The sequence below is a fragment of the Tachyglossus aculeatus genome, chromosome 16 (genome assembly GCF_015852505.1).
Source record: "Tachyglossus aculeatus isolate mTacAcu1 chromosome 16, mTacAcu1.pri, whole genome shotgun sequence".
In the NCBI taxonomy this organism is placed as follows: Eukaryota; Metazoa; Chordata; class Mammalia; order Monotremata; family Tachyglossidae; genus Tachyglossus; species Tachyglossus aculeatus.
In genome coordinates, this window is record NC_052081.1 from 12,775,005 (window position 1) to 12,989,034 (window position 214,030).

At 46.0% G+C, this 214,030-nt stretch overlaps 3 protein-coding genes across 6 annotated transcripts; 1 reads left to right on the forward strand and 2 right to left on the reverse strand.

Annotated features, from left to right (window-relative positions):
* Positions 1 to 5,920: 5,920 nt before the first annotated feature.
* NMNAT2 (nicotinamide nucleotide adenylyltransferase 2) lies at positions 5,921 to 91,580 on the reverse strand. The gene is made up of 11 exons (XM_038758312.1): positions 91,389 to 91,580; positions 31,738 to 31,826; positions 30,929 to 30,996; positions 24,122 to 24,200; positions 21,453 to 21,579; positions 19,695 to 19,775; positions 18,048 to 18,092; positions 15,535 to 15,611; positions 7,617 to 7,718; positions 7,375 to 7,442; positions 5,921 to 6,269 (listed from the first exon to the last, which is right to left on the reverse strand). The coding sequence occupies exons 1-11, from the start codon at positions 91,471 to 91,473 to the stop codon at positions 6,167 to 6,169; spliced, it is 924 nt and encodes a 307-aa protein (XP_038614240.1). The 5' UTR covers positions 91,474 to 91,580; the 3' UTR covers positions 5,921 to 6,166.
* A 17,218-nt stretch (positions 91,581 to 108,798) lies between these two features.
* On the forward strand, positions 108,799 to 185,620 carry SMG7 (SMG7 nonsense mediated mRNA decay factor). Of its 4 annotated transcripts, none has more exons than XM_038757615.1 (23): positions 108,799 to 109,130; positions 148,026 to 148,057; positions 149,709 to 149,826; positions 151,243 to 151,375; positions 155,002 to 155,173; positions 156,378 to 156,449; positions 157,201 to 157,351; positions 158,048 to 158,183; positions 164,999 to 165,161; positions 165,914 to 166,070; positions 169,583 to 169,653; positions 170,642 to 170,702; positions 172,016 to 172,135; positions 172,963 to 173,389; positions 175,317 to 175,461; positions 176,376 to 176,773; positions 178,231 to 178,602; positions 179,305 to 179,454; positions 181,918 to 181,998; positions 182,627 to 182,786; positions 183,695 to 183,865; positions 183,968 to 184,116; positions 184,466 to 185,620. In XM_038757615.1, exons 1-23 carry the CDS (start codon positions 109,102 to 109,104, stop codon positions 184,535 to 184,537), a joined length of 3,540 nt encoding a protein of 1,179 aa, XP_038613543.1. In that variant the 5' UTR covers positions 108,799 to 109,101; the 3' UTR covers positions 184,538 to 185,620. The 4 variants fall into 4 exon arrangements, with proteins under 4 accessions (XP_038613543.1, XP_038613542.1, XP_038613545.1 ...); XM_038757614.1 differs by having other exon boundaries at positions 184,480 to 185,620; XM_038757616.1 differs by lacking the exon at positions 108,799 to 109,130 and adding an exon at positions 132,803 to 132,957 and having other exon boundaries at positions 184,480 to 185,620.
* Positions 185,621 to 187,588: 1,968 nt separating this feature from the next.
* NCF2 (neutrophil cytosolic factor 2) lies at positions 187,589 to 210,849 on the reverse strand. Its single transcript, XM_038757824.1, has 15 exons — positions 210,477 to 210,849; positions 209,148 to 209,230; positions 202,961 to 203,069; positions 201,930 to 202,064; positions 200,771 to 200,878; positions 198,641 to 198,700; positions 197,387 to 197,430; positions 196,723 to 196,864; positions 196,428 to 196,490; positions 195,727 to 195,799; positions 194,585 to 194,634; positions 192,971 to 193,122; positions 192,754 to 192,865; positions 190,106 to 190,286; positions 187,589 to 188,169 (listed from the first exon to the last, which is right to left on the reverse strand). Exons 1-15 carry the CDS (start codon positions 210,648 to 210,650, stop codon positions 188,057 to 188,059), a joined length of 1,599 nt encoding a protein of 532 aa, XP_038613752.1. The 5' UTR covers positions 210,651 to 210,849; the 3' UTR covers positions 187,589 to 188,056.
* Positions 210,850 to 214,030: the final 3,181 nt, after the last annotated feature.

Genomic DNA, 214,030 nt, shown 5'->3' on the forward strand with positions numbered 1-214,030 from the left:
CTTCAGGCCATTGCAGGGGTCCATAGTTCAGGACAGTTATTTCCATTTTAGTGAGTTTTCTCCTAAGGGGACATTATAAAGACAGAATCCAGAGTGCTTGGAATAATGCTGCCCACTATTAGGAATTCAGTACATTTCAATGGTGAATCTCCTTCTGGGGGAAGTGTGATGGGCTGCACTAAATTGGATGGATTTTGGTGGGTTTGACTAGAATCCCTTAGATCTCAGGTGGGAGATCTCTTAGGGAGTCTCTCAGAGGGGTGTAAACCCTCAAAGTATCACCCATCCTGCAGTAACAGCCCAGGGTAGGTGCCTGGGATTGGTTTTAGCTGCAGATTTCAGAGTAGTAGGGCTCTTCAGTGGCATCCCAGATTTGAGACAGCCAGGAGCTTCAGACCCAGGAATGAGTTACTGAAGAAGTTTGTGGAGCCTCCGGCTTGCAGGCTCTTTAAAAGAGGAAAGATGTGCAACAGTCAGGGTGGTAAATAATCTTCCCAGTAGAGTCGGGACCAGCCTCAGTAGCCACGAGACCGGCTCAGCTTGCTCGGCTCCAAACAGTTTTGTGCTCTGAAGCCAGTGGTAGCCCCAAATTTCCATTGGTCTTGGCTGCACAGGCCAGCTGAGAAATCAGCCCAAGTCCCAATGTCAGTCCTTGTGGCAGGAAACTCTTGGGAACACCTGCTTGTTGCTCCCTACCACTAAGCTCCTTATCTTGACTCTGTCCCAGTGCTTGGTACAGTGTTTGGCACACCGTCAAACTTAACAAATGCTACTTAGTGTTAAACTCCCAGCCCAGAAACAACAAAATGAGAATCTTCCTGCCCCCAAGGCCCTAACGAACAGGGCCAACACTCAGCTGTCAGGGATAGTTTCCTTCTAGCTTGCATGGAGCAAGGGGGTGGGCCAGGTGACTTTTGGGGTCTCCTTCCCTTCCCTGAATCTCTCATCTTTTTCCTGTGGGTTGATCCCAGACCCTTTCCCCTGAGGAAGAGAGAATTGTTCTGGAGGTCATTAGTGGGTGCTTTGAGAAGAGCCCATAGCATTATTTTGTCACTTTTCTGACCAAACGTTGCTGTTTATACATACGAAGTACATTTATAATACATATTTTTGTTAAAAGGTTGTCATAACTCTATTTTTATTTATATAAGGATATTTCTAAGTTTGCTCCTCTCCTATGATTTCCCAACCTGTATCTTATTTGACAGATACTATAGATTTTCTTTACATTGCTTATTTTGGCTTATGGGGCTTTCTGCATTCAGGGGAGATCATCAATAAAGGGTGGATTGTGCCCAACAGCTGTGGTTTCCCTTTGTCCAGGATTTGGTTCATTTACTCTCTCCAAGGGGAGGTAAGAGGAAAAGATAGCAGTGGTGAAGGGTTAGTAGGACTGAGTGGCCATAGGGGAATCAGGACTGTTAAGAGTGCTGGTTAGGTCCCAGATTGCTATCAGTTCACTGGGTCTGGGGACAGACTATAGAACTACCTATGACTGTTCTCTCGTCTGGAAAAATAGAAGTAATTCCTGAAGCCCAGTGCTTTTCCGAAGCGGGGCCCTCCCACCCATATATTAGCAGGACCAGAGGGGTCAACTTCATCAGGGGCAGGGTTTTTTTTGTGTGCTGGAATCTCAGCTCTGTCCATCCCACATCTCAGACAAAACCTGAGACCTTTCCATCAGGGTGAAAAAGACCCCAAATGGTGATGTCCAGGCTTGCCGGGTCTTTGGAACCTACCCCTTTCCAGTCCTCACCTTTCCAAAAATCCCTGCCCCTCTCCCGCCCCACTCTCCCAATGAAAAGTTGGTACCTATTGAGCAGAAGCATTTAGGGGGCTTCCCTGGAGGGAGCTGGCGCACCAAGGGGCAAAAAAAACCCCCAATCAATCAAAAGGGTAGGGGAACTCCAGAGGTAGGCAGAGGCCCAAGGGGCGCCAAGGGCAAACAACCAGCTCTCAAGCCTGTGGAAATCAGAGTTATGAACTGCTCCTTCCTGGAGCAGATATGAAGCATGACACCAATAGCATCATCTTATTTATTACGTAATTGAAACATTTTGCTGATAAAACATTTGTCCATGACCGTTTTTTAGCAACAAAAGTTTACTCAAAATATTTCACCGATGTGAAATGACATCAAAACTCGAACATATTCTTTAATGAATCTGTTTCAGTAACATAAAACTTACTGTTCAAATGGCAGATTCAATGACCAAAATGGAACCCTCCCCTGCCCCCAAGTCCCTCCCTCCCCCACTGTCTCCGGAGACCATTAAAACCAACCGTGTCCCGGCTGGCCATTGTGGCTTGGCCCGGAGGCCCAAACCACGGCTCATTCCCAACCAACTAGAACGGTTTTGACGGCAGTCCACTCCAAATGAAGGCTACACGGAAACCACATGGTGAGAATTTCACTGAGCAACTAGATGAAGGCAGCATAGACAAGACTAGTGAGACAGAGTATATTCATCTTTACCACAATGCTATGTTCCTAAGGCATTCTGTTCTAAACTGGAGCAGTTCCAAAACCCTTTTCCATGGCCATAATTTCTGGCACATCCTGTTTGCATTTGGGTTTGGGAATGGGGCTGTGGGAGGTCACCCTTCTGATCAATCCATTCTTTTTATTTATTGAGTGCTTACTGTATGCGGAGAGCTGTATTAAGTGCCTAGAGAAGAGAGCACACAACAGATTTGGTAGACGTGCTCCCTGCCCACAAGTAGCTGACAGTCTAGATTCCCTAAATTTTCTCCTGGGAGCCCAATCTCAAATGTGTCACTCCACTTCTCAACTCCTCAACATTGTGTTTACAGATGTGGGTGCGTGCCTGTGTGCAGCAGTGGAGGTTTGAATGATTTGTTAGGATATCGGTTTTCCATTTTACTCCTTCCCTCTGGTGACATTTTGGGAATGGAGAAGGATGGTGCCTGGCTTTCTATTTCCAGCAGGAAGAGCCTTGCAGTTTTTCTGAAATTGTTTGGGACTGGGAGAGTTCAGAAATACACACGTGTTCTGCTTGCCTAAAATGATCTAACTCCTGGGTCTGTGTATCAGTCATTAAGTAGAGAGAAATTTTTCATCCCTGGGTAAATCCATTAACAATATGAAGAGGTAGGCCACGGAGACCATCAATACTGAGATACCAACAACAGTAGCAGCATGAGCTCTGAGAGGAGACTTCCTAACAACATACCGTGTTTCTCTCTGTTCCTCCCTGCTTCCACCACACTCTCTCTGATTTACCTCAGGAATAGCCGAGAGGATCCTCTTTGGAAGTGCTGACACTTTTTCCCCTCACAGGCAAGAAATGCTGCAGGAAATCTGCTGCCAGACCCCTTCCCACACAGTGCCACCACCACCTTTCTGATCTCTTCTTCCTCATGAGGCTCCCCTGGCCCATAACTTCAGAGCAGGAGGTGGGGAAGGTTTTGTCTGGCCCAGATAGGAAAACACTTCTCGTGGCGGAATCCAGAGTTGCATGTCCTGGAGACCAGTCTGTTTTGACTGGCAGCTCCTAGTAGCTTTCCTATTATTCATATTAGTCCTGTCACGACTGGGCATGTCTATCTCATTAAAGGGCACGAGTTGTTTCTTTCCTTCCTGACACCTGATGACCTTTCCCATTCCCCTTCCCTGGCAGCATGCACGCACACACACACACACACACACACACACACACACACACACACACACACCACCACCACCCCCCCTCCCCACACCAACTATACCTTCTTTCTGCAAGCCAGTACATGGAATTTAGCAGGTCACTGAAGCCAGTAGGATCCTATTATGATAGAAATGTCCATGCAGAGGATGACCCCAATCTGGGAACAACCATATGTTCTGTTCCTTTGTCTTGCACCGGACTATGTCCTCCACACCTTCTGAAACTCCTGAGAGGACTTATTTTCTGCCCTTCAGTCCCTGCTTCAGTCTTTCAGCTCCATCCCACCCGCCGCATGGACCAACTTCAGCAGCTTCTCTCCCACCTTAAAGCATTTTCTTACTATCCTCATTCTCCTTTGCCACCAGGGCACAGGGACCCCTACCTCCTTGCCCGGGACTGCACAGTCCATACATATGTGGCCCAGGGAAAGACATTTTGTGTGGGACTGGGTGGAGTCTCTAAGAGAAGCAGAGAACCCAAGGAGTCCAATTGGGATCTGTGAGAGATAGAAGGAAGCCTAGTTCTGAGATTGGATCTTCCTTCTTGGATGGACACCAGTCTGCTCCCGTGCGATCCACAGGGGAGGGGAGGGGCCAGTGTCTCCCAAGTTGGCTGGGACCTTGGGCTCCTAGGAGAGGGGTGTGGGAGTGGAGAATGATACCTGCGCTCAGCTTCAGAAGCATTTTTGCCGGGACCAACGCCCTTCTTTTAAAGAGGAATACAGCAGGAAGCAGGCATGGTGGCAGGCACAGTTGGGGAAGCAAGGGTGGTTTGTTCCTTGGCAGGTAGGAGGAATAATGCCTGGCTGGCTGGGCTCACATTCCTTCCAGCCAGGGGCCAAAGGTGAACACAGGCTCTGAGATGAGACCCTTCCTCAAATGGGGCAGGACAATCTGAAAATGGAGAGTCACGGGCTCCAGCCTGGACAAGCCCATCCTCACCTCCCCCAGGCACAGCAAGAGATCCTGGGAGCTGATGCTTCCTGCTTCCACGGGGAGGAAGGGCTGGGGGAGCATGGAGAGGAAAGGCTGGGAATTAGGTAGTGAAGGAAGGAAGCAATTTGAATTCATGCAGTCAAATGGACTCCCCAAAGAGCCCGGGTCCCTGTGGAGGGCTGTGTGTGGGGAACTCACCTTCCCACTAGAAACTGATTTGCCTATTTTGCCATGCTGATACTGAACCCATTGAGCGCAGGCCTACAGTTACACTGTGAAGTGCCTGGCCATTAGCCAACAAAAGAGTCCCAAGGGAAGCAACCCCATGTCCTGACTACAGTGGGTGCGTGACCACCGAAACCCTGCAAAACATCATTCCACCCTGTTGGAATTGTAGTTTGCTTTTCTCCTACCACTTGCTACCCACAGGCACTAATTCAACACATGGGAAGAGGGCGGGAGAAAACAGGCTCTATGAGACCGAGTGCTCAAGGAACACTACTTTTTCCTGGCTCTCTTTGCTATTTTAAAAACGTTTACATTATCAGGATCTGGCCTGGTGCAGGCAGTCCCTTTCAGATTCAGCATGTTCCTAATGCATTGTGGGTGCTGAATAAATACTTGCTGATGGGACATTTCCAGCCTGTCCCCTAAAATCCGGTTCAATACAGCCAGAACACAGCCCTGCAGGATTTGTGGGTCACCATGGAAAGGACTGGTTTGGTTGGCATCCGAGGATGAGCAGTTATTTCACTGTTAGAGTAGGAAACGATCACTCAGAGAAATGAGAAGCCATCTGAAGAAAAGGTTCCAGTTCTTTCCAATGGCACCGCAATCCTAGACCTACAGCAATTTTATTTCCGACATCTGGAACCTCAGAGCTAAAATATCTCATCGCTGGCCAAAGGAGGACACCGTGATCATTCCAGCGGAAGGTGAATCCTGACTATGGCCCTGGCCAGTAGGGCTCCCAAAGTTCTGAGTGCCGAGGCCATTTGTAGTCACGCATTGCGTCAAGCAACACCAAAGTGATTCATGTTAAAAACTACCAGTGGAAAGGATCACGGACATGGATTTCATCCGAGTTCTATGAGGAGTGGAAAAAGGACCAGCCCTTTGTGATAAAGGGCATGCTGGGAAGGTGAGCACCAGGGCCACCACCCTAGAGCATGCTGGGAAGGTGGACACCAGAGGCACCTCCCTGAGCATGCTGGGAAGGTTGGCACCAGAGCCGCCTCCCTAGAGCATGCTGGGAAACGGACACCAGTACACCTCTATGGGTTGCACCCACTCCAAGAACAAGCAGAAAGGTTCTCCAAAGATGAACGCTCAATGGTGTGTTAACTGGAATATGCCATGGTTCTCTGAAGAGGCCTGCCCTTTGGGCTCAAATAGAGTCAGTGAATGAGGCGGCAGATCCCCGCGGGGGGACCATAGAAAGAGGAAGAAGAGAGGAAGAGACACAGACAGACAGACAGAGAGCAGTGTGATGGAGAACTGTAGGAGACTGGAGCCACAGGGCTGCGTTGCTGCAGTGCCAAGGAGAGGTGGGAGCAAGCAGATTTATCCCGAGGCGTTGATATACAGCTGGCTCTTCAGGATATAGTCAATGACGGGTTGGGACAGGTAGTCCACGACGTGTCCATCCCCATGTTGGAGAGCCAGTCTGTGAGTGAAGAACAGACAAGGTCAGAGAGTCCATGGAAGGAGAAGGAGAAAGGCCAACAGCAGGACCGTTGAAGCAATAGCTCCTACTGGCAGTCCCCTGTCACAGTACTCTCTGGAAGAGTGTGCCCGAGAAATAGGTGCAGACAGAATCAGAAAAACGCTGGCTCAAAGGACTCTTCTGAGGCCATCTAGACAACCCCCTGCCTTCCAGCAAGCCTCCCTGACCAGGGTGGATGTATGGATATATCCTGATCTTACAGACCTACATGGAAGGAGATTCTTTCACTTCCCTGGCCGCTATGGTCCAGATTCAGGGATTTTTTTTCTGTGTTAGTTAAGAGAAACACCTCCTGTTGCAATGCTTCAGATGTAGTTGTGTGCAGCCTGCAACTCATCAAAGGATTCTTTCCTCCTCCTTATGGCAGGACTGAAGACGGGACTGGGGAGATGCTACAGGAACTTGAATCGAATCCTTTTCTCCCAACACATTCAGTTGGAGACAATTCCAGTTGTATCCTCCCAATCTCAGCCTCAGAAACCAATAGTGAGGAGGGACTTCTACTTAACAAGCCAGTGAGGAAAAAGGCAAAGGCTTAGCAGAAGACTCAGAATTAAATCCTGGAATCCTGATCAATCAATCAATCAATTGTATTTATTGAGCGCCTACTGTGTGCAGAACACTGTACTAAGCGCTTGGGAAGTACAAGTTGGCAACATATAGAGACAGTCCCTACCCAACAGTGGGCTCACAGTCTAAAAGATGGCCAATCTTTCTCTTATCAGACTCAACTCCTGTTCCCCAGGGCCCATTCTCCAGGGCCACTGGCACATTGGCAATCATGGGCTCCATGGGTAGGCGAGCAAGTCTCCCAGACAAGTTATGGCTGCCAGCCTCCATGAGCACAATTTTAGAGGGGCCCCAAGCAACGGGTTCAGAGTTGATGGGGTTAGGAACTCTCCTTTCCATGTATGGGGCAGTCTAGGCTGAAGAAGTGTTTGGTTATGTTGTGTTTGCTTGAGGAGAGACAGAGAGGAGGGGAAGGCTAGCTGTGCTTTGAGGAGTAGTGATTCTCTGGCAGCAGGAGTTGATTGGCCTCACCCACCTGCTTTTGGTTGAGCTGACGATGGACATGGGGTGGTTGATGTCATCTTTCACCACGAGGATATTGTTCTGGGGAGAGAAGGCAGTCACACCCTCAGATCCCCAGGTTCCGGCTCCACCTCCAGCCCTCCCTACCCATTGAAGTTTGAGGACCCCCAGGCTTAAGGGTGGGGGCTGAGGAGTCCCTGAGCCCCTTGGCAAAGTAGGCCTGCCTGGATGTCTAGTCCCAGAGGGGGGACTCACCTTGTACTTGCGGAGTATGGAGGAGTGGTTCATGATTCGGTCTGTGTCCGCCGCATCCCGGGGCACCACCACGATTCCGAAGTCTCCAACGATCACCTCCATCTGGAACAACGGGCAGAGGGACGTTTTCAGGTATGGAGTCTCTACAGCCCCCAGCCATTCAACAAGCTTTACAATGGCTTCCCCAGGCAATTTCAGTCCTGGTGTTGGCCTGGGGAACTTCTCTGACTGGGCTGAGGGCTCAGGGAAGCAGCATGGCATAGTGGATAGAGCACAGGCCTGGGCGTCAGAAGGCCATGGGTTCTAATCCCAGCTCTGCCACCTGTCTGCTGTGTGGCCTTGGGGAAGTCACTTCACCTCTCTGGGCCTGAGTTACTTCATCTGTAACTGTGAGCCCCACGTGGGACGACCTGACTACGTTATATCTACCCCAGCGTTTAGAACAGTGCCTGGTACATAGTAAGCATTTAACAAATACCATTATTATTATCAGAGCATTGGCAGAGGTGAAGGGAGGAGGACTGCGCACACTTACTTCAAAGTGGGAGACAGTTACCCTGGTAAAACAGATCAGATGCCCCTCCACAGTCCCATTTCCCTCCATCATTAAGTGGGTTGCCTAGAGCGAGCCCCCAACAAACTCAATTGATTACAAATGGGTGACCTGCTTTGTGAAAAGGTAGTGTGCCTACTGGAAAGGACACAGGCCTGGGAATCAGCAGACCTGGGTTCTAGCCCCAGCTCTGCCTCCAGACTGCTGTGATCTCAAAGTAGTCACTTAACCTTCCTGGGCCTCAGTTTCCTCATCTGTAAAATGGGAGTGATAGTGGTTGCCTCTCCTTACCAAACAGGGATGTTGTGGAGACAAAATGAGATAGATAATGTTAAGCAGTTTTGGAAAAACAAAAATGGTAAACAAATCCAAGGTAGCCAGACCAGATTTGTACTTTCTTAACCGTTCTGGGTTGGCCGTCTTCTTGACTTCCTCCCAGGCGGGAGCATTCTCAGTCTGCCGCAAGGGCTTTCTCTGGGCCCTATTCAGTCCAGGATGCCCTGTTTCATCACCTAAAATAGATTCCAAAGTCACTTCCTTCAGCTCCCCAGTCAATGTCAAAGCCACTTCTCCATTCTGCATTTTCTGAGTTAACCGTGGGTTGTGAAGAGTCTGTTTCTCAGCTGTTGCTGTCACAGCTTGGGCCTTTCCTAACAAGATCCCAGGTAGGGAAGAATGCAGGTAAGAAACATCATGGCCTAGTGAATACAGCACAGACCTGGAAGCCAGAAGGACCTGGGTTCTAATCCTGGCTCCACCACTTGTCTGCTGTGTGACCTTGGGCAAGTCATTTAACATTTCTGTGCCTCAGTTACCTCATCTGTAAAATGGGGATTAAGACTGGGAGCCCCATGAGGGCCCTGAACTGTGTCCAACCTGATTAGCTCGTGGCTACTACAGTGCTTACTAAGGTGCCTGGCACATAGTAAGCACTTCACACGTGCCATGAAACAAAACAAAAACCAAAAGAATGCAAACCAATGCCCCTGCAGAAGAAAGCAGTCACACACACATGGGTAGAGTCTAGTGGCAACCTGGAGCCCTATAGCTTACTGTATGTGTTGGTTATGCTTTTTTAGGTGCAAAATGGGAGTTGGTACATTAACTGCATGCCTAAGGAGGATCTGTGGATCTGAGGGAGCACTGGCATTTGGTATTCAGAAGACAAAAAGCAGATAAGTTCTGAGTGAGGCCTGATGAAATCTGTGGTGCAGTCCAAAAAATTGTAGCCCAGCAGCTCCCAACTCAGATTCCTAGCGTAACTCTAGGTTTAATGGTAAGCCTGCTGTTGTTGCCTGTGTTGTGCAATATTGATTTACAACTGGATTCTGAGCCCAGGGTCAATGCTGGCTAGGAGCTGAGTAATGGGTTCTTTGAAGGCAATAAAACCTGTTCATGGGGAGAGAAGGGCCCTGAATGACAACTGAACTGCCTGGAAATGAGGTTATTAGAATCACTGTTGCTCCCCATTCAATATGGTCTGACCCACAGCCTCAATCAAGGGCTTCCTCAGCTCTTGCACAAGTTACACAACAGCCATGTTCACCCTTGGCTTTTATTCTACCTGCTCTGAGCGGCCTCTCTTGGGGCTGTAGTTTGGAGTTGTACGATTATCCCTGCACACTAGCTCACATTCCTCTGTCATCAGTGGCTTTCCTATTACCCTTCCTGAAGCCAGGGGACTGACCTCCCTGCCACTCTCCCATCTCTAGCAGCAAACAGTGAATCCTTCCATTAGCAACACTGACTATTCACCCAGTGTGTATCCTATTGCTACGGCTGTACAGATCAGACCACTGGACAGAGCCTGACTTTACCTTCTAAGGGTCCTAAGAGTCTCTAGACTTCTACAATGTCCTCAGGACAAAGTATTTGTTTGATCACCTGTATTGTTTCTGAGCTAAGGGCCAATTTGCACAGGTGGCCCTCCCTGTTAACTCTGAAATTCGGTTCACCTTGCCAGGTTGTAACAGAACCCCAACTGAGGGCTGGTTTGGATGTACTGAGACCTCAGTTAACAAGGAGATGGCAACTTTGCAGCTTTAGAGGAGGAAGCTGCCATTCTTAGGACATCCAAAAGACCCTCAGGAGTTGTGTTCTGCACATAGTAAGTGCTCAGTAAATACCACTGATCGATCGAGTTTTTTGTCCCCTGAGCCCATCTGCTTCCCCAGAGCTCTAAAAAGGGGAGACTCAAACTCAACAAACCCAATCCAGTTGTCTTGGATTGATATCTATTAGCCCCCTGCCATCTGATCAACAGGCCCAGAGTTTCCATGGCTCTCCTAGAAGCTTAACTCATTTAAACTTGTTAGGCTGGGCTGGGAGACAGTCAGAGGAGTCACAGTTGTGCTGCCTAGGTCAGTGGCCCTTGGTTTGACTGTAAACTGAGAAAGCTTTGGTTGTCTCCTCTCTTTTAACTTGACCGTTTAACTTCTGTGTCTTCCTCTGCAAAGGGCTTGGCCAGAGAGCTGGTTTCTTGTTCGGACAGAAAGCTGGAGGCTCAGGCCTGGCAGGGAAATGCTGTGTGGCAGAGACCCTCCCCTGGGGAGGAGGCCATCCAAGTTAGGGGGCGGGTGAGCCTGAGGCAATAGCCTCCTTGACCTTAGAGCCCCGGCAGGATCTGGGCAGTTTTCTCTTCCATCAGGACCCAGCTGTGCAGTTATATGACTTAGGCCATCAGTGTGAACTCTGCTGTTTGATCAGGGTCAAGGGTACTGCTTCAGGGGATCTCTTCATCCTCTCTTTAAATGGTCTTTTAACACAAAGTCTATCTTCCCCACCCTCCAAAAGGCTGCCCCCAGGCTTCCTCCAAGATTAGGGTGCAGGGAGGTGTCTGGGATTCAGGCAGTGATTGCATGTTGGCGCAGGAAGGAAAGGGGCCATAAGAGCCAAAAGACCCAAGACTTTTGGTGGAATTTGAGAAGCAGTGAGGCATCACAATCACCTCCTCCAAGGACTCAGCAGGCCTGCCTCTGGCCAAATGTAGCATTGTATGGAAATGAACAGAGGTTGAATTGTGTATTTTTAAGTCCTGGAGGAGACAGTGCCCTCTGAAGAATTTTTAGCTTCATTCATTCATTCATTCATTCAATTGTATTTACTGAGCGCTTACTGTGTGCAGAGTACTGTACTAAGTGCTTGGAAAGAACAATACAGCAATAAAGAGAGAAAATCCCTGCCCACCACGGGCTTGTTACTGTGCCAAGGGAGACAGGGTTGGAGAATGTGTGTGGTGTTGCGCAGTGGTCTTTGGAAGAATCGCCCCCTTTGTAAATTTTGGTGAAGAAAAAATTCCCCATGCATGTGTGTATATGGAGTCATTTAACACTTTTATTCATTTAAAAGCAGCGTGGCCTAGTGGACGGAGGACGGGCCTGTGATTTCTGAGGACCTGGGTTCTAACCACATCTCCGCCACTTGCTTGCTGTGTGACCTGGAGCAAGTCACTTAACTTCTCTGTGCCTGTTTCCTCATCTGTAAAATGGAGACTCAATCAGCTGTGAGCCCCATTTAGGACAGGGACTATGTCTCACCTGATTATTTTGTATTTACCCCAGGGCTTAGTTCAGTGTTTAGCACATAGAAAGTGTTTAACAAATACTGTATTATCATTTTTCACCTTAAAGCTTTTCTCTTTTTTCCTCTCTTTCCTTCCCCTTCTCCTGTCTTTCAGCTTGCTCAGATGATGATTATTATGACATGTTTTTACTGAATGCTTACTATGTGCTAAGCACTGGGATCATAATAGTATTTATTATCATTATTATGGTTTTTGTTAAGTGCTTACTATGTGGCAGACACTGCACTAAGCGCTGGGGTGGATAAAGCAAATTGGGTTGGACGCAGTCCCCGGCCCATGTAGGGCTCACAGTCTCAATCTCCATTTTACAGATGAGGTAACTGAGGCACAGAGAAGTGAAGGGACTTGCTCAAGGCCACATAGCAGACAAGTGGAGGAGGCAGGATTAGAACGCAGGTCCTTCCGACTCCCAGGCCACTTCACTACCCACTAGGCCATGCTGCTTCCTCTCTTCTGAGGTTATGAGCACCAATGAAAGGAGCTGTGGGGTGTTATTGGCAGTGCTCTGGGGGTACCTGAAGAAGGCTGTCAACTGCTTAGCCGAGTTGGGGTGGAGCTAGGCACGGATTAAAAACCCCGGACAGCACGAGGTTATGGAGCATCACAGTGGCCATGATACCCACGATCTTGTAAGTCTGGCTAAATCCAAAAAAGCACGAACTTGGGCAAGGTTTAGTCTTCCCATGAATTCAGGTGGAGGATTCCCCTTTGGGATCTTTAGAACCGAAGTGTTCACCAAAATGACAGCGATGCATTTGGCTTTCTGCTGGTCCACATAGCTCAGTTTGAGGGTGAGGTTCTTCTACCCATTGTCGTTCCTCATAAACATTTCTCAAAGTGGTTTTTTTCAAGGTCTACAGCTCAATACCTGGCTATGACCACAGATGTGAAAGCTCTAACATCAGGGCCCCAGCTGACCAGGTTTCAGAGACCTTCCAAATGTGGAACGGTGATCTGGGCACTGAAGGCCCTTCTGCCTAGCTGGCCGCTGGAGTCACCTGTGAGGATAAGGAGGTTATCGCCAAAGGGGCAGCTGGCCTGCCAGTGCAGTTTTGGGTCTCAGCCAGGATGCGAATAATGGAAATGACATTCCGTCTGGATTTCCATTCTCATCCCTGTTTTCTGGGAAGCCTGGGAGAACCAAACTCAAGTCACATCTTGAAGAAACAATCTCTTTCACACGAGGAGCAGAGACTCCCAGGCGGAAGCTAAGCCTCCCTCTTTGGGACCAAAAAATTCCTTTCTGGAGCTTATCAGCTCGGCTGACTTATCCTGGAGTGGACATATCCAGTGAGTTTCCTGGCTTTCGACTGGCTTGTCTGATACAGACCATCAGAGGCTGAATAATTGAGTGTTTGTCTTAGCTCCGTTTGTTCTGGGGCCTTGGGGCTTTCGTTCTGAGCAGACACTGCCAGGAGTATCTTCCTGTGTTTACTTCCTGTGGTGTGTTTTTTTTTTTCCCCTGGATCTCTGCAGAGAGGGGAAATGGGGAAGGTGTCTGCTTCCCTCAGGGAAGGCAGGATGACACTATTATCATGGGAGTGAAGACCGCATTTAGCAGGCAGCCATTAGCATCCCAATATGCCCCTGCTTTTCTGGATTTCTGTTTGAATGACTGGGGCCACTCCACAGGCCCCAGAGTTATGGAAGTGACAGGAAGAAATGAGCCATCACCCCTGGCTACAGCTTTTGGGAAGAGCTCCATGAATGGGCTTGAGGTTAGTAGTCTCTCTCTCTGGGCCTCAGTTTCTCCCACCTGTGAAATCGGTTAAAAGCATAGCTGCCAGAGAATATGGGCAGATTTCTGGAATTTCCAGCTGACAGAGGTTTCCGTTTCCACGGTTTCCACTCATCCCTTGATGAGAAGGACACCGGCAAGCCCAAGGTCTAGCTGGGCCTCTGTTTCCCCAGCACCAGGAGGGGCTCTTCGAGGCTCCCGGGGTAGGGAGTCCCAAGTTTGCACCTAGTAAGGATGGGTGGCCAGCTGGAATTTGCAAGGCTCAGCATTTCCTGAGCGCCAGTGGGCTGTCTTGGCTTGCCTCTGCCTGGGCTCAGAAAAGGCCGCTCACTGCTCTACCCTTTCATTACAGAAGGGTGGAGAGACTCCCATTTCACCAAAGAGCTGTTTGTACTAGCTGCTTCTCCCCTTACCTGGGTGTGTTTTCCAGACTTGGAAGAGGACTTCTGAGGCCTAGGGAGGGAGAGGGAGCCCTGGACCCTTTCCAGGGAGAAAACTTTCCTTCAGCCCTGATCACCTCTAGGTATTTCTGGCAGTAGGGGCATTGTTTCTCTTCCTTTCTCAGGGCTTCCAGATCTCTGGGACAGAGATGGAGTCATACATGTTTGCTTATGGCCCTAAATCCTAGCTAACGTGGTTTAATAGCTTTTATCCAGCTGCTGTTGGATAGGCTGGGCCTCCCCTCTCTCTAGCATGGGCCTCATCTTTACTTGAAAAGCCCATGTGTGTGGTGACTGCTTCCTCTGAAACGGGACGACAGTCTCTTGGGGAATTAGGTAACCCAGTTTTAACCTCTGCTGGGAATGAGCCACAGGGACAAGCCACATGGTCCCAGCTAAGCGGGGTGATGGAGCTAGAAAGAGCAAGGGCATGGGAGGCGGTAGACTAGGGTTCTAGTCCCAATTCTGCCACTGATCTGCTGTGTAATTTTTAACTGATGAGGGTATCAAGGCCTGTCTCTCCCAGTCTCCCAGCTTGGCTGGGAGGATGAACGGAGACCACTGTTGGGAAAAGTGCTTTGGGAAAATCTACAAATTTGGTGTCATTCAGGGTGTCAAGCTTTGCTTTGGGACTTGGAACTTCTGACATGAGACATTTCCAGCTTTGATCCAGAGTATCCCGGAAGGGTCCCATTTGCCTCAGTTACCGCATGTGTAAAATGGGGATTAAGACTGTGAGCCCCACCTGGGACAACCTGATTACCCTGTATCTCCCCCAGTGCTTAGAACAGTGCTTGGCACCTAGTAAGTGCTTATCAAATACTATTATTATTATTGTTCTTAATTATTAGAAACCCATCTCCCCACTGTCCCACCTTTTTGGTTTATCAACCCCATGGCAGGGACAAAGACATTAGTTCCCTCCTGCTGTTCAGCCCTGGGATTCCCAGCAGGCTCTGGCAGTCTCCACGGCCCAAACCATCCCAAGCTAATGGGTGCCAAATCCCTGGAAGGAGAGTCCCCAACCTTCCCTATCCTCCCTGAGGCCCCTGGGGAAAGCAGGAACCACTGTGTAGGGTCAGGGAGCAAAGCAGTAGGATAAGGAGGGGGGAAGGGATATACTGCTGAGCAGCGGGGACCCGCACAGCTTGCTGAGAGGCTCTGTCTGGCATTAAGACAGGGAATCTATTAGCCAGGACCAGAGCTGGGGGGTTCTGGGATGGACTGAGGGGTGTGCAAAGGGAAAAGAAGAATCTGGGTTCCAAGGAGGGTGGGGTGGGATGTCTGATTGTAATATATTAAAACAAACCAAAACACAAAGGCAAGGAGAAATCCCAATGGGAGATACTTTGTGAGTCAGCCGAATCTCATTTTTTTTCCAGGGGATGTGAGGGAAGGGGAGGAAGTGTATGATGAGAAAAGAAGACTAAACTGAAGGGGAAATTAGAGGCTGGAAGCTTGTTTTCCCTCTTCTCTTTCTTCCGTAAATGATACGAATGGATCGTTCTCCTGGGAACTGAAGTCCTGGCAGATGAAATCAGAGAGAATCTGGTGGGAGGTGGGGGAGGGAGAGGGATCCTGTCCCACAACAGAATTCTACTCACATCTGCCTCGTTCCAAAGGCCTGGAATACAGAAGGACTCCAGCAGGTCGCTGCCGCACAGCAACAAGATGCGAAGCTCTGAGGAGAGGAAGCAGAGACTGGAGAGGGGGCAGGAGCCATCCTTCAAAACACCCTCCCTGACTAGAGCAAGAACTCTTGGCCTCCCTGCCCAATGCCAGTCCCCCCAGCACTCCTGGCTACATTCAGGGTGGGTGTGTGGTCACCCGCATTGCTGCTTCTGAGTTGGTCACCCCAAAAGTCTGAAAAGGTCAACACAATTTGTGTTTGCTGATGACTCTTCCCTGCAATCTTGGCTCTTGAGAAAAGCTGTGTCACTGCAGCTCCAATGTGCTTTGCTCACTCTCACCCTTAGAATTGGAGTGTGGGGAAGGCTGCTTCTCGTGCTTACTGGAAGAGGGAAAGGGCCAGGAAGAACCAATCTGATTTCTCACCTCTCCCGCCCCTCCCTTCTGCCGCCACATCTCACTAGCCCTTGGAAGATCTGAACGCCATTTGGATGACCTACTAGAGCGGTCGTTTATCCAGTTTTATATTGGACCATCTGGGTTGTCATCTGGCACTGGAAGACTTTATAACTGGAATTTTTATTTTCAGGGCCCAGTCTTGCTCTCCCATCAGCTCTTGCCACCGGGTTCTGCAGCTCAGATGCTGTGCCTGGGCTGAAGGACTTGGGAGGGGAATGTAATCCTCTGGAGCAAGGGTGAGGGGGCAGTCAGATTGCCCCCATCCCCCCAAGAAAGGCCCTAGGATCAGGAGAAGCAGGCTGGTATAATGAGAAGCAACATGGCGCAGCAGATAGAGCACGGGCCCAGGAGTCAGAAGATCATGGGTTCTAATCCCAGCTCTACCACTTATCTGCTGTGTGACCTTGGGCAAGTGACTTAACTTCTCTGTGCCCCCGTTACCTCATCTGTAAAATGGAGATTGAGACTGTGGGACAAGGGATTGGGTCCAATCCTTTTTGCTTGTATTCACCCCGGAGCTTAGGACAGTGCCTGGCACATAGTAAGCACTTAACAAATACCATAGTTTCATTCATTCAATCGTATTTATTGAGTGCTTACTGTGTGCAGAGCACTGTACTAAGCTCTGGGGTGAATACAAACAACAAGCGCTTGGAAAGTACAATTCAGCAACAAAAGCAACAAAAATTATTATTATTATCAGGGGGCAAAATGGGGTGTGTGGTATCCTTACAGTAGGCTACATGTCCAGGGTAATTCTGGTGATGTCATGTGAGTCTGTGTGTCCTGTATCTGGACAGGTTGTCATGGGACGCACGATGGAGAGTCTTAGATCACACAGTAGCTGAATTTAGAGGCCTTCTCTCTGTGTGATCTTGGTCTCCTCCTGTCTATTCCCTTCTGTGTCTCTAATACCGTTCTTGCTTCTACCCCAGTCAGTGGCTCACAGTAGATTATTGTTCCTTTATTCTGAGAGTCCTTCCCTCTGCCTTGATGTGAGATACGCAAAAACCAAAGCGCATAAACAGAGAAGAAGCATCGGCCCCTTCATCTCAGTGCCAGAACGGAAAGATCTGGAGTTGGTCGGTTTATTGGCCCTTCGTACTGTTCCTTACTACTAGAGGGAAGCAGTGGAAACTCGCTAACAAGAGCGCTGTAGGACAACGGGGTAGCGTGCAATTAAAAGATTCAGAAATCGGTTTACACAAAACTATATCCAGTCTTCCCTCCTTGCTTTTCCCCACTTCCCCCTCCCCCTAGCCTAAATTCTTTGGCTAGGGTAACCCCCAGATGAGCAGACACCTGAGAAGCAAAATGGGGCTAAAGAGTTCATTCCATTGCTCCCACCTACTTAGACTGTGAAACCCATATGGGAGCTGATTATCTTGTTTCTACCCCACCGCTTAGTGTATAGTAAGTGTTTAACAAATATTATCATTATTATTAGTAGTAATAATAAAATAGGCCTCTATGGTCTTTTATGGAGAAATGCCATTATTATTAGAAGCTAATGCAGAAGACTGTAAAACACGGCCCCCATTGGCAAGCTGGAGCTTGAAATGTCTGTAGCCCTGAATGTCCCATTTCAAAGGCAGCATGCATGGGGCCTGATTTACAAGGGCTCTATCACCCTGGAGGTTTTTCATTTCTGGATCATGCTGGAAAGTTCTCATCATGGAGGGAAGGGATTTTGTGATTTTTTTCTGTCACTGGGGTAAAATTTTCCTTACTGTTAACTTTGAAACCTGACTCCAATTCCCTGAAATCTGACTTCTAATTCCCATGGTAGGTGAGGGGTTCTGGGGCTATCCAGGTCTTTTCTTATTTCCTGGATTCTAGCTTAAATCCAGAACAATGTCCATTTGGAGAGCAGATTTGGGAGGAGCCACTGGCCTAGTAGAAAGTGGCCCTTCTGGCCTGAGGTCCTCACTTGAAGACTTGAAGGCCAAACCAAGCCTTTCTTGTCTCCTTCCCTGTCACCCCACATTCATACCCCAAAACCTCCTCCCACCTTCTCCCTCTCACTCACCAATCTCCTCGTACCGCATGACCGTGCCTAGATTTGCATTCTCATCTGGAAAGAGAAGAGAGAAGGGAGGGAGCAGACTTTAATGAACAGACCAAAGCCAGGCTCTGAACACAATCTGGCACCTCTATAGGAAATCATCTAGGGCAAGAGATTTGGAGATGGCTCTCTCAGCATTAGTTAAGGGGTGGGGGGGTGTTAACCGATGACTGGTACCACTGCCCAGTGTGTCTCAAAAGGCTGTGCTGGAGTCTCCATGTGCTGCAGATTAGATTGGACTTTTTGGATGACTCATAAGAGATGTCCTTCTTCCTTCACCTTAGTCATGCTGTACCTTTGAACATGGTTGGGTCTGGAGGGAACCAGATTCTGTCTCTTCCTGCTGATTTCCTCCTCTGTGAGTCAAGCATGATCAAAAAGGGATGTTTGATCAGGTCTAACTGTGGTCCCAGTTCCCCGCATGAGGAGCGTAACAAGATTACAAGCTCTCACTTAGAAACACAAGCCACAGTCACACAAGCCCCTAGTTTCAAAAGCATTAATGCTTTTGTATGTATTTGTCTTTCCTGTTTGGTGAAGTTCTCCTATGAGTGCTTGTGTGACTGAAAAGGTTGTGATGGGATCCACACTCCCAGCCACAGTAGGTGCACAAAAAGGTTGTCCTTTGTGTGTTGTGCTTAATGTTTTCAGCACCTGGCTCTCCAATCTGCATATGCTAATCTACACATGTCCTTGGTGAACACCCTCCCAAATTTGTATAGAGATACATCCCTGCAACTAAACTCGGCAAATTTCCTGGCAATCAAGTGTTTCCGTTTTACCTCTCTTCTCTTGGCAGCAGCATGGATCAACTCATACAGATCTTACCTTGATTCTCCCATCACCCTCCTCTGCTGCCCTCCTGTTAGAGTCTTCTTCAAGCCAGGAAAGTGGAGTAATAGTCATTTCTCCTTATTCACCAGTGCTCTCATTCTCTGGATATTTAGTTTAGTGGGGGAGACATTCTCAGTCAAGTTTAGTGTGGATTCTACAGTCCTTCCAAAGGTGAAATCCACCCTCAGTACTTCCTTTAGCCACACCACTGTCCACTTCCAGCCTTCTTTCTTATCTAGAGGGAGACTGTATGGCTCTTAGACCTGCCCTTAGTGAACAAAGTTGACATTTCTCAAAGAGGAATGTCGGCTAGCCTGCAAGAAATGGTCTTGGCCATTTCCAGGAACAGCAGATGAGGTTGAGAAAGATAAGGCAGAGAGGCCTAGTGGAAAAATCACAGGCCTGGGAGCCAGAGGACCTAATCCCAACTCTGCCATTTGTCTGCTCTGGAATCTTGGGCAAGGAGCTTAATTTATGTGTGCCTCAGTTGCCTCATCTATAAAATGGGAATTCAATACCTGTTCTCCCTTTGCCTTAGACTGTGACTCCAGTGTCGGACAAGGACTGTGTCTGAACTGATTAAGTTGTATCTATCCCAGAGCTTAGTACAGTGCTCAGCACAGAGTAAGGACTTAACAAATACCACTCTAACAATTACATTATTATTGTTGTTGCTATTGTTATTATCATTATTATAAGGTAGGTGAAGAGAGCTGCCTGGAGAGGATGCTGGGAGGAAAATTGGGTCATGTTCTCATCCAAGCCTTTGTTACTTACCCACGAAGGTGAAACGCTCCATTGGAGGACGAACACAACAGATCCTGCTCAGGCTTTCTCCTACCTTCCCCAAGATCTTTGCTGAAAGTGAGAGACAGAGCGAGCCATAAGGAATTCATTTATTCATTCACTCATTCAATCAATCAATTGTATTTATTGAGCACTTATTGTGGGCAGAACACTGTACTAACCACTTGGAAAGTACAATACAACAGTAAGCACAGGGACTTCGGCCACTGCATCGGACCAGAGCTGGATTTGAGGCCAGGAGCAGGGAGATGGAGTAAAATCGGAGGAAATGTGACCAGAGAGGCCTTCTCTCCCACCCTTTCCCACAAGGGGACAACCCATGGGATCAGTTTACTCAAGGAGGTACTAGGTTCTCTTGCACTTCTAGGGATGGGGATGGAGGCCGAGTAGAACACTCTCATTGCCTGCCATGCCTCAGCTCTCTTGACCCCGGCCTGCCTCTTAATGCCGTAACGCAGCAGGATATCTACAACCCCTAAAAACCTTGACCCACGACATCCCATCTCTGGCAGCTCAGCCTGGTAGCATGACTTCATGAGATGGTGCCTGGCCGGCTGAGAAGAAGATTTCAATATTGGCAAGGAGGAGGACCCCTGGAGACAGAAATGTCATATCCCCCTGGGAATCCAAATACCCCGAAGCAGCATAGCCTAGTACAATAAACAAGGGCTAGGTAGTCAGAAGACCTGGGTTCTAAATCCCAGCTCCGCCCCTTGTCTGCTGTGTGACCTTGGGCAAGTCACTTAACTACTTTTTGCCTGAGTAAACTCATCTATAAAGTGGGGATTAAGACTGTGAGCCCCACGTGGGACATGGACTGTGTCCCACCTGATTAGCTTGCATCTACCCCAGTGCTTAGTACAGTGCATGGCAAGGAGCACTAATACCACTTAAAAACAAAACAACAAAAAAGACCTGCCATGGGTGCCTCTACATTTCCCTGTGCTTTTATAGTCATCCCAATCACCTGATCCCTTTCCACACCTTCAGTTCCACATCTGAGACTTCTAGGTGGTTCCATTTGAAGCTCTTGTTTTCTGATTTAAATAACTTAAATAAGCCTGGATGTTTATGTGGCAGCACATGTGTATCCCAGGCACTTTTCCCTTCATACCCTTAATAAGACTCATTCTCAACGTCCTGGTTCTTCCTTGCTCCATCAGTAAGGAAAGCATTTGCCTCCTTTTGCAAGTTGGGAATCAGTATAATGAAAGAGAGGCAAGAGGAGGAATAGATGGGGAAAACCTCTCTCCATCACTCTGAAAGAATACAGACTAGTTTCTTCGGGCCTGAATGCATTCAGTAGTTAACTTGGGTAAAAGGTGAGAGCAGTATAGCCTAGTTGTAAGGGCATGGACCTGGAAACCTGGGTTCGGGTCTTAGCTCTGCCACTGACTTTCTGGGTGTCCCTTTAATATTTTGTATCTCAGTTCCCTCATCTGTAAAATGGGGATAATGTTCTTGCCCTCCCTCCTAGTTTCTGAGTCCTGTGTGGGACAGAGATGACCTCCAATCTGATTATCTTGTACCTACCCAAGCACTTGGCACATAGCGTTTGATAAATATTTTTATTATTGCAGTTAGGATACTGACATTAAAGCATTTCCATTCCTCCTGATGCAGGCTATTGTCTCTCTCCTCTCTGGCTCCAGCTCGGGTCGCTGTTTGGGAGTATAAATAGATACCTGTGCTCTGGGTTCTCCCTTAGTGGCCCTCAGGCAGACCTACCTGCAGTGGGCTTGCTGGAAACATTGCTGTTCTGGTAGATGGGCTGGGGAGACTCATGCTGGGGCTGGCCGATCACTGGGGTCATGGAAGGCGTATTTACGTTGGAGAGGATGCAGCCAGTCACTCGCTGGGGAAGAGAAGAAATGCTGAGAATCAGCACTGAGACCAATCAGAAAGCCTAAAGCCTAGTCCCAGTCTCATTCTCTAGGCTGACTACTACAAATATATATATATATATATATATATATATATATATATGTATATCTATATAGATATACATATATATATATATGTATATCTATATAGATATACACATATATATACACATATATAGAGAGAGAGAGAGAAGAGAAAAAAGAAAGATGGGAGATAGAAGGGGAGCAAATTAGAGAGTTAGAAAGCCAGCTTACAAAGCAGGGACCGGATCCTAAATTCCTACTCCTAAATTGAGCTAATTCTGGAGAAATTGTGGAACCCACCCCTCTTTATGTTCTCTTGTCTTTCTGTCTCTCTTGTTCTCTCCTTCTCTCTCTCTCTCCCCTCCCCCCCCACACACATACACTCTCTCCTCACTTAGAAGAAATAGTCACAGCTTCACTCTAAAACAATAGTAATTATGTAATCCAAAGCCTAACTTCAGCAACTTCTTTTATTCTTAAAACCCTCCCGCAGAGGCAAGTTCATAATGGCCCTTACTAACCCTTTCCAGTCTACATTAGGAAAGACTTTGCTATAGGTGAACTAAGAAGGTCCTGCAGCTTAGCTCCCTCCCATCTCTCATCCTGCCTCCTTTCTGTTAAACTTTTTGTACTCTCTTAATGGCTCTTCTCTCTGACATTTCAATTGGCCAAGTTAGGGACTGCCTGCTCCATGTGGAATTGAGGTTAAATGTAATTTTGTAAATGAGACTTGGCATAGTAGTCTTGACTAGGGTAAGCTGTTAGTTTTGAAAATGGAGACTGACTACAGAACTACTGGATTTCCACTTACGGGAAAAGACGTTCCTCATATCTGCTGAGTTGCCCCTTCCCTACTGGCAGGAACCCAGGCTGCTGAGGGGACCTGTGTGACCTGCCTCCAAACAGCAAGCTACCTGTTAATCCAGCTGCAGTCTCTCTCTCCTGTGGGTTTTCCTTTTTGCAGCCAAGCTGGTGTGACATCATTAAGCCACTGCAGAGGACAGTGGCTTAGAGGAGGAGGCGATGGTGACAGTGTTTGTGCTCTTGTTTCCAGGCAGGGGGTTGTCTCTGACCTACATTCTCATTCCTGCCTGGGAACGCTAAGGACAAGGCTGGACAAACCTGGTCACAGAGCAAACAGCCAATTCTCCCCAGAGGACCAGCCTGGCCTGACCTATCAGGGGGTGGGGCAAGGGGGCATTAGGAGTGGATTTCTGGGCTTTTACCATTAATGATCACTAAGAAAATTATATTCCAATGGGTAGCAGTTCATTTCTGAATCAACAGCTCAAGCATTTTTTTAAAGGAGGAACACGACATTGAGGCTGATATATCTGAGGAGGGTGAGGCTTCTTGCTATTACAGTCAATCAATCAGTGGTATTTACTGAGCACTTACTATGTGCAGAGCACTGTACAAAGCACTTGGGAGACTACAACACAAGGTAACTGATTATTGACGAAGGATGGTAGAAGGAGAAGCAGCGTGGCTCAGTGGAAGGAGCATGGGCTTTGGAGTCAGAGGTCATGGGTTCGAATCCCGGCTCTGCCAATTGTCAGCTGTGTGACTTTGGGCAAGTCACTTAACTTCTCTGTGCCTCAGTTCCCTCATCTGTAAAATGGGGATTAAGACCGTGAGCCCCACGTGGGACAACCTGATCACCTTGTAACCTCCCCAGAGCTTAGAACAGTGCATTGCACATAGTAAGCGCTTAATAAATGCCATTTAAAAAAAAAGGAGGCTCGTGGCCATCGGTAGAACAAGTAGAAATAAGCAAGGGGAGTTAGCTTGGATAGAGGATATGGTGATTTTTGTGGGGTGCCATTCAGCCACCATTTTGAATTTTCTTTTGGCCTCGATGAGTATTCAGCTCTGGGAAACTCTAGCTGTGGTCGAGGGAACTGAGGAGGGCCGGGGTTTGCTTCCACAGCCAAGGAAGCTCCTTGCTTTGATGATTTTACTTTTTATCTGTGAGGAGGTACTGATCCGTGGTGGGAGGGTTTTCTGCAGATCTGGCTCTGATTCGACTGCCTGATGTAGAGCCCATCAGAATTTGGTAGTTTGCCCTCGTGTTTCTGAAGATGTGACTTCTCTTCTGTGCATCCTAGACAGAACCAGGGACCATCTGGTTCTGGAGGAGAGAATTCCTCCAGCTACTATGGAGCAGACTCTCCCAGAAAGTCCAGACAGTCAGAGGGGTTTGTCTGGGTTGGCGGCAGGACGGCTGGATTTAGGCAAATCCAGGGCTCGGATTCCCCTGCTTGCAGCAGCAATAGGAGTAGGGGTAGGCCCCAGTGGTGCCCTAAGATTGGTGGCTGCCCTGCCCGGTTTACTGCTGCCTGTCTGAAAATCCACCCAGAAAACCCCCCTACTCTATAAGGAATGTCATCTCGGCCATACTAGAGATAAGTGTTAAGACTGGCTTATGCTGGTAACATTCTATTTCCTGTGACCCCTTGACCCCTAGCCTCAGATGTCCCCTTGGCTCACCTTCATTAGGTCCCGGTGGTGTTCCAGCACGCTGCAGGTCGTCTGCCAGGTGTCCTGATAGCACTCCCAAGGGTCCACCCTGTAGGGAAGACAGTCAGCCATTAGAAAGGCACTCCCCTTGAAGTTGGTCCTCATACACCCCCCTCTATCCCTACCATCTCATAACTCCAATGCTGGTCTTTCCTACCCTAATATAAGAGAGTGTGTGTGTTTATGTACATGTGTAGGTTCCAGGGGGGGTGAATTCTGACACTGGCTGGTTTTCTTTGTCTCTCTAAAATTAAGGGGGTGGGACCACTGAGTATGTAGGGGCTGCTAAGCCAGTGGACATGCATGCCCTAACATCTCCGTTATACTGTACTTTCCCAAGCGCTTAGTAAAGTGCTCTGTACACAGTAAGCACTCAAATATGATTGATTGATGCATCATATGCAGAGCTGAGGAAGGGGCCACAATGCCATTCTGGAGGTGACAGGGTACCATTCTAGCAATATATTGGTCAGTAGCATGTAGACTGTAGAATGTATGCAGGGAGCAGGTCTACCAACTCTATTATACTGCACTCCCCCAAGCGCTTAGTTCAGTGCTCTGCACACAGTAAGCACTTAATAAATATGATTGATAGATAGCATGTGGCCTAAATAAATGTGTTTGAAAGAGAAGAGGGGAAGAGACGACAGCAAGTAGGATATACTGGCCCCTTTTTTTGGCCCATTCCCGTGAGGAGAAGGAAGCAGGGACGAGAGGGACCTAGGTCCCGTTTCTCACCCTGGGGTGGAGTCTGCGGTGTCCCTTGGATCTTAGGATCATCTGCCCCTTATGGTCTGAGGCTCTGAGCAAAGAATAGGCTAAATAGAGCAGCCCCCTCTCCCAAGTAGCAGGAGAGGAAGGGGATGTCTGGGACTAATCTTGGACTCCATGCCTCGGGGGTAAGAAAATTGGATTCAAGTATCCCTTTCCTCCTCTGCAATCTCAGACTCTGGGAGAAGGTCCTTAGAGAAAAGGGAGAAAAATCCTTTCTTACTGGTCTGATTTATCACTTCAAGAATTATGTGCATTTCTGCATATGAGCGTGTACATACACATCACATGTTGATGTATTTATAGAAGGAGCCCGGGTAGCTGTCTACGTGCGAAAGGGCTCAGTTATTGGGCTGGGAGTGGGGAGGAGGATGTGGTGATTCAGTTGAGTCATCTCTCCTGGGGGTTCTCCGTGACACTGAGGGATCTGACAGCTTCCAGGGTTCCACTTGTGTTCTCTGTCAGTTTTCTGAAGAGCCTCTTGTTAGGGTTAAGCCCCATGTGAGCTGGGACATGCCAACCTAGGCTTCAATAGAGAAGCAGCATGGCACAGTGGAAAGAGCACGGGCTTTGGAGTCAGAGGTCATGGGTTCAAATCCCGGCTCTGCCAATGGTCAGCTGTGTGACTTTGGGCAAGTCACTTCACTTCTCTGTGCCTCAGTTACCTCATCTGTAAAATGGAGATTAAAATTGTGAGCCCCCCGTGGGACAACCCGATCACCCTGTAACCTCCCCAGCACTTAGAACAGTGCTTTGCACATAGTAAGTGCTTAATAAATGCCATAAAAAAAAGGAAGAGGGTCCAAACTGGAGGCTCACCTGCAAAGTGTGCAGACAAAGATTTCCTGCCTTTGCCATAATAATAATGATGGTGATAATGATAGTGGAATTTATTAAGCACATAACTAGAGACCAGGTGCTAGAGGAGTAACAAGAGAGGACATACAGTCCCTATTTCACAAGAACTTGATAGCCCAGAGGTAGGGATAGCAGGTATCTTAGCCCCATTTTTGAGATGAGAAAACTTGAAGCCCAGCAAAATTAAGTGATTTACCCAACGTCACACAGCATGCCAATGGCTGAGCTGGGATTGGAACTCAGGTTTTCTGATTCCTGGGCCCATGCTCTTTCCCTTAGGCCACACAGATATCTTCCTCCATTTCTTCATCTCTGGCCCTACCTCTTTCTCTGTTTGCTGAGAATCAGCTGGTTTGATTAATTTCCCACATTTCCTTGGATCCTTCTCCGTGGGCCAGCTAATGCAGAAGCAGCCTTCGAAACCAAGGTTAGTGAAGGACAACACCTCAGGCTCCTGAGATGTGAACATCAGTGAGTGGGCTGAGGGTTGGGTGGCTAAGGATTATTCTACAGGTTGGTGGCTGAGAAACGGATGGCTCTAACTGTACTTTGCTCCTGACTCATGGAATGAGCATATGCAAGACATTTCATTCCTCTTCCCAAACTGGGCACTTCCTCCTCTCCCAGTTTTTCCATCCCCCAGCTGAGGATCCCAAAGTCAACTGAGTTCCAGGGTTGGTAATGATAAATAGTAAGTATAAAAGACTGGTAAGTGCTGTCCAAATAATTAGTGACAGGAACACATCTCTCTCTCTCTCTCTCTCTCTCTCTCTCTCTCTCACCCTCTCTCCCTCTCTCTCTCTCTCTCTCTCTCTCTCTCTCTCTCTCTCTCTCTCTCTCTCTCTCTCCCCCCCCCCCCAACCCCCCTATTCTCTTGAACAATAGACCCTTGAACTCCAGGCTCATTAAACCCTTGTGGGGGCTTGGCCTTGGTGATCTCTCACTAGCAAAATTAGACCACAAAGGAATTGAGACCTGCAAGGTTAGAGTCTGAAATAATGAAGTTTCCAGGTTGCCATTGTTGATTCTGTTTCATTTCCTGATGAGCGCCTAGGGTACAGTTGAGAGGCAGTGTGATCTAGTGGAAAGATTTCTGGTCTAGGAGACTGAGGACAGGGTTTCTAATCCCAACTCTGTCACGGGCCTGCTGGGTGACTTCTGAAAAGTTCCAATTAATTTGGGGCTTAATTTTCCGTAAAATGAGGATAATCATAATCTGCCCCTCCCTACCTCTCAGGAAGCTGGTCTCCTTAGAAGAGGAGAGGGGAGTGAGGATGGGCTAATGTCCATTTGTCTCACTGTTCTTCTCCGTGTTAGACTTCTGACACGGAAGTGCATATACCACCTCCTGAGGGCCCTTCCTCAGCTCTGACTCTTAGAGCCTCCATCTGATTTTAATTTTAGTCAACTCAGTCCTGCTACAGTCTGAAGTGCCCCATTATGAACTTTCCCTTTCCTGGCCTGTGTAAGCCCTTATTTTTTTCCTAAGCTAAGAGGGTAAATTGGAATAGAGGGAAGGGATAAACACTAATCTCCCAGGAGCTTTGTGACTGTTGGGGTGGAGAAATGGGTTCATTAGGTGGCCTTGGCTCAGCTCTGCTCACACAAAAGAGCATGTTCCTCCCAGGGAAAGTCTGTAGGGTTTCTTTTCACAGAAACGTAACTGGAGTTTCCTGTTCTTGGTGTGAGAGTTTGGAGTTTAGCTCTTCCCTCCAAATCCTTCCCATGCCCTTCCCAGAACCCTTAGGCACTGATGAGTTTGGGATTCTGATCTGTCCAGGAGTCCAAAGTGGTCTAGAAAATTTGGGAATTCCTCACCTTCCCATGAACCCCTGGTTGTGATCAAGCCCAGGTTCCGCATTCCACTTTGACACGGCACTCTGGCTTAATTGCTAATTTAATGAGTTGCTAAATTGGGATATTTTCTAAACATTTTCTCCCCATCTGAGGTTTCCAGAACTGTGCTCTTGCTTATTAAAAAACCAAGGAGAACTAGCCCCCACAGAGGCCCGCACATGCACATGCCCCTCTGAGCCCTTCCAGGGTGTACACTTGAAAACCCGGAAATGTGCAGACACCAAAACCAGTGAAAACTGACCTTCTTGAAAAGCTGCCAACATGGCTGATTGTTGGAGTAAAAAAGATCCATGTCTCATGACCATATCTCTTTACAAGTGTCTACCTTCACATGTTGGCATAGCTCTAGTTATCTCACTGCGTCTAATTCTACGTGATTCAAATGCCCCATTGACCATCCCTCCCAGGCTCTTTCTATTAAATTACTTGTTAATTTGCTCTCTCCTTCTCCTCTGAATCAATCAATAAATCAATCATATCTATTGAACACTTACTGTGTGAAGTGCTTGGGAGAGTACAACACAACAATATAAGGGAGTCAGAGACCTGGATTCGAATCCCCCATCTAGCACTGGTTTACTGTGATTTAGGGTATATCTCTCTACCTCTCTGGGCTTTCATTTCCTAACTTGGGAAGTGGGGAGTGAGGAAAAGAGTGTCAAGTGCCTGCAGTTTCTCAGCGAAGATCTCCAGTGCTTAATGCAGTGTTTGACACATAGTAAGTGCTTAACAAATATTATTATTTTTATGTATTTAGAGAAGTGGTGTGGCCTAGTGGAAAAAACACAGACTTGGGAATCTGAGGACCTGGGATCTAACCTATCTTCACCACATGTCTACTTGTAACTTCTCTGGGTCTCTGTAATCTTATCTGTATAATGGGGATTAAGAATGTGAGCTCCAAGTAGGACATGGACTGTGTCAAACCTGATTTGCTTCTATCTACCCTAGCGCTTAGTACAATGCCTGGCATATAGTAAGCACTGAAAAAATACCATTAAAAATATTACTATTATTCAGTAGATACAAAGTGCCAGCATAATTACCTCTGTCTTTTCAATTCTCCCTACCATTTCTTTTTTCCTTTTAGCTAGTGTTCCCCCTTCCTTTCCTTCTTCCTCCTTTCCCTTTCATGTGGGAAGAAAGGGGCCAGACTCTGACCTTCAGAGACCATTGAAACTGCTTTTTTCTTCTTCTTGAAGGCAGGGAATAACAGGGTGGTTGATACACCATTATTAAGAATCCCTCCACTCGTGAAAATTATAACATAGAAACGTTGCTGGTGCATAATTAGTCTAATTAGTGGAAGCTTGCTTTAATTACATGCTGCACGCCTAGCCGATAACAGTGTCGGTCATCTTAGTCACAGGGCTGGGGGTTGGGGTGGGGGCATTGTGGTGCAGTTGGAGAGGGGAAGCATTGAAGCTGATGTCCCTCCTCTGCTCTCTCTTTCTCTCTCTATCTCTCTCTCTCCCTCCCACTAGGCCAACGTCCTCTGGGCCCTGCTTAGTTTGAACCAGACTGGCCTAGTTAGGTTTTTGGTCTGAACTGACCAGGGAAGACCAAGTCAGTTTAAACACCTAGGCAGGGGCTAGAGTTGGCTCAGTAGTAATCTGGAGTGATATCAGTCAGACTTGGACCCAGTAAGGAAGCCAATGGTCTGGATCAGTTCCTTTCGTCAAAGCTGACCTGAAGCCTGATCAGATTCTCTAGGCTGTGGTCGGCCCTAAGCCCACCTCAGCTTGGGCCTCTGGGTCTGTGGCAGAAAGTAGTCATATGTGGGACAGGGTGGTGGGAAAGGAGTAGGAGAACAGCTGTTGTTTCCCCTCTAGACTGTGAGTTCCTTATGGGCAGGGAATGTGTCTACCAACTCTGCTGTAGTGTACTCTCCCAAGCACTTAGTACAGTGCTGTGCACACAGTAAGTACTCAATAGATAAGAGGGATTGATTGGTTTGTTGATTCACTTTCCTGTTGTCCAGAGGGCAGGACTAGAAATATCTGTCCTCTTCCCTTATCTCTTTTGTTCCTCTAAAGGGAAGTGTGACCCATTACAACCTCTTCAGAGTCCTTTGTTTAGAAGCTATAAAAGTGCCCACTGATGGCTCACGGATGGATCTCATGGATTTGGGGGGAACACCACCAAGGAAAGAGGTAGAAGAGACATTGAAATTAGGAGTGAAATGAAATTAAAATTTAGAGTGGAGAAAATGTCCTATTAAGGGGGGAAAAATCACTCGCAGACAGTGTAGAAACCCATCAAAACAGAATAGATGATTGGAAACATGGTAGGGACCAAAGGGGCAGGAAGAATTTCAGAAGGCACTGGGAACCTTCCTTTAGTTTCACTGGAAAAGAGAAGAATAGGTTCTAATGTCAGTAGTTAAATCCTAAAAAAAAAATACATTACTTGTAATTTAAAATGTGTGGTGACTACTGCATCTGTCTCCTCACTGGCCTCCTTGTTTCCTCTCCCTCCCCACTCCAGTCTATCGTTCGCTCTGCTGCTTGGATCATTTTTCTAAAAAAACACTCAGTCCATGTCTCCCCACTCCTCAAGAACCTCCAATGGCTGCTCATCTATCTCCACCTCAAACAAAAACTACTCACCATAGGCTTTAAAGCACTCAATCAGCTCCCCCAATCCTACCTCACTGCACTGATCTCCTACTAGGGCCTAGCCCACCCACTTTGATTCTCTAGTACCAGTTTGCTCCCTGTGCCCTGATCTCATCTATATCACCTCAGACCCCTTTCCCACATCTTCCCCCTAGCCTGGGACTCCCTCCCCATCCACAGATGACAGACCACCACTCATCCCAACTTTAAAGCATTATTAAAGTCACACCTCCTCCAAGAGGCCTTCCCTCATTAAGGCTTCTTTTCCCCAGCTCCTTCTCCCTTCTGCATCATCTTTGCACTTGAATCGGTGACCTTTGGACATTTGATATTCGCCCTACCCTCAACCCCACAGCACTTATGTACATATCTTTAAATTATATAGTACAAATTATTTATATTAATATCTGCCTCCCCCTCTAGACTGTAAGCTTATTGTAGGCAGGGAATGTGTCCGGTAATTCTGTTGTAATGTACTCTTCCAAGCACTTAGTACGGTGCGCTGCACAGAGTAAGCATGCAAATACCACGATTGATTGATTGACTAATTTGGTTATTAGAAAAGACACATGATTCTGCTGGATTTCTAACCAAGCCCTTCCAAAGCATGTCTTCCCCCAAACACCGTGCATGCTCTGTCACCTCCCGACTCTCCCTCTTCCACCTTCCTTACCTGATCCAATCAGAGGACTGAACTGCCAGTTGGCACATGATGAGACGATGCCGGCTGGACACCAAGCCCTGGAAAATAACAGCGTGTCAGGAAAGCAGGTCCCTTTCCACATCCTCCTGGCCCCTGGCCCCCCACCAACAAACCACTATTCCCAGATGGAATTTTGAAAAGCTCTAGCCAAACCAAGCCAACAAGCAATAAGGCAGGCGCTTTCCTGTACCCAAAGAGAAATTAGCATTTGGCCTCAATCACCTACCCTTTTGCCCCTGCAGCTCCTCATGCATGTGCAGACCCACACACCTGCACACACCCGAGCTGGACTTGGGGAAGGTGAGAGAAATCTAGGGTGGGATGAGGGGAAGAGGTCACAGCCTGGTTGCTACTGCTCCTCACAACTCCCTTCTGGGCTAGCGAAGACCCACCTGTAAGGCAATATGGCCTGGTGGAAAGAGCATCAGTCCAGGAGTCAGAAGACCTGGGTTCTAATCTTGCCTCTGCCAACTGCTTGCTTTGTGACTTTGGGCAAATCACTTAACGTTTCAGTGCTTCAGTTTCCTCAACTTCAAAATGAGGATTAAATCCTATTCCCTCCTATTTAAACTGTGGGCCCAAATGTGAGACAGGGACTGTGTCCCACCTGACAAACGTGTATCTACCACAGGGTTTAGAAGAGAGCTTGACAGATAGTCAGCGTTTAACAAATACCAAAAAAAAAAAAAAAAAAAAAATCAAAGCAATGCTTGAATCCCCTCTGAGGGAGTTCAACCCTGGTATTTGGGCAGTTCAAGAAACAGACGGAACAAACCCACCTGTTTTCCATAGGAGTCATGGACAGGGGAAACAATTCCGCCAATCACAATAAATCTTCCAGTCTTATGTAGATAATCCCGGGCTCTTTCTAGTAAAGAGAAGACATCAGAAAATAAGTAGATATGTGGTGAAGGGCTAGAGAAGAAGGAGGAAAGTCAGTAAATCAAATAAATTGTATGCCTTAGAATAGCATAAAAGAGGTGTCTTGCATATAACCTTTAGGATAAAATAAAATTAAGAATATGATTTTTCAACACCCAACTACAAAGGGACTTAGACTAAGGATGTCAATTCCATCGCTAAATGCCTCTGTTGTACTTACCTTCTGCAGCTCAGTGTTGGATTTAAGACAAACAACACTTTAGGATCAGTTTAAGGTGCATTGTTGGAAGTTGGCCCTATTATCACTTACTCTGGGTCTAATTTAAGTGAGTGGCAAAAAAAAATCCCTCACTAGTAATATCAAAGGTGCATTTATTGCTCCATTTAATTACACAGGAGAAGTCACCAGAAACAAATTTTTCAAAGTCTTGTGTATAATTTAACATAATTAACATACAAACAGAAACCCACCATCTTCACAGTTTGCTGATGAGAGTTAGGTGGAGTGGAAACCAAATCTCCTTTGCTATTGTAATGAATGGGAAACTGCACTCTCCAAAGTGCAGGGACGCTAAATGTGAATCTTTGGTGTAGGGTCAGCAACTATTAAACCGCAAGAGACTCAGCCCTGCCCTGACTCTTTGGAGATCAAACTCAAATCTGAGGACGTACTGGCTACTGGCCAGCTCTCTCTGAGCTTCACTAGCATAGGACACAACTCCTCAAAAGGAGATGAGCATGTCTTCAGTCTAAATTTGAATGTTTGAGCTTAATTAGACCCCTTGTTGAAACCAAGGCAGCCATCCCGGCTGCAGACAGAGTACCAGTGTCCTCTCCTTGACTCTCTAAGGCTTTTAGAAAGTCTCCTCTGAAATCTCTGGACTTTCCCCTTCTTCATCTGTAAAATGGGGGATTTCATTTCCATTCTGCCTCCTACTATACGAGAGTGAGTCCCATGTGGGGCAGGGACTATGTCCAACCTGATTGTCTTCTATCAACTCCAGCCCTTAGTATAGTGCTTGGCATTTAGCAAGTGCTTAACATTTTTTAAAAATGATATTAAGTGCTTACTATGTGTCAGGCACTGTACTAAGCACTGTGGTAGACACAAGCTAATCAGGTTGGACACAGTCCATGTCTCACATGGGGCTCACAGTTTTAATCCCCATTTTACAGATAAGATCCCAGCTCCACCAACTGTCAGTTGTGTGACTTTGGGCAAGTCACTTAACTTCTCTGTGCCTTAGTTCCCTCATCTGTAAAATGGGGATTAAGACTGTGAGCCCCACGTGGTACAACCTGTTCACCTTGTATCCTCCCCAGTGCTTAGAACAGTGCTTTGCACATAGTAAGTGCTTAACAAATGCCATCATTATTATCATTATTATTATGAGATGTGAGGCACCGAGAAGCTAAATGATGTGCCCAAGATCACACAGCAGACACATGACAGAGCCGGGATTAGAACTCAGCTCCTTCTGTGGTCATAGTTCTCTTTTCCTATAAGTCATTGGCATTATTTATGTTTTGTATGTGTCCTCTCCTATTTGCCTGTTAGTTCCTTATGCTAGATCTGTAACAGTGGGTGTCCAGTACATTGTTATCTCTATCCAGTGAACACTAATTTAAGAGGAATTGAGTATGGCTAGACATAAGTCAACTGAAAAAGACTTGGGGTCACTGTTGACCAAAATTTAGAAACAGCAATATGGTGAAATTTGCCCCAAATGATGAAACTAGTAATACTGCAATACATCAACAAGAATATGACATGCAAGAGTTGGGAAATTATACATCCACCATACCCAATATCTGACAGACTTTTATTAGCATTCTATATCCATGTTTGGACTTGACATTTTATAAGAGAAATGTAGAAATAGGAGAGAGTCCAGGAGAAACTTAACAAAAATGACTAAAAGTTTGGACACCAGCTCTTATAACAAAAAATGAAGGGAACTGTTGAGTGTTTTACCCTACAGAAAAGAAGGCTAAAAGGGTATTTATTGTCTTTTCAGGTATAGGAAAAGCTTTGAGGAGGCTACTGACCCTTGCATCTCAATATTCATTAAGGCTTGAACTCACAAACAATGGACTTGAAGCAAGAGAGATGTTAGTTGGACATAAGGAAGTACTGCTTCATTCTCAGAGTGGTAAAACACCACAGTAGGATTCTCTATCTTGGAGATTTTTAAGAAGAGAATAAGCATCCATCTGTCCTGGATAGTTTATTCATTCTTTCATTCATTCAACTGTATTTATTGAGTGCTTACTGGGTGCAGTGCACTGTACTAAGCACTTGGGAAGTACAAGTTGGCAACATATAGAGACAGTCCCTACCCAACAGTGGGCTCACAGTCTACAAGGGGGAGAGAAGCCTTTACTATGTTTGTTTGTTTTGTTACAAACATATTGTTAAGCCTATTTGTTAAGACTATACTATATTATTTGTTAAGCCTATACTATGTGCCAGGCACTGTACTAAGTGCTGGGGTAAATACAGGCTAATCAGGTTGGACACTGTCTGTGCCCCATGTAGAGCTCACGATCTTAATCCTCATTTCACAGATGAGGTAACTGAGACACAAAGAAGTTAAGTGACTTGCTCAAGGTCACACAGCAGACAACTGGCAGAGCCAGGACTAGAAGCCAGGTCCTCTGACTCCCAAGGCCGTGTTCCCACTCTCCTGGAGGCAGGAGATCAGGTCTTGATGATCCTTCCAGAGTTAAAATTCTGTTTCTGGGATTCAGAGCCAACTGGAGGATTGGCTATGAAAAATGCCACTTGGCCACATAATTTAGTCAGGGGAATTGATGACAACATATGGCTAGGGAGACTGCTTTGGGCTCCATGGGAAAGAGAGATGCTCTACCCACTTCCATCTTTGTCATTTGCTTTTCCTTGGTCCTCTTCTCTTTATGGTATTTATTAAGTACTTTACTGTGTGTCAAACACTGCTCTAAGTGCTGGGGAAGATACCAGTTAATTAGGTTAGATACATAAGCCCTGTCCACATAGAGCTAACAGTTTAAGTAGGAGGGAGAACAGGAGAAGTGAAATGACTTGCTCAAGATCACCCAGCAAGCATTTGACAGAGCTGGGGTTAGATATCAGGCCTTCTCCCTTCCAAGTTTGTGCTCTTTCCATTAGACCACCCTCCACCTCAGGACAGGGCCCCTGCAGTGCTGATGACATCTGTGCCAAGCTCACCAACTTTCTTTAACAAACACACCCTGAATTTCCTTCAGCTTTCTATAGACTGGTGACTACCACTAATAGTAACCCAGGACTGACAGCTGAGGAGGAAACAGAATGAGGCACATTAAATCTCTCATTATTGCTAATCCTCTTTGCTGTCTACCTTGCTTGGGAGAATTTCCTCCTCTTTGTCAGAGCAGCTGGGGAATGATTTATGACTCTTCATTTTGTGACTGTCACTCCTGGCAGTCCCTTCAGAGTCCAGAAGAAGGTGAGGAAAAGCATCCTTCAGTGATTTCCCCAAGACGTTTAGTCCCTGTCTTCCTCATTCCCACTTATTTAGGGACACTCAACTCTTCTTCACTTGACGAGGGTCCGTGGTCCCGTGGTCCCAGACCTGAGTGAAGCACACCCTCTCAGAAAGAGAGACTTGCTGTTGTGTTTCCAGAAACTTCAGAATGTCATATAAACAATTTGTCCTCCAGTGGTTAATATTTCTCACCACAGGAGAAGGTCATTTTAAAAGACAACAAACTGTAACCGAGTCTGTAAAGAGGCAGAATAGGTACAGGTGGGTGAGAGGAGGGAAGGGATGAAGATAAGGTTTGGGAAAACCCCTAGGGTTTCATATTTAAGCTTTTAAGGCCAACTTCCTTAGAAATACTTATGTTTGTATAGTTAGCCCATAAGTTTTGTCAGGCATGGTTGACAGAGAAATAAGATAATTCATTCAGCTTTCTCTGTTATTGTGAAAACAAACAATGAGGTTATATTGGGGTTTCTTCTTTAATGAATGAAAGTGGCCCCATACACAGCATTTTTGGGTGATTTGCCCCTAAGGCTGAAGTTGTCCCCAGTTTAGGTCTCCTCCCAGATGCTTCTGTAGTTAATGTGAAGTTTTACAAAAGTGGAATGAAAAGTTTCAAAAGTGAATTCTTCTTAAAAGAAATAACCCAAAAAGCTAATGAAACAGTCTGTCACTCATGGACTCATCCAGACCCCAAGAGGAAACTGGTTCACAGTGTTTCTCTGGGGCAAAAGGACAACCCTCAGGAGGAATGAGGAAAAGCCATATTAGGCTGCAAATGCATGTCAGTTTGGAATCTCAAGCTGGGATGGGAACTCGGAAAGCTAAACAGCTACTTTTATCATAACAGTATCTCTTTAAAGGAACTCACAACTGCAAGCCCCACTGGGTAGAGTAAAACCCCTGTGATTCTGCCACCTAAGTGTCTGTCCCATCTGAGAGCAGAATCTTAGCCAGTTCCTACATCTGGTGCCCCTCATAATAGTAATAATAATTGTGGTATTTGTTAAGCTCTTACTATGTGCCAGGCACTGTACTAAGCACTGGAGTGGACATAAGCAAACCAGGTTGGACACAGTGCCTGTCCCACGTGGGACTCACAGTCTCAATCCCCATTTTACTGATGAGGTAACTGAGGTTTAGAGAAGTGAAGTGATTTGTCCGTTCAAACAGCAGACAAGTGGCAGAGTTGGGATTAGAATAATAATGATGGCACTTGTTAAGCGCTTAACTATGTGCCAGGCATTGTACTAAGCGCTGGGGTTGATACAAGCAACTTGGGTTGGACACAGTCCATTTCCCATGTGGGGCTCACAGTCTCAATCCTCATTTTACTGATGAGGTAACTGAGGCCCAGAGAAGTGAAATGACTTGCCCAAGGTCACACAGCAGACAAGTGGCCAAGCCAGAATTAGAACCCAGGTCTTTCTGACTTCCAGGCCTGTTTACTATCCACTAGATAGAAGAAGCATTAGAGAAGCATCTTGGCCTACTGGCAAGAGCATGGAGTTGAGAATCAGAGGTCATGGGTTCTAATCCCAGCTCTGCAACTTGTCTGTTGTGTGACTTTGGGCAAGTCACTTAACTTCTCTGTGCCTGTTACCTCATCTGTAAAATGGAGATTAAGACTGTGAGCCCCAAGTGGCACAACGTGATAACCTTGTATCTACCCCAGCTCTTAGAACAGGGCTTGGCACATAGAAAGCGCTTAACAAATACCATCATTATTACTTCACTTTTCTGTGCCCCAGTTACCACATCTGTAAAATGGGGATTGAGACTGTGAGCCCCATTTGGGACAGGGACTGTGTCCAATCTGATGACCTTGTATTTTCCCCAGCACTTAGAACAGTGCTTGGCCGATAGCAAGTGCTTAACAAATACCATTATTATTATCATTATTACTATTAATCAGTCCCTGTCCCACATGGAGTTCACATTCTCAATCCCCATTTTACAGAAGAGGTAACTGAGGCACAGAGAAGTTAAGTGACTTTTCTAAGGCACACAGTAGACAAGTGTCAGAGCCGGAATTATAACCCAGGTCCTTCTGAGAAGCAGCGTGGCTTAGTGGAAAGTCACTTAGTGGCTTGGAAGTCAGAGGTCATGGGTTCTAATCGCGGCTCTGCCACTATCAGCTGTGTGACTTTGGGCAAGTCACTTAACTTCTCTGTGCCTCAGTTACCTCATCTGTAAAATGGGGGTTAAGACTGTGAGCTCCACGTGGGAAAACCTGATTACCTTGTATCTACCCCAGCGCTTAGAACAGTGCTTGGCACATAGTAAGTGCTTAAAAAATACCATAATTATTATTGTTATTTTTCTGACTCCAAGGCTCATACTCTTTCCACTAGGCCATACTGCTTCTGTTGTTTTGGGGCCCAAGCAGCAGGTCTTGAGCCTAAAGGAAATTTAACCATGAGGTACAGGGAGTGTAAAAGCTGTAAAGGAGCTCCCCAAACTCCTACTCCCACCTTGCTGTAGTATCCCAGTGTGGCAAGCAGGCTGGGCAGGATCAGGCTAGTAATAATAATAATAATAATGATGGCATTTATTAAGCACTTATTATGTGCAAAGCACTGTTCTAATTGCTGGGGAAATACAAGGTGATCAAGTTGTCCCACATGGGGCTCACAGTCTTAATCCCCATTTTACAGATGAAGTAACTGAGGCTCAGAGAAGTGAAGTGACTTGCCCAAACTCACACAGCTGACAATTGTCGGAGCCGGGATTCAAACCCATGACCTCTGACTCCAAAGCCCGTGCTCTTTCCACTGAGCCACGCTGCTTTTCTAGTGGTGGGGGGTGAGGGAGTCTCAGTACTTTGTTCCTAGAGCAGCCCCAGGAGATACGGCCCCAGGACAGGCTGATTCCAGGGAAACTGGACAGTTGCAGGCTATTGGTAGAGCTCACATATGCTTCAGGCTAGACATAATGATAATTGTGATATTTGTTAAGCGCTTGTGTGACAAGCACTCAGCTAAATCCCACGACAAACTAATCCTCACACTCTGCTCCTCTAATGCCAACCTACTCTGTGCCTCAATCTCGTCTATCCCGCGACCGACTCCTTCTCCATGAACTCCCTCTGGCCAGAAGGTCCCACCCTCTTCTTATCTGTCAGTCCACCACTCTCCCCACTTTCAAAACCCTGCTAAAATCTCATCTCCTCTAAGGGGCCTTCCTTGACTAAGCCCTCATTTCCCCTGCCACTGGCTGGTGATGTAGATCCTGGCCCCTCTGGGCAGCTTTGGATCCCCTGGTATACTACCCCTCGATGTTCAGTTAATGTTCCTGTCACAGCCCTGGAGACCAGGACAAAGCACCCTCACTGACAGGAAACAGTTTATCACTGCAGCCCTGCCATCATCTGACTGGTGAGAAGGGGAAGGAAGGGGAGGAGGGGAAAAGAGAGGGAGTGGTGGCTGGAATGAAAAGGGAAAGGCCCCACAGAGGAAATGAGGGGATTAAGTTATCTTCAGTACTCCAACAGGCCAGTTCTGGGACATTTATCCCATTGGGCTTTGAGAAGAAAGAGAGGCAGAACATATTCTCCCTGAGAATGGAAATCCTTCAGCAGAGGAGGGAAGAATGCAGGGAGAGTGGGAGGAGTGGGGAGAATGGGACAGAATGCAGACCCGTGGGAGAGAGCTGCTCTGGGCTGAGACGTGGGGAATGGGATGGAGAGGGAGGAGGAGGGTCTGCCCCTTTTCTCCCCTCTCCCTTCCTCTGGAAAAAAATATTCCTGCCTACCTCTGCCTCCATCTGCAAGGGCTTGCCGGAACCTGGAGTGAATAAGATCCCAGCTGCTCTCTGGTCCATCCAAGCCCATTCACTTTCACCAGGCTTTGGAAAACTGCTGCAGGCATACTGCAGGGAGAGCCTGTGTCACACACACATTTGCGAAAATGGTCACCCACTTCAGACTGCCCTCTGGTAAGCGCTTGGGTAGAGACAATATAAGCAGATCTAACACATTCCCTATCCTACACGGGGCTCATAGTCTATGCCAAAGGGAGAACAATTATTGAATCCCCATTTTACGGAGGGGAAAACTGAGACCCAGCGAAGGTAGATACTTACTCGAGGTCACCAGCAAGCAAGTGATAATGCTAGGATTAGAACCCATGTACAATGACGCCTAAACTTGTGATCTTTCCACTAGGCTGTGCTGCTTCTTTAGAAAAATACTGTGTTTGTCTCATTGTGTTGCATTCACGTGTAATGTAATAATGCCATATGGAATAGGGGTGACTGTTTTTTTCCCACCTCAGGGTAGCTAGACGTCTGATGTTGGACCTGGGGTCTCTACCCCTTGAGCTCACCAGGTCCCTCCTCCTCTCCATGTCATGTTATTGGGGGAGGGGGAGAGAGCGGGAACATGTTTGCTTCAGTTTTTCTGATGCCAGAGTACTCACCTAATGAATACTGCAGCTACTACAACTGCTGCAGGCCTTTTTATTAGTTTATCGCTCCTTCTGATGGGTCTCCCCGGCAGCCATAATAATAATAATAATAATAATAATAATAATAATAATAATAATAATAATAATAATAATAATAATAATAATGGCATTTATTAAGTGCTATATGCCAAGCACTGTTCTAAGCACTGGGGAGGTTACAAGGTGATCAGGTTGTCCCCGGTGGGCTCACAGTCTTAATTGCCATTTTATAGATGAGGTAACCGAGGCTCAGAGAAGTGAAGTGACTTGCCCAAAGTCACACAGCTGGCAGTTGGCAGAGCTGGGATTTGAACCCATGGCTCAGTGTAAAGAGCATGGGCTTTGGAGTCAGAGATCATGGGTTTGAATCCCAGCTCTGCCACATGTCAGCTGTGTGACCCTGGGCAAGTCACTTAACTTCTCTGAGCCTTGGTTACCTCATCTGTAATATGGGGATTAAGACTGTGAGCCCTATGTGGGACAACCTAATCACCATGTATCCCCCCAGCGCTTAGAACAGTGCTTTGCACATAGTAAGTGCTTAACAAATGCCAACATTATTATTATTAATCCCCATTTAATAGATGAGGTAACTGAGGCTCAGAGAAGTGAAATGACTCACCCAAAGTCACACAGCTGACAATTGGCAGAGCCGGGATTTGAACCCATGACCTCTGACTCCCAAGCCCGGGCTCTCTCCACTGAGCCATGCTGCTTCTTTGATCCTGAGGTAGCAGCTCCAGGTCTTCCAAAAATAATTTCCGTCCCTTGGCCTAGCCAAACATGAAGAAACCCACCACTGTCTTTATTTTACTTAATGGAGTTGAGGGATTTTAATTTGGTTTATACCTTTTCCCCTCTCAAAAAGTGTTTTTTTATTTCTGTACCTCTATACTGAAAGCGAAAAATACATTTTAGGTGCTCAATAAAGATCTTCGATAATCAACAGCAGGAGAGGTTAAAAAACAAGTGAAAGGAGGAGGGATTTTAAAACTTTCCTATCACATTACGATGCCCAGGACCTGATGTTTGGCGGTGCAGTTTGGGGAAGGGCAGAGACAGAGGATATATGCCATCCCAAAAGGTGAGAGGGCTTCTTGTCTGTCCCTCCATCGCTTTCCACCTCCACAGTGGTAGGTGTGACAGGCTCCCACATCAAGAAGTGGAAGGAAAAATGAGGGTAAAATAAGAGAGAGTAAAGACTTTAACAGCTTCCTATTAGGGGGCACTTTGCTAGTAGCAAGATCTCGGAAAACTCTGGGGGAGCTACAAAATGGAGGAATCTGGGCAACCCACATGTGGAGATAAGAGAACACCAGCATGGTTCCTCTTTTAATGGCATTTGTTAAGGCTTACCATGTGCCTTGGGAAGCAGCATGGCCTAGTAAATACACCCCAGGCCTGGAAGTCAGAAGTAACTAGGTTCTAATGACATCTCCGTCACTTGTCTGCTCTGTGACCTCGGGCAAGTCACTTTATTTCTCTGGGCCTCAGTTACCTAATCTGTAAAATGGGGATTAAGACTGTGTCCCCGATGTGGGACACGGACTGTGCCCAACCTGATTATCTTGTACCTGACTCGGTGCTTGGTACAGTCCCTGGCACACAGTAAGCGCTTAACCAATACCACAATTATTATTATTAGTAGTAGCAGTATTAAATATCAAGCCAAAAAACAAATGAACAAGAACAGAAGAGTGTACTACCCTCTCAAGAGCTAATTCTATGACAAATTGGAGTTAGGGAACTGAATCAGTTCTTAACTTACTACTTGCTTCTGGCTTCATCATTTGGGAGGCTTTTCTGTGTTGAATGTCGCCTCAGACCTCTGAAATGGTGGATAGCGTGGCAAGTAGAGAGGCAGCGTGGCAAGTAGAGAGGCAGCGTGGCTCAGTGGAAAGAGCACGGGCTTGGGAGTCAAAGGTCACGGGTTCGAATCCCGGCTCTGCCACTTGTCTGCTGTGTGAACTTGGGCGAGCCACTTAACTTCTCTGTGCCTCAGCTACCTCCTCTGTAAAATGGGGGTGAAGACTGTGAGCCCCATGTGGGACAAGTTGATTACCTTGTATCCCCCCCAGCGCGCTTAACAAATGCTATTATTATTATTATTATTATTATTAATTATTATTATTATTATTAAGTGGGGGGGTTTTGGGGGTCTCGCTGCCAGCCCCTCCATCAAGGCTGAGGTGAGGCCGGGCAATGGCGGCCCAGCTGCTGGCCCAGAAGGTGCCCGAGGCGAGGGGGTGAGTGGCTCTGAGGCACCTTGGGGCCTGGCGTCTCCCATTCCCCGCCGGGATTTCAACAAGGAACGACCCGGGACAGACAGGGAATGGGAGGGTGAGGAAGACAGCCCAAGGGGGCAGCCGAGCCTGGGAAGACGGGGATAGGCCGCCGTGGCCATGGAGGAAGGCGAGGGAGCAGGGGCCAGCTGGGCCTCTGCGGGGGAAACGGCCACTTTGGAATGTCAACAGAGAGCTTTTTCTTGAATGGAAAGCAACCGGGTTTTCCCTCGGAGCCTCTGCTCCTGTCTGGAGCCGGCCCGGGCCCGCTCTTGTGAGGGAATGGCGCCTCCTGCAGCCCTCAGTGCCGCCATGGCCCGGAGGCGGCCACTCTCCCCTCAGTGGCGACCATGTTTACTCTACCGAGGCCCCCAGGCTGCGTCTAGCCCTGCCTGTGCTCTCTTTGAATTTCCGAGGCTGCTGTCACAGCAACACCCATTTCACCCCCACCTGTGCCTCTTCTCAGATGACTCCATATTTAAAATTTTTGAATTTCCGGGGCTGCTCTCACAGCAACACCCATTTCACCCCCACCCGTGCCTCTTCTTGGAGGACTCCATATTTAAAATTTTTGAATTTCCAGGGCTGCTCTCACAGCAACAGCCATTTCACCCCGACCCGTGCCTTGTCTCAGACGACTCCATATTTAAAATTTTTGAATTTCCGGGGCTGCTCTCACGGCAACACCCATTTCACCCCCACCCATGCCTCTTCTCAGACGACTCCATATTTAAAATTTTTGAATTTCCGGGACTGCTCTCACAGCAACACCCATTTCACCCCCACCCGTGCCTCTTCTCGGACGACTCCATATTTAAAATTTTTGAATTTCCAGGGCTGCTCTCACAGCAACACCCATTTCACCCCCACCCATGCCTCTTCTCAGACGACTCCATATTTAAAATTTTTGAATTTCCGGGGCTGCTCTCACAGCAACACCCATTTCACAGCCAACCGTGCCTTTTCTCAGATGACTCCATATTTAATCAATCAATCAATCAATCAATCAATCGTATTTATTGAGCGCTTACTATGTGCAGAGCACCGTACTAAGCGCTTGGGAAGTACAAATTGGCATCACATAGAGACAGTCCCTACCCAACAGTGGGCTCACAGTCTAAAAGGGGGAGACAATTTTTGAATTTCCGGGGCTGCTGTCACAGCAACACCCATTTCACACCCAACCGTGCCTCTTCTCGGACGACTTCATATTTAAAATTTTTCAATTTTCGGGGCTGCTCTCACAGCAGCACCCATTTCATATCCTCCCATGCCTCTTCTCCAATCCCCCCATCATAAGGTTTTTGCAGACCGGCACAATGCAGCTCTGTTCTCTCTGATGCCTCTCGCAAACTACAGCCCATGCTGCAATGCAGAATTAAATAATACAAAATGTTGACGAGATTGACACTGAATACTCCATACGTTACCACTCAAGTCGTAAAGGAAGAAGTGGCCCAGGAGGAAGGAAACTTTGCGTAGGAGGAAAGGTAAATTTTAAGATTAAAATCCACAAAGATCAAAGAAAAATATTCTAAGTATATTTTCAGATGGCAGGACCTGCAGACTTGCCCTGGGCTCTTGCACTCTCAGTGGTGAGATGGTATATATGTACATATTCATAATTTATTTATATTAATGTCTATCACCATCATCATCTATCTATCTATCATCATCGTCTATCTCCCCTCTAGACTATAAATTCTTTTGTGTGCAGGGAACTTGTTTGCCAAGTCTGTTGCACTGTAGTCTCCCAAGCCTTTAGTGCAGTTCTCTGCACACAGCGAAACCTCAATAAATGCAGTCGATTGGTTGATTGTGCATAAAGGCCAAAATGCAGAAAAGCAAAGTGAGGTCCTGGTTTTGTGGATGAGGGAGAGAGCAGGGACAAAGGAGTGCTGAAGTTTGCCTTATTTTGTTTTTCTTGTCAAACTTCCATAGCCACTAGATAGGTGGGGAGAGAAGGGGAGGAGGGGAGGGTATCACAATTGTCCATTTTAACCTTATTACTGTTATGATGTTATTACTGTTACTCCTACCTAGATGAAATATCCTATCCACTTCTAGTCCTAAATTGTTGCATGTGGTTACAAAAAGTTGCTCCTTCTTACCCCAGAGGAGGCTGCACTTGGTGGATAGTTGGAGAGATTCCAGTTTGAATTTCATAGAATGACCAAATCAGGGCTGAAAGAGAGTTTAAGAGATTGTGTAATATTTTTTTCTGCCTTTAAGATCAAACTTAAACCATCCCAGCCAGATGAGGAATGCTTTATATTTTTGAAGATCTCTAGGCAAGGAAATTTTACAGCCCCTATTCGATAATCCCATCTAGTTTCTGACAACAACCAAGGTCAGGAAATCTTTCCTTATCTCCAATCCAAATCCCTCATGCTGCAGTTTAGGCCCATTTTTTTTTCTTATGTTGTTCTCTGAAGAGGTGTAAAACAGCTAGTCATGGTTCTCCAAATAACTTAGAATGCTATTATTTTTTGTGATACTTGTTAAGTGCTTACTTTGTGCCAAGCACTGTACTAAGCACTAAGGTAGTTGCAAGATAATCAAGTTGGACACAATCCATGACTCACATAGGGCTCACAGTCTTAATCCTTGTTTTACAGATGAGGTAACAGAAGCCCTGAGAAGTTAAGTGACTTTTCCAAGGTCACACAGCAGACAAGAGGTAGAGCTGGGATTAGACCCCAGATCCATCTAATTTCTAGGCCCATATTCTATCCACTAGGCCATGCTGCTTCTCAAGCCTTAAGCCTGCCCTGCAACTCGGTAGTCCGTATACGTTTCTCCTTGTACATATTTATATGTGGCAACAGTTTGCTCAGCATTTTTAATCACAGTCAGTAAACAGATGTAAGAATGCACCTGTGCTTTATCTGTAACCCCTGCAAAGGAAGAAGGCATGATACAGCTATCCCTAGAAGAAGGCAAGGACACCATAGCTGATTGTAACTGATGAACAGATCCAAGAAATAAACTCTTACTCCTACTCAAAATAAAGAATAATTTATGGAATAACAATGCCCTGTCCTTGGGACTTCCTGTATTGTTTGAGTGACAGTGATTAAAGGCCCCAAGCAGGAAGCCTAGCTCCAAACGGTGGCCCCCTTGTCAACCTCCTCTATCCCTAACCACTGTGGGTGGGGACAGGAAGCATTTGGATCTCCATACGCTCCTGCAGCACAGGTCCCCTGGCCGTTTCTGTGACGTGCTGCTGATATTGTTGCTTCCCCACTGCTGATATATTAATGTTGCCATTATCTTTATTGTTTCCTGCCATGGAAATAATTTCCATCAAGCACTGGAGCAGGACCTTTCGGCAAAGCTTAATTGTACTCATTAGGGAGGAACAAAATGGCTGAGGACAGAGACTAGAGGGAGGAAGGGCAGGAAAGAAGGGTTCCTCCACATAATCGGAAGCAGCGTGGCTGGGAATGGGATGAATATCAAAGTTCTTAAGGGAAACAGACCTAAGTGCCTACATGATTTGGGGGAGGGCAAATAGGGGAAATGAGGGGTTAGAGACGGTCTCTTGGAGGAGATATGATTTTAGTAGGGATCTGAAGGTGACTTTTCAAAGGTCACCAATGATCTCCTTCTTGCCAAATCCAAAGGCCTCTATTCAATCCTAATCCTCCTTGACCTCTCAGCTGCCTTTGACACTGTGAACCACCCCCTTTTCCTAGAAATGTTATCTAACTTTGAATTCACTGACACTATTCTCTCCTGAATCTCCTCCTATCTCTTTAGCCACTCATTCTTAGTTTCTTTCAAGGGCTCCTCTTCTGCCTCCAATCCCCAGACCGTGGGAGTCCCTCAAGTCTCAGTCCTGGGTCCCCTTCTATTCTCTGCGTACACCCATTCCCTTAGAGAATTTATTCGCTTCCATGGCTACAACTACTCTCTCTATATGGATGATTCCAAAACACACATCTCCAGCCCAGCTCTCTCTCTATCTACGCAGTCTTGTATTTCCTCTTGCCTTCAGGAGATCTCTACTTGGGTATTCTGCCAACACATGTCAAAAACAGAACTCATTTTCCCACCAAAAGCCTGTCCTCCCCGTGACTTTCCCATCACTGTAGACAGCACCACCATCCTCTCTGTCTCCCAAGCCCATAATCTTGGCTTTATCCCTGACTCATCTCTCACATTCTACCCACATTCATTCATTCATTCATTCAATCAATCAATCGCATTTATTGAGCACTGACTGTGTGCACAGCACTGTACTAAGCGCTTGGGAAGTACAAGTTAGCAACATATAGAGACGGCCCCTACCCAACAACGGGCTCACAGTCTAGAAGGGGGAGACAGACAACGAAACAAAACATGTAGACAGGTGTCAAGTCATCAGAACAAATAGAATTAAAGCACATATTCAATCTGTCACCAAATCCTGTCAGTTCTACCCTCACGACATCATTTAAATTGCACCCTTTCCTCTCCATTCAAACTGCTATGTTTGTTCAAACACTATCCCCCCCTTGATTAATAATAACAATAATGTTCATATTTGTTAAGCGCTTACTATGGGCAAAGCACTGTTCTAAGCGCTGGGGTAGATACAAGGTAATCAGGTTGTCCCACGAGGGGCTCACAGTCTTCATCCCCATTTTCCAGATGAGGGGACTGAGGCCCAGAGAAGTGAAGTGACTTGCCCAAAGTCACACAGCTGACAAGTGGCGGAGCTGGGATTTGAACCCACGACCTCTGACTCCAAAGCCCGGGCTCTTTCCACTGAGCCACGCTCCTTGCCCTTCCCACTCCAGACTCCACTCCATATTTCACTCTATTGCCCTGATCCTTTTTCTGAAAAACCACTCAGTCCATATTTCCCTACTCCTCAAGAACCTCCAGTAGTTGCCTATCCACCACCGCATCAAACAGAAGCTCCTTACATTGGCTTTAAAGCACTCAAACATCTTATCCCCTCCTGTCTTACCTCACCAATTTCCTACTACCACCCAGGATAGTCAAATTATTTTGATACGAAGAGTGCAGCAGAGAATTCTCTTTGTATAAAGTGCTGAGCTATTTTTTGTTTCTTTTTAAAATTCCATATAGCTTAAGATGCTCTTTCGCCATTCACTCAAATTCATACTATAATTAAAAAATCATTTTAGCATCTAATGTTGGCATTTTCCAAAGGTTCGAATTACAGACTATAAGATGAGGAAAGATACTGCAGAAGCCAGGGTGTTAACAGAGGCCAGTGCCGCAAAGCTGTTTGTCTGTTTATTGTGCAGGTGTTTTGGTGGGGAGCATATACCCTGTGGATGTTTATATATTCTTTAATGGAATCCAGAGAATAAACTGGTAATTCCTTTATTATTGATTTTAATGCAGTGATGGTCCTCTTTGCAGAGAGCCAAGTGGTTTAAAAAGAATTGTATAATGGGGAAACTGCTATTGCTGGATATAAGACCAGTGAAACCATATTCCTGTTCAGTGGCCATTGTAAGTCATATGTTCTATAAGGAAATTGTCTTATTCTCTGGGTAAGATATGGAGGACGGGAGAAGCAGCCTGCAGTACAGGGAAAGAAATTCCCTGACCAGGGACTGTTATAATTTTCTGTTCTTTAAAGCATCTGGAACTCTAATCATATACTCCTTGGCCTGAATAGGACCTGAATAGATCACATAGTTTTTTCCCCTGCCTCTACCATATGTGTATTGAAACAACCTTCCCCAAGATAGCCATCTCCTCTTTCCTCACCAATTTCTAGAGAAGGAGCCTCAACCCTCCCATGGCAGTATTTTTCAGGGTCTCAAAATCCTTGATAAAGCCTACTGCCCTAATGCTTAACTTAAGTTCCTTCTGCTGCAATTTAAGCTAACCCCTACCCCTAGTCATAAGCTCCTTGAGGACAGGGGCCCATATATTTTGCCTTTGTAACTGATCTAGTGCCCAAACCCATTAGAGGGAGTGGGGTTAAATAATGTTTATTCAGTTGATGACTTTGCCCAGTTCTGCTGGGTGTTGTACAGTGAGCAGGTTGTGTGATTGATATCTGCTCCATGGGCGTGTCAGAAACACTCATTAGAACCTGAAACTCACTAAAGATGCACAGATGAAAGGGTCTTGGAGGACAGAGTATTATTTAAAATTGTGCTTTCAAACACACCCTAAAGAATCCGTGAATCTATTTAGGCCTGAAGCTATTCATACCCACAAGCTTCCCTGAAGGCTTGGATATCAAAAAGGGGAAGGATAGAGAGTCTGACCCTCAGGCTGAAGCGTCACTGACCAAATCAAAACAGCAGTAATAATAATAATAATAATAATGTTGGTATTTTTTAAGCACTTACTATGTGCCAAGCACTGTTCTAAGCACTGGGGTAGATACAGGGTAATCAGGTTGTCCCACATGGGGCTCACAGTCTCAATCTCCAGTTTACAGATGAGGGAACTGAGGCACAGAGAAGTTAAGTGGCCTGCCCAAAGTCACACAGCTATGCGAGGGAACTGGGATTAGAACCCATGACCCTGACTGTCAAGCCCGTGCTCTTACCACTAAGCCACGCCACTTCTCTTAAGTGGGAACAACACACTTTCATTTAAATGGGGCCCTGAAAATCTCAGCCACTGTCACTTATCAATCAGTCATTGAGACTAGAGGAAGTAATTGAACATTTCTGCTAGCATTTTCCTCCCTCCCCAGTTGGTAGGTATGGTGTTTATTTACTACCTGCCAGGTACTGTATTAAATGCTGGGGGTAGATACAAGATCATCAAGTTGGACATAGTCCATGTCCCACATGGGGCTACAAGTCTTAACACATACCATTATTATTATTAATCCCCATTTTACAAATGAGGGAACTGAGGCACAGGGAAGGGAAGTGATTTGCCCAAGGTCACACAGCAGACAAGTATGCTTCTACGTGGAAAGGCTTTCTAGAAGAATGTCTTCTTGAGGGAGATTCATCAATAGCAGGTCCCCCTTGCTCACACATGTTTTTACAAGCGTTCTTATCACCTCAGATTGCCAAGATGGGCAGTAAAAATAAGGTTTGCAAGTGTGAGGTGCATTCCATGATTCTTCTCTTCTGCCTATCTGTTCCAGCAATCAACCCACTTGACATTTGGGGGCCTGAATGATTGCGACCCAGAATTCCCCTTCCTGAACCCAGAATTCCCCTTCCTGACCCTGAGCCTGTCCAAATTTAGGACCCAGGATGAGAGGGATTGGGGTGGAAGGGCATGTCAGAAGGGATTGAATATCAGGCTCAAATCACATGATTTGAGTTTCCTTCCTGGCTCTTGATTCTTTTGGCCAGGTTGTTTCACCATTCTGCTCTCAGTGTCTCCATAAGTAGAATGGAAGTAGAAATTCTATCAGAGAGTAGTGAATTCATAAAGGATTTTGAGATTGTTGAATAAGGGGCATTCTTGTAAAGTGAGTACTTACGGAACAAGTGCAGTTCTTTTCCCAAAACGACTTCCAACATCTCTGGCTTAAAACTATTTCCTTTTATATTGGCAACGTATTTTCAGCAGGCTCATTGTGAGAAAAGACTAACTCCAGGACATATTTGAGAGCCATAATATCTAAATACTTATTTTCCTCTACTTCTTTCAAATATTTTCTGTTTTACTTCCCGGTTGCCAAATGGTTTTATATATTTCTTTCTCAGCAATGCACCCAAAAGATATTTAACTAACAGTTCTAATTCTCTTACTATTCCTCTGATGGAGGTCAGGCAAGTTTGCAGATTCATCCATAGCCACATGTTTGCTTTTCTCTTAACCCTTCATCCTCTGCTGACATTATTTCCCACCATCATTTTCTTCCCTGTTCAAGACCCAATGAAAGGTGCCATTTCTGAAGCTTTCTATTCATTAATCTCACACAAATAGGTGTATTCAGGGAGAAGTCTAAGATTCTCATTGAAAGTAAAGGGTGACTAATGCCTTTGCTTTACATCCTACTTCATTCCCACAGCGTTTTCACATTATTTAGGTCGTATTTGTCCACCCAAAATCCCTGGAAAGTAGGGAAAAACAGGCATTGTTATTCCCATTTTGAAGATGAGGAAACTGAGATTGTGACTTGCCCAAGGTCACACCGCAAACAAGAGACAGAGCTGAGACTAGAATACAGGTCCCCTAACTCCAAGATCCATGTTTTTTCATTACACCACGTTGTGTCTCCGAGCAGACTCTGAGCTGTCTGATTAGGCTAATAAAGATGGTGGCCTTGACCTCCAAACTTTGCCCTTGGGTTTTTAGCTTTTGTGGCACCACAGTGGAGTTGTGAAGGGATATTTGGGGATTTGACCCCCCTAGGAAATAACCTGTATAAGCCATTCACTGTCTGGCATTAATCCTCTTCTTTGTGTGATGCTGTGTTTGAGTAACATCCTTTAGCGTGCTGCTCTATTTTGAGCGACTGTGCTGTCCAGTCTGTGGTATTGCTCTGCACACAGTAAGCGCTCAATAAATACGGTTGAATGAATGAATAGGACTATGAGTCCTGAGCCCACAACCAAAACCACAATTGGCTTCATTCATGCCTTCATTCAGTTGTATTTATTGAATGCTTACTGTGTGCAAAGCACTGTCCTAAGCTTCTTCAGCAGGATCACTAATGTCATCTACGAACCATTATGTGGCAGGAAAAGAAGAACGAGGCCTTGAAATACAGTTAATTTGACACCTGAAGCAGTGCATACATATATATGCTTGTGTTTATATATATATAGCTTTGCTGGGCAAGACCTCTGAGGAGAATGGATGATAATAAGTATTATTCTTCATATTATATTTATATTTATTAAGCTTCCTAAGTGTCAAGCACTGTTCTAAGCGCCGGGTAGATACAAGTTATTCAGGTTGGACACAGTCCCTGTCCACCGTGGGGCTCACAGTATAAGTAGGAGGTGGAACAGGTATTTAATTCCCATTTTACAGTTGAAGAAACTGAGGCTCAGAGAAGTTAAGTGACTTGCCCATGGTAACACAGCAAGCAATTGCCAGAGTTGGGACTAGAACCCAGGTCCTCTGACTCATAGGCCCATGCTGTTTCCCCTAGATCATGCTGCTTCACAGTAGGCCGTCCAGTAGACTGCTCTATGGTGAACTGAATGAGGGAATACATATGCCAAGAGGACAGAATAAATTATTGAAAGGTCCAGTACAGCAATAGAGCAATGAACTGTTGGGATACCACTGCAGAGTTAGATCAACCTGATGGGCAGCAATAATCAATTGTCAGTCAATTTGTATTTGTTGAGCGCTTCCTGTGTGCAGAGCACTGTACTAAGCGCTTGGGAGAGTGCTATATAACAGAGTTGGTAGATATGTTTCTGTCCCAGAAGGGGAGGGGTTGAGCAGAAGCCTAGCCAAGATCACGATACCAGGAGGCAAACTTGAAAACAGATAAGTCCTGCATGGGACAAGCACATTAGCACAGCATAGAACTATTTTTATGTGCACGGAACACAAAAAGGCATGCCGGTCATGCGTTGGCCTTTTCAGCCACCCTCGCATGCATCGATAGGATTTCACTGTCAGGAACATCATCTTCACAAAGAAAGAGCAGTGCTAAATTTAGCCATCTACATATTCAAGAGCCAACTCTTGAATGATTAAAAGTAATGGACCGGGCATCTGTCCTTTATGCTAGCCAAGGACTGTGTTGACCATCAAAAATAGTCTGAGACCTGTCGCCTAGTCACCTCTGGTCTAAGTACCCCATCTCACTCCCCCATGAGAAAAAAATCATTTTTACTATAGGATCGGTGATGCCAAAAGAGATGAAGAAAAAGAAGCTGTCTTTGTCCTTAGAGGGATGGATGTGGGTCAGGAGAGGAAAGCACGGAAGGGAAAGGAATTAGGAATACAGTGTGGCCACTGGCAGGCAGCATTCAGGCAGGAATGCTGGGGCTCAGTGAGAAGGGCCCAAGAAGCAGGAAATTGTCCAGACAGATGCCTCTTTGATTTACAGACCAATCTGACTCTGCTCATCAGTGGAGTTGTTTCTGTGCTCCTGAGGTGGTAAGCTTCAGAGCTACCAGGTAAACTCCCTCTTGGTTTGTAGCACAGCTGTAGAACTTGGTAAACAGCCACTCTCATAACTAATCATTAGCATTTCATGCCTACATTTACTGCAGAGATTAAAGACAGAAAGGCCCTGAATATCTTTAGCATTGTTCCCTGATCTGTGCCCTCCCTGGTCCAGACCTGGTTACCCTTTAATCATTTAATCCTTTGTAAACCCAAAATGAAGTTGTTAAAAAGCCATTTGTTCCACCTTGGGTTCATGTTTTAAGAGCGCTACCCAGCCACTCCATAATGCAGCAATAATGCATTCAGTTTATATAATGTCTCTCTTTCAAGGATCTTAAGCATTTATAGGTATTGCCCCAATCCTTGCTAAAGGCAAAGAGGTACCAAAGCCTTATTATCCACACATTATGATTGGAAATATTGAAGCCCAGGCAATTTCTAAATTGTCATCCTACAAGGCTGTTGGCTAGGGAGAGAATCTAGACCACTGTCTTCCTCTTCTGGCTCTGCCACACCACCTCCCTTTAAATTCAGAAAAACAAACAAACCCTAATACAATAATACACAGAGAACTACTGACTATAACACTCCTGGACTTTATCTGCTCAAATAAAACCCAGCAGAGATTGGGTTTTCAAGCTGTAAACACACAAGCGGGAACAAATTGAATAATAACCCAGTAATTTCATCAAACGTATTTTTTTGCCTTTCTCCAAGTGTGCAGCATATCCTCCTTTAGAACTGTAACAAAATAAAACTGTCTCTAATCGTTGCTTTTCCTCTGCTCAAAATTCATGTAGCAAAGCCCAGAGAAGTTCCAGTTCTAAGGCACACTGAGGTAATAATAATAATAATAACGCTGGTATTTGATAAGTGTTTACTATGTGCCAAGCACTGTTCTAAGCACTGGGGTAGATGCAAGGTAATCAGGTTGTCCCTTGTGGGGCTCACAGTCTTCATCCCCATTTTACAGATGAGGTAACTGAGGCACAGAGAAGTTAAGTGACTTGCCCAAGGTCACACAGCAGACAAGTGGCCGAGCGGGATTAGAACCCATGACCTCTGACTCCCAAACCCAGGCTCTTTCCACTAAGCCACGCTGCTTCTCATAGCATCACTGTGATTAGTGCAGACTCTTTATGGGGGCTCCTCACATCTCCATCACCCTCCGATGCTGGTTTTTTGGTGAGCACACAGCAGCAATATGAAAATTAAGGACATTATACTTGTTACCTAGGCAGCTCCAGTTTTAACACTGAAGCAGCATTTGGCCTGTGTAAGGGACAAAACCACTAGGGCTTAACTGTAGCATTAGGTTTGTTTAAGGCAAAAGGCAAGGGGCATATGACAAAGATAAAATTTGAAAGGGTCATTCCCTGGAAAAAAATCATTTTTTTTCCAGACAAAATTGTGTGAATGAATGAGGACATGAGGATGAGTTGAATAAAAAGAACTGTGTGTGTGTGTGTGTGTGTGTGTGTGTGTGTGTATGGTAGGTGGGTGTTCATATAACCATGGCTAGGTTATGACAAGAGTAGACAGTGTGATTGCTATTATTATTATTATTATTATTATTATATTTTTTAAGCACTTACTATGTGTCAAGTACTATTCTAAGTGCTGGAGTAGATACAAGTTAATCAGGTTGGACACAGTCCTTGTCCCAGAGTCAATCTGAGTAGGAGACAGACCAGGTATCTGAATCTGAATCCCTATTTTACAGTTGCAGAAACAGGCACCGAGAAGTTAAGCAACTTGCCCAAGATCACAGCAAGCAATTTGCAGAGCCAGGATTAGAACTCAAGTCCTCCAACTCCCAAGCCTGTGCTCTTTCCACTAGGCCACATTGCTTCTCTAACCTAGTGGAAAGAGCGTAGGGTGGTATCGGAGGATTAGTACTTGCTCTGCCACTTGCTTGTTCTGTGACCTTGGGCAAGTTACTTCATTTTTCTGAGCCTCAGGTTTTTCATTTGTAAACTCGGGGATTAAATACCTGTTCTTCCCTCTGTCACCATGAGCCCCATGGGAATATGGCTACTTCTGCTCTGATTCCCCTGTATCTACCCAATGCTTAGCACTGTGCTTAGCACATAGTGAATGCATAGTAAATACCTTCATTACTATTATTATGTTTGCTATCTGAGTGTAATCATGGTGTCTCCACTTACATTGCCGGTGGGGACTGCATGAGGCCGGGGCAGAGAGAAGAACTGAGGTATCAGAGCTCTCTTTGGAATAGTACAAAAAAGAAGTGATTGTAAAGGTGTTCCCCTTATTGGAGGGAAGACCCAAACAAGATAGAGAGTTCAAGCTGCTATTTTTTTATGGTATTTGTTAAGCACTTATCGTGTGCCAGACACTGTTCTAAGTTCCGGGGTATATACAAGGTAATCAAATTGGACACAGTTCGTGTCCTACAAGGGCCTCACAGTCTTAATCCCCATTTTACCAGAGGAGGTAACTGAGGCCCACAGAAATTCAGTGACTTGCCTAAGGTTACATAGCAGACTAGTGGCAAAGCTGGGATTAGAACCCAGATCCTTCTGACGCCCAGGCTCCTTCCACAAAGCCACACTGCTTCTCTTATATTTATATTTATACTGTTACTTATACTAGAATGCTTCCACTCAGCATTACAATCCCACCAATGTGGCTGGACTTTGTTACAAAAAGCAGTTAGGGAAAGAGATGGAAACAGTTTACCCAGGGAGTCCTGAGGTGTAGTGCTGGGAGATCATTGATATAGCAACATTATCATCCATATCATCATCGATTAATATTCACTGAACACCAGCCCTGGGTGGAGAACTAGAGTTGGCACCAGAAAAGCCAAAATTTAATCTAAAAGGACACGTTCCCTGCCCCAGGAGACTTCATCCTGTTGGAAACACCCATAAAATCAAAGAGAGAAAGAGACAGATGATAGATCCAGAGAGATTGAACAGATAAAAAGAAGGTTTTTACATGATTGATTTGTGGTTTTCTGCTTCCAGTTGGTGGAAGAAAAGATTCAGGGAGTGTCTACTTCTCCATGTGCTGGATATCTACCAGGACTTCAGGCCGAAATGTGAAATGAATGACTGTCCAGAATCTCTGAGGATCCTAGGTGAGTAAAACATTTCATGGATATGGAGGACATAGGATTAATTTCCAAAGGAATTTGTGCAGGTAGAAAATATCACTGGGTTCAGAAAATGTTTCTGAAGACTGATGGTAGACAGGCTCATGATGGATTATTAAGGGAAAAAGTAAAAGACGTTGGAGGATACCTTTCATGAGGTTGGATACAAAAAAGGCATTCAGCACACTCATCCTCCTAGCATCCTTTGGTGATACTGTTGGTGCCATAATGGTCCACTATCTGACCCATCTTGGAGATCAGGGATATTAATTCTTTAAAGTAAACTCCTAATTCACTTTATACTCTGAGCTGGAGTGGCTATGACATTTTCAGGGCAGTCAAGGAAACTATTTGAACAGAGTTCCTCACCGTGCCGCCGCAGAAATGGTGTAATATGTAACCCAGGACTATCATGCTGTCCTTTATATATGGGACATTTTCTGAGGCAAAATCTGCTGAAATGGTGTGGGCAACAAGGCCGAACAAATAACTTAAACGGTCCCAGAAGTGGCCTTGTGTAGATTCATCCTGCAGAAGATTTTACTCCCCAGTGTATCCAGGTGTCTAATGATTAAATGCAAAAGTACATTTTGAAAGTTGAAGTAGAAAACAACCTTCCTGTGATAATCAACAGGGGTTGCATATCTGAGTCTGCCTGACCTAGGCTGGGAGAAGCTGGCAGGAAGGAGAGGCCTAGGTCTCTGCCAGGAGCTCAGGTCTGTTGCTTGCTCACAAAGGGATAATTTAACCTGCAATCGCTGTGCCCTGTCGGTCCAGGAGAGAGAAGGGTGAATCGCTCGTTCAGCTTCCTGTGACTGATTGCTGAGGGAGGGCCAAAAAAACCCCCCAGGTGACTTTGAAAATAATCCTGTTGCGATGCTGTGCTGAGATACTAAATGGCTTTTCATCTGGGATATTTGTTGACTGTGTTTTATTGTCTGTTTTATTGTCAGTTTGACTTATCCAGCAAGCCTCTAGGGCAAGGGTGATGTCTTTGCATGTTTTGTGTAGCGCTGAGTATGTTATTGGCCTCTGAGCAGTAGCAAATCATAACACTGGAATCCAAAGTGGCTGGGAAACCAGTTCCTTGAGTGCAAAACCAGAAACCAAGTCATTTGGGGTCATTTTAGCCAATGTTATGGGGATTGCTTTTGTTTGGGGTTTAGAAGTTAAGTTCGGGGTCATTAAGAAGAGAACCCAGGGTTGTATTTGGTTCCAGGTATAAATTTGAACCAGGTATCATGTGGAACCGTCCGGGAGAACTGGCAAGAGAGCAACATGTCTCCCCCTGCACCTGACCCATCCTGTGGGGATCCACTAAGACTTTGCCTTTTCCCTCAGTGGATATCATTGTATTGTTTAGATTGGCAAGTAGAACCATGAGCCTAGGTATCTAAATTCTTTCATGGATCTCCAACCCGACACTCATTCAAGCAAACACACACACACACACACATACACACTCTTCAGATAAATTTAAACATCTTCCAGAGCAAACAGTGTATTTAGGAATCAGACCCGTCTCTATTACCATTTCCTACTTTCACTTGTTAACTAAAAACGTCTCTCAGCTCGTGTTGGAGATTTTTGACTTGTTTGATCTGGAGCCCCACAGAGCCTCTTCAATCAGTCAACCAATCGTATTTAATGAGTGCATGCGGTGTGCAGAGCACTGTACTAATCGTTGGGACCTGCCTCGCTTAGGAGTATGGGTCTGAACCTGTCCCAAACCTGGTATCCACCCCCGTGGATTGTGGGTTCCTTTGGTTGTCCTTCGGACTCAGGGCTGACCACCCTCTTACCCCTAGTGAAGTTGGCCTAGAGGCAAGAGCGTTTTAGGGGTTAGTAGGAAGAATGGGGTGGGCTGTGAGCTTGAGTTGATCTTCCAGCAGTGAGGAGGATTGTAGGAGTAGGGGAAATGAGGGCTTAGTCAAGGAAGGCTTCTTGGAGGAGATGGGATTTTAATAAGGCTGGGAAGGAAAGAGAGAGGTAGAGTGTCATGCATGAAAGGGGAGGGAATTCCAGGCTAGAGGGAGAATGTAGGCGACAGGGGGTTGGCAACAAGATAGAGGAGATGGAGGTACAGTGAATAGGTTGGCATTAGAGGAGGAGGTGTGTGGGCTGGATTGAAGTAGAAAATCAGGGAAGTATGGTAGGAGAGGATGAGCTGGTTGAGAAGCAGAGAAGCAGCATGGCCTGGTGGCAAGAGCACAGGCTTGGGAGTCCGAGGTTATACGTTCTAAACCCGGCTCTGCCATTTGTCTGCTGTGAGTTTTTGGGTGAGGCACTCTATGCCTCAGTTACCTCATCTGTAAAATGGGGATTGACACTGTGAGCTCCATGTGGGGCAGGGACTGTGTCCAGCCTGACTGTCTTGTATTTACCCCAGCACTTACAACAGTGCTTGGCACGTAGTAAGCGTTTAACAAATACAATAATTATTATTATTATTGAGTGCCTTAAAGCCGATGGTAAGGATTTTCTTTTTGCACGGCATCTATGTCTGTAATTTATTTTAATGTCTGGTCTCCCCTTCTAGACTCTAAGCTCCCTTTGGGCAGGGAGTGTGTCTACCAACTCTGATATACTCTGCCAAGCACGTAATACAGTGCTCTTCATAGAATAAGCTCAGTAAATACTATTGTTTAACTGATTGGACTAGCTGATCTCTCTTGACCCTTTGCTACCTCTATAATTTTAAGATTAGTGTTTGAAAACCAGTATGTGGGCATGCTGGTCGCTGGAAGCATTCACCCACGGAACTGGGTAGGTTACCAGGCCACATGTAACTCAAGTAGCCAGTCGCCTTCTAAAGGAAACCGGACTCCAGAGAAACTTGTTTCCGTCCCCACACTACAGTCCACACTGTTATTTTAAGTCACATGCCGCTTCTTATAGCCATCTGCATGTATATATAAACCGGAGGGAACGTTCTGCCATATTGCATTTTCCTGAAGTATTTTGGCCAAAGAACTGTTTGGGAACTATGGAGCATTTGGGGCTTTAAAAAAAAAAAAAAAATGGTATTTGTTAAACACTTACTATGTGCCAGGTACCGTACTAAGCGCTGGGATAGATACAAGCTAATCAGGTTGGACACAGTCCATGTTCCACGTGAGGCCCACAGTCTTAATCCTCATTTTGCAGATGAGGTAACTGAGGCACAGAGAAGTTAAATGCCTTGCCCAAGATCACACAGTAGACAAGTGATGGAGTCAGGATAAAACCACATGTCCTTCCAACTCCCAGGCTTATGCTCTATCCACTAGGCCACACTGCTTCACCCAACAATGTGAGCCTGTTTGGATATACTGCACTGCAGAGTCAGATGAAGTGGTTTGCGCATGTGCACATGCTCACAGAGTTGGATACCATGAGTTCACAATATGTTTCCTTAATATAGGGGTTTTTTTAAGAATGAAACTCCCATGTTAAAAAGAACTTGGTGTAGAGAGAGAATGTGACTCTATTAACAGGAAGAAAAAAATGTTCAATTTTCGGTAGTTCATTAATTCCTTCAAACCACCTGGGGAATTATGTAATGCAGAGGGTTTGATCAATCAATCAATCCTATTTATTGAGCACTTACTGTGTGCAAAACACTGTACCAGGAAAGTATAATATAACCAAGTCAGTGGGTATGTTCCCTGCCCATAAGGACCTTTAAGTCAAGAGGAGGAGGCAGGCATTAATATAAAGTACTGATATGTACGTAGCTGCTATAAGGCTGAGGGTGGTGTGAATAAAGGGTGCAAATTCAAGTGCAAGGGTGACACAGAAGGAAGTGGGAGAAGGTTATTTACTAAGTAGTGTCCACAGGGTCTGGGCAAGTCAATGTACCACTGAAAAGGGAGCAACTTCTTCCCAATGGGATCAGGATCTAAATCTTAATGAAGTCAGATCTCCTGTCCAGTGGGGGTTGCATTCTTGAAGAAGCTCACTTAGAGGAAAACTCATGGAACAAAGCACTTAGGGGAGTATAATAGAAGTAACAGATATGGATCTGGAAGGAGTAGGGGAAAATCACAAATTGCCAAAGGGAAATGCATGATAAGGTTCTGAAGAGCACATAGAACCATAGTAATAACTGTGGTATTTGTTCAGAATGTAGTATGTGACAAGCACTGTTCTAAATGCTGGAGTAGCCATAATCAGATAAAACACAGTCCCTGTTACACATAGAGCTCACTGATTAGGTAGGAGGGACAGCATTAATTCCCATTTTGCAGATAAGGAAACTGAGGCACAAGGAAGTTAAGTGACTTGCCCAAGGTCACACAGCAGGCTAGTGGCAGAGTTGGGATTAGAACCCAGGTCCTCTGACTCCCCAGCCTGAGCTCTCTCTACTAGGTCTTATTGCTTCGCAAGGCCCTGCCCCTCTACCCACCAAACAAATTGGAGGGGAAAAGAAAAACAGCAGTGTGTAGGGCTGTAGAACATCTGATTTGTTGGTTCGCTGCAATAATGTTCTCATCCATCCATCACTCTCTGGCTTCACGTAGGATAGGAACACAGAAATGCACTGAAAAGGAAATGCTAGATGTCACTCTTTCCCAAATTCCAGTAAATCTTGAGAAACGTGAACTCTGTCTCTTCCAGGCACAAGGCAGATCAGAACCACTAAAGCTGGGTGGTGGGTTTTTTTGTCTAAATGCAGTGGGGAGAGAGCAGAGGTGTAGTAGCCTTGTTTTACTGTGATGACAAAGGGCCACTCGTTTTGCATTTTCAACTGGAAGCAATCTTTCCTCCTGTATAGGAGGAAGGTGATGACCTTTTGGAGAAAGTCATGCCCAATTCAGCACAGGCCCTTCCCAGCACCATTTCTGAAGCAAGGGAGATAATGGGGAAGGCCTGACCTAGCTGACCTTGTTTTCTGGCCTGAGGTGCCCCATGGAGACAGTGAGAGCTGTTTTGGGGGCCTCTTTTGGTTTTGTTTTTATGGTATATGTTTAGCGCTTTACTATATTCCAGGCACTGTTCTAAGCACTGGGGTAGATACAGCTAATCATCTTGGACATAATCCATTTCCCACATGGGGCTCACAGTCTTAATCCCCATTTTACAGGTGAGGTAACTTAATTACAGAGAAGTTAAATGAGTTGCCCAGGGTGATCCAGCAGACAAGTGCCAGAGCTGGGATTAGAAGCCTGGTCTTTCTGATTCCCAGACCCGTACGCTATCCTATCCACTAGGCCATGCTGCTTCATGCTGGAGCAAAGCTTGAAGCTGAGTTGCGTCTGCTGTGGTCCCCTGGGCCACTACCTGGCCAGGGACCCTCCTCTCTAGGCTTTCTGTTTCATTTTCAGTATGGGCCGAGAGCTTCTGTGGAAGGAGTGAAGACATCAAGTGGGATGGGGCTAGAGTGTGGCTGGCAGACTTCATTCATTCATTGTCGTATTTATTGAGTGCTCACTGTGTGCAAAACACTGTACTAAGCAATTGGGAGAGTACAATATAACAATAACGAGGCACATTCCCTGTCTAAGCTTCAGAGAATTAATGGATCAGAAAAATCCAATCGGAATCTCTGTAGCCTGGGTAAGATAATATTAGTTTTTGCCTGAGATCCGGGATTGAGGGAGGCTGGGATTCCAGCCCAAAACACTGGGAGGGGGGCAGAACCCCTGTTTCACTACCCACCCCCCAATAACTGAAAACCTGAGGGACAAAGAACAGCCACACCCCCTTGGAGTTGGTGTCTATGAGCTAGATCCTCGAGGAAGTCACGATCTCAGCGTCTGCATCCGCTTGCATCTCTGATTGTCCCAGTTGAAGTGCTTGGCTGCAGGTTCATGTAAATAGCGCCAATGTGGTACTACCAAGCAGAGGGAATCGAGAGTCTCCGAGAGAGCCAGGGCTTGGAAATGACTCGGTAGCCATCTATCAAGACAGGTTTCTGGCAAACTGCTCCATAATGAAAACCAGTCAGGCACAGCCAATTATATAAAATGTGCCAGCTCCGAGTCATTCGCTGCTTGCTCTGTGTGATCTGTGGAAAGTGAGGCCAGCTGCAGCTCAGAGACTAATTTATTGAAAGGAGAAAATCTGTCATTTCTTTCTGAGAAGTGGATAAAAGGGAACCCCACAATTTACAAATTTCCCACCTTCCACAGTTTCATGACCTCATTTTTCAGTGGAGAGCCTGAAAACAATCCTGGGCAATGCTCTCTGGAGTGAAGTGAGTGTTCCTGAATGTGCCCAATCCCATTGATACTGGGATGGGAAGCTGTTCCTCTCATAGGGCAGCAAGCAGCAGTAGTAGTGGTATTAGCACTGTATAAGTGCTGGGAAAAGAATACGAATGCATAATAATGAAAATTATGCATGATCATTGGCCCGAAGGAGCTCAAAACCTAAGAATAAGGGAGGGGGGAAGGGGTTAGGTGGCAGATACATAAAGAAGGATGAAACAACATAAAACAATATAAAAGACAAGTACAGTGGAGGAGGGAGGGCTAACCACCAGACACAGCTCCCGATGATACAAATGAGCAGAATGACAGTCTGATCATCAGGCCCACACCATGGACTCTATTTTCTCAGTGGCTCTCTTTGGGCTCTGCCATCATTTTTACACTGATTATCTTTTTCAGACATGTATCTTCCTTTTAGACTCCAGAGGTGGTCCAACCAAAGATATCCCTGGGTGAGGAAAAGAGTCTGAGAAAAATAGAGCGATAACAGAATTTCCATTTGAGAGAAGGGCTAGATTGTAAGCTCCTTGAGGGCATGGATCATGTCTACTGACTCCATTCTACTCTCCCAAGCACTTAGTACCCCATGTTCTGCCCATAGTAAGCGTTGAATAAATACTACTGACTGAATGGCTATCCCCAAAGTCTTTGAGGTAGGGCTGAGCCAAAGATCACCTCAGCCTCTGGTCAGTTTCTAGCCTGCTTTAATTATAATAACATTAATTATTATTATTAATAATAATAGATGATGGTATTTGTTAAGTGCTTACTATGTGCCAAGCACTGTTCTAAGCACTGGGGTAGATACAAAGTAATCAGGCTGTCCCACATGGGGCTCACAGTCTTAATCCCCATTTTACAGATGAGATAACTGAGGCACAGAGAAGTTAAATGACTTGCCCAAGGTCAACACAGCTCATAAATGGAGAAGCCGGGATTAGAACCCATGACCTCTGGCTCCCATGCCCGTGCTCTTTACACTAAGCCACGCTGCTGCTTTAATAGTAATTATAATAATCATGGTATTTAAGTGCTGCCCATATGCCAAGCACTGTACTAAGCAGTGTAGATTCCAGATAATCAGGTCCTACGTGGGACTCTCAGAGTAAGAGGAGGGAGAACAGCTATTGAATCCTCATTTTGCAGATGAGGAAACTGAGGCACAGAGAAGTTAAGTGATGTGCCCGAGGTCACACAGCAGACAGGTGGCAGAGTTGGGATTAGAACTCAGGTCCTCGGACTCCCACGCTGGAGCTCTCACTAAGCCAAGTTCCTCCTCGAAGGGCCTCCTCCACAGTGTTTTCTATCTCTTTCCCTCTGGGCATGTTCTCCAAACAGGTTGGCCTTCAGTAGCCACTACACAGAAAGTGTCAGTAGGTTAGGAACATGCCCCATTCCTGACAGCCAAGGCTGAGACTTCCTGGTAAGTGGGTCTGGTGAGTTCCTAGCCATGCACTTGTCTGCTGTGTGACCTTGGGTAAGTCACTTAACTTCTCTATGCCTCCGTTTCTTCAGCTGTAAAATGAGGATCTAAATCAATCAATTGTATTTATTGAGCAATCACTGTGTGTAGAGCACTGTGATAAGCACTTGAGAGAGTGCAACACAAACAATATAACAGATACATTCGCTGCCCACAATGAGCTTAAGGTCTAGAGGGAAAGACAGAATGAATATAAATAAATAAATTACGGATATATACATAAGTGCTGTGGGGCTGTGGAGGAGTGAATAAAGAGAAGAAGTCCCCAGGTGGGGCAGGGACCATGTCCAACCCAATTACCTTCTACCTACCTCAGTGCTTAGTATAGTGACTGCCACATAGTAAGTGCTTAAGAAATACCATTATTATTATTATTATGTCCCTGCTCCTTGTTTCCTGTTTTCCTTGAAGTTTTCATCCTTTGGAACAGACACAGGAAAGACATTCCTCCAAGGTCTGAAACTTTTCCACATCTCCGTGACACTCACCTCAAAGCTGGGGTCATAAGAATCTGGACTAGATTCAACAGGGTAGACAAAGCAAGGGGGACAAAGATAATGACTGAGGGCGTGTCAGCAGACACCCAGAATCTTGAACTGTACCTTTCCTCGGTGTCTTGATGCAGTTCTACAAGCTAACCCTACTCGTTTACTTCTGTGGAACCTTTCCACTTTGCCGAGGCAGAAGTTGGAGTCTAGAGAGGTTGAGGCAATTGGCAGTGGTGATGAAACATTTTTTGGGCTTCGCCTTCTGGGCTCACCTTCAGAGGTCTTGTGCCTCATAATCCCAGGATTTTACGTGAAGATGAAGGAGAATGAATTCTGCCTCTCTTCCTGTTATTTCCTCACTGCTTCCCTTGCCCTCTTTTCACAGTGTAAGCCTGCCTATCCAATTAAATACACGAGGTGAAACCAACATACTTAATAACTCTCGTAATCTGGCTCTTGGAGTCCTGATGATTAACATTTAATGAGTTCTAATACCCAGATTTACCGAATTTAGAGATGATATGGTTCCTATATTTGATCGTGGCAGGCTATTAAAGGCAGAGCCTCTTGACAACTGCAAGCAGAAGGATACACTACTACCTGACCTGATAGGGCATATCTGGAGCCAGGCATTTGTCTCCCTAATTAACCAACTGCAGTGCTTCTGATGCCCTCAGGGAACTGGATGTTATTTTACTTGTACATATTTATTCTATCTATTTTATTCTGTTAATATGTTTTGTTTTGTTCTCTGTCTCCCCCTTCGAGACTGTGAGCCAACTGTTGGGTAGGGACCATCTTTATATGTTGCCAAATTGTACTTCCCAAGCACTTAGTACAGTGCTCTGCACACAGTAAGCGCTCAATAAATACGATTGAATGAATGAATAAATAGAACTCAAAGAGAAAGAAGTAATGGGTGGGGTGGGGGGCATTAGGGGAACCTCATGCCAGCTGCCTAAGGGAATTTAAAAGGGTTTTTGATTTATCTGTGTGGCTACAAATATTTGGCTGGGGTGGTGAAGGCGTTTCAAAGTTTTAGGACAGTGCTCTGCACACAGTAAGCACTCAATAAATACCATTAATCAATTGATTGATTAAATAGTCCAATTCCATCCAGCACCTTGACAAGAAAATGGCAGTTCCCCAGCATACCTTCCATGCATCCCCGGCTGCAGTGGTAAGGTCATTGTGGACAGGAAATGTATCTATTCATTGTTGTACTCTCCCAAGCGCTCAAGAAATACAATTGAATAAATGAATGCCTCGAATAGGATGATATTAGTTATCCTGTGTCCACCAGTTCTCTTCTATTGTACCCTCTCAAGTGCTCAGTACAGTGCTCTGTGCACACTAAACGTTTTATAAATACCAGTGATTGATTGATTGATCCCAAACTGAATGACCACTTGTCATTGACAGTCCATGGAGCCAAGGAATTAGAGCAAGGGGTGACCATTCCAGTGACATTATACAAAAAGAGGCAAATAGAGAGGAGATCCCAAAATGAGAGTTTTATTTAGCAAGGAGCCACCTGCTAAAGACTGCAGCATCTTGTATGGCAATCACAAAGAGCTGATGCAAGGAAGGTAGAAGTGATGTGATGAAACTCTTCCTTTCTAGGGCCTGCTTCCAACATAGGTATCCAGCACATATCTTCAACATAGGTAACTTCTAGACTGTGAGCCTGCTGTTGGGTAGGGACCGTCTCTATATGTTGCCAACCTGTACTTCCAAAGCGCTTAGTACAGTGGTCTGCACACGGTAAGCGCTCAATAAATACGATTGAATGAATGAATGAATAACTGATTCAGAGAAGGGCCTGGGGCAGTGGAAAACCTTTTTTCCTGGCCAAGAAGTTAAAGTAAAAGAAGTACCCGGCTCTGGACACTGGCATACAACCTGTGCATTGGCATTCATTTAACCATGTGCCAATGGTTTCATAGGGTTACACTTAGGGCTGATGTTTAGGGAGCCTGGGACCCAGTCGGCTCGGTGAGAGGATGTTTGAGGAGTGCAAATTCATCCCGTTAAAGGTCTCCTCTTCCTTCACCCTATGGGATCCCCATGAGGCATGTGACATCATTATATCACATTTTGCATGTTATAATGTGATGATGTCATTGCACCACATGGCTGTTTCAGAGCAACAGCTGTGCTACCAGTGAGGGAGGGGAGGGAAGGGGAGCAGTGCAGAAAGCAGGGAAGGGGAAGGGAGGGGTGGCTCAACGGCCTGGTCACAGAGGTTAATGTCTTCCCTCTCCCTTCCTCCCCCCTTCACTCCCCTCACCAAGGGATTTTCATTCATTCACTCATTCAGTCATGTTTATTAAGCACTTACTGTGTGCAAAGCACTGTACTAAGCACTTGGGAAGGTACAATATAGCAATATATTTCTGGTCTACATATTTTCTTTCCCACCCAATTATTTAACTCTGACAGTTTTTTTTAATTATTTGTATGTTTGACTTGTATAAATTAGACTAACAGCTCCTTGTGAGGTCCATGTTTGCTGTCCCCACCTCTTGCAGCGGTTAGTATAGTGCCAGACTCCCCCTGGGTGCTCAAGAAATGCTTACTGATCTAGCTAGGGGGCTGGAGCAAACTAAGGAGAGGGACTTTTTGCCCTTGTTGGTGGTTCATCAAGAATCTTGAGTTGCTTTTCCAGGTAATCAGTGCTCAGCCTATCCACATTCCACCACCATCTCCCGCAATTTCTAAATCTGGTGAAGTGCAAGAAAAACTGATTCCACTTATTCATGATTATTTTCCATTGAACTCATCAAACAACTGCTTTAACAAACAGCCTGGGTCTTCTTCAATTGCCATTGAAAGCTCTTTTTTCCTACTGGAACAGGGAATTGCAATTAATTCAGTGTCAGTAAACTGTCCTACAACAAGTTGGGGTGAGTTTGAAGTCCAAAGCAAGATGTGAGGGGCTCTGAAACCTAGCCCACTGGCTTCTCCCTTCCCTATTCTTCTTAGTATAATTAGAGGTTTTGAAAAGTTTTTTTTTCCTCCGGTGGATGGAGACTCAGGAGAGGGTTGGTTTGAAACCGCCGCTCTTAAGAAAACCCAGTAGGTAATCATCAAAGCACCAAAAAAGGATCTTAATTGACAAATGCATTATGACCCTTCTGGTGGAAGTTGTTTATGAATAAAGAGAAGGAACAAAGCCATTTTAAAAGGGAAATTAAAAAAAAAATTAATTTGCACTAGCTCTGCAGTCTCAAATGCAGTTTTGAATTTATTTCCCTTAGTCACTGATCCCTATGAGGGGCAGGGACTGTGTCCATGTCCAGTCTGCTCATATTGAATCTACCCCAGTGCTAGTAAAGGGCTTGGCAAATAGTAAATGCTGAACAATTACGGTAAAAATAATAATTATTATTTTAGGACTGTATGATTACAGTGACATGGAGGTTCAGATCACATGACATCCAGACTGTACTTTCCATGATGTCACCATAGGTTCTACGGTGGCATTATTACAGGCCTGGAATGTGTAAGGTCCATCATTTATTCTTTCTTTAATGAATGGGTAAGCTGTTTAATTTGCTGATGGACAATTCAGCAAAAACTCCCTGAAGTCTTTATACTCCTAAATGTACCATTATTGTTTCACCATTTAATGACATACTTCCTAGGCAGGCTCATAATTCATTGCTTTTATTTCCATTACTACAGTCACCTCCACACGGAAGACAGATTTGTTGAGGGAAGGGGGAGGCTAGGTAATGGGGAGAGTTAGTGATGTTAATTTCCCAGCTAAGTGCTCTTGAAGATCAGATTTTCCATTAAAAAATAGCCATCTCCCCACCCCTAGGCCATATATGAGATCAAAGAAACAGACGACCTAGGCTAGGCAACTTGAAAGCACAGAAATAATCTTCTCTACAACATGAGCCAAATTTTTGTGGGGGGAGAATATGGGAGAATGCTGCTCGCCTACTAGAATCCAGCCTGTACACTTTACACCTGTAATGCCAGCCTGACCTCTCGCCCACATTCTGCCTCTGGCCTGAACCTCTTCATATCCGACAGACAATTACTTTCCCCACCTTCAGAGCCTTATTGAAAGCATGTCTCCAAGAGGCCTTCCCTGACTAAGCCCTCATTTCCTCTTCTCCCACCCACTTCCATTTTACCCTTGCACTTGGATTTGCTCCCTTTATTCACCCCTCCCTCAGCCCCATAGAATGTACACATATAGACATAATTTATTTATATTTATGTTTGTCTAGGCAGGTTAGACTTTGCAGCTCCAGTGGAAGAAGACCATTCCACAGCTTGGAAGCTTCTCTTTGTCTTAGAAGCTAAGAGCAGCAGAGAACAATGAATATGTTTCCAGGTGTTTTCCCTTACTTGAAGGAACCTCTAGAGAGTTAAAAAGAAGTTCTAAGTGCTTGGGAAAGTACAGTACAACAGAGTTGGCAGACGCATTCCCCATCCACAGCGAGCTAACAGTCTAGTGGGGGAGACAGATATTATTTATATTATATTACAGAATTGATATTAATGTCTTTCTCCCTCTCTAGACTGTCAGCTCATTGAGGGCAGGGAATGTGTCTGCCAACTTTGTTGCATTGTACTCTCCCAAGCAATTAGTGGTGTGGTCTGCACATAGTAAGCGCTCAAGAAATACCATTGAGGATGGTTGCCCAGGAGGACTTGTCTGAAGATGCAAGTCCAGACTAGCTACCAGTGTTTTTTTTAATTATTTTCTTGGTCCTACAGTTCTGATTCCTCCCTATCTTCTGTCTCGAGTGGTGGCAGTTGAGGTGTAGGAAGCTGCCCTGCTGTTCAAATGATCATTCTTCCACATTGGAAAAAGCTGTCTCTGAGTAATGGGGTTGCCTGGCTATTGAGATTCAAGGTTGGGTCCCTTCCCATACCCCTGTGGCTGGGACTTGGCTAAAGAGCAATCCTGGAGATGAGGGCAGGAGGGCAGTAGAATTAGGTTTTAGTCCAGAAGGTATTTACCAGCAGAAAGCAGAGCAATCAGATAAAGGGAAAGGTGGTCTTTTTTTTTTTTTTGATTGGGCAAATTTAATGCCATGGGATCTCACTGGACTGACTGAATTATTTTTGCTAAGCGCAGAGGCATTGGACATAATCCTATATTTCTCACCCTTCTCTTTCTTCTCATTGGTTGTTGGGGGTGGAAGGAAGTGTGAAGTTTATCACCAATCACCCTGGGATGTCTGTACACCAAAATCCCTGTATGCTGTGGGACTTTAAATGTAAACTAAGTATGCTGTAGCTGGACCTGAAATTCCAAGCATTTAAAATGAGGAAAAGGTGGGGAATGGTGGGGGGAGAGGGAGGAGTCAGTCAGTGCAAGCCATCCAAATTCTGGGGCATTAGTATATTTTCCTAAAATTGCCCAGAACAACAAGCAAAAAAAACTGAAACAGTCTCAGGCACTTTCAGATGTACAGGTTCTGTGGAAGCAATAGTCTAGTTTTCTCTTTGAAATACAAGATTGGGTATATTAGTGACTAACAATTGCTACTGTTGTGCCAGTGAGGATAAAATTACAAGGATGGACAGTTCTAAGGCCTCAGTGAGGATTCAGAGAGAACTAGCTCTACCCTGCATTGATAGAGCATTGCACCATTAAGGGGTAGGATAAGAAAGATGCATTTTCTTCTGCCTGTATCAAACCTTAGTCCTTAAAGGAGATTGTACATCTGTTCTGCCATAGCCACTCCTCTGGATTGGATGGCAAACAGTGGGAATATTGAACATTTGAACACACTGGTGAGCGGGCTTCCAAAATATGCTAACAAAAGTTGCTAACAAATGTAACATCCCAGTGTTGGGAAAAGGAGTTGGATATCTGAGAGAGAAAGAAGTCAGTGGCTTCCAGTGTGCTGCTGATTGGAAAATAAGATCGGAGCTGGGGGCGGGGGGGGGGGGGGGGGGGGGGGTGGAAGGACGAAGGTGGGGGGGACCAAGTGCTGCTGAATGGGAGGTGATACGAGATCTGTCTTGTCTGCAAAGTCAGACAGATCCCAATTTCCAAAAAGGATAAGGACCAGTTCCCTCTGCTGTTCTAATGTGCCCCAAACATCTAGCTCCCCCAGGTAAGCTCCTTGTGGGCAAGGATTGTAAATTTGCTTGTTTGTTCGTTCCGAGATGCTTAGTACCATCCATCATACTCAATCCATCAGTGTATTTATTGAGTTCTTACTGTGTGTGGAGCACTGTACTAAGCACTTGGAAAACCACAATGCAACAGAGCCGGTACACATGTTCCCTGCCCACAGGAGTTTACATAATTTCTCCTAATTTTATTTTTAAATGGATGGATGATTTCCAGGGACATTTGGTAAGATGGCAACTACGGCTTTCTGAGACGGTGGTGGTAAATGACTGTGCTTTATGGCTGGTTGAGAGGAATCCCACTACAGTGCTAAGCCCCAAGAGACTCTGAAAACAGCAAAAATAATGTAATGTTTCTACTACTGAAGCTGCACACCCCAAGATCTTTCCCTCAGCTGAATCCCAAATGTTAATCATGGGTCCTATGGGTTAAATCCTTCTTAGAAGGTTGGATTCTACCAACCCAAGAATGACAATAACCAAGATGTTCTCTTACTGGCCTGATTCAGCATGAAACGTCACATTGCGGTGCTTACAAAGCTCAACTCGGATGCTTCCCTGCAGCACCAGAGTAAGTCCAAAGAAAAAGACCAATGTCTCTCTCAGGTTCAGAAGCTGCCGTGCTTCAAGCCCTTAATGCTGTACTATGAGTAGGGTCCTAAACTGTACCTCAACCCGCCCTTTCACATCCACCTCTCCTAGCTTTCCACACCAGGAAGAGTAAAACTTTCACCTCCCTCAAGGTTTATGGAGTGTTGAAGCTGATCTAGGCTGGAAGGCAGTGATGCCAGGCCAACTGAAAGCCCCCTGGGGGAGCCAGATAGGGCACTGTACTGCCTAACACTGAAGTGATTCTCAGCCTCATTATCAAGCCAATGAAGTGGTAAACACCAGTCATTAGAAATTGCGTTTCTGACACAGATGTGCCCACTGGCTCTTTTTTTAGGTCTGGAAATGTCTGGGCTGTGCACATCACACCCATTATTTAAAAACCTTTCAAATAGGATATTTAAAAAGGAAAAATGCAAGAGGTAGAATCACAGGAACAGAGTTTAAAGGAATCTCCTGAGGTCATCTTGTGAATCCTCTTGTCTCCACACAGGCTTTCCCCAAACCTTTCCACTGGAGGTCTATTAGTAAATAATTCTAAGGAAGGCAAACTATGAAAATGTTCTGTCCCTTTCCTCCAGTAAGCCTCCTCCAACCCACCAGGGAATATTCAGTCTGTCTACCTCTTTCTTCGTAAAATGGTTAATCACCTGATCAAACTAGGACAGAATGATAATCATTTGTCCTAGGGGGGCATCTGTGATTCATTTCTGAGCTGTATAAAGTGGTGTTGGTTTGATTGGGAAAAAAATAATAAAATAACCTTCCAAAACGGACAGTTTTGTTTTGGCCTAATTTAAATGCATTTCACTTCCAGAGCTCTTGATTTGTTTTTGTGTTCAAGCTGTTAGTTACTACATGCAAGGAAAGAAGATTTGTTTATTCCAGAGCATATAACTTCACTGTTCATTAGTGCAGTTATTGACTTGATCATAAGTGGTAGAAAAGTAGCACTGGAAATTGTGAGATCTCCCCCTCTTGATTGCTGTGGGTGGAAAAGAATGAGGGGCCCAAGGGAATAAAATAGCTCCTCTCCACTAATTCCAGGGGGATGGACTCTCTCCTTCCAAGTTGTAGAACTGCACTTCTGGGGTTTGCCCTGGTAGCAGTGCTGAACACAAGATTTATAGAATTGGAAGACATGCTCCTCCCTAGAACATGTTGTGGTTTTTTGTCACTGTTTTTTTTTATGGTACTTGTTAAGCACTGGGGTAGATACAAATAAGTCAATCAGTTGTATTTACTGAGCATGTATTGTATGCAGAGCACTGTACTAAGCACTTGGGAGAGTACAGCACTTAACATTACAAAGCCCTAGGTTTTTGGTCAACAAAAATGAGACATATCTAGGAGGCCTTCCCAGACTGAGCCCCCTCCTTCCTCTCCCCTTCCTCCCCATCCCCATCTCCCCTGCCCTACCTCCTTCCCCTCCCCACAGCACCTGCATCATTCATTCATTCATTCATCCATTCAATCGTATTTATTGAGCGCTTACTGTGTGCAGAGCACTGTAGTAAGCGCTTGGGAAGTACAAGTTGGCAACATCTAGAGACGGTCCCTACCCAACAGTGGGCTCACAGTCTAGAAGGGGGAGACAGACAACAAAACAAAACATGTGGACAGGTGTCAAGACGTCAGAACAAATAGAATTAAAGCTAAATGCACATCATTAACAAAATAAATAGAATAGTAAATATGTACAAGAGTTTACAGTCTAGAGAGGGCAATAGACATTAATATAAATGACAGATATGTATTATAATATCATTGATGGATCTGTGAGCACAGAGTCAAAGGGAAAAGAGAAGAAGAAGAAATGGGAACTTTTTACCTTGATGAAAGGCTGTATCTATGTTTGTACAGATTTATTACTCTATTTTACTTGTACATATTTACTATTCTATTTATTTTATTTTGTTAATATGCTTTGTTTTGTTGTCTGCTTCCCCCTTCTAGACTGTGAGCCCGCTGTTGGGTAGGGACCGTCTCTAGATGTTGCCAACTTGTACTTCCCAAGCGCTTAGTACAGTGCTCTGCACACAGTAAGCGCTCAATAAAGACGATTGAATGAATGAATGAATACAGCATGGTCTAGTGGAAAGAGCACGAGGCCTGGGAGTCAGAAGGTCATGAGTTCTAATCCTGACTTCACCACTTGTCTGTGTGACCTTGGACAAGTCACTTAACTTCTCTGTGCCTCAGTTCCCTCATCTGTAAAATGAGGACTAAGACTGTGAGCCTTCTGTGGGAGAGGGCCTGTGTACAACCCGATTATCTTATATCTACCCCAATGCTTAGAACAGTGCCTGGCACATAGTAAGTGCTTAACAAATACCATAATTATTAATTATTATTATTGCAGTGTAATAGACTTTGTAGACATGCTCCCGGCCCACAGTGAACTTGTAGTAATTAGGCCGAATCCAGTCCCTGTCCCACATGGAGCTCCAGTCTAAGCAGGAGGGAGAGCAGATAAAGAATCTCTGTTTTGTGGCTCAGAAAACTGAAGCACAGAAAAGTGAAGTTATTTGCCTGGGGTCACACGGATGGAGCTGGGATTGGAACCAAGGTCCTTAGAATCCCGGGCCCACGCTTTATCCACGAGGCCATGCTGTTTCATATAATGGGCTGTATCAGTCAATCAATCAATCAATCAATCAATCGTATTTATTGAGCGCTTACTGTGTGCAGAGCACTGTACTAAGCGCTTGGGAAGTACAAGTCGGCAACACATAGAGACAGTCCCAATCCAACAGCGGGCTCACAGTCTAGAAGGGGGAGACAGAGAACAAAACCAAACATACTAACAAAATAAAATAAATAGAATAGATATGTACAAGATAAATAGAGTAATAAATATGTACAAACATATATACATATATACAGGTGCTGTACCATGGAGAATGGCAATTCCTTGAAATCTTGTCCATAAGCAGTAGGAGAAAGAGGAGCACTGCACAGAGCTGAAAAAACATTTTTGCAAGCAGAAGGAACCTGGAAGCGAATCCCCCTACTTCCTGCTCCCTTCCTCCACTTCCTCCCCTTCTTCCCATCCTCTGTCCTCTAACCAAGAATGGAAGAACAAACCATATAGAACTGTCCCTAGACCCTTATGGGATTAGAAAGTCTATTGGCACTTACCCTGTAGAAGGATGGGGTGAGGCACACTTTTTCTGGAGAATTTCAGCTCGAATTGGGACTTCAGATTTCTTTAGTGTAATTAGTAACCCTCATTCAAAGGAGTCAGAGTTAAGGAGGCTTCAGGTAAAGCTTGGTGTTTGCTCATTGTCTGAGGTGCTTCTGAGGGAGAAGCAGCATGGCCTAGTGGATAGAGCATGGGCCTGGAGGTCAGAAGGATGTGGGTTCTAATCCCAGCTCTGCCACTTGTCTGCTGGGTGACCTTGAGAGAGTCACTTAACTTCTCTGGGCCTCAGTTACCCAATCTGTAAAGTGGGAATTAAGACTGTGAGCCCCATGTGGGACATGGACTGTGTCTAACCTGATTAATTTGTATCTACTCGAGCGCTTAGTACAGTGCCTGGCACGTAGTAAAGCGCTTAACAGATACCATTACTAATGACAACAGGGAGACACCATAGCTGCCCCTCTGCAGGCCCTGCAGCCTGAAAGTGGGTGTCAGGTGAGGGAGAGGGGAAGTGAGAATATTTGCCTCACTGCCCTAGCTGTGACCTGAGATTCTGAAGTTCACCTCATTCAAACACAAGGCATAATTTTTCTGGGTGAGCCCACATATCTCTATTTGACTTGGCTTCCTGTTACCAGTGGGGTCTCTCCTTTCCCTGAACCTGACTGAAGAACCTCCCATTACACGCTCACTTGACCTCCCCTAGCCTTTCCACCCCTTCACTTTCCACCTCTTCTGCCTGGGATAACCTCCTCTCAGAAATTAAACAAAGAAAAGGGTTAATATAAAGGCAGGGCCTAGGAGAGAGATGTTGAAAAGTTTCTAAGGATTTTTGTTTTTGTTTCTCAGTCTTGAGGATTGATATTGAACACATCACCTTTGACATCAATTGTGAAAAGTCAGTTTCTTTTATTGCTTTAAACATTTCCGTCTAGGAGGGAGTCTGGACAACAAGATTCCGTCAGACATTAATGCCTTCCTGCCACGTCACCATTCTAGATCCATCAGCACTTCCAGTCACGTCCTTGCCACCGACATGTCATTTTTGTTAATAATGGCTTTGATTCTGAGACTCAAAGGCAGTTACTGTTCAAAGTCTGCACAAAAATGTGTCCTTCAGGTCTGGAAGAAGGCGATTCCTCCCTCCCCTGTGCCTGATCTACATTTTCTCACCTCCTTCCTCACCACAACAGTAAAAGACAGGATGATTCTCACTGCATCTAACAATTTTAGTGATGATGATACCGTATACTAGTAAGGGCTAGGTTGATTATGCTTTCAGCCGATAATAAAAACATTGGGAAGGCACTAGAAATGAGGGAGAATACAAATTTTAGCAAAAGAATACAGAACATAGAATCCGTCAGAATATTAGATACCTTAGGAGAAGAGGTTTAAATAAAATGCAGATCATTTGGAGGCAAGCAGTGAAATTGCTATTCAGGAAAGGAAAAATGAATAGGAGGATGATAGGTAAAGTCAGGATAATCAGAAGTCTAGTTGATAAACTCAGATAATATATTCTCCTGGCTGACCTTTGACAAATCAGCAAAAGCAGTGTAACATTAAGAAAGCTTCTTCAACAAAAAACCATTTGGATTTGATTCATTTTTGAGTGTTTCTCTCCCTAAAAAGGAAATTGGGATCACTGACAACATCTGTGAAAGAAAACTGGGAAAATAATATTACTGGAGAAATAACTGGGAGATCAGATAGTTTGGAACTGCACCAAGGGAAGGAAATCTCATGAATTAATGTAATAAAACCCTCAAGGAAATAATAAAGTCAGGTCCATTATTTTTAAAGCCTTCTCCTGTGCCTGTTAATTCTTCCTTGGGAGAAAACAATTATCTCCCAGAGCACTAAACAGTGCTCTGGTGCTCTGGAATTTAATTCACTTCATATAAGTGAGCAGTTGTTTTCAGGTCAGGTATGCATAGTTTCAATAATCAAGGTCACTCAGCAAAAAGAGTCACTGCCTTTGCCTGAATTGTTGAGAAAATTGAGGAAGAAGCAGGTTTGTGGGACTGAGTGGTCTGGATTGGCTATCTCATCAGCCAAAGTTCCCTAGCTAATTCCTCATCTCTTCATTTAATTTTGTGTTGTATAGCCAGGTGTGAGTGAGTAGCTTGCTCACCACAGAATCAGTTACCTACAGTGCAAGTGAGATCACAAGCCAGCTTTGCTTGTGAAGAACAATTGTTGAGGATGCATCTCTCATTCCCCAACTGGCAGAGTTCTCCACCTCCTCCATTAAATACAATCTAGGGCAACTGATATAATCCAAATATTCAGAAGGTAATTCCAAGCGGCCTAACGTTGCACTTGGTTATGCTTGTCCACATCCAATCTGCTGATTTCACAGCCTAAGATAGATTACATCCTATAGAGCTGAAATGAAAGTTACATTAAATTTTAAATAGTCAGGTACAATTTATTTTTTTCCTTAGCCACTTCCATCCACTGAGCTTGAATTTATTAATGGAATTTGGTCAGGGGAGTGGGAAGCAGGACTTGAACAGCTGAGAGACATTACTCAACCAAGGTAGTGTTAAAGATGAGGAAGAGAACCTAGGTCTCTCACTGTTAGTTCCTGACTCCGTCTGTTAAATCTCCCTCATGCGATAGAAATGGTTGATTGTACTAGAGCCATTTCTCAAACTGGAAGTTCAGTCCTGTGGAGAGAGGTCATAGAGGAGTTTGAAGGGAGTCACAGAGCTCAGAAGGACTGTTGGTGGGGACAGCCTGTCATTAGCAGAGAAGCAGCACGGCCCAGTGGAAAGAGCACGGGCTTGGGAGTCAGAGGTCATGGGTTCAAATCCCGGCTCCGCCGCTTGTCAGCTGTGTGACTTTGGGCAAGTCAGTTGACTTCTCTGGGCCACAGTTACCTCATCTGTGAAATGGAGATTAAAATTGTGAGCCCCACGTGGGACAACTTGATCACCCTGTATCCTCCCCAGCGCTTAGAACAGTGCTTCGCACATAGTAAGCGCTTAACTAATACCAAAATTATTATTATTATTATTATCATCATCACCTCCCTGCTCACAGTCACTACTCCCTAGCAATAGAATCTATTCCCTTACTGATCCCTTTAATCACTTCGTCCTCCAATATCCCTCATTCCCCTCTCTCCTCCTTCTCCCTTACCCAATGGTGGAAATAAGACACAACTAGCTAGAACTCAGATCCAGCCTGGGAGAAAGGGATGGCGAGGGGTTGGGAAGCAGCCCCTTCCTGTCTGCTGTTTCTTTGGTCACTGGCAGCTGTAGCCCTGCCTCTCCCATTTTACTTCACCCCCAAGCCCTGATCTGCATGTCAATCAGGCAATCATATTTATTGAGCTCTTATTCTATGTAAACCACTGTACTACACACTTGGGAGAGTACAGTATAACAATAAACAGACATATACCCTGCCCACATTGAGCTTACACCTGAAAGTACTTTCACCACCATAGCTGTCATCATCACCACTTCCTCCTCCTCCTCCTCCTCTTCTCTCTCTCTCAAAGCCCACTCACCACTGGGGTGTGGGAACTGGTGGTGTTTCTTTAGAAATGTCTTGCCATTTAGCGCTGCCCCCGACGCAATAGCAGGGAAATCTTGCCTGCTGCTTTCCCCTCGACCAGCAGATCGCCATTACTGTACTTACTGAGTGCAACATCCCTGCCCCCAAGAAGTTTACAATCTAATAGATCCTGCCTGCCACCATCGTCTTACCTGCCCAACCCAGTGAGATCCTGCCCCATTGTTTCTCGGTGTTGAAAGGCGAGTGGGAGACATGAGGAGTGGCAAGAGCTCTCAGGTGGGAGGTTGACAAGATGAAAAAGTACGAGTGACTCCATCCTGGGGAGACTGTCAGCTGATGGCTCCAGATTACTAATTCATATTGCCAAGGAAACCAGAGCTATTAAGGAGCCTCTCGCTAGGAATGCTGGTAGCATTAGAGAAATATAGAATGATATCAGACCAGGTTCTCATTGCTGTCCTGCCCTGAGGGGCCTCCCTCTTGTGCCAAGCTTCCATCAGCTTCAAAGAAGGCTCTGCGTGAGGAAGGACTGGCATGAGGATGATCCAGAAATAGCAACTCACCGCCCTGCCTTTGTAGACGACCAAAAGGCACTTGACAACCTCAGCTATAGCAACCGGCTTTTCTAACTGTACTGTAGAGTTGCCTGGCTGTCCAGCCGGGCAATAATGGGAGCATTCTACTTCCACCCTTCATTTTCGGGAGGCTCCAAGGGTTCCTAATTGGCTGAAAGGGGGAATGGGGCAGAGGTGGCTTCAGTCTATCACTTACATCCTCACTAACACTCAAGTCACTGATTCTGATGAGAAGAGTGGAATCGCTTTGTAAAGTGGCCTAGTGGATAGAGCACAGGCTGGGAGTCAGAAGGACCTGGCTTCTAATCCCGGCTCTGCCACTTGTCTGCTGTGTGACCTTGGGAAAGTCACTTCACTTCTCTCTGCCTCAGTTCCCTTATATTGGGAGCCCTGTGTGGGCCGTGATTTTTTTGTACCTACCCCATTGCTTAGTACAGTCCCTGGTGCATAGTAAGCACTTGGCAAATGCCATTAAAAAAAAAAGAAGAAAGGGATTTGAATGGAGGCTGTCTCAGGGACTTTCACGGCACCCTCCTTCTGAGACCTTAGCGTTGAAAGTTGGCAAGGTATAATCTTCGGAAACCAAACAACCTGGTCTCTCTCACCTTAAGGTCAGATATGCTCCTTCATTAGGAAAAACTAAGAGTAATGGCAGAGCTCAGGCTTTCAGAATCAGGGTTTTCACTAACCAAGTGTTGGTGTGAGGACAGAGGCAGGACTCATCAGTAGTTAGGTAATGACTTCTGTGCAGATGAAAGCCCTACGGAAAGCACAACCTAGAGCTTAAACTAGGTGGGTCTCCCAGGTTTTCGGATCCACGAACATTCACTAGTCCAGTTCTATATCTCTTTCTGTAGGGCACAAGGAAATAGAATTGAAAAATGCATTTAAGTCTGATTGGTGGGGGTCAGAATCCCCCAGTTTACTTTTTACTCCTCAAGCTACTAACTTTTCCCAAATAGCTGCTGCCTCTCAGTTGAATGATCTTTTTCCACAAACTGTGTGTCATCTGCTATTTCCTGAGCCTTGGCTGTCGAGACACATTTCTTTTGCCTTTCCTCAAGAGAATTTAAATGAAAACACAAACCCACAACACATTGAAATAGCAAAGTGATTTGCAACTAGGGGAAGCCAGGGATTAAAGGCTGCCTCACATGTAATTATACCGCATTGCTTCTCATGTGGCACAATTCAAAATCAGTGTGGGCACATGATAAGAAGTGAATATGATGGTTAGAAATAGAAAATTTTTTCATTAAGCATTTTAGGAGAGGGGGCAGTTTTACAGAATTCCTTCTCCTCAGTCATCCTCACCCCACGCCCACCTCCATACCCAAGATTTAAAGACAAAGTACTGTTGACAGCATATTATGATTTATTTGTGATATTTGTTACGTGCTTACTGAGTGTCAAGCAAAATAATCAGGTCCCACACGGGGCTCACTGTCTAAGTAGGAGGGAGAACAGGTATTGAATCCCCATTTTACAGATGGGGGAACTGAAGCACAGAGAAGTTGTGATTTACACAAGATCACACAGCAGACAAGTGGTGGAGCCAGGATTAGAACCCAGGTCCCCCGACTCTCAGGCTCATGATCTTTTCACTAGGCCGCACTTCTTCTAGCTACACACTAGAACTTAGAGAAAGCAAAAGGGGAAGCAGCATGGCACAATGGAGGTGGCTCTTTACCAGCTCCACCATTTGTTGTGTGACCTTGGGAAAGTCACTTCACTCCTCTGTACCTCAGTTCCCTCATCTGTAAAATGAGGATTGAGACTGTGAGCCCCATGTGGGACAGGGACAGTGCCCATCCGGATTTGCTTATATCTACCCCAGTGCTTAGTACAGTGCCTGTCACATAGTGAGCGCTTAACAAATACCATAATTATTATTATTAATTCCATCTGAGAATTTTCAAAACTACCTCTCTTGGGAAACACCTACCAAGGAATATCAACAGTCCTATAGTTCACTATGAAAGCAAAGCTGGGTGTGGGGCTCTTAAATTTCAGAATTTATTTAGCAAAGATTTTTGTATGAGTTCTTGTGTAAGTTCCATAAAAATGCAAATGAAAATAAAACTGTTAAACAACACACTCTGGCAAAGTTGAATTTTAAAAGGCAATTTAAAGACTTGTCCCAGGGAAAGATCTCAAGGACCCGCATGAGCGTGCAGAGAATTTTTAAAAATAATTATAAAAGCAGGCCAAGCAGTACCAAGCCTCCAAGTTATAGGCCTACCAGCTAAATCAGTCATGCACTGCTTTGAAATGCTTTCGGAGAAAAAGAGCTGAATTTTCAATGCTAGGAAGAATGGTCCTTTGTATCCCATAGGGGCTGAATGGGTGGAAGGAAGAGATGGGGGCCCAGCAGAGTGTGAGAACTGGGCCTAAAGACTGGATCAGAAGTAGGCTATAAATCTAGGCAGGATGCAATTTTGAAGCTAATGCAATCGATAAAATGACATTAACCACCCAGGATGCAGGAATAAGCTGGGCTTTGTTCAGAGGGACTCTGAGTCTTCCAAGTAGTTGGTACCTTCTGTAACTAAACCCTAGAAATACATGATGGGGAGAGAGAGAAGAGACAGAATTCTAGAATTGTATGTGAGGGCTCTGTGGGAAAGAATGGATGATTACAGTCCCGTTGAGGTGGCTCTTTACCAGTTCACAGATTCCCAACTGCCTGTTTCCAAGTACTATTATTATTATTATTATCATTATATTTATTAAGTGCTTACTATGTGCTAAACCCTGTACTATGCACCAGGGTAGATAAAAGATAATCAGGTAGGACATAGACACTATTCTCCATGGGGCTCGCAGTCTAGCAGGGAGGGAGATTATACCCATTTTACAGAGGAAACTGAGGCAAAGAGAAGGTAAGCGACTTGCCAAAGGTCACCCAGGAGGTAAGTGGCAGAGCAGGGATAAAAACCCAGGTCCTCTTACTCCCAGGTCTGTGCCATGCTGCTTCTGTTCCTCCCATAACTACCCAACTACCCAAACAAGTGAATCCACCCTCCTGGGCATCAAGAGACCACTTTCATCATACAAAATAAGTGATCCCTAAACTTTTTTGATTGGGGTTCCCCTTCTTGCTCAGTGCCATATGGAAGATATTGAAGTTGGGAGAGGGAGGAGAAAAGAGTTGATTCCATTAAAAATCCCCATAGTTCAAAGGTGAACAAAGATGTCCGTGGGTTCTTTAAATCATTGCAGCTGGTGGAGAAAGAGGGAAAGATGAGTGAGAGGTGAGAGGGAACTCAGGCCCCTTGGAGCTTGGCACGCTGCATTGAGATCTCTGGGAACAGGGGAACCATTTCACTAAGGATGGCAGATGCTAAATCCAGGGAAATTTGACAAGCTCCAGGGCAATGACAACTGTCAGAGAACACTTCGTAGAGTGCAGACCGCTCGTCCCTCGGAAAACCAGTGGGCCGGACTGGATTAACCGTGGCCCACCCCCAGGCCCTGCATCTTGAGGGCCCTTGGTAGGTCCTCCATTTCATTCATTCATTCAGTCGTATTTATTGAGCGCTTACTGTGTGCAGAGCACTGTACTAAGCACTTGGGAAGTACAAGTTGGCAACATATAGAGACGGTCCTTACCAAACAGCGGGCTCACAGTCTAGAAGGGGGAGACAGACAACAAGACAAAACATGTATAGTACAGTGCTCTGCACATAGTAAGCGCTCAATAAATACGATTGATGATGATGATGATGATGTAGACAGGTGTCAAAACCGTCGGAATAAATAGAATTATAAGTGTTGGCTGCATCCGGCTGAAAGGCTCCCTTTACTTCCACCACACCACCCTAGTAGGCTCTGAGCCAAGGAGCTGCTGAGAGCCAGGGAGCAGAGGGGCCACCTGGTTCACAGCCAATTCAGAAATGAAAGCAAGATGGAAGGAAAAGAGCATCAGCTCCTCAAACCCCCCACCCTGCTGCATTCAGGTACCTTACGGATGGCCCCCGCGGCGCCCTGACACCATCTCTACGGCTCTGCCGAAGGGCAACTAGGAGAGGGGTTGGTCGTCCAATTGTGGAAGTATGGGGGGAAGTAATTCTTTTTTATTTTCCTACCAGTGCTTGTTAAAACAGGCCCAGAAAACGAAGGATGTGTATGCTGTATTCTAGAGCTAAAGAAGTTCACACTCTGCCTTCTCAGACATTATTTACATGTGTCTGGTGGGGAAGAGACTCTCGGTCACATGTTGTTCTATTCTGCCTCGTTTAGACAGTGAGCGGCATCATCTTCAATTATGAAAGACAATGATGTCACCAGAACATGTTACCTTTCTGCTTTTAATTCACAGAGTACCCCTTTCTGTTTGAGGAAAGAAAATTGTATCAGGAACAAATTGCAAAACCATGAGGTAAATTATAAATTAACCTCATGATTTTGCAATTTGTTTCATATACAGTTTCCTTCTATTTTAAAAACACTTCGGAGTCATCAGATTCACTCTATGGAGCTACTAATATTCCCATTTTATAGAAGCCTAAACTGAGCCCTGAGACGTCAAGACTTACTTAAGCCCATAATAATAATAATAATAATGATAATGGCATTTGTTAAACACTGACTATGTGCAAACCACTGTTCTAAGTAATGGGGAGGATACAAGGTGATCAGGTTGTCCCATGTGAGGCTCATAGTCTTAATCCCCATTTTACAGATGAGGTAACTGAGGCTCAGAGAAGTTAAGTGACTTGCCCAAGGTCACACAGCAGACATGTGGCAGACCTGGGATTAGAACCCATGACCTCTGGCTCCCAAGCCCATGCTCTTTCCACTGAGCCACACTGCTTCTCTAGCAATGATGCAACTTCTAGAGCAAGGAACAATTATTTTTCCATCAGCTTCCTTTGCTGCATGTGCAAGCCATACGTTAATTAATTCTTAGCATCAACTCTGGAGATGAAACAAGTAAATCATTTTTAAATGGTAACCAAATTATATAGGCTCATTTTAGAAAAAAAATAATCAGTACTGTGATTTATTGTGGTTTTTCTTCATTTTAATTTAAAATGTGACGAAGTTTTTTGAATTCTAAAAATTGCATTTTTAAAAAACATTTGGCATTTTGCATAATATACCAAACACTGCTAAATATTTAACAGTGCATAAATATTGCAAAAGAAACATGGATAGTTATTGACGGAGTTTAATCTCAGTGCTTGAAGGAATGAGTACTCCATCTCTCTGTGAATCACAAAGAAGGTAAAGGGTTGGAATAATGTTAAAGAGTAAAGCACTGGAAAAAAACCGACCCCACCCCTCCAACCAGGATGTGACTTATTCTAGGCTTGGGGTTTTTTTAGATATAGTACTGATATAAGAGCTCAGTGAATGCCATGGAATGTAAATATACTTTGCTTTGTGAATTCTATTTATTCTGATGGTATTGACACCCATTTACTTGTTTTGTTTTGTTGTCTGTCTCCCCCTTCTAGATTGTGAGCCTGTTGTTAGGTAGGGATCGTCTCTATATGTTGCCGATTTGTAATAATAATAATGATGATGGTATTTGTTAAATGCTTACTATGTGCAAAGCACTGTTCTAAGCGCTGGGGAGGTTACAAGGTGATCAGGTTGTCCCACGGGGGGCTCACAGTTTTTAATCCCCATTTTTCAGATGAGGTAACTGAGGCACAGAGAAGTTAAGTGACTTGCCCAAAGTCACACAGCTGCCAGTTGAACCCATGACCTCTGACTCCAAAGCCCGTGCTCTTTCCACTGAGCCACGCTGCTTCTCCATTTGTACTTTCCAAGGGCTTAGTACAGTGCTCTGCACACAGTAAGCGCTCTGTAAATACGATTGAATGAACGAATGATTCAGAGACATATAAGTTCCCAGAAGAGATGGAGGCTACCCACGCTGGGGGCCGTAGCAAACCGAGGCTGGAGGTGAGACAAGGGGGTGGCGGAAGTTGAAGAGCAGGTTGGCAGTGGGTGAGGTCAGACGACCTGTGGAATCCCCCTCCTACCCCCTGCCCACCTTGCTACCAAATACCAGAGAGCGGGTAGGTCAGAACTCTGTAGTGGGGAGTGGGAGGGTAACTGCTGCTGTTGGCTCCTGACTGATCGCCACTGTCCTCCTCCCCACAGCCCCCATTGCCCCTTTCAGCAGTTGTCCCCACCCCTAGCTCCTGACTGCTGCCAGTCCACCCCCACATAGCAGCTGCTGCTAGGATAGGCTGCGGGGGAGGTGGCGTTGGTTCAGATCACCAAAATGGGATCACGGGGCCCCTCGGAAGCAAAAAAAGACTCGTCCCTGGTGTGCTTACCGCTCCCCTGAGCCTCCACATCAGGAACTGAGTGACAGCTCCTTCCTTCCACTTCTACATTTTTGGGCTCTGATACAGGCCGAAGGCTTAACCTGACTGCCTCACCTGCCTCCTCTTAATAGATGGAGAAACTGTACGGGACTAGATTGTGAACCCCATGTGGGCCAGGGACTGTTTATGACCCGATTAATCGTGTCTCTGCCCCAGCACTTAGAACAGCGCTTGACACGTTGTAAGTGCTTAACGAAGACCATCCCATCCCCTTCTCCATCATCTTTGCGCTTGGACTTACACCCTTCATTCACCCCACCCTGAGCCCCACAGCACTTCCGTACGTACCGTAATTTATTTATGTTAATGTCTGTCTCCCCATCTAGACTGGAAGCTCCTTGTTGGCAGGTAATGTGTCTACCAACTCTGTTAGATTGTACTCTCCCAAGCGCTTAATACAGTGCTCTGCATACAGTAAGTGCTCAGTAAATATGATTGGTTGATTGATCATTTAAAAAAAAAAAGGAATGTGCTGCCTAAGGCAGGATCAGCAATGAGATTTAGAACTCATGACCTTTGAACTTATAGTCTCTGAGAAACAAGACTTGTTCATCTTTTTCCAGTTGGCCACTCAATCTAGGGATCAGGAAGGGGATTTCCAGCCTAGGATGGGGAGTCTTTTTCTGGTACACTGATGATCATTCTAATTCATCGTTTTGCAAACTAACAAGCCACGCTTATCCAAGATCTATAAAACATTAAGTAGTAGGGCCAATGGAAATCAGGCAGTGGGTTGCAAGTTATACTAAATGAGACCTCTCCTTTCTATTTCACGTCTATTTTGTTAGCTTTTATGAGGTTCTAGGCTGCAGCCAGTTGCTAATGCAGTGTCAACCTGGAACAGTGTGTCCACAAACTGGGGTTGTGACCCACTGTGGGGGAGGAGGAAACCCTTTCTCCTGGGGCAGCACGCAGATGCTTCTCTCTGGCCCAAACCCTTCTTTTCCAGTGTTGTGGGGTGGGGACCAATCCTGGCTCTTCCGTGTGTGTGGAGGGAACAGAGGATGTATTGGGTGGTGTGGAGGGGGGTATAGAGAGCTGTAGGAGCCCTCAGGAGGAATGGCAGCCCAGCCTCCAAAATTTCAACACCTCTGGCCTCACAGTGAAAGAGTGGTAAAAAGATTTTCTAAATCTTCCTGCAAGGTTAACAAGAAAGGATAACCCAATGGATTCCATGCCAGCAAATGCCTGGAGCTAGGGATCAGCCAGCACTCCCAGTGTTTGCTCCACTGATATGTGATCTTCTGATATGTGAGCTATCAGCACAGAAGAGATAAAGCAGTATCTGTAACATTGGATGGGCTCTTTTTTTCCTAATGATCTTTCCTGTCAATTCGTGGTGAACTGAAATTCCATTTAAAAAAATGAACTAAAACCTCTTAGCACCAACTGAAGAGCCATATTAGATGTGAAAGGACAAAACTAGCATTTTAAAAACTTTCTTCTTTCTCTTGTGTACCCTCTCTAAGAGTCAAAGTTTTCTCCTTTCCAGCCTCTGTCAGTCCAGGCCCCTAAAGTTATCTAATATGCATTTCTTCTCTGATCCCCTTTCACGTTTTGGGAAGAGTCTTAACTACAGGAGTGAAAGTACATAGTCCTGAACCCAGATGTTTACAAGTGATGCTTTGGGTTCATGTGTCAAATGCTGAGTCTTCAGCTGGTATCTGTGTTTCTTAACTGAAGGGTTTTTTTCCCTAGTAGAAAATGTGTTTTTAGTCATGACTCCATATGGCAGTAAGGTTTATGTTCAGTGACCAAAGCTCAGGATATTTCTGACTACAGTTTCTGTCTCTGCATCCTCCCTAGCAACCATGATGTCAGCATATTGTCTGATGGGCAGAAGATCTTGGGCTTTTCAATGCTCCATCTCTACCCCCAACTCCTCTGCCATCTGAATGGTGGAAGGGGATGATGGAGGACAGGGCTGCCAGGATCTCTAGCCCCAAATCCTGAATAATAATATAATAATGATAATGGCATTTGTTAAGTGCTTACTACATGCCAAGCACTGTACTAAGCACTGGGGTGGATACAAGCAAGTCAGGTTGGATGCCAGGACTCTGTTTTCATCCCCATTTTACAGATGAGGTAACTGAGGCACAGAGAAACTTGCCCAAGTTCACAAAGCAGATAAGTGGAAGAGCCGGGTTTAGAACCCAGGTCCTTCTGACTCCAGGCCTGTGCTCAATCCATTATAACACCTTCTTCTCTAGCACTTGAACTTCTAGATGGTGGTGGGAAATAGATATTTCTCTGTCCCACCTCCCACCCCACCTTGCATTGCGTTGGTTTTCTCCACCAAAAACCATCGATAGAGGTGCCTCCTCTCAAGACTCTTGAGGCTCCCCCTCATGCCTCTTTGACCCTTTTCAAGTGTCTTCTGCCTTTCTTAGACCTCTGCTGACCACTCTTGAGCCACTTGAAAAATAAAAACTATGTAAAGGCACTGGCAAAGCCATCGTGGAGAAGTGGAGGGAACAGGAGAGGAGTCAGAGGTGATGATGGTGGAGGAAGAGGAGAAGCAGCAATGGTGGATTGGCTGAGGAAGAGGGGGGTGGGAGTGAGGAAGACTCTTAGCTACAGCAATAAACAGGGTGAAGGAGTAGCAGCAGGCAAAGCTAGGCAAGGCCCTCAGCCTGGAGCAGGATTTAGGAGCCCAGGACACCCAAGGAACTAGTCCACAGCCCCACAGCCTCAAGCCTTGGCTAGCATTTTCAAGATTCATCATGTTGAATCCCATTTCATGGATTGAAAACGAACCTGGGAACACAATTACAGTTCAACAGGGGGCATTGTTCTGATTTTTTTAATGTTTTTCCACCTGCTTTCCAGTTTCCTGAGAAGAAACAATTTAAATAAAATATTTCCCCATAGCATTACTATCTTCTCAATTACGATTTCTGAGAACTTAAACATTCAGGCTTTGAATAACAAAAAGGAGAAAACACCTCACACATCTTCAAAAGAATCTCTCCTTTTGGATGTGTTGAAGTGTTTGGTTTGGAATTGGTCTTCCCAAAGAGGACACTTTGTTTCTGGCAATTAGCCATGTCGCCTTCCATAAAATTCACCATTTGAATTTTATACAATGCAAAAGCCCAGCTACAGTGCATTAGAACTAATTGCTGACTCTCCACCAGAGTGTCAGGCAACCACTAGTGTTCCATTTGTGTTACTATGTTAGGAACATTCAAATTCCCAGTTTTAAAGAGTTTTTGAAATCAAAAAGAGAACTTCTGTAGATTTTTTTTCTATTCCTAGTCTTACATGATCTGATAGATTTCAGTGTCTCTAGGATGTGAGTGACTTTAAGTAATCAAACTGGAACCTGCTTTTTGTTAGTAGGTATTTTCTTTCATTAGCCTACAGTAGGCCTTCTTTCGTGTAAAGTTCTTTCTTTAGCATTGTATTAGATTTTTTAAAGTGTCTCCAATTGTCAGATGAAAATAGGGAGGAAAGAAGTTTTAGTCAACAAATACTGCAAATCAGGTAAAGTAAATTTAGTCTTGATAGGCCAAATTGCCTCCACTGCATTAACTCCAATATTTTTTTCAAGTAGACCCAGCCTTAAACTGAAGCTATGAAAAAGTTAATAACAATAAACCTCCTATTTCTGGACCTTACAAACAATCTAAGAACAGGCTGGAATCCATTTCCATGTTTTTTCCATGTTAAAATCAGGGGAACTCTATTGTTCACAACAAAGCATGTTGCCACTTCAATTTTCACACTACCTGAGGAGGTTTAAAACCATTCCAGCCTCTTTTATTCTAAATTTCTTTTCTGAGCTTGAGGGATTGGAGTTATCTTCCAGACTTTCCCCAAACCCCTGCCTCTCATGGTAACTAGCTCTCCTCTTGGATTTTATGCTCTCTAGACTGTATATGTGGAGAAGCCTGTTGTTGGGTAGAGACCATCTCTATACTTGTACTTGTACAATTTGTACTTCCCAATCACTTAGTACAGTGCTCTGCACACAGTAAGCACTAAATAATTAAGTGATTGATTGAATGAATGAATGAATGAATGAGAATCAGGGGTTCTCCCTGAGTTCTGCTCCTAGTGTGCCCTTTAACCTGAATTTTCACAAGGAAGGTGTGTTTTCAGACTTGTCTGCTGGGTGACTTTGGGAAAGTCACAACTTTTCTGTGCCTCAGTTCCATCATCTGCAAAATGGGGATTCAACACTTGTTCTCCCTCCTATTTAGACTGTGAGCCCCATGTGGGACCTGATTATCTTATATCTACCCCCACACTTTGTACAATGCTTGGCATGGAGTGAGTGCTTAACAAATATTGCTATTAATAATAATAATTATTATTTTGAACCAGTATCATTTCTGACGGCACCTTTCCTTGGTTCCACTCTCCATATGACCAAATGAGTTGTTACTATCCACAGGGAGAGTGCTGTGCCCACAGGGGAGTATCTGTAGAGCCAAGTACCACTCATCCCTACTCCTGAATTTCTCCCAGCAACTGGGCATCAACCCACCCACTTGCTTGACAGACTGCACCATTTGTGGCCAGTTTTCGTGCCCTAATTCTGCCTCCACTCCTGCAGGTTTGGTTGGAGAGGATTCTTTTCTCTCTTGGCTCTCTTTCTTGGTGCTCTCTCTCTCTCTCTCATAATTCTTCTCTTCCCATAGCACAGCAACTGCCTGGTGCTTCAGTGGGAAAAGAAAGAGGGAAAGCCTGATGGAGATGGGAGAGGAACCTGGACAGAGAAGGGAGAGAACAAAATGGAGAATGAGGAAGTGTTATACAAGGTCTTCTTAGACTCAGGAGAAATTGATGCACCTACAGGATGAGATGTTGATCCACATGGAGGATGGATGAGAGTGGGAGGAGAAAGACCAAGGGAATTTTATATTTTGCACATTAGAAAATAAGAGACTAATCCACTTTTTTCTTTTTCTGATGAAGAAAAAGGGGAAGGGATAGATGTGAAGTGTCAATCATCCATACTACAGCACTAATCAGGAATCAGGCCTGAGGAGGCAGCCTTTTAAGAAAAGGAGGGGGGTTTTGAGGAGCCCAAGGAAGACTTTCTGCTGATTTATATAAATCATGGCCAAAGAACTCATTGGTAATCCCCTCTTATTTAGTTGAAAACTAGACTCTTTGCATATGCTCTCATAACATTTGTGTTTCTTGGGCAAATGCCATTTCCTCAATTTCTTTGTCAGTAAAATGGGGACAAGAATAATGACCCCTCAAAGATGAGAAGAATAACTAATATAAATAACTACTCAGTTCTTTGTTCTATTGGTGCTTGATAGAAATGGGCTGTAGCATGAGAGAATTCGTGCTCTCAATGCATGCTATTAAGAGCATTTAGCTCAAATTTCCTGTGTTTTTAAACTTTCAAGCTTCTTGCAACTGAAGTAGTACTTTTGAGAATGTTAATATACTTTTTATCGATGGATTTTTTAAAAAAACAAATTTTAAAACATAGAATAATTGCCAACAAGCATGGCAGATAAAAATACAATACTATTTTCCTGAAGATAATAAAGCAAATGAATATTTAGGACTCTCATTCAGCAGAAAGCACCCTTCTAAAGAAACTGGAGAATGAATATAACATGTTTAATGAATCAGAAGATTTATAAAGACCTTCAGAGGTCATCTAGGCCATTCCCTTGTCTCCAGACTATGGATACTCTCAATTTTTTAGACTCTCCAAGGAAGGAGATGCCATAACCCTCTTTATGGCATCTGTTCCAGGGCTTATCAAGACTTGCTGCCAGAAAGTTCTTCCCTAAGTCTCAGCTAAATCCTTCATGCTGTAGCTGGTAAATGCCACTGATTGATTGATTTATCCTGAGAAGAGCTTGGGAACAACTGGTGCCCATCCTCTAGAGAATAACCTGCATTTATAAGTCAGGGTTCAGTTCCTAGGTTCAGTTAGAGACATGGCAGAGCAGGCGGCCCCTGAAGAGAAAACGGTTGTCATCCAAAGGGAACATTCTCAGTCTGCTCTAGCCAAGAAGGCTGGAACCTACCTAACTTGAATGAGGGAAGGGAAAGATGAGAAGGGGCAACAGGGAGAAGGGGAAGAGGCAGAGAGCAAGAAAGAAATTCATAGAAATTGCAGATGAAGAGAACTCGGGGCCCTGCAAGACAACTGAAAAAAACCAGCTGAGCATTTGCGGATGGCGGAAAGGACCTCATGACTCCCAGGGTGGCACACTGGCTAAACACAATCATTCAGGAGATCCGAGCATTTCACCAACATGAAACGTTATCAACAACAAATCCTAGCACAATCCATATTTAGGCTTTGAATATGCACACAGTGGGAGCGCTGCTGCTGCAACGGGGATTGGATAGGCTGACGGTATTGTTTTCCACCGTTTATCTGGGTCCCAATATCAATGCAGATTTTTGTTTGTTTTAAACCTAAAACTTGGAAACCGAGGCAAGTTCTGTGAAAATGCACCAAAATTCAGTGAGGACTTCCAAAAGCCATTTTAACGTATTTGTTGCACCATCCACGGTTTGGATAGGTGACCTACAGAATGTCATTTACCCCAACAGGGGTTCTCCGGGAGGTGAAGCCCAGAGAGGGTGGCAGAGGAGGGAGCGGGAGGGGGAGGAAGCCATATGACGCTCCTCTTCCCCCTTCACGCGCTTTGGTTGTTTGCCAGCGCACAGTCCCTTGGGCCCAGCACTGAAGATCTCACCCAGGAGCCGTTTTGTCTCTGAATAAATCAAATTAAACGAGGGACTAGAGCTGGAGAGGGAGGCCAGTCAATCTCTGGGGGAGCTCTAAATTCACTATCTAGGCTACCTCTCCTATCCGGCTTTCTCCTTTTCTGGATGAAGGGGAGTCTGAACGTCTTTTTCTCCGGAGAAGTGGGTGTCTAGCCGAGGTCCCCAAGTCTATGAGTGTAATGTTGAGTTTTCACTAGGCCCTTGGAAAACACACACACACACACACACACACACACACACACACGTGTCTTTATTCACACGTATCCACAGGCCCCTGTGTGATGTGTCTTTATTCACACGTATCCACAGGCCTCTGTTCTCTCTCTCTCTCTCTCTCTCTCTCTCACACACACACACACACACACACACACACACACACACACACACACATATTTCCCAAACACGCTGGGGGTCCGAAATGCCGCATGGGCAGCCGACTCCGGCCGGGGGGAGGGAGGGGGGGAATCTCCCCCTCTCTGCCTTTCAGCACCCGCAGCTTTGGCTAGCGACTCCCTGGTCCTCCATCCTCCACCTATTATTAGTAGTAGTATTATATAATCATAATAATCGTATTTATGGAGCGCTTGCCGTGTGCAGAGCACGGTGCTAAGCGCTTGGGAGAGTACCTGCCTCCTGCCTGTGGACCCCCAACCCTCTGGCCCCCCAGCTTGCCTTGGTGGGGGCCCCGGTGGGCCCCCACCCCAGCCGGACCCCCCATTAAATCCGATGGAATTAAGCGCATCCCCCTCCCTCCGGGCCAGGCCTCAGGTCGCGACACGCCCAGATGGCGACACCGGTCCCCAGCCCCCTCCCTCCCTCCACATCCCTCCATCTGTTCAGCAGCAGCAGCGACCCCGAAGCAACGGCCTTCCTCTGCCAAGCCCCGGGCACCCTGCAAGTGGGAGGGCAGGAGCCCCCCCCCCCCCCACCTTGCCCCCCACCCGACAGGCCGCATCGCCGCTCACCGAACATCTGAATGTGGCCCTTGGTGATGGGGTTGAAGCTGCCGCAGGCCAGCAGGATAACGTGGGTCTTGGTGGTTTCGGTCATGGCTGGCCTCGGCCCTCCCTCCCTGTCTCCCTGGCTGGCCGGCTCCTGCGAACGCCTCTCCCCGCCCGGTGTCGATCGGTCTGCAGAGAGAAAGAAAGGCGAGGCTCCCGTCCTGGATACGGTGGCATCCAGGGAGCTCTGCTACACGCAAATCGCGTCACTGCCCTCCCCTTAACGCTTCACGGCCCGGGAAAACTGCACCTGGCCTTACAACATTGCCTCCTCCTCTCCCCGCCTCTCTTTCCCTCCCTTTGTCTTTCCTTTTCTCCTTCTATCTCTCTCTAGTTCTCTCTCTCTCTTTATTTCTCTCTCTAGTTCTCTCTCTCTCGTTCCCCCCTCCCACCTCATCCCTCCTTTCCCAGGACTACTGCGGGCATCCTTAACCCCATATTAAGGGGCCTACGTCTTCTGCCTGCCCCTATTTAATGGTCTCTTTCGACTCCACCAAAAATTGGGCCTGCCTCACCTTTTTTATCAGTCTCATTGGAAAGTGATTGGAGTGCAATGAATCAATCCCACACAGTCATTCTCTATCTCCCTCCCTCAGGTACCGTGAGCACCAGATCCATATTATTCGTCCTGGGGCCGGTTCTTCTTCTGCCTCCCAGCCCACTCTGTTCTCCCTGAAAATTCCAAACTATTGTGCAGATTCCCTTTCTGTCCTTTGCCTTTCTTCCACCTCTGCATCAAAGAGAAACTCCTTACCATCGATTTTAAAAAGCACTTAATCACCTCCCCACCACCCCCTTACATCCCTGATTTCCTACTAAGACCCAGCCGGTACACTTCCTACTCACTGTGCCTTCATCTCATCAATCTCTCTACTGACCCCCTCGCCCACATCCTGCCTCCGGCCTGCAACTCCCACCTACCCAACAGACGACCACTCTCCCCATCGTCAAAGCCTTATTAAAAACATTCGTCCTCCAAGAGGCCTTCCCCGACTTAGTCCTCACTTCCATTTCTCCCATTCCCTTCTGCATCACCATTGCACTTGAATTTGCACCCTTTATCCACCCATCCCTCAACCTCACAGCACTTATGTACATATCCATAATGTATTTGTATTAAGGTCTGTCTCCACTCTTGACTGTAAGCTTGTTGTGGGCAGGGAATGGGTCTACCAACTCTATTATATTGCACTCTCCCAAGGGCTTAGTACAGTGCTCTGCGCACAGTAAGCACTAAATAACTGCAATTGATTAATTGACTGATCCTGACTACAGGGGTATGGGTTGTGTATTTCTCTCCAAGTCTTTAAAACAATATAGACTCCTTGGTGGTTTCTGAGGGTTTTTTTCACTTTTCACATTTTTACTTAAAAATATAAGAAACCTGATTTTTTTTTCTAGTAGGCCTTATTGTGGACCCAAGAGTTGTGATCGGGGAACAAGAAAAATCATGCACTGCAATGACACCAAAACTGGATTAGAAACCTGTTATATTCTAACAACACAATCAGAAATTATTCCAATACAAAAGGGAAGTCTATTGTAACAGAGATGATCAAAAGAAAATCACCTGTTTCTCTTATGTTTCAAAGTTTATTGAACCCAATATAATAGCCTCTTTTTGACCTAGCTACTATTTTTAATCATCAGTGTTTATGAACATATCTGGCAACACAAACAGTGGGAGATTTCTTAATCAACATGTTCATATGAAAGTACCAAAGGTTTTATATTTTCCCACAAGATGACACAGAGAGAATCAGGTCCCAGTCACCAAGATGTCTTTTCAGAACTGGTATTATTAAACCAGATTTTCTAACTTCTTTTTAATAATTTTTTTTCAGTAAGAATTGAAGTATACAAACAAGTTATAAGTTGATGTGGTAGAGATACAGTGCTAACGCAGTCTCGCAAATAAGCTCAAAAATGTACTAGCCTGCTAAACTTTTCCCAGTGAGTGGGGCCGCAGACTCATGCTTCTTCTTGGGGTGGCAGAGTGGGAGGGAGCAGTGGGACCAAGAAGCTTCAATTTAGTTAAGAACCCATTTTTGATTGTGACCCTAATTGAATTGTCTTCTGCATCTGTCTCCCAACTGTCCATGACTGTGCCACATCATTTGAGGTTTTATTTCACCTCCGGGAAATTTCTGCCATCTAGCCTGCTTATGGTTACCCCATTTTGGTCCATTATAAGGACTGCCATTTGGTTATCCTGATTTCATTCCTTCTCCTGTCCCACCTAGTGAAAGTGGGAATGATGAGTTTTGATCCTAGGCTGGTGAACTTACTGTTCCAGGGCCTCGGTGTTTGTGATCCTGCCTTACCATTTGAAGCTAACTGGCCTTTTGGGGTAATAAAAGGATCAGAATTCAATCTATGCCCTTCCCTCCGTCCCCCAAGTTCCTCCTCCCCCCACCCCCCGGCCAACAGACAAAACATCTTAATGTACCCATTAGTCACAGTTGCTTGATGGAGTGAGGGAGGCAGGGTAACCAGGAACTTTCTGTGCCATAAATAAGAAGGTAATTATTGCATTCAGAATGGCAGAGAGAGTATCCTTTAGGCACGTCTAAGTTCTCAGTTGCTTCTCTCCACCTAAACTCTGTATTATCTAGCATCAAATCAGCAATGCAGAATCAGATGGAAACAATTACATTTTTATCAGTTTAGGTCACAAGATAATCTTCTGGTCCTTTCTTTAGAAGAAAACTTAAGAAGCACAGACGCCTAGCATATATATAGTTCTCTCATCTCTAGAGCTCAGTGGGTTGTTAAATATTTGTTTTATTTTCTGTTAATATTAGCAACATTCTGTGAAAACAGTTGTTGATTTATACAGACAAGCTCTCAGTAATCCTTGGGATTCTCCAGTTCTCTGAACTTATTCAATCCTTTCTCTCTCTTCCTTTCCACATCTCTTCAAAGAAATACATCTTCAAAGATAAATCTGAAAGTGATTGACAATCCAACTCACCCCATACAAGCACATTTTAATATCTTTGGACCTTATAAAGCCCAGAGTTAAATAGGCTATATCTCATGAGTTCAGCACAAATGTCTCAGGTTTAACATTTATATAGTCACAAATTATATTTTTTTAAAAACACCTAAATGTATCAATTGTAGCAATAACAATGTTTTATGTCACAAAGATAGCAGATACAAAAGTACACAGTATTTTATGAACATTAACAATAACAGTAACAATACACTATAAATGTAATGTACTCTTCCAACTGAATCTAACCGCTTTATAGACATTATCTAATTCATGTTCCCAGCATGGCTCTGAGACAAAACCAGATAGGTATTTTTAATCCCCTTGCAAACAAGAAACAGACCAGGGGAGCAAATTACTTTCTCAAGATTCAGGAGCAAGAGTAAATAAGCCTTCAGAAGATCCAAGAAGCCTAGCTCCCAGACCTGTGATTTCTTTTTGGACCATATCGACTCTCTTGAACTATTATAATTTCACCACCATTGGCATCTTCTTTTACTACAAAGGACAGTGTGTATGTGTGAGTGTGTGAGTGTCTGTGTGTATGTGTGTGTGTGTGTGTGTGTGTGTGTGTGCCCAGTGCACACTGGGATCGTGCTCTGCAGATGAATTATTCAGAGGCTGGTGATCCAGTTTGAGGAATATTCAAATTCTTAGCTTTTTCCTCTTTCTGACCATTAATTGCTCATTAGCTCCATCCCAGGAGGAGAACTAAGGGAAAGGAAAGTAGGTGAAACAGAAATCATGTGACTTTTCTTCTGTGAGCATTTATGATCAATGACTGCGTGGAGGAGGATGGGGAGGAAGCTGAAGCTATTAGCCTATATGAAGTTGCCCGCTGTTGGGTAGGGACCGTCTCTGCACACAGTAAGCGCTCAATAAATAGGATTGAATGAATGAATGAATGAATGAAGTTTGTGTAATTAAGAGATTTTTAAGAAAGAAAATGAAAATGGAATATAGAGTCTTTTTCAACAGGTCAGGTCAGCACCTTTCCTTTCAAATAAAAAACCCTGCCCACTCTCCCCAGCCATTTAACTCCCAAGATTACGGATGAGGATTTTGTGCAAATCAAACTCCACATCTGCAGACTCAAAGCTATTGGAAGTTTAAGAAATACTGACATCACCTGGGCTATGATGACTCTGAGGGAGTCCTTAACTGGGGTTCGGGACAGTGAAAGTTAAAGAAAAACCCCCAAAAAACAAAAACCTCTGATCTTAAAGATTTTAATATGGTTCTAAAAGGATTGTGGATACAAGGTAGTCTCAGAGAAATAGCCTATAGGCAGATGGGATGTTTTCTTGGGAGTGAGAACAGCCTTCTTTTGATTAATTATCTGTTAGGTGGCCCTGTACAGGTATATTCCACAATACAGCTGGATTACAGTCCTCTAAACTGCGGCTTTATTGTGGGGTCCATTTTCCCATAGAATACAGGCAGTTACTTGGGATCATTCCAAAATCAACCCCAACATAATGGCTGAGCTCTACAGTTCAGTAAAAATTCACTGTAAATTCCTCGCCACTACTTCCCCATAACTCGTCTCTTGCTCTTCCCCTATTCCGAGAGGCTTTCCTGGCTCCCCTGCACCCAGAACTTGACCCTTCTCTCCCAGTTAAAAACCAACAATGTGTGCTGTGACCTGTTCAAGCTGAGTTGCGGCCACAAGCAGAAGGGACCTAGGAATTGGTCATCGATTCATCCCACCTGGGCCCCTCCTGATGGTTGGACCCCTGGGTCTTGTCCCCACCTCCTTTTCCTTCAGTGGCAGGGAGCAGTCCCCGTCTGACCTGTCTGTCTTTCTCTCACCCCTCTCTGTCTGACTCCAGCTTCCTTCCCACCAGTCGTGCGTGCCCCAGTCCCGAGGTCTCAGCAGCTGCCTCGCAGACCTGACTCCTGTGACTCCCTCGAGTCACAGGCCACCACTAGAGGAAGGGAGGCAGGAAAATGTTACCAGGATCTCAGCTAGAACCCTCCCAATAACCTAAATAAAACCTGTGTCCATTGCCATATCCTGGGTGCAAATGCCGAGCACCTACATGTTTTGAGCTCCCTCAGGGCCTCCCTCAGACCTCTCCTACTCCAGCCCTGCCAGCACGCTTTGCTTCTCTAATTCCAACCTTCTCACGGTATCTCAGTCTCATCTATCTCACCACTGACCTCTCGCCCACGTCCTCCCTCTGGCCTAGAACTCCCTCCCTCTTCCTATCTGGCAGATAATTACTCTCCCCTCCTTCAAAGCCTTATTGAAGGCACATCTCCTCCAAGAAGCCTTCCCTGACTAAACCCTCCTTTTCTTTTCTCCCACCCCCTTCAGTGTCACCTTGGCTAACTGCTTCCTTTATTCATCTCCCCTTCCAGCCCCACAGCACTTACGTACATATCTGTAGTTTTATTTATAGTAATGTCTGTCTTCCCCTCTAGACCGTAAGCTCACTGTGGGCAGGGAATGTGTCTGTTCTATTGTTTCCCAAGCGCTTAGTCCACTGCTGTGCACACAGTAAGCGCTCAATAAATCCGATTGATCGACCTCTGCATCTGCCCCTGGGGCCCTCAGGAACTCTAATCCCTGAAGTGGTGAGGCTGATATCCCCTCACCCCCACCTCCCTCCACCAGCAGAGAACGGCTCTGGGCTTGTTGTTTTTCCCAACACCCTCTAGCTGATTCCCACTTTCTCCCCTTACTCCCTGCCTGCACCTCCCTCCCCTGTTCCTTGGAAAACGGAGCCCAGCTGTCTCTGGCATCACTGCCTCCAGCAGAGTGGTCAGCCATCCCTCCACCCCCATCACCATGGACACTGGCAGCAGCATCCACTTTGCGGAGACGATGAGCCAGAGCCGTTTATCACGGCCAGCCGGGATCCTCCACGGGGGTGAGGGGAATGGGGACGTGTGCCCCAATGCACCAGAGGCCGTGGAGCTCTTGGGAGACCCAGAGGCCCCTGAAGAAGTCCCAGCAGCCTGAATAGGACCCTGGGTGGTGACTGCTGAGATCAGTTACCTGGGTGTGCGTGGTTGGCGGGACCCAGGTGGAGCTGGACAGGAAGTGGCAAGAAGGGAGGTAGCCGGGTCAAACCAAACTGATTTCCTGCTGGGAAAGGGGCAAGGAGCATCCTCTGAAATGGATGTGCCAAGCTACTGTTCCCTAGTGGATACAGCATGGGCCTGGGTGTCAGAAGGACTCGGGTTCTAATCATGGCTCCACCACTTGTCTGCTGTGTGCTTGGGCAAGACACGTCACTTCTCTGTGCCTCACTTCCCTCACTTCCCTCACTTCCCTCATCAGCCTTCTCTCTGATCTCCCATCCTCGTGTCTCTCTCCACTTCAGTCCATACTTCATGCTGCTGCCTGGATTATCTTTGTCCAGAAATGCTCCGGGCATATTACTCCCCTCCTTAAAAATCTCCAGTGGCTACCAATCAATCTGCGCATCAGGCAGAAACTCCTCACCCTGGGCTTCAAGGCTGTCCATCACCTCGCCCCCTCCTACCTCACCTCCCTTTTCTCCTTCTACAGCCCAGCCTGCACCCTCCACTCCTTCGCCGCTAATCTCCTCACCGTACCTCGTTCTCGCCTGTCCCGCCATCAACCCCCAGCCCACATCATCCCCCGGGCCTGGAATGCCTTCCCTCTGCCCATCCGCCAAGCTAGCTCTCTTCCTCCCTTCAAGGCCCTGCTGAGAGCTCACCTCCTCCAGGAGGCCTTCCCAGACTGAGCCCCTTCCTTCCTCTCCCCCTCGTCCCCCTCTCCATCCCCCCATCTTACCTCCTTCCCTTCCCCACAGCACCTGTATATATGTATATATGTTTGTACATATTTATTACTCTATTTATTTATTTATTTATTTATTTTACTTGTACATATCTATTCTATTTATTTTATTTTGTTAGTGTGTTTGGTTTTGTTCTCTGTCTCCCCCTTTTAGACTGTGAGCCCACTGTTGGGTAGGGACTGTCTCTATATGTTGCCAATTTGTACTTCCCAAGCGCTTAGTACAGTGCTCTGCACATAGTAAGCGCTCAATAAATACGATTGATGATGATGATGATGATGATCTGCAAAATGAGGGTTAAGACCGGGAGCCCCAAGTGGGACAGGGACGGTGTCCAACTTGATTAGCTTGTGTCTACCCCAGCGCTCAGTACAGTGCCTGGCACACAGTAAGAACTTAACAGATATCATTAAAAAGTGACATATCATGGTGGAAAAACAGTGATGCCGAATATATCATTGGGAAGGGTAAAGGGCAATTTAGGTGAGAACAGAGGCATTCGACTGAACTACCTTGTTTATTCTGAGGACCTTTCAAAATCAGATATTCTCAAGAAGAAATAATACTAATAATAATTCTTGGAAGTGAATGAACTAATAACTGGTGTTCTGATTTGGTTTAAAACAATGTTGGTTGTCTAGTGAGCTCCAACAAGGCATGGTTTATTTCAAAGTAAAAAGACTGAAAAAACAAATCAAACAGTATAAGGATCCTAGAGTTGAAGGGGCCTTGGGCCATCTAACCTCGATCCCCCTTCTGGCTAGGATCAATCCTACCTAAACCAGTGTCATTCTTGAGGCCCTTCATGAGTTCCTGGTTAATTATAGATTTATCCTGAAGGAACGGGGAAACAGGAACTGGTTGAAAACTCCCTATAGACCTGGAAATCTGAGTTCTATCTACTCGAGTTCAGAACCAAATTTGACTTTCACATAAGCTTGACAGAAAATTAATCTTAACTCCCTTGTGCAGTTGATTGCCTTCTGTAACAGCTGTGCCACTGCTGCCAGAATTCCCTGAAAATTGATGGCAATATGTGGCCCTCCTCCAAGTGTTGGCAGTTCAGAAGATGCATGGTGTAGCCAAGGGATTATTAGAGTAGAGATAAATGAAATACTGGAAATTCCCCAGGACCCAGAATTAGAGCACCTAGAGAACTCTAATTGAGATCAATCAATCAATCAATTGTATTTATTGAGCACTTACTGTGTGCAGAGCACTGTACTAAGCGCTTGGGAAGTACAAGTTGGCAACATATATCGCAGTCATTCATTCATTCATTCAATTGTATTTACTGAGTACTTACTGTGTGCAGAGCACTGTACGAAGCGCTTGGAAACTACAATTAAGCAATTAAGGGAGACAGTCCCTGCCCGCACAGGGCTTACAGTCTAGAAGGGGGAAGACAGACATAAAGCAAGTAAACAGGCATCAATATAAATAAATAAAATTATAGATATGTACACATCAAAACAAGTATACAGGCATCAATATAAAGAAATGGAATTATACATATATACATAAATGCATAGGTGCTGTGTGGTGGGGAGAGGAGGGAAGAGCAAAGGGAGTGAGTTGAGGTGATGCGGGCGGGAGGGGAAGCTGAGGAAAGTAGGGGGCTTAGTCTGGGAAGGCCTCTTGGAGGAGGTGAGCCTTCAGTATGTTTTAAGTAAAAGGAAAAGGAGTCCCCAAATTAACCCAGGAATCCAGAAGTTTTCAGGTCCTTCCAGTATGGGCAGCCCAGAGAAGGAAGAGAAGCCGACAGCATTGTAGTTTGGCCATCTTACACGCTTAAGCTTTGAGACGGAGATCGTCCCCCTCTCCATCCCCCCCATCTTACCTCCTTCCCTTCCCCACAGCACCTGTATATATGTATATATGTTTGTACATATTTATTACTCTATTTATTTATTTATTTATTTATTTTACTTGTACATATCTATTCTATTTATTGTATTTTGTTAGTATGTTTGATTTTGTTCTCTGTCTCCCCCTTTTAGACTGTGAGCCCACTGTTGGGTAGGGACTGTCTCTATATGTTGCCAATTTGTACTTCCCAAGCGCTTAGTACAGTGCTCTGCACATATTAAGCGCTCAAAAAATACGATTGATGATGATGCTGATATTCTGATATGGGAGACAGACATGAAAATACAGAATAATCAAAATACATACTTGACTGTACAATTAAATACATGTATAAACATCAGTCAATACACTTATTGAGCACCTCTGTGCAGAGCACTCTATTAAGCACTTGGTAGCATACATTAGTAGGAGCTTACGGCCTGGTGAGGGAGACAGACACTAAAATAAATTATAGGAGAGAATTAGCATGGCAGAGTGGATAGAGCACATGCCTGGGAGCCAGAAGCATCTGGGTTTTGCCACTTTTCTTCTGTGTGACCTTCTCTGGGCTGTGGTTACCTCATCTGTAAAATGGGGATTAAGTCTGTGAACCCTGTGTGGGACATGGCCTGCGTCCAACCTGATTAGCTTGTGTCTACGCCAGCACTTAGTAAGTACCTTGTCTGGCACATAGCAGTGCACAACAAATATCATTTTAAAAAATGATAGGTAGGGGGAAAACAAAAAGTGTATAAACATAGGGGCAGCAGTACAAAAGTAGGGGTGGAGAATGTGAGTATCCAAATGCTTAGGTGATGTGACAGTGCTGAGGTGGCAAGAGAGGGGAGAATAGAGTGATGATAGGAAAGATTAATCAGGGAAGGCCTCCTGGAGGAGATGTGGCTTTGAAGACCCTGACGATGGGGCGAGCAGGGTCTACCACATGTGAAGGGGAAGGAAGTTCTGGATAGAAAGGAGGGAGGGCAAGAGGTCATTCAATCGGTGCTATTGATCGAACGCTTACTGTATGCAGAGCCCCGTATTAAGCACTTGGGAGAGTACAATACAACAGAGTTTGTAGACATGCTCCGTGGCCACAGCGAGCTTAGAGTCTAGAAGTCAGTGGCACAGAGATGAGAAAAAGGCACAGTGAGAGCTGAGGATTGGTACAAATAAGTACACAAGTGATAGAGGTGGCTGATGGGTTAATGTGACTTGGGTTCCTGGGAATTAATCAGGGAAGGGCTGTGGAGGAGATGGGCTTTCAGTTGGACTTTAAATACGGAGAGCTCTGTCTCCCCCTTTTAGACTGTGAGCCCACTGTTGGGTAGGGACTGTCTCTATATGTTGCCAATTTGTACTTCCCAAGTGTTTAGTACAGTGCTCTGCACATAGTAAGCGCTCAATAAATACGATTGATGATGATGATGAGAGGGCTGTGGTTGATTGGATTGAGAGAGAGAGGGAGTTCCAAGCCAGAGGAACAATGTGAACAAGAGGTTGGGAGTGGGAGAAGCCTTTTATTTTTAAGGCCCCAACAATATCTTGAATGAGGTTCTAAAATTCCAGGTATACCGTTAGTATTTCTAATATCTATCTGTCACAAAACATATCTGGGTCATTTTATGAAGTCCAGTAAATTTTTCCACCGTTATTTTTATATACCAAAGCTCCCGGTATTGGGAGGATTATTAAAATAATGCTTATAAAAGGATCCACATTCCTTAGGGGGAAGTTGACCTAGAAATAGAAAGCAATGCTTTTATGATGACAAACAATGCCCCCTTTCTGATCTGTTTCCACCTAAGGGGGTGGGGGGCAGTCATGGCTGTGATGTAGTGATGGTTTTTGATCGTGTCATTTGAGTTCCTAGAGCATCATAAAGACAGACACCAAATAAAATCACCTCTAGACTATAATAGTTCACTGTGGGCAGGGAACGCATCTGCCAACTGTTGTACTCTCCCAAGTTCTTCGTACCAGTGCTCTGCACACAGTTATGAGCTCAATAAATGCCACTGCTTGATGAATCAAAGTGATGATTACAGTCCTTCATGGAGTGCTTATTGAAAATTCGGCAAATCCTCGTATTTTCCAAAACTTCACCACATCGCAGCTGAGATGTGAGTGACGTGAGGTGTGTCCGGCAAATTCAACCCAGGGATGGCAGACCATTTTGTGAAATGAAGGGTGTTTCAGTGCTTCACTAGATGGCTCTGTGCCTTCCTTGAATGTGAGTCAGCTGTGAGTCAGGTGAAAATCCGGACTCGGACCACTCGTGGGGATAAAGTGACAGGCTACTTTGGAAACCGGAGAGAGGCGCGATTCCGTTTTGGGGAATTGCTTTTGTGACTTAACTGGGCCTTAATTTCGTCGACCACCGGTTCAGTGAGAGGGCTTTTCTTCTGCTTTCCCAATCGCTCGCGTAGGGTTCCCAACTGTCCAAGTGGGATCACACGCCTTTCCACCTACCTTCTTTGCGGTGGACGTGAGGACTAGGGAAGGTAGCACTCAATAGTGAATGAGTGTGAGTGTGTGTGTGTGTGTGTTTGGGTGGGGGGCGAGGGGGGAGATAAGTGCACTTTTTATTTTATTGCATTTTCCTAACCGGGACTGCATTTCCAGGGTGAAATCTGTTTACGTTTGCCAAGTGTTGGGGGAATGCGCGGTTCAAAGACGCTTCCGTAGTCTATTTATCTGTAGAAGAGACTATCCCATTTCACCTAGATCCTTCTCCCTTTCCACTCTCCTCTCTTCCCACCCTCCCTCCCCTGCAGCACGTGGCATCGTTCCCTTCCTTTCCCACCCCTCAGGGGGCCAAGCTAAAGCTTTCCTCCGGCAGTCGACGAAGATCGCAGGCTATCGGGGCTTTTTGCCTTCAGTTTTGGGCAATGTCGAGCCCGCTGCTTCCTCTGCCCACCCCGAAGGATTCAGTGGGCCTGGTCCCAGAAGGGGGAGGGCAAAGGCAGGGGCATGGAGCGCTGGCCTACTCCATCCCCGCACTGTAATAGCCCCGCGGCAACCTTGATCGCTGGCCGAAGTGATGGGCTGGGACCCTTGACCCCTTTGCCCCCGCACAGAAGCTGGCTGGCTGTGGAACTCACCGGTTTATTGAGTGTTATTCATTCATTCAATCGTATTTATTGAGCGCGCTTGGAAAGTATAATTCGGCAACAGAAAGAGACAGTCCCTACCCACCAACGGGCTCACAGTCCAGAAGGGAGAGACAGGCAGCAAAACAGAACAAGGAGACAGGTGTCAGCACCATCAAAATAAACCTTTCTTCCCCAGTGCTTAAGTAAGGCGCTCTGCCCTCGAGAAGCACCCAATCAGTACGATCGATGGATCGATCGATGGACGGATTTTCGCCCCCTCCACCTGTCATTCAGTAAAAAAATAAATAAATAAAATAAAATAATGATGACATTTGTTAAGTGCTTACTCTGTGCAGAGCACTGTTCTAAGCACCGGGGGGGGGATACAAGGTGATCAAGTTGTCCCACGTGGGGCTCCCAGTCTTAATCCCCATTTTACAGATGAGGTAACTGAGGCTCAGAGAAGTTAAGTGACTTGCCCAAGGTCACACAGCAGCCATGTGACGGAGTCGGGATTCGAACCCATGACCTCGGACTCCAAAGCCCGTGCTCTTTCCACTGAGCCATGCTGCTTCAATACGCTGTTTAAATACGACTGAATTAATTCACCCACTGCTATTCTACTTATTTTATTTTGTTAATATGTTTGGTTTTGTTCTCTGTCTCCCCCTTCTAGACTGTGAGCCCACTGTTGGGTAGGGACTGTCTCTGTATGTTGCCAACTTGTACTTCCCAAGCGCTTAGTACAGTGCTCTGCACACAGTAAGCGCTCAATAAATATGATTGATTGATTGATTGATTTGTTGAGGGGCTCCTGGCTCGGTTGTGGGTGCATTGTGGAGCCTGGGGAATAATAATAATAATAATGATAATGATGATGGTATTTGTTAAACGCTTACTATATGCCAAGCACTCTTCTAAACGCTGGGGGTCCCACGTGGGACTCCCAGTCTTAATCCCCATTTTCCAGATGAGGGAACTGAGGTTCCCATATAGCTAGAATTCTATTTATTCTGACGTTTTTGACACCCGTCTACATGTTTTGTTTTGTTGTCTGTCTCCCCCTTCTAGACTGTGAGCCTGTTGTTGGGTAGAGACCCTCTCTACCTGTTGCCGACTTGCACTTCCCAAGTGCCTAGTCCGGTGCTCTGCACACAGTAAGCGCTCAATAAATACGATTGAATGAATGAATGAGGTCCAGAGAAGTGAAGGGACTCGCCCAAGGTCACCCAGGAGGCAAGTGGCAAGTGAGAAGCAGCGTGGCTCAGTGGCAGGAGCCCGGGCTTTGGAGTCAGAGGTCATGGGTTCAAATCCCTGCTCTGCCAATTGTCAGCTGTGTGACTTTGGGCAAGTCACTTCACTTCTCTGTGCCTCAGTTACCTCATCTGGAAAATGGGGATGAAGACTGTGAGCCCCCCGTGGGACAACCTGATTACCTTGTAACTTCCCCAGTGCTTAGAACAGTGCTTTGCACATAGTAAGCGCTTAATAAATGCCATTATTATTATTATTATTATTATTAAGTGGCAGAGGTGGAATTGGAACCCACATCCCGGGCCCGTGCTCTTGCCATTAAGCCATGCTGCTTCTCTAGGCAGTGGAGACCAGGACGCCGGGGTTCAGAGGCAACAATGCCCACCCCTCCGGGCACCGCCATGGGAGATGCTCAGCTCCCTCGGGCATCAGCAGTCCCGCCGCAGCCCCGGGACTGGTAGGGGGGACCATGGCACCCGCGGCAGGAGTTTCCAGGGAAGCAACGCGGCTTAGTGGAAAAAGCCCGGGTTTGGGAGTCAGAGGTCGTGGGTTCTAATCCCAGCTCCGCCACTTGTCTGCTGTGTGACCATGGGCAAGTCACTTCACTTCTCTGGGCCTCAGTTCCCTCATCTGGAAAACGGGGATTAAAAGACTGTGAGCCCCCCGTGGGACAACCTGATGACCTTGTATCCCCCCCAGCGCTTAGAACAGTGCTTGGCACATAGTAAGTGCTTAACAAATACCATTATTGTTATTATGCTAAACATATGCAGCATAGGCACACGGAGAAGCAGCGTGGCTCAGTGGAAAGAGCCTGGGCTTTGGAGTCAGAGGTTGTGGATTCAAATCCCTGCTCTGCCAATTGTAAGCTGGGTGACTTTGGGCAAGTCACTTAACTTCTCTGTGCCTCAGTTACCTCATCTGTAAAATGGGGATTAAGACTGTGAGCCCCCCGTGGGACAACCTGATCACCTTGTAACCTCCCCAGCGCTTAGAACAGTGCTTTGCACATAGTAAGCGCTTAACAAATGCCATCATTATTATTATTTTATGCATCGTGGGGGCCTTCCCAGACTGAGCCCCCTCCTTCCTCTCCCCCCCCACCCTTCCTCCTTCCCCTCCCCACAGCACCTGTATATACGTTTGTACTGATTTATTACTGCATTTATTTAACTTGTCCATAGTTACTATACTACTTATTTTATTTTGTTAATACGTTTCGTTTTGTTGTCTATCTCCCCCTTCTAGACTGTGAGCCCGTTGTTGGGTAGGGACCGTCTCTAGATGTTGCCAACCTGGAGTTCCCAAGCGCTTAGTCCATTCATTCATTCATTCCATCATATTTATTGAGCGCTGACTATGTGCAGAGCACTGTACTGAGCGCTTGGGAAGTACAAGCTGGCAACATCTAGAGACGGTCCCTACCCAACAGTGGGCTCACAGTCAGTGCTCTGCGCACAGTAAGCGCTCAATAAGTACGACTGAATGAATGAATTAAATGGGGGTGAGCCCCGCGTGGGACAACCTAGTGACCTTGTATCCCCCCATCATCATCATCATCATCAATCGTATTTATTGAGCGCTTACTATGTGCAGAGCACTGTACTAAGCGCTTGGGAAGTACAAATTGGCAACATATAGAGCCGGTCCCTACCCAACAGTGGGCTCACAGTCTAAAAGGGGGAGACAGAGAACAAAACCAAACATACTAACAAAATAAAATAAATAGAATAGATATGTACAAATAAAATAAATAAATAGAGTAAAAAATATGTACAAACATATATACATATATACAGCGCTTAGAACGGTGCTTGGCACATAGTAAGCGCCGAACAAATACCATTGTTATCATTATGTCCCTCCTTTCCCCCCGCCCGCCCGCCCGCCGGTTGCCATGGCGACGGAACCGCAGCCACTTGTCGCCACGGCAACGGCGCATCCCATTTCGGTTTTCTCCCGCGTTGGCCTCCCCTGCCCTCCGCGGGCACGCGCACGGGCACGCGCACGGGCACGGGCACGGGCACGGGCACACGCGGAGCTGGAGGAGGAAGGGGCGCCGTTCCCGGCGGGGCGGAGTGAAGGTGGGACGGGAAAGAGGATGCTATTCATTCATTCATTCATTCAATCAATCAATCGTATTTATTGAGCGCCTACTGTGGGCAGAGCACTGGACTAAGCGCTTGGGAAGTACAAGGCGGCAACGTAGAGAGACGGGCCCGACCCACCAGCGGGCTCACAGTCTAGAAGGGGGAGGCGGAGAACGAAACAAAACACAGTAACCAAATAAAATAAATAGGATAAATATGTACAAAGAAAATAGAGTAATAAATACGGACAAACATAGATACAGGTGCTGTGGGGAGGGGAAGGGGGTAAGGCGGGGGGGATGTGAGCCCACTGTTGGGTAGGGACCGTCTCTAGATGTTGCCACCTTGTACTTTCCAAGCGCTTAGTACAGTCCTCTGCACACAGTAAGCGCTCAACAAATACGATTGAATGAATGAATGAACTTGTACATCCCAAGCGCTTAGTACAGTGCTCTGCACACAGTAAGCGCTCAATAAATACGATTGAATGAATGAACTTGTACTTCCCAAGCGCTTCGTACAGTGCTCTGCACACAGTAAGTGCTCAAAAATACGATTGAATGAATGAACTTGTACTTCCCAAGCGCTTAGTACAGTGCTCTGCACACAGTAAGCGCTCAATAAATACGATTGAATGAATGAACTTGTACTTCCCAAGCGCTTAGTACAGGGCTCTGCACACAGTAAGCGCTCAACAAATACGATTGAATGAATGAACTTGTACTTCCCAAGTGCTTAGTACAGGGCTCTGCACACAGTAAGCGCTCAATAAATACGACTGACTGGCTGAATAAACTTGTACTTCCCAAGCGCTTAGTACAGGGCTCTGCACACAGTAAGCGCTCAATAAATACGATTGAATGAATGAACTTGTACTTCCCAAGCGCTTAGTACAGTGCTCTGCACACAGTAGGCGCTCCACAAATACGATTGAATGAATGGGGAGAGGGAGGAGGGGGCTCAGCCTGGGAAGGCCTCCTGGAGGAGGTGAGCTCTCAGTAGGGCTTTGAAGGGAGGAAGAGAGGTACGCTCTCAGAGGAGCTGCAGCGTGGCTCAGTGGAAAGAGCCCGGGCTTTGGAGTCAGAGGTCATAGGTTCAAATCCCGGCCCCGCCACTTGTCAGCTGGGTGACTTCGGGCAAGTCACTTCACTTCTCTGGGCCTCAGTTCCCTCATCTGTAAAATGGGGATTAAGACTGGGAGCCCCCTGTGGGACAACGCGATCACCTTGTAACCTCCCCAGTGCTTAGAATAGTGCTTTGCACATAGTAAGCGCTTAATAAATGCTATTATTATTAATCAATTAATCAATCGTATTTATTGAGCGCTTACTCTGTGTAGAGCACTGTACTAAGCGCTTGGGAAGTACAAGTTGGCAACATATAGAGACAGTCCCTACCCAACAGTGGGCTCGCAGTCTAAAAATTATTTAATTAATTATTACGCTGTTGAGGGTTACTCCCAACGGGCTGGGGACATATTTATTCTATTTTATTCTGTTAATAGGTTTTGTTTTGTTGTCTGTCTCCCCCTTCTAGACTGTGAGCCCGCCGCTGGGTAGGGACCGTCTCTCTATGTTGCCAACTCGGACTTCCCAAGCGCTTAGTCCGGCGCTCTGCACACAGCGCTCAATAAATACGATTGATTGATTGATTGATTGCTTGATTCTAGCCTGTGAGCCCACCGATGGGTAGGGACCGTCTCTCTACGTTGCCAACTCGGACTTCCCAAGCGCTTAGTCCAGCGCTCTGCACACAGTCAGCGCTCAATAAATATGATCGATTGATGATTGATTCTAGACTGTGAGCCCACCGTAGACTGTGAGCCCCCTGTTGGGTAGGGACCGTCTCTCTATGTCACCAACTCGGACTTCCCAAGCGCTTAGTCCAGCGCTCTGCGCACAGTCAGCGCTCAATAAATACGATCGATCGATTGATTGCTTCTAGACTGTGAGCCCCCCGTTGGATAGGGACCGTCTCTCTTATGTTGCCAGCTCGGACTTCCCAAGCGCTTAGTCCAGCGTTCTGCACACAGTCAGCGCTCAATAAATACGATTGATTGATGATTGCTTCTAGACTGTGAGCCCCCCGTTGGGCAGGGACCGTCTCTCGATGTGGCCAACTTGGACCTCCCAAGCGCTCCGCACCCAATCAGCGCTCAATAAAGACGATTGAATGAATGAATAAATGAATGAATGAATCGGAGCGGGGGGGGGGGCGCGGGGAGCGGAAGCGGCGCGCGGGAGATCTCGCGAGAGCGGCCTCGCTTCCTCCCCCGCCCCCCCCCCCTTCCCTCAGCTCGGGTCGGGCCGTCCCTGCGCCCAACGGGCCGGACCGGCCTCCGCCGCGGCTCCTCAGACCCACCCCCCTCCGTCCCGCTTTTCCTCCCCCTTTTTCCCGCTTTTCCTCCTCCTTTTCCTGCTCCTTTTCCCCCTTTTCCTCCTCCTCTTCCCGCGGCCGCCTTGGTGGTCCGCCCGCCCGCCCGCCCCCGCCGGGCTAGGAGGAGCCGGAGCAGAGGAAGATGGCGGCGGCCGCTCGCCTCAGCGGGGCCGCGGGGCCGCCGCGAGGAGCCTGAGGGGAGACGCGGCCCGGACGCGACGCCGCCGCCGCCGGCGGACCATGAGCCTGCACAGCGCGCAGTACCTCCGGTGAGGCCCGAGACCCGCCCCGCAGCCGCTGCATCATAACAACAATAGTAATAATAATAATAATAACAATAATAATAATAACAATAGGGACGGTACTGGTGAAGCGCTTACGACGTGCTAAGCGCCGGCGGAGGGGCGGATCCGAGGCGACCAGCCGGTCCCACGTGGGGCGCCCCAGGCTCCATCCCCATCTGACGGATGAGGAAGCTGAGGCCCGGAGAAGCTGTTAATAATGGTGCTTATGAAGCGCCTACTATGTGCGAAGCGCCGGAGGGGAGGAGAGAAGGCGGTCAGGCTCCACCCCCATCTGACAGATGAGGAAGTTGAGGCCCGGGGGGGGACCTAGTAATGGTGCTTATGGAGCGCCTACTATGTGCGAAGCGCCGGAGGGGAGGAGAGAAGGCGACCAGCCGGTCCCAGGCTCCATCCCCATCTGACAGATGAGGAAGCTGAGGCCCGGAGAGGCTATTAATGATAATAATAATGATGATGATGGTGTTTATGAAGCGCCTGCTATGTGCGAAGCACTGTGCGGAGGGGCGAATCCAAGGCGATCAAGGCGGTCCCACGTGGGGCGCCCAGGCTCCATCCCCATCTGACAGATGAGGAAGCTGAGGCCCGGAGAGGCTATTAATAATAATAATAATAATAATAATGATGATGGTGTTTATGAATCGCCTACTATGTGCGAAGCACTGTGCGGAGGGGCGGATCCAAGGCGATCAAGGCGGTCCCACGTGGGGCGCCCAGGCTCCATCCCCGTCTGACAGATGAGGAAGCTGGGGCCCGGAGAAGCTACTACTAATAATAATGGTGATGGTGTTTATGAAGCGCTTACTATGTGCGAAGCACTGTGCTAAGCGCTGGAGGGCAGGGTACAAGGCGATCAGGCGGTCCCACGTGGGGCGCCCAGGCTCCATCCCCATCTGACAGATGAGGAAGCTGAGGGCCGGGGAGGAGCTATTAGTAATAATAGTGGTGATGGTGTTTATGAAGCGCCTACTATGTGCGAAGCGCCGGAGGGGAGGATAGAAGGCGATCAAGGCGGTCCCACGTGGGGCGCCCGGGCTCCATCCCCACCTGACAGATGAGGAAGCTGAGGCCCGGAGAGGCTATTAATAATAATAATGATGATGGTATTTATGAAGCGCCTACTATGTGCGAAGGGGCGGATACAAGGCGATCAGGCGGTCCCACGTGGGGTGCCCAGTTTCCATCCCCATCTGACAGATGAGGAAGCCGAGGCCCGGAGAAGCTATTAATAATAATAATGATGGTATTTATAAAGCGCCTACTATGTGCGAAGCACTGTGCGGAGGGGCGGATCCAAGGCGATCAAGGCGGTCCCACGTGGGGCGCCCGGGCTCCATCCCCGTCTGACAGATGAGGAAGCTGAGGCCCGGAGAGGCTATTAATAATAATAATGGTGATGGTGCTTATGAAGCGCCTACTATGTGCGAAGCGCCGGAGGGGAGGATAGAAGGCGATCAGGCGGTCCCACGTGGGGCGCCCAGGCTCCATCCCCATCTGACAGATGAGGAAGCTGAGGCCCGGAGAGGCTATTAATAATAATAATGATGATGGTGTTTATGAAGTGCCTACTATGTGCGAAGCACTGTGCGGAGGGGCGGATCCAAGGCGATCAGGCAGTCCCACGTGGGGCGCCCAGGCTCCATCCCCGTCTGACAGATGAGGAAGCTGAGGCCCGGGGAGGCTATTAATAATAATAATGGTGATGGTGTTTGTGAAGCGCTTACGATGTGCGAAGCGCTGTACTAAGCACCAGAGGGGCGGATACAAGACTATCAGGCGGTCCCTAGTGGGGCTCCCAGGTTCCATCCCCATCTGACAGATGAGGGAACTGAGGCCCGGGGAAGCTATTAATAATAATGATGATGGTATTTATGAGGTGCTTACTATGTGCGAAGCACTGTGCGGAGGAGCGGATACAAGGCGATCAGGCAGTCGCACGTGGGGCTCCCAGGCTCCATCCCCATCTGACAGATGAGGAAGCTGAGGTCTGGGGAAGCTATTAATAATAATAATGACGGCATTTGTGAAGCGGTTACTGTGTGCTGAGCGCTGTTCTAAGCGCTGGGGGTGGGGGGAACCCAAGACGATCAGGTTGTCCCACGTGGGGCTCACAGGCTTCATCCCCATCTGATAGATGAGGGAGCTGAGGCCCATAGAAGCGCTTAGTACAGTGCTCTGCCCATAGTAAACACTCAGTAAATACGATTGAATGAACAAATAATGACGGTATTTGTTACGCGCTTACTATGTGCAAAGCACTGTTGTAAGCGCCGGAGGGGCGGATACAAGACGATCAGGCAGTCCCACATGGGGCTCCCAGGCTTCATCCCCATCTGATAGATGAGGGAGCTGAGGCCCGGAGAAGCTATTAATAATAATGATGCTGGCATTTGTGAAGCGCTTACTATGTGCCGAGCGCTGTTCTAAGTGCTGAGGGGGAGACACAAGACCATCAGGCAGTCCCCCGTGGGGCTCACAGGCTTCATCCCCATTTCACAGATGAGGGAACTGAGGCCCGGAGAAGCTAATAATAATAATGATGATAATAGTATTTTTTAAGCGCTTACTATGTGTGAAGCACTGTTCTAAGCGCCGGAGGGGAGGATCCAAGGCGATCAGGCGGTCCCACGTGGGGCTCCCAGGCTTCATCCTCATCTGACAGATGAGAGAGCTGAGGTCCGGAGAAGCTAAGTGACTTGCCCGAGGTCACACAGCAGACAAGTAGCACAGCGGGATTAGAACCCTTGGCCTCCAACTCCCAAGACCTGGCTGTTTCCGCTAAGCCATGCTGCTTCTCAATAATAATAATAATAATAATAATGATGATGATGATGATGGTATTTAAGTGCTTACTATGTGCCAAGCACTGTTCTGAGCGCTGGGGGCGATACAAGACAATCAGGTGGTCCCACGTGGGGCTCACAGTCTTCATCCCCATTTAACAGATGAGGTAGCTGAGGCCCACAGAAGTGAAGTGACTTGCCCAAAGTCACACACCTGATGAGTGGCGGAGCCGGGATTAGAACCCATGATGGTGGCCCGGGGGAAGTCAGGGCTCGCAGGAAGCACGGGGGAGTTTGGGGGGGCACGGCTGGGGTCCCGGCTGCAGCAGGGAATCTGGTGGGGGCCAAGCATGACGTTGGGACCGGCTGAAAGTCGGCAGAGCCGGGACGCGAGGGGTCGGGGGGCTAGGGAGAGGACCAAGATTTAGGGAGATGAGGATCGGTGCAGCCCGGGGGTGGACATCCTGGGGAAATTAGGATCGGTCCCCTCTAGGCTGCAAAACAGGGAATGGGCCTGCCAACTTTGTTGTATTGTATTCTCCCGAGTGCTTAGCATGCTGCTACATGCACAGGCAGCGCTCAAGAAATGATATCGATGGACTGATTGCGCCTTGGTGGGAGGCGATGTTCTAGAAGGGTAATGAGGGGGCTGAGGCGGTGGCACAGGAAGGCAATTTAGGGAGATACAGCAGGTGTCCTCTGCGTGTGTGGAGGCGGAGGGGGCCATCGAAGGCCTGGGTACTTGGTACCCAGAGGGAGATAGTGGTAAAAGGAGTGGGAGGGTGCAGCGAAAGGGATGAGTCACATGGGCCTGAAGAACTTAGAGGTGGGATGGAATAAGTCAGTCAAGCAGTCGTATTCATCAAGCACTCGTCCTGAGCAGGGCACTGTACTAAACGCTTGAGAGAGTACACTATAACAGTTAATAATAATCATAATGATAATAATTATGGGATTTGTTAGGTGCTTACTATGTGCCAAACACTGTTCTGAGTGCCGGGGTAGATACAAGGTAATAGGGTTGTCCTACGTGGGGCTCACAGTCTTCACCCCCATTTTACAGATGAGGTAACTGAGGCCCGGGGAAGTTAAGTGACTTGCCCAGGGTCACACAGCAGACAAGTGGCGGAGCCGGGATTATATCCCGTGTACTCTGACTCCCAAGCCCTTGCTCTTTCCATTAAGCCAGGCTGCTTCTCTAAAGCACAGAGTTGGTAGGCACGCCCCCTGCCCACCAAGAGCTTACAGTCTAGAGGGGGAGACTGATTTTAATATACATAAATTATTGCTATTCGATCGTATTTACTGAGCGCTTAGTATATGCAAAACACTGTATTAAGCGCTTGGGAGGGAACAGTATAACATCAGACGCATATCCTGCCCACAACCAGCTTGCTGCGTATATAAGTGTCAAGGGGCATATATAAGTGTCAAGGGGTGGGTGGGGTGGGGGCGGTGAATAAAGGGCGTAAATCCAAGTGCCAAGGACGAGGAAAGTGGAACGCAGTTCTCTGATGAAAAGCGGAAAGGGAGGCGTTATTGCTGCACTGAGGCAAAGTATTTTGTGGGGACTGGGAGAGTTCAGACGTGTGGGGAAAAGTGGAAAAAAAGATTCCACCCGTTCGAGTTAAGGGAATTAATTTGGGTGACCAAAATGGAAATGAGGAGGCAGGTCATTATGCCGAAATTCCCTAGGGAACTGAAAGTGATGTATAGGAGGGTACATACTACATCAGTTTATGGGGAAGCCGTCCTGGACATCAGAGGACCTTGATCCATTGGGAGTTGATGAGGCCTCTTAAGAAAGTAAAGTGATGAATTAGTAGGCAGCGCAATGTAGTGCAGAAGATTAAAAGGGAGAATCAATCATTCGTATGTATTGAGTGCTTACTGGGTGCAGAGTGCGAACCAAGCACTTGGGTGAGGACAGTAAAACAGTTGGTAGACACATTCCCTACCCACAGCGAATGTCCAGTCCAGAGGGGAAGACAGAATGTGGATTAAAGAGGCAGGTAGGCCTTAGAGAGCAGTGCCAACGGGAGTTGTCTGTACAGTATTCAGAAATACTAGGAAGAACAAAAGATGTTGAAACAATAAAGGATGATGGAGGCCTGGAGATCTGGGGTTTTACCCAAAATAGGTGAAGCTGAGCACTTATGCTGTGGGGAGTTAGGATATTGTATGGTAGTGTTGGTATATATTAAGCATCAATGGAGTGCAGTCTACTAAATGTTTTGGGGAAAAGAGCACAAGGAGCTTACAAACACAACGGTGCTGTGTTTGTGTTGTGAGTATTCTGGCTTCTGGGAAAGCCAGCCCCTAGTGTGGGAGACTCAGTCCCCTGAATGTAGAATGATTTTAGTGGGGCTCCGATTAATGGACTCCAAAAGAGGGATGAGAGTGGAAATGAATAGTTTTTGTTATAAAACTAGGGCAAATCACCTCCCATACCTCCCCACAGTTGTAAAAATCACTATTCCCAGCTGGCAGGGAATATAAGAACCGGGCTCCTGCGAAGGGGTCTTTATTGGTGAGTGGCTAAAAGTGAGGCAGGGAAAATCCTGAAGAGGTAACTCTACACCCGGTCCTGATTGCATAAAAGCATGTCAGAGTGTACCTTAGGCCTGAGACTGGATTTGGGGTTCAGTGGCTGAGGGAATGAAGAAAGGATAAAGTTTGTACCCCCGAACGTCTCTCCGTTTCCTTCCCAGAGTTCTTGCCTTGCTTAATTTTGCTCCTGCGAAGAATAGGATGCCTAGATTTGGGAGGATGGAGGGGTGTCATCACAGTTAGAGGAAGCATATTTTTCTCCTCCAGCTTCTCCTTGGAAAAATAGATATTGTCTTTTTCCAGCCTCTGAGGATGTTTCTGGAAGTGGTTGGGTATGTGGAGGTCATTCTCTGTGACCTTGACCGTGGGAGCAGAAGATTAGTTACTCTACTTTTAACCGTGGTGGAAAGGACAATGACCAAGCAATTTTTAAATTGCATAGCTACTGACCACTCCTCCCTCTCCTTTAAGAAGCTGAAATTTAGGACCACCACATTCATCAGGGGATAAGATAGCTCCTCTTCCAACCTATTAGATTGTAATCCCTGAGTGGGGAAAGGGACTGTGTCTGATCTGATTTCCTCGTATCAGCCCCAGCGTGCACCACAGTGCTTGGAACATCATAAAGGATTTCAATACCATAATTACAGTATTGCCCCAGTTGGATTTTAATGGCTAATGGTGCGTGATGTGAGCAGCCTGCGTTAATGTGGGATGTTGAGAAGAGGAGGAGCAGTGTAACACATTTGGGAAGTATCGAGAAGGCGGCTGAGAGTGGGAGGCAGACGTATAGCGAAGGAGACTCAGTTCCGGGTCCCCTTCTATTCTCCGTCGCCACCCACTCCCTTGGCGAACTCAGTCGCCCCCACGGCTTCAGATACCATCTCTTCGCTGATGATTACCAAATTTCCTTCTCCCCACCTGACCTCTCTCCTTCATTGCAGTCTCACATTTCCTCCTGCCTTCAGGACATCTCTACTTGCATGTCCCACGGACACCTTAAACTTAACCTGTCCAAAGTGGAACTCTTCAGTGTCCCAGCAGGTCCTATCCTCCCCCAGACTTCTCCTTCTCTATAGGCAGCACCACCATCCTTCCTGACTTGCGAGCCCGGGACTTTGGCGTTTTCCTCGACTCATCTCTCTCTCTCTCATGCATCCCTCATAGCTCGTCTGTCACCAGTCATTCAGTCAGTCGTATTTATTGAGCGCTCACTGTGTGCAGAACACTATACCAAGTACTTGGAAAAGTACAATATAAGAATACATCCTGCACCCCTCTAGAATCCGCCCTTTTCTCTGCATCCAAACTGCTACCTTTCTGATCTGAGTACTTCTCATATCCTGTCGATTACTGCATCACCCTCCTTGCTGACCTCGCTGCCTTCTGTCTCTCCCCTCTCTAGTCCATACCTCACTCTGCTGCACGGATCATTTTCTAAGAAACTGTTCAGTTTGTTTCCCCATTCCCCCTGAACGCCCATCCCCCTTCGCATCAGACAGACTCTTCCCATCTGCAGCTTTAAGTCACTCGGTCAACTCTCTCCCTCCTACCTTAACTTACCGATCTACTGCAGCCCAACCCGTGCACTTCACTCCTCTTAACGCCACCCTCCTCACTGTACCTCAGTCGTTGTCTGTCTCACCTCCAACCCCTTCTCCACATTCCTCCCTCTGGCCTGGATCTCTCTCCACATTCCTGTCCAACAGACCTCCACTCTTCCCTTCTTCAAAGCCCTACTAAAATCACATCATCTCCAAGAGCCTTCCCTGACTAAGCCTTCACTTCCCCTTTCTTCTGCTTCGCCCATGTGGCTGGACGCGTACCCCTTAAGCACTTGGATATTTACTTTCTGCACACACCCTTGTACTCAGATTTTTCACCTCTTTGTAATTTATTTCAAAGTCTCTCTCCCCCTTCGGTCTGTAAGCTCCTTGCAGGCATGGATTGTGGTGACCAACTCCGTTGTATTTTACTCTCCCAAGTTTTTAGTACAGGGCTGGGTATGCAGTAAGTGTTCAGTAAATACTATAAATATCTAGGGTGTTGGCTGAATGTAGGCCTTGGGAAAGAGGAAGACTTGTGTGACTTGCAATGGGGTTGGGTGGGGAAATGGCTTTTGTGGGCAGATGGAGAGTGCTAAGGCTGTGTTCACTGGGTAAAGGGAGTGAAAAAGTACATCACCGGGGTCAATAGCCCAAGTAAACGGAAGAGTATAGTTTGAAGAGAGACTCGGTCCCAGGGTTTCGAAAACAAGCACATCTTGGGTTCTGATTACGTACATTGAGAGACAGTCAGAAGTGTCGGGCAAAATTGTAAACGCCTTCTCTATTGTACTCTTTCAAATGCTTACTTCAGTGCTCTGCACACTGTAAGCACTGAGTATGTACCATTGATTGATTGGGAAATCTGTTCAGGACGGAGAGGAAGAGGACTGTGTAGAGGCAATGGTGGGGACATCCTGGGAAGTTGTAGGTGAGTGAGCAGAGTCAGATAACTTATGTAATGGCCCGGAGTTGAGCTTTAAGGCCGTCAGTATAGTAGGTTTCAGAAGAAAACTTTTTTCAGGCCGTCTACTGGTCGAACTGTAGTGTAGGAATGGCATTCTGCTGCTCTCGTAATTTCAATTCCGTTGCTGTTTATTTTTTGCACTAACAGTTGTTGTATTCTCTTCTCGTGCATATATTCCAATCAAATCCCTGTAGGCCGTAAGCTTATCGTGGGCAGGGAATGTGTCTGTTTATTGTTATGTTGTAATTATAATAATAATGATGGTATTTGTTAAGCATTTACTATGTGCCAAGCACTGTTCTAAATGCTGGAGGGGTACAAGGTGATCAGGTTGTCCCTCGTGGGGCTCACAGTCTTAATCCCCATTTTACAGATGAGGTAACTGAGGCACAGAGAAGTTAAGTGACTTGCCCAAAGTCACACAGCTGACAAGTGGCGGAGTCGGGATTAGAACCCATGACCTCCGACTCCCAAGCCCGGGATCTTTCCACTGAGCCATGTTGTTCTCTCCCAAGCGCTTAGTGCAGTGTTCTGCACCCAGTAAGTGCTCATTAAATACAAATGAAGCTATGGCAATTATTGTGCACTTAACTGTGTGCTGAGTACCATGCTAAAGCTGCATCTGGGGGCCTTGTTTCATGACCCATTCATAACTTGAATCAGTTGCAGTGGGCCAAAATGTCTTCAACACTAATTGGGTCTTTCGGTTTAGGAGACTCATTGTGTCCAAGAAAGGGGTGTTAATCGTTTGGATAATAAAGGTGGTGGGGATAAAGTGAAGCAGTGGATGAGCCGTGTGATAAACAGTGTACTTCATGGCAGATAACTGGCAGAGTTGGGATTAGAACCCAAATTAGAAGGACCTGGGTTCTAATCCTGGCTCTGCCGCATGTCTGCTGTATGGACAGGACAGGTCTCTTCAGTTCTTTCTGCCTCAGTTACCTCGTCGGCAAATTGGGGATTGAGATTGTGAGCCCCATGTGGGGCATGGACTCTGTCCAGCCTGATTGAGTTTAAACTTATCCCAGTGCTTAGCATAGTGCCTGGCACACAGTAAGTGCTTAGCAAATGCAATTTTTAAAAAAGCAGGTGCCAGCATCAGGCAGAGGAAGGTGCCTACTAAAGATGCTTTCCTTCTGTCTCTGATCCCTCCTCTTCATGCTGCTGCCAGGGAATAGGAGGAGGCCCATGAGGTAGTTGCTTAGGGTAAAAAATACCAGCAATCTGCCTTAGGTTGTGGCAGTTCTGTGAAGGATTTTTGCAAAACCTCAAGAGGGATTTTGCATGACCAAGTTGATTTTCTCTCTCTCTCGCTCTCTCACTCTCTTTCTGCCCCCCTCCATATATGTGTGTGTATATCTATTATCCATAGAATAGGTATACATATTCTTGCCATTCCCTTTCCCTCTCCTTTCCATTCATCCATCCTCAGATTTACTGATTTCTGTTGTTGAGTTACCTTTTCCTATGCCTCCTTTCCCCAGTGGCAGATGAGTGAACAAATCTAGACTTTACGCACATATACTTCATACGTGTGTTTATATGCAGAGTATTCTTTGGATTATTTAAGGATAAAATACAAGATAATGGACAGTTTGAACATTTGAAGACTCTGTTCACGGCCTTTACCTTTTCAGTAAAACAGATCGAGAAAGGTTATGTGGCTTATGATATGTGAGCAAGCCCTGCAGAGCTACTCCAGACTCAAAGATTAATTTTCGATGGATGGCACCTGTTTAAATATTGTGAACAACGACAGGTTGCTTTAAATTGAAGAGATATCTGCAACCAATTAATAAAGTTCAGGAAAAATGAAATTTTCAAAGGGAATAATTACTTTAACTGATTTTTCTTTGAACTGCAGTAGAGAAACAGAACCAAGTACTAGTGGATTCCCTCTAGACTGTAAACTCGTTACGGGCAGGGGACGTGTCTGCTTATTCTGTTGCACTGTTCTCTCCCAAGTGCTTAGAACAGTGCTCTGCACGTTGTAGGTGCTCAATAAATATGACTGATTGACTGATATGATCCTGCTGAAAAATTGAAGGTGTGAACATCCCAAGGGAAAGGTAGTTGGGACCTAGTGTCTTCAGTGTCAACTACTGATGTTTAAAAAGAAAAGCTCGTGGGTGGTGATGGATGAGCTAAATCTCAGCAAACTCTTAGAGTCTACTTTTGGTTGTCTCATGCCTCATTTTTCATCTGTTTTTGTGTTTGTGTTTGCTTTATTTTCTCATTTACCTGTCCATGGTATAGGAGCAAGGCGATAAATTATTTAAAAAGTAGATTACTTGTTAGAGCAATAAGGATCCAGAGGTTTGCCTGAAGTTTGGTTAGGAGGATGGGAGTGCATATGAATACTGAAATCTTAATTTGAGTGTGTACTTTAGTCAGGACTCTTGGTCCTCATGAAGATGAGAATGGTTCCAAGGGTAATCAGAGATTTGGATTAATGTGTTTCTTATTCTGTTTTTGACTTCTGGAGTCTCAGGTTCTCTATAATGAAGTTGGCTTTTCATCTTACATGAGCAGATATGTTTATGTTTGAATGCCTGATTGGAGCCTGCAGATTCCTTCTGGAGTGGGGAAAAGAGAATCTTACCCCTTTCACCTTCCTTAGCACTTACAAATGTATGATCACTCGTTACTTGTATTTTTATGTTCCTCTCCCCATGAGCATATAAGTTCCTTATAGGTAGTGAACATGTCACGTTCCGAATTTTCCAAGGGCCTGGTATTCATTTATTCATTCAGTCATATTTATTGAGTGTTTACCTTGTGCAGAGCACTGTACTTAGTGCTTGGGAGAGTACAATACAGCAGTAAACAGACACATTCCCAGCCCACAACTAGCTTACAGTCTAGAGTACAGTGTACTACACTGAGTAGGTACTCAATAAATGCTGCTGCTACTACTACTACTAAAGCCTGGATAAGGATTATGATGGACTTGAAAAATAGCCACTTCTTGGGCTTCCTGGAGCAGCTTGCTATTGTTTAGACAGGAAATGACGAGTACATTATTGAGTGTTGCTCTAGGGGTAACTTTGGGGTTGGTATGGTGTACTGCTGTGGAGATCTCATTGGTGTCCAAATGAACATCTCCTTGGGGTCCATCTTTCGATGGTGCTCCTGGTCAAGATTCATACCTCTTCCTGGCCTGGCTGTGGGTGGGGGGAATCCTATTTCTAGTGGTTATCATTTTGTGAGCATGAGAGGGCCTTTCTCCTCCCACTGTCCTCCCTCCTTTCTTCCAAGAAGGGAAGCAGGAGAAAATGAGCTGAGGTGAAGACCTAGCCTACAGGAATTCAAGGAGCCTGAAAGTAGATATGAGATAATTGGGTAGTTGATATTACGGAAAACGTCCAAGATCTTTGATCAGACTTCGCTCCTCTAGTGCTGACTTTCTCGCTTTGCCTCCATCTCGTCTGTCTCGCCGCCGACCTCTCGCCCATGTCCTGCCTCTGGCCTGCAACGCCCTCCCTTCTCAGGGCTGACAGACTGTTATCCTCTCCCGCTTCAGAGCCTTATTGAAGGTACACCTCCAAGGGGCCTTCCCTGACTAAGCCTTCCTTTCCTCTTCTCCCTCTTCCTTCTGCGTTGCCCTGACCTGCTGCCCTTATTCACCTCTCCCTCCCAGCCCCACAGCACTTCTGTACATATCTGTAATTTATTTGTTTTAATGTCTGTCTCCCCCTCTAGACTGTAAGCAGGGAAGGTGTCTGTTTATTGTTATATCGTACTCTCCGAAGTGCTTAGTACAGTGCTTCGTATCCACTAAGCACGCGATAAATACTATTGAATTAGTATCTAGCGTGTACATGTTTAATGCCATACTGTTGTAATACTGATAGTTATACACATCACCTATTAAGTCACCAAAACCCTTGCAGTAAATTATTATATTGATATGCATAAATTATTTTATGTCCTTTCAAGAACAAACTTGGCTCAGTCCTCTTTGAGATGTAGAGACGTGCGAGGGCTACCATGTGAAAGATTACTGAAGCGTGGACATTTTCCCTTTTCTTACCAACTCTATTCTCCCACTACTCCCCATCTCATGCTCTCCATTCCTCACAAGTTAGTCTCACCGGGCCTCATCTTCAACTCTCCCACCGCTAACCCCTTGCTCTTGCCCTTTTTTTTAAAGTCTGCCAAGTCACAACTCTATTCATCTTCAAAGCAGTCCCGAAATCCCATCTCCTACAGGAGGCATTCCCTGATTAATTTTTCCTTTCCTTAAGTGATATTCTCCCAACTACCACCTCAGCGCTTGTGCACTCACCATTACCTGTCAAACTTTTAGTCATTCAATCAGTTGTATTTATTGAGTATTTACTGTGTACAGAGCACCATACTAAGTGCTTGGGAGAGTGCAATATGACAACAGAAACATTTCCTGCCCATAATGAGCTTACAGTCTAGAGTACCAATTTGCCTACACTGTTATATAAGCACTTATTTATTCACAAATCCATCTTTGCATTCTCTTCCTCCTCCTATATCTGTAAAATGTTCATGTCTCCGCCACAAGATTGTAAGTTCCTTGAAAGCAGGGACTGTGTCTCTTTCCTTTTTTGTTCTCTTTCATTCATTCAGTCGTATTTATTGAGCATTTACTGTGTGCAGAGCACTGTACCCTAAGCCCTTGGAAAGTACAATTCAGCAAACCAAACTCTCCAAAACACTCGGTACCTTCCAATACACGCACAGTAAATGTTGGTGGACTGACAGGTCTTCCTTGGATCCCTCACCCTGACCTTCCCCAGTGTGACAAAGTAAATCAATCCATGTTTGTTCTCGAGTACCTGCTGTGTTGAGTATTGTACTAAGTGCACGATAGGGTACAACAGAATTAGTAGACTCAATCCCTGCCCTTAAGGAGCCTACAGGCCATTTTGTAGTCCATTAAATTTTAAGGCCATACTATTTTAGAAGGGAATCGGTGGTACTTTGGGTACAGTTTGAACCAGGAAACGTAAGAGCAGAATAATGAGTTTCAGATTACTGTAATAATTCAATAAAAGCATATTTTGTAGTTTGAATTTTTTAATTTGGATGGATTTAAAATTCAGTTTCAATATGAGCCCCGATGAAAAATAATGAAATTGATTCAACTCTTAAATTGTATGATGTCTTTTTTCATTATTCGGTCTTCAGTATATTTTTAGCACAAATAACTTTCATATTTAAGTATAGAATTTATTTTTAAAAGCAAAACTCGGTAGGCAAGGGCTATTTAAAGGGCATGATTCACCAACGGGTAAACAGGGAGATTTCAGTAGAAAGAGGCATACCAAGTAAGCAAGCTTTGGCGTAATTAAAAAAGCAAACTTATCCACCTCACAATCTGTCCACTCACTCACCTACCCAATTCTACTTGGCTGGAACCATAAAACCGGCATACCCAAGAAGAAGATTAAGAAGGCATTCTGTAGCATTTGCCCTGGTGGTTTTTTGGTGCGTTCATTATTGTAAGGCTGAGTATGTTGTGTCTGGACTCATCCTCCATTCATAAAAATGGTCACATTATCACCAGTTCAGAAATCTGACATTGGCTTTCCTGGATGTATAATAAATTCAGTTTGGGCTCATGAGACAAATAAATGCTTCTTCTGTTTTGCCTCTTAATCGCCTCCAGTCACTTTCCTACCATCTCTACTACTAGTCTTCCCCCTCTCCACTCTTGTCTTCTTTCCCCATCTTCCTCTCCCTTCTCAATAAATGTATTTTTTAAATCTAGGGAAAAGAAGGATGTTTGCCCAGGTCCTGGTGGGGGGCTCTGGTATACAAGGAGCCCATCTCCTTGACATGGAGTAGTTGAAGGCTGAATTAGGGTAGGAATCCCTCTTTTTTGCTTTCGGTTTTTGTTAAATGCTTACTTTGTGCCCGGCACTGTATTAAGCGCTGGGGTCAGTACAAGCTAATCAGGTTGGAGACAGTCCATGACCCACATGGGGCTCACAGTCTTAATCCCCATTTTGTAGATGAGGTAATTAAGGCACAGAGAAGTGAAGTGATTGACCTAAGGTCACACAGCAGACAAGTGGTGGAGCCGGGATTAGAACCCAGGGCCTTCTGACTTCCAGGTACGTGCTCTGTCCACTAGATCACACTGCTTCACTACCTCACTACCCTTATTCCTGGTAGCTAAAGGATGGGAACTTAGACTCTGAACCCCATGTGGGATGGGGACTGTATCTAAACTGATTAGCTTGTATCTACCCCAAAGTTTACTACATAGTAAGTGCTTAACAAAGACCATCAAAAAAACCCCTCCCCAAAACAAAACTCTGTTACTAGGGAGGGGATGCTGCAGTCTGAGAGGACAGGAAAGGCCTGAGGATTGATCATTAACTAATCTGTTGTCTAATATTCCTGTCATTGAAAAACAATCACCTGTTGTACAAATCTAGGCTTAATTTTTTGGGGGTGGGGGGGATTAAGATTGTTAGTGGGTGTATTTTGATATTTTGAAATGCGGGCATTTGGAGTTTGGTGGGCTCTGGCATTCCAGCAATTAATTGCTTCCTGTATCTCAAAGTATCTGAACTTTAACTGGTGGTGTCTGCTGTGGAACCACTGAAATGGGGAATGGGACTGCGGCTTAATTGGTTGTGCAGTATTAATGGTTTGGACTCCAACTCTTGGTGGAATATATTTTGTGAGCTGCAGGGAAAAAAATCTGCCGCAAACAGTACTCTATGTGGAGACTGTCAAGTGATGCCGGAGAGCCACCTCTGATGAATAATTTTTTTTATGGTGTTTTTCAATTTCTAAAACGCGTTCCTTATGAAGCTGGATCCAGAGCATGCCTGGGAAGTCAAGGCAGCTCCTAGCACCACCCAGTTCTGCTTTGCTTAGGCCCGAACTTGGCAGAACACTTGTCCCAGGGCCCAGAAACCTGAGGCTAGAACTAAGAGGACAGTCACCCCTCACTTGAAGGCCAGAACGTTTTAGGTATGTATCCATCCATCCTATGGCCAAGGACATGCCGAGGCCTCTTTCTTCCTTACGGTCTCCTCTGCTTTTCCCCCTCTTCCCCTCCAGGTTTCCCAGAATCTAAAGCTGATGGAAATTTAACCAGTTAGAATTACCTCAGCTCAGAGGTGACCCTTCGATAGAACTAGAGCGGTAGAATTTGTAATTGGTTTCTGCTTCATAATAGCTACAAGCCAAAGCCCGCCTCTGTTCAGTCAGTCTTCTCCATGATTCAGCTGCCTTTTTTTCTTGTCATGCATGTCTCTTCAGAAAGACCTTTGTTACCTGCCTATTGTTGTAGTTAGTCATTGCTAAAGCATTTCTTCCAAGTCTTCTCTTTCCTGTGTTCAGAGTTGCCCTCACCTCATGGTTATCTTTCTGTCGTTGTAGTCACTCTTGAAGTGGTATTGCATCCGTTAGAAAGGTGAGAAATAAGAGGGAAGAAATTACAGGTAAAGGGATGACAGGTCATGAATAATAGTAATGAGGAGTATCTTAGAACGATATCTTCTCCCTGACCTAAGTAATATTACAGTAACCTGCCTGAATCTTATCTGGGTCATATCATCTATCCAAAAAGCTAGGTGTAATGCACAGTAAAGGGGAGTCCTGTGGTAGCTAAGTGGAACTTTCCAGAGCAGAGCTGTATTCAGTCACTCCAGTCGTATTTATTGAGTGCATACTGTGTGCAGAGCACTGTACTAAGTGCTTGGGAGTCTACAGTTGAACATGTTCCCTGTTCACAACAAGCATAAAGTCTGTCGGGGGAGACGGACAATAATATAAATAAATACATTATGGATAGGATACATTTTGGATAATGATGGTTGAAGTGTTGTTTAATTTATTGTCATTCTTTTATAAACTTGGAATGCACTTTGCTTAAAGACAGTTGATCTTGTGGAGGGAGGGAGTTTCCAGTCAAGGGAACAGCTTGTGTGAGGGGTGGAGGCTAGAGAGAGTCAAGAGCCAAGTTATTAAAAGGTTAACTTGGGAGAAAAGTATGGTAGGTTAAGGAGTACCAAGTGAAGAGTGCAGAAATAAGACAATTGAGTGAGGTTTGAAACCAGTTATGTGGAGTTTTTGCTACGCGTCGGACAACATGAAAGCTCTGAGGACAGGAGAGGTGTTGGCTGAGGACGGTGGATCCAATACTGCGGCCTCAGTATAGACTGGAGAGGGGAGAGACTGGAGGCAGGAAGTCCAGCTAGGAGGCTGATACAAGGATGTACCTGCTATATGACCATAGTTTGTACCAAAGTGGTAGCTGTTTGGCTGACTAGGAACCCAACCAGCCTTGAAACCAAGCACTGCATGGAGTAAGTGCTCAATAAATACCATTGATTGATTGAACAAAAGAATCATTGAATTTGGATGATTCTGCAAGCCATCAACCGCTTTTCATGCAGAGTGTGGTGATAGTTTTCAAGGACATGTTGAGATGAGATGATTTCTTGACTAGGAGCCAAGTAACTTCATTTTTTCTTGGGTCCTGTTTTATAGGCAAGGAACTTGCCTGCCAACTCTTTTTTTACTGTACTCTCTCCCAAGTGCTTAGTAATAATAATAATAATAATGGCATTTATTAAGCACTTACTAAGCACTGTTCTAAGTGCTGGGGAGGTTACAAGGTGATCAGGTTGTCCCCTGTGGGGCTCACAGTCTTAATCCCCATTTTACAGATGAGGTAACTGAGGCACGGAGAAGTTAAGTGACTTGCCCAAAGTCACACAGCTGACAGTTGACATAGCCGGGATTTGAACCCATGACCTCGGACTCCAAAGCCCGTGCTCTTTCCATTGAGCCATAGTACAATGCTCAGCACACAGTAAGTACTCAGTAAATACCATGGATGAATTGAGAGCACCAACTTCCACATCACTGTGTTGAAAACTGGCTTTAAAGCATGGACCGGGGGAATTTGTTCTCACTAATTCTGAACCATGTAATGAGCACCAGGCCAAAAACTGTGAACTTCCATTCATTTTCTTTTTCTACTTAAGCCATTGCTTATATCTTCAAATCAAATAAGAAATGAGAAAGTGGTCTAAGGTCATGTTGAGTTTTTGGGGGGTGGTTAGGGCTCTAGTTGTTTTCTGTAAAAAGTAAGCTAGAACATAATACAGTGGTGTAGTCTTGTAAAAAGAACGCCCCCAGTCCCCAAACTCACCTGGCTTTCCACCCATAATCCACTAGAATCAGGATGGAGGAGGTGGGAGGCCTTGTAAGAAGCCAGTGGCGTGAGTCCCAGAGAAAAATTGAGTTGAGGCGGGTTTGGGTGAAAGGAGGTGGAGCTGATTGTCACATCTTTTCTGTGCACCCTCGAGGTAACTAGGGAAGAACTAGGAGTGTGTGTTTGTTTGAAGGGGAAGTGTCTATATGAATTCTCTTCCTCCCTCCTCTGCAGTTGGTGGCTTGGAAAAGGTGCCTTGATTTTTTTGAAAGTCTAGGTGCCCATTGAAGAGAGAGATGTACTCCTGAGACATGAGTATTTGCTTGTAAGATATAGACGTGTTTTAGCTTGGCTTTTCTCTGATGGAGTGTACTCTCCCAAGCACTTAGTACAGGGCTTGGCACACCATAAGCGCTCACTAAATAACATTGATTGATCAGTGTCCTGTTTTTATGCGACAAGGTAGAGCCTTGTGGACATCAGAAAAAAAAAGTCTATGGGTGGGTAGATGCCCATGCTTTATTTAAACTTGCTTATGTGCCACAGGTTGCTGAGGAAGAGGGGCAGGGGAATTTTGCCCAAGGTTTTAGACATGGTTTCTTGAAGTCATGTTGACTCGCTTTTCTAGGGCCACTACAGAAAGCTGCTATGGGAAGCAGAGCATGTGCTTGCTAATAACAATAAAGCCTAGTTAAAGTAAACTGAGCACACTAAGACTGCCCTATGAGTCTCCGGTTGGAGCTGGGCAGGAGATGTTGACATTCCCTGTGCTTTACGGGGTTGGATCTAGACAGCCCTGAATGTGAGGAACTGTGTTTTTTTTGTGGCTAATTTGCCCGTTTGCTGTGTTTGAAATTGGCATCTTTCCTGACTGTCTGAGACAGTGAAGTAAAGACTGTTTCGATTCAAGGTGCAGTGGGGAGGCAGAATGGGTGTTTCTTCTTTCTTTGCAGGAAACATTACTTGTTGGTACTGCAGCTGGGCCTTTTTTGGAAGCTTGGTGGAAAGCATGGGGCCCTGCCCAGGCTAGATCAAGAACCCACGCTTTCTGACCATGGGTCAGGCACTCATGAGAACCTGTTTGGGGGCTCCTCTTGGCGGGGATAGTGGTTTCCAGTAAGGGAAGAAACTGAAGTGGGTCCAAGTTCTTTGAGCTTTAATGGGTCAGGTCCTGGAATTTCAGTCTGTACAGCCTGGCCCTACGTGAGCAATAGACAGGGCACTGAGGAACTTGAGCCTCTTGCTTCAAAAGAAGGCACTTTTGCCTCAGACTCAAAGGGGAAAAAACTTGCAGAGCATGTCCTCTTTCACGAAGAATGACACTGCACCATGCCTTGATTGGCTCTTGCAGTATGCTTTTTATTGCTCTTATGGATTTACACAATATTGGCTGAATGCACGAGTGAACAGTGGTACTGTACTGAACTAATCAAAAAAAGCTTATGCCTTTTACCTTGTCTTTGCCTAAAACTCACTTCCAGAAAACCTTTTTGAAATATTTTGAGACTCTCATAGGCTTTGGAGTAGATCCCCCTTTTTTATGTCATCTTAGAATGTATTTGCCATCCCGTTCCCATGCTGGTGTTTCATTTGTCTAATACAGATCATAAGCCTTTGGGGCAAGATTCGTCTCTTACTCTATTCAATACAGCCCTGGAGTGTTCTTGGAACTTAGTAAATCTTAAGTAATAACGTGGGAGACCACACTGACTGCACAGTGAAACCTGCCAACTTTCATTGTTTTATCTTACCCAAGATTAATATTGTTGTAGCCCCAGGTTTCAATGATGATAGCCACAGCTTCTGGTCAGAGTTGTTTATCAAGCAAAAATACAAATGTTGCCAGATGCGATTAAAAGTCTCCATTACTTGTTTTGGCAAGAAAATGATCAGGGTGGAATCTGAACTTGGCATGTAGCTGTGCACGTCGTAAGGACTGGCAAAATTAGTTAACTATAGCTGGCATAGGGAGAAGGGGCTGGGTTTGTTATGGTAATCAGCCACCCAAGAGTTCCTCTTTTACCTCTTCTCGAGGGGTCACGCCAGGACATCCTGGTTGCTATCTGCTCCCATAATAGCCTCAGACTTCTCCTGGAAAGCTCCAAAGACTTCCAGCTAGAAGGCTGAGGAAGCTTTGCCCTGGATCCAGCCCTTTGTTGTAGGGGTTTTCACAAGAAGAAGGGAGAAGGAGGCTGCAGATGATGTTTAACGTGATGATTTGAAAGGGGAAAGGGTGGGGCCTGAAAGCAACAAGCAATGGGAAAAACGTTGTGGAGGGACCTTGGGGAAGCTAAGGTGTGAGTTACCCAAAAGGGAAGAAGGGGCTGGACAGATGTATTTCCCCCAACAAGAACATTTAGGTAGTGGGTAGAGTGGGTAGGGTCTGGGAAACAGATGGACCTGGGTTCTGCCACTTGTCTGCTATGTGACCTTGGGCAAGTTGCTTCACTTCTCTGCTTCATTTTACGTAGTCTGTAAAATAGGAATTAAGACTGCGAGCCCCCTTTTGGACAGGGACTGTCCCCCACCTTGTATCTATCCCAGCCCTTAATACAGTGCCTGGCACTTGGTAAGTGCTTAACAAATACTGTAAAAGAAATAAAAAATCAAGTGCTCATTATCCAAATAAATGCAAATTTTTCCCCCTTTAGACTGTAAGCTCATTGTGGACTTAATAGCGTGCTCTGCACGCAGTATGCACTTCAGTAAATAGGATGGATTGAATCTCTCACACCTGGGAGTATAATTGCTCTGCAAATAGGTCTCTCTCCTTGTTGAGGCCTCTGTGGTCAGTGTCCTCATAGGTAAACACCTGTCTGCTCTGCCTGCAGTCCGGGTGTTCGTTGCAGCATAATTCTCTGTGGCGACCCAGAGTTTCCTCAGTATTCGCAAAACTCCGCCAGGCCCCATTCCTTCCCTGTACAAACCTAGCCCTTTTTTATGTGCAGGCTAAGAGTTATGTCTCTGTTCCATGTCTTCTCCATTCTCTGCAGCCATCAACACCGAAGGAATTGGGAACTCTTGGACATAGTTACAGTTGAGGAGCTTTTGAATTCACATCCGGACCAGAAGCCAAAGCAGTCAAGGATTCGAACCTCCGCCTAGAACTTGGCTAATCTGTTCATACTTTAGCACATAGGGAAAAATGGAACTTGAGTTAGGATTTTTGAGATATTATATTGAAGAGCTGGTCTTACGGTTTGAAGGAAGGACCGCCATTTCAGACTAGTCAGATTGTCCGATAAAGGCACACAGCATGAAACAGCAGGGTTTTGGTCCTCGTAAATCACAAATGACTGTATCGTGGGGCATGTTTTCCCATAAATTTACGGGCAATTAGTTGGTTTTGTGCCAGAACCAGCCCTATAATGGTGGCCAGGTAAATAAAAATGATTTTCAGTCCCTCTCCTTCCTATTCCTAGGGTTTACCTGCCCTCTGTGCTCCAGTATTTGTATGGTTTGTGTATTTGAGTAATAATAACTGGTATTTGGTAAGTGCTTGCTATGTGTCAAACACTGTACTAAACTGTGGAGAGGTTACAGGATAATCAGGTCAGGCACAGTCCCTGTCCCAAAGGGTGCTCACAGTATAGCTTGGGAAGGAGAACTGGTATTGAATCCTCATTTTACAGATGCAACCCTGAGAAGTTAAGTGGTTGAAGTGGAATTGGAACAGTAACAGTAACAGTAATAAGTGTGGTATTTGTTAGCATTGTGCTAAGTGCTGGGGCAGAAAATTAGAGCAGGCACAATGGGAGATGGAGGAGGGGCTGAGTTCAGGATATGTGAGGGGAGTGGGAAAGCTGTTGGGGACAGGGAAGGTACAGGGTGCAAAGAATTGACTTAGCTACAGTGGTTGTATGTAGTAGCAAGAGAGGACTCTATGGATGGTGTAGTAAGTGGGTAGCAAGTAGAGGAAATAGCCCAAGGTATGCTTGTAATTTACTGTGTAAATCCTCTTAAGGATGGATGGAGTTGGGTTGTGGGGGAGACAGGCAGGGGTCGGGAGGAGATCGATAGCCTAAAATTCAATTTGGATGAGAATTTGTGAAAACTTTAAACCAATCCAGATTGTTGAGAAGAAGAAAAGTGCCACCCTCAACAGGGAGCAGATGCACAGTAGCCTGCAAAGAGCCTTCCTGCATAGAGGAACTTTGAGCTGGTCAGTGCTAGAAATTCAGCTGCTGGGAGAGCACTTTTCTGTAAGAGAAACAGCGTGGATGCTTGCCTGGAGCAAGAGACACAGTCCCTGCCCTCAAGGAACTTACAAACTCTGGAAGAAAGAAGGAAAGGAGTAAAAGAGCGCTCACTATGATTGATTTTAATGCCTTTGTCCCTCTTTAAACCTCCCCTTGTGGAGAGGAATTGTATCTACTTTCTCAAGCACTTAATATGGTGCTGTGCCCCCAGAATGCGCTCAGTGTCATCATCAGTGGCATTTATTGAGAGCTTACTGTGTGTAGGGCATTGAACTAAACACTTGGGAGAGTACAGTATAACAGAGCTGGTAGACATGTTCCATGTCCACAGTGAGCTTATACTAAATATTATTGAGTGGTTGGTTGAGGAAGACAATTTACCTATAGCTGAGTGGAACTGCTATTGAATGCCTATAATTATTATTGTTTTGATTATTATTGTTAAAGGGGAGAGCAGCCAATAAAAAATGTTCTGCTACTTTCAGAAATCAATCAATCTTATTTATTGAGCCCTTACTGTGTGCAGAGCACTGTATTGTATTAAGCTCTTGGGATCGCACAATATAGCAGAGTTGGTAGACACATTCTCTCCCTATAATGAGCTTATAGTCTAGAGGGCCCAGCTAAATTATAAGGTGCAGGTAATGTATAAATCCTTTGTAGGGTTTAGATAGCACTCTCTCACAGAGCCAGTGTTTCAAGTCTTGGTTAACATAGGGAACTTTAAACCTTTAAAGTTAGTCCTGGACCATAAAGTATCCCAGGCCATTAAGAACTCAGGTCAGCTTGTATGTTTTACCTATATTGAAGATGGATGGATTTATCTGAAAGAGAAGGAAAGCCCCCAGTTCTGCTCTTGAGGTGGAATCATTTAATTAAATGTTTTTCTTTTTATATCCCAGGAATCTTCTGCTTTAATGTCACTTAAACACAAAGTTGATCGTTTCCCATCCACTGCAGAGATTACTGGGCTAGAACAACATTAGGGGAGTGGGAGAACCAGTGACTCCAACTTGGTACTCTGTGCCATAAAGGAAGCATGTACCACCGCAGTGCCTGAGAGGGAATTAGAGAGATAGTCGGTGAGTAGGCTCACGGTGGAGAGAATCTAAATGTTTTCTTTGGAAAAGGTATCAATGTTCAGGAAATCTAGGGAATTGAGATTCGTGGAGGGAGTTATGTTTAAAGAATCATTTCCGGGGTCGGACTGGAGCCAAATTGTTTACTACTCTGGGTGACTTAAGATTTTTGGGTCAAGATCACCGGAGAACTTCATTTCCCAAGTGGTTTCCCTTATAGGTGAATTTGCTTTTTCAGAAATGTGGCAAAAATAATTTTTTTGAGGGTAGAGGAAATGAGGGAAGTATTAGAGTGAGAACTATCACCTGACTGCTATCTCCTAACTACTAGGGAGGAAAAAGGTCATTTGATAATTGGCTGAATATGTCCACCAGAATGCCAGAGCAAGACCTGCCCATTATGACAAGTCTAATGCTCTTAGGTGACGTATTCCCACAGAAGCACTGAAAAATCCAGGGCAAGGTGTGTTTAGTCTAATCTTATTCAGTGTGGGTTATACTTTCTTGGTCATATTTTGGCTTTCAGAAGTTGGGGCACAAGTCTTTTTCAGAGTCAAATTATGAAAAGACAGCCAGAGAAAAACTGTAGAAACTGAGACTTCATCTACTCTACAGTGACACGGTGAAAGTTGTCAACTGACTTGGTTTAGCTGTCTTTAGATATCTTTGAAAGCCAGTCCTTAAAATAAAAAAAAAATTACAAGTTTGTATTAAGTCCAAGCAGATGGAGAGTGGGGAAGACACTTCACATGCTTGTTTAATGACTGTTACTTTGGAGAAAAAAAAGGTGTATTTTAAATTCTAACTCTGCCTTATCTGTGTTTTTCCAGTAGTCGATAGTCGTATATGTGTCCGTGTGTCTGTGTCCGTGTCCGTGTGTGTGTGTGCGCGTGCGTGTGTGCACGTGAATGTGGTATTTCTCACAGGCTCTGTGTTTGAATTTTTACTTGCATGAAGTGGCTGCCTCTTACCTTCGGAGAACTACTATTACAGATGAGTAATCTGTGTTTTCTAATTGCTGCCATAGAGTAAAAAAATTGAGAGTAATGTATGTACTGTGTTCATCTCTTTTGTGAGTTTCCTCAATTGGCAGTCAAACGAGCAACCGTTAAAATTGTTAGAAATAGATTTACCTTTTGGAGAGTCCTTACGTTCATTTAGAGTTCTGGACTCACACTTGAGTAAGCATCGATGCAACATTTGACGTTACTGCTTGCTCTACTGTTATTTTGAAGTATCTGACAACTGAGTTTTGATTTTTCTCTGCTCCTTGGCATTTCCTTTTCTGAGGAGTATGTGCGTCGGAGTTAGCCTCTAGTTGGCTGGCTGGAGCACAAGGCCCTCTTTCTCATTTAACTAGGGGAAGATCCAAATTAGGAAGTGAGTCCAGATGGATAAAACAGATATCCAGATGAATACGGCCTGTATGGTGGTTCTTCAGGAAAAAAAGTAATAGAGCAAATCCAGCACCTCTATTTCTTCCATTGTCATTTCAGGGACCAGCTAAAGAAGAAGGTAAGAATGCTTAGACAATGATAACAGTTTATTGGTTCTTAGAGCAAATGGAGGTAGTCGTCTAGCTACTAACACAAGTTTGCTGATAAATACTGTACAACCGTAATAAGCAAAGTATGGTTTCCAGGTTGTTTCTGGCTCCATCCCAGCTGCCACCAAGTCCCTTAAACCCTAAATCACAAATTGGGACAAACTACAGCTTTTCTGTACCCGCTTAACCCCACAAACATCCTCGTACTTCCTCCTTCCAAGATAATCAGAGTTTAAAATCAACAAAAATTCATGTGCCACAGATCTCACACTCTGTGAATTATTTGTCTTTCTGGGTATGGAGACAAGTGACTCCCTGCAAAACTGCTTTAATATTACTAACCTGATTTTTAACACCTCTTCAGGATTTTAGGCAGTTTATTTACTTTGAAGAATGAATGTTCAGACACCACATTCTCAGTAAGGTGGTCTTCAAATTTGCAATTATTTTGACAGTGAAGATTTCTGAACTGAAATTTGTGGAGGATCCATTTTCTAACAGAAGCAACCAACTGTAATTTGGGGAGCTATTTTTAGGGTTTAAGTACATTCTTTTCTCCATGAGTCACAGGAAATGGTACTCCTGTCATTGTCCCAACCTACAGAAAGGAAGAGTATAAATTAAAAGAGAAGTTCCAAAACCTTATGCTGCCTTTTTTTTAAATACCTTTTTTACTCCAAAATTCAAAATTTCTAAAGCGAATGATGTCAAGTGATTAAGAATCAATTTGTCCAGACCAGTGGTATTTAATCTCCTCTTCTAAATAGTGACTGGCCTGCAAAGCAGGATAGTGTAACCAGAATTAAATTCCTTGTGGATTTAATCCTGGGCCTAAAAGAGCCTCTTGTTTTTGGAGTGCAGAGGCTTTTTAACATCAGATAGTATTTGAGAACATGAGCATCTCTAAATGGCAACAGTGCCTGACTTCTGGGATCGTGGACTCAAAAACAAGCAGAGTATCAATATGGGCAACACATAGGCGGTAGCTCCATTGTGTTGAGGAAGAGTTTTGAAGGGAACATGAAAATCCCTACCTTCAGTTGATTTTCTCATGATCTTCCAATTCTGCAAATATATTGGTCTTAGTGTAAGTTCTACTAGGATTTAAAATGAAGGGTCTGAGTATATGCAGAGCTAGTTTTAGAGCCCTGTAGTTCACTGTAGTAGAAGATCAGATGGTTTCAACATATTAAAAAAATCATTCTCCCTCCCTGTGTTGATCCTTTGGGCATTGGACCCCACGGTTCTAGATCATTCTGTGTTCCCCCTGAGGTCTGGATCCCCCAGGTGCCCATGGATTTAGTCCAAGTTACCCAACTTCCCCTTCTCCCCGCCCTTGCTGAGCATCCCCAAGCCCTCAGGGGCACTCGGGGGGGTGGGGGGTGTCTGGAACTGGATTCCACAAGACCCCCAAGGGGAGCTGGGCACTTGGAGTTCTAATATACACTCATTGGGTTTGGGTCAGACTGAGCTAATTTCATTGGAATTGCGCATATTCTGGCAGCAAAAATTCAGGTAACCATTGGTAACCGGTACACCTTAGCAGCCTCTCTACTGGATTAAATTGGATGGAAACGTTTTTGGCTTCTACCTAAGAAAAGCCATTCCTGGGCCAGATGAATGATTCACCCCAGCCTGATATTTTCTTAGAAGATGCCTGGAGAGGGCTGCTCTTTTCGAGATCACACTTGTAACGTCATATTGAGTGCTCATGCCTAAGGGTAGCTGGCCTTTGTTTTTGAAAATGAGGCTCCTGGCTAGGAACCTAGCCACATATGTAAGTGTGATGGGGGGGAAAAAGTGTGACCCAATCCCCTTCTGAAGTGTATGCTTATAAACATAGTTCCAAGCATTTTTTAGGGGTGTTTGTAAGCGCTTGCTCTGTGCCCCACACTGTCCTAAGCACTAGGGCAGGTACAAGTTAATCAGGTTGGACACAGTCCATGTCTCACATGGTGCTCACAGTCTTCATCCCCATTTTACAGATGAGGTGAGACTTGCCCAAGGTCACACAGCAGATAAGCGACGGAGCCGAGATTGGAACCCAGGTCCTGCTGACTCCCAGGCCTGTGCTCCATCCACTAGGCCACGCTGTATGCCATCCCATTTTTTTTTAATGATGGTTTTTTCTCAAGGAGTGCAACCTCTCTTTTGATTGCTGCCTGCTTTACTGAACTGCCTGCTGCAGTGGTATCCCAAATGGCCACTGCTGTGTTGCTCTGTTTTGAGACTGAGCCTCACCTGGTTTTCAAATAATATAGTGTGCCCTCCTGGCTTGCATATGCCCACTTCCAGTTCATCAGAGGGCAGCTCCTTAATCCACTTGTTCTTCTCATGTGTCCTGCCCAGCAAAGCTGTACTTTGTTTCTTGGTCTTTTTGTGTTTTTGGGTTGTTGTTGTTGTTTTTAGCAATGCCCCAGTGCCAGTACCTTGTTTTTCGTTATCCTGTCCTGCCCTGTTGATTATGGTTCATTGGGTACCTAATGAAACAACTGCTCAAGAAGGCATGTGTGTCTTCTGTAGCCAGCTATATAAGGTCGAACTCACAGCCTGGTATGGAAGTTGATTTTCTGTTTTCACCATCGTGTCAGTTCCCTTCAACATCATGAACCCTTCCCGCTGCATCTCCCACTTAGCCTCTATTTTGGATCTTTTGCCATGAATCTTACCAAATTTCTCTTGAGCCTTCCATTGTTTTCAGCCTTACAGGTTAAACTCCCTATGATAACAGGTTCCATGTTTTCAGGTAATGTGTTGTGTATCTATCAAAGTCAAATTCCAAAGGTTCCCTCTTGGTCTTGGGAGTTTAGTGAACACAGTTCCTTGTTTGACCTGTCTATACTCCCTACACCTCAGTATTATACTCAACTCACCTCTCTCATTCTACCCACATATTCAGTCTCTCACTAAAATCCTGTCAGTTCTTCTACCTTCATCACGTCGCTGAAATCCTCCCTTTCCTCTCCATCCAAACTGCCACCGTGGTTAGCCAACCCCTTATCCTGTCCTGCTGTGATTACTGCATCAGCCTCCGTCCTGACCTCTCTGCCACCTGTCTCTCCCCACTCCAGGTCCATATTTCACTCTGCTGCCTGGATTCTATTTCTAAAAAAAAAATTCAGTCCACGTTACCCCATTCTACAACAAGATCCAGTGGTTGCCCATCCACCTCCACAACAAATAAAAACTCCTTGCCAAAGACTTTAAGGCACTCGATCACCTTGTCCCCTCCTATCTAACCTCACTGATTTCCTGCTACAACCCAGCTCCCTCACTTAGGTCCTCTAATGCCAACTTAGTCACTGTACCGCGATCTCATCTCTCTCACTGCCGACTTCTTGCCCATGTCCTGCCTCTGGCCTGGAACTCCCTCTTTGAAGCCTTCTTAAAATCACATCTCTTCCAAGAGGCTTTCCTTGACAAAGCCCTCATTTCCCCTACTCCCTTTCCTTTCTGTGTCACCTTTTACCTTTTAAGCATTTGATGTTCACCCCATCCTCAACCCCAAAGCACTTATTTACCTCTCCATAATTTCTTTGAATGTCTGTCTCCCCCTCTAAACTATATGCTCCTTGTGGGCAGGGAAGATATCAACCAACTCTATGTTGTAGTCTCAAGTGCTTAGTACAGTGTTGTGCACACAGTAGGCGCTCAAATATGAATGATTTCTATTCATTTTCTTACTGGAGATCTTAACTGTTTTGTGTATCTACCTTCAAAATTATTTATAATCCTTTCATCATCTTGATACCTTGCAATAAGATCAGCTCATCTGTTCTCTTCTTAATTTTGTGTTCTGATAGAAAAGGTCAAAATGAAGACCGGATTGTATTTTCAGTTGTATTGTTAAGTGTCCCAACATCAATCTCCCTAGTTGACTGTTTTACAAGATGAAATAGGAAAAAAAAACTGATGGAAGGTTTTCTTGCCGGTGGTTTCTTTTGTAGCCTGTTTACTTCTTATCCACCCTTAGGGAGATTTACAGCTACTTTTTAATATTCAGAAAAAAATGTTAAACTCAGATTTTGTTGAAAGCACCTCTCCATTAGGCCAAGAGTCTTATGAAGTTCTCTCTTCACCTAGCCTGTGTTGAGTAAAACTAAAGTTGGGGGGAAAGGGTGGCTCTTCCTATTTCTTCAACTAGTACCTGAAGTCTGCATACTCTGGTATGTACGATTTTAAAATAGGCTACATCTAAGGAACTTCTCCAGATTCAGCTGCACGTTGGTCCTTCTGAGATCATTATATGTAAGCTGCTGCGTGCCTTTACCAGTGCATGGCATTTAGCAACTGAAAAGGGAGCTGGGGGGTTTTTAAAATTGTAATTATCTTTTTTCCATTAGAAATTGAAAGTCATTTTGCATCATGAGTACCCTGAAAAATGAAATATCTTATTTTGAACTGTTGCTATTTTGAAATGGCAGATGAGAATGTTCATTCAGTCAGTTGTATTTATTGAGCACTTACTGTGTACAGAGCACTGTACAAAGCACTTGGGAAGTACAAGTCAGCAACATATAGAGACGGTCCCTACCCAACAACGGGCTCACAGTCTAGAGGGGGGAGACAGACAACAAAACAAAACATCAGAGAGTTCCTTTTTATTACATTTGATCATTAAGTATTTCCTTTCAATTTTACTTTAATTGCTCCAAATTCTCAGAATCTGGTCAAAATAGAACGCACTGGATATTTTAAGAATGGTATTGGGAGTTCCTGTTTGGCCTTTATAACTGGCAACTCTTATTCAAACACCTGTGGCTTGCTTAATCCATTGTGCTGAATTATACTTGTGCTACCTATCTATCTTGATTGATATCCTAGTTCAAAATGTTAGGGAAAAAATGTAAATGTAGCGTTTCAAAATCTGTTGGTAGCCCAGTAAAGTGAAAATCCCTTTTCTTTAGAATTAAAGTGGCAGATCTTTCTGCTAGATCTTCAGTCATCGTAAACTACTCAAGGTTGGCCTCTTTTGAAAATCCTAGTGTTGGTTTTAGCCATTACTACAAGTGATCTTGGTAGTATGATAGGGACAGCTGTTTAACTATCAACTGGATTGAGAACACAAGCTAATTTTATCTCAGCCACTGAATAGAAGAGACAGTAATTGCTTTCAGTTACTTCTGACCAACTCTTGATTTGAATTGATGATTTTCTCTGAAGAGCCCTGCTCCCCAGCACGAGTATGTTACATAGGAAATGCAGGCATACTTATCATCAACAGTGGTGCCTAGTTTTTAAATAACTTAGGGTGAACTATCTATAGGAATGTCTCTGAAAATACCAGTGTTTAGATAAAATCTAAACTTGTGTGTGAAAGCACAGCTTTCAGTTTAGGATAAATGTGAGAGACAGAGGGAGGACTAGAAAATGTATTTTCAGAAGAGGAAATGCTAAAACACAGAGAAGACAGGAAGAGGGAATGAAAGGCTTCAGGCTCCAGGATCAATGTCAATTTGTAAATCTGTGAACTTGGTAGCTTAATTTCTCTCTTCTTGGGTATATGTGGCATGTCTTTACTTTCCATCTCCTTGGATTTCATATACATTGTCTCTTTTTGCACATGCCTTAATTTCTACTTACTACTACTTTGTCTCCTTCCATATATGCTCCCTCGAGTGTCCTTAATTATTAATTGCCCATACTAGTCTGAGTCTTGTTCTTTGTCATACCACTGCAGAAAATTTGTAGTGCGTTATTACAGATCTTCACAGCAGCTTGGTATTCCCCTTATGAGGTGATGGAAACCAGAGTGAGGAACTAGCTTTCTTGTGATTCATTATCTAATTCACAGCCCATGTTTACCTCCCTGATGTCTTTGTTCAAACTTTTTCTTTTGCTGCCTCTGTAGAAATTCTCAGTGAAGCCTTTACTTCCAAAGAATGTCCAGAGCTGACTTGAGAAAGATTTTTTTTCTTCGTGTCCCATCCAACACTAATAATAATAATTGTGGTATTTGTTAAGCGCTTACTATGTGCCAGGCAGTGTACTAAGTACTGGTGTAGATACAAGATAATCGGATCAAACACAGCCCCTGTTCCACACAGAGTTTACAGTCTTAATCCCCATTTTACAAATGAGGTAACTGAGGCACAGTGAAGTGACTTGGCCAGAGTTACACAGCAGACAAGTGACAGAGCTGGGATTAGAACCCAGGTCCTTCTGACTCCCAAGCCTGGGCTCTTTCCATTAGGCCATGCTGCTTTTCAGCACATCATAATAATGATAATAACAATAATAATAATTATAATAGTATTTGTTAAATGCTTACAATGTGCCAAGCACTGTTCTAAGCACTGGGGTAAATACAAGGCAATCAGGCTGTCCCACGTGGGGCTCACAGTCTCAATCCCCATTTTACAGATGAGGTAGTTGAGGCACAGAGAAGTTAAGTGACTTGCCCAAGGTCACATAGCAGAAAGTGGCGGAACCGGGATTTGAACCCATGACCTCTGACTCCCAAGCCCGTGCTCTTTCCACTATGCCACGCCGCTTCCCACATGAAACACATGATTATCAAAGACGGAAGAGTGATCTTCCACATAACCCACCGTTGGATCTGTACTGATGTCAAGGTTGCTTAGGGAAACAGCAGGTTTTCCTGTGAAGTCAGTCACCCCTCTCCAAGTTGGAGTCCTCCATGGGCCTGACTGAACCAAGTTGGATCAGTTCAAAAACAAGATCGAACTTTCCTCCTCTATAATCAGAGTCAGATGTGGCTATTGAGCCCCTTGAGGGCCAGAGACCATGTTTAATTTTCCCCATGCATACTTTCCCAGTGCCCTGCACCCAGCCCCATTAACAACAAGAGTAAGTGCTTAATAAATGCTACTACTAGGGGAAAGAAGTTTCTTGGACACCTAAAAAGAATATTTTGGACTACTACCCTAGTGGAGGAGGGATGTTGATGTTATCAACATCAAGTTATGTTGCCAACTTGTACTTCCCAAGCGCTTAGTACAGTGCTCTGCACACAGTAAGTGCTCAATAAATACGATTGATGATGATGATGATGTTGTGAACATAAAGAATACTTGTATGTGTATAAGGGTATCCTGAGTTGTTGAAATAAAATTAATTTGGTTTTCTCTTATGGAGTGGTCAATCGATCAGTGGTGTTCATTGAGCACTTTGTGCGCAGAGCACTCTACTAAGTATTTGGGGGAGCACAATACAGTGCTTTCCTTTTCTCATGGTTGGCTATCCATCCTGCTTCTTATGGGAGATGTCTTGGGCACCACAGTGGTTCTGATAAGGTCCTCTGCTTGCTGTGGGCAGGGGACATGTATGCTTATTCTGTCAAATTGTACTCTCCCTAGTGCTTCCTGTGGTGCTCTGCTCTTAGTGCTTAATACATACCACTGACTGATTGATTAAAATGAATATGGGATTAATATATTTTAAATATTAGTGTAAGGTAATATAATAGAAACCTTGATTTTTGTGAAAGTTTTCTCATTCATTCAGACGTATTTACTGAGCACTTACCGTGTGCAGAGCACTATACTTCTCCTTATTCAGATTTGAATAATACTAGGATATACGAAGGTCGGGCTTGAGAGGAATTATCTTTGGGATCAGGTTTTAAAATTTAAGCATTGTGAATGTAGCTAGGTGTCTAATTCGTTTGTCTTGAGACTACAGTCAAGAAATTGAAATGTAGATGTAAGTTATTTTGCACTGGAAGCATGCATTCCCCAGAAAATTTAAATTATATCGTGTTGAAGGCCCGAGTGAGGAATAATTAGATTATGTTCAATAATGGACCCTTATTTGAGAACCACTAAAGTAGATTTTGCTTTGTGGTTGACCCTGTATTGAAGTCAACTTAATCGCTCCATGTTTTCCCTGTAGGCCTGATTTTATATCGGGTTGGGCAGAATTGGGCCTGCCAGCCAATTTAATCTGACTTTGCTCTGAGCCATCCACGTTGCCCCCCAAACTCCTCACCTATCTGGCACCAAGCCCACTACAGATAGTTAGTGACCTCCTGATGTGCTGTGGCCTGGAGAGTAGCAGTGCATACTGGGGAGTTGTCTCCAGTGGAGGCTGGCTTTTAATCACATAAGAACTGCCACGAGCAGAAGGCAGAGAAACACAGCCGCTTCCACCTCTGAAATCCTTGGTGCCTTCTCCTCACTATTGCCTGGCCCACAGACGCTGTCACAGTGTTAGTGACAGTAATTGTCAACTCTGCTGTGACATCCAATGGGAAGTGTGATGGAGGAAGGTGTCATTAAAAGGGGAGATGGAATATTTTGGGGGTTTTTTTAAACTTGGCTTTTGGAGGGAGCATTTTCTTAAGTATTTGGATTATTTCAGCTGTGTCGGTATTGCCTATGCTGGCTCTGTATTGCATTTTTTCAATTGAGAAACATAGCTTTAGATATTTAGTAGTGAGCCCCTTGTAGGAGAGGGACTGTATCCAATCCGACCGAATGATCCAGCGCTTTATATTGTATTTTCCCAAGGGCTTAGTACAGTGCTGTGCACACAGTAGGCATTCAGTAAATTCCAGTGAATGATTTTTTTAAGTGCCTCAGTCAGTCATATTTGAGTGCTCACTGTGTGCAGCATGCTGTACTAAGCGCTTGGGAGTGTACAGCATAACAGAGTTGGTAGAAACGTGCCCTGCCCGCAATGATCTTACAGTCTAGAGGGGGAGACAGGCATTAATATAAAGAATAAACTATGGATATATATATAAGTGCTGTGGGGCTGAGGGTGAGGTCAGTAAATCCAAAGTGCAAGGGCAATGCAGAAGGGAGTGGGAGAAGAGGAAATGATGGCCAAGTTGGGGAACCCTTTGAATCGTAGTCTGGGTTCAGAGATCCTGCTGGGTGAAATGTGCACCTGGGTGTAATGTGGCCATTTTTCGGGTTCCGAGAATGATCTGGGGAAATTACAATTAAATCCGTGTCTTCGTACTTTGCCACTTCCCCTATCTGTAATTCATTTTAATATCTGCCTTCCCCACTAGATTGTAAGCTTTCTAAGGAGAGGAATCTTGTCTATCAAATCTACTTGTATTGTACTCTCCCAAGCACAGTACAGTACAGTGCTCTGCACATAGTAAGTGCTTAATAAATATGATTGATTGATTGCCTGGGCCCCATGTTTTTGGTCCACTAGTACCGTAATGATTGAAGGCTTCTGAGTGTCAGAGAAGCCTGCTGGTGTTGGCACTAGGTTCCTTGGGGAGCTGAAGGGCTCTTTGGGGGAGATTTACTCCAAATAATAGTATTTTTAAGCACTTACTATGTGCTAAGCACTGTTCTAACCACTGGATATCTGAGTCCTGTGAGGAGGGAAGGCAAAACCAAGTTCCCACCCAACACAGCAGGAAGCAGACAGACTCACAAATAGCACTTAATGTGGAAAACAAATCTGAAAGTGGAACTAGTTAATGTTGACTTAATCCTGCACAGAGTAGACCCCTAAACTAAATTGATTGCTTCAAGAAAAGTGGTACCCTTTAGTGAATATAAGAATTAAGCTCATCCTATCTACTTAAATGCACACACCCACAGGTCATACAAATAACAAAGGTTTTTTGTGTATTTGTTTTTGATTCAACTCCATCCTAATCCTCCACAGCTACCCTCTACACTGTGGACCCTTCCCTTCTCCGGGAACCTTTGTCTAACCTTGGCTGTCTGGCCTTACTCATTCTCAGTCTTTTTCATAGGCTCTTCCTCTGCCTCCCACCCCCTAACTATTGGAGCCCCTCATGGCTCAGTTCTGGGTCCCCTTCTAGTCTCTGTAGGAGAACTCATTCACTCCCATGGTGTCTACTGCCCTCTCTATGTGGATGATTCCCAAATCTACATCTACATCTACTAGTTTTGTATTTCCTCCCCCCTTCACTGCACCTCTATTTGGGTGATCCCCCCGACACCTCACTTAATATGTCCAGAACAGAACTCCTTATCTTTCCACCCATTGCCCATCCTTTCCCTGACTTGCCCATCACTGTTGAGAACATCACCATCCTCACTGTCTCACAAACCCATAACCTTGGCATTATCCCTGACTTTCTCTCTCCTTCATCCCACGTGTTTAATCTGTCACCAAATCCTGCCAGTTCTACTTTCACAACGTCACTAAAATCTGCCCTTTCCATTCAAATAATAATAATTGTGGAATTTGCTAAGCACTTAGGTATTCATTCATTTGTAGTTATTGAGTGCTTACTTTGTGCAAAGCACTGTAATACACACTTGGGTAGATTCAAGATAATCAGGTCCCACATGGGGCCCATAATCTAAGGAGGGAGAGAGGGCATTGAATCTCCATTTTGCAGCTGAGGGAACTGAGTCACAGAGAAGTGAAGTGCCTTGCCCAGGGTCAGACAGGAGACAAGTGGCAGAGCCAGGATTGGAATCCAGGTCCTCTGAAACCCAGGCCCATGCTTTTTCCACTAGGCCACGCTGCTTCTCATTTCCCTACTCCTTCTACCTTCTGCATTGCCCTTGTAATTGGATTCGTCCCCTTTATTCATCCACCCTCGGCCCCACAGCACTGTGTATGTATCTGTAATTTATTTTAATGTCTCTCTCCCTCTAGGCTGTAAGCTCCTTGTGGGCAGGGAATGTGTCTACCAACTCTATATTGAACTCTTCCAAGTGCTAAGCATAGTGCTGTGCACACAGTAAGTACCCAATAAATATAGTTGCAAGGGGCCTTTTCCCCTTGGATTAAAAGGCCTTTTTTTTTGTTTTTGGTGTCAGGGGGTGTCATTGTCATGCCTCTGCTTTGGCTTACCCAGAAATTGTCACCTTTTTCTGGCCTGTAATAAACAGTCAGCTGAAACACTCCCTAGGTGTGCTGAGCTTGACTAGATCAGTTCTTCATCGTGAACAATTTGGAATCTGCTGGCCTGTTGCTATTACGGAATGGCTGGCCCAGTTTGTACATTACAGAAACGGAACGTTATCTTCACGACCGAAAGACAGATGCAAGTCGCAGTAGGCTGCTCATCATTGAAAGGCAGCATAATGCCAGCCTTCACATGCAGAGTAAGGGGATATTGGTTGGTATAAGTCACTCCAATACCTGGGAAAGAGTACTTTACCGAGAAAAGTGATTGTCACTCTTCCCACTCTTTTCCAAGAGGTGGTCTTTCACTAAGCCCCCATTTCCTCTTCTCCCACTCCCTTCTGTGTTGCCCTTGCACTTGGAATTGCTCCCTTATTCACCCCTCCTTTAGCCCCAAAGAACTTATGTACATATCCATGCTTAGCGCTTAGTACAGTGCTCTGCACACAGTGAGCACTCAATAAATATGATTGAATGAATATCCATAATTTATATTAATGTCTGTAACCCTCTCTAAACCCTGAGCTCGTTGTGGGCAGGGAGTATGTCTGTCAACTCTGTTATAGTGTACTCTCTCAAGCGCTGAGTACAGTGCTGTGCACACAAGCGCAGAGTTCTAATCTGGCTCTGCCACTTGTCTGCTGTGTGGCCTTGGGCAAATCACTTAACTTCCCTGGGCCTCAGTTACCTCATCTGTAAAATGGGGATTAAGACTGTGAGTCCCAGGTGGACAGGGACTGCTTCCAACCCGATTTGCTTATATCCACCCCAGGTCTTAGTACAGTGTCTGGCTGGATTGATCAAAAAGGTGATTACCATTATTCTATTAAATACAATATTAATATTGACCCTGATCTTCCCAGTTTTGAAAATTTTGTGAATTCAAATCTGTGGGCTTATGTGGGACACTGGTGTTAGTACATTTTACCCTTATTTTCTAATGTAATTACCCTTTGGGGTATGAATGTATCCTTCCAAATACAGAAGAATCGAGATTATTCTGTTTACCTTTGCTGGAAAGAACTCTGAGAGCAGGAATCTCTTGTTTGTTCAGTGCCTAACACAATTTCTTACAGGTGCTCAGTAGGTACTGTTGAGCATACTCTCTATCCCGTTGGTAAATAAATTGATGGATTCTGGCCTTGTTCCCAGTTATCATTTGTAGGCGGAGAGACTTGTCCCAGTGATATTTTCAAAGCTCTGCCCCTCAGAACTGTTGGGCTGAGAAATGGCTATTTTTAAATTGGAATCCACTTGTATTGTTCAAATGTCCTGGGAGGCTGATTTTTAAAAATATTTTTAAGGTAGGAATAATGCAGTCAGATTTTTTTCTTTTAAAGGTACAAAGAACATTTTTAATCAAAGTATATTGCAAATAATGGAAGCTGCTATCCCTTTTGCTCTTCCAATTAAGTACTTGAGAGGCCCTTCTTGTAATACCTTGTGCATCAGAGCATTGAAAATGTCTATAAAGCCTGTCTGTCATACACCCTGGTTTATGAAATGTCATTTTTGGTGATCACTAATTGTTCCTGTTAGGATTCTAGTCAATCTCCTTACATCTTTTCTCTCACCATTTGATACATGAAAATTTAGTTTCTCTTATTGTTGAAAGAGATGGGGGAGAAATGTATTGCACATTTTATGACTTTTTATTTTAATGGCTGGATTTAGCATTATTTTATTTCTTAGGGCCTAGTGATTTCAATTTTTGGACTCTTGGTTCACTAATTCTTTTAACAAGAGAAAAGAAAAGAACATGCCCCCTCCTCCCCCTCCAAAGAGAACCATTAAAATATGAAACAGCAGGGACTGTAGCATCCTAAATACGTGTCTTGACATTTAAAACAGTAGCTGGTTGCTCACTGGGTCTGATTAAATTATGTTGGTAAATAAAATAGCCAATTTTATACCATCCTGGATTCTTGAAGGCAGCCTCTCAATTTTGCTAATCTCAAAGGCATTTCGTAGGTATTCATTCAGTCGTATTTATTGAACGCTTACTGTGTGCAGGGCACTGTACTAAGCGCTGAGGTATTGCCTCTGCTCAGCACTGGGGGTGGGGGGAAGCTGGCTTAAAATACTTCAAACCAGAAGGAGAGACCGTGCGCATATACCTTTACCTGAACGACGATCCAGACCATTCCAGCTTCTACCCCTGGGTGCTCAATTAATTGATTCTCTTGATTGATGCAGTTGTCTCAACATGAATCTAATTAGTCATTGGGAAGGAAGGGAGGGGGAGGGTGGCTGCTCCTCTTGTGAGCCATGTCCACTTTGAATCACTTCAGCACTAGGAAATCCACCCAGGAGAGAGATTTCCATTTTCCAAGTCGCAGTGCTCCTCCGTGCCTCAAATCACACAGAGCTTTCAAACATCAGCAGCACGTTACTTCTGAACACAACCCAAGCACTTAGCAGGATGCTGGTGGGATGAAGCGCTTCTTTCTGACAAAAGACTGGGAACGTCAATATTTGCAGCTCTAACGGTCTAGGACTGAACATTCGTTTATTTGGAAAACTCTTTGCTTCTGTGGTTGGCAGAGGTGTTGTTTCTCTCTGACCATTTTAAAAGCTAATTTTACCCAGGTGTGAAATTACTTGTCCACCCTTGGCCATCATGTGATTCTTCCTCCTGATGCAATGTCTCACAGCTTTTAACTGGTCAATTTTTTTCCCTAAAGTAATAGTAATAGTGATGGTATTTGTTAAGCGCCTACTATGTGCCAAGCACTGTTCTAAGTGCTGGGGTGATCTGGTCCTTGAATGCATGTATTTTGATTTAAAATAAGATTTGACATACAGGATCCCAAACAGAAGCCAAATTGATTCAGACAACCATTTTATGTTCTGAGCCTTCAGTTTGGAATAGCTAAAGATAGATTGATTGGAATCTAATAGTAATTATGATTGTGGCATTTGTTAAGCAATTGCTATGTGCCAAGCACTGTACTAAGCACTGGAGCAGATACAAGATAATCGGGTACCACATGAGGTTCAGCCTGAGTAGGAGGGAGAACAGGCATTGAATACCCATTTTGCAGATGAGGGAACTGAGGCACAGAGAAGTTAAATGACTTGTCCAAGGCCACATAGCAAACACATAGTGGAGCTTGGTTTAGAACCCAGGTCCTCTAACTCCCGGACCCTTGCTCTTTCCACTAGGCAATGCTGCTTCTCAATCTACAGATTATTTCTTTACACTGGTGACTTAGAGATGGTCGATGTTGCATTTGAAAGTGAGAATGTTTTTAATCTTGGGTGCTTGATTTCTTAAATGATGAAGAGCTCACCCACTAAGCACTTGATATTCGCTGCTCTCCCAGCCCCACCAGACTTATGTGCATTTCCCTTAGCTTTAATTTATTTTAATGTCTCCTCCCTAGACTAAGCTCACGGTGGACAGGGAACCTGTCTATCAACTCTGTTGTATTGTATTCTCCCAAGTGCCCAGTACAGTGCTCTGCAAACACTCAATAAATACCACTGATTGATAGTTCAGGAGGTCTTGAATGTAAAATTATAGAACAGTTGTTTAATTAGCTGAATTCAATGGGCAATTTCCCTGCTATGACATTAGTTAATATTACCTTCTATTTTAAGGTAGTTTAGAGATGGTACTACATGTAAATACCCATTTTTTTAATTACATGCCCTTTTGTTTAGTACTAGTGCCAGTATGCACCTCCTTATGGGCAACGAATATGTTTCCCAGTTTTGTTGTACTCTCCAAGTGCTTAGTTCAGTGGTCTGCACACAATAAGCGCTCAGCAAATAGCATTGATTGACTAAGCATCTCAGCAAACTTATGCACTGTCCTGCCAGAACGTGCTTGTTTGTAACGTGTTTTGGGAAGAACATAACTGCTAACGGGAACGTTAGTCCAACACTGCAAATCTGTGTGGGTGCAGTGTCATCGTATTAGAAGCCGTGACCTGCGTATGTGTCTGTGGCATCAGGCACGAGGTCTACAACATGAGTTTTCCTTAACGTGGGGTTTTGCAAGAACGTAAACCCTGTGTTACAGGAGAACTGAGAGTAAGGTGTAGTGGAAGCTACACCTTAATCCTAGGCATAAAAAGGGTGGTTCTGGAAGTGAAGTAGTATAAAGTTCACTAAAATCTAGCCCCTTGCTATTTCTGCATTATATTTTGCAGGTGAGCATAGTTGTATGGTTTGCTAGCGTTTCTCACTCAATGTCATTTTTCCCTTTTTGCAGGCAGGCAGAAGTCCTGAAGGCTGACATGACAGGTAATTAATTGGCTTGTTTTTTTTTTCTTCACAATTTTATATAGTTAAGTTTAACTTTGGATCCTCTTTCCCTGACCCCAAGTGACACAAAATGCTTTATTGTCTCATAAGTGAGAAAATGGCTTATTTTTTGTATCAGAAAACTTAACATTTAAGAACTTTGGGGCCTTAGACAACCATCAATAATGTTGTATAACCTATGGTTTGTGAATCTAACTCAATGGATACCATACTAAAAATTGTGAAGTATCAATATAAAAGCACCTCAAACATGACGGCCTTGGATTAAAGGTCTACTCTTGGATTCAGATAAAATCACCCAGATTCTTGGGATGTCCCTGAGCCAATTATAATTGTGAAATTTTAAACCCTCAAGCAAAAGTATTTACAGTTTACTTCAACCCTACTGCAAGGACAGCATGCTCTTGAAGCACTGAAGTTGAGAGAGAAAGGTGGCCACTTTTCTTCCCATTATTTCTGGTCCCCTCTCAGCACTATTGTTCAACTAAAAATAAAAATAGTTTCCTATTTTATATTCCCTCAATCCTTCATTTTTCATTCCAACTCCGTATTGAATTGCTTCCTCTTTAAGGCACAGAGGATTTCTTTTTCTTCAATATATATCCCAAGCACCTACTCTTCTCGGCTTCCTTGGAGACCCTCGGAGACAGGGTTTTCCCCCTTGAGCCGAATAAATGGTAGTAACACAGATTTCCCAGACCACAACTCTGTGACTGTCCAGGTCATAGCCAACTCTCCAATTCTGAAATGAGGCTTAAAACCCAGTACGATGACCTGTACACCTGCAGAAGTTGACTAACAGCAGGATACCCAAGCGGAAAGCTGTAATGGTAACCACAAGTAGGAAAAGCCCTGAGGAAGGCCCTCGGGACACCCTGAAGCACAACTGAGATGATGCCAGGACAGAGCAATAGGATGTGGTTGACTCATTACTAAGCAAAAGCAAGGTGTGGCATGGTATAGAGGTAGAACTACAGTCTAGGAGTCATGAATTGTTTTTTTCAGCCACATCCGCACAAAAGAGTAGCATCACTATAAGCAGCATGTGTCATTTTTGAATATAGAAGTCATCAGAAACAACTTAAAATTGCTTCAGCTTTCCAATTGGAACCACTGTTCTGAGCCTGATGCAGTTTCTTGTTGTTTTTTTTTTAAATTATGGTATTTAGCCATTACTGTGTGCTGAGCACTGTACTAAGCACTGAGATAGATACATGCTAATCAGGTTGGACATAGTCCACATCCTACATGGGGGGAGACTCACAGTCTCAATCTCCATTTTGCAAATGAGGTAACTGAGGCACAGAGACGTGTGACTTTACCCGAGGTCACACAGCCAACAAGTGGCAGAGCCAGGATTAGAACCCAGGCCCTTCTACTCCTAGTCCAGTGTTGTGTACACTAGGCCACTCTGCTTCTCCATTCAGTTAATTCACATCTTAAATGTTCAATTAGTTGTAAATCTAGCAATGTGACAGATTTCATAACATGGGCTCTTGCGCCAGGTGAGACACTCTCAAGCTGTTTCTTACTTGGGAAAACGTTTGATATTAAGTGTTTGGGTGATTCTGTGGATCAAGCGGTATTTTTTATTTTTTTTTTATTTTATTTTTTATTTATTCTTGTTCAGATTCCAAGCTGGGTCCAGCTGAAGTCTGGACATCCAGGCAGGCTCTCCAAGACTTGTACCAGAAAATGCTAGTGACTGATCTGGAGTATGCCTTAGACAAGAAGGTGGAACAGGATCTGTAAGTATTCCTGTTGGGGTCTGTGGGTTTCTTTACAAGATCAGGAATCTTTCCGGTGGTTTTAACAAAAAACCTCTTTTCTGTGCGCTTCCTGAACTGGACGATGCTTGAATATGTTGACAAAAATGATCTACTTGCCTTATTTTAAAATAAACTTGAAGAGGGGCCTAGGGGATTGTTTAGCTTGGGAGGGAGGATGAACTGCCAAAAATTCATTCTCTGGGATTTGGTATGTTCTTATAAGCATAAAGGAAGAATACATTAAAGTTTGTATTTTTGTGGTGAAGAAAGGAGAGGGTAGTTGGGCTGTGAATAACTGTTCATAGTTGATTCTTGGGCCATACTTTCCCTCAGCATGACGAATTATGATTGACTTAGAAAAGAGTGAAGATAGGATGTTATTTATACAAGGTTTAGCCAACTGAGTCTATAGAAAGTGACTTTTATTATTTCTCAGTGGGTTTCCTCATGAACTAAAGCTTTTCCTGATTACAAGCCCCCCAAAAAGCTGTCTTTCAATTGAATGCTTGATCTCTCTTCTTTCTTCTTTGGCCTGTTTATTGTAGGGTGGTGGGAAAACAGGATTATCAGAGATCATCTATGTGAGACACAAGCAAACAATGGCAGTCACTGCCTCTCTCCTGGGGTAAAGACATCACTTTGTAGGACTCTCCAGAGTGGCTTATCTTATCTGAAAGTGTGCAGTTCTCTTTAGGCAATCAGAATTGGAAAGGAGGAGCTGAATTTCACACCTGGCAGCACTTCTTTATACTTCCCTTTCCTTCCCTACCTGGTTCAGAGACAAAACCACTCTATTTTTCACTCATATCATGGCCATTTAATCCTGTTGGAAGAAAATTTAGAAGCCTGAATAAGTGAATTTAAAACACTACTGTTTGGCACTTTTGTGCTGCAGCTCATGTATAGCATGAGATAACAGTCTAAGTTTACCCAAAAAAGGCTTTTGTCTTGACCCTTCTATGATTAGACTGAATTCAGTTTTCAGCCTCAATTCGACTGCTTATTTTCAGCAGGGTGTCTTATAATATTACAGCATCCCTTTGTAAATTGGGTTTGCGGTGAAGTCTTTTAACCATGCTCTCGATAATAATGTCTTTGGGATTTTTGTTCTGTCAAGCTTATAGTTGCTGTCCCTGAAGGATTAATAGCTGGTGCCACCGCCAGATTGTTGAATGTTGGGGATAACTGCCAAAAATCAGTTTGGAGTCCACTTGCAAGTTAAGTCCTGTTTCAAAGGGAAGTTAGTAATTTAATATGTGGACCTCTTCAATGCTGATTTTACTGTCTGGTGCTTTACTTATAATGATAACAAACAGTTCTTTCCCATTCTCAGGGGGGCCAGTGTCTGCCCAGTTAGTCACTGCCATAGCAAATAGAATTGTGTTTTATTCTCAGCTGGAATCATGCCTTTAAGAATCAGATCACAACACTACAGGGTCAGGCAAAGAATCGAGCAAACCCAAACCGGAGTGAAGTTCAGGCAAACCTTTCTCTGTTCCTTGAGGCAGCTAGTGGCTTCTACACTCAGGTGAGTTTTACAACCCGGTAAAATACCTCTATATGAATGTGCCTTTGTCATTTGGTCAGGGTTTTCATGGGAAGAGCTTTTTGGTCCCTGTTCCTCTTTCTACCCCTCATTTGTTAGAGGTGGTGATATTACCCTGTGGGTGATTAGCAAAACCAGACTAAGCTGAAGGAAATCTGAATGGCAAAGATGTCAGTACAGTTGTGTCAAAAGACAAGGGAGAATGCGAACACTAGTTCAACTTCAGTGAAATAGCTTAGGTAGTCAGAAAGCTCTTTTTTAAAAAGTAGCAGCCTTATGGCAAATGTAAGCTTTGTGGGCTTGGATCTTTTTGATTCTGCAGGTAACAAGTGTGTTAAGGTAAGGGAGGATTAGTAAAACCTATCAAATGAGTTGATGTTTAAACTACTTCCTTTGGTGTCATCTCCCACTCTTTGCTATTGTTCAACTCCCACATACAGTCCACTGCAAAACCTTGCCAGTTTTTCTTGTATAACATTTCCTGGGTCTGTTCTAGCCTCTGCCCGCAAACTGCTACCATCCTGGCACAAGTTCTGATTTTGCCATGGCTGGACTATTATTGCATTAGCCTCCTTGCTGGATTCCCAGCCTCCAGCCTCTCCCTCCAATCTATAATACTTGCTGCTGCATGGACCATCTGACTGAGGCATTGCTCAGCCCACATCTCTCCTCAGAACCCTACCTTGTCTCCCTAATAATTATATCTGTGAGATTTGCTGCGAATCAGAAGGACCTGGGTTCTAATACTGGCTCCACCGCTTGTTGGCTGTATGATTTGGGCAAGTCACCAAACTTCTCTGTGCTTGTGAATTCATCGTGAAATGGGGATTTTACCGGGTTGGGGCTCTGTGAGCCCCACATGGGACCTAAATTGTGTCCAAACTGATTAGCTTGTATATACCCCAACACTTTAGTAAAAATATCATTTAAAAATGTTTTTGCTAAGGGTTTACTATGTACCCAAGCACCCTACTAAGTACTGGTGTAGATGTAAGACAATGGGGCTCACAGTCTAAGTAGGAGGGAGAACTGGTATTAAACTACCGTTTTTCAGTCAATGGTGTTTATTGAGCACTTATTTTGTGCCAAGCACAAGCACTTGATAGAGTACAATGCAATAGAGTTGGTAGACACAATTCTTTTGTAAATGAGGAAACTTAGGCATAAAGAAGTTAAGTGACTTTCCCAAGGTCACACAGCAGGCCCCTGCTCTTTCCATTAGGCTGCAGTGCTTCTTGTGTCTCATTGTAGCAAATAAAAACTCCATTCAGTCTCCACTGCCTGGCCCCACCTTATCTGCCCTCATCTCATGCAATTCCCTAAGTTGTTATCTTCATTCCTCCCATTCCAGCCTTCTAACTGTATCTCACTCTCAACTCACCCTCCTCCTTCACCTTGCTCACAGTATCCCCTCAACTTGAAACTCTGTTCCTCCTCACATGTCAGGTCACAGCTCTCCCTACATTCAAATCTCTCCTCCTCCAGCAAAGTTTCCTCCATTTCCCTGCACGCTGCACTATGTCATGCTTTCAACCAGCTCTGGCACTTTTGTACAGATTTTGCACTCTCCTTCACTGCTATGTATATACATGTGCTTTATTTTTGAGTACTCCATCTTTTTGTCCATCTACCACATTAGAGTGTATGCTCCTTGTGGACAGAGACCATGTCACTTTATCCTGTACTTCCCAATCATCTAGTACAGGGCACTGCTCCATGTGGGTTATCAATAAATGCTACTGCTACCACTACTTGGCTTAAATTGGGACTGACCGTTTTCCAAAATAAACCAACAGATTAGGATGTTGCCCTCCAGCATATTGCCTTCCTAGAGTCTGTCTGTGGAGTCCTAAATTGTGTTCTCAAAACCCAAACTTCAGAGACTAGTAAGCCTTCAGTGGAGTCAACAATGGCTCAGTGGCATTTATTGAGCACTTACTATGTGCAGACCCCTATACTAAGCGGTCCGGAGAGTACATTACAAGGGAGGTGAGAGACATGATCCCTGCCGATAAAGAGTCTAGAGTAGGAGATAGACATTAAGTTACAACTATGGGAAATGGCAGGATACAAGGATATGTGTGCTGGGATTGGGGTGAATATCAAAGTACTCAGCAGTATTTGAGTGCTTCCAGTATGCAGAGCACTGTGCTAAGCACTTGGAGAAAATACAGCATAATAGAGTTGGTAGATGTGATCCCTGCCCACAAGGATCTTTTAGTCTGCAGGGGAAGACAGACATTAAAATAAATTACAGATCCAAGGGCATAGGCCAAGTATGTGATACTTGTTTGAGATGAGGCAGTGTCCTCATTCTTGCTTATTCACACTTCTGCCTACAGTTGAGCGTGAAGCTTCACTCACCCAGTGTCTTTAAATAACTTTCCATAATCTTTAACAGCCTTTATAATTTTATTATGACAGTTTGTTCCACTGTGTTGTGTTATAATGGTTATGAAGGTTAGAGTGGTAAGGCCATATGCCCCAGGGACTCTTTGAGTCTAGTCCCCTCTCTTGGTTTGACTAAATCCACTTTGGTCTAGTTTAAAATAAAAGAGGAAAGTGGGTAAATTCTCTTCTCAGTAGCAGAAGATAGTGTTCTGGTAGCATTTTGTTGAATATGTTTATCTTTCAGTGATACTAAAGCAGGGAGACAGCCCGACCTGATGGAAAGAGCCCAGGTTTGGGTTTAAGGAGACCTGGGTTCTAGTCCCTGCCCTGCCACTTGCCTGCTATATGACCTTGGGGATGCTTATCTTAACTTATGTATGCCTCAGGTTCCTCATCTGTAAAAAGGAGATACAATGCTTGTTCTTCTTTTCTGGACAGTGAGCCCAGGCTAGGGCCAGAACTTTGATTTGATTATCCTGTTTCTGCCGCAGCACTTAGCATAGAGCTTTTATTTGCATTCAGTCTCTTCATCGGCAATGTTCAGTGGCTTCCCCTTGGTTCTGTTGCTGTGGGTTTTGGTGAACAGTCGTATTTATTGAGCACTTATGTGCAGAGCACTGTAGTAAGCACTTGGGAGAGTGCAGGGTGACAGAGTTGGTAGGCACCTTCTCTGCCCACGGTGAGACTTTGGTGACTGTTCAGAGCAGGCCCATCTTCCTCTGCACGTTTTTGCGATTGCTGGGAAATACGAGCCCTACGGATAGTCTGGATGGTAATACTATATTAGCTACTTATCAACCATCTCTGCTCTATACAGTTTCCTAAAACTCTCCTAGTCAAGGAGAACAGTCTTTTTATATGAACAGTTAAGTTTTTAGGGATACCAGCAGTATTAAAGTGTTGAATTCACAGGATACTTTTCACATGTGCGATATAGAGCTGCCTTAGAGGACTCCCATTAATTATAGACTTTTAGACTGTGAGCCCACTGTTGGGTAGGGACTGTCTCTATATGTTGCCAATTTGTACTTCCCAAGCGCTTAGTACAGTGCTCTGCACATAGTAAGCGCTCAATAAATACGATTGATGATGATAAAGATTACTGTAGAACTATTTGTGGCCAGTTCCTGGCAAGGAATAAGGATATATACATTTTAACGCTTGTGGCTTCAGTAGTACTTTGGACTACAAGTAAATCTGTCATTTTTTCTTTCCAGTTATTACAAGAGCTGTGCACAGTGTTTAATGTAGATTTACCCTGCCGTGTGAAGTCCTCCCAGTTGGGAATTATCAGCAATAAACAGACGCACACCAGCGCCATTGTGAAGCCACAGTCTAGTTCCTGCTCGTATATCTGCCAGCACTGCCTCGTCCACCTTGGAGACATTGGTGAGACTTTGGACTGCGGGGATCATTGAAGTTAGGCTCCGATTCCTTTCACTAGCACGTGGGCAGCCCCTAGACTAGACCTTCTCTATTAAACATACTGTGAGTGAGAGTGATGTGGAAATGTGGTTTAAGAAAGGTAGAATCCCTGAGGGTTTTGGGATGGCAAGAGTAGCATTTCGGTCTTGGCAAGATTGAGAATGTAGATATAGAGCTGTGGTTTATATAGGTATTCAGTGTAAAATAGTCTATTCTTTAAACTGCATTTTGTATATATATGAAAAGGAATGAGTTTCCATCAAACTCAGTTTTTTTTGGTTTTTTTATGCAGTACCCCTAGGGTTATGTTTAACTTTTCTCATGCCTGCGCACTCGCAGTTTATTTTTTCCTTGTAGAGATGGTTGTTGACAAGGAATTCATGTTTCCTTTGCATGCATTTAAGTGGGTGCATCGAACGATACCTTTTGTTTCATCCTGTAATTTGTTTCATTTCTTTAAAGATGACTTGAGAGTGTTGTAAAGCAACTTAACTGTTAGGATTATGTATTGACTGTCCTGAAATCACAAAGGAGGGAGTTGTATTGTTAATTTTACGTTAGCTTTTTTTTAGGCCCCTGCAAGCCCTAGGTCATTCCTGTAGGGGCGAAGTCAGAGCTACCATTAGGTTCTTTAGTGTATAGGAGAGGTTAAATAACTGGCATACTTGAGGGTTGTCTTTTTTTGTCAGTTTAGTACACATTCATTATGTACCCAAAGGGTATAAGACATTTTTGAGAATCATTTCATGAGATCTTAAAGGAGCGCAAGGTTTCTAGATCAAATTGCATAGTGGTGTTTTGTTTTGGTTTTTTTGTTTTGCTTTGTTTTTATGTGCCATATAATTTACCCCTTCTTGTGGGCTGGCTCCAGGTCACCAGCATAGTCCATAATGGGAACTGGTGGTGCGTGACACTGGAGGACCTGAAAATGGGGGCTAGGTAAGCTTTAAAGTTGGATACGTGCTCAGCATCCCAAGTAGTAAAACCAGAATGGACACTCCAGTCATAATCCTACAGTTAATTTGTTTTGACCTCTATGTACTATCTCTCCTGAGTTGTAAGTGAGCTGTAATGCATGTATAGTCTGCAGCGTTTAAAGCATTAGGCAGTTTGGGGGATTGGGGAAGTTAGGGTTTCATTTTCTGAACTTCTTTTTTCCAACTTTCAGCTCGCTATAGAAACCAGACCAGCCAGGCAGAGTCCTACTATAGACATGCAGCTCAGCTTGTCCCCTCCAATGGTGAGTATAAGGCCCCTCCACTTAAGTATTGATGAAATCAGCATCTCGACATTAATGTCCCTCTTCAGAATAATAAGGAAGTGTCTGTCCTCTGCACATTTCCCTGAGAAGTCAATCACAGATTTCGTACTCTAGTAACGCATGCTACTTTATGACGTCAGTCAAATGATGTTTCCTACAAAGGATGTAATCTTACCTACTGGAATGACTCTTTGTGGCGACCTGTGTATTTTGAACCACCTATTAAAATGAGTATCCCTGATGAGACCTCTTAGATATACTATCTACAGTTCCACTTTATCAATCCCTCATTTCTCCTGGAATGTAATCACTTTTTCCTCTCACCGTAGTATATGGATAATTGCTTGTGTCATTTTTTCTAATGTGTTTTTTCACCTGGTAACTATGGTAACTTGAATTGAGGAAATGGGAACAGGTGTTAACTATTATTCTCATTTTCTCCCTTTAAATGACCTTGTGTAACGATGTATTAAGTAGCCAAAATCTTGTTTGGATTTTCAGTGCCCCATAATACGCATAGCCTTAGGTGATTTTAAACCTATTTTCCATAAGTCTCTGTTTATGGTGATGCAGATTTATGCAACTTTTAAGTGAATTTGATGGAGAGAGCTTGTGTATTGAATGGAATCAAAATTTATATGGCCATAGTAAGACTCTTGCATCTTGGGTTGCAAGGGTTGAGGTGAGTTCTTGACAACTCCCTAAATAAGTGTGTCACTTTTTTCTCTAGGTCAGCCTTACAATCAGTTGGCGATTCTAGCGTCCTCCAAAGGAGACCACCTGACCACAATTTTCTACTACTGCAGAAGCATTGCTGTGAAGTTCCCTTTCCCAGCTGCCTCCACCAATCTACAGAAAGCACTTTCTAAAGCACTGGAAAGGTGAAGCTGAACTCCTCTGGGGTCTTTTGGCTTCCCACTAGCTCAGGGGTTTCCGGGTTTTTTCCTCTGTGTTTTTGTGGGGGGCTTCTGGAGAGGTGGGGGTGGCGAGAGCAGCACCCTTCCTTATGGTTGTCATGTCGGGGTGAGGCCTTGCCCTCCTTCAGATTACTAAATCCAAATCATGGTATCCTGGTGGCTCAGGATTCTGAGTGGAGGTTCCTTTAAATCACCCCTAGCAGGCCGGGATTAAAATTAGTTTCAGAGCTCCAGGACGTGGCACCCCATTTGGGAACAAAATCATTAAACCTAGCTGTTCAGATTTCCCAATAAGTAGGCCTAGTCCAAATCGACTGTATATGTGAACAGTGGAAAAAGTGTTTTCAGCATGACGACTAAGAACAGTGAAGTGGGGATCTTTTTTCATGTGTGTTTATGCTAACAAAGGCCGTGGTGTCTGGACTTTTCTTGAGTGGACAGCCTCTCATAAGTCTCTGTTCCCTTTTGGACCTTTCTCTTGAGGAGGAGGGGGAGGCAGTCATTATCATAGAACACACCGCCTGTGTCTGTCTTTTCTTCCCTAATCGTATTTGGCCTCACATTTCTGTGTCCTATATTGAGTCCATGTATAATTTATCTAAGTAGAATTTTTTTAATAGGTTTGCTGCCGATGGCTGATGAGTTTTTCTTGATTTACAGCCGAGATGAGGTGAAAACCAGATGGGGTGTATCTGACTTCATCAAAGCCTTTATTAAATTCCATGGTCACGTGTACCTGAGTAAGAGCTTGGAGAAGCTGAGCCCTCTTCGAGAGAAGTTGGAAGAACAGTTCAAGGTGAGAGCGGGAAAACTTCGAGTTATTTTTAGATTGCAAGAAACAAATTTGAGTTGTTTGGGGGAAAAAAACCCAGATTTTTATACCCTTATGTGGCCAACCAGTCGATGGATGGTATTTATTGAGCACATGCTGTGTGCAGAGCACCGTACTAAACACTTGGGAGAGTACAACAGAGTTGATGCACACATTCCCTACCCACGATGAGCTTATGAACTCATTGGCCCGCACCAACTGGTGAAAAGATTTATTTGGAGCAAGTTACGTTGCGATCCATTATTATATCGGGAAGTCCAAGAGCAGTTAGACTGAAATGCTGCTAGATGGGATGTATCCAAGCAAGGCATGCTGCCTTGTGTGGGTTTCTATAACGGGGTTCACCTAGACCCCTAGCGTGCTGCTGTTAAGAGCCATCATACTCATGGCCGTTGTCATCGCAGTCATCATAGTCTCACTTCAGTTTGTGAAATTCAAGAGGTTCCTTGTCCACCATCCCATTCAGTGTTTGATAATGAGTGTTGAACCTGGAGCCTGCCAGGGGGTCGCAGTAAATTTTTTCCTGTGCGCGATTCCTGCGAAGGGCGACTGAAAATTAAGAGGATTTTCTTCCGACCGATCCTCCCTGATTCGGAGGCATATGTTGGAAAGGAGATTGATATCTTAAGATCATTCTATTTTGAAAATTTTTGTCTTGCGCCAGGGAACTAGTCTCTTGAATTGCTTTCCTTTCTATTTATCGGGGGTGCTTATTGCTTGAAATCTTTTGGGTATATTTTACAGTTCTGGTGTGGGCTGGTCCCTGCTTTGAAACCCTTAGTGTTTGAGTCCAGAAGTTTTGAAGTCTCTGAATGTAAAGGGTCACGGCTAAGAAAAAAAGGGGCCAATAAGCCGTGTGTTGCTAGAAACAATTTCATAGTTCGTTTTCAAGCCCTCTATGTGTAGAAGGTGTTTGGCCTCCAGCAAAGCCGTGTATGTGTTTTGCTGGGGTGAAGGAGAGGGTGTTGTCATACTTGGAAAGGGTCACAGTCTTTCTGAAAAGAACAGATGGCTTTAAAATTGAGACTCTGAATTAAGGGTTTCAGTGTGTACCATCAATGAATTTTTTTTTTCCACCTAAAAGTCATGTTTGCAATCCTCTCCTTTTTAAACTAAAAGGATTTAAGTTTAAATCGTCTCCACAATTAAACCGTCTTTGAAAAATATTTCCAAGTTCTTACCTGAGTCTTCTCACCCAAAGGAATAGTATCCTACCCAGTCTCTCCATATCATCAAAAATTGTCTCATCTCAAGAGGTGTGGTCGGTGGACTTGGTTTGGGATGGTTTCAGATGGTCAGGCTATTAATAATGGTTAATAATAATAACAGTAAAGGCACTTAACTATTTATATGTCAAGCACTGTAGTAAGTTCTGGGGTAGGAACAAGATCATCAGGTTGGAAAGAGTCCCTCTCCAAATGGGGCTCACAGCCTAAATTAGGAGTGAGTAGGATTGAATCCCCATTTTACAGATGAGGACACTGAGGCACAGAGAAATTAAGTGACTTGCCCAAGGTCACACAGCAGATAAATGGCAGAGCTGGGATTAGGACCTGGGTCCTCTCACTCCCAGACCAGTGCTCTTTCCACTAGGCCACACCATTTCTCTGAAGCAGTGAGTTTGGGAGGAACAGAGCATTTGAGGTGGGGACTAGCAGAATACGATTGCTGGTGTGCAAGAGAAAGCAGGTGGAGAGCCTCGAAGCAATGGAAAGGAGTTTTTGCTTGTTGCAAAGGAAGAAGGTTAGCCATTAGAGGCTTCTGGGGAGTGGAAGGATGTGTACCATGAGAGTGTTCAAGGAGACGATCAGTGCAGTAAGTGTGTAGTGTAGACTGAAGAAGGGAGAAGCAAAACCTTGGGACAAATAAAAGATAATCAGTTCAGATATGGTCATAACAAACCAGTAATAGTGTTTGGTGCTTAATTCCCCAAAGGTAGGTATTATGTCCACTCCCCTCTGCCGCTAATCTCCTCACCGTACCTCGTTCTCGCCTGTCCCGCCATCGACCCCCAGCCCACGTCATCCCCCGGGCCTGGAATGCCCTCCCTCTGCCCATCCGCCAAGCTAGCTCTCTTCCTCCCTTCAAGGCCCTGCTGAGAGCTCACCTCCTCCAGGAGGCCTTCCCAGACTGAGCCCCTTCCTTCCTCTCCCCCTCGTCCCCCTCTCCATCCCCCCCATCTTACCTCCTTCCCTTCCCCACAGCACCTGTATATATGTATATATGTTTGTACATATTTATTACTCTATTTATTTATTTATTTATTTATTTTACTTGTAATATCTATCCTATTTATTTTATTTTGTTAGTATGTTTGGTTTTGTTCTCTGTCTCCCCCTTTTAAACTGTGAGCCCACTGTTGGGTAGGGACTGTCTCTATATGTTGCCAATTTGTACTTCCCAAGCGCTTAGTACAGTGCTCTGCACATAGTAAGCGCTCAATAAATACGATTGATGATGATGATGATGAAGAGCCAGCCTCCCACAGGCTAGCTGGCTTCAGGAAGTGGCCAACATTAGGGAAGAGACTTCTACCTAAGTGCCCCAAGGCAGGCTCCATTCCTTCCAAGCTTCACTGTCATCTACATGGATCTGATGTTCCTTGGAGGGTGGGGGGAACCCAGGTTTCTCTCCCGTAATTCAGGTTCTCTGAACAACAACAATAATAATAATAATAACAGTATTTAAGTGCCTACTGTGTGCCAAACATTATACTAAGCACTGATATAGATACAAGATAACCAGCTCAGACACAATCCTTGTCCCTCATCAAGCTCACAGTTCCTTTTTTTGTTTTTTTGTGTGTTTTTAATGACATTTCTTAAGCATTTACTATGTGTCAAGCACTGTACTAAGCACTGGGATAGATAGAAAGAAGATCAGGTCCTATATGGAGCTCACCATCGTAAGGAGGGATGAGGAAACTGAGGTGTGGAGAACTGAAGTCCTCTGGCTCCTTGGCCCATCCTCTTTCGTCTAGGCCATATTGCTTCTTTCTATCCACCTCTTGTTGGCAAACCCTTCCAGCTACTCCACCACTCAGTGCTGATTCATTGTCGTATTTATTGAGCATTTACTCTGTGCAAAACACTGTACTAAGCACTTGGAAAATACAATTCAGCAACAGACAATCCCTACCCAACAACGGGCTCAAAGTCTAGGTTGGTAACCATTTTCCTCATCATCAAGAAACTGAGGGATTGATTTAGCAGCAGGTAAACTTCCTGGGGAGGGCAGAACCTGTAGCCTGGAGTGGGAAGTACTTTCAGGAAACCTGAATTCTAGGGGAATAACCTGTGTTGGCCTGCTGGAATTGGAGGTGGAGAAGCCTAACGGGATTTGGTTAGGAAAGAGGATGCTTGGCAAGGAAGTGGCATTTTGGGACATTTTTAAGAGGAGCAAAAAGAAGATACTTCCTGTCCATATGGACATAGAAAACACTGGGATACAAAGTATGGAATATTACATTTGCATGAATATGAATTTTGCGAAGGGTCCTTTTCCACTGTGCTTAGAAAGATGTCAGGGATAGCCATGTTCTTGTCAGTATAATAATGTGTCTCTTTCTGTATTGTACAATGTACTCATCTAATAGGCCTTGTACCCAGATTAGTCTCTTCAGGTTTATGACCTATAGAAAAAAGTAAATTTGTGGCAAATTTCACATCAATCAATCGTATTTATTGAATGCTTACTAAGCACTTGGATGAGTAAAGCACAACAATATAACAGACACATTCCCTTCCCACATTAAAAAGACCTAAGAGTGTTGTAGTGTTGAGTGCATTCCTTACATTCATTGCAACTTCCCCATGATGGCCACCCACATTTAATCAATCAATCAATCAATCAATCGTATTTATTGAGCGCTTACTATGTGCAGAGCACTGTACTAAGCGCTTGGGAAGTACAAATTGGCATCACATAGAGACAGTCCCTACCCGATAGTGGGCTCACAGTCTAAAAGGGGGAGACAGAGAACAGAACCAAACATACCAACAAAATAAAATAAGTAGGATAGAAATGTACAAGTAAAATAAATAAATAAATAAATAAACAGAGTAATAAATATGTACAACCATATATACATATATACAGGTGCTGTGGGGAGGGGAAGGCGGTAAGGCGGGGGGATGGAGAAGGGGACGAGGGGGAGAGGAAAGAAGGGGCTCAATCTGGGAAGGCCTCCTGGAGGAGGTGAGCTCTCAGCAGGGCCTTGAAGGGAGGAAGAGAGCTAGCTTGGCGGATGGGCAGAGGGAGGGCATTCCAGGCCCGGGGGATGACGTGGGCCGGGGGTCGATGGCGGGACAGGCGAGAGCGAGGTACAGTGAGGAGATTAGTGGTGGAGGAGCGGAGGGTGCGGGCTGGGCAGTAGAAGGAGAGAAGGGAGGTGAGGTAGGAGGGGGCGAGGTGATGGAGAGCCTTGAAGCCCAGGGTGAGGAGTTTCTGCCTGATGCGCAGATTGATCGGTAGCCATTGGAGGTTTTTGAGGAGGGGAGTGATATGTCCAGAGCGTTTCTGGACAAAGATAATCCGGGCAGCAGCATGAAGTATGGATTGAAGTGGAGAGAGACACGAGGATGGGAGATCAGAGAGAAGGCTAGTGCAGTAGTCCAGACGGGATAGGATGAGAGCTTGAATTAGCAGGGTAGCGGTTTGGATGGAGAGGAAAGGGCGGATCTTGGCAATGTTGCGGAGCTGAGACCGGCAGGTTTTGGTGACGGCTTGGATGTGAGGGGTGAATGAGAGAGCGGAGTCGAGGATGACACCAAGGTTGCGGGCTTGTGAGACGGGAAGGATGGTAGTGCCGTCAACAGAGATGGGAAAGTCAGGGAGAGGACAAGGTTTGGGAGGGAAGACAAGGAGCTCAGTCTTCGACATGTTGAGCTTTAGGTGGCGGGCGGACATCCAGATGGAGATGTCCTGAAGGCAGGAGGAGATGCGAGCCTGGAGGGAGGGGGAGAGAGCAGGGGCAGAGATGTAGATCTGGGTGTCATCAGCGTAGAGGTGATAGTTGAAGCCGTGGGAGCGAATGAGGTCACCAAGGGAGTGAGTGTAGATTGAGAACAGAAGGGGACCAAGCACTGAACCTTGGGGAACTCCCACAGTAAGAGGATGGGAGGGGGAGGAGGAGCCTGCAAAAGAGACTGAGAAAGAACGACCGGAGAGATAAGAGGAGAACCAGGAGAGGACGGAGTCTGTGAAGCCAAGGTCAGATAACGTGTTGAGGAGAAGGGGGTGGTCCACAGTGTCAAAGGCAGCTGAGAGGTCGAGGAGGATTAGGACAGAGTATGAGCCGTTGGATTTGGCAAGCAGGAGGTCATTGGTGACCTTTGAGAGCGCAGTTTCCGTGGAATGAAGGGGACGGAAGCCAGACTGGAGGGGGTCGAGGAGAGAGTTGTTGTTGAGGAATTCTAGGCAGCGCGTGTAGACAACTCGTTCAAGGAGTTTGGAAAGGAATGGTAGGAGGGATATGGGGCGATAACTAGAAGGTGACGTGGGGTCAAGAGAGGGTTTTTTTAGGATGGGAGAGACATGGGCATGTTTGAAGGCAGAGGGGAAGGAACCAGTGGAGAGTGAGCGGTTGAAGATGGAAGTTAAGGAGGGGAGAAGGGATGGAGCGAGAGATTTCATAAGATGAGAGGGAATGGGGTCAGAAGCACAGGTGGCCAGAGTAGTACTTGAGAGGAGGGAGGAGAGTTCCTCTGAGGATACCGCTGGGAAGGATGGGAGAGTAGCAGACAGTGTTGAGAGCCGGGGGGTTGGAGAAAGGGGGGAAGAGACTTTGGGGAGGTCGGACCTGATGGATTTAATTTTGTTAATGAAGTAGGAGGCCAGATCGTTGGGGGTGAGGGAAGGAGGAGGGGGAGGAACCGGGGGCCTGAGAAGGGAGTTGAATGTACGGAAGAGCTGGCGGGGGTGATGGGCATGGGTGTCAATAAGGGAGGAGAAATAGTTTTGTCTGGCAGAAGAGAGGGCTGAGTTAAGGCAGGAAAGGATAAACTTGAAGTGAACGAGGTTGGCATGGTGTTTAGACTTTCGCCAGCAGCGTTCGGCAGCTCGAGCATAAGAGCGAAGGAGGCTTGCATTCATTCATTCGGTCATATTTATTGAACGCCTACTGTGTGCCAAACACTATACTAAGCCGCTTGGGAGAGTAGACTATAACAATAAACGAATATATTCCGTGCCCACAAGTTCACAGTGCACATAACATTTTTTTTTCTTAAATCCCAGGCACAGACTGACAAAATAATGTTGGCCCCTTAAAGCCATCCTTCTCACGTTCAGTGGAGAACTCTCATTTCTTTAGGAAAGCATCATTTTAACTTAAAAATAATTGGCGGAATTTAAGTGAGTTGTATATCTGAATTGCTGAGTTTCTAGATGAGAAACGCATCTAGTGTTGCCCAAGAAACTTAGAATGAAGTGAAGTGAAGGATTCAGGCGAAGCTGTAGTTAATAATAATAATAATAATAATGGTATTTGTTAACTGCTTATTATGTGCCAAACACTGTTCTAAGCACCAGAGTAGATACAAGGTAATCAGATTGTCCCATGTGGGGCTCACAGTCTTAATCCCCATTTTACAGATGAGGTAACTGAGGTACAGAAAAGTTAAGTGACTTGCAGTCACACAGCAGACAAGTGGCAGAGCCGGGATTAGAACCCACATCCTCTGATTCCCAAGCCCACTAAGACACGGCGCTTCTCTTAAAGCCATGCTCAAGTGGAGTCTGCTATACTTAATTCCATATTCCTATTTCTTCCCCCACAGAGGCTGCTATTCCAGAAAGCCTTCAACTCTCAGCAGCTAGTTCACGTCACAGTCATTAACCTGTTTCAGCTCCATCACCTACGTGACTTTAGCAACGAGACGGAGCCGCCCAGTTATAGCCAGGACGAGCAGCTCTGTTGGACACAGCTCCTGGCCCTCTTCAGTGAGTATGGAATTTCGGCGTGGTTGTGCTGCCCTCTTGGCTCACCCCGAGCTGGGATTAGAAGCGGATCATCCCCGGGTTCCCTGTTAATCAGGGAGCTGTTTCTTTCAGTTCATCTGGTTGGGAGACTGCAAGTTCCCACTGGGACAGACTCCCTTTTCCACTGCCGCCCCCTCATCGACTGTGAACATACTGGGCTGAACGTTCCCACTGGTGCCAAGGAAGGCCCAGTCCCTGCCAGCAGCTGGGAGAAGAGCATCCTGCATTCCCAGCTCCCCACACTTCCTGCACTCTCTCTCCTGCCCACTGGCCAGGTTGACTGATGCCTGAGGAAGGGGAGATGGAACTGGCTGCCCTGGGGAGTCAAGGTTTTGGGCCGGGCAGGAGTGGTTTTGCCGGGAAGGGCAAGAAAGCTCTACCTGGAGAGGGCAGAGTCAGAGCGGACACGGCCGAGCACGCCCTGTCTCTGCCATGCCCCAGGGAAAGCTCAGGAATTCAGCCAGTGCAGGCAAGCAGTGAGTACCCATAGCGGCATTACTCTTTCTGCTGGCTTAAACCCATATCTCACACAAGCCTAGATTTCCTCCAGTATGAATGCTGAACTGGGCTCTGTATTTCTGGTGCTGATCAAAAATGCATCGTTTCAGAGGGACAGGTGGCCAGAGCATTTCCGAATTAATTGCTTTTGCTTTCTGGGTAAGAATATTTAGTTTCACAACTTTGATAGTTTCTGCCTGTCTTCCTTTTTAAAGTGTCCTTTCTTGGAATCCTGTGCAAGTGTCCACTCCAGAATGATTACCAGGAGGGGGCCTGGGGGTCCTATCCCCTTCCAGCAGTCAAGGTCTCAATGGACTGGTTGAAACTTAGACCCAGTGTCTTCCAAGAGACAGTGGTTGATGAAAGACAGTAGTAAGTATTTTCAAAATTGATTGGTTAACTTGTGTGAGTTAAGAATGCCCCAATATATTTGATTAATTATGATATTTGTTAAGGGATTACTATGTGCCAAACACTGTTCCAGGCGCTGACAATTTGATCAGGTAGGACACTGTCCCTGCCCACATGGGGGCTTACTGTCTAAGTAGGAGGGAGTAGGATTTAATCCCCACTTTACAGATGAGGTAACTGAGGCCCATCAGCTTGCCCAAGGTCACACAGCAGACATTTGGAGAGCCGGGATTAGAACCCAGGTCTCCTGGCTCCCAGACTAGACCATGCTGCTTCCCTACTTGATACTGATAGATCTGTGAAACTCTTCCAAGACACAACATTTGAACAGCAAAAGGCCTTGTTTGTTTTGCTGGCCCTCTGAAATTAGAAGTGAAGACTTCTTTGTATTGCAGTTATTTCATTTATTCTGAATGCCTCATGGGAAGAATAAGAATAAGGATTTGTCATCCCTCTCCCTCCCCCCATAGTTATGTCATCTATCTGCCAGAGGGAGGAAAAGGCATTTCCAGTCTTCAAAAAAGAAAACAAAACAAACAAAAAAGCCCACAAAAATAAAATTTCCTGCCCGTGTCCCATAACCATTAAGAAAACATCTGAGAACTGCTATTGGTAGATAAGGTGCAGGAGGAGATGGGTGTTGTTTTGGTCAAATAAAAAAGTGGTCTTGCCTTGCAATTGCAGCTACCTTCTTGGAGTTGAAGGTATTTGGAGTGGGTATGTCGTTGGCAGTTCACGCCCCAGATAATTTCTAGCCTTAGAACATTCCTGACTTTTTATTCTTTGCCCCTTTGTCACATTTGCTGGGACACGAGGTCACACTGAAATAACGTCAGGGCCAGCCCAGATTAGAATTTCACGCTTCTGTGGAGGCCAAGTCCTCTTTTTGGTCTTTCTGTAGTCTAATTTTCAGGAACTAAGTGTTTTTTCCTTATCACCTAATATCCCAATGGTAAAATGTTGCCCCTGATTAAAATAGTAGTAGTAGTAGAAATTGTATTTACTAGGCATTACTGTATGCAAAGCATACAATAAATTAATTGTATTTATTAAACACTGGGAGAGAATACGCTGGTGGGAATTAAGACCCAGTCCCTTGGGGCCTCACATGGTAGTCTTGCACCCCTAGAAGAAAATATGTACCGTTGTCTGTCACTCTACCTGAGTACTTTGTACCCAGATGAGTATTTGGTGGTGTGTTTTTGTGTTGTTGGTTTTTTGTTGTTGTTTTGAATGCCCAAAAATCGGTAAAGAAAAAGTTAGTTAGCAACAGCTTGGAAATTAAAATCATGAATTTCTCCTCCCTCTGTATTTCTTCTCATTCCCCCTTCCCTTGGGGTTACTGTTAATGTAAGCCTCTGCTTTTCCCTTTGGTGCAACAAATGCCCTGAGTCCTTGCTCTTGTTAAATAGGTAATGTGGTTCCGGATTTCCCCAGGATCTGTGGTTTATAATTCAACATCTGGTGAAAACAGTTTCCTCCCTTTCCCTTACTTCCGTCCACCTGTTCTGATATCTTGGTGGCGCGGTGTGCCAAGTCGTCTTGTTGGTGACTGTGGTGCAGCTGAGATTTTCCCTACAGTTTCCATTGTGAGTTCCTTCCCCTCTCCCTTGACTTACAAGGAGGGACATGAGAGTGGATGCCCGGGCCAAAGCTAATATCGGCGTTCTTGAAACGTGTTTAACTTCAGAGCCCTCTGTGCCCTGAAAGTCTATACCTCAGGCTGGCGTTAAAAAAAAACAAACAAAAAAACAAAAAACCAGCCTCATCTCACACAGGCTTTCTTCACCCTGATTTTTATCAGATTGCAGCTTCAGATTGGAAAACAATGAGGTACCCGTACACTCGGTTCTACCATAATGCGAGTTTTCACTGCATGTTTTGTCTAGGAAGTGAATAGGGAATTAGGAGACGGTCTTCCAACAAGGCGAGCCCGTGCGGGCTCGGCATTTCACCTAATCGAAGAAACTGCTTGTGCGCTTGGTGTCGGAGCAGGTGACTCCCATGGTGCTGGAGTTCCTTCATATGACTATTTGCATTACATGAGAACTGAGCGCATCTGTTCTGATCTCAACATGGGGACTAATTTTTTTAAGACATCCCTTGCAGCAAACTATTTCAAGGGGCTATGATTATCAGTGGGCCTTAATTTGAACATTGCCTTTGCCTTGTCTCAAAACCCCCCATTTTGTTTATTTTGGAAGGTAATGCTGGGCTTTGTTATAAGAGGAGAAATTTTGGCTACTCCCAGGGTTGAGATTTCCAAACCCTTGATGGGTTTTAGAAAATAATTTAGAATATTTAAATATACTTAAATATTTGGAATATTTAAATATCTAAATATGTAGAAAATAGAGGATATTCTTTTTTTGTAGTAAGTCCAATTTTGTTTCCTTTTGGGAGCCCAAAAGATCTTTAACTTCTAACTAGACTTTACCCTTTTGGATTATAGATTTGTTCCCTTCTTTTTAGAGAATAGATTCTATTTTATGTTAAGTAAATATGTGAAGTACAAGGGATATTTTCCTTTGTAGAACGCAAATTAGTCCAAGACGGACATCGACAATCCAGAGTAAGGCAATTTATCCGTAGATCAATAATATGACAACTCTTGACAGCCTGAAGTCTTGGAAACTCATTTTTCTTGCATGAAAACATTGTGTCCATCCCTATTCTTTGGAAGCTCTTAAAGTCATTAACATTTCTTTTGCAACTGTTCCCTATTTTGGGGGGTACAGCATATTCCCAAACACCTTGAGTAAAATTTTATTATTCCGCTTTTCAAACACCTTGGTACCTTCTGGGAAGAGGATGGACTGGTTTACAAAATAAAATGAACTTTTTGTCAGCTGGTCAAAAATGAAATGTAGTAGTTAAGCCTGCTGAATGTTTTCAGAAGTCTTTTTCAATCTGATGAATGGAGTGCTCGCAACATGAACCAGCTCCAGTTGGAAGAAAAAATGATTTTGGGTTGGTTGGTGGGGGCAGGTGTCCAGTATAGAGGAGAAAAAGATCTCCTCCTTAAGGTGATGGCCTTTATAGTAATAATTATAGTATTTTGATCAATCATCAGTGGTATTTATTGAGTACTTACTGAGTGCAGAGCAGTATAATATAGAGTTGATTCATTCATTCATTCGTAGTCATTGAGCGTTTTCTGTGTACGAAGCACTTGGGAGAGTACAGTATAACAATAAAAAGAGTTGGTAAACATGTTCCCTGCCGTCAGTGAGCTTACAGTCCAAAGGGGGTTGTTCTTGACAAGTGTCTGCTATGTGCCAAGCACTGTATAAGTACTGGGGTAGGTGCAGTTCAGTCAGCTCTGACCCTACCCCTGTTCCACTTGGGGCTCACAGTCTAAGGGCTCAGGACTGTCAGAAATGATTTTGTTCGGCAAAACTGTCAGCAAAGCATTGCATTTTACCCTCGTGTTGTTGTAACATGGCAAACTAAATGGTCTTCTTGATTTGCAGTGTTTGGCCCTGGCTGATTTCCCTTCTAAACAGCTTCCAGCCTCATGAAGAAGATCTCTCCAACACTAATGGTAAGGACTTCCCACACTTGGTTCCAACAGTGGTCCTATCCAGCCCCAAGTCAAAGCAGATTTGGGGCAACCTAATGAAATTCTAACCCTTTCTGAGGCTCAAGACTTTTCACATAACTATTTCTAGTGAGTATATTAAAATCGAATGTATTAAAATCAGAGAAGAACCTTCATAGTTATTCCTTGTTCCCACCACAGTTTAACAGGGATGTGGATCATATGTACATACCAGCAATTATATTTATTTGTATCGCTGTCTGTCTTCCCCCCCAGACCGTAAGCTCGGTGTGGGCAGGGACTGTCACTGTTTCTTGTTGTATTGTACTTCCCCGAGTACATAGTACAGTGATCTGCACACAGTAAGCACTCAATAAATTTGATTGATTGGATGAACAGGATATAATAATGATTATAGTAATAATAATTGTGGTATTACTTAAGTGCTTCCTATGTGCCAGGCACTGGGGTGGATACAGCAAATCAGGTTGGCTGGCATTCCTGTCCCACATGGAGCTCACAGTCTTAATCCCCATTTTACAGATGAGGTAACTGAGGCATAGAGAAGTCAAGTGACTTGCCCAAGGTCACACAGCAGACAAGTGACAGAGCCGGCATTAGAACCCAGGTCCTTCTGATTCTCGGGCCCTTGCTCTATCCACCAGGCCACACTGCTTCTCGGCTATGTTACTGTGGTCCTCTCTCAGGATATAAGGCAAATGAAATGGCTTGTCATTTGTTGAATTAATAAACTGGATAATTGTGGATTGCATATCAGCAAATGCAGTGATTGGCAACAAATGGCAATGGAAATGTTCAGTGAGTCCCCCTCCAGACTCTAAGCTCCTTATGGGCCGGGCAACATGCCTGCCAACTCTGTTGAATTGTCCTCTCCCAAGTGCTTAGTACAAAACTGCTCACAGTAAGCTCTCAATAAATACCATTGTTTGATTGGCAACAAGCTTGATTTCCTGTTTTAATTGTTCTGTAGCTACCCCTCTTCCAGAGGAGTTCGAGTTACAGGGATTCTTGGCTCTGAGACCTTCTTTCAGGTAAGTTGCAAACTCGGGTTACTAAAACAGGCGGAGGCTACATTTGGGAGAATCTCTGGCCTGCTTCTTGCACTCTCCCATTTTCATTCGGATGTCTGCAGTATAGGGAATGTCCAGCTCCATTTGGAGAAAGGCTGATGAGCAAAAAGTAGGTCTGAGATGGGGATATCTTCTGTTCCCATTTGTGGCAACCATTACCGAATGGATGCTTTGTCCTCTGCTGAATGGAAGTGATAACCAGAAGTGGGCATTTTGGGAAGCTGGGGGAGAAAAACTGAGTTTACACACAAGCAGTTTATCAGTAGCCTTTTGATAGATATTGGATATTCTCTTAGTTTCTCCCACTTCAAAATGTTTTTTTTTCTTTTTTTGTTTTTCCATTAGTTTTAATCCCTACTTTGGAATTTTTTTGTGACCTGGTGGAATCTTATTTGTTCTACAGTAATACTAGAAAGGCAAAACATGTACATACTACAGCATAACCAGGTTTTGTTTTTTTTTTGTTTAGTTTTTTTAAGCTTTCCCTGCCAGAGTTCAATGTGCCTTCTTTCCCCCTGAGTTGAGCATGTTAATAAATTCTTCACATCTTAGTTGCCAAAGGAATGTGTTAAATGGCTCAAATCCAACACTGGGTATACTTTGCTTCCCAGTCACAAAAGAGTATATGAGTGGCTGTGGGGGATTGAAGGTCTTGGTTTTAAGCCCAGCAGTCATTTTGATCATTTACAAATATGAAGTGATTTTAAAAGAACCAGCATACCTTTCAAATGCTTACTAGTTTTCAGTAGATATAAAGTATTGAACTTCTTTCACCGGCTTTTAAGTGTGTGATCTAACCAGGTGCTGTGAGAGTACCTGACACTCCCACAGCTTTGACCTCGTAATTGTAGGCGAATCACCCAAATTTACAGTTTCTCAATTTTCAGGTTTCTAAATAGTGAGATGATAGGGTGGGGGAGATTTACTATTCAAAGGTATGGAGGCCTAATTTGAAATCTTCCAAATGGAAAGGGAAATCTAAGACGAGTGCAGTTGCTTTTTGATATCAGTGTATTGTGACCTACTCATCTTTTCTGCGTACAGTGCTCTGCACATAGTAAGCGCTCAATAAATACGATTGATTGATTGATTGATTCTGCGTAATTTAGTCAAACCTATTAGAGCTGAACAGGTCACTTGGAAACAGTCATGTCCAGTTTAGTATATTTCAAGATACGGAAGGCATTCCAGTTAATTAAATTTCCCGGGACATGGCCAACTTTGTTGACCTGAGGCTAATTGTATTTTCCTTTCTTTGCTGACATCAACTCTAGGAACTTGGATTTCTCCAAAGGCCACCAGGGGATTACAGAAGACAAGGAAGGCCAGCAGCGACGAATTCGACAGCAACGTTTGATCACTATAGGCAAGTGGATTGCAGATAATCAGCCAAGGTATTTGCAGGACTCCTTGTCCATTTATTAGTCCACTGGGTGTTTTTTAGGTGTTGCTGTAAGTTTGGGGGCAGTGATGAAAAGCCCTGCGAGCAAGCTGGTATTCGTTTACTGGGTAAAGCTAAAAAAAACTCAGTTGATGGGAATGTACAAAAACTGCATCCAGTCCAGCTATTTGGAGCATTTTGGATCATTGAATTTCTTCTTTTACCGTTACATTTATTTTATCACTTGTAAATTCAGCTACACAGAAAATCAAAGAATTGGAAAGTACCACAGGCGACCACTTTCTTGAAGTCAAAAGATCTGTATTTATGAAAGGACCTATTTGTATTCATGTTATGATCTCGTTTAAACTGCTTTGTCATGTGTAGAATTCAGTCTTCTCGTGGTTTTTCGTAGGCATTTACCAATCTATAGAACTGTCTTGCATAAATAAGTCTAATTATGGATGACTGAGTTTTCTAGAATTTGGAACCGGATATGGAGTTTTCACTGTGTTCTAGGACCAAGTATATAATGCCTGAGGACATTATACAGCATCAATGATAGTGACATTGCTGGGGCGTTTTTTAAGATGGGGAATAGAATGGGGCTAGTCTGTGAGTACATGTTATTGTAGAGTGGTCACTAATGTGGGGCAGTGAAAGGATGAGAGTCTGGTTTCTGTCCGGGTTACTTCGGAATTATTTTGAAAGCATTAAAATTATTTTGTGTACTCTTTTTCATTAATGGCTTGCTATTTTTTAGTGTGGAATTAGATCCCAAATCCCCGTTTTTATTTATTTGACTTGCATTTTTCACTGATATTTTTTTCTTTTTTTAAGGTTGATTCAGTGTGAAAATGAGGTAGGAAAATTGTTGTTTATCACAGAGATCCCAGAACTGTTCCTAGAAGACCCCAGTGAAACCAAAGAGAACCTTGTACTGCAAGAAACATCCATTGTAGAGTCATTGCCTGCAGATGGTAGCCCAGGACTCAAATCGGTGCTGTCTACAGGCAGAAATCTAAGCAACAACTGTGACACAGGAGAGAAACCGATGGTTACCTTCAAAGAAAACATCAAGCCCCGAGAGCTAAACCGAGAGCAAGGAAGAAGTTTTGCACCCAAAGAGGTGAGGAGGGACTATAGCAAAGGATTACCAATCACCAAGAATGATATAAAGAAGGATAACAACAAGAGGAAGAACGAGACCAAGAAATGCACCATGGAGAAGTTGCAGGAAGCAGGAAAGCAGAATGTGGCCGTGCAGGTAAGCCCCAGCACTGATCGGGGAGTAGTTCTGTCTGTGAGGGTAAGAGCATATTCAGAAAGCAAGATATGTCCAGGTTTGTTGAGACATTCCACTTGGGTAAGCTATGATGTAATGTTCTAATTCCCTGGAAGGTGGTATGAGATTATTTCAACCGAGTGATGGTGTGTCAGTGTTTTGGTTAAGAATACTGACTGAGGGTTCAGGTTGGAAATTTGAGGGAAAGGCAGTGTTAGATTGTAGTAGGAACAACTTTTTTAAGAGGGAGCGTGGGGGAGAACTTGTCTACCAACTCTGATGTATTGGACTCTCCCAAGTGCTTAGTACAGGGCTCAGCATACAGTAAGTACCATTGATAAGTACCATTGATTGATCGATAGGGGAAGTATTAGGTGGTGTCCATATGCTTTTTAAGGAACAGTTAGATATTAGGGAACAGCATTCTGGAATAAATTTAGTAAGAGCCAGAGAGTAATCCCTATGGCCTATGCTGACTCTCTACATCCCTCTAGACTGTAAACTCCTTGTGGGCAGGGAACATATCAACTCTCTTGTACTTTCCCAAGCACTTAGTGTAGTGCTGTGCACACAGTAAATGCTCAGTGAACACCATTGAGCTGAATCATACAAAAGACCATTTTAGTAGACGCTGAATTCTTGGTCACGGTTCCCAAATAAGAAGAGTTCCGTGGTTCGGTACCGTATGAGAAGCGGAGGCTGACAAAAGTTCAAATGCCAAGTGGCATTTGGCAAAGGCAGAAAACTGGTAAATACACCACAGAATAAGGCAGGCAAGTTAAGGAAAGAGTTAATGGTAGTTCCCTGTGGAAGTGCCCAGTGCCAGCTTCGGTGGTTAGAAGAAGTTAGTTAAGACCCTTAGGGATTTTGGTGTGGGGTCTTTAAACCTGGGGACCAGATTAGCTGGTGTTGCAATGGAAGAAATGGATTGGTTGTATTAGATTTCTAGTAGAATCACTGAGAGCCCGACAAACCTGAGGAAGGTGGAGCTTGCTGCTGCGAGTCTGAATAAGCCATTATTTAGGCTGACGAACTAAGGTTCAGAGGAAGAGTTCTTTCCCTCTTCCCGTCTCCCCAACCAGTGCATCCTCAGGGCTAATCCTGACTTGTTTTTTCAAGTCTTTCCAAGAGTTTTTAGTAAAGCTCTGCCATGAAACTGCTTGAATGACTCATTTCTATCAGCTAGTTTGTCACTTGAGCTCATTCAAACCACTAATTCTGTTACATTACACCTGCACGAAGTGATTAAAGTTTTGTATGTGTTTCAATAGCCCGAGAAACAGTGCAGTGTGATTCTATGAAAGTAAAATGATCGTTAATAAGTTTATGCACCAGGAGCCTAGTTCTTTTCTGCAGATTAAATACCAGTTTTGTATTTCAGTGGACTAGATGTTCTTTGTTCTATGTGCATCCTAAGGCTTTGGCTGGGTGTCGGCTAAGCCTTTGAGTAGTTATTTCTCTTGGGAGATGACTTGGGCATTTGATGTCTGCCCCACCCTCATCCCAAAGCACTTATGTACATGTCTTTGAGTTATTAATTTATCTCAGTGTCAGTCTCTCCCTCTAGCTTGTCCCTCTAAACTGTAAGCTCGTTGTGGGTAAGGAATGTGTCCACTTTTTGTTCTACTCTCCCAAGCACTTGATTGAATGAATGAGTGACCGTAAACTCCCTGTGGGCAGGAAACGTGTCTGCCCATTCTGTTGTACTCTCCGAAGTGCTTAATACAGTGTTCTGCACATAGTAAGTGCTTCATTAATACCACTGATGATGACTGATAATGACTTTTTATTTTTTCCTCCTCTGCAGAATTTATCCTCCAGTTTAATATTGAGGTGTGGGGTGGATGATTTCAAGTGAGAGCATAACTTGGGGAAAAGATGATGTTCCTATGGGTTCTTTGCATTGTAGGTAAAATCCCAGGCAGAGATGAGGAAGACCCCAGTGTCCGAGGCCAGGAAAACCCCAGTCACGCCAACTCCAAGCCAGGCGAACAGCTCTCCGTTCATCCCGATTCATCACTCAGGAGCCTTCCCTCCTCTTCCCAGCAGGCCAGGTAAAACTCTCGGCTCAAGTTCCCACAGTGACGGAAAGTACAGCATGGGGCACTGTTTTGAGGTTGTGTTGATAGTGATGGTGGTGTTTCTTCCCTGTGTATAGGCTCCCTTGACTCTTTCTCCTTATCCCTCCACCCGCCCTCCCTATATGCTTTGTGTCTGCTCACATTGAGTCCTCAGTTTCACAGGGACTTATATCACCAGATAGCAAGTGGGAGCCCTGCTGTTCCTGCCAGAATTCCTGCTGATCTTAAAAATGTGAAGGAGAGGAGGAGCAAGAGAGAGAGAGACAGACCAACTGACCAGCCCAGTGGGCAGGGGCAGTTAGGGGGGCAACCTAACCACTAGTGTGCAGGCTATCTGAAACTCTGTAACACAAATTTTGAGCCTTAAACTCTTTCACAGGCCTCATGGAAGAGCCAGAATTTCCAAGCACAAGTTCAGAGCAAATTCAGTATTGATTAGGGCAACCCAACTATTTTTTTAATGAGATGCCTGAACTAGAAAAGCGTGAAACGTTGGAAAGAACATGATCCCTGCTGCCACGGAACAAAATTCCGTCATGCTTCTTTGTAAATTCCTGTACACATCATGAGCTTTTGCTACCAGCAGAAATAACATTTTCCTTAGAGCCCCCGGAAGGGCTTCCTAATTTAGCCTTAGTGTTTTATCACTTACCACGGTCAGAACTGGGGAGCAGCGTTGCTGCTGGAGTGACTTTCGAAAGAGTCGCTTAAGTCCTTGGAACAAAAAGAAAAAAAACCTAATCTCTCTCACCCATGCTAAGACTCTTAGTTAAGTGTAGTGGTTTGTAAACCTCAAAGAACAAAATTGCCTTTCTTACATTGTCCTATGGGACATCGAGCAGGTACTTCTCTTGGGCTAAAGCCGTTTGTCTTTTTGTCTTTTAAAGGGTTCCCGCCCCCAGCGTACGTGATCCCCCCTCCTGTGGCATTCTCTATGAGCTCGGGTTACACCTTCCCAGCTGGTGTTTCGGTCCCTGGAACCTTTCTTCCGCCCACGGCTCACTCTCCGGCAGGAAACCAGGTGCAAGCTGGGAAACAGTCCCACATTCCTTACAGCCAGCAGCGGCCCTCTGGACCAGGGCCAATGAACCAGGGACCTCAGCAGCCACAGCCACCTTCCCAGCCGCCCCTCCCCTCATTACCAGCTCAGCCAACAGCACAGAACGCAAGCCAGCTCCAGGTCCAGGGCCTGGCTCAGCAGCAGCAACAGCAGCAGCAGCAGTCCCCAACGAAAGCCGTGCAGGGCCTTGGGAAGAGCCCCCCCCACCACTCGGGATTCCAGCAGGTAAACTCCCGCGCGGAGCACTGGGGTTAGCCTTCCAGTGAGCGGGCAGCGGCCGTGGGCCACTGCCGAACGTGGGTGAGTGAAATCGGTGGGTCGTGATGCCAGCCGTCCTTTCCCGAAAACCGAGCGGCGATGCCTGCATTTGGCTCATGCCGACCCGGGGGTTCAGAGTGATTTTTCACCCCGGCTCCCACGAACCTGCCCACCAGTTTTCTTTCCTTTCCGTGTAACGAGAGTGGATCGAATCGCTGACTTTCATTTTTATCACTTGTGTTTATGCGCCTCCACTCGGTCCTATTGGGTGTTTGCCGTCTGTGCCTCCCTGTGTACCCTCTCCCAACCCCCCATGAAGTCGTGCGTCCCTTTAGGGCAGGGACCCTTGTGGAAAAAGCCTGGGTTTCGGAGTCAGAGGACCTGGGATCTAATCCAGGCTCTGACACTTGCCTGCTGGGTGACCTTGGGCAAATCACTTCACTTTTCTGGGCCTCAGTTCCCTCATCTGGGAAATGGGGATTGATTACCTCTTCTCCCTCCTGCTCGTGGGACCGTGAGCTCCATCTGGGACGGACTGTGTCCAACCTGGTTAACCTGGTTATCTTATACAGTGCCTGCCACGCAGTAAGGTGCTTAACAAATGCCACGGTTACTATTGCTGTCATTACTATTATGACTTGCCCTCTGTTGAATGAATATTTCATAGTGTTTGGTACAATGCTGAGCACCCAGCACTCAGTTAATGCTAATGGTGATGATGGGTGATGACTGAGCTCTAGTTACCTGGCCATTGTTTTCAGTTTCTCTAAATATTTTACAGTTGAGTTCTGCCCGTTTTCTTCATCACCACCTTTGAACTTTCGTCCCCGTGGCTTCTATCCCATGTGACTTTATTGTTTATCTATTATTTTTATATTTTTATATTTTTATATTTATATTTTATTTTTATCTATTATTATATTTATTTTACTTGTACATATCCTATTTATTTTATTTTGTTAGTATGTTTGGTTTTGTTCTCTGTCTCCCCCTTTTAGACTGTGAGCCCACTGTTGGGTAGGGACTGTCCCTATATGTTGCCAAATTGTACTTCCCAAGCGCTTAGTACAGTGCTCTGCACACAGTAAGCGCTCAATAAATACGATTGATGATGATGATGATGATGACTTGCGATTCCTGGTGCTGAGAAGGAGGGGGCTTCCTCTCTCCCCCCTCCCCCACGCCCCCCCCAGCCGCTATTGAGGTTATGTCAGCACTGGGGCGGGGAAGCTCTGAGTCAGTGGGAACAGAAGCGATTTGGCATTCAGCACTTGCCTTAGAAAGAACTTTCTGCTTAGGAGGCTGAGGGTCCGGAAGATCCCAAAATATCGAGGAAGGAGGAGATTCGGTTGTTATTCGAGCCCCTGGGTCCTCTGACGTTTCATCCCCGTTATGCATCACGGTGCCGTGGGTTTCTCTTGCAGTACCCTCAGACAGATGCCGCCAAGCAGCTGTGGAACCCACCTCAGGTCCCAGGCCCGTTAGGGAAGATCTTGCCTGTGAAGCAGTCCTACTACCTTCAGACCCAGGACCCCCTAAAACTGTTTGAGCAGTCCTTGCAACCTCCTGTGATACAACAGCAGCCTCTCGAGAAAAAAATGAAGCCTTTTCCCATGGAGCCATATAACCAGAACCCCTCAGAAGTCAAGGTCCCAGAGTTCTACTGGGATTCCACCTACAGCATGACGGATAATCGCCCACTGATGGCCCAGCAAGCCAGTGTGGACCGGAGGGGCAAACGCCAACCGGGCGTCTTCCGCTCAGAGCAGGAGCCCGTGTCCAGGATGCCATTTGAGGTGAGCGTGCTCTTGGATCATTAAGCGGCAAATGTGGTGTACAGAGAGGGTCTCGGGGCCTGCGCAGAGCAAGCTCTGGGCATAAGAGCGCCTCGCGAAGCATCCTCGGGTAGAAAGGTAGCTGATTCCAGGGACCGGTGACCCGTCGAAGACTCGTGACTGGAAGATGGCGATGCCTGATTGGGCTACCCAGGGCAGGTGGGTTTACAGCAGCGCTCAATGAACTGGAAGTGACCTGCCCCATGGGGGCATGTACCAAAGGTGTGGAAGTAGGGTTACCAGATCGCTTCCTGGGTTAAATCAGAGTTTTCCTCCTGGTGGCCACAGGGACAAGGGTTGAACTTCCCTCGCTGTGGTTTCGAGGTGGGGCCATCTGTCCTTAGGGTAGCTCGCTCCCTGCCAGTCCTGAGGTGTACTGAGCATTCTTACTCACTAGCCACATCACCCTGCCTCGTGCCTTCAGATACAGTCCTGAGTGTGTCCTTCTGAGCTCATCATCTACCTTTCCCTGTCTCGTCTTGCTTCCCTTTTCTCCTTCTCCACTCATTAGTCCTGTTTTGCCCTGTGCTTTTTGGCATGTGCCTCTTTCAGGATCGTTTCCGTCGTCTGTCTATTACAGTCCACCGTGTCCCGGATGCTCCCATTCTCGCTTTTCTCTCCTTTTCCCTTAATGCATCTCACTGTGCTCCTTTCTGTCACTAGGACCCCAAGAGCTCCCCTCTGCTTCCTCCGGACCTGGTAAAGAGTCTGGCTGCCTTGGAGGAAGAGGAAGAGCTGATTTTCTCTAACCCTCCCGATCTATACCCAGCTCTACTGGGGCCTCTCGCCTCTCTTCCTGGACGAAGCCTCTTTGTATGTATCTGACACAGTTCTGCTGCTTCTTGCGCTAACCCTTATTTCTCTTCCGAAACTTCGTTTGCTCCCCCTGAAGTTTGGGGTTTCCTCTTCACCTCTCAGCTTCAGAGCTAAGCTCCCGGGCTGTCGCAGTAAAGGATCAAGCCTAGAAACCCATTTCGAACTCCAGTTCTTCTCAAATCTTAAATTTACTTGCTTGGAAAGATAAAGTCGTAGCGCCCTTCCACACGAAGTGCCGGGGGATGGAGGAAGAGAAATTAACTTGCTATCGAAGGGTGGTGACATCTGGGCCAAGGAAGTTCCAGGGCGTGTTTTCAGTCTTGGAGGAGCCCTAAGATTCTCCGTGAAATGTTCCAAAACCTGACTTGCACTTTAACAGATCTGGAGCGGGTGTTGTTATAGAGCAGTGAGGGAGGGATCATCCAAAACTGAAAGAAGGTAAGTGGGTGTCTGGTTTAGTCACAACCCTTGAGAGTTGTGCCGGATTCTGTCATTTCAAAGGACAGCTGGACATCTCTCATGGTGTGACATCCATTTGCTGAGGGACTGGGAAATGCAGAAGGGCCTCGGAACGTGAATGGTATCGCACACGGCCTCTCCGCCACATGCCTCCCAACAGATAGAAAACGTCGAAGAACAGGTCGATCCCTGCTGTTTAACTGCTCTTCGAGACCAGATCAAGGAGACACGGGAGAAAATCCCAGGCTCCAGTTCAGCTTAGGTTAAAGAAACCCCACTTTAGGTCAGTGCCCCCAGTAGCTATACTCTCTCCCTAACCCAAAGGGCCCCGAAAGAAGCCTCTGGGGCGAGTGACTGAGGAAACAGCCAGTGTCTTTTCTCCTCGGGATTTGGGCCACAGCAGCAAGTTTGTGCGGACAGTTGCTGTGGGGCTAGAGGGAGGCCAGGCTTCCCTTCGCTCCCCCAATTTGCCTGCCCCCGCCATTTCCTTTCCTGCCGGGGTGGGGTGAGAACCTAAGGCTGGCACCTCTCCAATTCCAGCCCCACACTGCATTCGCCCCAGAGTTGGCCGATGGGCACGAGTCTGATTTTGCTTTTTTCGGTTTTGTCATTCCTGGATCCAGCTGCATTGAGTCTGACCTTGCAGATAAGTCTGTAATGTGTTTTGGCCCATAGCGATTTCATCAACCCTTCCCATTCTACCAGGATCACAGGGGACAGACAGGGAGCACCGGGGATCACAGTAAACATAGTACCAGAGTGAGTCAACGGAATACTGTAGCGGCACTTGGGTTTCCTTGCTTTCTCTCTGCTTTCTTCTTTGTCCTTCACGTTCTCATCGTCTCCTCTCCTCCTTCCCCCCCTTTCTCCTCCTCATCTCTTTTTTCCCCTCTTCTTTCCCCGGCCATTCCCTTGGACCCCTGTGATGTACACAGGTATTAATCTCTCTGAGGCATTTGGGGTTTACGGGGTGACCAACTCCTGCTTTAGAGCATAATTACTTTGTCGGGTGTAATGGTGTTCAAGTTGTTAAACAATGCTCATTTTAGCCAAGTATGGTAATTACTGTGACATCCATGATCAGAAGAGGTTGGCAAATTAGTGTCATGAGATTTGACATTATTTGGTTTAGTTACAGAAACGCTAGAGTGATTCGGCATTTTACTTTGGAGTAGAAACATGCCAGGAAACACCTTGTAGGCCCCAGTACAAGTCATGTCCCATTTAGGGGCTTCCATTTCCCTGGGTATCCCCTTTCTTTGGAAAGCAGGCTTTGCGGGTGCCGGGTGTAGTTGTTGATGTTGATGTTGTTGTTCCATTCTCCATTCCTGCCTCTGTCTGTCTGAGCCTGGAGCTGAAGGAGCCGCCTCCACAGCTTCTTCGAAGTCTCCAGGAGGTCTGGGCAGACAGGCTCAGTGAGGAGTGCCCGGCTCCCACAGGGCCCCTTACTCACTAACTCACTCTCTCTGGGGCGGAGTTTCTCCACAGCTCCCATTTTGCAGAATTCCCATTGGCCCGGAAAGGGCTCAGTGCAGATCCGTTTCCCAATGATTGGGATTTTCCAATATTCAGCACGGACGTCTTGCCGGGTGCCCTAGGCCTTCCCCGCTTTCCTCTGAAGCCTGGTCGGCGTCGGGACCTTGGCCCCGGATGTGGGGATGTGAAACGGAGCGGCGGATCACACGCCCAAGGAAGTCTTGGGTAGCTAGGGAGATTTGGGGGGTAGTGGGAAGTGGGAGGCCCCTCCTAGTGACAAACGGTGATGAGATCGTCGCTGCCCGGAAAGTAGCAGGTTTCCATTTGGGGACAGTTGGGCAGGTTTTAGTCACGTGACCAATCACAGTTCACGTTTTGGGCTCACAGAACAATAAAAACTTGGGATTCCTCCGACCGATTGGCAGCTTTTTACTCTCGTTCGCCATCCGGCAATATTTCGAGGCTGAGCAGGAGGGTAAAGTACAAGGACTAACTGCAGCGTCTTTCCTTTTTGGGTCTCCGAAGAAGTCCCTGTTGGAGAAACCGTCTGAGCTGATGTCTCACTCGTCCTCTTTCCTGTCCCTCACTGGCTTCTCTCTCAATCAGGTACGTGAAGTTCAGTATTCGGTTTTGCGCCGGAGTGGTGGGCAGTTAGTGTCATGGAGTTTTAAATATTTGTATTCCCCCGGAGAACAGTCACAACTAATGTAGTTTGCAGAGTTTGGGGGCTTTTTGGGGGGGGCATTTGTTGCATTGCATTTCCATCCCCCCATATCTGTTTTCTCTCCCTTTGCTCCGTTCCTTTTTTTGACCTCTTTATTGTTGGTGGTGCTTTTTCTTGGCTTCGCTGTGTGGAATAGGTGGAGACTTTGTAACAGAAGGTGGCTGTTAGTTCCAACCCTTGGTTACCATTTCATGTTTTAGGGTTCAGCGAAGCCTTATTCTCACTCTTTTTGCTTTACTGCTTTCTTAATTGGGTGGCTGGCATTGGGCTCAAACAAGGCTTCTGGAAGAGTGAAGGGGGAAATGAGCAGAAATGGTGTTTATTTTTGTGGGAGAGGAGCGGTGACTTGGGAGAAAATTCTCTACAGAAGCTTTAAGGAGCGAATCTATGCAAGGGCACATTATAAATGATTTTAGCATCAAGCGACCGTTGTGTAACTGTACCCAGTTTTAGTCTCCTGCCTCCCTGTCTTGAAAATAACCGTCCTCTCTTTTTCTCTTCATCTCTCAGGAAAGGTATCCAAACAACAGCATGTTCAACGAGGTATATGGGAAAAACCTAAATACCAGCACAAAAGCAGAGCTGAATCCCTCCATGACTCACCAGGAGACGTCGCTGTATTCCCTCTTTGAAGGGACACCGTGGTCTCCATCTCTTCCAGCCAGTTCAGGTAGGGCGTAAACTCATTTTTCACACACTTTAGCACTGCTCTGTAGAAATTCCGGGCGTCTGTCGTGATCATCTGCCACCGAGGGATGGGTCGGGGGAGGTGTGGAGAAGAGGGAGGCAGGACCCTGAAGACCTGGGTCCTGATCCCGGCTCTGCCGCTTGCCTGCTGTGTGACCTTGGGCAAGTCACTTAACTTCTCTGTGCCTGGGCTGTAAAATGGGGATTCAGTACCTGTTCTCACTGCTACTTAGAATCTGAGTTCCATGTGGGGCAGGGACTGTCTGACCTGCTTAACTTGTATGTATCGCAGCGCTTAGTACAGTGCTTGGTACCTAGTCTGTGCTTAACAGATACCACAGTTATTTTTATTTCTTTGGCAAGCTTGAGTGGTGAGATAAAGAAGAGCAGGTGCTCGCTTGCAGTGAGATTGGCATTTCATCTGTCATTTCGAGTGTACGGAGACAGGTTCTACAGAAAAACATTGAGGATAAAACCGAAACTTTTAAAATATTTCTTGGCAGTTCCCGTTTCCGTCTGTCAAGGGGTCTCAATTTGGGCACAGTTTTTATGTTCTCATTTCTAGAAAATGGGTGGGCCTGCTGCCATTGCTGAAGCAGGGCCTGGAGGACTGAGGTGGGCGTAAGGTGTTATTTGTTTCACTCATCCCCAGGTGGAGTTGCGGTTTGGGTTAGATTCCTGAGTTTTGACACCTGTTGACATGAGTTTAAGCCGACCGGGGTAAGCGGTCAGAAGTCCCAAGGCTGTCGTCGGTAGCCATCTCGTGCCTTAAATGACCGGGAAGGACTTTGTGTCTGTGAGATGCTCGCTCTACCGGTTAACAGAGTATCCAGTAACAGTAAATGGTTGCTGACAGCAGTCGGCTAACGATGCCTTCACGTTATTCACCAGACCATTCGACACCAGCCAGCCAGTCTCCCCACTCCTCCAATCCAAGCAGCCTGCCAAGCTCTCCTCCAACGCACAACCATAATTCTGCCCCGTTCTCCAATTTTGGGCCCATTGGAACCCCAGATAACAGAGACAGGAGGATGGCAGATCGTTGGAAAACGGACAAGCCAGGTGAGGGGCTGGATTCGTGGTTCCGGGATGTTTTGGGCCCCACCAGCCGGTCCGTCCCTTGGCCAACCCCATTCTAAACTCCTCTCTCCCTTGACCCCATAGCTATGGGTGGATTTGGCTTTGAATATCTCCCTGCCACCTCATCTTCCTCCGAGAGCAGCTGGCACCAGGCCGGCCCTCCAAGCGGCACCTGGGCGGGCCACGGCCCCTCCATGGAGGATTCCTCTGCGGTCCTCATGGAGAGCCTCAAGGTAAGTGCATTCCGGGACCACGAGACGCTCCATCCCTCTCTGGGCCAGCATAATTTGCCGCCCGCCCCCCGCCCCCACGGTTTCTTTTTCTCTTTCTTTCAAATAAATGGTCGTGGGCATGAGAGAGGAGACCCTCGTGGAAGGGCTCAGTACCCTAATTCTGCTTCTCCCAGTTCTTAGGCGGGTCAGAAGTCTCAGTGGCGATGAAGCGGGGTGGCGGGAGGTGTCAGCCAGGATCTGGTTTCATTAGAAGTTGGAGGAGATCCCTCGTCACCTCCGCCTACTCGCTGGAAGCAGCCCGTGATGAGGCCTCTCCGAAAATCCCGTGGGTTTGCTTGCCCTCACCCAGTCTGTGTCTTTCAGTCCATCTGGTCCAGTTCTATGGTGCATCCTGGACCTTCAGCCCTGGAGCAGCTGTTGATTCAGCAGAAACAGAAGCAGCAGCGTGGCCAAGGCACCATGAATCCACCGCACTGAGACCAAGGTGGCAATCCTTGGGAACGAAGGCTCCATAAACCATGGCATGTTGGGTTTGCAGGACTGGCCCACACAGTCCACTGCAGGTGGCAGCCCTCTTTTCTGTTCCTTGCCGTCGAGAGGGTGTAAGTGTACCACCAGCCCGCTGAGTGTGCACGAAATGTCTGCAGTGCAACAACAACAACAACAACAAACAACAACAACAACAACAAAAAACACCATCAGGAACTCTCCCGTCCCCCCCCCCGGGGCCCACCGAAGGGAGAGAGGAGCTGCTGTTTGTCTCACTCAGTCACTCAGTTACCTGATATCACCGCCTCTCACCTTCTCCATCGTGCATGTCCCCAGCCACGTGGGAAGGGAAAGCTGAGAACGAAAGGCAGATGGGAGAAGCCAATGAGAACTTTCTCGATCCTTTTTCCCCCTCGGGGGAATACAGTAGGAATCCATTAACGATTGCTTTGCTGACTGAGAATGCAGTAGTTGAAATTCCTCCTAAACATCTCCGTCGGTGTGATCACTCTCTCGTAGTTGGAGACCACACTGAATTCTTCCATACACAGATGTGCTTGTAGTCAGCGTGAGCGGCGAGGGGCCCTGCTCTGGGACGAGGCGGGCAGAGGCCCGGGTGGAGACGCAGCTCCTCGGCTAGCGGAGGGGAGCCCGCGGGGGCTACGTAGCCCGGCCCTTCCCTGGGAAGGCTCTGGCCGGCCCCTCCGTGGCCGGGAGCCCCCCAAGCAGGAAGAGCCCTGTGCTCTGCGGGGGCTTCAGCTCCAGGCGAGACCCAGAGCGCGTGCGTGGCGGCGGAGCTCTCCCCGATGAGCAGGCGACTGCGGCTGCGGGCCGGGGGCCGGGGGCTCTTCGATTCACGTTTCCGATTCCTGCACTCTTTACGGTAGCATAGCAAGCAATCTCACAGGCAGGCTGGTCCCACCATTCGCAGCCTGACCCATTTTAATAGGTAGGTAGATGCTTTCAGTGTGTTCTTTTTTTTTTTCCCCCCTCCCTCCTCGCACACTCCTCCTCCCCCCCCACCCACCCCCCCACCCCCAAGTCTTTGTGTTTTGTTCCCCGAACCTCTCACCTTCCCGTCCCCCGTGCTGGATGCTTAGTGGTTTCCATTCCTGACGTGCAACGTGTCACCAAGACGCACCGTGGGATCCAGCCGGTCGGGTGGGGCCTGGAAGACGGTCCAGCTAGGCAGGAAACAGCAGCGCTCGCACAGCCCGCCGAGAGGTGCCGGCCCGCTCCCACAGGCCCCGTCCTCCCCCACCGCACCGCTGCGGGCCCACACCTCCAGTTCCAGCGTGAAACCCAAGGCGTCACGGACCTGGGCGTCCCGGGCACGGCAGAAAACGCAACGCGATCCGCTTCGGAAAAGGCGCCGAGAGAGGGAAATGAACTTTTTGTTGGATATTTATTAGAGGGGGAAGGAATACTGGGAAATCTCTTCTGTAGACAAAAGGACAGCGTTTCTGTTCGCCGTCTCCTGGAAAAGTAACGTCTCGCGGCAAAAATGATGGAAACAATCGAAACGTCCGGTTGCTGTGCTAGTACTAGGGTTTTTCCGGGGTTTTCTTTTCTTTTGGGGTGTGAGAAGTGTGTGTGTGGGTGGGTGGGAGTGTGTTTGTGTGTGCGCACCCGCGCCTGTATGTGGATGATAATTCAGGACCTCAGAGCTGGGAACCAGCTACAGAGCAAAGCACATCCAGAAGCCCAGAGGTCGGTGGAGCCTGGGCCGCCCCGTAATCCGTTAAGAGGGGTGAGATTAATGTTCATTGCTCTTCATAGGGAACGGTTGGATCCCCCTGCACTTTGCAACATTATTCTCCTGAGTTTCATTTGGAAAGGTCTAAAAGGGTGAAACCGCCTCTCCCCTCCGCCCCCGCCCCCCGCCCCCACCCGCCGTGGCAATATGAACTGAAAATCCTCCGTGCTTCTCTCCCCTGCCCTCCCTCCCTCCCTCCCTCCCTCCGTCCCCGCCCCGTCAGTTTGTGTGTCTGAGCTGTGCATCCGGGCAGCTGCAACATTCCAGTGTGTGAAACTGTCACTGATTCTTGCACCCTAGCCGAGCTAACCGAGTTCACCATCTCACTCCCTCCCAGCGGGGCCAGTCGCGGCCACAGTCCCATTTCTGCATGAGAATCTGGTGTTTGGAATGTTTTCCGATCCTCGGGGCAGGGTCCCCCAGCTCCCCGTCCTCGGGGCCAGGAGACCCCCCACCCCCCGGCAGGAACTGGTTTGTGTAGTAAGCTTTCTTTTGTGTTTTCTGTCCGTCTGTGCAAGACCTGCAGCTGCTGAAATCAGCTTTGCCTTTAATTAAACCATGTTCTCTCCAACCAGATCCACGTGTCCCTTTTTTTATTTCCCTTTGCTGGAGCTGTGGTCCCTTTAAGGGGAAGGCCTGAGAAGGAGGGCAGCGCTGCCGGGGAAGAACGGAAAAGGACAGATTACACGCTCCCACGCTTGCCCCGGGGAAACAGAGGTAACTGGAGGTCGGACACATTTTTAAGGCTCTCGGGGCCTCGCCCGAGGATCACACGAGGGAGTCGACGGCTGAGAAGGGCCTAATAGGCAGAGTTCGCTTTCCATCACTCTTGCGGGGCAGGAGAGTCAGCACCCCGATGACGACGTTGCCGTCCATGGGGGAGCCGCGGGGCTCCGTCGTGGGTACCAGAGGTGCCTCCTCCTCCTCCTGCAATAGCCGCCCACACCTCGGTCGTTTGTGGGAGTCGGTCCTCCCCCTGGCAGTTGAGACTCGGGTCCAGGCTGGGAAGTGGCATCTGAGGCCGTTTTACGAATGCCACCTCTAGAATTTCTGCCGCCGAAATGATGCCACTTGGCTTAAAATAAGCGGTCACTGTTAGAGGGCCCTGAGAACGTTGGAGGGGTTTACTTTTGAGTTGAGACGTCTTGATAAAGTGGCAGTACAAAAGCTAACCCCTGCCTGAAAGTTGCATTCCTACTTTAGTTCATCATATTAATTCTAAATCAGTTTGCGTAAAACAATCTCTGAAAGGTGGACAGTACTGTTAAATGATAAACGAGATAGTTTGGTTTGGATCATGCTTTATTATGTCGAGTGAGCTTTGTGGACTAGAAGGTGCTGTTAATCTGACGTAAAGAGTGCCCCGTTTCCTCTTAAACAGCATGGCCGGCAGGTCCATGCAGTCATCCCCCCCAACCTCTGGATGCGGTCTTTTGACGCTTAACCCCGTCAGGATCTGGGAGCGAAGCAGGAAAAGGAAGTGTCGCTAGAGTGGCCCAGAGCGATCGGATCCCTTCGTGAATGCAGTTAGATGAGACATCAGGACTTTGAGAGGAGGGTGATACTTTTACAAGGGATTTGGGGAGGGGTAATTCCTCAGTACGGTGACTTTTAGCGAGGGCGCGGTTTATTGTCAGAGTAAAATTCCGTGATACCTTCGGCCCCTCCCGAACCTTTTGTACTTCCTCAATCTGCCTAGACTTCTCTGCTTTGGCTTCCGGGGTCTTTGGCAGTGCATTCTTCCACAAAGGAGATGGGGAAAATGCCCACTTTCCCGTTGCACTCTCCTTCCAACCATTCTTCATTCACTGGAGGAGAGAGGGGGGAAAAAATACAGCTTTATTGAGTGGTTGGTCTTTCTCCCCCAGACCCTAAGTAGGGGACCTGCCCTTGTTGATTTTTTTTCCATCTTGACCAGTGCTGAGCGGTCACGGGACCCCCTCTCCTTCCACTGAGGGAACCCGGCAACCACTTAGATGATTGCAAATAGGCACACCAGGTTGAGAGTCATAGCAGAGGGAGGGCTTTTGTGAGCCGGGCAGCCTGTTGGAGGGATAGAGGAATTCATTCATTCATTCAATCATATTTATTGAGTGCTTGCTGTGCGCAGAGCACTGTACTAAGCGCTTGGGAAGTACCAGTCGGCAACATATAGGGACGGTCCCTACCTAAAAAATGGGCTCACAGTCTAGAAGGGGGATTTGTGGACTGGGGAGCTAGTTGGTGGGAAGATGTGCCTCAGTTACCTCATCTGTAAAATGGGGATAAAGACTGTGAGCCCCACGTGGGACAACCTGATCACTTTGTAACCCCCCAGCGCTTAGAACAGTGCTTTGAACATAGTAAGCACTGACTAAATGCCATTATTATTATTATGTGTGGAGAAAGAGAAGGGGAATAATTGGGAGGTGGTGGCTGGGGGGAAGGGGGTGATGAATCTTTTTTAAACATCAGGGCTGCTTTTCCTTGCCTAAGCTTGTTCAAAAGGGAGCCGGCATGAGGGAGTGGGCAAATCACTAAATAAGAGTTCTCAGGCCCCTGTTTTATTCCTAGTTGGGTCCTGAATTTAGCTCCTGGCTATTGGACAAGAAAGGTACTTCACTCCCTTTCTTGTAAGGAAGATACTGAAGCTTAGGCTGATCGATGGATTTAATGGCAGGTAGCAAAGGATGTGCTCATTGGATTTATTCATTCAGTCAGTCATTTATTGAGCACTTACTGTGTGCAGAGCACTCTACCATGTACTTGGAAGGTACAGTACAGCAATAAAGTAATTCATAAAATTGTCTAACCCTTCTCCTTGGGTGTTCCTAAATACTGTGTGCATTTCTCCAAAGAAAGCAAAGTGAACAGAAGAGCAGTACTGGGGCTAGGAACCTTACTACGCTAGAGCCCTGAAACAGGCTCCCCAAGCAGATCCCTGCATCAACTTCACTCTCACTAGACTTCTGACTGAATCTGCAGGTCCCTGAGTTGTGATTTTTTTTTCCCCCTTCCTCCCATGACCATTAGACCTGCATTATGTTGACATGGAGCGAGAAGGAAGTGAATGACCAGTGGAGAGGTGGGTGGAGGGGGAAAGAACCCAGGGGGTCTGCAGATTAAGGGCTAGTTCCTTCATACAGCTCAATCCCTAGAGGCAGAATCACAGAGTATTTTTTAAATCGAGTTCTTCAGAGTGAGGGTGCCATGAATTAACAATTGCATTGTTTCTGGCTACTCCTGGAAACAGCAGTTTAGAATTTTAAAATAAAAGTCCTTTGGGGTGGGAATCTGAAGAGGCCGCTTGGGGAAGAATGGAAAAACTCGATTCCTTCTCTCGGTTGGGGGAGAGGGCTTCCCTCCGGAAAAATGGGATGAGGTAGGGGGCTTAAAGGAGCATTTTTGGTAGGGTAAAAATGCTAACATCCTGCTAATTCATTAGCCTCGGAGGCGGCTGCTTGTCTGGGCCATGGGGATGCTGAGAAAATTGTGCCCCGCCCTCGGAGCTCAGCTGACTCGGTGATTTGGGTCCCTGGCTTCTCTTCCAGGCTTCTTCTAGCAGCCTCCGTGAGGTGAGCGGAAAGGGGAATGGGCCCAGGAGAGGGGATGGATGGCAGGTTTGGTGTGGGAGGCGAATGAAACCCTAAGCAGGGGCTACAAGGTGGTCTCTGGCTGTTTGAGGGTGAGGCTGTGTCCAGGCTGTCCCTCTTTCCCCTTCCATAAGTAGTGAGGGTTGACTTCAAGCTTAGGGGACCGGCTTACCCTTGGCTAACACCTGGATCACGTCTCCCGCGAGAAACTCCAGGTCCTCTGGTTGCGTGGCTTGGTAACTGAACAGCGCTACCACTTGGTTTCCTTCCTTCTGCTGAGGCCCCGGGCCCTGGTTTCCGGCCCCGCTTTTTTCTCCTACGTTGTCTTGCTCAGGGGGCACGCCTTGATCACCCTAGAAAACCAAATGACTTCATCAAGTTTCCCAAGCCTTTGCCCCTGGGAGGGGAAAACTCCTGCTTTCTTTTATTTTTCCCTAAATGTAGTTTCTCTCACTTGGATTGTTTCCTCTCTCGGAGACCCTTCCCTCCCCCCTAATTAAGATCCCAGGGGAAGCCAGGAATAGCGAAAGCAGCCCTCCCTCGCCTGGGTCCCAGATAGCTGCTGCTGCTGTCGTGGCCTCATTTTCAAACCAGGGTGCTGGGAATCGGTTCCTGGAGACTCAGCGGTCCCCACTGAACCCAGTTCTGGAGCCTGGCAGGGGGGCCCTGGCCCTCCTGTTCGAAAGCCGACCTTCACTGGCCCAAGGGCTCCTGTGTCTGCCCGGAAGCCTCCACGTGCAGCCACCCTCCTCCCAGCTGAAGCAGGAAGGAGCTCGGAAGTCCCCGCGCTGGCGGCGTTTCAGCTCCTGTAGGCCATCTGCTTCACCCCCTCCGGAGTTGGCAGCTTTACCTGTGAGGGGGCGGGCGGGCCCGGCCGCTGTCTCCACTGTTAGTAATCCTTCCCCTCCTACTCCTCATTTCACTCATTCATTCATTCATTCATTCAATCGTATTTATTGAGCGCTTACTGTGTGCAGAGCACTGTACTAAGCGCTTGGGAAGTACAGGCAAATGTTTGCCACCGCCAAGGCTTCCAGCTTGTAGCCTGCCGCAGGTGGTGGAACCCAGGACCGAGAGCAGGAGAGATGTCCCTGCTCGGTCACGATGTTTCTAACGAGTAGCCACCAGAGTGGGAGAAGCGGGGGGGTCCCATACTCTCCTCAGAGCCGTGTTGGAGGGGCTGGGAAGAACAAGGCTGAGGGTGGATGCAAGAATTGTTTTTAAGGTGCTATTTATTCAGCACTTACTATGTGCCAGGCACCGTACTGAGCACTGGGGTAGATACACGCTAATGAGGTTGGGCACAGTCCGTGTCCCACATGGGGCTCACAGTCTTCACCCCCATCTTACTTCCTTCCCTGCCCCACAGCACCTGTATATATGTTTGTACATATTTATTACTCTATTTTAATTGTACATATCTATTCTATTTATTTTATTTTGTTAGTATGTTTGGTTTTGTTCTCTGTCTCCCCCTTTTAGACTGTGAGCCCACTGTTGGGTAGGGACTGTCTCTATATGTTGCCAATTTGTGCTTCCCAAGCGCTTAGCACGGTGCTCTGCACATCGTAAGCGCTCAATAAATACGATTGATGATGATGATCCCCATCTTACAGATGAGGTGACTGAAGCACAGAGAAGTGAAGCGACTTGGCCAAAGTCACACAGCAGATAAGTGGCAGAGCCGGAATTAGAAACAGCCCCTTCCGATTCCCAAGCCCGGGCTCTTTCTATTAGGCGGCGTAGCTTCTCTTTAGGAGGTGAAGGTCTGGGCAGCAGGAGTTGCTGTTAGGGCTGCTGGGGAGGCAGGTGGATTTGTGGGTGGATAGTACTGCAGCCTCAGTCTGAAGGGTCAGAGACTGGAGCCCCAAGCCCCCGGTCCCCTGTCCGGGACAGTCATCAGCTGTGTCTACTGTTGGCTCCCAAGCTGTGTGACAGGAGGAAACTGGGGGGAGAGGTTGCCTGGGTTATGCATTTATGCATTCCAAAACTCCACAAAATCGACCAGAACAATAATAATATAAATCCTTTTTCTGTGCATATAATTTCGTTTGCAAATCCGTCATGCTGTCATCCACCTGTCTTTCCCATCACTGTAGACAGCTATCCTCCCTGTCTCACAAGCCCCTAACCTTGGCATATTCCTCAATTCGTTCATTCAGTTCAACGGCCTGCTTAATCATCATCATCATCATCAATCGTAATTATTGAGCGCTTACTGTGTGCAGAGCACTGTACTAAGCGCTTGGGAAGTACAAATTGGCAACATATAGAGACAGCCCCTACCCAACAGTGGGCTCACAGTCTAATGAATGACCATCCACCTTCCTTCCTAGTAGTAGCCTTTGAGCCTCTCAACCCCCAATTTTTCCAACTTTGGGAGTCTGCCTCTGGTTTCAGCTGCGTAACTTTCTGTGATACGTTCCCTGTGCTATGTCAAAAATGCTTTTTCATTTACTTTATCTAACCCCCTTCAGGCTTCACTGGGTGCCCCCGTGTCCCGCCAGCACCCAACCCTAAAACCAAACTGCTCGTCTTCCCCTCCCAAGACCTCTCCTCCAACCTAACTTTGCCATTACCGTCAGACCAGACTGGGCAGGGGCATGGGACTTGTCTGCTGTGCAACCTTTGACAAGTCCATTCATTTCTCTGTGCCTCAGCTGCCTCATCTGTAAAATGGGGATTAAGGCTGAGCGCCCGCGTGGGACACGTACCGTGCCCAATCTGATTAATTTGTACCTATCCCAGTATTTAGTACAGCGCCTGGCACACAGTAAGCGCTTAACCAATGCCATAAGAAAACAAGAAACTTTTGCTTACCGCCGTGTTGTCACACCACAGAGTCAGACAGTAGTCTTTAGCTTGACTCCATGCCATCTTCATGTTTTCCTGGCTAAGGGTGACCAGTTCCTTGCCCGCTGCAGGCCGGTAGCTGCCCAGGGTAAAAGAATTAGAGGCCAGACGAGAGCAGCAGCTCCCGAAGCTGCCCCCGGGCCGGGAGAGGCTCAGGCCCTGGCCCCGAAGCGGCCCGTCTCACCTCAGCTTGGTGTGCAGAGGAGACAGCTCCAGTTTTTTGCACACCATGTCCAGAAGCTCTCGGTACCGGAGTCCAGGCTGCACCTCCAGGGCCACGGTATAGCTGTAATGCACCTTCACGGTGTAGACGGGGGGGACGTCCAGCGTCAGCATCTGGGGGGGGAGAAGGCATAGGGCAGCAGCCGAAGCAGCGGGGAGAGGGGGAGGCGGGGCGGCCGTCAAGTAGAGCGCGATGGCGTTGTGTGAGCTGGGGGCCTGCGGACGCCACGTAAGACGCCACGGCAGAGGGGGCCTGCAGGTTCGGCGGGAATGGGGCGCTCCAGCTGTCCGCACCCCTAGATGAAGTTCCCGGTCAGGCAGGAGGGGGTGGGCATCTGCAAATATGAAGGGCGATAGAATTGAGCCGCTCCCGGCTCCGGGATTTATATGTCATCATCAATCGTATTTATTGAGCGCTTACTATGTGCAGAGCACTGTACTAAGCGCTTGGGAAGTACAAATTGGCAACATACAGAGACAGCCCCTACCCAACAGTGGGCTCACAGTCTGAAAGGGGGAGACGGAGAACAAAACCAAACATACTAACAAAATAAAATAAATAGAATAGCTATGTACAAGTAAAATAGAGTAATAAATATGTACAAACATATATACGTATATACAGGTGCTGTGGGGAAGGGAAGGAGGTAAGATGGGGGGTTGGACAGGGGGACGAGGGGGAGAGGAAGGAAGGGGCTCAGTCTGAGGAAGGGGCTCAGTATTTAGTGTCAGTGACTCGTAGTTACTGAGCGCTTTACTGGGGCACAGAGCACTGCGCTAAGAGCTTTGGAGGGTACAATATAAGAGAGTTGGTAGACATGTTCCCCGCCCACAACGAGCTTACGGTCAAGAGGGACGTGTCCATCACGGCTCTGGTCCCAGCAACAAGTCCCCACCACCAGAATCAATCGTATTTATTGAGCGCTTACTATGTGCAGAGCACTGTACTAAGTGCTTGGGAAGTACAAATTGGCAACACATAGAGACAGTCCCTACCCAACAGTGGGCTCACAGTCTAAAAGGGGGAGACAGAGAACAGAACCAAACATACCAACAAAATAAAATAAATAGGATAGAAATGTACAAGTAAAATAAATAAATAAATAAATAGAGTAATAAATATGTACAACCATATATACATATATACAGGTGCTGTGGGGAAGGGAAGGAGGTAAGATGGGGGGATGGAGAGGGGGATGAGGGGGAGAGGAGGGAAGGGGCTCAGTCTGGGAAGGCCTCCTGGAGGAGGTGAGCTCTCAGCAGGGCCTTGAAGGGAGGAAGAGAGCTAGCTTGGCGGAGGGGCAGAGGGAGGGCATTCCAGGCCCGGGGGATGACGTGGGCCGGGGGTCGACGGCGGGACAGGCGAGAACGAGGTACAGTGAGGAGATTAGCGGTAGAGGAGCGGAGGTTGCGGGCTGGGCAGTAGAAGGAGAGAAGGGAGGTGAGGTAGGAGGGGGCGAGGTGATGGACAGCCTGGAAGCCCAGGGTGAGGAGTTTCCTCACCAGAAGCCGTGATGCTGACTGGGCTGGCTGGGAAAGGCGGCTCCATTCTGCCCCAGCTCAGAAGGTGACTTACCTTTGGCTCCTCCTTCTGCTGCTTGTCCTGAAGAGCAGGAGAGCTGTGAGCTAGACAGGGACAGAAACGCAGCAGCGTTTCCCAGTGAGGAGGGAAGAGGAACGCCACTGCCTCCCTCCACCCGACCCTTATCCTTTTGCCCAAGACCATGAGCTATTAATAATAATAATGGCATTTATTAAGCGCTCACTATGTGCAAAACACTGTTCTAAGCGCTGGGGAGGTTACAAGGTGATCAGGTTGTCCCACGGGGGGCTCACAGTCTTAACCCCCATTTTACAGATGAGGTAACTGAGGCACAGAGAAGTGAAGTGACTTGCCCAAAGTCACGCAGCCGACAATTGGCAAAGCTGGGATTTGAACCCATGACCTCTTGACTCCAAAGCCCGTGCTCTTTCCACTGAGCCACGCTGCCTGCTTCAGTTCCCAAGCACCATCCAGCGTCAAAGAGTTGATAATAATAATGGTATTTGTTAAGTGCTTACTGTGTGTCAAGCACTATACTGAGCGCAGGGATAGATTCAAGATAATCAGGTCCCACATGAGATTCACAATCTAAGTAGGAGGGAGAACGGGGATTGAATTTCCATTTTGCAGGTGCAGGACCCGAGGAGCTAAGGAGTGAAGTGACTTGCCCAGTGTCGCACACAAGGGGTAAGTTGCAGGGGCAGGATTAGAACCCGAGGCCCAGAGTTCTGGACGGGCCGTCCCCAGGAGCTTGTCTTTTCAAAGGATTCTGGCCCTCTGCCTTGCCATCCTCGGCCCCCTGGATGCTGCCACAGTCCCCAGGCCCCCGAGTCAATGTGGCCCTTGACCTGTGCTTAGAGTTGAGGTGCCTAGGTGCATGCAGGATTGAGGAGGGAGGGAGGAAGGGCAAGGGTTTTGCCTGGTATAGGCAGCGGGGTGAATTGGGATTTGGCTTGGCACAGGACGGCAGTATCCCATGGGACTACGCTGGTGGAGGCTCAGTGAGGGCCCTGCAAGACCACCATCATCAATCGTATTTATTGAGCGCTTACTATGTGCAGAGCACTGTACTAAGCGCTTGGGAAGTACAAATTGGCAACATAAGACCATGGCAGTTCATGCGCCAGCTGGGTGGCGGGGCATTTCCCATTGACCCCTGCTGCAGCATCACTAACCTGGAGGCTTCTCTGGAGCGTTGGAACTGGGTGGAGCAGGAATGTTGGATTCTGGGGAGGTTCCCTCCTGGGTCTGGAAAGGATAAAGGAAGGAAGGCCTCTTTCAATAAGGCTCTGGAAGAAACACACGGATGCTGGGAATTGTGAGTGGTAGTGGACGCAACTGACTCCTTTTGCCCACTGTAGGGCTGGGAAGCTCATCAGCCCAGCCCTTCCCATCCCCGCTCTATTCCAATCCGTGGGGCTGATGGCGGGGTCAGGGGCTGCCCACTGCTGAGCGGAGGCTGGGTCTCTGGCGTCCAGACCGTCCCCACACCCGACCCGAGTGTTGGGAATGAACTATTTCCCTTTGGTGAGAGCAGGCAAGGCCAGGGTGGACTGGACTGGACAGGGAGAAAAGGAGATGGGTTCCTGGCAGAGGTAAAGGCAGAAGGCAGCTCCACCCTGCATCCTTCTGCCCTGCCAGGAGACAAGCCTCCTCTGGGACCAGGACAGGCAGAGGAGCTATGAGCTGCAGTTCCCCTGGGGCCGTCTGTGGGCCACCCACTGAAGCCCAACACCGGCGTACTGGTGACTTTTTCCATTCGGTAGTGCTCAGCTGGATCCAATCCAACGGGTAGCTCTTGGTGCCAGGAGGAGGAGAAGGTGAGGGAGAGAGGGTGGGCGGGGGGAAGATGTGATGGCAGAGGAGAGCCCCTTACCTGAAGCTGAGACTGGATCCGGAGCTCAAGTGGCTCCAAGTAGTTGCGGGGGACAATCCCTTTCTGCGGCAGAATGTCCAAGACAGGTGAGTTAAAAAGAGCCTGTGGGGCTGGGGTCGGGCAAGAGTCTGAGTTGGGCGTGAAACCCATTGCCCTTTGGAGGGGTGGGGGGTGGGGAGGGAGGCCCTGGCCTAGTTCCCAGCGAGTCTTGGGATCTGTCCAGAAACTGGGGGGGGGGAAACCCTCAAGAGCCCATCCAACCTTTCCCCAGCCACTCCCAGGCCCCCAAACGTACCTTCCCGTTGAACATGACTGTGGCCCAGTTATCGGCTCCCTTCTTCAGGACAAAGACGATATTTCCAGGGAGGACCTGGAGCTCTTGGGGCGTCTCCGGGGTAAACTCGAACAGGACTCGGTGAGGCTCCCCTTCCAGAGCCCTGAAACCGGAGGTCCATGCGTGGTGGACAAGGGGGGGTCACCTACGGCCCACTCCTCCTGCCTCTCCCTCCTTCCCGCCCCCAGGTATCCACGTCCTTTGCCTTGCCACTCTTACTAAAAGGACCGGGATTCTTTCCTGGCTGGCTTTGGCATTCATTTCTTTCTAATGACGTTGCCCTGGTTTGATCTCATCTGTCGCATGAAGGTATGTCAAGCCTCGTCACTCATCCCCTACCTGAACCATTCTTTCCTGTCACTTTCCGCGTACAGTGGCTGAAGACATCCTCATGGGAAGTGGGTGAAAGGAAATTGTCCTTCAGTCTTTCCTGGTATGGGAACAGCCTCGCCTGCCCTGCTCTTTGCCTGCCATTTAAAGACTGGTCCAAACCTCGTCAAAGGAAGAGCTCCGAAGGTGGTGGTTGAAGGGCCAGGGATGTGACAGGGCAGAGCTGGTTAAAGGAAACCAGATCATTCAATGCCCATTCAGCCCTGGAGCTTTCTTGCCTATGGCCTTCACTTACCTGAGGATTTCAGGGGTTTTCGGCCTGGGGGGAGGTTCCGTGGCCTATTACAATGTACAAGGGAGGGAGAGAGAGAGAAAGAGAAAGAGATTATTCTGTCTTTTGGATTCTTCATTTTCCTATGGTATTTGTTAAGCACTATGGGTCAGGCACTGCATTAAGCCCTGGGATAGATACAAGCTAATCAGGTTGGACACAATCCATGTCCCACATGAGGCTCCCAGTCCTGATCTCCATTTTACAGTTGAGGTAACTGAGGCACAGAGAAGTTAAGTGACTCGCCCAAGGTCACCCAGGAGACAAGTGGCAGAGGCAGGATTAGAACCCAGATCCTCTGTCTCCCAGGCTTGGGCTTTTTCCACTAGGGCACACTGCTTCCCTGGAGCTGCTCTTTATGGATGCTCTGGAATCCAATACCTTGGATCCGGGAAACCCCTAGGCAGAAAGCGGAGCAATGGCCAGTCGGGGGGTGGGAGGACGGGGGGAGAGCGAGAAATCAGCACCTCCTGCAGGTGCTGGCAAAGCAGTCATTAGGTTGGTTGGGCCCAATGTCCCTGAAAGCCATTTCCATATGAATTTCTGTCCTTGCTCCAGAGCAATCTGGAACAGCTTTAGTGCTAGGCTAGTACCTTTGCTCCACTGTAAAACCCCTCCCTGCTCCTACAGTGACTCCAGAGCCCATGAGGCATTGCTGGGCTGAAGCTGCACCTAGAAGCCATCTCCCTTAGTCCTTGACATCCAACATCCCCAGCCACCACTCCAACCAGACTGCTTTGAGCTGCCTTTCCACCCCGCTACAAGGTAAACTCATTGCGGGCAGGGATTGTGTCTGTTTATTGTTCTACTGTACTCTCCCAAGTGCTTAGTTCAGTGCTCTGCACATAGTAAGCACTCAGTAAATACAACTGACTGACTGCTGCCGATGGCTGCCATTTTGCTACTTACATTTTTCTGGGACCGTCTGGGACAACAAGGATTTTTCACCCCATCCAGCAGGGACCTGGATTTCCATCTTTTGCCCCATGACAATCCAGGACTGACCCCTCCCCGCTACCCACTGTAGGGAAATGGAATCAGCGCTCCCTGAGAATCCAATCTGAATGACAATGGTTAAATCATTTCTGAATCACATAAGGCTGGAGCTGTGAAGGGCCTGAACAGACTCTCTCCCTGTCCCATGTCTCCACTAAATTTCTTGTCATGCTTTAGGGGAAAGAAGAGATTTGATTTTTTGCAATCCTTTCTGCTTTTTACCTGGGGCTGCAGAGGGGCAAACCCTGAGAAACTGTCTTGATCCACCACAGATGCCACGACCTGAAACCAGAGAGAGGGATGGGTATGTGAACCTTCCATCATTTTCTTCTCACAGTTCCTAGGCCCTTCCCGGCTTCCCACAGATACACGGGGCCTCACGTGGAGCTCTTGGGACCTGGAATCTCAGTTCCAAGAACCAGGAGTTTGGGGCTGAACTCACTCCAGCAGTGAGGAAATACCACCTCCTTCCTCTCCTCTTTCCCACTTCCATCGGATTCTGCTTAACTGTAAGGGTAGCTGGGACTCTAGGCTCAACTCCACAACTGCTGAAGGCTTGCGCTGTCAGTCAGCAGCTTGCTTTAAGCAGCCCCTGTGCAGAGCACTGGATTAATCCCTGAGAAGTCCCAGGAAGAAGAAAAAGCCACAGAGTCTATCGAGTGGATTTATCATTTTTTCTCCCTTTTGGCATTCAGTGCAATGTCCCTCCTCCCACCTGGCACTTAGTTTAAAAAAGAAAAAGTTATCTGGTCTCCTGGCCATGGACCGCACCAATCGCTCACTTCCGAGTCACTAAGGTTGTACAAGAAATCCCTCCACAATGGCTACAGTGCCAATAATGGGCTCAGAGTGTGTAGTAGTAATAGTAGTCTTTCTAAACCTATTGTGTACAAAGCACTAGGTGCAATCTGTAATAGAAAACAATGAATCGCAACAGAAAATGTTTGCCACCCTAGGCCAGGGCCTATATGGGAATCTGCCACTTGTCTCTATCCCTGTGAGACGATAAGCTCTGTGAGGGAAAGGACAATAATGTGCAAGCAATGTAACATTCACTTTTTAAAAAAGTGTGCTCACTATATTCTAAGAATTGGAGTAGATACAAGATTATGAGGTTGGACACAGTCCCTGTCTGTTATGGGGCTTCCTATCTTACCCCCATTTTACAGATGAGGAAACTGAAGCCCAGAGAGGTTAAAGGACTGTCCAAGGTCACACAGTAGACCTGTGGCAGAGTTAAGATGCCAACCTGGGGTTCCCAATTCCCAGTCCCATGCTCCTTCCTCTAGGTCACAGCGTGGCTCAGTGGAAAGAGCACAGGCTTTGGAGTCAGAGGTCATGGGTTTGAATCCCGGCTCCGCCACATGTCTGCTGTGTGACTTTGGGCAAGTCACTTGACTTCTCTGTGCCTCAGTTACCTCATCTGTAAAATGGGGGTGAAGACTGTGAGCCCCATGTGGGACAACCTGATGACCTTGTATCTATCCCAGCGCTTAGAACAGTGCTTGGCACATAGCGCTTAACAAATACCATCATTATTATTATTATCAGTGCTTTTCCACCAGCGGGCATAAGGACCTTCCTGGGATGCTGGGAGAAAAATGAGCCAGGTACTCAGTGCTCATGAATAAGCTGTGCCAGTGGGGTAGTCACTAAGGCTAAGCGATCAAAGCAATGGGTCTGCTGAACCCCTGATGGGCAAGAGCAGTGCCCGAGCTCCTCAGCCCTGCGTTCATTCCGCAAGCCTGAAACACATTCGTGAATGTGTCTGGCTGGAACGGGCTGACCAACTCCAGCCCCACTCAAGGATAATGCTAAGGCTGTAGGGACAGTGGCTGATGCCTGCAGAAAGAGCAATCGGAGGGGTCCTAAAGCAAGAACGCTAATGGTTGGAATTCCAATCGCTCTTAATCTTAGCTACTTCACAGTCAAGGTTTTTCCCTACCGGCTGAACTGCCAATTTGGGTCCACAACTGACAAATAATGTGCAAAGACTCCCAGGGAGACATGGAATGGTTGGGGAGATATGGGAGAGTTATAAAAGGGAAGTAATAGAGGAACTTCCCTCCTACCCAACACACACACACACACAGACAAAAATAAAATTATATATATATATATATATATATATATATATATATATATACAGTTTTATATATATATATGTAGTTTTATATATATACATATATAAAACTACATATATATATATATATAGTTTTCTGGGGGAGAAGATGTCTGGACTAGCAGAGGGGAGAAGCCTTCTGGGAAAAATCCTCCATGTTCCATGGGCCAGTCTGACCCTATTTTCTCCCTAATAGGCCAAAAGCAACTCAGAGAGAAGGTGTGTCCTACCGTTGCCTTGCCCAGATAGTCCTTCTTGGCCAGCTGGGCCACCTGCTTCTCATTTGGTCGGAACAGCCTCCCCTCAGGGATTACCACCGGCTCGTAAAGTCTCTGTTTCTGTGGTGAGGTTAGTAAATTTTGACAGCTTAACGCCCCGTGACTCAGTGACGCTCAACCCACATAAATACCTTGCCAAACTCTCCCTGCAGCCCTTCACTGAAAAGTTAGCTGGGCCTGGTTCTGTTTCCAATATAAACTTCGCCCAAAGCCACTCCAGTCTGACTCCAGAACCTGCTCTCACTTTCTCCTCTCACTTCTTTCCCCCTTAAACCACCTCTCCGGGCCCTTGCTTGAACACAGAGATGCCAACTCCATGGGGGTGATTTGAGCTGGGCCCCCAGCTTCAATTATCCCAGGTCTCTGACCAGATCTGAGAGTTTCCAGGGAGAACTGATGACCCAAAATGGAGTTTTACCAATCTGCTAATTCTTTGCCCCCAGCCCCTGCATTCAAATTGAAGAGTTGGCACCCATGCTTAAAGGAGGTTCCCTCTGACCCCATCTTTACTGCATTTGTAGCAAATGACAAAAACTCACTTTATCCCGAGTCTAGTCACACCAATAATAATAATGATGATTATAATCACGGTATAGCTAAAGCGCTTACTATATGCAAAGTACTATATTCAGCACTAGGGTAGATGTGAGATAACCAGGTCAGGTGCAGGTCCTGTCCGATATGGGGCTCACAGTCTTAATGGGAGGGATGACGGGTGTTTAATCCCCATTTTACAGATGAAGGAACTGAGGCATAGAGCGGCTAAATGACTAGCCCAAAGTCACCCAGCGGACAAGTAGCAGAATGGAGATTAGAGCCCAGGACTGTGCACTTTCCAGTAGACCGCACTGCTAATCTTTCTAGTTCCCCTTCAGGGCCCCCGTTCCTGAACATCTTCAACCAACCCCCTGCTGCTCCACTCCCAATCAACCTACACATCAGCCCAAGTTAGGCTTCCCTCGGGCCTCCTGGGGAAGCTGAACCAGGGGCTGAGCTGGGTCTTCTCAGTTTCAAGAAGATGGTGGGTCCTCCGCTTCTACCCTGCCCTCAACCCCCGCTGACTGAGCAGGAAGCCTGATCCCCTGACAGACATTGCTCTCGCATCTCTTACCAAGATGGATTCTATGGCTTTGTCGATCTTGTTGTGCCTGGGCTCCGTCTTCATACTCACGGCAAGTGTCAAGGTCTCCTCGGCGGCCTTCCAGTCCGCCCTCTTGGCGTGGACTAGAGCGATGTTGTAAAGTACCTGAGAAGCAAGGGAAAACATGAAACAGGGCTGGGGGGGGCTCTGGGGGCACCCTAGGCACCTCTTTAAGGAGCCCTCAGAACCTGGAGGTGTGCTGCGGGCAGCTTGCGGGGGAGGAGGGAAGCCCTGGATAGCAATGGATAACAGAAAAAGTTCCTTGGGTCCCATGGAAATGCAGTTCTACCTCAGAGAGGGACCACTGAGAAACTGCCTTGTTGTCGCCACCTTGAAGAGTGTAAGGTTTCTGTGGGTCGGGATTGTGTCTCCCAACTCTACAGTACTCTTCCAAGTGCTTAGTACAGTGCTCAGCACGCAGGAGGTGCTCGATAAAAACCACTGATGGAACAGCCTGGCTGAATTGTACCACCACCTGCATAATGGCTGGCCTCCCACCAACTCCAGCTGGAACACCAGAGGCCTTCAGGAGGGTCCTGCCGGCTGCAAAAATCACACTAGCCCACTCCATCCTAGCACCCCCTAGGCATTCTTTCAGCCCTGGCACTGCAGTACCACAGAGGTCATGGGTTCAAATCCTGGCTCTGCCAACTGTCAGCTGTGTGACTTTGGGCAAGTCACTCAACTTCTCTGTGCCTCAGTTACCTCATCTGTAAAATGGGGATTAAAACTGTGAGCCCCCCAGGGAACAACCCGATTACCTTGTAACCTCCCCAGTGCTTAGAACAGTGCTTTGCGCATAGTAAGCGCTTAACAAATACCATCATTATTATTATTAAACTGCTTTGACATTTGGAGAAACTGAGCATGAGGAAATCTGAGGATACTCAACAAGATGACCGGGAAACTGGGACGGGGGGACTCAGGTGTCCCACTCTCCCAGCCAGAACTTTGGCTGCTGGGTCACCCTGCCCTTTCAGCCCAGTCCCCGCGCTGCTTACCTCACAGGCAAAGAGCTTGAACTGCAGCCCCAAGATCTTATAGTCGATCAGTTGGTTCCCTCGCAGTTGGGTCAAGGCCTCCTTAAAGTCTTTGATGGCCAAGTCATCCCTGGGGACGAGATAGGAAGTGAACGGTCAGGGGCAGTAATCAGGCCTTGCCCTGCCCATCCTCTTTACCACAGGGGTAGCGAAGCCAACGTGAACTTCTACGGCTCTTACACCCTGCTTGCTCAGCTCTCAATTTTGTGGCATGTTTTTGTTGGTGTGTTTGCATTCATCAAGACATGCTTTATTTTTGATTAATATGGGGATCCTGGAGCCCACTCATACTTCCAGCCTTCCGCTACTCTGTGAGAGGGAAGCATTATAATTATAGTGTTTGGAATCATCTGGTTGCTCCTGTAGTAGGGTGAGGTGTAGGCCTCCCAGAGCCAAATGGGAGATTCCCTCATGTTCTTTGTGGTTTTCTGTTTGCCATGGGGCAGACACTGAGGAGAACCATATCGATGAAGGCTCCCGCCATCGCCGGCGTCCTGAGGCCAGGAAGCCGGGAGACTCCCGGGGGAATTCCACAGTATGGACCTTCCCTCACTTCCTGACTCTGACATCAGGGCTTGTTGTCCTCTCTCAGCCTTCCCAGCCCCTCTGGATTCACCCCGGACACCAGCTGCTATTCCAGACTGTTCCTGGAGAAGGATCTGAGAGTCAGGACAGCCCACCCAGAGGTGAGATTAAGGTGAGGTGAGTCAGCAGTGGGAAGGTGCACCTGCCCATCCCATCCCATCCCATCCCATCCCTGTGGGAGAGGAGTTGGAAATTAGTTGGTTGGGGTGGGGGGGGGCAGTTATGGTTTGATTGTTGGAGATAACACAGCTAATGCATTGGAAGCAAACACAATTATTTAAAGTATCTGGCTGCCTGTGCCAGGGGTGACACCCTACCTCACACCTGACCAGGAACTCCATCCATGCCCCCCACCCCCACAGAGAAAAAGCATTAGTATGTAAGGACTGGAAGGGAAGTACCATGGCCCAGTGGAAAGAGCACGGGCCTAGTTACTAATCCCAGCTCCACTACTTGCCTGCTGTTGACCTAGGGCAAGTTACTTAGCATCTCTGTGCCTCAGTTTTCTCATCAGAAAAATGGGGATTCAATACTTGTACTCCCGCCTATTTAGACTTCGAACTCCTTGTGGGATAAGGACCATGTCTGGCCTGATTATCCTGTATCTCTCCCAGTACTTATTTCAGTGCTTGGCACATAGTGAGCACTTACATGCCATCATTATTATTATCATCCTTATTAGAGTGCCAAGTGATGATGTGCGTGTCAGCTAGGGTCAGAGAGTGAGATAACCACCTATGACATACTTAGCCTGGTGGCCTCTCACTGCTGCTGCTGCTGCTGCTGTGGGATAGACCGTGGCTAAGTAGAGAGTGAAGCAAGGGGCCAAAATGTTCCCAACTACGGAAGGGGGCAAGAGGCTATGCCTGGACTCAAACCATCCGAATCTCTTCCCTGTATTTTGTTACCTTGATAATGACAACAACAATAACTGCCACTTGGCCACCTCCTAGACACGTTTGAAGGGTAATGACTTCCCAATAAAGGCAAGATCTTGACCAGTTTATACTGCAACTTTCTTCTGAAGAGCCCAAAGCACTTCACGTATGCTTGCCGTGACTCACACAACATACCTCACAAAAGGCACAGAGAGGCTAAGCACGGTGCTCAGAGTGCCCCAGTAAGACAGTGGTGGAGCTGGCCTAGAACTCAGCTCTTCCAAGGCCTAGGCTCTTTCCACGACATGGCCTTTCTTGCAGATCAGGCAAGTTCAAGTTCTTGGAGGATCCGAGGCCCTGGGATTGTCCGGATTCCCTCCTAAGCAGATGCACTTCACTTGAGGAAGTGGCCCTAACTGGTGTCTTACTTCCTTAATGATGTTGATTTAGCAATAAACTCTCTTATTCCATAGTCTGGCACGTTTCGAAGTTCACAGTGCCAACGTGAGAGGGAGAGACCGAGCTATTGAAATATGGAAAAAGAAGGCTTGCTCTCTGGCCCAGTTATGAAAAAAAAAATCCAGTAATAAGCAGCGGGGGAAGAGGTGGAAATGTCCCTTCCCTGACAGGAGCTTCCTTCCTCAAATGCCTGCCCTCCTCTCTGACAACGCAATTCTGCTCCTCCTCTGCCTCCTTTGTTCGCATTTGGTTTCAGCCACGACAGAGTGGGTCTCGACACACAGCCATGTTAGCCACTGTTCTGTTGCTGAATAATCTCAGTGAAAAGATTTTAAAATAGAAAGCAGCCAACCGCAGGAAGGTGGGCTGGTTGTCGGCAGAAGGCGACTCTGTTGCTGGAAAGGTGCCAGCGTGGTGGCTCAGAGGCAGGCAGGAGGGATTTTTTTCTGTTTGTTGTGACATTTGGAAATTCGAGCCCCTCAGAAAGCTGCCGGAGGGCTGGCGGCTCTGAGCAGGGAAGGCTTCTGGGCGGACGGATGGGTTGTTTTTTCTCACCCACACCCTCAGGAAGTGAAAAACCACGTGAGAAGCGTGGGGGCACCTTGGCAGCTACAGAGCCCAAGAGCCAGGCTGGGTGGCGGCAGCAGCAACCTCCTTCTGGCTGAACACTTTGCTTTTTGGGTTTTTTAAAATGGTATTTGTTAAACGCTTACTATGTACCTAGGGTTGATACAAGCTAATCAGGTGGGACACAGTCCACGTCCCTTGTAGCATTCACAGTCTTAATCCCCATTTTGCAGATGATGTGACTGTGAGCCCACTGTTGGGTAGGGACTGTCTCTATATGTTGCCAACTTGTACTTCCCAAGCGCTTAGTACAGTGCTCTGCACACAGTAAGTGCTCAATAAATACGATTGATGATGATGGAACTGAGGCACAGAGAAGTGAAGTGATTTGCCCAAGGTCACACAGCAGACAAGTGGTGGAGCCAGAATTAGATTCTAGAATCGCCCTGGGGCATTGCCAACTGCAGCTGCAGCTGGGAAGCAGGCATGCATTGGCTTCCCAGGTGGATATTGACAATGGGGTTGTTTTGATGTGTACATATCTATAATTCTATTTATTTAGATTGATGCCTGTTTACTTGTTTTGATGTCTGTCTCCCCCCTTCTAGACTGTAAACCTGGTGTGGGCAGGGATTGTCTCTCCTTATTGCTGAATTGTACTTTCCAAGCACCTAGTACAGTGTTCTCCGCTCAATAAATACGACTGATTGAATGATGGAGGCGGGGTTGCTGCTTCCCTTTCATTCATTCATTCAATCGTATTTATTGAGCGCTTACTATGTGCAGAGCACTGTACTAAGCGCTTGGGAAGTACAAGTCGGCAACATAGACAGTCCCTACCCAACAACGGGCTTCTGTAGTGGCTCTGGGTGGGAGACTGAGACTCAGTGGTGTTTTACCTTTGACTGCAGCAGAATTAGACAATGAGCCCCTTGTGGGATGTGGATTGCGTCCGACCTGATTAGCTTATATTCATTCAATCTTACTTATTAAGCACTTACTGTGTGCAGAGCACTGTACTACTAGAGAAAGCATTGAGGCTCAGTGGAAAGAGCCCGGGCCTTGGAGTCAGAGGTCATGGGTTCAAATCCCGGCTCCTCCAATTGTCAGCTGTGTGACTTTGGGCAAGTCATTTAACTTTTCTGTGCCTCAGTTACCTTATCTGTAAAATGGGGATTAAAACTGTGAGGCCCCCCGTGGGACAACCTGATCACCTTGTAACCTCCCCAGCGCTTAGAATAGTGTTTTGCACATAGTAAGCGCTTAAATACCATCATTATTATTATTATTATTATTACTAAGTGCTTGTAGCTACCCCAGCGCTTAGTCCTTGGCACATAGTAAGTGCTTATCAAATACCATTTTTTTTAAAAAAAGAAACAAACACCGGCCGAGGCAACTAAGAGTCCAGTTGCAATTCTATTTTTGGTGTTGAGTCTGACTCCCCAGGACCCACAGAACAAACAGGTGGGCGGAGGAAGTGGTGGAGCAGGAAGGAGGTCGAAGTACGGGGTGGGAATAATAGTGGCAGAATAGCTTCCAGCTCATACTCATTCCCTGCCTTTGTGCATCATCATCATCATCAATCGTATTTATTGAGCTCTTACTGTGTGCAGAGCACTGTACCAAGCGCTTGGGAAGTACAAATTGGCAACATATAGAGACAGTCCCTACCCAACAGTGGGCTCACAGTCTAAAAGGCAGTGCTAGGCACCCTCAATCAATGATATTTACTTAGCACTTACTGTATGCAGAGTGCATTCTCGCTTGGGAGAATACAATGCAACTTTTTCCAAGGCAAGGACCTTACATAACTAGCTAGTGCAGGGAAAATTAGAGCCGAGCACAGGGAAAGGAGAAGAGGGTAAAAGCAATAAGCAGCAGCAGCAGCGGGGCCGGTGGATAGAGCACGAGCCTTGTAGTCAGAAGGATCTGGATTCTCATCCCAGCTCTGCCACTTGTCTGCTGTATGTCCCTGGGCTGTCACAGTTTCTCTGTGCCTCAGTTATCTCATCTGTAAAATGGGGATTTAGACTGTGAATCCCATGTGGGACATGGGCTGTGTCCAACCTGATAATCTTGTATCTACCCCAGTGCTTAGTACAATGTCTGCCACATAGTAAGTCTTTAGCAAATCAGGATACACTTTTCCCCTCCAGAAGCTCCTTCTCCACGAATTCATAGGTGTCTCTACCATATAAGCACGGGAAAATTCGGACTCTAAGAGTTTAATGCTAACCTGGCAAATACAAATGGATCTCTCCCTATTGTCACAATTCAGGCATTGAGTAAAATCAAATCCTCCCTTTCCGCTCCATCCAAACTGCTACCATACTGATGCAAGAACAGTGCTTGACACATAATAAGTTCTTAACAAATACCATCATTATTATTATTATCATTATTACAATCTAGTTTACAATCCGCAATCTTCCACAATCATCCACAATCAACATAAGCTTCCTCTGTGACTCTGCAGTGATGGACAATCCATCATTCCACCACCTAGCGCAATATACTCATAGCATCAAGTAGTGTGCTTTGCACACAATTGTGGATTTGAGGTGTGGAGTGTCACGATGTCTGGCTCCCCCACTCTAGAGTGTAAGCTCAACGTGGGCAGGGAATGCCACTGTTTATTGTTGTATCGTACTTTCCCAAGCAAGCTGTTAGTACAGTGCTCTGCACATAATAATAATAATAATAATAATAATAATGGCATTTATTAAGTGCTTACTATGTACAAAGCACTGTTCTAAGCACTGGGGGATACAAGGTGATCAGGTTGTCCCACATGGGGCTCACAGGCTTAATCCCCATTTTACAGATGAGGTAACTGAGGCCCAGAGAAGTGAAGTGACTTGCCCAAGGTCACACAGCTAAGTGGCGGGGCCGAGATTCGAGCGCATGACCTCTGACTCCCAAGCCCGTGCTCTTTCCACTGAGCCACGCTGCTTCTCTGCACATAGTAAGGCTCAATAAATATGATTGAATGAATGAATGATCAAGGGAACACCTTCATGGTTGCTTTCAGGCATGCTAGTATAGATAAGATGGCTGGCACCATAAGCTTCCTTGGGACCAGTTGGAGCCATCCTAGAAATGAACCCATTTGTGCACCCCATTTTGTTCAAGCCAATCCAAGTTGGGAGTTTATAGTCTTGAAGCATTTTTATTTTAGATTGCAGGAAACTGTGTGGTCTAGTTGTGGGCAGGGACTGTATTGCTGAATTGTACTCTCCAAGCACTTAGTACAGTGTTCTGCACACAGTAAGCACTGAATAAATACGACAGTGAATGAATGAATGAAAGAGCACAGACCTGGGAATCAGGAGATCTAGGTTCTAATCCCATTTCTGCCACTTGTCAGTTGTATAACCTAGGACAATTCACTTAGCTTCTCTTTGTCTCAGATACCTCATCTTTAAAATGGGGATTAAGACTGTGAGCCCCATGTGAGGCATGGGCTGCGTGCACCCTGGTTAGCCTGTATCTACCCCGGTGCTTAATACAGTGCCTGGCACATAGTAAGTGCTTAACAAGTACCATTTTTTAAAAGGTAATTTTTACTGTCCCAAATCAAGAACACATTTCCTAAAATAGCACACAGACCCTTGTAGCCTACAGTTCTCCCCATTTACATAATATTGACTACTTACTTCTCTGTCTTGTAAAAGACCATCCCTCGTTGGAAATAAGCCACGGCTAAATGCCGGTCACGACTAATGCTCCTGGCAAAGGCCTGTGGAGAGCAGAAAGAAGAATGAATTCATGGCACTGGCACGAGAAAGTGAAAAGATAGAATGATAATCTTGGACGGGGTTTTGGAAGAAAGAGGGATCATGGCTGATGGTATGCCCTGCCCTGCTCCTGTGGTGTTTTTTCCATCATGAAAACATCGATGATCTTTGGGGTGATTTCTTTTCAGTGTTTATTACATACCAAGCTCTGTACAAGACCCTGGGATAGATACAAGTTCCCCCACGAGACTCACAGTCTAAGAGCGAGGGAGAACAAGCACTGAATCCCCATTTTGCATAAGAGGAAGCTGAGACACAGAAAAGTTAAATGACTTGCCCAAGGTTGCAAATGGCAGAGTTTGGATTAGAATCCAGATCCTCTGACTCCCGGGTCCGGGGTCTTTCCACTAGGCTATGCTGCTTCTCAATACCAAATCACTGTGGCCTGAGGGGGTTGAGGGCTCCTGGCAGGAGGATCTGTGTCACTGTATCTTTGGGTCCCCCCTCAATCCAGGAATAGACAGGATCATCAGGTACCATCACTGCGGTCTCCTCTGGATAGCGCTTCAGGGAATCATGATGCCATCTAGCAGTACCACTTTCAGAGGAGGCAGAAGGAAAAATAAAGGAAGCACAGAGAGAGGGGAAGGATACCGAGAGGAAAGGTGGGGAAGGAGATCCAGAGAAAGATCAAGAAGGAAGATAGATGAAAGGCCCTTAATACATAATGTGACGACAATTATTTCCATCTCCATTTCTGGATGCCGAGTGACCCTGTTGGGAATGGCATTTTGGAGATTTTTAATGTTACGAGATTTCAGGACCAGCCCCTATGATCTTTAGAAAATCCTCCACAGTTACCCTGGTGCTAGTTGCCTCCTTCCAAACTTTCAGACTATCTGCCTGCAACAATTTTTCCATGGAGGGCTTTCTGTCTGTGTCCTCTACATCTCCCTCTCTAACCAGTTGTCCAGTTTATCACTCCCATGCTTCTTAGGTAAAGGAGCAAGTTCCCCTCCAGCCTCCCAAGCAGAATGTGTATATCAGGAGGCCGTCTTCCGTGTTGGACTAAACCTCAATTTAGGGAAATGCATGTGTTCTAGGGGTTTGGTTAACAATTTGGGGGCTAGATCAACCATCGGTCTGCTCGGGAGTCTGAAATGCTGATTCCTTAAAGCCCTTGGATGGTCAGTCACATATAGAAACTGACAGTGGTCAGGAATGTGGGGATGAGGCTCCTCTACTTACCTCCTCTGCCTCCGGCAGGTTTTTCAGAATCAGGTGGATACATCCAATATTAAAGCAGATCCTGGAATGGGGATCTTGGACGGCAGTGAAGGCATCCAGGGCTCCCTTCCAATCCTTCTTGTCCGCCGCGATCACACCTTCGTTCCAGAGTCGGATTGCTTCAGCTAGGGACATGGTCGAGTGAGGTGCTTGACGAGGAGGCCTGAGGGGAACTGTGGGCCTCTTAGAATGAGGCTGAGGTCGTAGTTGATCGGCGAGGAACTCTTTCTGACAGGGGGACGATCCCACCGACTGCCTCTCCCCGAGTTTCCCCTTGTGACAGAGGCAGCTTGGCTTGTCGCACCGTGACTCAGAAGAGAACGCTGGTCCTGGAGTTAACTTCTCAGTGTTGCAAACTCCTCAGGAAATGTCCCCACTCTTCAGTAACTGAAACCCAGCCCCACAGTACCAGTGAGAGAAAAGGAGAGAGGGTTAGAGAGAGGAAGTACATCAGATGGTACCCGGGATGGGTCAGTTCCCCAAAATGATTCTGCTCTGTCATCATCAGGCCCTCCCACTTACAGCTCTCTCATTCGGGACAACTTCCCCAATAGCCTTCCCCTTCCTTCCTGGGAGCTCTGCTCCCATTAATCTGTGGTCTCTCCAAAACTGCTTCCAACCTGATTGCCGATGGCCTCCCAGACACTGCCCCTGGAACCTGGGAAAGCTCAGAACTGAATGGAGATTCTAAACATCCCCTTTTGGTAGGTCCTGGGAAGTCTTCCTGGAGCGACTTTATCTATTTTCAACTCTTCCATCTTGTTCAAGTCAAACTTTAGTTGGTAGATCTTCTGACCAACCACTGTCACAGATGACGGAGAAGGACTCCTGGTCTGCCCACTTACCTTAAGGCATTAGATCTCAGCTTCTCCAGGCACGAGCTGCATTGGGGTGGGGAGACAAGTGGGCATGGGGCAATGCTCCTCCATTGGCAAGGTCTAGCGGGAGCCAAGGAGACTGGCCCTGAGGCCAATTGTTGGAGAAAATACCCTAAACCAAGCAACTCTGCCCCAGGCAAAACTGCCCAATTCAACAGTGCTAAGGGGACAAAAAACAAAACAAAACAGCTTTTCTGGTGGGAGAGTTCATATGGTGCTTTTCAAAAGTTTCTTCCCTCCATCCCCAACCCTGACAGTCAGACTATCAACTCCTCCCAATAATAATGATAACAATCAGCTCTCTCTCCTACCTAACATCTCTGATCCCTTACTACAAACCAACCAACACATTCCACTCTAACACCTCAATCTCATCTAACCTCCTGCTGGCTTAGAAGCCCCTTCCCCGTCATATCTGACAGTTCACCACTCATCCCACCTTCGAAATGCTCCTAAAATCACATCTCCTCCAAGATGCCCTCCCAGACTAAGCCCTCACTTCCCCATTCATCCTCCCCTCCTGCGTCAATTTTGCACTTGGCAGTGTACTCCTTAAGCACTTTGACACACATCCCAAACCTCCAGTACTTATGAAAATATTCCTATGCTCTACTTTTTCACCTCTCCATAATCTACTGTAGTGTCTATCTCCTCCTGTAGACTGGAATCTCTTTGTGGACGGGGATCACATCTTCCAACTCTGTTGTATTGTGTTTTCCCAAGCACTTAGTACAGTGCTCTCCAATTGATTGATCCCCTTTACACATGATGAAGCAGAAATAAGTTAAGGGACATGTAGAACAGGCATGAAAGAGAAACATTACTAGGTCTACTCCAACCCTAGTCTTCTCCTTCCCTGTGGCAGGTTCTACATCTCTTAGCTGTCTGCAGTCATGGGACCATGATGGGGAGGACAGGGATTGGGTGGGAAGATAAGAAGTTCTGTTTTTGACATGTTAAGTTAGAGGTGACGGGAGAGAGAGAGAGAGAGAGAGAGAGAGAGAGAGAGAGAGATATCAGGGCTGGAAATGGAGATGTACAGCTCAGCCCACACACTTTGCTCTTCTACTAACCTTCTCACTGTACCTCAATTCTACCTTGCCTCTAGCCTCGAATGTCCTCTCTCTTCATACTCAACAGAAAATTACTCTCCCCATTTTCAAAGCCTTATTTAAAGCACATATCCAAGAGACCTTCCCTAAGCCCTCCTTTCCTCTTCTCTCACTCCCTTCTGCACTGCCCTGCTCCCTTTATTCATTCCCCCTCCCAGTCCCACAGCACTTATGCACATATCTGTAATCTCATTTTTTTTTATTAATGCCTGTCTCCCCTCTAGACTGTAAGCTCATTGTGGTCCAGGAATGTGTCTGTTTAATGTTGTATTGTACTCTCCCAAGCCCCTAGTACAGTGCTTTGCACATAGTAAGATCTCAGTACAACTGATTCTGAATGACTCTGGAATGACCTGGGTCACATCTCCCTTCATGAAGACAAGGGGACATGATCCCCAGACAGTGAGATCTGGTAAAGAGAGCAGGGATGTGGACAAACTTTCGTTAACCCCATTCTGCCTGGGCTTTGGGGTACCAGCTGACAGCCAGGGAACTGGTTCTACATTGGAAGCAGTCACATGGCACTACATAAAAGCTTAGCACATTGCTTTATTATTCAGGGCAATTATTCCCAGCCCTGTAGAACCTTGACACTCTGTCAGGTATCATTAGTGCTACGGAAATCCTTTTATATACCCCATGTCTGATTTCCTGCTTGATTTTCATGCAGACAAAACCCTCTCCCACAACAGCCTTTCTGGGATGGAGGTGGAGAGTGGCATACAAGACAAAGGCCCACTGATGGGACTGAGGCCCTAATCCAGGAAGCCCAGGGACATTCTTCAGCCCCAGATTTATTCCTTTTATGAAATCTAGGTCTTGTGATAAAATTGCTTTGTGGGGATTTCAGTCAGTGTGAAGGCTCTGAGGAGATGAGAACTTGGGCTTTGGCTAACACTGCCCTGAAAGAGACTGGCCAAATTACCTGAGCATCTGGAAGTCAAGAGTCCAGCTCCTGGACAGAGTTACCTCAAGTCACTTTCATCAAAGGACATGGTATAGGAGGTGTGAGGCTTACGTGTCCCTTGTTTCACTTTCACCTTGGCTCTAGAATTTGGGGGTGGAGTGGGTGGGGAGGGTGGGATAAGGCACTTCGGTTCTGGTAATGAAGGGCTCTAAAATTCTGGACTCTAAAAATGGCCATTTGGGCAGGCCAGCACCAGATCCAAGGTCCAGCACTGCTCTACTACTGATGCCAAGCTGCTTTACAGAGTGAGCTTTTAGATGGTAGAGTTCACGGGTCTATTCTTGGTACGGCACAGGCTGGTTGTGGAGGCGATGGGGAGTCGAAGGTCTTGGCCTCTAAAGCTATTGAGTTCTCCTCTAATACTCTCATGTAGGCAAGGAACCTGTTTGCTAAATCTGTTGTTCTGTACTCTCCCAAGCGCTCAGTACAGTGCTCATCACATAGTAAGCACTCAGTAAATACCACTGATGAATTCTACTGCTGGATGGCCTGGCCCTTCTACAGAAGGCACATCCTGGTTCTCCCCCTTTTAGATTGTGAGCCCACTGTTGGGCAGGG

Coding starts and splice junctions, on each gene's coding strand:
- SMG7 (XM_038757614.1), top strand. CDS start 109,102: ATGAGCCTGCACAGCGCGCAGTACCTCCG. Junction 109,131..148,025: donor CACAGCGCGCAGTACCTCCG/GTGAGGCCCGAG, acceptor CCCTTTTTGCAG/GCAGGCAGAAGTCCTGAAGG. Junction 148,058..149,708: donor CCTGAAGGCTGACATGACAG/GTAATTAATTGG, acceptor ATTCTTGTTCAG/ATTCCAAGCTGGGTCCAGCT.
- NCF2 (XM_038757824.1), bottom strand. CDS start 210,650: ATGTCCCTAGCTGAAGCAATCCGACTCTGGAACGAAGGTGTGATCGCG. Junction 203,070..209,147: donor GTCTTTTACAAGACAGAGAA/GTAAGTAGTCAA, acceptor TCTCGTCCCCAG/GGATGACTTGGCCATCAAAG. Junction 195,800..196,427: donor GGATCCAGTCTCAGCTTCAG/GTAAGGGGCTCT, acceptor TATCCTTTCCAG/ACCCAGGAGGGAACCTCCCC.
- NMNAT2 (XM_038758312.1), bottom strand. CDS start 91,473: ATGACCGAAACCACCAAGACCCACGTTATCCTGCTGGCCTGCGGCAGC. Junction 31,827..91,388: donor GGGCCACATTCAGATGTTCG/GTGAGCGGCGAT, acceptor TCTCTTTACTAG/AAAGAGCCCGGGATTATCTA. Junction 18,093..19,694: donor GGAGCGTTTCACCTTCGTGG/GTAAGTAACAAA, acceptor TTCTCTTTCCAG/ATGAGAATGCAAATCTAGGC.